At 39.1% G+C, this 288,358-nt stretch overlaps 1 protein-coding gene across 1 annotated transcript; it reads right to left on the reverse strand.

The window, feature by feature from the left end:
- Positions 1 to 11,726: 11,726 nt before the first annotated feature.
- On the reverse strand, positions 11,727 to 222,626 carry GUCY1A2 (guanylate cyclase 1 soluble subunit alpha 2). Its single transcript, XM_087966215.1, has 8 exons — positions 221,956 to 222,626; positions 193,691 to 193,752; positions 187,912 to 188,033; positions 183,876 to 184,594; positions 128,295 to 128,780; positions 83,605 to 83,748; positions 30,440 to 30,594; positions 11,727 to 14,239 (listed from the first exon to the last, which is right to left on the reverse strand). Exons 1-8 carry the CDS (start codon positions 222,256 to 222,258, stop codon positions 14,032 to 14,034), a joined length of 2,199 nt encoding a protein of 732 aa, XP_087822341.1. The 5' UTR covers positions 222,259 to 222,626; the 3' UTR covers positions 11,727 to 14,031.
- Positions 222,627 to 288,358: the final 65,732 nt, after the last annotated feature.

Consider the following 288,358-nt stretch of genomic DNA (forward strand, 5'->3'; position numbering starts at 1 on the left):
TGCCCTCTGAAATGATTTTCCCCAGAGATCTGGTTGATTCCTACGATGTTGACATTGAAAGGCTATTAAATAACTGACTCTACACCCAGGATCTGAGACAGAGTGAAGGCTGGGCACCTGTTGCTTGGACTTTCTTAGGTTTTATATAGGGCTGTTCATGATTCTTTTCATGTTTTGCACTTAAAAAAAAATATTGCAAGCTGCCCAGAATCATTGGAAGGCAAGTAGACTATACAAAATATAAACTACTAAATAAAAAATATTCAACAGCCATGCAGTTCTGTACATATTGTCTTGCAGAATGACATGGGGACGCATTTCTTGTCAAAACATTGCATTTTTGTGCATTATTTACAATGTGCTGTACATTAAAAAATCAATTTTTATGTGACTGAAAGCGGCCAGTGAAGCAGATTCGGATAAGATTAATACAAAAATTTAATTGGATGACTTCCAGTAGTCTCCCTGATTATTATGAGATTACTTGACAATGGAAAAAATATGGACTGGAGAATGTAGCTTTATTTCTAAATCAATGAGGAATATGGATGTATTCCATATAAAAATAACTCCGGTCTACAAATTTAGGGAAATTATTGACTTCCGAGTTAAAATGTGTTAATTCTTACATATTTTGATTAGATGAATTAGAAAACAGGTGAGAAAGGTGCTGGTTGGCTAATGTTTTCAAGATATTTCACCATAAAGATTTATACACAAGCAAGTATATTTGCCTACAAGGTGGGGAGGTGTCTAATGATCATGATGCCTTGTAGTACTATACTTAGTACTGTAGAACAATGAAAATGGTACCACATGGAAGTCAGAGGTGATATTCTGCAGGTTCTGACCAGTTCTGGAGAACTGGTAGTGGAAATTTTGAGTAGTTTGGAGAACTGGCAATTACCACCTCTGACTGGAGATTTTACAGTATCCTTCCCCTACCATGCCCACCAAGCCATGCCCATAGAACCGGTAGTAAAAAAATTTGAATACTACTACTGATGGAAGTGTATAAATTTATCTTCACTTTGAAATTAAAGATTATACAGATGAGTCACCTCTGTTTGATAAAAAATACTGGCACATTTCGATCTTCTTTCAAAACAGTTTATCACCGTTCTGGGCTCCCTTCATGAAAATTCACCACTCACCACTTATAGAGGGGTGAGTCTATCCCATAGCTTCCTCCACTTTTTATTCAAAACTTTCTTTAATTATTCAAAAATAATGCTAATTTATTCTGTCCTTTAGAGCCACAAAGAGTGGTGCTACCTTCATTACATTTCAAAAACTATCTAGTGACTTAAAAACAATTTCTATACCTTTGAGATAGATCATTTGGATGAGTTTAAAATTCTACTTGGCTATAGATGAGATACAGATTTACAATATATAGTGTACAAACATACATTCACTGAGTTCAATGGTCCTTAGTCTCAGGAATATACAGTTTTGTTGCGCTCTTTTCCCATACTGAAATGAGCAGCAAATCATCCTATCTTGCTGTGTAGTTGAAATAGGTCTTGGCTGTCTTTATGCATCTTATTCTAAGAATTGTAACTGATGGGTTCCTCCGTTTAACTGCAGCTCTATCCAACGTTATGTACATGAAAAAGCCCTCTCCAGTACCCTGGTTACTCCATGCATTGCATTTTCTTATTTGGATCAACCTTGTTATGCCATTGACTGATTTATTGGCAAACAACAACAACAACAAAAATCCTTGAAACTATGAGATGCTTGTTTGACACATGGATCACTAGAGAGTTGTAATGAAGAATTTTTTTATTTTTTTTTTTAAAACTTAGCTACCATCCAGTGATCACTCAGATTTGTACAACCAAGATGCAGTCAGTAGATGAGTTCAGCAGAAGAGCTGAAGTTCGAGGAAGGGATTTATCCATTTAGGAACTGATAAAAAATAATATAAGAAGAGGAAACAAAGGAGTTTCCTGGAAGCAGTGATTGCTGGGAAAGTAATACCCAACCATGCAGAATAACAAGACTTGACTCTCTCCCTCCCTCCCTCTCTCTCTCTCTCAAAGAGCTATGCTCAATCATGTTTACAGTAGGTTAAATTAGTTGATTTATGGATCTACTTGTAAACATGGCAGCATCTGAACACAACCCAACATCTGTACATTTTCAGGAGCATTGTGCAGTATCCCTAAGAAATAAATAAATAAATTAGAATATCCTTCCTTGTCAAATAAGAGAAATCCCAATAGCAGAGTTGTAAGCTACTGGTCAATCATACATCTGAGCAAAATAAAAAATTACTCTTTTTGCTCTAAGCGGTCTTAAGTTTTCAAGCATGAGCTAATGTGACACATGTGTTTCTCTGATAATCATACATTGTTTCTCACAATGTTATAAAGAAATGCATCTTGGAAAAACGTACTTTGAAGTGGAATGCACCGAGAGAGAAAGAGATAATGACTTACACAAATTGGCACAAAATGAGTACCCGAGTAAATTAAGTATTCCTGCATTTTTCTATAGCCTTTGCTCCATCACAGAAATCGCTTATTGCTTTATTTGCTAAAAAGGCTATTTTTAGATTCTAAACTTTCTGCTTTATTGCTTATATATAGTGTAGTATCTGTTTTTTTTCAATTATAACCAGTGAGTTCTCAGAAGAATAAATAATGTGGTATATGTAAGCTACACATACCACTGTGATCATGGCTTTTTTATTGCTTCATCATTGTAAATTATTGCTAGGAAATCACTGTTCCAAGCACACATGTACAACTGATAGTGAAACACCAACCAAACACAATATAAGTGCTTGAAGTGCTAGCTCAAGTGCAAATTTGCAATTTGATTTTAGCACAAGATCTCTCTCTCTCCCTCTCCCTCTCTCCCTCCCCACCATCTCGTTTACACACTTCATTAGCATCTTGCTATATAACTAAGTAACAAATAGGCAGAAATGATTTCAGCAAATATTTGAACTGGCTGCTTGAAATCTAAACTGGATCTGAATTAATAATGGGGGTATCAATTATGCTTGGTTGACACAATCCTGCAACCAAGGCAGAAGTTTCACCTCATAGAAATTCCAGAGTTTATCTCCTCTAAAACCCTGTTCTACACATTTAACATTTATGTGATATGGAAGCCCCTCAGAAACAGGTATGAATGTAATACATTTCCTTACTATGCAACAGGGGTGGTATTCTACCAGTTCAGCCCAGTTTGGCCGAACTGGTAGCTCCGAAGATCATCTGTGAGCAAACCGGTTCACTCAGATGATCAGTTGCTGGGCTCGCTGTATTCTGACCTTAATTTCCTGGTTTTCAAGCTCAGCTGCTTCGCGCAGCCCAGCGGAATTGCCACACACCAGCTGTTTAACACACAGGGAGAGTGCAGGATTGCAGGAAAAGATCAGTAGCAAACCCTCTGGGCATGAGCTCACCGAACCAGTTGTTACACCGGTTGAATCACACCCCTGCTATGAAAGTATATTCCATATAGGTATCATGTCTAATGGTCTTCCACAGAGCTTCTCCGTGCTCCATCATCTCTCCACCTTAAGCCTTCCAAAGCAGGCCACTACCTTGTTTATGGAACTATTTCCTATATAGTTAACATATATAGCATATATAGCACATCCTCTTTCACAACAGGTAGGCAGATTGGTTTTTTTTTTTTTTAAGGATTCTATAAAGCCTAGGGGGGAAAAGGGATAAAGACTATCCCAAATATCTCCAAATGTGCTGGAGGTGGCAATTACAGCTTATTAATCTATGCCAAAGCAGAAACTTTTCTTTCCTTCAGCAATTTCTCCTCCATTTCACAGCTACAGTTACGTTTCCTTCCTGCAGCAACTACTAATTCCAGAGAATATCCTGAAATGCCTTCTGCCTACAGCTGAGCCTCACCGCATCACTGTAGTTACCTACCTTAAATAATTGCATTTCTGGTTTACTGTTTCTAATTTAGAGGAGTAAAAGCTTGAAAATGCTGCAAACCAGATTGACTTGTTAACCTCTGTTTATTCATCACCTGATTTCGTTCTACATTTTCTTATTCTGAGACACAGTGCAATTGCATACAAGATGGTCATCAACTTACAACCACCATTGAGCACAAAATTTCCATTGCTAAACAAGGCAGATGTTAAGAGAATTTTGCCCCATTTGATGACCGTTCTTGCCACAGGGCAGGGGTGGAATGCTACTGGTTCGGCCCGGTTCTATAGAACCGGTAGCTCCACAGAGCAACTAACATCATACTGCTGCAACGATCTTCTGGTCGTCTGTTTGGCCCACCCACCGCCTGGGCTCTAGGCTGTCCTTTGGTCTCTGCTTTTTCCTCCTCAGCTGCTTTGCGTGACACAACTGAGTGCCACTCATCAACTGGAGCAGGTGAATGCTTGCTGGACCTGGTAATTTGTAAGTAGTGAGCATGCGTGCATTGGGTGTGCATGCACGTGAAGCGAACCAGTTGTTATGCCGGTAGGATCCCACCACTGCCACAGGGGATCACATGATCCCAGGGACACTGTAACCATCATAAGTACAAGTTTGAGGAACATCCATAGGAGTGAGAAGGGATTTTGATTTTTTTATATATGTAAACTGAAACTATTTCAGATGTGGTGTTTAGGGAGCAGTATAAAATTTATCAGATAAATAATGAATATGTTTGCTTCATGGAAAAAATAATTGCAATATATATATATATATGTTTTAGAAAAAATTTCTGTATGACTGGATACATGATATACTTGGGTACCTGAATGATTTCCAAGGAAGAAATTCTTGTAGTTTGCAAAGCATAGGTATGTGTTTCTCACTGAAAAGTTTTGGTTTCTGTCAGTTCAAAAAAAATATTGTTTTTTATGAAGATAGAAAGTCCAGGTCAAAAATGTCCTAAAAAGCTATAATGAGCTAAAGTGAACAGGGAGGGGACCTATATATTTGGGGCCTTGCATCTCTCTCCCCCCCCCTCTCTCTCGTGTGTGTGTGTGTGTGTATTCAGTCTCAGTGTGGAACATTTTGACACATACAATTTTGTATTTTATTGGGTTATGAGGTCTACATTGGCCTCCATGATTCCAGTGGTATCTTTTAGAGTCATTTGTGTAGGTAGCACATACATTTTAATACTAAATAAGGAAATATCACAACAGCAATATTGTAAAACAGTGATATTTTAGGTGAAGGGTTCCCCCCCTCCCCGCCACATTGAAGTCGAGATAAAATACAGATCAATCCCAATTCAATATGCAGATATAGCAGGAAAGAAAAACTTGAGAAGTTTTAAAAGATTCAGTGGCATCGAAGAAAAGCTACAGCTCATTTGTTCAGAAGATGCAAGAATAGAAGTTTGAAGAAACCAGCTGTCAAAAATTGGACATGTCTAAGCCTCCAAAGCAATGGAATGGGACCAATTTAAAGGTCAAAGGATGCCTGTGAGACTTACAGCATATTCCAATGCATGTCTATATCAACTGACAATCCCAATGAGTTTAGTGGGTCTTTCTTTAAAAAAGTAGATGACAGGAACTTTAGTCATATTTGGTTGCCAAGACCAAATTCAGAAATGTGAGTTTTGTCCCTGTATTTGCAAAATTATGGGACATCAAAAATAAACAGACTCCTGTGGTACATTAAAGACTAACAAAAGAGGCATAAACTTTCATGGACTGGAGTCCATTTCATTAGGTGTATGAATGCATTTTTCCAAAGCTGGCCAATACAGATATATAAGATTATAGAGATTTATCCAAGGTAAATGTTGGGAGAAATGTCCAAGGCAAATGAGATACAATAATACTGACTATGACAATTACATTAAAGCTTAACTAAATATAAAGCAACATTATAATATTTCACAAAGCAGAACCGGTGATAATGAAAACAACCTCCGTTGGTAAGCTAAATAAGATCTCATGGGGTACAAAGTGATAGAGATGAACCTCTTGATAAATTATGATTCAGTGGCTTCTATTGAGGACTTCATCCAATTGTTCTATGACCCACCATCTCTATTAAGATAGTAGGTATTTATTCCATACTCTGTGGCATGTTATAGAACTGAACCCATTCTATTAATAATCATAACAATGCCATGGTTTTATTCTTTTATATTGTCTGATTGAAGAAATTTGTCGAATCATTATGCTTCCATTTTGAATATGTTGTTTTTACCAAACACATCTTACATTGCATATTCAAACAATGCCCTTCGAGGCAAAACCAATAACTTTATAATTCATAGGTAGCCTGCCCCTGAAAATTGTTCCAGCAAACAAAAATAAGTTCTCGATCTTTCTCATTTGGAGAGTCATCCTTTGTCAACTGACAATTAAAATTTCTTTAATTTCTCTCAATTAGGCTGCAAATGCACTCTCTACTCATTCTATTCACCCTACGCAGTCTTTGCAAACTACATTTCTATAATACCTCAAACCTGTCAAGAAGGGATAATTGATCTGTTCCCCTTCAGTATTTTGCTTAGCAAATTGAATTATCTGAGATGGGCGGCCATAGTAACTGAATAAATAAAGAAAAGAAGAAGAAAGAATCCATGCTTGGCTCAATGGAAAACTATCTATACTTTTCTTTCCAAGACATGAAATTATCTGCAATTACGGCAGGCTTAAACACAGACATGCACCTAACAATATATTCAAGCTTTCCTTGTACAGTAACTAGAGAAGTATGCCCCAAACTAATGTTAGCTGTCATAATATGAAAGCATATACAAAGAATGTTTGGGATGTGCTATTTCTGAACTTGTTTTCTTTAAAGCACTGGTCTATAAGGTTTTCATGGGAAGCCATTCTTTCTTTCGAGAAAGAGTTGATTTATTTGCAAATATAGTCATTATCTCCATGGAGATGCTGACAACACTTGTTTAGGTTCTGCAGTGATCTGTGTGATTATGAATTCATCTCTTGCTACAAATTAGCTGTTTGAAATCACTCCTAAATGGTGGTTCAACATTTTCATTCAAACCCATCATATTATCCTTCTGGACACTATTATTCAAATAAATTAGCATTCCCGGTTTTCTGGCTTGTCTGGAAACAATGGGAATAATTGGTCAAGCAATGTTGCCATGCAACATCTTCTAATTTTACCTAGGATTGAGCAAAGACCATGCAAAGGCTTCCACATTAGAGGTTGTAAAGCATCAATGCTTTCCCTAGCTAACTGGGATCTGGCTGCCCCGATGATTTTTGATATTGGGTGTGAGAAAGAGTGTGTATGTTAGTGTGAGGAGGGAAAAATTTAGATTCTGAGAAACATACTCAAAATTAAAATCCAAATGACTTCATGTGCCGGCTGATTAGTTTCCATGACAACTCTGATTCAACTGTTGTACAAGATGCCCACATAAATGGGGAGAAGGGGAAAGCTTTCATATCACCACCTTGTAGGTACCTCTGTGTGTGTGTGCGCATGTGTGTGTGTGTGTGTGTCTATTTATATCCATAATCTTTTGCCCTCTTACATTTAACAGGAATTCCTGTATTTAAATCTAATCTACTGTGTCCTGCTCCCTGGAATGACATACCAGCTGTAGGATATACTTTCAGATAATTGAAGACTGCTATGGTATCCACAATTGTCTTTCCTTAAGGTTAAACATATCATGCTCCTTCAATCTTGCTCCATTTTTATTCCTTTGCCACTCTTCGAGTCTTTTTCTAAAATGAAATGCTTAGAACTAAATGCAATATTTAAACTGGATTCTCACAAAAGCAGAATAAAATGAACGATAGCTTCCTATGATTTGGATATTAAATTTTAGTTAAGACAGCCTACATTTGCCTTTCCCTTCTTTGCAGCCACATCACCACATTCCTGGCTCGTGTTCCGTTTATAATCAATCGCTCTGGCAAAACTACTTGTTATAAGTATTATAACCAATTAGGAATCCCCATCATATACTTGTATATCTTATGTTTGGGAAACATTTTCTGATAGGCTGGCTTTAAGAATTTATTTTCAAGACGGGTGGGGGTGGCTGAATGAATTACAGTATGTTGCTATACTCTAAAGAAGAGTTATGCACCCCAACCAAGACTTAAAATATCTTGCTAATCAGAAAGTCAAGGTATTCTTTTGTCAAGTGTTTGGTTCAAATTCCTAAAAACTACTAAGATACTATTTTGATCAGAATATGAATCTAGCAAATTTATTCTCACTTATTTATATTGCTGTCCATCTCAAGGTCATGACTCCGAGCAGCTAACAATTAAAAACACTATAACAATACTGTAGACAAATCTTTGCTGAATTCAATTAACTGCAATTGTTTTTAAAGAGTTTACAAACTGATCTCTTTTCGATCTGTCCTACAATCTTTGTGTGAGCCAGTTTGGCGTACAGGTAGTCCTCAACTTAGGACCACAATTCAGATTGCAAGTTCTGTTGCTAAGTGAGGCAGTTAAATGAGCCTTGCCTGATTTTACAATCTTTTTTTTTTTTTTGCCATGGCTGTTAAGCAAACCATGATGGTTAAATGAAGCATGCAGTCATTCAGCGAGTCCAGTTTTCCCAGTCGACTTTGCTTGTCAAAAATTGGCTGAAAAGCTTTGCAAATAGCAATAACCCTGATCCCAAGACACTGCAACCATAATAAATTAATGCCGGCTGCCAAGGGCCCATGTGACTGCAGGAAAGTTGCAATATTTGTAGTCCGAGGACCAGTCACTGAATGAATGGTTGTAAGTGGAGGAATACCTTTAGTGATTAAGGCTAGAACCCAGGAGACTGTAAGTTCCAATCCTGCCTTAGATACAAAGCCAGCTGGTAATCTTGATCTAGCGACTTTTTGCTCAGCCCTGGGAAGCAGATACTACAATGCCATTTCTATCACCTTGCCATGAAAATTGCAAGAACTTGTTCAGGCAGTCTTCAGGACCATCCATACTGACTCAGAGACACCCCAAAACAAAACAAAAAGCCCAAACTTTTCAAGTATTGCTGTCAGCCTTATCTATTTTGCTAGATTCTTCTTCCTACTCTACCTATCCTATCTTTTCAAACCAGGAACAACATTTGCTATTCTCCAATTATCTGCCACTTCTTCAGAGCTGCAGGATTTCTCAAAGGAAACATGTAAGGGTTCAGACAGATAACCAGCAAGTTCCTTTATTACCTTTGGATACAATTCATCTATCCTGAAGATGTAAACATTCAAATAAAGAGGTATTTTCCTGACCCTGCTTGTCAATCACAAGCTGACCCTTCAAATTGCTCTTCACTATTTCTGGATGGAATGCATATTTATTTTTTGTTGGAGAAGACTGAACTGAAGTGTTTGAGCACCTTTGCCTTTTTTTTTCTTGGAATTTTATCCTTCTTTCTTTTTCATTTCATTACCATAGCTCCTTCTGGTTTTTCCTCCTTTTTCTCTACAGTTCTGAGCTACTTTCCTGTACACTTTCTGAAACTTGTCTTTCTATGACCAATATATGCCCATGTGTGCTTTCTTTTTTTCACTAAGCATTCTGTGTAAACCATATGGTTTATTCATCTGTCTTCTATTTTTTTCTCCTCACTGAAATGGTTTGTAATTGTCTTTGCACCTCTTGTTCCATTAATTTCTTTTATCACAGATTCTCACTTATCCCTATTCTAAATTAACATCTTTTTTTTCTGAAGTGATGTGACCCCTCACATCCTGGACATAAACGGTTTCAACTCCTACCCTCAAAACTACGCTATAGAGCACTGCACACCAGAACAACTAGACACAAGGACAGTTTTTTCCTGAACGCCATCACTCTGTTAAACAAATAATTTCCTCAACACTGTCCAACTATTTACTAAGTCTGCATTACTACTACTATTAATCTTCTCATCACTCCTATCACCCATCCCCTCCCACTTGTGACTGTATGACTGTAACTTTGTTGGTTATATCCTTACGACTTATATGGACTGTTTCCTAGTATGATTTCATTGGTATTTGTACCCTATGACTATCATTAAGCGTTGTAACTTATGATTCTTGACGAATGTATCTTTTCTTTTTATGTACACTGACTGCATATGCACCAAGACAAATTCATTGTGCTAGAAGATCATCATGCTAGAATAATCACACTTGGCTGATAAATAATTCATTTCATTGTTCATAATGAAGTGAAAAGTATGTTTGCTCAGTATTTGCTTTTCCTTAAAATCAAGGATGCAATATTACACTGTCACTTTACTGGGCAAAATAACAAGTCTAAGGACAGATTATCCTTTTGTAATCTTTTTTCTCCTGAATTCTCACGAGAAAACAGTGCTTTGTACAATTAGTTCCCGAGCAGATGCAAATTATTAAAGTCTCCTGTTATGACTTTATGACCCTTGGAAAAAATCTGCAGTTTGCTTTAATAAGGCTTCATCTACATCCTTTCTTTGGTTAGGTGGCTGATGGTAGACACCAACAATAGTATTGCTTTTACTTTTCTACCACTTATTTTAACCCAGATGGTCTCTTTACAGCTTTGTCAATGTGGATTATTCACTTAACTTTTCTCAAACATTTCCACTTAGAACTAAGAGCACAATATCTTTTAAGAGTTTGATTGATTTCTTGCAATCTTGATCATCATGCTAGAATAATCCAAATTGTTGGGGAAAATGGACTGGTTTAGTACCTTTTGGACTAATCAAAGCACAATGCCATCTGGACCGTTGTTCTCTGCATTTTGGAAAAATTGTGAATTTTTGAAAACTTTCCTCTTTTCTGACTTGGAAACCTGTTGCTCTCTATTTGAATCTAAAGGGAGTCAACCTTTACAGCTATGGACATCAAGCATCTGTCTTCTTAAATCCCTGTTTGGCTTTTAACATCAGAACTGCTGTATAAATATGAACTTGAGTGCTCATTTGTAAGTCACAGACAGAGCCAGTTTCAAATTACTATTCAGTTGTAGATATCACTGCAGAAGTGATTTACCAGCCCTCTCCTAACTGTTGAGAAAGCTCCGGAGACATGATAGGAGAAGTATAATGTGCTCCTGTGTTTCACCTTCAGACATCAAGAATCACACAAGTATAAATCACCAAGATTCAACAGAAACTGTGTTGAATTATGCCACACAAGGTGGCTAAGAATCTTGCAGCATCTTTAAGAACTAACAAGATTTATTGTGGCACTGACTTTTGTGGATTAGACACCACTTTGTTGGGTGAAATGTTGTAATTTTCTGGGAGAGATATGTGTGCATTGACAGAGGAAAAAAAAAAACGTAAACACTTTGGCAAAAAGAACATGAAATGTAAATTTATGCAGAACTCAAAACAAAAAGTCCTGTTCTTATTTTTGAATATTTTTGAACTCAACAAAAATATTCTAAAACTTATATTGTCCCTTACACATTCTCTTATTTATTTCTGTCAATATTTATTAAGTATAACTTATGTATTCATGCTTATCAAAAGAAATATTGCATGCATCTGATAAAATAGGCTGTAGTCCCTAAAAAATGAATGCTGCAACAATTTTATTGGCCTTGTCACTGCACAAAGCTTTGATTTTTTACCATTCTTGAGATCTGAATGGCCATATGTTATCTGTTAGCCATATATTGCTTGATACACTTTCAAGCTTGAATGACCATGTAGTTGATACATTTATAGAAAAGCATAAAATTATAAAGCATATTTAGCTACCTGATGTAGGATATACAGTAACTATTAGAAATTTTACAAGGAAAACATCTCTCTGAAATATTTTGCACGAAAAATGGATACAAAGTGTCCAAAAGGTCCAAATGAACTTTTATTATTATCAAACTATAGTTCTCAAATGGTTTCAGGGGTATCTGCAGCAACAGTTACTGACTTCAAAATGGCAGGTTCTTTTTTTAATGTGTGTTGCATGCTTTAGGTTTCCAATTGTTTGGTTGCACCTACCATTTTGAAGTACTGACCATTACTGTGGACACTCCCGAATGCCAATACTAAAGAAGTTACCTCAAAATATCAGAATTCTCTAAAGTAGTCTGTCATTTTACACTGGCAGCCTAACTGCAAATACTAAACTTATTTAATTTTGAATATATTTTAACAGCCACAAAACAATACTTATAATCAGGGTGGTGAAAATATAATAAAAGAGAGACATGGAACCAAGCTTTCTAAGGCACTGAACATCATTCATAGTTTTTTTTTTCAACTAACATCAACATTTCGAAGTTCCAAAGACTGAATTTTATTATATGGGATGTTTCTAAAATATATCTCATTATGATTAAGCATGAAAGTTATTGTAGATGTATCAGTTTCCCCCAAAAAAACTTTCTAAATCCAACAATATTTATAGCTGTAGATTTTAATCCATGCTAGTAACTAGGTAACAGTAGATTGAGTGAGCCACATAACAAAGGATATGACATACCATAACAATGTGGGAGATGTTCAGGGGGTAAAGTACTAATCACATATTTTAGGTGTGTCTCATTACCTACTAATGAAAAAAAAAGTGTTAATTAGAGTTACGTTTAGTGTAACAAGCATATCTGAGAAGTCTTCTAATAATGGTTAAAATTCTACAAGGGTAACTGAGGATTCCATTTTGGAATAGTCTACTTCCAGTTATTAAACATGATTGGCATGGTCTCAAAAATGCTTTTACATTCAAAAGGCAACTGGACTGTTTTTTTCCTTTATCTTCAGGCTTCTGAAAAAGGAAGAAAAAGGAGATGTTTCGCTTCTCATCCAAGAAGCTTCATCCATTCTGATGGCAGGGGGGTGGGGGGTGGATTCAATCCCTGCCATCAGAACTGATGAAGCTTCTTGGATGAGAAGCAAAATATTTTCTTCTTCTTCCTCAAAGAAAACCAGTCCAGTTGCCTTTTGAAGAAAAAAAGCACCTTTGAGACAAGGATGACCTGGATGACAGAATCTCCACAGACATGATCATCATGGCTTTTTCTAATACTATCCCAATATTGGACGTCTATTATTAGCATGAATAATGTGAACATGGGCACGGATGGATAAAACATATGGAAGAAAATGAAAATCACTAAAATATCATTCTTTGCAGACTGCAATAAAATTGTGTATCATAATCATCCAACTTCAGAAATTGGATACCTATCAAATATAAACAAGCTGGCCAGCTTCATAGTTGCTATAGAATATTGCCCTAAAAGTGAAATGTAGGTTTTAAAAAAAGGGTAAAATCCTTAATACATCATATCCCAAATTAAATTTTTCTTCTGCTAAAAAGGTTATAAATAATCTTTACAGTATTTGTACGAAGTGGTTAAAGAACGGCAATCAACCAGAAATGTTTTCACCCACAGCAATAAATCCCTCAAAAGTAGGAATGTATCATAATCTGACCAATCTCTGGTTGAACTTTGGCTTAACACTGTTTACAACTCTTGTATAAATTGTTTAGGTGCACATGATTAAAAGATCAGGAGAATCCTAATTCTATTGTGATAAAAAGAGGATAAGAACAGTAGTAAGGGTTCAACACTTGCATACAACAATGGCCCATTTCAGAAGAAATCAACACAATCCACAAAGTACTCTATTTTAATGGATGTTATGGTTAGCAACCCCGGCCCCTCTTAATGTTAATATGGCACGATGACCCTCATTATTCCTGGCCATGTTAGTGGATAGGAGTTAGCATCCAATGATAACCAGGCAGCTTACAAGCTACCTTTGATTTATTGGGATATCTCCCAAGCACAGTTGTTTAATTTAGATTCCTTTTCTAAAACAAAACCAAATAACCCCCCCAACATTCTGACATTTATAACCAATAGGATTCTCTGGCAACAGAGAAATATTTTGTTTTAATTTGAATTTTGTAAAAAAAAGAAAAGAAAAAGAAAAGAAATCCCTGCTCCCTTGTTTGCCACTTTCCAGTTTGTTTACTGACAACAATCACCCACCTTTAAAAAGAATTATTGCCTGACATTTCACACAGCTTTTACTGCTTTTCTTGGAACAATGCAGTGAAAAAGAAAGAATCTCCTCTCTCTTGTCATGACCCAGTTCTGGGCTTGTGCTTTTTTGATGAGTCTTTGATCTGCAACAGGCTTCATAGGCTTGTTTCCCGAAGGAACATGGTGCCAATGTTGTAGGATATTTTTCTCACTCTGGCAGACGCGACAGAAGACTTTGGCTGCTTCTGACCAGTTCTGACCTCCAGGAAATAACAAATCCCAGGAATTTCCTTTGGAAAGTTGTCTGGAAGCTCTTCACGGGACCGAGGAATGAAGATAAAATTTTCTTCCTTTTTCAGAAGCCTGAAGGTAAGGGAAAAGACAAGAAGGGGACAACTTTGAGTAATGGTTATCAAAAGGCAGTGAACTCCTTGCTTACAAAGACAATTAAAGATTGGAGATTCAGCCAGTTGACTGGTCATTGTTTTTGTCTTAAATAAATACAGACACCAAGCCAAGCAGATCAATCTGAAGCCACAATTCTTTGGTTCTTGCACATGTGCAAATAAACTCTGCAGGTAAATGTTACTTTCATGGACTACTCAATCTCCTACCATCAATACGCCAGGGGACAGCAGGGGGAAAAAAAGGAGTTTTCAGGAATACCTTGCAGTTGCCACTCATCTGAAAAGCTCAATAATTGTGTCCCTATGCTACTGTCACTTGAAAGTAAGAGTATGAGTTCTCATTTATTTATTGAATTTATATGCCATTCATCTCACTGTCTAAGTGACTCTGGGCAGATTACATATAAATATAAAAACAATTAGAATTAACAAGAATTAAACAAAGACTAAAAACCAAGTGTAAGAACAGTATGGAGGTGGACTTTTTCTCTCTTGCACCATCTACCATCCCTACCATAGAGTGCTCCATTGGGACTCAAGCCAACCAGAACAGTCAAGTTTTGAGACCCTTCCAGAAGACCAAGAGACTAAGGTTTCTCCCTGAGTGTGTCTTGCTCCCCTCCTTACCATAGTGTTGACTTTTATGTCAAGTTTAGAGTTAATGGTTATTATTTAGTTGTTTAACTTGCTCATTTTATGATTTGTAAGCCATCTAGAGTTCTCCCTAGTAAAGATGGATGGCATAAAACTTGAACAAAATAATAAATTAGTATTACTGAAAATAAATCCACCAAGTAGCAAATATGAGCACATACTGAGAGAGAGAAAATTACTAAACAAAGTTGACAACATATAAAATTTCATACAAAATTCATTAGATAGACAGACAGACAGACAGACAAAAAGATGTGAGAAAGAGAGTTTTAGGTCTAGTTCTACAGGAATGTAAAACTCTTTAGAATACATTTCCTTAAGAAATTCATAAAATGATATGAAAAATAATTATTGTTTTTGTCATATAAACTAGTCCATAACTTCTCAAAGATTAATATCTTTAGATATTTTTTCTTTGTTAAGCAATATTCCTCTCGAAAACCTCATACGTGGCAATCCACCATACCAAGCATATTCTTCTAGGACTAGTTGTTATGTCCATGTCCTTTTTTGTGCTCTATGTAATAGTGGCCTTTGAATTTAGAATGGCTATCATTTTCCTCTCACAGATGTTCAGACCTTACTATTAGTTACTGTATACTTGACTGGGTAACACTCCTTTGACTATAACTCCTACTCAGGCAGTCATCCTCAGAAGGAGATTGTTGACTTGCAGTTGTTGTCTGCTATATTATTTTTTTATCGGTTGCAATTCTGTATTAACTGCCCAGGGTCACAGTTTTTGAGTTTGAATGGCCATGTGCTTTGATTTGGTAATATAACTACATGCATACAGATTTTGAATTGGTTCCTCAGAGGTATGGCCTTGCATTGTCTTTTCTCAATTTTCATCCCCTTGACCTTCTACATCAGGGGTGTCAAACTCACGTAGTCATGTTGTCATCATGTGATGTATCACGACTCCCCCCCTTTGCTAAAATGGGGGTGGGCGTGGTCAGTGCGTGATGCATCTGGCCTGCAGGCTGCGAGTTTGACACCCCTGTTCTACATCAATTATTCCAGTTCAAACTTCTATTTGTTCCTATTTTATAGCTTAGTAGCAATTTGAATCGTTCAGGATGCTGCCTTTTGGCTTTTTAAACAATGTTATCTAATAATGAAGAAAACTGATTTAAGACTTTATGTAAATTGTTGGAGGATTGCCAGCACCTGACTTTAAAGGCTGATGTTGGCGTAGCAGACTGAACTTTATGCAAAGTTACAATCTTTACGGCAGAGGGAAATGTACATTTCTTGAACTTTTGTTAGAAGATGTACTGGAGATATCACCACATAAATTACAAATGTCTTGAGTCATCTGATTAAAAAAAAAATACCCAAAGGATTAGAATCTTGAATCATATTAAGTAAAAAAAGTTGAAAATTTTCAATCGTAACATGTCGTATCTACTTTTTAACTCTGGAGTTATGTGTTGTTGTTGAGAAATGCACTGATGGTTCTGTGGGTGGAAAATGAAATGATAAATAATGCTAACAATGATTCTATGGTTTATTGAGTTTTAATTATCCATTTGTTTGTTTACACATAAATTGAAATGGATTATTACATAGCTGTTCTCTTGTGCACCATGCATAGAATGGTGCTTTTGAGAGAGTAAACAATGCTCTGTTAAGCTAGCAATTCAACTGATCTGACTGATGCAAAAATGTGTTTTCCATTTGACATTTATTTAAAATTATACCTGCACTTTCATTTAGTAAAAATGCACAAGGCAGCTCAAAAACAAATTTAAAACAGTACACATATAATAAAAAAAGTTATTATTTTTATTTGCTTGGCTGCAGTGGCAATAAACACATCAATCAAATGTATCTCTCACTAGGTATATTTATAAAGATTCCAACCAAAGGAAGAGATAAACATTGGATTTTCTCTTTTAGTTGTCAAAGAATGCAGGGAGTCCTCGACTTATGACCTCAGCTGAGTCCAACATTGCTTTCAGTCGTAACTACCACTCATTTAATGCTATTGTAAGTCTGAAAGCTCACTGAAAGAATGGTCATTAAATGAGGAGCAGCTGACTTTCAAGTTTTCCTTTATGGATGTCTGATGGATGGGTGCACCCTTGTAGTTAAAGAAACTTTACTGAACTGAGATATGAAGAAGAGTTGTTTTCCTTTGGCATGTTCTCTCCTAATCCTTCCTGCACAACTCTACTCGTGGAAACTGTGATATCTCTGCCTTTGGAGGTATTGAAGAAGAATCCAGACGGCCATCTTTTGAGGAAGATCAGTTGGTTTACCTGCATTTTGCAAATAAATGTTTATCCTTTTGGCCCTTCCAATTCTACAGTTTTATGAGTCCACAAGTTTGTAACTTTGAGCCTGCCTACACAGCTAGCTTGATGTTTCTCATCTCTTTACTTTCTCTTTTCCTCATATATTTCAATGCTCCTGTAGATAAAGCTCTTCCCTCAAATCAAACTTCTTCTTTCTTCCTCTCTTCTTCCCATTAATAGTGTTAAATAGTGTTTCAATATTTGACAGGTTCCTACAAAGATGGTGGGGGAGGGGGAGGGGTTGTCACACTATTTTCCAAAGCACCTAAAGTCAAAGATGACAAACAATGGAAAGAAACTAACCAACGAGAGCAGCAACTAGAACTAAGGAGACATTTCCTAATGGAGTTCTAACCAATCAACAACTTGCCTTCAGAAATCGTGGGTGCTCTATCACTGGAGGCTTTGAAAAATAGACTGGACAACCATTTGTCTGAAATGCTATAGGGTCACTTCCTTGAGCAGGGGGTGGACTAGAAGACACCCAAAGTCCCTTCCAAAGTCCCTTCCAATTCTGTATTATAATACTTGCCTAATTCTCAAGCACCACATTAATATTATATGATTCCCTCTAATTCCTTCCTTGGGTAAAATGAGAATCCACCATAAATTATAGAGATGAAGAGGCCCTATCACTTGTGCTTTGGGAGTGACAGTCAGATTTTAAAAATGTTTAAATGCAGATAATGGCACAAATCCAAAGGGATATACAACACTATTATTCTAAGGGAATATAATGCGGAAGTCAGTTGTAATTCACACATGCATCTTTTTCTGGTTAGCTAACTGCTATAATATGAAGTCCCTTGGACAATGTAAGTGAGAGATATGAACCATCAGCCATGTCCACCCAGCTGAGAAAGATAAAATCCAAGGTGCTAACCGAAAAAGCAGATGAGCATCACATTTTCAATCTCCCCTGAATACAGGAGGAGAGGAGGAGAAACAGCAGGAAATAAATGAGCCTGAATACATTCCATATCTGCATCATTTAATCTGACATTTTTTAGTTCTTGGTTCAAAAGTTTTGGTCATGAGCTCTGTCAAATTCATATGAACTAAAATGATTGCTAATAACATTAGGCAGTTTGAGGTGATCTATTCAGATGCTGGATGAACAATGAGGGAGTTCATGGACCATATGGTTTGGGCACTGAGCTGCCTTGGTGTGTGAAGAATACTTTCTCATTGCCTGTTTTGAGATATGATTCAACTGTTGATCAAAGTGAATAGGAAACATATGCACAAATAGAGAAAGGAAACAAATATTGTCTTATTTTTTTCCATTCAGTGATTGATTAGTTAGTTTACTTTATTGTCATTGCACCTCATACAACAAAATCAAACATCATTTTCAGTGCACATGAAAATAAACACAAACACACATCCTTCACACTGCACACATTGAATTGAAAACCCTGACACCACACCAACACTGCACTATATAGTAGAATTCAAAAGAGCTACTGCCCTTGGATAGAAGCTGTTTTTCAGCCTATTTGTCCTTGTTTTTATTATTCTGTACCATCTGCCAGTTGGTAATCATTCAAAAAAAGGGTTCCCAGGATGAGATGGATCTTTAAGAATGTTTTGAACTTTCTTAAGGTAGCAGGAGCTTTAAAACTCTTCCAAAGAGGGGAGAGGGCAACCAATCTTCTGGGCAATCATGTTAACCCTCTGGAGCACTGTCCTATCTGCCATTGTGCAATTGGCAAACCAGAGGTGCAGTAATAAGATACTTTCTATGGTGCAGCAGTAGAAGGTCACCAGCAGTTTTTCATTCAGTTGTTTTCTGAGAAGTCTCAGGTAGTATGATCTCTGCTGGGCCTTTTGACCAGTGGTGCAATGTGAGCACCCCAGGTCAGGTCCTCTTTTATGATAACATCCAGAAACTTAAAACTGGCCACTTGCATCACTCGGTTTCCATTGATAAACAAGGTTTCTTTGTTGAGGGGAACCACAAAGATCCAGCTTTTTATTAACTGTTTTGCTTGCTGACTCTTTTTCACAGAACTGGTGTGTAGTATAAGGAGGGGAGATTTTAAATGAGGAAAATGCATTACCTTCAGAGAAAAGATGGAATGCACGTCTAATTTATTAAAACAAATGAAAGCCTTCCTATAGTACAGAACCATTTACCCCATAATAATGATGAGGATTGAAAACACTGCACTAAGTCATAGCATACCTTGTTTCAATTATGTCCAGAGAAATTAATATTTGGTTTGTTGGGAAGAAAAAGAAGATAAATAAACTCATGAGCATTTTAAATATTACTGGTGAGAAAAATAAATCCCAATATTTTCAGCATGCTATTCTATAAGTAATCTGTTTTGCCACTGTTATGTTGGCAAAGCAGTACTTTGTTCAAAATAATACTTCTAAAGTTAGAAACACATAAATGAAAATAGTATTTTTTTATTAGACTATTGGGTATAGTAGAGGATTTATCTACACATAAAGTCTGTCCACATAATGTCTAGATGGGCCATCTAAACAAGACTAATGTAAACACTGTGCCCAAAATAGAAAGCACATATTGTATTAAGGAAGAGCAACGTGGGATAAATAAGCAAGTATTCACTTGGGAATTAAATATTTTGAAACTAGCAAGCTACTTGGTTCATGGCAAAGTTCAGACCATGATGCTATTTTTGAGCAAATTGAATGGACCATCAGCTTGTTGGCAAAAATCATATCTTGTAGCTGTCAAAACTGTATAAAACTTATTGCGTCTATGTATAAAGCTATTTTAATCCCTCAGTATATTCTGCACAAGTCATATAACTTCAGATGATGACATACAACTGAATAAAATAGGGCATCTTTTATAAAATATAGTCTTATACTAATCAAATTCATTTTCTCTTTTCTTCTGTTGTGAGAAAAATGGGTCCAATAACAATAAGGTCTTTTTTGTATCTGTAGGATGCTGTTTTTGCCTCTCTGACCAAGACAAACAAACAAAAAACAATAATTTTGAGGGGGAGAATTGGAATATTAAAAATTATGACAGAATTAGTGGGAAACTCACTCAGCTAGCTGGGATCAAATCCATATAATATAGAAATATATTCTAAAATGGGAAATATTTTAGATGTTAATTTTTTTTAAAAAAAATCTACTATAACTTTAAAATAAATTATGGATGACCATCAGAAAAAAAAGAATGTTTTGCACTAATTATTGCACTTATTTTATCATTATTAATAAATGACTCCAACTTTTATATGACTGTTCTTCCCCATATTTACTATTTAGAAAATAAGTGGGAAATCACTGTAATAATGGAAAAATGTCATCAGATTAAATTTATAATTCAGGTCATTACTAATGCTGAGCACAACTGTAGTTTTAGGGATAACCCCTAAAGAAAAACCCGTCCTTTGTGAAAAAGAACATGTCTTTTCAAGTACTGTGTATTAGCACACTACAATCGGCAGACAGTATCTAGATTGATACTGGAATGCTAGATCTTCAGGGAATTCCACATCTGTAGATCAGTCTAGGTTCTAGGAAGTTGGAATTATCCCAGAAAAAACTCCAAGAAAATTACAAATCCATACACAAGTCAGTTTGAATTGTGGGAACTTAATTCAGTGTCATGAAGTACTGTTTTAGAGAGCTGTGGCCAGTTAAAAATAGGACATGGAACTAGTGGGAACAGTTTTGTGTCGTGTTAGTAAACAATAAGAAATTTATTTCTGTGCTTGCTATTCTCTTTTCATTATTAAAACAATCCCAAAGCAGGAATACAATTATATCAGGGAGACTTTTCCAACATGGTGCCCTCGGGATTATTTAAGTTACACTGTGCAAACCTACTGAATCTCCAACTCACCTTGAACTCACCTTGGTCCTCACTAGATTTGTAAAAAAGATTCTACATTAAATGTGTGGTTATTCATTTATCTATTTAGAACATTTACATGGTTGGCTACCTTAAATGAAACTCTAGGCAGCTCACAACCAAAGAACACAAATAGCACATGAGGATAATTAAATCAACCCAAAAACAAAAACAGATTTATGATACTGGTGTCTGTTGATAATACTAATTTGACTTTATACCTAGAGGTATCTGAGTAGACTGTACCTATGCAGTAAGAAGAAAGACCTTCCTAACCACATGAGATCTCAACAGAGCCAAATTCTTGCTAGCTATCACTTACAATTCTCCTCAAGCTTAAAGGATACGCCTGGCCAGAAACAAGCACTCGGAATCACCTCTATGCATGCATTAAAAACTGCCAGGGTAATAATTTAAGAACTGACCAGTGGCTATGATGATGTAATGTTGGGAATGAGTTAGCAAGGTTTTTGGGCTGATATCACTTTAAGAGCCTGTAATAAGAAGAGGCCCTGTTGGGATGTATCTCTTCCCCCGCCTTCCATGCTGTAATTGCTGATTGTTCTTTGTTTGAGGTCTGACTAAAGTACGTGTATGTATATATTTAAAATACAAATCTCTGTATTTGCTCTTGGGTTGTCTCACATAGTCACACTGTGCGCAGTCTATTTACACATACCTATACCTACATACCTACAAATACACATACACAAACATATAGTAAATTAGCAGGATTAAGAGGTCTTTAGTAGGTTTGTAAACAAAGAAGTCTTCCCTAATTTCTCCTACATGGACAAAAAGTGACTTTTCATTACCAGACTTTGATGCAAACTGTCATTTCTCTCTCTCTCTAAAAAAAAAAGTTTACAATGGTTGAATTTAGAATGGTTTGTTATCTACCAAGAACGGCAAATACTCATACTCTCTTTTTGTAGAATTAACTGACCCAAATCTTGCATTTTGTTGCAAGCCAAAGCTTTTTATGTACATTATTGTTATGCAGATAATTTCAATCAAAAGTTAGATTTATCTCGGAAGTAATAACGAACTCAACCAGCAAAAGTTATTAGTATAATAATAAACTACCCATTATGATTGCTCATGTATTTTTAAAAGTTTTATCTCTCATTATATTTCTCAGGCAACTGAACAATTCATACACTACTGCCCCTGAATAATGCATAAATGCTGAATATAAAATGCAGTATGATAAAGCAATTACTGGCTGGTTTGTTAAAATATAGATATCATAGCTGGCTGTTAATTGCCTGTACTTGTACAAAAACCTAACTTGATTTCTCTGCTAGACCACATTTATTTGGTTTCCTACAACACTTTTCCTTGGGACTACATTATCTAGCACTTTGTATTGTTTAAGATATGATATATTTTAAGAGGACAACAAACCTGACATATTTTACAAATGGTTCTTAAGGGCCAGAACATAAGTCTCACTGATTCAGTTGTGATTTTGCTACAGCCTTTCTGGAGCTTAACCTCTGTGACACTGAGCAGTTTATCCAAGGTCTGAATATTTGCAGGTGCTAAAACAAGACAAGACCAAACAAACAAACTGTGTAAACTTTGACTTAAAGCACTGCACTCCCTAGTTTAAGAGTTTTCTTAATTAAATTTAACCTATTAAACTGAGAGGATGCATGCTTAATGACTGTACTGTACTTATGAAATCTACTCTCACAGCATTAAGGATGGTCAATGTGCAATCTGAAGATTGTATGGGACATCAAAACATTGATTTTGCGATTAACCACAATGCCCCAGGTCACAATAGATGAAGTGCATCTGATGTGCAAGAGCATTCAAGAACCAGTTTGGTGTGGAGCTTATTAACGGCAGCAGTACAACACAATAGAATGTGTGAAATGTGGCTCATGGTATTTACTGACTTTTGCTCAACACTTACTTCCGCTTCAATGGAAAAATATAGATACAAATCAGAAGAACACATATGGATTTACTCAACTCAGGATTTATGCCTGAGAGTCCACTACATTCAGCCCCAAATATGGATGCACTAGGTATTCATTTTTTGTGATAAAAAAGGAAGATTAAAAAAAAAAACCCTACAACTTTCCTGAACATCAGCAGAGGAAACAGTGGCAAAAAAAGGTTCATCTAAAAAACATCCCACAATAACCAAGTTCTTCACTACCAAAGCAATAACACAGCTGTCCACAAAAGGAACTGCATAGCAACATTATTCAAAAGAGCAAAAAAAAGGAACCCAGAACTCCAAATAGTAGAAATGGACAACCAAACAGCATCTTACACTGTAATAAATATAAGACTTATTGGAAGATAACCATCACGATGTATAAAATGGAACACTCTGCCATGTAAATCAAGTATTTCCAATTGCCCCCAAAATACACAACTTCTTGGCATCACTGTAGCACACCAACCAACAGAATATTTCCAAAGCTTCTTAAGCAAACTCAAAGATCCCATGATTAAATGTCAATATAAGTAGGGGTAAATAGGACCTGTCTGTATTATTGTATAAGACAAATTCTTGATCCAGAAAATATCCTTGTCTGTCTATATAGTAACAACTATTATCTGAAAAAACAACTGTGCTTACAAATTGGCATGCATTTATTTAATCTAAATGATTCCAGGTAGGACAAAAAATACAAAACCAGTATAAATATGGGATTATTTTCTTGGAATTGCATAATGATATATCATTGAAGAGCATCAGAAGAAGTTGCACCTTTGCTAATTATCCATGGACATTCATGGACCAGGTATATCCAGTAGTGCTGTAGGCCAGTCAATTACCTGGAATAGTAGTGACACATAATTCTGATTTTGACAAGATCCATAACTAATAGAAGAGAAAAGTGTGTGTGTCAGGTTGAACTGTGCAGTTCTTTGTGCTCTCTGAGTTTAGTTGTTTGCTTGTAGATATTTCCTTATCCAACTAGGTAACAACTTCATGGTGAGAAGGGAGCAGGATCTGTTTATATAAGGTAGTTTGCCCTGTCTGTGTTGGTGGGAGTGTAATTTTCCCTTGGTACTTCCTTGAGTGGAGTATTCTTTACTGTTGATTGTTTGTCCGGTGTTAATACTGCTTGGAAAAAATCCAGATTTACATTTTTATTTGACAATTACAATTACTGACTAAGCACTATATTCATTATTGGATTTGAACAAAATCATTCTTTATGTGAAGAATGACACCAATTGCCAACCTAATACTTTTCAGCACAATCAGTTGCTTTTTTGAAATCACCTGACAGAAGATCAAATCATGCACTTGGACCTGTGGACAGGCTCTTTCACACTATTATCAACTTCACACATTTAGGGTGAAATGTTAACACTGTTCTAAATTAATTGGAAGAAAATGGGAAATAAAGATCTTACAGCCCACAGAAAAACAAAGCTCCTCGAATAAACTGAAGATCTCCAAACTAGACAACAGAAAAGCTTTCTCTTTTTCCTAATGTCATGGCAATTAAGCATTATGTTCCTCTACATACCACATCCCTCTTCAAACAATCACTGTGGGTACTGAATGGAATAAAGCATTTAATCTATATCAGATTTATTACTTTAATATTTTTCAAATTCTGTGAAAATATAATTAAGATTAAAAAAATCACAGTTGGATGTTTCAATATAATATTATATTATGGCTTTCCTTTAAAAAGAGGAGAGAAATGAAGAGTGGGCTGTTTATAAAGTAATTCTGAATTACACACATATGGTACCTATTTTAGCAAAGAGCTGGCATTTCATAAATGAGTTCTCTACCATATCCAAATTAACTAAGTTCTGCTCCCTTTGTTTTACAATGGACTGCAAATGAAAGACATTGTTTTCTGTAAAACTAGGCACTTAAATTGTTATTTGATTTAACGGGAACAATCCAAGCCCAGAAACAAGTTCTGCCTGTGGAACAGATTAAACATGGAAAGTGGTGCACCTTTCAAAGGTTTTCATTGCTATTAGTGGGACAAATCTGTTCACTTTTCAGAAAAGATGAAGTGAAAATCCCTCATGTGCAGTAAGAGATACGTGTTCCCTGCTTCTCCCTACGGAGTATGAGGTATTTTGATTAGAGCCACTGGCTGCAAACCAATGAGGTGGAATTTTCTGAATAAACAGAGTGCATCATATATAGAGCCCTGGTGGCGCAGTGGTTAGAGTGCTGTACTGCAGGCCACTTCTGCTGACTATTGGCTGTTCAAGTCCCACCAGGCTCCAAGGTTGACACAGCCTTCCATTCTCCTGAGGTGGGTAAAATGAGGACCCAGATTGTTGGGGGCAATAGGCTGACTCTGTAAAACCACTTAGAGAGTGCTGTAAAGCAGTATAAGTGCTGTTGCTATTGCTATAATCCAAGGAAACAACCATTTGAAAGCAGACCTGTTACTGCTGATGGTGGTTTTTGTTTTGCTTTGAAATTCATTTGGGGCATACATTTTGTAATGTATAATATATGCTAACTCACTGCTCACTCCAGGAGTTTGATCCTAACCGGCTCAAGGTTGACCCAGCCTTCCATCCTTCCAAGGCCAGTAAAACGAGGACCCAGATTATTGGGAGCAATATGCTAACTCTGTAAACTGCTTAGAGAGGAATGTAAAGCACTATGAAGCAGTATATGTCTAACTGCTATCGCTATAATATACTGAACAAGCAATTTGTGCATTGGATTTAGTACGTTGTCATAATTGGAACAGTATTTTCTGTTTCAGCAAAGGATAGCAAATTTGTGAGATTCTCATTCCAGAAGGAATTTCAGGAAGGACTACTCTGTGTATACTGGCACACAGGAACAGTATGTGAGCATGAAGAGTTCGCACTGAGACATAGCCTGCTGATCTTGAAATTTCAACGTTTTGCAGAAGTAACTCTGAATTTATACTAGAGGTGGGTCAAGTGACGTTGGACCGGAAGGAGAAACAACTGATTCTTTTCATGCATAGAAGGGTGCTCAAGCAAAGTTCATGCAAAGGGTGGCAACCTTGAGGTTGGAAAATTTTAGATTAAGATGGAGAATAATCAGAACATTGGGGTTTTTAGGGGAAATGTGGAAAAAAAGAGTATTATGATCCAAACTGTTGCTTCTTTGGGAGAGAATGCCAAATTTAATGCACAAGTTACATTCGTTTATCAACTTTCAAATTTGAACGACAATGACAGGTGTTCTTTGCAGAGAAATTGTAATACTGTATTATCTCAGACAATAACAATTTAAATATTTTAAAACACTAAAAATTAAACTATCATTTTAAACTTTAAAGGAACAGAATCAATTTATCGATCTGATTACGTGGAAAGGAGACTTCTTTGAGTACAGCTCAATTCCTTCCTAATATAGAAAAATGTTTCTCAACTTCAGGAACTTCAGGAACTTAAGGTGGCTGGTGAATTCTGGGAGATGAAGTCCACACAACTTAAAGTTCCTGAGGTTGAGAAACACTGGAGGAGAATGTGAACTACTCCTTCAGTTGAGTTACAGTCGGTAGTTAGATTTTCACTGATTTCACAAAAACAGCTGTAGAACGGAGTCCAAAGCACAATTTGTTCAAACATCTAGTTTTTCAGTGTGTAAAAGAGAACAAGCCAGATGGCATATGAGGCAGAAGTAATGGATTTTAGAACAAAACATCTGAGCACAATTTGTTGGGTGCTGGGCTTGCTTGCTTAGTTGTTGACTTGCTTTTCTCAGCCTCGTCCTGATCTATTGCTGGAGTAAGATGGGGAGCTTCAGAAACAGGGACTGTAGCTTGGTAGCAGAATATACAGCATATATACCTATCACTGAAGATTTGGCCCCTGCAATTCAATCAAAAGATCTTGTGTGGCTTTGCAATAAATAGCACAAATGATTATCTTGATTGTGCAAAATTCACATTCCAAGGTATAAATCAGATTTTAATTTATGGGGACCTGCTGCAGAGTATCTATTCATACGACGAGTTTCAGCATCGCAAGAAAAGAATTAAAAATCAGACCAAAACAATCTGACAGAATTGCAGAGGGAAATTGGACCCTGATTTCACATACCTAATCTCTGAAATTTTAATAACTGTTTGTTACTAGGACGATCGGGACAAAAGAATTTATTTTATGGCAATTGCTTCCCAAATTGCTTTGTATTCCCTTATTCCTGCTTTGCCTGTCTTCATCCATTATCCATCCATCAAAATCGGCTCAACATGCCTGCCCCTGATTGAAGCATACAAACTGGCTCTGTAGTTATCTGATTATTTTTTTATCTATAGTGAATAATCTTCATTTTGAGCAATAGTTTTAATTGCTTTTAAAACTTAAAATCTCTAGCTATTTTATATTCTATTGTATCAGTCCCTGAACATCCTGTGTGAAGACAGTTACATAAGCTTTCATTCACATAGAAGTTTACCCAAACACAAACACAGAGGCTCGTGAGATTATTAAAAAAGGGAAAGCATACAAACAGGCAAACAATGCTGAAACCACAGGAAGAAAACTACAAAACCCCTTTCTTCAGCAGTAAAGAAATTTTCTAACTACAAAGTTCATAAAGGCTAACTCCAAAACAGTTAAATTAGTCAGAATGAATCATATGCGTAGGACAGGTTCAGAAATCCAGATCACTCTGAACGTGCCTTTGAAAATTATTAAAACATTGGGGACACATCTAACTCAAATGATGTGCCTCTCACAATAATATTTTCCTTAGGGGCTGCTTACACAATTTCTCAATTGTTTCATGCCATATTTTATTGAGTCTAATCTGACAGGGCACAGTCAAAGCACTATTGAAAGAGATGACTATAATGGCCTTGATTGGTATTTTGCAAAAATACTAATAAAGGCAACCTTGGAATAATCAGAGTATCGGAAAGGAAGAAATTTTGAAAGTGCTTGTGATGGATTTTTGTGACCTGTATATTGAATATTTGCTGAGTGGTGTGGTGTCCTAGTGGTGAAGACACACATCTCCCACTTAGAAGGTTGAGAGTTCAATCCTAAGTAGTGGCAGATGTTTCTCTCTTAGGGTACAAAAAAATGAATATCTGTTGCAAACTCTGAGTGGTGTTAGGAAGGGCATCTGGCCAGTAAACACTGAGATCCGTTCAGTTACCCTGACCTTACTCCAAATTAAGGGATTTCCATATGGAATATTTGCTGCTTGGGTCACATCAAAGGAAGATAATTATACTTATAAGTTCTTATGCTAGCAGGGGTGTCAAATAAGCGGCCCATGGGCCGGATGCGTAACACACAGGCTACACCCACTCCAGCTCCATGAAGGGAAAAACATTGTGATATGTCACGTGATGGCAAGGTGACATGGAGAGTTTGACACCCATGCGCTAAAGCAAGGGTCTTCAAACTTGGCAAGTTTAAGACTTGTGGACTTCAACTTCCAGAATTCCTGCGCTAACAAGACTGGAGGAGAAATTCTGAGAGTTGAAGTCCACAAGTCTTAAAGCTGTCAAGTTTGAAGACCCCTGCGCTAAAACACTCAACTAAAAACATGGGGAAAGTTAAGAAAGCACAACTTCCAATAATTCTTGCTGAATATATAACTTTATATATACTTTAAATGATTATAGACCAGTAGCTCTCACACCCATAATCATGAAGTGTTTTGAGAGACTGGTCTTAAAATACAGGGTTGCCTCCCATCAAACCTTGACCCATACTAGTTTGCTTATCGGAATAACAGATCCACAGAGGATGCTATTGCCATGGCTCTCCATGTTGCACTGGACCATCTGGAGCATAATGAAAGGATGCTTTTCACTGATTACAGCTCGGCCTTTAATACCATCATTCCAGATATACTGATTAAGAAGTTGCTGGAAATGGACCTCTCCTCTCACGTCTGCTGTTTGATAAGGGACTTTCTTACTAACAGACCCCAAACTGTTTGGATTGGCAGCTATTTTTCCTCCATTCTTGCTCTCAGCACTGGCTCTCCACACCCTTTTGTATTCACTCTACACATATGACTGCACTCCCTCTTGTCCCACTAACTCTATAATAAAATTTGCAGACCACTGGTGGGACTCATATCAGGAGGAGACTAGACGGCCTATAGGTCAGAGGTTCTCAGACTGGTCTTGTGGTGCAAGAGTCATAACCTCACCCTGAACATAAAAAAGACTAAAAAATTCATTATAGACTTCAGACGATGCAAAGCAGAGCCTCTCCCACACTATGTATCAATGGAGACTGTGTGGAAAGAGTTCATAGTTTTAAATTTCTAGGAACTCATATTTCCGACAAACTTACTTGGTTGGTCCACACTATGGCCACTGCAAAGAAGGCCCAACAGTGCCTGCACTTTCTGAGGCTGCTGAAAAAGAGTGGCCTGGATGAGAAGTTGCTGGTTACTTTTTACTGTTCTACCATCGAGAGCATTTTGGCATACTGTGTAACGGTGTGGTATGCTGGATGCTCTGTAGTGGATAAGAAGATGCTCCAGAGAGTTATAAACACAGCACAAAAAATCATCGGTTGCTCTCTTTCTTCTTTGGAAAAGATTGCGAAGACCAGACTCCTCTCTAGAGCACTAAAAATCTCCACCGACCGTTCTCATCCTGGTCATTCATACTGTATTTTGAACTGTTACCATCAGGGAGACATTATAGGTGTCTTAAAATGAGGACTAATAGACTGAGAATCCGTTTCTTTTCCAAGGCAATAATTGTCTTGAATCAAACAGCACATTTGTGATCTAGTCCTATGTATATAGTGGCATTTTAAACTATTTAACTTACTACATTTTTAGATAGGTTTTAGACTAGGTTTTTAATTATTATTATTATTTTAATGATTTTAATTTTTAAATACTTGTAGTGTGATTGTGATGTGGTGTTTGGGGCACTGTGCTGGAGTAGCTTTCAAATTTCATTGTATTCGTGGAATGCAATGACAATAAAGGTAAATTCTAATTCTAAATTCTATAATGGTTTACTATATTAATGTATTTGATTTTACAAGTTTTATTGTTTTAAATTGTGGTTTTATATGTTGTAAGCCGCCTTGAGTCCCCATGATAAATAGGCAGCAATACAAATCTAATAAACAAACAAACAAGCAAACAAACAAATAAATAAATAAATATTCTGAAACCAGGTCCTAATTGGGTATGTCTCAAATTCTTACAGATATTGATTGATTGACAGAAGACAGACAGATAGATAGTATATTCTCTTTCTAGTTAAAACCTTACTTGGATACAAATTGTCTTATGTCCTTTGATTTACTTTCTATTGAAAATGAATGGCACTTTGGGGAGGATATAACATTTTGTTTTATGGCAGAAATGGTGTGTATCGAAGCTTTAAGAAATATAAAAAAAATGCTAAATAACACTTACTGGTAGGTCGTTGGGCTGACGTTGATGCGACGTGGATGACTTCCTGACTCAAACTTGCTTGCTAGGGTGACATTGTTGCCAAAGAGACAATATCTGGGCATTCTCACCCCAACAACTCCAGCCAAAACAGATCCTGAGTGAATCCCTATTCTCATCTGTTAAGACACAAAGGAATCATAAAACAAACCACATTAATCAGTATCTTCTTTTGCTTACTGACTTAATCCCCTGAATTTATTTGCTACCTCTTTTCCTGACAATCATCTTTCATTTTATCTTGACAATAAAAACCCTGTGGGCTAACAGAAAATAATAGACAAAAAGTCAGAAAAGTAAGTTTCACAGTTAAATGTGGAATTGGCTCTTCATCAATACCTTCATTGGTATTCATACTCCCTTTAGCTAATAGAATACTCAGGATAATCTAAGAGTAAGTAAATTTAAACCAAGATCAATAGCCACATGTTTAAAAAAGATACTTATTGAATTGTAATTGATGAAAAAGTTATTCAGTTAGAGGCTGCCAGACTCCAGAATCATTCTGGGTGCTTATATTTGAAATGATTAATTTGATTGGAAAGAATTAATAAACAGAGGAAACATGCTTGTGTCTAGAGTGACATACATACATACATACATACATACATACATACATACATACATACATACGTATATATTTATTCATTTGTTCAGTAACATAATTCAGGAAGAGTAGTCTGAGATTTTAAGCACATCATTGGAATAGAACAGAATAACAGAGTTGGAAGGGACCTTGGAGGTCTTCTAATCCACCCCCTGCTCAGGCAGGAAACCCTATACCATTTCACACAAATGGCTCTCCAATCTCTTCTTAAAAACTTCCTATGTTAGAGCAACTTCTGGAGGCAAGTTGTTCCACTGATTAATTGTTCTAACTGTTGGGAAATTTCTCCTGAGTTCTAGGTTGCTTCTCTCCTTTGATTAGTTTCTATCCACTAGTTTTTGTCCTGCCTTCAGGTGCTTTGGAGAATAGATTGACCCTCTCTTCTTTGTGGCAGGCCCTTAGATATTGGAACACTGCTATCATGTCATCCCAAGTCCTTCTTTTCATTAAACTAGAGATACCCAATCATTAAGTAAACTCTCTCAATCTGTGTGCGTGGTACAGAGGCTAGCAATAGAGAAATTCCCTTGCCTTAAGAAAGCTTCTGAAATCTTTTTAATCGAACAACCTGAAGGAACACTTAAAACTTTCACAAAAACTCTCAACAAGCAGATTTCAAAAAGAAATTTCAGCCAGCTGATTTCAAGGGCTGCAGCTGCGTGAATGTGGGACTGCAATTCTGTGGTATGAAAATGATATAATGAATGAGAGAGAATGCATCATATTGTAATTCACATTACAGATTCAATTTGAAAGATGGTCAATCTGGATGCAAGCATTCTTTGCTAGCAAGACTGGGACTGTATTTGAAAAAATGTAATTTTCTGGAATTACCATTGGGATATCACATCATCAACAATGCATCACGACTTCGAAATCATCAAATTGGAAAAGCTATCTTAACTTCATTTCATTCTCATTTAAAGAGGAACTACTCATATTGCTATGTTTTTTGCAGCTGTTTCTCAAACAAGAACCCTGGAGCATGTTGTAACTGTCAGGCATAAAAGTGTATTACATGCCTGGTAAAAACTGGAACACCATTCAAACCTTTTCTGCATAAGAAAGAATTATGTTTTGTATATGTTTCAACAATGACAGTTTATTTGCTTAGGAAATCATCTTTGGGAATAGGAAATCTTTTCCTTGCTTTTCATCTGCTTTGGTCATGCTCACAACACAGCAGGCTGAAATTTCACAACTAGAGAACTTTCTGAAAACAGAAAGGAAGAACTTAATACAGAACAGGGCAATCCATTTCATCATCGAGTTATTCCGGTAAAATAAAGCAAAAGAGGGAATCAGCTCCAATGATTTTTTAGACTAGGAAAAGCTGGAATGTAATGAATACAAATTTATCAAGTTAATATCACTGTTAAAATTGTTGTTTAATAATGAGAGAAAAACGAATTAAGAAAGGAAAGTAATTCTTGCCTATTACAATTATTTTGTTAAAATGTGTTGCACAGAAAGATGTTATCCATAAGCATTTATTTTCTGTGAAAATTCTAATTTGCTGGATGGAACAGAAATAATCTTCTCTGAACTAGGATAGGAATAGCAATATTCTTTATTGGCCAAGTGTGATTGGACACACAAGGAATTTGCCTCCGGTACATAAGCTCTTGGTGTATAAGCTCTCGGTGTACATACAAATAACAAGGTGGTAAGTCATAAATCAGAAGGGACGAGGTGGCTCAGTCGATCAGAAAGGTCAGCAGTTTGGCGGTTCAAATCCCTAGCACCACGTAACAGAGTGAGCTCCCATTACTTGTCCCAGCTTCTGCCAATCTAGCAGTTCGAAAGCATGTAAAAAAATGCAAGTAGAAAAATAGGGACCACTTTGGTGGGAAGGTAACAGCGTTCCATGTGCCTTTGGCATTTAGTCATGCCACATGACCATGGAGATGTCTTCGGACAGCGCTGGCTCTTCAGCTTTGTAATGGAGATGAGCACCATTTCCTAGAGCTGGAAACGACTAGCACGTATGTGTGAGGGGAATCTTTACCTTTTTAAATCATAGATCACTGTATGTGATCTGCAATAGAACAAATCTATTGCAGACCAAATCAGAAAGACAAATATGGCTCAGAAGCTGTTACCTGGGTCAATGAGTTCAAATTAATTCTTTGTAGCCATAAATTGCAGGATCCAATCTGGGTCAGTCACCGGGACCAGAGTTTTAGTTTTCTGAGCTTTCAGACATACTGGAGCCCACCCTCAGGAAACTTCTCTCTACCAGAATGTGTGTATTCAACATTATCTTGGGTTATATTTGCCTTCATTCATAGCCATAGAATAAATAACTATGGTTCTGTTTTCATTCTTCCTTCCTCCCTTCTTCCCACACTTAAGAGGTCATTATTTCAATACTACCTCAGACCAGTTGAAAATTACTGCATCTTGAACGAAATGCCCTTTAGCACAATACTTGTCAGCTAATTAGTATTAACAGCATCAGTATTAAAAACCATGTGCCTTAAACCAAATTAGTATCTAAGCCAATTAAATTAAAATCAACAACCAAATCAGATCAACTCTAAGCAAAAGGTTTGTTTAATCTCCAATCTGAAGCCCACATTCCTTTGTTATTAGACTTCTATTCAATAACGATGAACTCGGTCATCTTTGCATCTTTGAGTGAAGAGCATGGCCAACTGGTTTCTAAGCTGCTTTTAAGCAAATATTTATAACATATATAACACAGATAATTTAAATTTTATAGGAAGCCCTACTTTATCAATATTGCTTTCAATTTTTTTTCTGAAAAGCAAAACTATGGAAATCTGCCACAATTTCTATAGCTGATTTGAAAAAAAAAATGATAGAAGAGAAACAGAGAAATAGTAAAAGCATCTACAACAATGGCCAAATGGCCAAATAATTACCACAGCCCAGTGCAGCCTTTACAGCAAGGACCAATCCATTTATGTTATCTTTTAAAAGAGCAATACAGGTACCAACTAAATGAAACAATATTATGTTTTAGTGTGTATAAAAACTCTTTATATTTGTTGACATTTACAATGAAGTAGGAGTGAGCAGAATAGAGTTTCAAATTATTTTTATTTTTTAATGTTCTTTTACACTTATTCTCATAACACTACTTTAAAAGAAGGCTTACAGAATTAAACAGAGATTTATAAACCAATAAATATACTATTTTCTTTTAAAAAGTGATATTTGCAGATATACATAATATCTGCAAAAAGTCAACAACTTGCTTGAAATGGAAACAAATTTAAATTTTAAGCCTGTGTTTTGACTTGTTTATGATAGATGCGCATCTTATTATATTGTGTTCAAAGGGTCATTGATTTTTATCTGTACCAAAGAAAGACACAAGTTATTTTTCCATCACCAGATTACCACAAGGATGAAGTCTGGAAGAATAGTGAATTTTCCTTAACTTTCTATCAGTTATCAACAGTTCCTTAAAATCAACTTTGATTAATGCTTTCCTAAATTTGGGAATAGATAATAACTATATCCAATGTAGACAACTTGCTGGTCTAAAATAAGGAGATCTACTGCTCAAAAGGGGGACACAGTGGCTCAGATGCTGAACTTGTCTATCAGAAAGGTCGGCAGTTTGGCGGTTCGAATCCCTAGCACCGCATAACAGAGTGAGCTCCTGTTATTTGTCCCAGCTTCTGCCAACCTAGCAGTTCAAAAGCATGTAAAAATGAAAGTAGAAAAATAGGGACCACTTTGGTGGGAAGGTAACAGCGTTCCGTGCACCTTTGGCATTTAGTCATTCTGGTCACATGACCATGGAGACATCTTTGGATAGCACTGGCTTTTTGGCTTTGTAATGGAGAGGAGCATTGCCCCCTAGAGCCGGAAATGACGTATGTGCAAAGGGAACCTTTACCTTTACCTTTACTGCTCAAAAACAAATTTCCAGCAAGAGCTTTTGCATCTGGCATCCAGTATTCACATGATATTTTTATAAAAGTAGTCTTTGCTTGATGACCATTTGTTCAGTGACCAAGATTTCTATGGCACTGAATGAAGGTATTCATGACCTGTACCAAAATTACGGCCATAGCAGGCCATACCTGTGGTCATAATGTTAGGCATGTAAGTCACGTAATAGTTGGGTTGGAAAATATATAAACCAGGATAGACATTTTAATACTGTCTCTTTAAGGGAATGCTAAAATTGTAATTGGGTGTGGTTCCTCAAATGGCCATAAGATAGAGCCAGAAACCTGGGTTGTTTAGTTCCTGTCCTGTTGCTGAGAGTGTTGCTGTTCCTTATTGACTGTTACTGATCATAGTTCTTCTTGGGTTTGATGTAAGTCTGTTACTGAACTATTTTTGATACTGGACTTTGATATTTGGATTATCCCTGGACTGAAAACTGACTGCTTTAACTGTGAATGACTTGGACTGCTTGTTTGGACTTTGCTTAAACGTTTATTGGAAGTAAAAACCTACATTTTACTATACAGTGTATCTGTGTGCTGTTTGTGTGTTATTCTTCACTACTTTCACTACATCTCCCTGTGTGCGCTTATTCTCCTAACGGGGAATTACCTCAACACATATGATTGCAATCTAGGCACTGGATTTACAGATTAACAGAGTTGGAAGGGACCTTGTAGGTCATCTAATCCAGGGGTCCCCAACCGCCGGTCCGCGGACCGTACCGGCGCATGGAACAAGCCTTACGGGCGCTGGTTGCTGGCGCCGCCATCTTTTTGGTAAAAAGCAATTTTTGTCAAAAAGATGGCGGGCGCAGCGCTTGGTGAGCTTTTCCGGTAGAAAGCCATTTCTACCCGAAAAAGCTCACCAGCGTATGCCGCTTATTTGACGAAAAATCACTTCCGTGACGCCACCGGAAGTGATTTTTCGTCAAAAGATGGCGGCGCCAGCTGACGCTGGAACCGGGTCGCTGGCGCCCAGCTGACGCCGGAACCGGGCGCGGCGTCGAAAAGGTTGGGGATCCCTGATCTAATCCACCCACCCCTGCCCAAGCAGGAAACCCTACACCATTTCTGACAAATGGCAGTCCAATCTCTTCTTGAAAGCTTCCAGTGATGAAGCTCCCACAACTTCCAAGGCAACTTCTGTTCCATTGGTTGACTGTTCTCACTGTCAGAAATTTTTTCCTTACTTCTAGGTTGAATCTCCCCTTGGATCAGCTTCCATTCATTATTCCTTGTCTGGCCTCTGGATTCCATGGATAAAAACTTGACCCCTTCCTCTCTGTGTCTGCCCCTAAAATACTGGAACACTGCTACCATGTCTCTCCTGGTCCTCCTCTTCACTAGACTAGCCATACCGAGTACTTGCAACAATTCACCTATGTTTTAGCCTCCAATCCCCTAATCATCTTGGTTGCTCTTCTCTGCACTCTTTCTAGAGTTTCAACATCTTTTTTTTTATAGTGTGGTGACCAAATCTTGGTGTGGTCTTACTAAGGCTTTATAGAGTGGTATTAGTACTTCACTTGATCTTGATTGGCAACCTGTTCATACTTATAACTAGAAGTGGTATTCAGCCAGTTCTGACCAGTTCTGGAGAACCGGTAGCGGAAATTTTGAGTAGTTCAGAGAACCAGCAAATACCAACTCTGACTGGCCCTGCCCCTAACTATTCTCTGCCTTCCTAGTCCCAGCTGATCAGCTGGGTCTTCTTTTGTTGCCCTGTATAGGAGAATGGAGCTGGAAAGCAGGTTAGTGGGGAGCGAATGGGGATGTTGCAGCAGCCTTTTCCCAGGAGTGGGGAGGGAATGGAGATTTTACAGTATCCTTCCCCTGCCACACCCACCAAACCACACCATGCCTACCAAGCATGCCTACCAAGCCACGCCCACAGAACTGGTAGTAAAAAAAATTGAATCCCACCTCTGCTTATAACTGGTTGCCAATCATCCTGCAATCATGTGATCACCATTTACAATCTTCTCTTTCGGCAAGAAAGATTGCAAATTGATGCATCCTGCATTAGAAGGATTCCACCTTTTGATGCAGGATGGGGACTGGTTGCAAATGCCCTATGCTACAAATACTCTGTGCTAAAAATCCTGCTTGGCTTTCAGGGTGGACCTTTTTCAGTCAGCCTTTTTGAGAATGAAAATACAGTAAGTGATAATTGGTTCTGTTTTAGATGAAAAGAAAAATTTGAAAATGATATGAATAAAATTAGAAAACAGATTCCTATCCTGGATTATCTACTTAAAAAAAATTAGTAGCATTCTACTGAGACTGAGAAAAGCTGAATAGCAATAAAACCTGTAAAATGATTTATGTTGCAATCAGTTAATGTGCTTTCATTCCAATGAAAAAGTGGACATATTGTTTATTTTGAGAAAAGCTGCACCAAATGGAGAAGACAGAGACTGGAAATGTTAATAGGATGCAAAAGACATTTCACAGAGTCCTGATTAATTTAAAAAATCCATTAGACTTGGACAGGAAATTCTTTTTTTTCCCCTTTCTTTTTTGCCATTTAAAAGAATGAATACGAATAATAAAAACATTCTGCATTATTAAATGTGTGCAACGTAAGCAAGGAAATTGTTTAAGTATCCATATTTGAACTGAAAGGTTGCTAATATGAACTTAGTCAGGCTTATACATATTTATTTCCTTTTTAAAATCATTGGTAATTGCAGAAAAGAGGTCCACTACAGTAGATTTTTACTTCCAGCTGGCTCTACCTACATTAGAATTCCCATAAGAGTTTTTCTATTAAAATGGATGGAGAATCCATCATAAGAAGTACAAACTTAACCCTCCTTGAACAATTACTATAGGACATGATACACAAGTCTAAGATAGTCTCATAAAAATATGAATCAGTACGCTAAGGAGCAAGACACATATTACTGTAGCCTAATTGATTATCAAGTTGTTTTTGACTCCCAGCTACCCCACAGATAGATTTTCTTCATGAAGCACTATCCCTAACCTGGTTTTTCAGCACTTCCAAGGGTAGTTATTTCCACTGAAATTACTGTAAGTCCCTATTCTAGCTGCTGGTTGTCCTTTTCTATTTCCTTCCAATTTTCCCAGCACTGCAGCCTTCTCCAGAGAGCTGGGTCTTCACATAACGTATCCGAAATAGGATATTTGAATCTGGTAATTACATGTAGCACTATAGGCTCTTTAAAAAAAAATCCTGTAAAACAAGATGGTATTTTTTAAAATATGTTTATTAAGGCAGGAAGATGGTGAAATGATATCCCATTGGATCAGAGTTAGATCCAGCAGGGCTGTAAGGCAAGTCTCATATTGATTTCTGCTTGAGATTCTCAGGTCAAATTCTTTTAAAACATGAAATGAAAATTGTGACACGTGCACTTAGAAATGTGTTAACATCCATCTTTGTTTTGCCATGTACTCTAGTTCAATTTTAAAAAAATAAGTCGTAGGCAGATGCAAAATTTGCTGAAAAACATAGTTGCACATCATTCAACTAGCTGTGGTGGCGCAATGGTTAGAATGCAGTATTGCAGGCAAACTCTGCCCAATGCCAGGAGTTTGACCTTGACTGGCTCAAAGTTGACTCAGCCTTCCATCTTTCTGAGGTGGGTAAAATGAGGACCCAGATCGTTGGGGGCAATAGGCTGACTCTGTAAACTGCTCCTAGGGGACTGTAAAGCACTATGAAGCGGTATATAAGACTACGTGCTATTGCTATTTACATTCTTCTCTCACACAAACAAGCACATATCATTGCTTCAATGTAGGTTAATATTTCATTTACTTATTTATCAAACTTGTATGCTACCAATTTTGACAAAGGTGACTCCAGGCGCTCCAGATGTTGAATACAATACAGACTAAAACATGAAAAGAATAGATAAATATTTTAAATTTAAAAATTCAATTAAAATAAAGCTAAATAGGATGGAGAGAAAGGGAGCAAAGTGCACACAGATAAGAGGTGGGGTGTTCTCTATTCCATTAGCCACTTCCAGAGTGCCCAGGCACATGGCCCAGGCACAGCCATCTCTTCAAGGCCTTTCAGAAGGTCAGAGGGGTGAGAGCGAATCTGCCCTTGGGGGGGGGGGGGCAAGATGTTCCAGAGTGCAGGAGCCCACTATGTTGTGGCCCGCCAGTGGCCAGCAGAGCTGGCAGCAGATTCGGACAGTGGGGAACTTGGGGAGGAACATGGGCCAGTCCTGGAGTCTGGGGAAGGCTCTGATGAGTGCTCTGCATCTGAGGCAGAGATGGGGCCAGGGCCGTCTGATAGTTATCAGCTGCCTTCGGTGTTGGACATCAGTGAGACAGAAGAACAGCTGGAGCCTGTTCCCAGTATGCGCATGCGCATGGCTGCCAAAAGAAGGGAACAGCTAAGGAACAAGGGTTGACTTGGGAGTAAAGCCACAGGTGGACGGTGAATGGCCCTTTCCAGAGGGAATTAAAAGAGGAGCGAAAGGAGGGGTGGGGTTTTGCAGGAGAAAATTAGTTCATTTGGGTGAAAATCTGTTCCGGCATTCTTGCTAATTATTGTGGCATTTGAAAGATATTGGCCTGGCCATTCTCCAAGCCTGATAAAGGTCTGTAATTGTGGAATATTTTAAAAGGCCGGGACTTTGCTGGAGAGGAATTGACTGTAAACTAAATAAAAAAGGGGGTTTATCGGGACGAGGAGTCAGCTTCATGCTGTTGGGGAAGCCTAGGTCAGAACACACAGCAGAAATGAGACCCTGTCAGCAAATGATCCTTTGCTGACGGGGTCCTCTTCTTCCTGTGGGGTGGGATTCCATTGGGATGAGCTGGTTTTTCAGATAACCTGGACCCACCCATGAAGGGCTTTAAAGGTGAAGACCAACACATGGTGTTACATGAGACTGACAGTAGCTTATTCCTGGTTCTGCTAACCAGACTAGAACTTCCCTTAGGTTTACCAGATTAACTTCATAAAGGTTCATCATAAAGCACTTTCAGATAAAGGCAAAAATAACTGTTGAATACTAAACAACGCCATTCACAGCTGGCCAATCTACAACCTGCAAATTCTATTTTCCAATAATATTGTGGAGAATCTGCCTCAGTCTATTGCAGGAGTCCCCAAACTTGGTAACTTTAAGACTTGTGGACTTCAATTCCCAGAATTCCCAGCCAGCTATGCTGCAAACCCTACATTTGAAAAATATCTCTGTTGAAGTGAAATATGTTGGATCCATTTTGGTAAAAGCAAACCTAATAAAAACTCTTTGCAAAAACTTGCATCATTACCAAGATAATGACAGTTATCTTTGCATCATTACCAAAGCTAAGAAAAGAAGCCAACCTTTTAAATATTTAATTAAATCAGCTGAACACTCAGGCTAAACAGCTGTGGCTGCACATATGTTGAGTCCGAGCATTACTAAAGGATTTCCCCAACAGTTAAACCCGCTAATCAATTAGTTTCCACATCAGATGTGAGTCATCTAATTGCTAGAAATTGCCAGATCATGGAGGTTATATTTGTACCAAGAAAGAAAGGAGGGAAGAATATTATTTTTTTCTGATGAAAACAGTTTTACTCTGGAAAGTCACGAGGAGAATAGGATGCCTTATAACAAGTACAAGAAAGGAAGGCAATATAATTAAATCAGATAAAAACAATTTGAATCGAATTATGAACTGAAGCTCAAGAATGACCCTGAAGCACTTTCTAGAGGTTTACCAAGATTGCAGTGAAAATCAGGAAAGTAAAATATTCAAGGTTCATTTTGGCCCAAACAGAAAATTCAGCAACTTTTCAATTAATTGTTAAACTCAAAAGGCAGCCAGGCTCTTTTGAAATATTAACTTTGTGTACAGTTAAGCCTTGTACATGGTTGCAAATTGTCCTTGGGTTACGTTCATTTTTTCGGGGACCATTCAAAGTTATGATGGTACTAAATGAGGGGAACTTCTGACCCATCCTCAAAGTTGTGAGTATTGCAGTGTTCCTGCAGTCATGTGATTGTGATTCAGGTGCTTGGCAAACAGCTTGCACTTATAAAGCATCCCACAGTGCAACCTTTGCTTGCAAGACAAGTCAATGGGGAAGGCATCAGGGGGTTTCAAGCTATTCCTGCAAGTTGCTTTTTCTTGCCACTTTTTCTCACGAGGACCTTCTGAGTGGCAAAGGGATCTCATACTTCATAGAGTGTGGATGCACCCATGTAGGTCTGTAGTCCATAACCCATACCTACATTCAAGTCCACCTTATACTCCATAAAATCTGGTAACACTTGCACTCACCTGTGCTCAAGTCCCCCTATAAGACCAATTCATCAACCTATACTCATGCCTACCAGAGCAACCCACCCACCTTCACTTATGCCTGCTCATAACACCCACCTATTCATCCACTAACCTGCCCACACTTGGTCCCCTCCAGATGCCCACCTATAGCATTTACCTGCCTGCCCATAGCATTTTGCACCTGCCCATAGCATTTGCCCACATGTTCTCCTGCACTTACTCCTGCCAGTACCACTGCACCTGTTCACACTCATGTAGCATCCACCTGGCCACCTGCATTTGTGCCCATCCATAGCACCAACCATGTGTCCACCTGCGGCACCCACCTGCACACTACCTGTACTCAGTTGCTCACCAGGCTGCAGCTCTCACCTGCTGGATTACTTGTGAGCCACCCAAGATGGAAAGGATTGTTGAGAGAGCAACTTGTGGTTTCCTGCTGGCTTCCCCATTGATTTTCTTGTTGGAAGCTGGCGGGAAGTAACAAGTTGCGATCACTTTTGGTCCTCATTTCTGTTGCCCATGATCCTTTGTAGTGGGCACTGACTGCCATAGCTAACTAATCCAATCACGTGACATTCATTATATCACTTATTAATGAAAAATCTGGCCCCCGTTAACAAACAAAACCAGAGGACGATTGTATTGCTCTGTTGGACTGGACACAGAGGACAAATGATAGAGGAGGCAGGCTTTCAAAGATTATCCTATTTAGCAGGAACAAGACTATTTGTTTACTCATTCGTTGATTGATTAAATTGTTTTTCTTTTACCCTCATTATTTTTTTAATAGTTATCTCAAGGCAGTGAATATATATAATATATTCCTTCCTCCTCTTGATCCATAAAATGCGAGCAAACAATGCTTGTCATCTTTAAGATAAACTTTTAGTGTATAGTTTTAACACTACTGTTTGCTGAACAAACAAAGAAACAAAACTGAAGTGGCATGAGTAGAAAACATCCTATGACTTTCAGGACAGAATAGAAATATATAGAAAAAAATGTAGAAAATAGTATGAATTAAGTTAGCTCTTAGCATAGAAGATAATTTTGATTAGTGACAAATAATCTGCAATCTCCCAGGGACTGCTGTAAAATGATCTAAATAAGGCTTTAACCTGATCACAAATACTGACTTCTTCCTTTCTCATACTTTTGGAGAACAGCTATCAACATTTTGTTTAAAATTTAAACTATGGAAAACTTCTACATTACTAAGAGAGCATCCCCTTGTTTTTAAGCAGAAATAACTAATCACTGCCAGATATAAAATCCAATCATTTACATAAAAGAACATATTTCTCTAGAAAAAAACACAACTGAATAGAATATTTTGGATTCAATCAATTGGTCTAAGAGGAAGGACATTTTAATCAGAAATGTGTTTATTTTCTTCACAATAGGTATAAAACTAGTTCTTTATTACTGGTAATTTAGATTTATTCACATGGCTTTATTACTGGTAATTTAGATTTATTCACATGGCTCAATTTTCTTCACATGTGCTGGTTCCACTTTTCAAGGCAGCAGGGGTGGGATTTTACTGGTTTGGGTGAACCGGATGTTAAATTTGCATCTGGTTTGGCAAACTAGTATTTGAACTGACCGGCTTGCTCCATCCACCCTGCCCCTCCCCTCCCAGGAGTCTCCACGTGGCCCATTTTCGATGCAGGTAAGTGCAGGGACTGCACAGAGGCTCTGAGAGAGGGAAAAAAACAGGTCTTCCGGAAAGTCCGGAAACGGGCCTGTTTCTGGCTTCCGGAGGACCTCCAGAGCCCAAGGGAGGTAGTTGTCGCCCTCCCATGGGCCTGAGGGAAGCCTCTGGACCAATGGGAAGGCGAAAAATGACCTTCCCCGGGAGTTCTGGTAGGCCATGCCCACCATGGCCACGCCCACCCAGCAACCGGGCAGCAAACTGGTTGCTGGGATTTTTGAATCTCACCCCTGCAAGGCAGTCTATCTTTTTAAATAAACGGACAATACATCCAGCATTATCCCTTTCTCTAGCTTAACACAGAGCATTCAGATAAAAAAGTCTGTCCTTTGCAATTCGAAACTGGCAAAATGCAGAAAGGCATACAGCATGTGATTTTGCTGATTATATCCTGTCTGTCCTAGAATATATATACATAACCGTCCTATTGCTACCTTGACTTATAACCCATCATTTAGCACAACTGGCACTTTATGGCCTGTAAAGCACTGCTGGCCATCATAAAATGTGATTTCTGGTCACGTGATTGCCATCTGGGTGTTTGACAACCTGTTCACTCTTATGACCAGTTTTCCAAGCACCCTGCAATTATGTGATCACCATTTGCAACCTTCTCTGTTGGCTTTCCCATAAAATAATAGATAAGTGCACGGTGAAGTTTGCAACTTAATAAAGAAGAATAGTTCCTGCAGCCGGCCGGAGAAGTTCTCTTCTGTGTACAAAAGGGAGCTGAACTCTGGCGCGCTAGAGAAACAGAGTCTCAGATCCTGAAGCTCAGCTGGCAGCTCTTTTGTTCCATTCTGTCAACAACCCAGGAGGGCACTTAACAGCCACAACTGAGAGCACTTAAATGGCACTCATTGAGTGAAACAGCTACCTGGGCACCTCATTGAACAACTGCTTTGCTCAGTGATTGTGACTGCTCATTTAAATCTATGCTTACAAATCAATGTGCAAAAGGACGATTGTAGTGGTATCAATTGGTAGAATACAGTGGCTCAGACAGATTCTCTAACAAGCGAAAATATTAACATCTAATATTTAATGAAGGATTTTCATTTTTATGCTTTTTAAATTTTGTAAGGCATAATTGGGGCATTATGTCATGCCAACTTAAAACATTTGTTTTAACCTTTCTCCTATAATTACCATTAAAAATCATACTGTCAAAAACAATACACCAAGATATTTTACTGCTAGAACTCGGAAAGCTCTGGGAACTGCCAAAAAAAGGTCATGGGATGGTGGAACAGACCATAAAGACCAAACAGCTGAATTTGCACAACAGATTAGTATATTGTGGGAACCTATGCCGTTTTACATTGTAGTTCATAGTATTCTTCAAACTAAATAGGTTAATTTAGTAAAAGACATCACTTAAGTTGTATTGTCTGTAAGACAAGTTTCTGTTTTTTTTTCCTTTCCCAAATACAATATTATATAATAAATTGTTTGCTTCAATATATATGGTTTGCCCAGTGGTGGGATTCAATTTTTTTTACTACCAGTTCTGTGGGCGTGGCTTGGTGGGCGTGGCATAGCTTGGTGGGCATGGCAGGGCAAGGATACTGTAAAATCTCCATTCCCTCCCCACTCCTGGACTGCAAAATCCCCATTCCCTCTCCACTCCAGGGGAAGGTTACTGCAAAATGCCCATTCCCTCCCCCACCCCACTAACCTGTTTTCCAGCTCTGTTCTCCTGTGCAGGGCAACAAAAGAAGACCCAGCCGATCAGCTGGGACTCGGGAGGCGGAGAATAGATGGAGGTGGGGCCACTCAGAGGTGGTATTTGCCAGTTCTCCAAACTACTCAAAATGTCCGCTATCCGTTCTCCAGAACTGGTCACAACCTGCTCAATACCACCTCTGGGTTTGCCCATATTTGCGTATCACTGATTGAAAGATGAATTTGATTGCTACTTGTTTTGTTTTGTACTGCTGTTATTTTACAGATTCATTCTTTGTTCAATAAAGTACAAAGGATGAATACACTGATTTACCTTATGTCAGGTGTAAAAGGAATTAATCCACCTCCACTTGCCAGATGAGCTATCAACTACCCTGTGCTGATTATATTAATAGATTCTTGCGATAGTAGTGAACAGAGCAAATCACAATGCAAAAAGCCAACACATAAGCATTTCATAATGCAAATCTCTTGTATTTATGTCATGACAACTTGATACATGTTTCATTGCTTGCCCTCCTTTACCAACCCTGATGGATGCCCATGTCATGTCATATCCCCAGGCCAAATATGCTTCTAAGCCAGCCTGATACACTTAGGAATTATTTGGAACATAAAGGTTAATTTTGATTGGTAGAAAAGCTGTTGCTGATGGAAGACTGAGAGCAAAATACCCAGTTGCCCACTTGGGTAAAAGTTGGGTCACAGATTTGATTGTACTTCCCCATCAGTCATGCTGAAAATTTCAAAGTGCCCATTGGCCTAAAATGATATCCTAATCCTTAAGAGGCAGAAGGCTTCATATACCATATATAAGTAGCATTATCTGGTTCTCATCCCAAAGGTGCTTCTTCAAAAAGCAACTGGACTTCCTTTGTTTTTGCTTGAAGATGTTTAGCTTCTCATCCAAGAAGTAAGAACTGAAGAAGCTTCTTGGATGAGAAGTGAAACATCTTGAAGGAAAAACAAAGAAAATCCAAGTTGCTTTTTGAAAAAGCACCTTTGGGATAACCGTGACCTGGATGACTGAGAATTGCCATAGATATCTGGATCTTCTAGGAACTTTGCATTCAATTTCTCCCACCCCACCGGCAATTCTAAATAACACTCCAGTGAATTGTGTTAGAGAGACTTGCTAGAAGCAAAAGGTTGCCTTGTAACATTCAACATGTTATGTACAAACAATTCAATATTTTCTGACTGATTTCCTAAGCAGGGGAGAAAATGTAGGTCTCAGGAACAATTCCAAGTTCCATCCTTAACTCCAGGGCCCAATGTAATAATCTGAACAAACTGAAGAGACCTACTAACTTCCATAAGCATTATATCAGGTAAAAATAGAAAGGGCACTGCAGAGCTGGCTGCAATTCACACCAAAGCAGGTTTTGTTCCAGATAATGGTTAGATGAGTGCCTGTCAGGAAACACTATCATTCTCATGGTGCTACTAAAGATGCTCCTTAATTAACCAAACACTTGATTTTTTTTTTTCCACAGTAGAATGCAAGGCAGTAATTTTTTGTTTTAATACTACGGTCATCTTCAACAGACTATGTCATATATGCAAGTCAAGCACAGTATATTTTGGTTATTATTCATTATCTGTTTATGTTATAATTATCCCCCATGTAAAAACACAGGTACCACCAAAATATAAATGAGGATGTTCATAGAAAATTAAATCCCAAAAGGAAACATCATTGGCCAAAATAAAATAAGAAAAGAGATGTCAAAACACATTTACAAGCCCGTATAAAAGCTTTAATTGTTCTTGATAAGGAATGTGCCTGGATCATATTTGGTACAACATTTTGTTCCAATATCCTGTTTACACAGTGGTATTCTTCCAACAAAAAACCTTCAATACTCATAATTGTATCTCTACCATTTTTTTTATTCTGTAAGGGCTACAGGTAACAGACAGGTGATAGCAATGTTATCAGAGGTGGGACTGGATTTCCCCCCTTGTTTTTCATTGGGCAGTACTGAATATGTGGTAATTCAGAAGTCAAATGTAATTATTTCTCCCCACTTGAAAAAAACGGTGTACTCTCTTCATTTGCTTCTTATAAGCACTACTGTCCACCATGTCAAGAAACAAGAAAAACAAAGTTACTTCTGAGTAGTTTCCTTTATTGTTCCTCACCTATAGATAGAATGTGGCTAAATTAAACCAACTATTTGCATAACTATAGATACAGTATACTCAGGAATTGCTAGAGAAGGAGCCATTTTTATCCTTTTCCTCCCACCGGAGTGCCATGTTTCACTGTTTTTTCCTCCTTTGGAATGCAGCCCCTCCCTCCTGGGAATCCAGACTACATTTACCACATAGCTAAGCACCACTGTTGAGCTCTTTATCTAGCTCGATTTATATTCAGACCCCCTTAGCTTATTAGATATTATTATTTATTCTAGTAAATGTGAACTTGTTAACCAAAATCATATGACAAAGGATTTCCAAAATAAACACCATTTATTAAAAGTAATAAAAGTGAAGACAAATAACTTCATCTCATTCAAAAGCTTTTCTTAGCTTTCTTTATGTTGTCAGAACTTTAGGTTCTTTATGCTAGGGTTTTGTTTGGTTTTTTTTACAATGTTACTATAATCATACTGCTTTATTTCTCTGTCACTCAAGCTTTCTCTCAATCTTTTTCTTCTAAGATTAGATCAGCTCTCCTAAAACTCTAGGGGATGAACTTCTTTTTCTGTCGTAGTCTTTCCGAAGACTTGTCAAACTTCTTTAAAATCAAAAGTCCATTGTTCACTCTCCTTGAGCAGAAAACTTTTGTATTTCTCTTCTAAACATTTTAGAAGAGACTCTTTACTTTTCTACTTGTTTATCCAATGCTGATTGACTTTCTGGGCCTGTCAAGAAAAAGGGATTAAGCCTTCCTCATCTGTAATGACTCAACTGGATTCTATTCTTTTAGCAAGTATTTAACATGTACCAAGATCTAAAAATCGACAAGCTCAGTGGCTAAGACACTGAGCTTGTCGATCTAAAAGTCTGGCAGTTCGAATCCCTAGCACCGCATAATGGAGTGAGCTCCCGTTACTTGTCCCAGCTTCTGCCAACCTAGCAGTTTGAAAGCATGTAAAAATGCAAGTAGAAAAATAGGAACCCCTTTGGTGGGAAGGTAACATCCTTTGGCCTTTAGTCATGCGGGCCACATGACCACAGAGACGTCTTCAGACAGTGCTGGCTCTTTGACTTTGTAACGGAGATTAGCACTGCCCCCTAGAGCCAGAAACAACTTGCACATATGCGCGAGGGGAACCTTTATCTTTACCTTACCAAGACCTAACTGGGTCCAGAAGAGGGGAGGGGAGTTGCTCATTTGGTGTGGTATCAGCCTAGACTTCAGGGTAGGGGTAGGGATATGGTGATTGTTATTTGGGAATCCCTTACAGCTTTCAGGGGCACTGCCCCACAGATCACTGGATATAACACCCTGTTGGTTCTAGGGCTCTAGGGATCAATTTGGGATTGTTGCTGTTGTACAGATTTCTCCGTCAAACCTCCCCCCAGATCATAAATAAAATTAACAAATTACAGTGTGATATTAATAATTCAGCATAAAGCTAGCTAATCATTACTCAAGATCCCAAGGCTATTATGGCAGAAATGGGGTAATCCTGGAATCTTGGAGACAAATGAGAAAAGGCACAGTGGAAAATAGAAAAGAAGATCAATCTGAAATATGATATGTATCTTATCCATTTACTGCTTAAGGGAATGAAAGGACATCCAAGGGAAAACATTTGTATGGCTTTGTGGTCATGGTTGACTGCACTTCATCCTCAGAGGCCACAAAGGATGACAGACCTGACTATTATTAGCACAACATGGTACTGAAAACCCCAAACTGAAGAAAAGGGTGTAAAAAGTAAATAGGATCAAGAACAAATTCCAGCACATACCAGCTGTAAGTGGAAATTCCATTATTGGAGCAGTTGATTTTCAAGGTATGTAATTCTATAGGTACTGTGTAACACTAACACATGCAACATGACATATTTTCTATATTAAATGACTGTAGTTTCAAGCTTGTAAACTGAAATAAGTCTTCTTACTGTTATCTTCCATTTCAACATGATGTTTTTGCAGTGCATTTATTATGCAATTTACTGGTTAGCTGGGATAGAGTTTTAGGAGAATGGATGTTTTTGAGTGATACATTATTATCCGTACTGTCAGGGTGCAATGACAAGATTCTGAAAGGTAGACCAGATTAAATGGACTTGTCATGACTTTAAACTAACAGAAAAAGATCCTGTTGTTATTGCAATTCCTATCTTTTATTGCTACAGCAGATGTTTTATGTTTTGGTTTTGCTGCAGATGTTTCAGCTGCATGCATAATTATTGATTTCAAACTACTGGAAGAACCACAGGAACGTTCTGGTCAAAAGTAGATGCATACTGCTGATGTTATTTTTTTCCTTATTTGTGTTCATGAAAAATATTTAGGGAAATATTGTTATGTCCTAGATCTGATGTGTTCCATCTGAGCTAGCCATTCAAATAAATTCCACAAAAGCTTCTTGTTCATATTCATACTTCTTATTCATGTTCAAGCATTCCCTAAAATGTGTGTTATTATTCGGAAGCACATTCCGAATGCATGATGGGAAGATTCAACAAAAATGATTGCCATAGTGAAATTCTTAAAATGGCTACTATTCTTTCTGGGCACAGTTGGTCCCAAAACAGGAATTTTCTTATGATCTCCAAGTGGGATCATAAGTGGATAGAGGGGTAAACTTCCCAAAAAAGTATGAGGATGCAGCAACCCATTGGAGCGTCAAACTCTGGCCTATGGGGCTGTCCTGGTCTACCCAATGTGAAGAGGAAAAATCAGGTCAGCCTGGCTTCGGCCCAGTCTACTCAATGCAAAAAGGAAACATGCCGGCAGTTTGGGGAGTGGTATCAAACTAGCCACACCCACCCAGTTGGCCACAGCACCACCCCCGCCCCCCTGAGGTCAACCACAGCCCTGATGTGGCCTTCAATGAAATTGAGTTTAACACCCCTGCTCTAAGATCTTTAAGAAAGCTGGTAGCCCAGAGGTGTTTTTGAAAATAACATAATGTTTTGCTTTGAACACTGTCAAAGCTGACTCCAGCCAGAACATAGGAAAATCAAAGAAGTAATGCAAGATTAAAAGATGTGGAGAGACCTGGCCCATAGAACTGCCAAGAGTTGGACTCAACTGAATGGACATCATCATCACTGCTTTGAAGTTAAAATCAGATGAGGTGTTATGGCCACCAAAATATAGGACCTCAGACACTTTGGTGCCCATGGACACCATATTGAAATCCTGGTGTTAGAATTCTGCATGGGGAGGGAGAGAAAAAGATTGGTTCTATACAGATCATAATATTAAGGGAGGATGAATTTAATTTTTGAAATTGTTGCTGTTTGGCCTGTTTTACTCAGAGTTGTCTCCATGACAACCTTAGAGACCATATGCCCCTTCCCAGAGTGTTAATAAGGACCATATGTTTGCTCCCAGAGCACTCTATATATTTTGTAAAGAGAGGCATCCAGAATATTTGGAGACAAACGAGATGCGTTTGAAAATTTTGGAAATCTTAACAGTTTTGGAAATCTTAAAGATGCTGGTGACTTCCAGGTAAAAAGGTTTCTTGAATATATGTTTGCTTCCATCTATTGTATACATCTATCATAAAAACTATATTTTGAAATATTTTCCCAAGAGCTCTATTCTTATGCTCCAGTTTTAAAAAGTTTATATTCCATATTTGGTGAATAGCTATTTTTTTTAAAGGAGTTTCTTGAACTCCAGTCAGAAATCTAGTTATTTGAGAGTATTTTGATCCAAAGGGATTTGGTGACATAGATATTGCAATGCCCTTCCTTGAATACAGTGATCCCAATATCAGGCAGAAATATATGAAATTTCCAGGAAAAAAAAATAGTTACTCAGCTGCTCAATATGAGGGACTGCTGATAAGAACACAAGTATCACACAGAGTAAATGAACAGTAAGGTTCTTAAAAATCTTCCATTTTCCAGAATGCTGTGCTTGGGATAATGTTAATCTGAACAGATTAACTCTGATTTGAAGATAGACTTGCTGGTCATAGGAGCCAATGCAAAAATAGATCCTCACTCTCCAATAGCAATGCTATACAAATGACACCTCTTTTTTTGCATCTCCCAAGAACTCCAGAAGAATAAAAGGAAAATAGATCTTTGTGGAGACCTGCTAATTAGAATGAATTCAACCCCACTAGTGTCATGCTAGGAAAAGGAAACTCCAGTCTAAATTAGTTCCCTTTGTCATGAAATCCAGGGTTCATCTTAATACAAAGTACAATCCTAATATGTATAAAAGTGATTGTATATCATTCCATCAGGATGTACACTTGTGGTTGGTTGCAGTGGTGGGATTCAAAATTTTTTACTACCAGTTCTGTGGGTGTGACTTGGTGGGCGTGGCAGGAGAAGGAAATCCCCATTCCCTCCCCACCCCACTAACCTGCTTTCCAGCTCTGTTCTCCTATGCAGGGCAGCAAAAGAAGACCCAGCCGACCAGCTGGGACTTGGGAGGCAGAGAATAGATGGGGATGGGGCCAGTCAGAGGTATTTGCCGGTTCTCTAAACTACTCAAAATTTCCGCTACCAGTTCTGGCCAGAACCTGCTGAATATCACCTCTGGTTGGTTGGCTCTGCAATTCTTATTTGTTCCTATGTTAACAATCAAAAATACACTGACTCATCTTTCTCTTAGGTTAAAATCAGTGGTGGGATTCAAATCATTTAACAACCGGTTCTCTGCCCTAATGATTTCTTCCAACAACCAATTCACCAAACTTTTCAGAAACTTAACAACCTGTTCTCCCAAAGTGGTGAGAACTGGCTGAATCCCACCACTGGTTAACAGATCCATGATAAGTCCATTTTACCATAGTGGTATAAACAGAAGAAGAAGAGAAAAAGAAGGGAGGAAAAAAATGTCTTCAAGGAGGAAAAATTGGCAAGTAGTATTCCCAAATAAACCCCAGTCCAAAAACCAAAGCTAAGCCAAGCCAAACTCTTGATAATAATTTTGGGAGCACATCCAAATAAAAAAAAAAATGAGATGTGGGTGTTTAAACTATCATTAGAGCAGTAACAGTGGAAGCCATCATTTTTCTGACAATATATCTGGTGCCTTGGCAGCATTTCATTTCTCTTGCTATTTTAGTACAATGTATATGTATGACAAGTTAGTAACTGAAATAGGTTTGAGTATAAATAAACAAGCAGCTAACAGAGGTGAACTGAGCCAGTTTGCCATAATGGTTAGGGTATCTGACTAGAAACCAGAAGACTATGAGTTCTAGCGCCTGTCTTGGGCCAAAGACAGCTGGCTGACTTTGATTTGGTCACTCTCTCTCTCAGAACTAGGAAGGAGGCAATGGCAAACTATTTCTGAAATCTTGCCAAGAAAATTGCAGGGACTTATTCAGGAAGTCACCAGGAGTTAATATTGACTGAAAGGAACACAAAGCTTTCTTTCTTTCTTTCTTTCTTTCTTTCTTTCTTTCTTTCTTTCTTTCTTTCTTTCTTTCTTTCTTTCTTTCTTTCTTTCTTTCTTTCTTTCTTTCTTTCTTTCTTTCTTTCTTTTTCTCTCTCTCTTTCTTTCTTTTTCTCTCTTTCTTTCTCTCTCTCTCCTCCCCTCCCTTCCCTTCTCCTCTCCCTCCCTCCCTAATTTTAATTCCATTATAAACATTGGGCATTAACCTTTAAATTTAGTTGAATCTACACTAAGAGTTAGTTGTCCAGGGAAAAACTATGCACATGCATTGTTTAGAGCGCTTGCCTTTATGGCTAGTGATTGTGAGTTTCCACTCAGTTTGATTTTGTTTTTTTTTAAAAATCAGTGAAATCTTGGGAAAAGAAATGTTCCATTTCCATAATGTTCATAAAGCAGTGCCACACTAGATTCATTTGGATGAAAAACTTATTAGTGTTTGAAATTGTATTATATATCAAATTAACAAAGGGTTTTTTGTGCTCCGGGGCCTAGAAGCTAAAACATAATGGAAACATAGGCAAAAGAGAGTTATCTAAGTCAGTAACAAAGCCTTACTGGATGCTTGGGTTTTAGAAGCTCATTACATCTTGCTTTAGCAAGCTTTGAGAGTTGTAATTTTTTTCCTCCAAGATTTGTATTTGCCCATTGGACCCAGGGATTTTTGAAAATTCATCTTTTGGGAGAGATTTATTCCTTTGCTTAATTTTCTGTGAGTGGCAATTATTACTTGGGATTTGAACAAAGAATTAAGTCAAGCTAACACAGCAAACATAATCACTTTGGTGACTTAAGTTTTTTATTCCAAGCTGAATATTAAAGCAGAGAATCTTCTGTTCACATTTTTCCAACCATATTTTTTTTTATGTAGAAAATGTACGCATCAGTCACTCCCTTAATAGCTCTAAGCAACTTGCAAAAACACAGTAAAGATGTTCAAAGTTAAGGTTTAGCTTGCCTAAAACGGAAGATCAGCTAATAGATGTTAAAAGTGGGTCCTTGAAAAAGGACCACCTCACCCCATCTTGACTGGGGAGCTTCCAGCAAAATGGCTGTTCCAAATTGATTTATTCATGGCTGCTATTTAAGACTTCTTACAAAGAAGAACACAGCTGAGGTTCAAATCATGCGTGGCAGGGAAGAAATGGACAAAGCTATTTTCTCTCTCTCTCTCTCCAAACTACAGGACAGAAGCCATCAAATAAAGCTGTTTGGAAGATTTGAACTAAACAAAAGAAAGCATTTATTCAACAATGTGCATAATTAATCTGCTGAATTTGTTCCACAAGGTATGCAAATGTCCACTAACGTGGATGGTGCACAAGAATATAAAAATAACCTTGAAGAAGAAATGCAAGGACAGTTATATTAACATCAGCTTAGTCCTGAAAGGGGTCGGCAATGAAGCCTCACCACAATCAACTTTGGTATAAAGAAAAGAAACAAACAAACCTGACAGACACTTACGATTTTGTTACTATATCCTGAAATAATAAAATAGAGTTCCAGTAGTCTTTATACAGTTCTACAGTTTTACTTGATACAGTTCTACAGAACAATTATTGAGTCTGTCATTTGATCTTCTATAATTTTCTGGTACAGCAAAAAAGTCAGATACAGACTTCAACAGATAGTTAAGGACTGCAGAAAAAACAACTGCAACCAGCCTGCCTTGTATACTGCATGAGCTAGAAAGAGGGCTGAGAAAATATCCACAGACCCCTCACATCCTGGACATAAACTGTTGTCAACTCCTCCCCTCAGGATGCTGCTATAGAGCATTGTATGCCAAAACAACTAGACACAAAGACAATTTTTCCCTCATGCCATCACACTGCTAAACACCTAAATCCCACAGCAGTTTATGCCTAAGGATATTTGCCATGTAGTAGAGCTGTATTACTATTATCCTTGTCATCTTTACTGCTATCTTCTCCTACTGGTATATTATGAATATATTACCTTGTTGTTTGTGTATAACGTTGTTTGTATGTTTGTGTGACACTGATTATATTCCCCTGTTGTTTGTATGTACACTGAGAGCTTTTGCACCATAGACGTTCCTTGTGTGTCCAATCACATTTGGCCAATAAAGTACCCCACTCTACTCTATTTATGGAATCAGACATGTCAAGAGCTATTGGTCTTGAAGATTCAGTGCTATCTTCTAGTTGGAAGTATCAGGCTTCCAAATATTAATTGCAAAGTCACAATAGTGTGAGAAAGGTATGTTTCTGTGGAATCCTTGGTGTTCTCTGAGCTTGGTATATTTCTTTTTTGTGCTCCTGGGTGCCAGGGGAATCTGGTCAAACAGTGTGAGAAATGAAATGCTAAGACAAGTTTGGGGTTGATTGAGCAGAACAATTCTCAAGATTCGCAATAGACTCATTCTATTTCTTGTTAACATTAACACAAAGTGTTAGAACAACAACACTAAACAGCAATAGGAGTCATGGTTTCACTGAACACTGACTGCACACATCATGTTATGCAACAGTTTATTTTAACAATGGTTTGTTAAATAAACCCAAACCCAGTCTTCAAGATGTATTGAATGGCTTCATTCAATACATCTTTTTTTTTTTTTAAAAAAGTGTTTTATTTTTATAACATACAAAATAACAAATAAAACCAACCTTCAGTTATACAGGGTGTTGGTTTGATATATATCTCATGTGCACGATATCTATAATCCTTTCCTCCTAACTTTACATTCATATTATATTCTAATCAACATTCCATATCATATTATCTCATTATTATTCTATTATTTAAATTTTAGTTTCATTTCCAGGCTATCTTTAAAAACAAAACTAAATCTTACTAAATTATATTCGTAGTATAACTTATTTAAAAATAATCAATTATAATATATCATTACTATTATAATATACTTCTATCTCTTCTATCTAGCCATTGATAAAATAAATCCCAAATTTTATAATACTCTTTTTCTTCTTGTTCTCTAATTGCGACGAGTAGATGTCAATCTACTCATTTCTGCACATTCCATTATTTTCTTAATCACGTCCTTTTCCGTCGGAAATTTCTCATTTTTCCAATTTTGAGCGAATACAATTCGAGCTGCAGTTAAAACATTAGTAATAAAATATAATCAATACATCTTGATGACTGTTGTCATCAATGATTTGATATTAGTAAATCAACCACTGATTCACTCAAAACAATACTACAGAATCCATTATGGGTCTGTGGTTCTCTACCTTTTCTTCACCATGAACCCCCTTTAAGTACATTTTATGGCCAAGGACCATGGGCATGGATTCTCAAAGTGTAATTCAAGATTTCAATCATAACATTTCTTCAAAACTTTGCAGACCCCCTGTGAAAACATTCTTCCCAGGGGTCCACAGACCACAGGTTGTGAACCAATTAGATGATGAGGATGATGATCATATCCCCCTTTATATACATGACATACATAACACTTCTCTTTTCCCCACACAACCTTGAGAAGTGGATTGGACTGAGAGAATGACTGGCTTAATGTCAGCCAGTCTTCTTTAGGCTTTCATGCCTAAGGAAGGATTCAAATGCTGGGTTTCTTGTGAAGACTTTGACAATATACAAAGTTGCTCAAAGTTATTTAATTAAGTAAACTATAAATGATTAGAAATGAAAGACAGAACTCTAGCCACGATGGCACTCATTTCTTCAATTATTCAACTTATGAAATAGACATAACAGTATAAAACTGGACTAGATTTATTATTAGGATAATAAGAAGTCAAATTGGCTTAATTGTCATGCAGTTTATGGAAATCTGTCCTTGGAACTGGTCAGGAAGCTACATTCATTCCCTAAATGTAAGCAGCTAGGCTCCTAACAATGGTGGTGTCATAGGTGTGGGGTGTGTGTGTTTGTGTGTTTGTGTGTGAGATAAAACATGTGCTGCAGTGTCATGACACAAACACTGTCCCCTACATATTTGATCCTGTCTCATTTTACATCTATGCTAAAATGGCTTCAGTCTGCTATCAAGTCAGAATCCAGGAATTGTCTAGTCTATAACTGAAGACTAGAATAATTTGATGTATCTTCTGTTTTGCCATCTGCTGGCGACACAGCAGCAAGCCTTCTCCATAGTGGCAACTAATTTGTATAAAATAATTCATCTGATGGTACCCCAATCCCAAGGCTTATGTCTTTTAGATATAATTTAAAACCTGCTTCTTATGTTAGCCTCCCCCAAGTTCTGCCTCCCTGTAACACTTGTCTTTCAATAGACTGCTTCCCCCCACCCGCTTTGAGGGTTTCTATTCTGAGATGTTTTACTATGTTGTCAAACACTTTGGGATTCTCTGTCATAAGAAGTGGTAAAGAAATGTTTTCAATGCAAGAATAAATATAACCCATGAGCTATCTGGAGACCAAGCGCATCATCTGTCTTGTGAGGAGGAGACACTGTAGCAGCAGATAGCAGAAACAGACACTCCCTTCATTGCTAATATAGTACTAGTGAAGCTGAAGGCTCCTCCTTTCTTACAAGGGTTTCCTCACTTCTGGCGAAGCATGGGGTGTCATCTACAGAGGGGAGGATATCTTCATTTTACATTCTTCAACAGCTAGCTATGTATTATCTTATTCATTCATTCATTCATTCATTCATTCATTCATTCAATTTATTGGATGTCCATCTTACCATAGTATAACTCTGGGCTACTTAGTCTAGTAGTAATTTAGTAATTACTGCTAAAACCTTTGTGTCTATAACATTTAAGAAGACAAAATGGTGAATCGTAGGGCAACAATTTTTGAACCAAGTATCTCAAATGGGTTAATTATTAATTAATGTGTCCGTACCAATGATTGCCTGGGCGAGAAATGTGGGTCATAATATAAATTTGGATGAGTGGGAAAAGACTTGGACCGAGAACTGGAAACTGACTTTGTCAACGGCATTCAAAGAAAATCAATATAAAATGTTTTGTAGATGGCACTTAGCGCCGGCACGACTGGCAAAAATGTATCCAACCTTGAAATCAGAATGCTGGAAGTGCAAACAAAAGAAAGGAATGTTTTTCCATATGTGGTGGCAATGTATAGAGGTCAAAAAATACTGGAAGAAAATACAGAGATGGCTTTTTGAGATTACAAAATATAAATTGAATTTGGAACCCGAAACGTTTTTATTAGGTATGATCAAAGGGAATTTGAGTAAAGATAAAAGATACCTTATTGTACACATCTTAACTGCAGCAAGAATCACGTTAGCACAAAATTGGAAGAGTGATAAAATACCACCAGATGAAGTTTTGATTCAAAAAATAATGGACTGTGCTGAACTAGATAAATTCACTATGGAACTGAAAGGTAAAGAGGATCGAGAATACTATGCGACATGGGGGAGGTGGTACGAATGGGTGAAGGATAAGGATAAAAATAATGTATAGTCACAAAATAAGAAACATGTATATACAATGACACAATAACTGTTAATGGAAATAAGATTTTTGTATTTTTTGTTTTTAAAGAATAAAAATTTAAAAAAAAATGTGTCCATAATGCAGAACCTAAAGTTTGATTCCTGTGGAATTAAAATTTGGCAAATTTATAAAACATTTAATGATGTAAGAATTACTATAAAACATGTTCTGACATAATACAAAATGTCTTAGAACATTTCTGGTGGTCAACTATTGATCTTTGACGGCACTATACAGTTCAGCATGGGTTGTTTTCAAGGCAGATACCTCTCTGAATAACTCTTTGAATTTTTAAGAACTTTTTTTTAATGACATTAGCAACTCTGCTATTCTTAAAGGCATTGATGGTTGTGTTATGAAAATATCTCAGAAATTATGACCAAAGAGGTTGTTCAGTCATATACTAAAATCTGAGTCATATTGTTTTTCTCTTCCCTCCTCATTCCCAGAGGTCTCTTGGTCAAAATGATAAATGACTACTGCACTGTGATGACACAAGCTCCACCCACTTTGTACCTATAGCTGTACTAACAATAACAATACTCATAGAAATGGGGCAAACTTGTCTTGTAATAGCATGATATTCTTACTTCATCACTGACTGCCCTTTTGTCCCTCATGTGGTTAGGATGCTGGGTTGGAGGTTAGCAGCCCACATTCAAGACCTGAGTGCTGCCATGAGGTGGGGTCATCTCCTGTCCTTTGTTCCAGCTCCGGGGACATGAAAGGAACCCCAAATTGGGCATCTCCACAGGAAATGGCGATGTCACTGGCTAATCCTTTCAACCCAGAAACACTTGGTACTTCTGCCACAAATGCAATGTGATACCCCTCCATAGAGACTTCTGTTTATTCACCTTTTCTTCTGGACACACTACTCCCAGGTTGCATCTTCCAAACTTTAAGATCTTGGGAGACAAATGCTCAGTGTCCATGATTAAGAGATAAATTGTGTAAGGACATGACTTATTTTGCATAATAAAACAGAAGACACATACTGATATAATTTTTTCAGCGCAGTTCCAAGAAAAGATTTCCATGTTTCACTGTAATTAGGCAGACTTGGTCTACATCAGTAAACATGATTCATAGGTCCCAAGTGACGTTGGGTATTCAGTACACAGAATAATTGGGGGCATAAATGCAGCTTTCCAATGTGGATTATTCTCTTAATAATAAGGTGGGCAATAACACTTCTTCATTGTTGAACTAACTTCTGGAATGCCCTTCCTTTGAAGATCAGGCTGGTGCAAGTATGATTTTATATATTTATCTGTATTTGTTTATTTCAAGGCTGCCCAACTACATAATGACTCTGGGTGATTTACAAAAGAAAAAAGAACATATATTAGAAGTCACACAACTGACTGAAAAGAGAATTCTATATCAAAAGAACCAAAATCATAGAGACAATAATCCTATCTCAAGACCCTGGAGCAGAAATATGTTTTTAATAGCTTCCTGAAATTCCTTATGGTAGAAATTATACAGAGATTCGGGGTAGGATAGTCACAGAGGCAGGTTTCTCTGTGTGACATGCAGACTTATCTCACATTGGGGATTTAGTGTCTGTAGTCTGCCCAGGTCCTTTGTCCTTCAAAGGTTGTTATTAGTGTTACTGCGAGTTTTAAATTAAACTGTTATTTTACTGTTTTATTTTGTTTATTTTATTGGTGGTGAGCCACCACAAGATCCTATAAATATTTCAAACCAACAATTAACAATGGTAAAGAAGATTTTTTTAAAAATTCTCAATCCGACAGGAGGAACAGTTTGGATTTTATTGCCCTATAAGCAGTCCTTGGAAGCTTTCAGGCTGAAGAGAGATAAAACTGCTTTCAGTGAATAAGCAATGCCTGGGACATGATAGGCAAGGACAGATTCTCTCTCTCTCTTTTTTCAGACATCACTTTAGATTGCCCCTCCCGGCAGTTTTACAAAAAGCAGCCATTTAATTAGATCCTAAAATAGCAAGTATGTATATACTGTATATATATTAATCATTTCACAAAATATATATAAACAGGGATGGGATGAAAACTAGAGTATGAGCAAACAAGGAGTTTACCAACGGCATAGAGATTAGAAAAAACCCAGCAACAGTTTTAACAGTTTTAACATAATTAAACTTCACAGAATTTCAAACATTCACATTTAAATTCATGATTAAGTGAAAAAAATCCATCCCAATTGTATCTCATTTTCATTTAAAATTATTTAATCTATAGTATTTTTTGAACCTGACAGCCAAGCCTTACTGCTTGAAATTAATTGAAATATATATTGTTTTTCTGTCATAATTACATTTATTTTGCTCTTCTTTAAAAGAAAAATCTGAACACAATGCAGGAATTACTTGATTAACTTACTTTGGCAATATATGTCTTTCTTTATTGGTACAAAATCTTCCAAGTTTCATTGTCAAAGATATAGAAATATTTTAATATTCTAGCAATGCATTTATTTATAATGGGGAGTACACTCAACCTTAGGTTACTGAATCATTCTGAAGCAGTTGTTTTTCATCCTGTCGAAGCCAAGGACTGATGTCTACCAAACCTGCTGAATTGCCAGCTAATTCTGAAAACTTGCTGACCTGAATTTTTAAAAGGGCAAATTTAATTCTCATACTTTATTAAAAAAAACAAAAAACATTTTCTCTCTCTTGGTGTGAAAGATAACTCACTATATTATTTTTAGTGCATAACTAAGGATTCTACAAACTATCCTTTAAAAAGCTCATCAACAATAATGAGTAAGCGATTTTATATCAACTAAAAGTGTTTAGGCTCAGACAGCAACCAAAATCAAATCAATAAAATCTACCCACGTAATAAAGCACTTTCTGAAAGCCTCAATTCAAACAACTTCTTAGGTTAACAAGACTAATTTGGGTAAAGGATCATGATCAATGTAAGATGTAAGAGTTTGTAAACATAAACTTGAGAGGAATGAAAAAGAGATGCTCTCCAGCATCCCCAAACCCTGGTCCATGGACTGACACCAGTCTGTGGCATGCCAGCAATCGGTCCATGCAAACAAGCAAGGCCCCATCTGCGGGATGCAGGCAGCATGCAAAACCATAGCCCCTCCGGTCTGAGGAAAAACCCTTCTCCTCAGAACCCATCCCTGGTGCCCAAAAGGTTGGAGGTCTGCTGGTCTAGGAAAGGATCAGACCACAGAAGGAGGAGTCCACAGTGGCTTAATGATCAGAGAAAGAAACTTAGGACCCACACTAGTTGATCAGGCTGTTTAAAGTCACAGGAGGGAGATTTGTACTTTCAGACTTGCAAGATATCAGCCCTCTCAGGTAAATCGGGCACGAAACAGACCAGGGGAGCTAATTCTACTTTACTGTAAGGCTATAGTAACAAAATCTTACAAGTTTGAAAGAACAATTCTCCCACAGTCACTTTCCATAGCCTTACCAGCTAAGGCAGGGGTACCTCCTAAGTTTCTTTCTCTAACTGTTAAGCTACTGGGAGCTCCTTCTCTTATCTGATCATATTCTAGGCATCATCTCTTCCCTTTGTCCCTCAAAGTCTTTCCCACATGCTATTCTCTCTGAGTGAAAGGTTTCCATGTAAAATGACTTGGTTCAGATAAAGTTTAAAACCATAAATTGTCAGGTAGGTTGTATAACACTATAAACTGAATTCTGAGTCATACTCATACAATGAATACGAATGAAGTTTAATCTGGGGGGCGGGGGGATTAGGCGGTGGCAGAATTTGCTGATTTGGATAGGCATTGGAGCATTCAATAGTACCTGAGGAAATACAGGTGATACAGATAGCCACGAATGTTTATCTTCTCTTATTTTAATTTAACCTATCTTAACTTCACTTAATATATCAGCTGCACCTTTATCTAGTGAATTTTGAATTAGACTTGTTGGAAATTAGAAAAATGAAATATTTTAGGATATACAAAAAGGGCAGAATATGAATTACAATATACTTCGATTCATATCTTAACCGCAGCCAGACTGGCATTTGCCCAGTGCTGGAAATTATCTTCCATTCCCACTGAACATATGGCTATTCAGAAAATTTTACAATGCGCCGAAATGGACAAACTAACCCAAGCACTAAAAAATAAAGAATCCTCATCCTATTACAACAATTGGAATACTTTGTATAATTGGCTAAACCAAAGATAGATCACCTCTAGGAAAATTATGGCCGAGGGCCTCCGAAGCAGAGATAAAGAAAAGCACCGCCGATGATACTTTTGAAGAAGAAAGGATCTTACAGACAGTCACAAAATATGGTTTTATTTTAATTGTTTTCCCTACTCTATCCTTCCCCTCCCTTACTCTTCCCTTTCCCCTCTCTTAGGCTTTCCTCTCTCTCCCTCTTGGCCTGTGCCAAGGTCTATTTGTCTTTTTGTTGTACATAATTTGTAGTTATGTTGTTCTTATAAAGGTAAAACTAATAAAGTATTTTTTCAAAAAGGGCAGAATATTTTCCTTAAAAGAGGAGTAGAAACTTGGAGAGGCAGAAACTCAGCCCCGCCCTCCATCTTTGTCAATAGGCCATTAAGGCCTGAGCCAGTTTATTCTACATAACAAAAGAAAGGATTAGCCCTCTACCTATCTCACTACATGGCACCTGGGAAGATTATTGGGACACAGACAAAGCCTACAAAGTTAGCTAAGCCCCTGGGAGTCTAACAGCCAGTGGGTTACATTTCTTACACAGGAACAGGAAACACTAAGGTGGGGCCCAACAGCGGGTATAAAACTCAGGCACTCTCAGCATCTCTGCCCTTTTCTTTCTTCACCCAACATCTTGAAGCATGTGATTGCCCTTTTCACCCAGGATCTCCAAGCCGTGTGATCCTGTCCACCATTAAACCTTCTTTCCAAGCAACTTCCATGATTCCAGTGTCTTTTTCCCCACTTGGAACTGAACCCAGAAGGATATTTCTTCCAACACACTGATGTACTAGTCCTCTAATGCAGTGATCCCCAACCTTTTTTACGCCGCGGCCCGGTACCGGCATCAGCTGGGCGCCGCGCCCGGTGCCGGCATCAGCTGGGCGCCGCCATCTTTTGATGAAAAAGTGCTTCCGGTGACCTCACTGGAAGCACTTTTTCATCAAAAAGATGCGGCGCTTGCTGTGAGCTTTTCCGGGTGAAATGGCTTTCTACCCGGAAAGCTCACCAGAGCGCTAGATGCCCATCTTTTTGATGAAAACGTGCTTCCGGTGAGCTTTCTACCGGAAAAGCTCACCAGAAGCGCTTTTTCATCAAAAAGATGGCGGCGCCCAGCAAGCCAGCGGCCCGGTAGTTGTTGTTCCGCGGACCGGTACCAGTCCGCGGACCAGTGGTTGGGGACCCCTGCTCTAATGCAAACTACAGGGATGTTCACTTGAAAACACTCCTGATTACTTGAAACATCAGCTGATGAAGAATTTTGTTTATTGTTATTTGTTGTTGTTGTTGCTACTACTGTAGTTGGAAAGTAATATTATATCAGTTGTTCAAATCATCAGTGTGTTCTTCTGGGTTCACATCAAAATTACTGTTTTTGGCTTTAGAACTTTAAATAATTCAAGCTCAGGTTCTCTCACCTATTTGAAAGATTGTTGAAACGTGGCCAATCATAGAGTGGAATCTCCAAGCTAAACTGGAGGAAGGTGTTAAGAATGGGCCAAGCTTAGAGTCCTTGCACTACAGAAAACAACACAGGCCTGACCTCTCCCCAGAAACCGTTATCTGACCATTTTCGTCTTGAAACATGAATTTCCAAACAACAACGACTTCTTCAGCCACCGAACAGATTCGAGCCCCTCCCTTACCAGCTTTTGGCACGCAGACAGCTTTGGAGTTCAACTCCAAAAGCAATCTGCCGGCTTACAGCTGTATTGAAAGGTCCTGAGGGGGAAATTCTTCGACACACCCTGACCAGGTGGGTCATAAAAGCTGATGGGATATCAATCCCTTCAGTTAGAAGGCAGGAGAGCAGCACTCCAGGGATTAATCCTTCAGAAATCTCTCCCCAAGAGTGTGTTCAGTAGCCATGTTCCCACAAAATCTCTATGAACTTTCTCAGCCATCCAGGTCATGGTTGTCCCAAAGGGGCTTTTTTGAGAGGCAACTGGACTTCAGCTGAAGAAGCTTCTTCGATAAGAAGTGAAACGTCTTCAAAGAAAAATCAGAAAGTCCAATTGCCTCTCGAAAAAACACCTTTGGGATTTCCAAGGGAATGCAGTCCGTCGGGTGAGATTCTTATAACATAGGTGACAAACAATAAAGCTTCTACTTGAAACTATTCAGGGGTGGTTCTGGTTGCTTGCACCTGACAAACAAGAGTTCCCTTTTCTCCCTCATTCAGTGAGAAAATGATGGCGTGAGACAACAAGTAAAGATCAAATTGTAAGGGGTGATTCTCAGACCAGACAGAACTGTTATATAAACACTGAACAGATGATTCCAACTCTTTAAGGGTAGGAAGAGAATTGCCAGAAATCAACTGACTCAAAATGGTGAGAGAAACCACCTAGAATTGACTGAATATGGCTGGAAAAGTTTTGCTTGAATATTTTCTTCTACATTAAGCACTGACTTATTTCTTTACAACAGCAAAGCAACTTTTATTTAGTTGTGTCGAAACTGTGACGCTTCTACCCTCACTGAAAAAAGGGTCGCATTTTGGGTGAGTTGATGTCTATTGCCTGGTGAAACCTGACAGCAAAATCAGTGTGTTCACAGTAACATAGTACAGGTAGTCCTCAATTTACTACCATAATTGAGCCCAAACTTCCTGTTGCTAAGTGAGACATTTGTTAAGTGAAATTTGTTCCATTTAACAACCTTTTTCCACAGTTGTTAACTGAATCACTGCAGTTGTTAAGTAACATGTTTATTAAGTGAATCTGGCTTCCCCATGGACTTTGCTTGTGAGAAGGTCGCAAAAGGTGATCATATGACTCTGGGACACAGCAATCGCCATAAATATCAGTCAGTTGCCAAGCGTCTGGATTTTGATCTTGACCTTGGGGACGATGCAATGGTCATAAGTGTGAAAAACAGTCATAAGTCACTTTTTCAGTGCTGCTGTAACTTTGAATAAACTGTTGTAAGTTGAGGGCTATCTGTAGAAGTGCCTACTTTCTCTTGCAGTTTCACTGATTATGGATCAGGTTGTCATGCCTTGCTCTAATATAATAACCAAACTGCAATCCACTGGGATCAGTTAAACACAGATGAACCAGCTAGAAAGCAAACAGGACACCATCTGCCACTATTAGGGGCTGTCATAACAGTCCTAGTCTAAGCTCTGTTGGTTGTTGCCACCTGACAAATATCCTTATAAATCCTGGCAAATTGTTTCCCTTCCTTATTCTGGGTGAATTATGTATGACTCTGTGCTGAAGGTTTTTCCCCACAGACTGATCCTATGTAGGATTTAGAATTGGCCTAATGAGAGAAAGAACTGCACAATGGAGAATCGCTCTTCTGAAGCAGAATAGCTTGGACTTAGAGAAGTATACCAATTTGGTGATACCCCTAAGAGCTAACTTCAGGGAAGTTAAACAAGTTATCTACAGTTATGAGCTCCATCACTGTAAGAGTTATTTCTCACACTGATAAAGAGAGTAGACTGTGACTATAACAGTGAACACACTCTTCTTCAAGAAAGAGGCAAGAATCCACTCTTCTGCATAGACTGGGAAGAAGAAAACATTAGAGTATTTGCTGCCCTAAAATTACCTTTACAAAAATGTCTCTCTGAAAGTACTCAATGGAAGTTTTTATATTGTAACTTCTACCTCGTTTCCAATAAGCACAATTAACCAGAACTCAAAGCTGCCTCACCCAGTACTGAAGGAGAATGATGAAGACCCGGAAGAATTTCACCCTTCCTACTTCTTGTTGTTTGGTGTCAGGAACAGCAATAGCAGCACCACTTAGATGTATATATCGTTTCTCTGTGCTTTACAGTCCTCTATATGCTTAGAGAGGGCTGTAAAGCACAGAGAAGTGGTATATACATCTAAGTGCTATTGCTACTGCTGCTTACAGAGTTAGTCTATTGCTCCCAACAATCTGGTTCAGTGGTGGGATTCAATTTTTTTTTATTACCGGTTCTGTGGACATGGCTTGGTGGGCGTGGCAGGGGAAGGATACTGTAAAATCTCCAGTCAGAGGTGGAATTTGCCGTTCTCTACTCAAAATTTCCGCTACTGGTTCTCCACAACTGGTCAGAATCTGCTGAATACCACCTCTGATCTGGTTCTTCATTTTACTGACCTTGGAAGGATGGAAGGCTGAATTAACCTTGAGCCTGTCAGGATAGAAGGGATTGAACTCCTGGCAACGTGAACAGAGTTAGCCTGCAATACTGCATTCTTATCACTGCACCACCACAGTTCTGGTATGGGAAATAGAATCACAAGAAGTAGGACAGTTTGTCCTACTTGGGATATCTCCCCAACTTCAGCTAAAGAAGTGGAAATTCTCCCTGCCTTTGAGATCTCTAGGAAGAAAGGAGGAATATGGAGAGAGACATTGTCACCTCCAGCTAATGAAGAAATGGAAGGAGATGTCCAATGCTTCTGAGGCTCTCTGGTTGGAGCAAAGAGAAGCTGCATCTGATTGTGCCATGTTCAAAGGGGAGAGGAAAGAGAAAATAGAGAGAGATGTGGTTTTAAGGATAGAGGTCCATTCTAAGGAGCCAATTTTATTCCCCTCCCTGGTGAAGTCTTACATTCACTCACAGCATTCAGCAGCCCTTCCACATTGTAAATAATTTTGAAAAGATGGCCCAAATCAAAAAAAATGTTGCTCCTAAACAGAAGCTATTCTTGCTAGATGGCATAATCTGCAAGACTGTAAGGTGGTAGAGAGGTTTTCTCAGTGGCAACCTCCACCCTGTGGAATTACTCCTAGGAGGAGGAGAAGAGGAAGAGGAAGAAGAAGAAGAGCAGCTTGTTTTATTGGCCTTTTCAAAACATTAAACCAAGTGGTTGTTTGAAATTAGACTACTTTTTAAATTACATATTCTATTTGGTTATTATAAATTTTCAATTGTTTTTTATATTTTAATTTATTTTAATAAGCACTTTTATTAAATTAACACAAGCAAAATGTTTATGATGTGGATGTTATTTATTTTAAGAACTCTTGGGAAGACTGCAATCTCTAAAGTCGGCTAAAAACACATTTGATAAATAAATAAAATACAAATAAAGGGCACCTAGGTTGCAGTTGCAAATGCGTGTTGCAATTATTAAAGAAAGAGGAAGGAAGTGTGCTTTTTGGCTCTAAAGTTAATACATCATCTTGTCCTTCTGTAGGGACTTGTACATCTCAGGACCTCCTCCAACACATTGTTGTGATTTATTAGCATCTCTGACCCTGACTTAAGTAAATGCCTTTGTTCCATTGCAGACAGCCTGTTATGTATTTTTCTCTCTGTCCTATTTTTCTCTTATAAAATCCCAAAGACAATTATGGAGTTTCTTCTTTCAATACTAATGCTACTCAAGCAAACTGAATAAAAACCAAATCAAAAGACAGAGGCATCAAGCAAAAATTTCAACGTTAAGGCAAATACTGATTCTGCAATAGTGGGAATTCAAGGCAGCTGTTGTATAAAGTTGGGGAAAGTTGGGGAAACGGGTGGAACGTGGCTTATGGCATTTTTTACAAACCTATTATCAGCCCCAGTAATAGCAGACATTTATATTTTTCTGTGTAAAGAAGTCGTGTGCTGTTTGTGTGTGTGTGTGTGTGTGTGTGTGTGTGTGTGTGTTCAGTTTTGGTCACCACAATGTAAAAAAAGATGTTGAGACTCTGGAAAGAATGCAGGGGCCTGGAGGCTAAAACACACAAAGAACTGTTGCAGGAATTGGGTATATCTTGTCTACTGAAAAGAAGGATTAAGAGTGACGTGACAACAGTGTTCCAGTATTTGAGAGGCTGCCATAAAGAAGAGGCCTATTTCCCAAAACACCAGATGGCAAGACAAGAAGCAATGGATGGAAACTTATCAAGGAGAGAAACAACCTAGAACTAAGGAGAAATTTCCTAACAGTGAGAACAATTAACCAGCGGAGCTGCTTGCCTTCAGAAGTTGTGGGTGCTCCATCACTGGAGGCTTTTAAGAAGAGACTGGTCAGCCAGTTGTCTGAAATGATATAAGGTCTCCTGCTTGAGCAGGGGGTTGGACTAGAAGACCTCCAGGGTCCCTTCCAACTCTGTTATTCTATTATTCTGTTATTCTCTGTGTATATTTTCTCCCCCTAGTTTTTCCCTCATGTAGCATTTGTGCTTGAATGTAGTGGTCTGGATCACGTGAATGGGAAGTAAAATAAGAAGTCAGCAACGTTTTGAGGAGCTTCAGAATTGTTTCTCCTAAAATGACCCCTGACAGAATTTTTCAGGTGTTTTTTTAACTTATAGGATCTGTAACTGATCTACAACTGATCTATCCCATTTGCAAACATCATCTTCTTTGGATGACCTCTTCTTCTCTCCCACAATTTAGTCTTGTTCTATGTACTTTTGGGAGAGTTTATTGTGCCGGCTGATAGACAGATGGAGAGAAAGAATCCTAAATTGTTCCAATGCTGCCACCCTAGGATTGGCAAGGCTGTTTTGTTTAATCTATTAATTTTCAATCTGTATAAAGCCTACAAAGAATTTTTTTTGCCAAGGGATTAAGATAATGCTGTGTAAACACATTTCAGCATTCCAAATTGCTTGGAAATATATCTGAGATTTCCTCAAACCTGATGATCCTGTTAATAAATGAGGCCTATTACATAGAAAAAAAAAATATTATTTTTAGAAAAATATGTATAAAGTCAGGCAGCTGATTGTAACTCTTGTATACCATTAATTATTTCCTACTCCAGCAAAGAAGAAAAAAATGGCTGAAGATGTATTCTTTATTGGCCAAGTGTGATTGGACACGCAAGGAATTTGTCTCCGGGGCATAAGCTCTCAGTGTACATATAAACAACAAAGTGATAAATCATACCAATAGTAATAGGAAAGATGAGAAGGATAATAGTGTTGGAAGTTGTGATTCCCCTCTCTTCTAGGAAAACATTAGAAGAAAGGAAGAGGTGAAAACACAAGCAAGGTCAGCTCCATCAGCCCCCACCCTTTGTCAAGTAGGGCTATTTAATTGATTTATTTTTGTCAATTGCTTCCAAGATAATAGGTATAAGTAAAAACATAGTTATGAATACATGGATACATATAAGAAAAATAAAAGAAACAATAAGACAGGGACAGTAGGCACGTTGGTGCACTTATGCACGTCTCCTACAGCCCTTTTAGGAAAGGGGTGAGGTCAATAGTAGGCAGTCTAAGTTTAAAGTTTTTGGAGCTTGGGGAAGAAACCACAGAGTCAGGTAGAGTATTCCAGACATTGACCACTCTGTTGCTGAAGTCGTATTTCCTGCCATTAACCTCTAGTCCAACACTGCCTTGGGGGACACCACAGGTACAGAATTTGATAAGACGCTCCCAAATTTGTTATCTGTTTGACAGGAATGCTTCTATCCAGTTATGCAGGTGTCCAGAGATACCATAAGATTTTAGTTTTAGGAGTAGTTTGTCGTGTACCACTGAATCAAAGGCTTTACAGAAGTCTATGTAGATTGCGTCTATTGCTTTGCTCTGATCGAGTTGTGTAGTCCATATGTTTTTGCAGTGTAAGAGTTGAAGATTACATGGTAGTTTTTTCCTGAAACCAAATTGTTTATTAGAGAGTAGGTTGTTTGTTTCTAAGTGGAGGATGATGGATTGGTTAATAATTAATTCCATGACTTTACAGGTGACAAAGCATAAAGAGATTGGTCTGTAATTTTCAACTAGGCTGGAGTTTCCCTTTTTGAAGATGGGGATGACCATGGCTTGTGACCATAGTTTTGGCAAGGAGCTGGTCCTGAAATATTTTTCAAAGATTATGCTTAGAGGTTTGCCTATGGCAGTGGATAGCTTTTTAAGAAGTAGGCACATATTCCGTCCAGTCCAATAGATAGAGATGGTTTTAGATTCCGTAGTGCTTTTTCAACATTGTTTTCTGTAAAATTGATATATATATTAGATCATTGTAGTTGTCTGTGGTTCGACTGGGAAATACTGGGCATGATCCAAAATATTAAAATAGCTGGAGCTAGCTTACTGATTCTCACAAAGGAAGGAGAAAATTACAGGCATGAGATACAGAGAAAAAACCCTACAAACTAGCTAAGATCCTTTCCCATAGAAATCAAATAGACGGCAAGTTATAAAAACTTGTGAAAAGCAAACCAAAAGTCATGGCAGGAAGGAAACATGATAGCAACTGATAGCTACAAAGGATCAGGGAAAAACAGATTGGACTATAAAACAATTACTCCTACCAAGATCCCAGGAAGAGATCCCAAAGAGACAGGAATTCAACACACACAAATCAAAGTCTTCAAAGATTCACACGTACAAATCAAAGAACCTGAAGTGTATAAAAGAGAGGTTTTCCTACTCACTTATTAGATTAATCCTAGGAATGCTGTGAGATTTCTTACCTGCCTTCCTATTAATAAACTGATTCTGACTTTCAAAGCAGCTGACCAAATCATTTTGCATTTCTCCCAGCCAGGAAATTTGAATCCACAAAAGGAAAGAACTTAGCCTATTCCTTAAAGGGCAAGGCTTCTTTTTTCCTTTCTTCAATAGTAATACAGCCCTACTACCTGGGTAAATATCCTTAGGCATAAGACAGTGCTGTGAGAAGTAGGTGTTTAGCAGAGACAAGTTTTGTTATGTTTTTTATTATTTATTATTTTATTATGTTTTATTATGTTTTAGTATGAGACATGTTGGTCATCTTAGTCTAGAACTGAAGAAGTGGAAGGATGACCTAGAAAGTGACACAATTTTGGGATAAGATGTTTGTGCTTTACACCTCCTCCAATCATATTTTTTAACATCAACATGAAAAGATGAATAGCATTCAAAAAATTGCTTTTATCTCAAAAGGAAGGTCACAAGGAAAATGTTTCCTAAAAGAAGAAACCATGCTAATTACAACCAAATTATATGTATGTAGGGATTTTTCCTGTGGCTTTAAGTGGGAATGGAGGGAGAAGGAGAACAAAATTACTGCTTTACCACTATTGCAAAAGAATTCTGTGCAATCAAAATTCTCGCAAATTTAAGCTGATTGATCTGAACACAAATGCCTCTTGCTTTGTTTCTATGAAATGAACACTACCAGCCATATTCAATCCGGTTACATCCAAACAAAAAGTCCTATTATATGACTACATCATTTAGGCATTAACAATATAAAGAATTTTTTGAACAACTGTGTACTTTTTTATTTGAACTAATGTTAGTCCAAGAGAAGACAAATAATTCTTCATTTAAAACCACCCTTTCTGAAACAGGTCCTTGTTTCTGGTAGCTTTTAGAGAATAATTTAGATATTAGAAAGGAGGGGAGAGAATGGGGGAAAAAGAAGGGGGAGACAGAAGTTGCTAAGATACTATAGTGTTATCAAAAAAGATTTCCAAATACCAGAGAAGGAATTATCAACAGAAAACATGAGTTCTGCATTTCTGGAACAGAGTTTGTTTAGCTAAACTGTACACAGCTCAAGTGATTTAAGCTGCTAACTTCTACAGCTGGAACAAATATCCAATGTGTGAGCTTCAAGGTAATAAACAAGATTGCTCTAACAAGGTAAAAAAAATGAATCTGTATCTTCACATTTTACATTTTACATTGTACATGTAAATAAGTGGACAACAATTTATGGTAGTCCATGGTTACATAAGGCTAGAGAGATTTGCCCCCATGTTTTGCATTGTGTAAAATTCAAAGAAATATCAGAAAACTTGCCAAAACCTTAGGAAACTTAACAGGCAATTCCAGGTACTCCTGGAAAAGATGTGATATTATTTTTGAAATATATATTTAAGTGCTTACAAAGCAACCCCCTAAACAAAAACAAGAAAAGCATTTCACAGCCACCACATTCATACTGTAAGTCAATAGTTTCCTTCCAAACTTCATTTTTTAAGAGAAAGAAGAGATGCAAACCGCAATGCTGTTGGTGCAAAATACCTTCTGGGTGGACTTTAATGGGCACAAACATGCTTTTTTTTCAAGAGATAACTGGACTTCTGGTTTTTCTTTGAAGGCGTTTCGCTTCTCATCCAAGAAGGTAAAGAAGCACGATTCGGATGACTGAGAATCGCCATAGATATTTAATGGGCACATCTTTTTCAGTAACTACCCAAAGTGATGAATTTGTTTCAAGAAAAGTTGAGGGGTCAGTAAATCCTGGGCTCCTAGTATCCTCAAAGCTACTACATAATATTCATCCAAAATATGTCTATGTGAAGTAAAAATGTCCCAAACCCATTATTTTGGATGTTGAGGTCTCACATAAGATATGAACCCTTGCAGTGATGCCAGCCACCTGAAAGTTTGTCAAAATGGACGTACATATATGAGTCTTTGAAGAAGGCAGTGTAGAAATATTAAATATTAGAATCTATTTTTATACAAAATGTTACCATAATTTTCACAGAGGGGTCCTTATGTGTTTGGAATTTTTGATCAGATATAGTTTTCAAATTTAGAGTTTAAAGAGTGCAGAGAAGAGCAACAAAGATGATTAGGGGACTGGAGGCTAAAACATATAAAGAACAGTTTCTGGAATTGGGTGTGTCTAGTTTAATGAAAAGAAGGACTGGGGTGACATGATAGCTGTGTTCCGCTCTCTCAGGGGTTGCCACAAAGACGAGGGGGTCAAGCTATTCTCCAAAGCACCTGAGGGCAGGACAAGAAGTAATGGGTGGAAACTAATCAAGGAGAGAAGCAACCTAGAAGTAAGGAGAAATTTCCTAACAGAATAATTAACCAGTGGAACAACTTGCCTCCAGAAGTTGTGAATTCTCCAACACTGGAAGAAGAGATTGGACAACGATTTGTCTGAAATGGTATCTCCTGCCTGAGCAGGGGGTTGGACTAGAAGACCTCCAAGATCCCTTCCAACTGTTATTCTGTTCCATTCCATTCCATTCCATTCCATTCCATTCCATTCCATTCCATTCCATTCTATTCTATTCTATTCTATTCTATTCTAAATCATACAGGTTCTCCTATATGTTCCACTCAGAAATAAACCACTCTGCGATCAGTAAAACTTAATTCTTAAATAAAAAAACCTTTACTTTTATATATAATACCTTGGTTGACCTTGAGAAACTAAGAAAGATTGGATCAGATTAAATGGGAGTTGTCCAGGAAATACCCAGGCTCTAATCTAGACTACAAAATGAGAATATCCGGGTTGAAGACGTCAGTAAGCCAGTTTTTAAAGTTTTCTCCAAAATTAAAAGGATATGTTCTAAAAAGCATGTGTCTTTAGGGCTACGAGGAGCTGAGCTTTGCTGAAGAAATTCTTTATTTTCTCAACTACATATAGGATTGCAACATCAAATTTTTATGTTATTAGAATTGTTTATAATCCTTTGATGCCAGATTATTGAACCCGTCTTGTGAGCACTCAGTTTATTTATAAGGAGATGACTACATCAGGATGGATTCATAATGAATTCAGCAGTCATTTATTTGCTTACACTCAAAGGTCAAAGCAAAGCCATAGCTATGCAACTGCAACCTTAAAATGTAAACAGCGCTCTTATTGGAAGTGTCACGTTAGGATGCTCTGAGTGTGATTCTCCTGGGAATCTCTTTCCTTGGGAAAAGTATGTGCAATGTCATTCCCCTATCCAGAGATGCTGGGAACTGAATTTCTAGATTAAAAGAAGTTGCACTGGATATCCTACAGCAACTTCTCTTCTGCCTTCCCTGGTAATAGGAAACAAGAGAAACCGTTTGTCCTGCTAGATATTTGGTCTGTGTTCTCTCTAATCAGCACAAACATTAGCAAGAGACATTGACACAGTGCCCAAGATTTGGAGTGTGAATGATAACAACGGCTAAGGTCAGAGCTTATGCACTCTGCACAGAGAACTCACTCATATCAAGACAGCTATAGCGATTTAATAGACCTGAATCATCAATAGTAAGTGGTTTAGAACAGTGGTGGGATTCAAATTTTTCTACTACCGGTTCTGTGGCCGTGGCTTGGTGGGCGTGGTGTGGCTGGGTGGGCATGGCTTGGTGGGTGTGACAGGAAGGATACTGTAAAATCCCCATTCCCACCCCACTCCATGGAGAAGTTTACTACAGAATCCCATTCCCTCCCCATTCCACTAACCTGCTTTCCAGCTCTGTTTTCCTGTGCAGGGCAACAAAAGAAGACCCAGCCGATCAGCTGGGACTCGGGAGGCAGAGAATAGATGGGGGCGGGGCCACTCAGAGATGGTATTTGCTGGTTCTCCGAACTACTCAAAATTTCCACTACCGGTTCTCCAGAACTGGTCAGAACCTGCTGAATATCACCTCTGGTTTGGAAGTGCTATATGAGAAGAATTTAAGAACTACCCCAAGGCTGGATCAGGCCAAAGATCATCTAGGCACAGTAGCCAACTGAATGGATTTGGAAAGCTCACAAGCCTAGCCTGAAGGATGATTGTCTCTTTCCACTGTCACTTCCCAGTAAACATATCAAGCTGCCTATGATTCTGGAGGTAGTACACAGCCATTAATACAAGTAGACACTGAACAGAGCCTCCTCTGAAAGCCGTTCAGACTGACTACCATTATTGCAATTATGTTTTATTGACAAAGAAATAAAGGGAGATTAGTCTAGAACTGTTTAGTTTGAAATATCAGCTGGCCATACCCTTCTAGGATTTGAACCTGGGCTACTTACATATTAGATAGATGTACCAACCTCTAAGCCACGGGTTCTCCTCTCTTTGTCGGCTATACCAGGGAAAAGATTAAGTGTTTTTTTTATCAGGGCCACTGGTCTACTCAACTATGAGGTGCAGCATTATTGCAATGTGAAAAGCTATTTAAATCTGCCACTCCTAAATCCTCTTAATTTAAGTGATTAGTGGCAACTTTCAAAGCTCTGAGAGGAGAAAAACTTCTTTCTCTTCAAATTTGCAATTAAACTTTTCCTTGCTGCAGTATATATTGGAAGACTCATAGTTTGAAGCCCAGCCTATGTACTGTCAAAAGTCTAGGTCTGATCCTCAACTCTCCATTAAAAAGGTTTACATTCAATTTCAAAGAGTCATTACTGGTGGAAAGGAGGGAGTGCCACATAAATGTTTGGATGGTCCTTGTTAAAGATCCTCCAGGAAATTGGAATGGCACACCTGAAAGGCCACCTCTGTTTTTATTGATGATACATACTGACCACTGGAATAGTCAGGCACCTTAATGCAAAAATTGTTTTCCTTTGTATTTTTTGTATATGTGTGTGATTGTGATGTGTGTAATTGATTCAGTGTTGACTCCAGGGAACTGCCTGGACAAGTCTCTGCAGATTTCTTGACAAGATTTCAGAAGTGGTTTTGCTATTGCCTGCTTCTTAGAGTTGAGGGAAATTGACTGGCTCAAATTGGCTCACACAGTTGGTTTTGTGCCAAAGGCTGGACTAGAACTCACCCTCTGCTAGTTTCTTAACTACTACAACAAATTGGCTCTTTCTTTTCACTACAATCCTTTATAAAAAAATATGGAGTTATATTTTCACCTTTAGGCTTGGATTTATCATAAACTAAAGTTGCCTTGTAGCTTCATACCCAAATCCTTCTCTAGGCAACTGAAAAGAGAAGGTTTTTACAAGCTGCACAGGGAACTACTTTTCCCAGAAAAACCAATATTACAAAGATGGCCAGACAGAAGTGAGAAAGTCTTGTTTCAAGGTTTCCTTAGGTAATTTTCTGGCTATCGAGTAGCCGTCCCTAAACTAATACCAAGATAGCAACAGCACTTAAGACTTACATACCGCTTCACAGTGCTTTACATCCCTCTCTAAGCAGTTTTACAAGTCAGCATATTGCCCCCAACAATCTGGGTCGTCATTGGAAAGATGGAAGGCCGAGTCAACCTTGAGCCTGGTGAGTTTCGAACTGCCAAATTGCAGGCAGCTGGCAGTCAGTTGAAATAGCCTGCAGTACTGCATTCTAACCACTGTGTCAACATGGCCCCTTCTCTTTTCCTTTTTAACATTTCTGCAATTAAAAAAAGCCTCTACATACTTTAATTCTGATGCTGTAGTTGCATGTCCTGAAGTTGTCTTATAACATTTCCACCATGTTGATAGCCACAATAAAAGTTAAAGGTTTCCCCTGACCAGTTGTGTATGAGTCTGGGGGAGGGGGTTCTTAGCTGAGGGAGCCATGTTGTCCGAAGACACTTCCTTGGTCAGCATGACCATATCCCGAGACACAAGGAATGGTGTTACCTTCCCACTGAAGTGGTATCTATTTATGTACTTGCATTTGCATGCTTTTGAATTGCTAGGTTGGCAGGAGATAGGGCAAATAACGGGAACTCACCCTATCATGAGGTATTTGGGTCTCAAACCCGTGCTGTCAGCTTTCCATGTGATCAGCTCAGTGTCTTTAACTGCTGAGTCACTGCACCCCCCCAGTAGATAATGGCAGATAGATGGGTTCTCACATAATGACCTAAGCCTCAACACTATCTGAAATACACAGAAACTCAAGAGTGGATGGAAGCTTTTGCTATACCATCACTGTAAGTGACAAGGGAACATTTCTGTGTGAGCCTTAAAGTAGTATGGGATAAATTCTGCATGGGAAAAGGCCATGTGCCAGTATTAATGCTTTGAACCATCTTTTAAGCAGGGTAGAAAACAGCAGCCCAAAATGCCTTTAATTCTGGAGAATATAATAAACAAAGGCCAATGTTTAGGGCAAGGATCTTCAAATTTCGCAAATTTAAGACTTGTGGACTTCAACTCCCAGAATCCCTGAGCTAACATGACTGGAGGAGGAATTCTGGGAGTTGAAGTCCACAAGTCTTAAAGCTGTCAAGTTTGAAGATCCCTGGTTTAGGGAATTCCTACTGCAGCATTACCTCTGCCTTTCAGTATTCCATATTTTGCTACAGTACAAAGAAACCATCCAAAGTGTAAGCATTTGTGATATCACCCATTTAAATTTACCTTAACCCTTTTGGTGGGAATTGTAAAGCTTTGCATAGCTCAAATAGCATCTATGATGCATTGTTGAGCAATGCTGAAGGAAATGTAGAACTTAACATTAAACGAGACTGACATAAAAGAATATATAAACTGAATTTTTAAAATAAATAAATTAAATAAGGGCCAGCTATGGAAAGCTTCTCAAATAACACTACCAACTCTTCTGAACTAATAGTAATACTAGCATCATAATTTATGCTAGTGTTATAGAAAAGAACAACTAAAAGATATTTTAATGTTTTAGGCAGTTCCCCAATAAAATCAGCCAACAATGGGATCTTAACAATCAAACTATTTTTACAGTACAACACAGAGGTCCATTACTAGATGTCAGAGGCAAGCAATTTCCCCTTACATGGTTATGAAAAATTAGGTCCCTAAAGACACCTAGCAAAGGAAATCATCCATGTGTAAAAGTAACCTTGCCTGTGTGTGCAGCTAATGGTGATATAAATCTGCGTGCATAGTTTCACTGATACTGAGAGTCATCATGAGCAAACTGTTAACTAAATATGGATGAGGATGTTTTTGGCATCAATAATCACAGACTGTGAAAGTATGTGCATATATTGGAATTCTATACCTTTGTTATCACCACAGCTGTTAAAAACCAAAATATCAAAAGCTTGGGGAAAAGAGGTAAACATCTGCATGTTCATTTTTTTAAAAAAAATCTTTATAACAAACCTTTCTAGGAGATGCATTAAACAGCAGTTTTTCCTTATATTTGAAGAATGCTGGAAAGACTGTTTATGTTGGAAGGAAATTATATGTTTGAAAATCTTTCTATGTGTTTGGAAACACTGTTTTTTAAAAAAAGGCATTTCCTGAAAGACAAAAGCGCCAACACTTTTGAAATCGAACATTGCAATCTAAAGAAAAAAAATTATGCCATTAACCAATTTTCAACTATATCTGGTCCTCGATTATCGACTTAATGGAGCCTGCTCATTGCACTCCTAAGTCATTGCGGTCATAAAGCAGGTCATTACATGATCAGACCTGTTTTTTTACTATTTTGTGTGTGTGTGGCCATCATTAAGTGCGCCCATTGTTCACTATGGAGCATTTTTTCCAAAAATTGGAAATAAATGCAGTTGTAAATCACAGTCACATTACTATGGGATGCTGCAAGTAGCCATAAATATGGGCCAGTTCCTTAGTGCCCCAAATGCAGTCATGTGACTTGGGGGGCAGCCAGTGGAACTTTGGAACCTGGTCATAATTACCTTTTGGGGGGTTGTAACTTCAACCAATCAGTTGTAAGTTGAGGATCTATCTTCATCACAAAAAGGACCACCTCTATTTAATTTATTTATATATTTATGTACATATGTGTGTACGTATGTGTGTATGTATATATGCATTTATTTATTTACTTATTTATTCTTCTATTTTGAAATTCATCACTAAAAGTGTCCTCATTCCTACTTTGGACTCAGTATTTTTCTTATCTGACCCTAGCACTGATTGTGATTCTTCCTCCAGTCTCCCAAGATTATTCTCATATCCCATTACATTCCTATGCCAAATAAATTAAAGGAATGAGATAATAAATATATATATTTAAATTTACTTTAGAGCACTATCATTCTTTATAACTCATCATCTGGATTATTCAGCCACAATAAAATGAATAAAATAAACTCCTAAAGGGGAATCATTCTCCATATTTTTCTGTCCGTGTTCCTGCCATTACCCAAATTATTTAATGTCTTTTGTTTTTTGTTAATGAAGAAAGTTATATTAATATCAAGATCAAGCTATTAAGTCTCTTTTACTGAATGAAGTATAAGTGATTTTTTAAAGGAAGAGCTGAGAATTATTTGTATGTGTGATGCAAGTTCACTAATTAATTTAAACTTTAATTACTGGAGTTTAGTGTATCTCATGGAATATCTTGATGGCAAAAACTGCTGTTAAATGACATGTTATTATTCAATTTATTAAGGGATACATGAAATTTAGCACTATATACATAATTCTTGTTATGGCTTTTAATTTTAGGTTGGGTTAATAATTGCCTTACCTCTCATGTCCATTCCTGCTTTCCTTCTGAGAAAATTTTTTCACTTTACAAATTCAAAGGTTTCTTTTTTTATTTGTATACATTTAAGACTGCTTACAGAGTAAACTTAAAATATTTTTTTATCAAATTAAATGCACCTTTATCAATCCAAACTTGAATATTACCACTAGCAACACCTACATCTAGCATCAACTCTTTTTAAATGATGAACAAATAAATAAGAACATGCTTATGCCATCAAAAGAAGCAAGGAAATGAATTTTTTCAAAGGATATAGGAGCAATGAGTTGTGGAAGAAAAAGTAATTACTTAGAAGAAGTAATTTTATATTTCTTTATAATTTAACAATAGTAAAAGAAAAAATATAAGAGAAATAAATAAAAGGAAGAATAGTAAATAATGAAAATAATAACAGAAAAAAATAGAAAAAAAGAAAGAAAAAGAAAAAGTAAGATTACAAAAAAAAAAACAGCTTCTGATCTTTGTGACAACAGTTACAAATTTTTACTTTGCCCTGTCTCTGTACGGTTACATCATAATTTCCTTATTTCCATAAGTTACCCTTTCTAATTTTCAAACTCATAAATCACAAGTCCATTTTTCTTTTTTCTTTTAAAAAATAACTACAAGGGGTTTTCAATCATTACTAAATGCAGCTGTTGATCTTTCTCTGATCAAACATGTTCATCTTGGCATTTCTGCTAGTTCTGTCAACTTTACCAACATTTCTTCATTGTGGGTATTTCAGAGTCTTTCCATTTTGCACATATAATAATGTCATATGAGTGAACATGTGTTTAAAAAAACCCACTTCCGTGTCTCTTTTTTTCTGTCCGTGTTCCTGCCATTACCCAGAATTATTTAATGTCTTTTTGTTTTTGTTAATGAAGAAAGTTATATTAATATCAAGATCAAGCTATTAAGTCTCTTTTACTGAATGAAGTATAAGTGATTTTTAAAGGAAGAGCTGAGAATTATTTGTATGTGTGATGCAAGTTCACTAATTAATTTAAACTTTAATTATCTGGAGTTTAGTGTATCTCATGGAATATCTTGATGGCAAAAACTGCTGTTAAATGACATGTTATTATTCAATTTATTAAGGGATACATGAAATTTGGCACTATATACATAATTCTTGTTATGGCTTTGAATTTCAGGTTGGGTTAATAATTGCCTTACCTCTCATGTCCATTCCTGCTTTCCTTCTGAGAAAATTTTTTCACTTTACAAATTCAAAGGTTTCTTTTTTATTTGTATACATTTAAGACTGCTTACAGAGTAAATTTAAAATATTTTTTTATCAAATTAAATGCACCTTTATCAATCCAAACTTGAATATTACCACTAGCAACACCTACATCTAGCACAGGGGTGGGCAAACTTTTTGGCTCAGGGGCCGCATTGACTTTTAAAATTTGACAGGCGGGCCAGGTCAGCACAAGATTTTTGGGAATCGCCCCCCACCCTTCCCCCTCTTCTCCTCCTTCCCCTCCCCTCGGAGGCCCCCTGAGTCAGGAGTTGCTACTGCCGGCGCGGCTCAGCGTGGCTCCAGTCCCGCGTTGCCTTGGGAAGGGAAAGGCAAAAAGGAAGAGCCGCGGCGGCGCTTTTGTAACGGGAGCAGCGGCACCGGAGGCTCAGGCTCAGCGGCTCTTGGTTTTGCCTTTTCCTTCCCAAGGCAACGCGGGACTGGAGCCGCACGGAGCTGCGCCGGCGGTAGCAACTCCTGACAGCCCCAGCCGGACACCTGAGCGGAGCCGGGCGAAAGTGCCTGTTGCTGCTGCCGGAGCACCGCCGGGTCGCCTCCTCCAACCAGCCCGCCCGCCCGCTGGCCTTCCCCTCTGCCGCGCGGCTCGGGGCCAGGCGCGACGCCCGCAAGTTAAAAGGAAGCCGAAAGTTGCTGGGAAGTTGCTCGGGTGCTGGGAACAGGCTTTAAAGTGCCGCCTGAGCAAAGTTTAAGCAGCCCGCCCGCCCGCTGGGTGGAACCCTTCCTGCTCCTCAGCGGGAAGACGCTCCAGCCTGCAAACTTTGCCTTTGCAAAGTTTAAGCCTGGAAGCCCCGGAAACCCAAGCAACTTCCCAGCAACTTTCAGCTTCCTTTTAACTCGCAGGCGCTCGTGCCTGGCGAGGGGAAGCCCAGAGCCTCCTCCAAGCAGTCTGCCCGCCCGCCTGCCGGGCTTCCCTCTGCCGCTGGGCTTGGGGCCAGGCGCAAGCGCCGCGAGTTAAAAAAAGCCAAAAGTTGCTGGGAAGTTGCTCGGGTTTCCGGGCTTCCAGGGCTTTGCAAAGGCAAAGTTTGCAGGCGGGAGCATCTTCCCGCCGAGGAGCGGGAAGGGTTCCGCCCGGTGAGTGGAGCGGGCTGCTTGGAGCGGGCTGCCGTGCGGCTCGGGCGGCGCAGCGCCCGCGAGGTTAAAAGTTGCTGGGAAGTTGCTCGGGTGCTGGGAGCAGGCTTTTAAAGTGCCGCCCGAGCAAAGTTTAAGCAGCCCGCCCGCCCGCGGTGGAACCCTTCCGCTCCTCGGCGGGAAGGCGCTCCAGCCTGCAAACTTTGCCTTTGCAAAGCCCTGGAAGCCCCAGAAACCGAGCAACTTCCCAGCAACTTTCGGCTTCGTTTTAACTCGTGGGCGCTCGCGCCTCGCCCGAGCCGCACGGCGGAGGGAAGCCCAGAGCGCCGCCGGGTCGCCTCCTCCAAGCAGCCCGCTTGCCTGCCCGCCCGCCAGGCTTCCTCCGCCGCGCGGCTCGGGGCCAGGCGCGAGCGCCCGCGAGTTAAACGAAGCCGAAAGTTGCTGGGAAGTTGCTCGGGTACTGGGAGCAGGCTTTTAAAGTGTCGCCCGAGCAGGACCGCCGAGCCGGGAAGCGGGGCACCAAGGCAGGGCAAAGCTCCACCAGCAGCGGCCTAGCTTTAGGTGGCTCCAAGCAGCCCGCCCGCCTGCCGGGTGGAACCCTTCCTGCTCCTCGGCGGGAAGACGCTCCAGCCTGCAAGCTTTGCCTTTGCAAAGTTTAAGCCTGGAAGCCCCGGAAAAAAGGGGGATCGGCGGGGACTCACCTTCGGAGAGGTCGCACTCGAAGGTGATTTCGAACTCCCAGCCGAGGCCTTTGCAAATTTCTTTTCTTTCCTACCCTAGATCGCTCTGCACTGTTTTGCAGCTTTGGGGGCCCTGCGGCACAGGGCAATACGCCACGCCCAGCGATTTTTTTCAGGGGCGGGCCGGATTGGACAGACCAATGGCAGCAATTTTTTTCAGGGGCAGGCCGCATTGGACAGACCAACGGGCCGGATGTGGCCGCGGGCCGTGTTTGCCCACCCCTGATCTAGCATCAACTCTTTTTAAGTGATGAACAAATAAATAAGAACATGCTCATGCCATAAAAAGAAGCAAGGAAATGAATTTTTCAAAGGATATAGGAGCAATGAGTTGTGGAAGAAAAAGTAATTACTTAGAAGAAGTAATTTTATATTTCTTTATAATTTAACAATAGTAAAAGAAAAATATAAGAGAAATAAATAAAAGGAAGAATAGTAAATAATGAAAATAATAACAGAAAAAAATAGAAAAAAAGAAAGAAAAATAAAAAGTAAGATTACAAAAAAAAAACAGCTTCTGATCTTTGTGACAACAGTTACAAATTTTTACTTTGCCCTGTCTCTGTACGGTTACATCATAATTTCCTTATTTCCATAAGTTACCCTTTCTAATTTTCAAACTCATAAATCACAAGTCCATTTTTCTTTTTTCTTTTAAAAAATAACTACAAGGGGTTTTCAATCATTACTAAATGCAGCTGTTGATCTTTCTCTGATCAAACATGTTCATCTTGGCATTTCTGCTAGTTCTGTCAACTTTACCAACAATTCTTCATTGTGGGTATTTCAGAGTCTTTCCATTTTGCACATATAATAATGTCATATGAGTGAACATGTGTTTAAAAAAACCCACTTCCGTGTCTCTTTTGTAATATACTGCCCATTAATCCCAGCCAGAAAAATTCTGATTTCACTTAAATATTGACCTTTAAAATTTCTTGTTTTACAAACCCACCAGATATGCCAAAAATGACCTTTTTATGCTGTCCACATTTCCAATATAAATTTGAAGTACTCATTTCTCATCTAAGATTGCATATGAATCAACAAATCTTTAAACGAAGACATCAATCCTAAAGCTTGCCAGAATTTGGGCCATTTCTCTTCCATTTTTGAAATGCAATGAACTTGAAGTAAACTAAGTGCATTAATTTCACTAGAGTCTTGACCCTCTCTTTTTAATTCTTTTTATCCTGCCCTTATATTTGTAGATAACTCAAGACAAACACATCTAATATTGCTTCCTTTTCCTATTTTCTCCATAACATCAACCCTGTGAGGCGAGGTGGGCTGAGACAGTGTGACTGGCCAGAAATCACCCAGGTATCTTTCATGCCTAAGGTGAGACAAGAATTCATAGTCTCCTGGGGTTGTAACTTCTCCATAAATATAGACACAATGGGAAAATCAGGGTCCTGTTTATCTGATAATTTGCTTCTAAAGATCTGAATCTCAGAGTACTCCAATTACCAAACAAAAAATAATTGAGAAGCTACGTGTTGCCTATGGATGATGGGTCTAGGAAGTTAAGACAGTATGATGGACTCTTCTCAATCCTTTGCCAATGCCTGAGTAAGTATGTAATCTACAACTCACCTCTTCTAGCAAGACTGTAACTTTAGACATATTATTCACTATGTTAGCAAGCATAGGCTGCTCTTTTCGTTCATTGAACTGCTGCAAATATATAGAAAAGAAGGTACCTTAATTGGTCTTCCATCTGGTGTGAGCACCTCCTCTGACAGCTCCATCATCTTCAGGGCCATCAGAGCAATTGACTTTGCATGATTCAGGTTCTGCCTGTGGAGCCCGGCCGCCACACAGTATGCATCCCCTATTGTCTCCACCTGCAGCAATCAGGCAAATCAAATGCAAACACATGATAATGAGCGGGAAATTGGTGCCATTAATATTTACAATCACCAAATACTGTTTAAAAACATGTCAGCAGAGCATCAATAAGATAAACTATTAAGACAAGGGAGTATAATTACCCTCCAAGTTTGTAAACAGGCACCATCAAATCATGACACCTCGATGGAGTTATTTTCCATAGTAAACAAGAAACGATTGCACTTGAGACAACTTGTACAATAAACTGAGTGATAAGAATTTATACCAAAAGAAAGCAGATCGTTTGGATTATCGTTACATGGATTGCTAGATATATAGTGCCAATAAAAAAGTGTCTACGTGCTTTGCAACCATGGTTCACATTTTTTATTTAGATTGGGGCCCATTCACAATTGGACTTTATGATTATGCTTAATGTTGGAGCTGTTGGCCCCAATGACTGTTGTTAAGCAAGGACCTGTATCACAGTATAGGTTCAGGAGGATATCAATATTTTCCTAAACCTAAGATGATATTGGTCCCTGGAGGCTTTATGAAAGTTACCATTCTTTGATGGCACTACCTCTCTTTTCCTAACAATCAAAGAATAAGACGATAGAACATTCTTTAGTCTTTGCAGGAGACTCCCAATAAAATTATCCACCTCCATTCCTTTTGCTGTGAGGCATTCCATTCATGTGGTTTTCTTTTTTAAAAAATTTTTTCCCTTCCAGAGCAGAGGGAAGGGGGCTGCGAGAATGGTGAACAGACTTAAAGCAGGCAGGAAATATGTTTGCCTTACATTTCTGCAGCCATCAGTCATTCCTTGGGAAATTATTATTTTTTTAGTCTAGGTTACTTAACTACTTTTGTTCACCACAGTGGAGATACGGAAGTTGATCAGGCAGAGATTAATTACTTCTAGCCTTTCCATCACTGTTTTTAGAGAGAGCTGAAATACATCTGGAAAATAAAATCACCTAGATGGATGCACTGATTACTCTACACCAGTGGTTTTTCAACTTTGGCACATTTAAGATACGCGGACTTCAAATCCCAGAATTCCCCAGGCAGCCATAGAAGAAACTCTGTTCTATATCTTTGAATGAAACACAGCCAGGCACCATGTGTTAAATTTATATTTACTAGCAAAGAAATAAAGGGAGACATGCATAGATCTATTTCAAGCTAGTTAGCTCTCGTCAGCCAGCCTGGGATTCGAAACCGGACTTAAAGGTTAATACATCTACTAATATGTAAGTAGCCCGGGTTTGAATCCCAGAAGGGTATGGTTAACTGATGAGAACTAAATAGCTTGAAATAGATCTATATTAGTCTCCCCTTATTTCTTTGTCGGTAAATATCAATTTAATGCAAAAGTGACTGCCTGCGAAGGCTCCTGGATTGGGGCTGAAAGGCAAAAGTGGAAGCAGTATGCTGCATCCTGTATTTGGGTAGACCAGGTTGCCCTGATTAAAAAAAACACTTAGCCAGGCAGCATAGAAGATATTTTCCCTATCAATGTATGTAGACATTAAAATCAAGGAAACAAAAAATGTGAACTGTTAATCTGTGTACAAAAATCCAGGCACCTGGAAAGAACTCCAAAAACATCACTGAGAAGATATAAATCTGAGATGGTTTGGACAGCAACACTAACTGGACTGTTTGGATGGTAAGAGAAATGCAGGTCCATGCAATTCATATTTTCCCAACAAACTAAATTTCATGTTGGTGTAGGAAGTTAGCACCCACCCCTCTCCTAGAAAAATGAAATATCCTAGGAAATATTAAAAAGGCAGAATATTTCCCTTAAAAAGAGTAGAAACTCAGAAGCAGAAGCTCACCTTTGTTAATGGGTGGGCCATTTAAGGCCTAGATCAGAGTATTCTACATAATAACGGCCTCTGCCCATCTCACCACCTGGCCTGGGAAGATTGCATCAGCCAGCACTCAGGTAAAGCCATGTGGTCCAGACAAAGCCTACAAAGTTAGCTAAGACGCCCACCCCTGGGAATCTGACAGCCAATGGGTTACATTTCTTACACAGGAACAGGAAACACTAAGGTGGGGCCCAACAGAGGGTATTAACTAAGGGTCTCTCAGCATCTTCCCTCTTTTCCTTCACCCAACATCTTAAAGCATGTGATCATCCTTTTCACTTTGGAGCTCCAAGCCATGTGGTCCTGTCCACCATTAATCCAGCTTTCCAAACAGCCTCCATGTTTCCAGTGGCTTTTTCCCCACTTGGAACTGAACCCAGAAGGATAATTCTTCCAACATTGTATTCATGTAGAAACTTATTTGTTTTAACAAATCAGAAATGAACAGGAAAAAAAATAAGACTGGTAAAAGTAGAAATCAAATGCAATGAACCCATGAGATTTAAAATCTTATCCATATTGCCATCAATCTGAAATTTCTCCATCCTTTTCTTCACATTTGCTTAGTATACCTCCTTATTGGAGAAGCTGAATTCAAAGTAAAAGTTGAATAGTTTTATCATTTCTTGTGATTGTTGGAATATTGCAATCTTAACTGAGCACTTGGTATACTGACTCTTATTATTTTGAATATATCTGTTGATTTATTGGATTTGAAGAAACCCTTTGCCAATTCCAGACTTTTATTCTTTGTGGCATTTTTCTAAATTCCATGTTATCTTGTTATTTCTTGGTGACTTACCCTTCTTTCCAGTTAGCAGATGGTTTTTGTTTTGTTTTGTTTTGTTTTGTTTAATCTTCCTAAGCTTTTTGTGCTGCAACATTGACTTCTTTTCCTGATGTGTTTACCTCCCTGCTAGAATTGTTTGCAATTGTGTTTTAGTACCATGTATACCATGCTTTACTCATTAGAATCCTATTTTTGTTCTGAGTTAATTAAAACCCATTTTCTTTAAGTCAGTACATTTGAACACATTCAACTTTAGTTTTGCTTCAAATAAAGAAACTCACTGCATTGTATGATCACTTTTCTCCAAAGTTACTGGTACTTCTTCTTCATCTATGTTTGCTCTACTAGTGAGCATGTCCATTTTCCAAAAGAAAAGGTTGCCACCAAGGATGGTCAGGAGTTCCATGGAAGACTCTGTCTCCCAATAGATGATGGCATGATTAAAGCTTTCATCACTGCTACTCTCAAAGATCTACAATTTGTTTTCATATCTTTCTTTGGTTTGGCAGACAATAGACATTAGCAATAGTATTGTATTGGTTTCTTAACTTTTTTTCTTACTTCTGCTAACTTTAAATCCAGTTAATCTAATTTTATCCTCAGTAGGCATAACCATTAAAATGCCTTTAATATTAGACAGATGTTTGCCTCATTAGTCTTGTCATAATTTATTTTCACTGACAAATTTACTTAGTAGGCTTCAACTCCATTATAATGCTTTAATCAAATAATACTAAAGCCAAAGTATGAATATTTATAATGCTGGTTATAAAAGGCCAAATTAAACACTGGAAAAGTATGAATAATTTTTCAACTCCTTCTTTAAAATAAATTTTAGGGGTGCTGCAAACAATGAAGGAATGGTAGTATGGGAAGAGCATTTTCTGTTCAATTTGATATCTTTCTTGCTCAGCTTGTCTTCACAGAACAAAATATTTATATATATGAAAGATACATATATTTAGAATGTATCTCTCTCTCTCTCTCTTTTTTCTCTTACTGACCTACTTCTTAACAGTCTGCTCTTCATAAAGATTCCTGAAATATTTTTTTCCTATCAGTTAAAAACATGATTACTATTTTTTAAAGCATTTAATAACTTACTTGTAGTGGAAGTGGAAGTGTTTCCTTGATCATTTAAGACATGAATATGCCACTTCACTATTTTAACATGTAGCTCCAACTAAAAATAAGTATTCTAATTTTCCAGTTGAAAAACCCAATTCTGGACTACAAAAATATAAATAGCGTGTCTATTTGGGATAGAGAACTAAAACTCAAGCAGCATTTACACTAATTTAGCCTGTTGTTCTAATCTTAATAACCACTGATTTTTTTAGCCCAATCAAAGTCAGTGCTTGGAGAGGGAGATAAGTATATTTGCGATTGATCTTTTTTATACATAAAGCTGTTTCTAGTGCTAGTACTGTGACTGTAATAAATGAGAATAAATAAATAAGGACTTGTTTTACAGGTTTGCCCCAGCCAGTTATCAAAACAAAAAGCCTTCAACTTCACAATAAAATAATAAATGAATTAAGCATATGAATAAATAGACAAACTAATTGTAAGGAGTCGTATTTCATATGCCACAGAAGTTTTGCTGTGAAACCTATTTAGACTTGCTCTAAGTAATCTTATCTGCATTTTAAAAAGGCAACCTAGGACCCAATCAAAAGGAGGAGAAAAACAACCTTTCTGAACTGAAAGCACTTCTCTTTTCATATGAGGATAAATTAGGTGAAGCAGCATCTCCTCCTTTATTTACAACACTGTGTAGTTGATCTATAGCTAAATCAATATTGCAGAACAAAGAAAGAGCAAAAACCAAGACCATCAAGTCAAAAAATAATAAGGTATGGTTAGTACCAGACTTGGGCGAAGAAGTAGATAAAGTGCTTCACACTGCAGAAGTGGTACCATGCCTCTCAATGAAGTGAAGCAATTAACTTCATCAAAGCTTCTTGTGATGCTTCTGAGATTTTTACTAAGCAGAACAATAACACTTAGAGTTATATGTTGCTTCATGGTATTTTACAGCCCCCTCTAAGCAATTTACAGAGTCAGCATATTGCCCCCAACAATCTGGCTCTTCATTTTAATGACCTTGGAAGAATGGAAGGCTAAAGTCATCTTGAGCCAGTGAGACCCGAACTGCCAGCTGTAGGCAGTGTGCAGAATTGGCCTGTTACACTGCATTCAAACTACTGTGCCAGCACGATGCAGCCACCAGCATGACCTATTAGCTGTTGAAAATGTGGGAATTAGCTGGGTGAGGCTTCTGTGATAATCTAGTAAGGAGGTGGATCCAGGGGTGGTCTGATACCGGTTCAGATGAACCCTTAGTTCCGGCGATCAGTTGTCTCCGCCCACCCGCCCCTGTCCTAATCTTTCCTATATTTCGAAGCCCAGCTGATTCATGCGGCACAGCGGATTGCCGCGCCTCAGCTATTTTACTCACCGGGGCTGCAGTAGAAGGTATGTTTTAGAGCTGAAAATGGGTGATTTTCAAATGTATGTGCGTGCAAAGCACAAGCTCACCGAACGGTTGTTATACCGGTGGAATCCCACCACTGGGTGGATCCCCAGGAAGAGGGGGTGCATTCTGGAGAGACAATTCAGTCTGGATGTAATGTCTGAGAGAAACAGAGCGAAGACAGCCCTGTTTAAAATTTTCCAGAGAATATAGTAGATGCAGACAGTGGAGCCCACAGTCTGGCATGATGTTGTCTGTAGGTGCAAATGTGAGAACTCAGCTTGGAAAAATTGCACGTGTCATTCTCAGTTTTGGGTTTGAGAGCCTCAGAAGCTATACAATACAAAGCAATATACAGGCATGATATTCCCCTCTGAAAAAAAAATCTGAAAAGTAGCCAGGGGTGCCTAAGCACCCGCCTCGGTCCATGCAGCGCCCCGGTGGGAATTAAATTGGCAATGCCCCCTTGAAGCTTTAGCAGAGTATCAGGTAAAACTTTGCAACGAGGTTCGCTTCCTTCCCGCATTCGTTCCCACGTCTCCACCGCCCGCCCCACGCGCGCTCTTTCGAGGCCGGCCAAAAGAGACCCCACGCCGTGCACCAAGAAATCGCACACACAACACCAACACTAGCGACAACACACATTCATACTAACCAATTAATGGCCTCCATCCTGCTCTGGGTTCCCCAGGCCCACTGGCAGAACCAAGTTTTCAGGGCCTTCCAGAGAAGTGTCAGAGTAACAGCCAGTCTAATCAGGGGGGTGGGGGGTATGATGTTCCAGAAAGAGGGAGCCCCACCACGGAGATGTTCTCCCGAGCCCCTGCCAGCCCCCAGAAGCCCACCCCTACTCCTCCCGCTCTTTCTCCCAAGGAGACCCTAGGACCAGGCCAGGTGTGGACACTAGCAGTCCCACTTGCTTGGCTGAACTTGTGTTTTACACCCCCATCTTTGCTGCACTCACACAATGCCATCACCACCCCCAGCCCAGAAGTAACACTCACCCACCGAGCCTTCTGGCCAGATTGTGAACCACCAAGGAAAAGTTTGCAAAGAGCAGAACTTGAAACACCCTGCTGCCTTCCCCATCGACTTTGCTTGGCAAGTGGGCTTAATGACTCATCCTCCTCACTTAATGATTGCGATGGGCACTGCCAGGATTGCTGTCACTATGCAATGGGACCCTGAACTTTATAACCATGTTATTGGTGATGAAAATCCTGGTCCCAAACATCTGATGTTTCCTTACCTCCCAGCTCTGGTGGGTCAGGTAGATGTGACCGGCAATAGATAACCTGGTCCCAAGCCACTTCCACATTGAGTTACTCCCTTCTTGTAGGCTGCGGTCAGAAATGACCTTGCAGGTGAGCTTTTTCCAGGAACAGACTGCCCCACCCCCCAAACCCCAGGCAGAGTAAACCTCGCCGCTCCCCCCCCCGCTCCTTCGCCTTGGCAGCCTCCGTAGCGAGGTCAGAAGGCAGATCGTGGGGAGCCTGAGGGCGCGCAGGACGCTTTTTAAAATTATTATTATTACTTTATTAGCTGGGAGGAGTAGTTTCCCCAAGGGCATTTTTGGTGCAGGGACGGAGCGCAGCGCCTGTGTTTCCCGGGGCTCCCCCCCTCCATCCTTTGACCTCGTGCTTCTGGTCTCCTCGGGGAATCTCCTCCACCGAACAGAGCGGGGATGTTCCTTGGCGCTGAGCCGCCTCTCCAGTCATTGCAGGGGAACGCGGTGGCGCTCCCGCAATTACCCAGGGGACGGGGCTTCCATTCATTCCCTGAAGCCGCCGGCCAGCGTGAGGTTAGCTAAGCCGCTTGGAGCGGCAAGAAAGGCGCCAATTCACCTTCTCGCCACGAACTGGCAGCCTTAGACTCGCTTTCTTTGGAAAGGGGGCCTTACGGCTTCCTTCCCAGCTGGAGAAGATGGCAGGGCGGGGTAATTCAAGCTGCCGCTGCCGCCAATCCTCCATGGGAGGAGCCCCGTCAGAAGACTTGTGCCTCTGCCTCTCCTCAGGCCGTTCCTTTTGGGGGGCGATTCCCCCCCAAAAAAACGGAATTCCGATTTTAGTCGGAAGAATATCATATCTGAATATGCCAGTTTTGTTTTCCTCTACAGATAGGAGGAGAAGGCCTCTTTTATTACCTTACATCATTAAACAGCTTTATTTATAGCAGTTTATTTATTATTTTCAAAATCAAGAAGTTTATTATTCTTTTTTCAAGATAAAGCATTTCAACAAAGCTTCAAATAAAGCATCATTTGAAGCATTGTTGAAATGCTTTATTTTGGAAAAAAAAATTTTTTTTTTTACAAAGTCCTAGTTAGGAAAGACCTAACCTCAACATGCTAACACATCCACTGTTGTAACTCAGAATCCAATAGTGTGTTCTGAGGCAGGATTATGAAATTCACACCAACGTTTGTTCACACCAATGGTGGCAGATGTGAGTGTAACCTGATTCGCGCAAACTCTAAAAATTCTCAGATGAATTGACGGCCAGCATAGCAGGAATTTCAGGATCCGGAGGTGTTCATAAATAACAGAAGAGAAGAACTTGGCTTGCAGGGAGATGTCAAATGATATAATGAAAAGACAACTTGATGACGATACATTTACAAGAATTACTGACCCTATAGAAACCATTCTACCTTTTAAAAATAATGCTTCTATTCTTATGGACAATGATGTGTATTTATATAATGTGGCAAATTAGTATAGCAGCTTCCCAACACTATTTGTGAATGCTATATAAGTGCCTGGTTTGATTTCAGCTTAATGTGGCATGAAAAAAGCAAACCATAGTTTATGGTTTAACATTATACATAAATCAGCTATTATGAATACAGTTTGAAGAAATCATAGCTTAGCCCAGTACATGAAACTAACTCATATGTAACAACAGAGTTCAGAAGACAGTCTGGCAAAACAGAATTTTTGGCTGCTAAACAGAATCAATATTATGAAATACTTGCATGCAGAAACTCAAACAATGTTTAAAATGGCATTAAAATGATTTGACCAAAGGGTGAATGTGATTTAAAGAATTAATTATATCAGAAAATACTTCAAATATGTTGTAGATCTCACAAGTGAACAAAAAGATGCATTAAACAAATAATTTTAGCAGTTTATCTGTCACTTTTCCAAACCTTTCACAATTTCTTAAATGAATAGAAACTAAAACCTTATATTTCTCATTATAGCCATTCATTCTCAATTATGTTTAATATTTTTAGGCACAGTCATTTCTATTTTTAGGCACAGTCATTTAATTTGCTGCCACAGTTACTTCTATTAACAATATGCAAAGTCAGGAAAGCATATAAATATTCATAGGCAATTACTCTAATAGAAATCTACATACATCTTCCACCTGCATGTTTAATGGGAAATTGATCAGGATTTGACTACAGATTTATATATTGTATTTCCTTGAAATGAAGATAACCCTAAATTTAAGATAATCAGCTCTGAGCAACGTACAACATACAACAAACCAATCAACCATAACACGATAAAACAAAGAAAATTTCTCAGGTACCCAACTCCCCAAATCTCTCATCCAGATTTTCCAAATCCGACTGCTATCAGTCTTGCAGATCTTGTGTACCCGCTAATATATACATCCAACAAATGTATGTGTCAAACATAAAGCTACATATACATATGTATTTTCACCTGTCTCTATAACCCACATTCTCCCTCACCTTAAAGACAAGGCCACGTGGGGAAAAAGGGCGTTGGTACTTACCTGACACGCCCATTCTCTTTGAGCTGTGAAGAGCATCCAGTAGTGGGAGGTGCTTCAGTCTCTGCATGTCTAGGCTGGGCTTAATTTGTGGAATGCTCCTCCTCCTCCACGAGACTCCTCCCCAGCGTTCCCCAGTTTTGGCGAAGATGAGAGAAATAAATGCCCTCAATGCCCTAACAATTTGTTGGCCGAAACAGGACCCCACCAGACGGAAAAAGGGTGGGGCTGGATGCTCTTCACAGCTCAAAGAGAACAGGTGTGTCAGGTAAGTACCAACGCCCTTTCTCTCATGAGCTGTTCAGAGCATCCAGTAGTGGGACATACCAAAGCTTGGCCTGTCCTACGGGAGGGACTCTGTCTGGCCTGGAATTCCCTCCTGGTCCCTGTGGACACGTTGCAGAACTCTTCTGCCAAAGGAAGCCTCAGCGGATGCAAACACGTCTATTTTATAATGCCTAATGAATGGCAATGGAGAGGCCCAGGTTGCGGCTCGACAAATTTCAGTTATTGGTGCCTGTGTGGCCCACGCTGCTGATGTTGTGGCGCTCCTTGTTGAATGAGCTGTTATGCCCCTGGGCACCTGAAGTGCTTGAGTCTGATACGTTTTCGCTATCGCGGCTTGTAGCCAACGGCCTATTGTAGAAGATGAGACCTTGCATCCCTGAGTGTTGGGCTGAAACGACACAAATAAGGCTTCCATTTTTCTGAAAGTTGCTGTGTGGTAAATATATATTCCCAATGCTCGCCTCACATCAAGGCTATGCCATTGTAGTTCCAACCCTTGGGATGGTCTGGGACAAAAATTAGGAAGTATCAGCTCTTGTGCCCTATGAAAAACCGAGTTAATTTTGGGAATAAACGTAGGATCAGGATGAAGGACCACCCGGTCAGAATGGAAAACACAAAGATCTTGTCTGATAGACAAAGCTGCAAGTTCCGAAATACGACGAGCAGAAGTGATCGCTACAAGGAAAACTATTTTATACGTCAGAAATTGGAGACTTGATGATTTCAAGAGTTCAAAAGGGCCCTTAGTGAGTGCGACAAGGACCTTGTTAAGGTCCCAGGTGGGATAACGGTGTACCGCTGGAGGGCGTAAATGTGTGGCTCCTGGAAGGTAACTCCATATGTGTGGATGATGGGAAAGAGATAGTAGACTTTCACAAGTGAGAACTGACGCCAAGGCCGCCAGCTATCTTTTCAACGTATTAGGTGATAATCCCTTGTCAAGTCCCTCTTGCAAGAACTTTAGAATTTGAGCCACAGATGGAGAGATGGGATCAATTCGAGACTTGGTACACCATTTGCAGAAACTGGACCATGTGGCATTGTAAATGCGAATTGTTGAGGGGCGTCTGGCGGCTTGGATGGTGGCGATAACTCGGTTGGAAAACTTCGCTCTTCAGATGACTCTGCTCAACCTCCAGATGGTCAGGTGCAACCATTGAGAGTCCGGATGTTGAAGGGGTCCCTGGGTTAGCAAGACCCTGTCTTGCGGAATTCTCCATGGTGTTGATATGGATAGACTGCGGAGGTCTGCAAACCATGGTCGTCTGGGCCAGTAAGGAGCTACTAGAAGCACCTCCGCCCTCTCGTCTAGAAGTTTCTGGATGACCTTGGGAAGCAGTGGAAGTGGCGGGAATGCATACAGAAGTCCCGGGGGCCAACAACAGCGGAGCGAATTGAAGTTCTCCGCTCCTTGTGAGGAGTACCTGGAAAAAAATCTCGGGAGCTGAGCATTGTGGGGGGAAGCGAACAGGTCCACCACCAGCTGTCCAAATGTCCTGACCATCTCTTGAAACAGGGTCGGTTGGAGGCACCACTCCGATTGATCGATCGTCTGGCCCTGCTTAGCCAGTCTGCCTGTGTATTCGACAGGCCCGAAATATGCTCTTCTCTGATGGAAAGTAGGTTGCTCTCCATCCAATGACACGCTTCCCACATGAGATGTTTTGACTGTGTGCCCCCCTGTTTGTTTATGTGAGCTTTGGCTGTTACGTTGTCGGTCAATATTAGTATGTGCTGATTGCGTACCTGTAGAAGGAAGCTGTGGAGAGCCAGGTGTACTGCTCGAAGCTCCAGCCAGTTTATGCTGCACGACTGTTCTATGGTGGACCAGCGGCCTTGGGTTGTGAGCGATTGAACGTGCGCTCCCCATCCAAACAGGCTGGCATTGGTGGTGATGGTAAGTCTGTGTGGCTCTTTGAAGAGGCAGCCTCTGTTGATGACTGGTCTGGTCCACCAGAGGAGAGATATGAGGACCTTTGATGGTATCTTGATGTTGTATTTGGAGTTGCTTCAGCCAGAGCACTGGTACGGGAGCAGGAACGACTGGAGGGATCTAGTGTGGAGCTGGGCCCAAGGGATGATAGATATACATGAGATCATCTTGCCTAACAATTTTGATAGTTCCGCTAGGGACACCCTCTTAAGACCCCTGATCTCCTTAACTAATTGCTGAATGCTATTTAGTGTATCTGGTGACAGGTAAACTTTGCCTTCCACCGTATCTATTACTGCCCCCAGATGGGTTAACTGAGTCAATGATAGGAAGATGACAAAATCAAGATGTCATCAAGATAACACTGGAGGCGTATGGGGATATCACGGAGATGAGCAGCTAGCGCTGCGAGAAACTTCGTGAAGGTCCTGGGGGCAGAAGCTAGTCCGAAAGGAAGGGCCACATATTCGAAATGGTGGTTATTATAACAGAATCTCAGAAATTTATAGTGGGAAGACCGAATAGCATTATGTAGGTATGCCTCCGTCAGATCTATGGAGGTAAGGACATCACGCTTTCTGATGCAAAGTAAGATAGATTGCAGGGTGTGCATTTTAAACTTGCGATATACTAAGAAACGGTTGAGATGTTTCAGATCCAATATTGCTCTCCCCCCCTCCCCCCCAAACTTTTGGGAACAACAAAAAAATGTGAATAGAAACCTCGTCCTTGTTGATTGGTAGCTACTGGTTGGATGGCTCGTATGTCCAGTAGATGATGGATAGTTGTTTCCATAAGATTATGTTTAACCGGATCTCTGGAAACAGGGCATGACATGAAAAAGTCTGGGGAGTGGATTGAAACTCCAGCGCAAGACCAAATCTGATCGTGTCTCTGACCCAGGAATCAGGCGTTGAGGAGTCCCATTGGTCTGCGAATAATTTAACGCATCCGCCAATGGGAGCTGGGTCCGGGGAGTTATCTTGGACGCCGGAAAGACCTATTTCCTGCTCCTCAAAAGGATCTCTTGGATTGGCCACCACTTCTGTTCCTATCCCTGAAGTCAGACCTCTCTGGCTGCTACCCTGTTCTGAAAGATGGGGTCTCTGGCATCTGGGTGAGAAGAATCCCTGATAAAGGGCTGAAAGGATCCCCTCCGAAAGGACTGAGGGTTTCTAGAATCTGACTTCCAAAAAAGGGAAGGTAGAATTTTCTTTTTGTTTCGGGTTTCGATTAGCAGTGGGTCAAGGGCAGGGCCAAAGAGTCTTGTCTCCCACAATAGGAGATGAAGCCAGCTTGCATTTGTGCTTCATGTCCACTTGCCAATGTTTTAACCATAGTAAGCGTCGCACTGTAACATGTGAGGCCCTGGCTGAAAACTTGACCGCATGATAAGTTGCATCAGCTGAGAATTCAGCGGCTGCTATAAGTTTTGCAATATCTTGGTGCGCTCTAATGTTGGAATTAGGGACATGCTTCCGTAAGAGATGGAGCCACCTGAGAGAAGCATGGGTAAAGAAGGAAGCGGCCATGGCCACTCTGATGGCCCACGCATCAGACTGATGGGCCCTGCGTAGGGCAAGCTCGGCCCATTTTTTCTCCAGCTTTAATGCCTCCAGTGCTTCACTGGGAATGGAGGATGAGGACGCTAATCCCACTATAGGTTCATCTACCTCGGGAGTATTCAACAATTTTGAGAAATCAGGGGCCAAATTAAAATATTTCCCGTCATATCCCGTGCGGGCAGGGTACACGGCTGCAGTCGCCCACTGTTTCTGTACCAGGTCTGAAAACATGTGAGGAACTGGAATCACATCTGCCTCGACTACCGGTTGGTTGAAAATTAGATCTTCTGGTCCCACTTCTGAAGGAGTTGGAGTGGTAGAATGCAGTAATAAATCAGCTTCAGGGTCTGACTTGTTCAGGCGTGCAATGTTTTTTGCCTTAATCAAAAGTGATCTGAATAGTTGTGGGCAGAATAAGCCTGAAAATACCGGTTGATCAGGAATAAGGCCCTCATCCTCAGACATCCCACTTTCTAGGGGGTCTGCTTCTGACAGGGCCGGGTCACTGTCATGTATTGATCCTAACCCAATCTGTTCCATTTGATCAATGTGATCCACTTCTTCTGCCTCCTCCTCCTCCTGCGGCCCCTGGAGGGGCTTGTCCCCCTGAAACTGTACCTGGGTATAGTGTTGCTCCGATCTGGTCAATGACCTTAGAGATTGAGAATCATAGTCAGTGGTTACCGGGTGTTCCCTGGTCAGAACTGTGTGTTGAAGACCTGCTGCAATTCCCTGGTGGATTGCCAGCTCCATCCACACCTTCATTCTCTCTGGAACTCCCTCTGGAAGAATGTCGTCCTGTCGAAGACCAGCAGCTGTCAGAGTGAATGTAGCTTAAGGAGCCCTTTGCGTGGTCTGTGTTCCAGGTAACTGGGCCTGTTGACTCTGGGAAACCAAGCTGTGTCTGGATGAGAGGGAGAGATCTAGGGGAGGAGGAGGATGGGAAGAGGTAGATGGTACTGGACTGGGGGGCAGAAGGTCCTGTGAGGCCCTGTGTGCCTCCCTTGCACACCTATCTATTTTCTTTTCTAATGCTTTATGATGCCAGTTGGCATCCTTTTCTGAAGCTTTAGAATGACCTTTTATCTGCTTGGATTTGTGGTGAGATTTAGCTTTGACCCTTGATGTTGAGGGTTGAGAGCTACTACCGCCTGCCATTTTGAATTGAAAGAGATGCAGTATGCTCGTTATTCAAAGCGATACTGTTGAAGCGGTTGGCATGCCCAGGGGCCTGATCCAAGAAAGAACCGGTTGCCCTGATAATATCTTATCCCCTTGTGTTTTTTTTTAAATTAAGATATACATATATATATAATATGAGTCGTATCACAGTAATAATATCTTTCCTTATTAAGATATTAATACTGAATATTATTATTATTATTATTATTATTATTATTATTATTATTATTATTATTATTATTATTATTATTATTATTATTATTATTATTATTATTATTGGAGTGAATGAAAGTCAGCATGATGATGATGGCAGATGAGATTCTGCTGAAACGTTGCTACAACTTTAAAAGAACAACTACAATGATGTGGGAAAATACCCGAACAAAGGCGAAGGCCATACATGTAAGTACCATGCGAAAACTTAAGAAAACATATATATATATATATATATATATATATATATATATATATATATATATATATATATATATATATGTTGTGATTCCGGCATCTGCTACAGGTTTTTGAATGACAGCTCCAGCGAGGAGGACTTATATGAATCAGCAAGTTCTAACGATGAGGAGGAGATGAATGCATTTGATTTGCAAGATCGGCTTGAACCTTCAAACTCCTCCACCCTTCAATTAGGTGGTCAGCCGGGAGCGGGTGATAATGAGGAACAGATGATATCTTCAGGTGAAGAAGATGATAATTTGGATGATTGCTGGGTAGATGTCAGGACAAGGCGTCTCCTGACAAGGAGGAACCAACGAGGATACAGTAGGAGGGCAGACCAGCAATTAGACTAATTAGTTACTCTATAAAGGGAGAGATATGACTTTGCACTTTGTCCGGAACAAAGTGTCTATTTACAGAGAGAACTGAAGAGCACAGTTTGGAGGATTTTGATCTGAAATATCTTGTTGGGATTTGGATTTAATTCGTTGGAACTTCTACTTATTGGAATTATTTTGTGAAGGATTTTGATCTGAAGAATCTTGTTGAGTCTTGGATTTAGTTAGTGGGAACTTTTACTTATTGGAGCTATCTGTGAAAATTCCTGTTTGCTGCCTTTCTTTACAAGGACTGTTGCTTTCAGTCTTATCTGTTTACTTTAAAAGGTGGGACATAACATTTTCCTGTTTGCTGCCTTTCTTTACAAGGACTGCTGCTTTCAGCCTTAACTGTTTATTTTTAGAAGGTGGGACATAACATTTTTGTTCCGGACCAACAGACCATCTTTGCAACGATGGATTCAACTCAAATGCAACAATTGGTGGATCAGCAACATAGCGTATTGGGGATCACGAGGGGCGATAAGTTTTATATCACCGAACCTCCATCTTCCTTTGGTGCTCGGAGTATCCTGGCTGCGTCTACACGATCCGTTGGTGGCTTGGGCGCAGAACGCTGTTTCTTTTCCAAGCCTGCAATGTGTGGACCACCTGAGACATGTCTGCGCAGGCCAACATATTGTCGCTTCTGCTGCCTCGATTCCTTCAGAGCTGTCGGATTTCCCGATGTTTTCAGTGAACAGGAGGCAGATCAATTACCACCACATCGTGTTTACGACTGTCCCGTGGATTTGATACCGGACGCTCCATTACCAAAGGGAGGTTGTATTCTTTGTCTGAGCCTGAACTAGTTGCACTTCAAGAATTTTTGAATAAAAATCTAGCTCGGGATTTATTCGACCTTCGTCATCCCCTCTTTCAGCACCGTTCTCTTTGTCAAGAAGAAGTCGGGAGAACTTCGTCTTTGTTGTGACTATAGACGCTTAAATGCTATCACTGTGAGAAATAGCTATCCTTTACCGCTCATCTCCGAATTGTTGGAGCGGTTACAGGGCTACAATTTTCACGAAACTTGACTTACGTGGAGCTTACAATTTGGTTCGGATGCGTAAGGGAGACGAGTGGAAGACGGCTTTTGGCACTCGTTATGGTCATTTCGGTACCGTTATGCCATTTGGTTTGACCAACGCTCCTGCTGTATTTCAACATTTAATGAGCGATATCTTTCGAGACATGTTGGATAAGTTTGTTGTCATATATTTGGACGACATTTTGATTTATTCAAAATCCAAGAGCAACATCTTCAGCAGGTGCGTCAAGTGCTTCAGCGTCTTCGGGAACATAAACTTTATGCTAAATTAGAAAAATGTTTCTTTTTCAGTCGTCTATCGAATTCTTGGGACACATTATTTCTCCTGTGGGCATTGCTATGGACCCCAAAAGGTTGAGGCGTTGTGTAGTTGGGAAGCTCCTCGTCGGGTTAAAGATGTGCAGCGACTTTTAGGATTTGCCAACTATTATCGGACTTTCATTCCAGGTTTTGCGAAGATAATGGATCCCATAACCCAGCTTCTTTGTAAGAAGGTTCCATTTGTGTAGGGGCCTCCACAACAACAGGCTTTTGACACTTTGAAAAAGCATTTATAACTGAACCCATATTGAAGCATCCTGATCCGGATCGCCCATTTGTGGTCGAGGCAGATGCTTCTAATGTCGCTATCGGAGCAGTGCTGTTACAAGCTTCGGAGGATGGCACTCTTTTGTTTCCTTGCGCTTATTATTCTAGGAAGCTTACAGCTTCGGAGCGTAACTATACCATTTGGGAAAAAGAGTTGTTAGCTATTAAGGTTGCTTTTGAGACTTGGAGACATCATTTGGAGGAGCTCGACACAAGGTGGAGGTTCGGACAGATCATAGGAACCTGGAACATTTGACCACGGCTAGGAAATTGAATCAAAGGCAGATTCGTTGGTCGTTATTTTTTGCCAGATTTAATTTCTCGGTTACTTACGTTCCAAGTGGTCAGAACCGGAGGGCGGATGCATTATCTCGGAAACCGGAGTATACTTGTGCCGAAGATCCTCTTCCTTTACGGACAGTGTTACCACCGGAATCTCTAGCTGTACTGCAGGAACCGGTAGATTTACGGGCCCAACTACGAGAGGCGCAACGTTTGGATGCGTGGACGCAGCAGAGACGGGAGGACATTGGCCCAACTTCTTCATGGTCTTTTGAAGACGATCTGCTTCGATATCGGGGTTTATTATATGTGCCTACCAGACCGTTGAGGGCTCTCATCATGACACAATGTCATGATAACCCAGCCGCTGGTCATTTTGGATTACACAAGACCTTGCATTTGGTCACTTGGACTTTTTGGTGGCCTCGAGTTCGTCATGATGTGTCTTCTTACGTCGCTTCTCTGCGTTCAATGTAGGCAAGCGAAAGCAGCATCCGGTGCACCTCCTGGACTTTTGCAACCCTTGCCGATTCCAAGTAGACCATGGGGAGCGATCTCTATGGACTTTCTGACACATTTACCATCTTCATCGGGGTTCACAACAGTGCTTGTGGTAGTGGATATGTTGACTAAAATGGCTCATTTCATTCCCTGTCGGAAATTACCATCGTCCCGCACTACGGCTCAGTTATTTTTGCAACATATCTTCCGTCTACATGGACTGCCTGATAGAGTGGTTTCTGATCGTGGGGTCCAGTTTACTGCAGAATTTTGGAAACAGTTAATGGCGGCTTTGCAAGTGAAAGTATGTTTAGCGTCAGCGCACCATCCGGAAACTGATGGCGGGACGGAGAAGGTGATTGGGATTCTTACTCAATATTTGAGATGTTTTGTTAATTTGCGACAAAAGCGATTGGGTGAAATACCTCCCGTTAGCAGAATTCGCGTTTAACAACTCGCAGCATACCTCCACCCGTGTCACGCCATTTTTTGCAAATATGGGTTATCATCCGCGTTTCTTCCCATTAACTATGATGGATTCCCGGTTCCTGAGACCCGAGAGTTTTTGGAAGAACTACACGCAGTTCGCCGTCTACTGATACAACAATTGAATAAGGCAAAAGAAGATTATAAGCGGTTTGCAGATCGGTCCCGTCGAGATACACCTCCGTTAGTTGTGGGTGATAAAGTGTGGCTATCTACAAAACATCTGAAGGTCGATCGCCCTATTAGAAAACTTGATCATCGGTTTATTGGTCCGTTCCGATTGAGGCAGTTATTAATCCCGTGGCATACCGCCTCACTTTGCCACGATCCATGCGTATTCACCCCGTCTTTCATCGATCTCTTTGATTCCTGATTCTTCTGTTTGTCGATTACGTGATTCTGCTGAATCGGGTCCGTTATCATTGCCTTCTGAGGAGCCTGCTGTTGACGATCACGGTGGTCGGCGTCCTTGATTCCCGTTGGCTCAAAGGTCGCTTCCAGTATTTGATCAGGAGGAGGGTAGATGACTCGGAGGTTTGTTCCTGGACGGATGCGTCTACACTTCATGCCGGATCTGCTTGAGACTTTCATGCACGCTTCCTTGAAACCGCATCCGGATCGCCAGACCCGGGGAAGGGCCCTGCGGTGAGGATAGTGTTGTGATTCCGGCATCTGCTACAGGTTTTTTGAATGACAGCTCCAGCGAGGAGGACTTATATGAATCAGCAAGTTCTAACGATGAGGAGGAGATGAATGCATTTGATTTGCAAGATCGGCTTGAACCTTCAAACTCCTCCACCCTTCAATTAGGTGGTCAGCCGGGAGCGGGTGATAATGAGGAACAGATGATATCTTCAGGTGAAGAAGATGATAATTTGGATGATTGCTGGGTAGATGTCAGGACAAGGCGTCTCCTGACAAGGAGGAACCAACGAGGATACAGTAGGAGGGCAGACCAGCAATTAGACTAATTAGTTACTCTATAAAGGGAGAGATATGACTTTGCACTTTGTCGGAACAAAGTGTCTATTTACAAGAGAGAACTGAAGAGCACAGTTTGGAGGATTTTGATCTGAAATATCTTGTTGGGATTTGGATTTAATTCGTTGGAACTTCTACTTATTGGAATTATTTTGTGAAGGATTTTGATTTGAAGAATCTTGTTGAGTCTTGGATTTAGTTAGGTGGGAACTTTTACTTATTGGAGCTATCTGTGAAAATTCCTGTTTGCTGCCTTTCTTTACAAGGACTGTTGCTTTCAGTCTTATCTGTTTACTTTAAAAGGTGGGACATAACATTTTCCTGTTTGCTGCCTTTCTTTACAAGGACTGCTGCTTTCAGCCTTAACTGTTTATTTTTAGAAGGTGGGACATAACATATATATATATATATATATATATATATATATATATACACACACACAAATATATATATATATCTAAATTAATAGAGAAACAGCTTGATAGAGTGAATATCCAAACAGCCAAATTAAGAACGCCTGAAAGGCCAAGATAATAAAGAGAGGCCTTCAACAGCTTCCCTGCACAGGTGGACACGGGCCTGGGTGCTCGCTGTTGTGCCGCTGGGTAAAGCTGTGAGGGTTAAGCCAACAATAATACACGGATGACCTCAAATCTAATAAGAAAATGAGGTATAATAATTCCTTAGGTTATCAGAAGGAAAAACCTCTGATCGGGAAGGAAAACTACCTCACACAGCTCGAGTTGCAAATAGCACGGCCATGCATTTTTTTTTAAAGTAAAGGCAAAAACAATGGCCGTTAATTTTGGCACACGCGTGCTTCCCAGCAACAACTCCCGCCGCATGGGGAAATGCTTCCGACGGCTTCTCCTTGCGGCTAAAAGGAACAGCGGGGAAAGGGGTGGAAAAAATTCTTACTGCTTTCCACACCAAGACGGCGTTCTGAGGGGAAAACTCAAACGATACGACTTGGATGAGAGCGAAAATGCACATGCCGCTATTGCCGATATAGAGAAAGGCAATGCGGAATCACAAAGGCAGGGAGTAGAACAAGCAGATGGGGGGGCCTCGGAGCAATGCCGAAGCCGCCTGCCACTTCGGGCGCGAAACAGCGCTGCCCGAAAATGCAAATGATCTCCGCCGACCAGATGGAGAGAGCTAACGTCGAGAGATAGTCAAGTGATTTGGAGGCTAAAAGCCTGAAAAAAACCGAACTAGACTATATCCCAACCTGCTGAGTAATACTCCTGTTCGGCCAAGGAAGAACAAAAAGCACTGCCTATCTACAACGAGGCTGAGCCAAAACTGGGGAACGCTGGGGAGGAGTCCCATGCAGGAGGAGGAGCATTCCACAAATTAAGTCCAGCCTAGACATGCAGAGACTGAAGCACCTCCCACTACTGGATGCTCTGAACAGCTCATGGGAGAAAAAGATGTATTACTTCAATAACTTCAATATTCCACCTGTTAAATTATTCAAAATTAACAATCTCTATTAACAATCATTCTCTGTCGCAAACACATAAACCATTCTGATAGAGAACACAAGTTTGCATGCCCACGTGTACATTCCCCCTCCTCCTTAAAACAAAAATGGGAAAAAATAGGGGGAGGGGATATGCTACGAGACGGAGGAAAGAGAAAAAGAAGGGATGGAACTTCTTGGTAGGAGAAAAGATGAAGGAAAGAGGAGACTGGGCAGAAGAGGAATTAGCCTTATTTGGGTATAAGGATTATATTCACCAGATACAAGAGTTGCAGTGGCACAGTGGTTAGAATACAGTACTGCAGGCTATTTCTGCTGACTGCAGGCTGCTTGCAATTTGCCAGTTTGACTCTCATCAGGCTCAAGGTTGACTCAGCCTTCCATCCTTCTGAGGTCAGTAAAATGAGGACCCAGATTGTTGGGAGCAATATGTTGACTCTGTAAACTGCTTAGAGAGGGCTGTAAAGTACTGTGAAGCAGTATATAAAACTAAGTGCTATTGCTGTTGCTACAACATTAATCCTAACCGATTCAAGCAGCTGCCAACCTTTGGGGCTAATCTTCAGAGGCATTACAACCCCACACAAAATCCCTTGGAAAGGGAAAAAGATCATATCCTATTGTAAAATGTAGTACACATAACTAGACAGCCATATTTACCCTGGCAATGTCAAACATGTTGCACACTTATAATGTCAGAATATTGTATTATATTGCAGCATTTTATTAGGAGCCAGGATCAGCAACAGCTCACTGTCATATGGATATTCACTTACAAATGTGCATCAGTTCATTATTACATTCTGTGTCAAATGGCTTTGGCTATCTCTAGTGAATTAGGAAAGTTAGAATCTAATTCAGCTATTCCCTCTGGGAGTGATCAAACATGATTCTTGTTACAGCTAGACAGCCATCGGCCATGCTAGTTAGGGAGTGACAGAAGCTGCAATCATACCTTCCCACAGAGTAGCAGCTTGGGGAAGGTGGGTCTAATTCAATTTTACTGGTGTAAGCTACTGAGTTTGAACTGTTGAATCAACTGATTTACACAAGGCAGACAATTTTCCAAGTACATACAGCATAAGATTGCGAACTGAGTGAGTATTCTGTGACAGAAATCGGAAGTTCCTGAGCATAAATAATATTTTATAGAAAAGCAACTATTCTGCTACGAAATATTCTCCCACAAGGGCTAAGAACAAATGTCACCAAGTCATAACAAGTATTAGAATCAAACATACAAATAATAAATAATTGTACTTGGAGGCTTCTTTATTATTTCTATGCAGTAGGGCTGCAATAGTCAATGGATTAATCATTCAGTCATGAAATATTTTGCTTTAAAAAGGACTGTTGTATTTAATCAAATAAGGTAGCTATTAATTGTATTAATGGTTAAAATGAATTATTCTTAATACAACCTATTGTGGGTAAACTTGAACAGACATTCCCCATTTCTTTTATACAAGGAGTAAATGCCTATCTTAAATATGATTAGAAGAAACAATTTCAGTAAGAAGGAGCTGTTGCCATTTCCAATTATTGCTTATTTTATGAGTGGGACAGGAGGGATTCCTCTTCCATCACATATACCTTGGCAGGTAGAACTGTATGCAATATTTGAGGTATGGAACATTCCAAGATAAGCAGTTTTATTTTCAACCCATTCCTAATGAACACTAGCATAGAATTTGCCTCTTTCTCAGCCATTATGTTGCATACCATGTCTGTAAACATTTCTAAAACAAATTAAGATTTCTAAGTACATTTAATAAATATACTTGAAAAAGGATACAGCACTAAGAACTGATGCCCGATCTTTCTTCTTTCCTTGCCTTTTTCCATCTCTGCTATGTTTTTTATAATATAAACCTGGGGACTGTGATTATCATTCTTTTAAAATTAATCTGTAAAATAGTCTGGGGAAACACTTTTGATAAATCAGCTGGAGTGTGCAGGGCCATGTGAGAATTTTGTTAAAATCGAATTCCTACAGAACTTTCTTTGATGATATGCAAATCTATGCAGATTCAATCACTTAAAAATATGTGATTCCTCTCCAAAGATTAGCTATTTGTATGGATGATATAGCTCTAGTCTTATTTTCCCCCAGGCCATAGTGATGATGATGTTTCACATGGGAGATGTTTTAGAAATTTGAACCAGAATATAGGATGCAATCACTATATATATAGGTTAAGCTTAATTAGTAGCTTCTGAGAGCGACAGGGTGGTGTTCAAAACAACTTAATTGTAAGGCAACTGGAGTAGCTGATTGAGATGGGTGCTTTAGAAATTGAACAGATAAATAAACAAACAAATAAATGAGAAACCCAGATTCAATCTTTTTCCTAATCAAAGATGCAAGCAACTCCAGTGGAAGCTAGAAGCCAAAAGAAAGTTCCTCTTTTTCGTTCTAATAGCTGCAATATAAGTGAAGGAATTTGGACTGGGACTGTTCATTATAAGTAATTGTTGCAAACAAATAACATCTTCAAACAGGCTCAGACAGGTTTCTTTTTTAGAACAAATATTTCTTTTTTTTTAAAAAAATCATCCCTGTTCTTACCTTCTTTTACCCCTCTCCTTCTCGCATACACCTCAATCTCCTTCTGAGACAGTAATACTTCTCATGAAATTGGCAGCTACATAAATTTGATTACTTAATAAATAAAGCTGCTGCATCTGCACAGCAGTTTGCTTGTGAAAATGAGCCCGTGATGAGCAGAGAAAGAGGAAAAGAGAGGGCAAAGAGACTCCAAGTGATAATCCTACCATCTGTTTAAAGTGTGCTCTTCTAAAACTTGCTTCTTCTTCCCAAGTCTAATTATGAAGTAATTGGTGTTATTAGGCTTACGGTCATTAAAAAAAAACCAACAACAACAACACAAACACACAGCCAGGATTTAATGATAACCCACCTGGCAACCAAGGAAAGCTCTCCTTCTAACTTCACGCTATAGTTCCTACTTAGTAGTCAAAGCAGGACTACTCTGAGAACTAGGGATAAACAGATAGTCTGACAAGAACAATATGCTGAACCATAGACAGCTACTTTCAAGGGAATGGAAAGCAGCAATCAATTCTCACCAAGTAGCCTCTCTAACTGATATTAAAGGACATTTTGCGATTTTTTTTAATTTTTAGGAAGAGTTTTTGTGTCCAAGGAAGATAAATATTTTACTCCATTGGTTGTTCATTGACTTATATAAAGAAGGAGTGAACCTTTTTTAAAAAAAAAAGTGCACAGGAAAAATGAAAATAATCTTTCAACAGAAGCAAAGCAATAATGTTCAGCGTTAACATGCCTGGGCAGAACCACACGTAACAGATATTCTTAAGTCCTACTGCTGCACAGTTAGTCCTTGACTTATAACCATAATGGAGCTCACAATTTTGGTCATGAGTCATGATCAGCTGGGACTCGGGAGGCAGAGAATAGATGGGGCGGAGCCAGTCAGAGGTGGTATTTGCCGGTTCTCCGAACTAGTCAAAATTTCTGCTACCGGTTCTCCAGAATTGGTCAGAACCTGCTGAATAACACCTCTGTTGTTAAGGAACCCACTGTTCGCTATGAGGTCTTCCACCAAAACACCCAAAGTAAAAACAAGTTTCGACAAAACCATTGTAAATCTCAGTGACAGTGACCATACAACACTGCAAGTGACCATACGACATTGCAAATGGCTATAAATGTGGGATGATTACCAAATACCCAAAATGCAGTTATGGGGCCTTGGGAGAGGGACAATTGTTGGAATCTCAAATCCAGGTTATAAGTAGCTTTTTCATGGACTGTCATAACTTTGACTTTCAGTAAGCAACCAGTCATAAATCAAGGACTACCGGTGCACTTTTAAGGATTCAATCTCACTGAATATTATTAACAGTACTGGTAGCAGTAGTATGAATAGATGCATCTAGGATTACTTTGTTAGACTGCAATCCAGTGTATGTTTTAAAAGAACTACATTTTTTTTTCAAGTATAGATTATATATGTAGCTGTCCAGTGATGTCATCAGAAGAGGACCTGTTTATGATCCTCTCCTCTCAAGTGTCTCATCTTTATCCAACATCTGGAGCAAAAAAACCAGTATTCTTTTTGGTCTGATTATATACTGTATGTATATGTGAGTATACGTATATCATGTTTCCCAAAAATAAGGTTGGATACGGCTTCTTTTTGATCCAGAGCTCTCTTTTCGCCTGCAGAGGGCTTTCCGGAAGGCATCTGAAGGTGAAATGGAAGAGCCAGGAGGCATCATGTGCATCAATCTGGAACCCATTTCTCAGCTGCAGAGGGCTTTTCAGAAGGCTCTTATGGCAAAATGGAGGCTGGGGGCAACATGTGTTAGTGGCAGCAAGCAGCCGCAGAACAAGTGGGCCAAGAAGAAGCAACCACAGAAGGTGAGGCAGGTGTCAGGGTGTGTGAGGCCTGGTAAGTAGCGCAGCTCCACCTCCCCATCCCCACCCCAGCTTAATTTTTACCTCGCTCCATCCCCTGCACCCTGGGGTGGGCTTGGTCTTAATTAGGGCTAATTTTGGGGTAGGGCTTAAAACATGATAGGGCTTCTTTTCGGGTGGGTCTTATTTTAGGGGAAACATGGTATATGTGTGTATGTGTATGTTATGTCTCACCTTTCCAAGGAAGATGAAAAAAGTCCAAACTCCGACCAAATACAGACAGGCAAGAAGATTCAGTATTTACAGAGTTAATTCCTTTAAGCAGGCAATGTTCTTGGCAGTATCACAAACGCTACCTGCCAAGTCTGACAAGATAACCAGAAACATTAATCACGAAAGCTTTCAAGAAACAAGATACACCGAAGCTCGACAGAAAATCCACACTTTATCCCGTGCGGAGTTTCCAGAGAAAACACACCCACTTTTATCCCCTGTGGGGTGTGTCTCCATGACTCAGCTCACTCTCTGATTCGTCCACGCCTCCTACGCTGCAGCTCACACTTTTTCCTGCGATGCTGCCTAGCATCAAGCCAGCATTTGTCTGCTTGATTCTCTGTCAGAGGCTTCTCCGATATGCCCTCCTCCTCCTGATTAGCCCCAGGCTAGAACAAGCAGATGGGGGCCTCGGAGCAATGCCGAAGCCGCCTGCCACTTCGGGCGCGAAACAGCGCTGCCCGAAAATGCAAATGATCTCCGCCCGACCAGATGGAAGAGCTAACGTCGAGAGATAGTCAAGTGATTTGGAGGCTAAAAGCCTGAAAAAACCGAACTAGACTATATCCCAACCTGCTGAGTAATACTCCTGTTCGGCCAAGGAAGAACAAAAAGCACTGCCTATCTACAACGAGGCTGAGCCAAAACTGGGGAACGCTGGGGAGGAGTCCCATGCAGGAGGAGGAGCATTCCACAAATTAAGCCCAGCCTAGACATGCAGAGACTGAAGCACCTCCCACTACTGGATGCTCTGAACAGCTCATGGGAGAAAAAGATGTATTACTTCAATAACTTCAATATTCCACCTGTTAAATTATTCAAAATTAACAATCTCTATTAACAATCATTCTCTGTCGCAAACACATAAACCATTCTAATAGAGAACACAAGTTTGCATGCCCACGTGTACATTCCCCCTCCTCCTTAAAACAAAAATGGGGAAAAAATAGGGGGGAGGGGGGATATGCTACGAGACGGAGGAAAGAGAAAAAGAAGGGATGGAACTTCTTGGTAGGAGAAAAGATGAAGGAAAGAGGAGACTGGGCAGAAGAGGAATTAGCCTTATTTGGGTATAAGGATTATATTCACCAGATACAAGAGTTGCAGTGGCACAGTGGTTAGAATACAGTACTGCAGGCTATTTCTGCTGACTGCAGGCTGCTTGCAATTTGCCAGTTTGACTCTCATCAGGCTCAAGGTTGACTCAGCCTTCCATCCTTCTGAGGTCAGTAAAATGAGGACCCAGATTGTTGGGAGCAATATGTTGACTCTGTAAACTGCTTAGAGAGGGCTGTAAAGTACTGTGAAGCAGTATATAAAACTAAGTGCTATTGCTGTTGCTACAACATTAATCCTAACCGATTCAAGCAGCTGCCAACCTTTGGGGCTAATCTTCAGAGGCATTACAACCCCACACAAAATCCCTTGGAAAGGGAAAAAGATCATATCCTATTGTAAAATGTAGTACACATAACTAGACAGCCATATTTACCCTGGCAATGTCAAACATGTTGCACACTTATAATGTCAGAATATTGTATTATATTGCAGCATTTTATTAGGGAGCCAGGATCAGCAACAGCTCACTGTCATATGGATATTCACTTACAAATGTGCATCAGTTCATTATTACATTCTGTGTCAAATGGCTTTGGCTATCTCTAGTGAATTAGGAAAGTTAGAATCTAATTCAGCTATTCCCTCTGGGAGTGATCAAACATGATTCTTGTTACAGCTAGACAGCCATCGGCCATGCTAGTTAGGGAGTGACAGAAGCTGCAATCATACCTTCCCACAGAGTAGCAGCTTGGGGAAGGTGGGTCTAATTCAATTTTACTGGTGTAAGCTACTGAGTTTGAACTGTTGAATCAACTGATTTACACAAGGCAGACAATTTTCCAAGTACATACAGCATAAGATTGCGAACTGAGTGAGTATTCTGTGACAGAAATCGGAAGTTCCTGAGCATAAAGAATATTTTATAGAAAAGCAACTATTCTGCTACGAAATATTCTCCCACAAGGGCTAAGAACAAATGTCACCAAGTCATAACAAGTATTAGAATCAAACATACAAATAATAAATAATTGTACTTGGAGGCTTCTTTATTATTTCTATGCAGTAGGGCTGCAATAGTCAATGGATTAATCATTCAGTCATGAAATATTTTGCTTTAAAAAGGACTGTTGTATTTAATCAAATAAGGTAGCTATTAATTGTATTAATGGTTAAAATGAATTATTCTTAATACAACCTATTGTGGGTAAACTTGAACAGACATTCCCCATTTCTTTTATACAAGGAGTAAATGCCTATCTTAAATATGATTAGAAGAAACAATTTCAGTAAGAAGGAGCTGTTGCCATTTCCAATTATTGCTTATTTTATGAGTGGGACAGGAGGGATTCCTCTTCCATCACATATACCTTGGCAGGTAGAACTGTATGCAATATTTGAGGTATGGAACATTCCAAGATAAGCAGTTTTATTTTCAACCCATTCTAATGAACACTAGCATAGAATTTGCCTCTTTCTCAGCCATTATGTTGCATACCATGTCTGTAAACATTTCTAAAACAAATTAAGATTTCTAAGTACATTTAATAAATATACTTGAAAAAGGATACAGCACTAAGAATTGATGCCCGATCTTTCTTCTTTCCTTGCCTTTTTCCATCTCTGCTATGTTTTTTTATAATATAAACCTGGGGACTGTGATTATCATTCTTTTAAAATGAATCTGTAAAATAGTCTGGGGAAACACTTTTGATAAATCAGCTGGAGTGTGCAGGGCCATGTGAGAATTTTGTTAAAATCGAATTCCTACAGAACTTTCTTTGATGATATGCAAATCTATGCAGATTCAATCACTTAAAAATATGTGATTCCTCTCCAAAGATTAGCTATTTGTATGGATGATATAGCTCTAGTCTTATTTTCCCCCAGGCCATAGTGATGATGATGTTTCACATGGGAGATGTTTTAGAAATTTGAACCAGAATATAGGATGCAATCACTATATATATAGGTTAAGCTTAATTAGTAGCTTCTGAGAGCGACAGGGTGGTGTTCAAAACAACTGAATTGTAAGGCAACTGGCGTAGCTGATTGAGATGGGTGCTTTAGAAATTGAACAGATAAATAAACAAACAAATAAATGAGAAACCCAGATTCAATCTTTTTTCCTAATCAAAGATGCAAGCAAATCCAGTGGAAGCTAGAAGCCAAAAGAAAGTTCCTCTTTTTCGTTCTAATAGCTGCAATACAAGTGAAGGAATTTGGACTGGGACTGTTCATTATAAGTAATTGTTGCAAACAAATAACATCTTCAAACAGGCTCAGACAGGTTTCTTTTTTAGAACAAATATTTCTTTTTTTAAAAAAAAATCATCCCTGTTCTTACCTTCTTTTACCCCTCTCCTTCTCGCATACACCTCAATCTCCTTCTGAGACAGTAATACTTCTCATGAAATTGGCAGCTACATAAATTTGATTACTTAATAAATAAAGCTGCTGCATCTGCACAGCAGTTTGCTTGTGAAAATGAGCCCGTGATGAGCAGAGAAAGAGGAAAAGAGAGGGCAAAGAGACTCCAAGTGATAATCCTACCATCTGTTTAAAGTGTGCTCTTCTAAAACTTGCTTCTTCTTCCCAAGTCTAATTATGAAGTAATTGGTGTTATTAGGCTTACGGTCATTAAAAAAAAAACCAACAACAACAACACAAACACACAGCCAGGATTTAATGATAACCCACCTGGCAACCAAGGAAAGCTCTCCTTCTAACTTCACGCTATAGTTCCTACTTAGTAGTCAAAGCAGGACTACTCTGAGAACTAGGGATAAACAGATAGTCTGACAAGAACAATGTGCTGAACCATAGACAGCTACTTTCAAGGGAATGGAAAGCAGCAATCAATTCTCACCAAGTAGCCTCTCTAACTGATATTAAAGGACATTTTGCGATTTTTTTTTTAATTTTTAGGAAGAGTTTTTGTGTCCAAGGAAGATAATATTTTACTCCATTGGTTGTTCATTGACTTATATAAAGAAGGAGTGAACCTTTTTTAAAAAAAAAAAAGTGCACAGGAAAAATGAAAATAATCTTTCAACAGAAGCAAAGCAATAATGTTCAGCGTTAACATGCCAGGGCAGAACCACACGTAACAGATATTCTTAAGTCCTACTGCTGCACAGTTAGTCCTTGACTTATAACCATAATGGAGCTCACAATTTTGGTCATGAGTCATGATCAGCTGGGACTCGGGAGGCAGAGAATAGATGGGGGCGGAGCCAGTCAGAGGTGGTATTTGCCGGTTCTCCGAACTAGTCAAAATTTCTGCTACCGGTTCTCCAGAATTGGTCAGAACCTGCTGAATAACACCTCTGTTGTTAAGGGAACCCACTGTTCGCTATGAGGTCTTCCACCAAAACACCCAAAGTAAAAACAAGTTTCCGACAAAACCATTGTAAATCTCAGTGACAGTGACCATACAACACTGCAAGTGACCATACGACATTGCAAATGGCTATAAATGTGGGATGATTACCAAATACCCAAAATGCAGTTATGGGGCCTTGGGAGAGGGACAATTGTTGTAATCTCAAATCCAGGTTATAAGTAGCTTTTTCATGGACTGTCATAACTTTGACTTTCAGTAAGCAACCAGTCATAAATCAAGGACTACCGGTGCACTTTTAAGGGATTCAATCTCACTGAATATTATTAACAGTACTGGTAGCAGTAGTATGAATAGATGCATCTAGGATTACTTTGTTAGACTGCAATCCAGTGTATGTTTTAAAAGAACTACATTTTTTTTTCAAGTATAGATTATATATGTAGCTGTCCAGTGATGTCATCAGAAGAGGACCTGTTTATGATCCTCTCCTCTCAAGTGTCTCATCTTTATCCAACATCTGGAGCAAAAAAAACCAGTATTCTTTTTGGTCTGATTATGTATACTGTATGTATATGTGAGTATACGTATATCATGTTTCCCCAAAAATAAGGTTGGATACGGCTTCTTTTTGATCCAGAGCTCTCTTTTCGCCTGCAGAGGGCTTTCCGGAAGGCATCTGAAGGTGAAATGGAAGCCAGGAGGCATCGTGTGCATCAATCTGGAACCCATTTCTCAGCTGCAGAGGGCTTTTCAGAAGGCTCTTATGGCAAAATGGAGGCTGGGGGCAACATGTGTTAGTGGCAGCAAGCAGCCGCAGAACAAGTGGGCCAAGAAGAAGCAACCACAGAAGGTGAGGCAGGTGTCAGGGTGTGTGAGGCCTGGTAAGTAGCGCAGCTCCACCTCCCCATCCCCACCCCAGCTTAATTTTTACCTCGCTCCATCCCCTGCACCCTGGGGTGGGCTTGGTCTTAATTAGGGCTAATTTTGGGGTAGGGCTTAAAACATGATAGGGCTTCTTTTCGGGGTGGGTCTTATTTTAGGGGAAACATGGTATATGTGTGTATGTGTATGTTATGTCTCACCTTTCCAAGGAAGATGAAAAAGTCCAAACTCCGACCAAATACAGACAGGCAAGAAGATTCAGTATTTACAGAGTTAATTCCTTTAAGCAGGCAATGTTCTTGGCAGTATCACAAACGCTACCTGCCAAGTCTGACAAGATAACCAGAAACATTAATCACGAAAGCTTTCAAGAAACAAGATACACCGAAGCTCGACAGAAAATCCACACTTTATCCCGTACGGAGTTTCCAGAGAAAACACACCCACTTTTATCCCCTGTGGGGTGTGTCTCCATGACTCAGCTCACTCTCTGATTCGTCCACGCCTCCTACGCTGCAGCTCACACTTTTTCCTGCGATGCTGCCTAGCATCAAGCCAGCATTCGTCTGCTTGATTCTCTGTCAGAGGCTTCTCCGATATGCCCTCCTCCTCCTGATTAGCCCCAGGCTGTCCCTCTCGGTTATCTGCCGAAACCTGAGGCATAATCAGGGAGGAAGGCATTGCCAAAGAGGAAGGTCCTGGGGAGGAAGGCATTCCCAATTCCACCTCCTCATCTTCTGAGTCCTCTTCCTCTAACAATGCAGACTCAGGACTCGGAGCCACAACATGTGTATATATGTGTGTGTATGTTCGTGTGCTTCTGTGTGTGCCCATATGTGTATATATGTATATGTATTTTACAAAAAAAGGAAATTCGATTACAGAAATCCTGACAACTGGTTATCTGTACTTTAGCACCAAGTTTATCTCTAAGTACATGGAGATAAATTTTTCTTTATCCTCTTACTAATTATGACTGGTGAAGAATGTATGCATCAATGTTCTAAGCTTGTAATATTTTATAACTTTTATAACTGAAACGTCTAATACATTCTAAAGAAATCAGGGATATAATATTCCAAGAGGGATATATGTATGCTCTCTACATATATTATTTTATGCAATGTGACCGTGAAATTGTGCTCAAGCATCAATTTTGCACTGTTAGAAAGAAAGAACCATCAAGTGGTTTTAAAAGGAAAGCACAATGAAACTAATTTGCTGAAGTTTTTTCAGCCTAAAGCAAACAGATTAACAGGATGCATGCATCAAAATAAAACTGTGAAATTTTGGTCACCCTAATAAGTCTGTTATTAAGAAAATAAAGGATGAGGACTTACCAACTGGCAGGAATGTTGCAATTAATAAAAGGGCTGCTAACTGAAGACAAAAAGTAAAAGAAACAGTTTTCCCAGGAGGAAATTCAAATAAACCAAGCGGCTGATGGAACTTGAGTTTTCAGACGTTTGGCATGAAATCCCAATAAATATGAAGGGTGATAAAAGCTACTTTTTAACATTAAAATATACATATGTCAAGGTTCTGGCAGATTCCTTAATTAAATCATGAGCCTCTAGCCAAGCTTCAAAAGAAATCCATTTATTTATTCAGAGCTTCATGCCAGTACAGACCAGGTGGAGCCAACTCTGACCTCAGTTAATTCGTGCTTTGCCTCTGACCCTGTTTCCCCCTCCCCCCAATATGTGTCATCAGTCACATTCCCCAACAAAGCAATTTCGCAGGTTGTAAAAGTCACTCCCTCCAGCCACTTCATTGTCTCCCGTGGAGACAAGCTTGGTGTATTAGTAGGAATGTGCCTTGCTTTGACTGAAATACCAGCTCCTTGAGGCAGCTGTGAAGTTCGCTCTCCCATCCCCCTTGCCCATGGCAATTCAAAAGCAGCTCAGGGATGCTTTGCGAGTTGACAACATATACCTGTTCATTGCATATTTTATTCCTATGAAATATACATGTACAGGTAGTTCTCAACTTACAATTATTCGTTTAGTGACCATTTGAAGCACTGAAAAAAGTAATTCATGACTCTTATGACTATTGCAGCATCCCGATGGTCACATGATCAAAATCCGGGCGCTTGGCAACTGACATGCATTTATGAGAGAGTTGCACTGTCCTGGGGTCAAGGGATCACTATTTGTAACCTTCCAAGCTGGCTTCCAACAAGCAAAGGTAATGGGGGAAGCCAGATTTATTTAATGACTGCATGATTCACTTAATGACTGCATTGATTCACTTAACAACTGTGGCAAACAGGTCATAAAATGAGGCAGAACTCACTTAACAATTGCCTCGCTTAGCAGTGGAAATATTGGACTCAGTTGTGGTCATTAAGTCAAGGACTACCTCTACTTATCTCATAATAACCAATAAGAGTGAATACGTTTAAGAAATTCAACGTGTTCTAGGCTGACACTGAAAACAAGTTCAATAAAAAAATAAAGAGAGTAAAGTATGATAACAGGGAGAGCATTACAACCAGGAATTTTGAAAACTATTTGAAGAACAAAAGAGTAAAACATAAAAAAAAATGTTAAGCTACAGCTTTGAGCAAAATGGGGTTGCGGAAAGTAAAAACATAACAAAACCTGCTAAATATGAGAAGATGCCTTTGGTTTGATAGAGGTTGTCAGTTGATCTCTGGGGAGAAGCACTTACGATACTTACCTTCAAAATTGTTTGCCTACAAAATATGCAGATGAAATCCCCGATGAGTTGGGGAAGGAGAAGAAGCCCTATCTGTCACAATTAAAGGTATGTGAGTGCCAAATGTATTTAAATGTCTCTAAAAGAAAAAAAAAGGAATAAATTAAATTGCAGAACCCAATTAGGAATAATACTGGGCTATCAAGCAAGAACAAAAGGCTTCAGTTTGAAATTTAAAAACTAGAAAATTAAATATACGGAATGAAGCGTTGTTCGTTTTATGGAAGAAAAAAAGGATAAATCAATATTTATTTTTACTAACAATACTTGTTTGCACCCAGGAAACTGGCAATGGCAAGTAACATCTAATAAATTATATGCAGTAATAGTTAATTGCTTAATTAATTAATTATTCATTAATAATAATTTCGTAGTTAATTACAGCTAGCATGGCTGGCTCAGGAATTCTGGGTCTACAGATCGTAAAATTGCCGCAGTTGGCCATCCCTAATGTACATCCTCTATTATATCAAGATCTAACTGTATCTGCAGAGGACAAAAAAAAAAAAAAAAGACAGGTTGAATAGACTGGATAATCTAAGTAAGAAATAGAAAATAACACTTCTTTGGGATATTAGCCACTATTCTATTTCAAAACAGAAATGAAAAAGAACAATGTAAAGTTACTTGCTCAATCAAACCCAATAGGTAACAAGACTTATCAACTTTCTAAATTACAGCAGAGAAAAGTAATTATTATAGCTCTATGATGGCGAACCTATGGCACACATGCCACAGGTGGCACGCAGAGCCATTTGTGTGGGTAGGCAAGCCACAGGCAAACGTACCTCACTGCGCATGTGCGTGCCTCCCAGCTGATTTTCGGCTGGTTTGAGGCCTTTTTCGGCCTCCCAGAGGCTTGAAAGAAGCCTCTGCAGCCTTTGTAGGCCGAAAACCAGGCCCGTTTCATCACTTCCTGTATTTCTGGAAATACTGCAAGTGATGAAACGGACCCATTTTTCGGCCTACAAAGGCTACAGAGGCTTCCCTCGAGCCTCTGGGAGGCCGATAAAGGCCTCAAACTGGCCAAAAATCAGCTGGGAGGCACAGTGCAGATAAGGGGGTAGAAGGGGGTGGGAATCATGTGCAGGGGGCATGGGGGGGCACACACATTACCTTCTGGGTGCTGGCACATGAGCGTGAGAGCACGCAATTTTTGGCACAGGAGTCCAAACCGCTGATATAGGTTAACTGTGAATAGATCTGACATAGCCAGTAAAGGCTATGAATATAAATGTCAGTTAGCCAACCCAGGAATATCAGAAAGCAATCTAAGTACATGCTTAAAAAGAGCTATGTCTTTTATTTAAAGTACTCTGTACTAATGATCCAAAACTTACTGGGTATACAGCTTTGGCCTGAGGTGAAGATAAATCTGATAGGAGGTCAATTTACGGACCATAGATTTATTTTGACAGAGGGAGTGAGTAACTCATTGCCTGGTACAGCATGAAACAAAGCACAGTAATCTTGTCCTCTATGGTGGTTGAACACTGCACTGCTGAGCAAGACAGCTGTGAGGCTCCACAAACTATCGCTAGACTTCAGAATACAAAGGAACAAAGTCTGCCGTTGTTTCCTTCCTAAAGCTGGCAGAGTCACTGGCCTAAGATCATCCAGTTGGGTCTGTGGCCAAGATAGGGCTAGAAATTTCAGTCTCCTGTTCCTACATAACGTATTTGCATCTTTTGTACCTTTCCCTGTACTAAAGGTGCTTTTTTTCAGGAGGCAACTGGACTTTCTTCTTTTTCCTTTTGAAGATGTTTCGCTGCTCATCCAAGAAGCTTCTTCAGCTCTGACAGAATAGTGGGGAATGGAAGGATTTATATTCCTTGCAGACCGCTGGTCATCTGCATCCTTTTAGAAGGTCACTGAAGCACTTGGAGGTTTATCTGCGTCCTCAGAGTCACCTGAGTCGTCCTGTAGTCTGCAATTTTTCCTCTGGAAATCCAATCTTACTCCCACACCATTCAAAAGATGTTCATCCCTAATTGTATATCTAAAAATCTGTAGAAATTCTCAGTCATTCAAGTCATAGTTGTCCTAAAGGTGCTTTTTTCAGGAGGCAAGTGGACTTTCTTGTTTTTCTTTTGGAAGACGTTTTGCTGCTCATCCAAGAAGCTTCTTCGACTCTGACAGGATAGTGGGGAATGGAAAGATTTATATTCCTTGAAGATAGCTTGTGTCCTCAGGGTTACCAGAGTAGTGCTCCTAGTTCCTGTAGTCTGCAATTTTTCCTCTGGAAATCCATTCCTAATCCCACACCATTCCCTGCAGTTCCTGCCTCTCCTACTTGGTTTCTCTTTTGCTCCATTTTGCCTCTGAACTGCTTTTGATGATTGCTGATCTTTCATAATAAACATTCAAATATTTCTTTCAGCTGCTTTGAGTGGCATATGTGGTTGTTTTAAAATACTCTGATCTGAGAGCAAGAAACAAATGGGAGCGGTCCAATGAGAAACTAAAACTGGAAATTGCCCGTAGAAATGTTGCCACATGTGGTGGTGCCCCTACATTATGCCCACTCTCTCATGGCATTCTGAAAAATGCTGGGAACATTTATGTGCCAGTGGACGTTAAATCACTAATTCAGTAGTGACTGGAAAGTCATTTTGAGTTTGGTTTAATGAAGATTTGGGAGGGTGATAGTTATTATTTACATGCCGTTCTCAACTTGCAACTGTAAAGGAGGCTGCCCATCATGGCTGTAAGCCAAGACAGTTGTAAATCGGCTCACCCATGTGATTTTACAAACTTTTTTGTGGTGGCTGTTAAGCAAATGCCATGGCCATTAAGCAAACCCACTGTTCGCTAAGGATTGGTTTGGACAAAAAGGAAAAGTAAATGCTGGCTTTTCAACAAAACTGAAAACATGAGCATGGGATGCTACAAGTGGTCATAATTTCAAACCGGTTACCAAGCGCCTTACATACAAGTTACATGATCACAGGAGGAGGCATTGGATTTTCAAAATTGGATTGTAAGCACCCCCAGGGAGCTCCCTCATAACTTTGAATGGTCGCTAAGTTGAAGACTACCCATATTTCATTTTTTATATTGTCCTGGTTACGAGAATTTCAGCAGAATACAAATAAAACGTACATCATAGAAAATGAAGTGCCCAGATATGGTTTGGGGGATATTAATTTTCTGTTGATGTTTTTTTCCTTTAAAACTTCCCAGAGCATATAACAAGTATGTTTTGTAAAGTATTCTCAATAAAGATCACCATTAATAACATGTATTCCTTTAAAACATGGCGCAAGATAAAACATCGCACAAGATAGGATAAATGTTCCCCATTGTTCTCCATAGCAAATTATGCTGGTGTTACTCTGATAAGCAAACTGTCAACAAATAAAGCTTTTTTTATTATTGCAGTTTCATGGCTGTCGCATCAGTTACATTTCTGCTAGTCACACCAATTGTTGAAATCACAGTCTGAAAATAAAATACGGTAATATAAAGCACTATCAAAGTTGTCTACTAACAAGGCTTCTATGTTTCCCTTTCTCTTGGGCTTCTCTGCCTATAAATCAGCATTCCCCAACCTTCCTGGGTTGGCAGCCTAGTGCGTGGAGGAAGAAGAGATGGTTTTGTGTGAGGGGCAAGCAGGCACATGTGCACATGCCCACAGCTTCATTTGTGTGAACAGCGGGCTCACACAAATCAGTGGGGCTGTGAATTCCAGTGCCAACTGCTTGTGCAAGTGGGGTTGTGAGCACTGGCGCCTGCTGTTCACATGAGTGGGGCTGCGAGTGTTGGTACCTGCCATGAGCGCGAGTGTAGCTGCAAGCGAGCTGGCCTGCTGCTCACACATCCCAGTTACAAACAGGCCACGGCCCTGTAGTGGCTGTGACCCACAGGTTGGGGACCCTTGCTATAAATGATATACTGTCAAAATAATTCTGTGGTGAGATAGAAGAGCAATTAACAAAATCATTTGTGTTTTTTGTTGGATTTCATGATTGAGCGAGGTTTTGAACTTTTTTCTGTGCAGCCGAGTCTTCAGATTTCAGTAATGATGTATATTTTTTAACTGGGTAGAATTTATTCTGAAAAAAAAAAAAAGACTAGGGGTGACATGATAGCAGTATTCAGGGATGGGATTCTACCGGTTCGAACCAGTTTGGGCAAATCCCTTGCTCTGAAGATCAGCTGGCAGCGAACCAGTTCGCTGCGATGAACAGGTAGGCCCGCCTGCCCTTGCTCGTTCCTGTGCTTTATTCCCTTTTGTGAGAGCACAGCTGATTCGTGTGGCAGAGCGGTTTGCTGCACCTCAGCAGTTTTAGTCACAGGGACTACAAAAAAGGTAAATATAAAACCTTTTTGAAAAATCGAACGTGCAAGCAAGGCTCATGATCATCGAACCCCGTTGTTATACCGATGGAATCCCTGGCAGTATTCCACTATTTGAGGGGCTACCACAAAGAAGAGGAGATCCACCTTCCAAAGCACCTGAAGGCAGGACAAGAAGCAATGGATGGAAACTAATCAAGGAGAAAAGTAACCTAGAACTAAGCAGGAATTTCCTGACAGTGAGAACAATTAACCAGTGGAACAGCTTGGCTTCAAAAGTTGTGGGCGCTCCATCATTGGAGGCTCTTAAGAAGAGACTGGACAGCCACTTGTCTGGGATGCTTGAGCAGGGAGTTGGACTAAAAGACCTCCAAGGTCCTTCCAACTCCTTTTTTCTGTTATAAGTGTGTTAAATGTGGCCAATGTGCACCTTTTTTTCAATCATCTCCTTTCCTTGGCTTTGTATCTTCGCTACACTAAATCTCTCTTGCCTCATCACCACTTCTTCATTCAACTATCTTGCTTCATTTATGAACCAACCCAGTTTATAAGCAGCACACAAGATTATCTTTTCTTCAGTGGTTGAGGGTACAATTCTAAATATTACCGAGAAAGATGCGGTACTGTTGTTTTCAAAATGTTGAAAACAACTGCCCGAAGGACTGACTTTTTTCTCACTTTGAAAACGTTAGTTAAAATAAATGGGAGCCATTTCAGCTTTGTTCTTGAGCAAATTAGTATAATGTCGCAGAATTGCTTGGTGAAACTAGAATTGTAATTTGAAAAATCTTTTGCTGATGGCATTTTAAGTATATAGACTCTGCATGAATATATGCATGCTAATATGAGGTTGTGTTTTGTTTTGTTTTTAAAGTAGATTAAGTCACATAATTTTTCCTCCTCTTTGATGTCACATGAGCTGTCTCCTTTGTGATAATCTAATATCTCTATAGCAACTACACTAATTATTTGTATAGGAGAGTAGCATCAGAAAAGTATATTTTTAGATAGCTTTTAATGTGTAATTTAACAGCAGGAAACTAAAAGCAAGCCATTCCATGCCAGCTACCACTTTAAGACCTACAAATCAGAATTTTAACGTGTCTGCTTATTTAACCTTTCAGACTTTCATTTCATCTCTCTTCGCCACAAATACATGCATGCATTCCACTTTGCTTCCCCCCCCCCCAGAGATTCACATTTTCTTCACACAGTGTACAAAAACTTTTCTCCAGAAGGCAAGACAAGAAGCAATGGATGGAAATTAATCTAGGAGAAAAGCAACCTAGATAGAACTAAGGAGAAATTTCCTAACCGTGACAACAATTAACCAGTGAAATAGCTTGCCTTCAGAAGTTGTGGGTGCTCCAACACTGGAAGTTTTTAAGACCAGATGGCAGTTGTCTGAAATGTTATTTGGACTCCTGCTTGAGCAGGGAGTTGAATTAGAAGACCTCCAAGGTCCTTTCCAACTCTTATTATTTTGAACACAACTAAAAAGTATCTTGATTTTAATATAGCACCCTAGATAATCAGGGCACATATTGTTCTGAAACTCTAGGGTTCGATTTTATTTGAACCCTATTCCTAAATCTCAGGGGATTTGAGATGACCCTATATTAAAACTAACAGTTTTGGATGGAAAAGTAGCCTCAGACCAGCATTCGGAAATTCAGGTAGAAACACAGAGTAAGGAATACTTTTCTTAACATTCTCCAGCATTTCCAACTGTGTTCTTGAAGTAAAAGGCATTTGAGTACAACCATGAGAGGGACGGTTACTTAAGTGTTTCATTGCTCTAATGTTTACACATGAAGCACATTCTAATGAAGGATCTGAATCTGAAGAAGAATGGCATGGTTTTGCGTGCGAAATCATAGACTGCAAGTGAATATTTTAAAATGTTTTGTCTAAGTAAGGTCAATGTAGCCATCCCTTAAAAAGAGAAAAATGCTTAAGGAGAGGGAACTGTCCTGTTAGCAGTCTTTACACCATGAAAGTTTGTTCTTTTTTAAAAAAAGAAATTTCTGGCAAGAATCTGGTTTAGTGAGACTCAGATTACAGCTGTGGGAAATGAAAACAGCATACAGCATGGATGTAACAGAATGCAATTAAGCTTCCGCACAGAGCACAGATGAAGGGATGGAGTGAGTTTGGATTTTTAAGCATGGTTGCTCAATTTGTGGGCTTTTGATGCCAGAAAGAAAAAGATTCACTGCCTTTTTAAGAGCACAGATAATCCACATTGCCACTACTGTACTTAATTATTCACATTGAGATGAAAGGAACTGCTATACTTTTTTGAACAGTAAGTGATGTCCTGTGGTAGAATGTAGTGCGTAATCACAGGTGGGAAGCCCAAAAGGTGCTTTTTTCAAAAGGCAACTGGACTTCGTTTTTCCTTGAGGACATTTTGCTTCTCATCCAAGAAGCTTCTTCAATTCTGACTTCAGTTCTTCAGTCTGAACTGAAGAAGCTTTTTGGGTGAGAAGCGAAATATCTTCAAGGAAAAACAAAGTCCAGTTGCCTTTTGAAAAAAGAACCTTTGGGACAACCATGATCTGGATGCCTCAGGATCTCCATAGAAATAGGAGGGAGGGGCTGATTCCCAGAGGGCAAATAGACAGCAGAGCTTGGAATCTCTGGTAGACAGGAAGAGGGCAAAGTTCCCTCCCCCAGCAATTCATAGAGTATATCTAATTATCTCAGGAGAATTTAATGTTAGAAAATAAAAGATAGAAAGACTTGCACATGGATGAGAGCAGTTGTTGCCAACCAGTGGGCCGGGACCACTGGTGGTCCATAAGAAATTTTGGTGGTCCACAGAGAAATGTCACCCCCAAAACACCCCCCAAAACAATTAATCCAGGTTGCGCGGGAATACAAGGCTGCGCCGCCCACGTGGCCCGTGGGAACACAAGGCTTGCGTCGCTTGCATTGTGAACAACATGAGGTAGTGAGGGGAGGGGGGAAAGGACAGAGGGGAGGAACTTGCCCCACTCGGCCCACGCGCCTTGCCTAGACACAGGGCTGCTTATTTCCGTTTTTTTCTTCTGCTTTTGGCTGCACACAAGGAAAGCAGCAAAAGTCTTTCTTTCTCTCCCCCAAACCAGAAATGAGTCTTTGGGACCCTGCAAGGCATCCTCTCCAAGAGGCTGCGATGGCGCGACAAGTCTCACAAAGACTCATTTCTGGCAGAGTTTGGGGGAGAGAAAGAAAGACTTCTGCTGCTTCTGCTGCTTTCCTTGCATGAAGCCAAAAGAGAGTGTCTGTCTGTCTGTCTGTCTGTCTGTCTCTCTCTCTCTCTCTCTCTCCCTCCCTCCTCTGAGAACGGAGCTGGAGACGGTATCTTGCGATAAAGAATGATCGATCAGTAGGAAAACGGGGTGGGGAATTTTCCTGCAGACTTTTTTGGGCATTTTCCCAGGGTCTCTGATCCATGGGACTTAAAATTATGAGTTTGGTGGTCCCTGAGGTCTAAAAGGTTGGCGACCCCTAGACTGGAGAACAAACAAAAGTATATGATATCATCAAGAGAGTAAAAGAATTGAAATGGAAATAGATTGGTCACCTAGTAAGAAGAATTGGCATGTGGGCCAAGGAAGTCATAGAATGGATCCCACTTGATAAAAAGCATCCATGAAAGAGACCTAAAACAAGATGGATTGACTACATCAGCAAGTATAGTGAGACCAATTGGTCAAAGTCTGGCAAAATTCTATCTATAGATGAACAGCAACAAAGAATTACTCAAAGGTAACTCCACGTGTTATTCTTCCCTCATATTAAATATACTCTATGAATTGCTGGGGGGGAGGAATTGCCTTTGCCTTCCTGATAGCCCAGGTTCAAGACCCAAGCACTGCATGATGGGTTGAGCTTCCGTTCATTGCCCCAGCTCCTGCCAACCTACAAGTTCGAAAGCATACTAATGCAAGTAGATAAATAGGTACCATTTCAATGGGAAATTAACAGCATTTGTGTACCTCGGTGGTCACATGCTGGTCACATGACCCACTGAAGTATTTTCAGATAACTATGCCCCCCTCAGCTAAGAAACGGAAATGAGTACCACCCCCTAGAGTCGAACATGACTGGGCAGGGGAAACCTTTACCTTTTTTTAAAAAAAAATTGATCTTTCTGCCTACCATAAATTCCAAACACTCTGCTATCTCTTTGCTTTCTGGGAAAGAGCACCCCCCTTCTGCAACTCCCGACTACATTCCATCATATGGTATCTTTTCACCATTTGATTACATTTTTTTAAAAAAAAAAAATATGCCTGGTAAAAGGCATTTTCTTAACTCTTACTAGAATTTATGGGAGGTTAATGGGTAATAATTTACAGTAGAAAATCCTATGTCCCAACCTGTCAAACAATGCACCAAAGGGGGAATGTATCATCTGGGAAGGAAGACAACATCTTGAAGCGACTGAGCATTTTTAAGAACACTTTTTTTCAGAAAATGATTTAATTTTCTTGTGCTGGGAATTAGATATCTAAGACAGCTGAGCTGATATAACTGCAAAATTAGCAATGCTTACGCACATGCTCCTAAATTATATTATGATCTGCTCACCACATATGGCAGCTTGTTATCCAAAGATTCTGTGAATTTCTTGTGCCGTTTCTTTCAAAGTGGAAAACAGAATTGGTGGGGGGGGGGGGGAGGAATCCAATACGTTTCTTAGCATCCACCCCTTGGAATTTAAAGGTATCAAAGAGATCTGTTCATCTCATATTCATCACTGCTCAGCTTGAGAAACATGTTTGAAGATAATAGAAAGATACAAATAGACACTGCTCACCCTGTCACTATGCATCCCAAAAGAAAAACCAAAGAAAGCCCACACAGAAATTAACTGCAAAAACATCACAGCCAATAAGTCTCCTAACTTTTTGGAGAAAATCTAATACCCAGGCATCATTTGATAGCAATAAATCATTCCATCAGCCCAGAGCAGCAACTAAGAAATAAGAAGGTTGGATGTTTCTCTCTATAAAGAAACCATTCACCAGACATGTGTTTTCTCGGAATGTTCTAGAACAGGGGTGTCAAACTCAAGGTGAGGGGGCCGGATCTGGTCCATGGGGTACTTAGACCCTGGAAACAGAAAAGGACCGGCCCACGGTGCCTCTGCCAGTGAAAATGGAGCTCAGGAGGGCCACATGCGGTCCTCCCAGCCTCTGTTTTCGACTGCGATAGCCTTCTGCAGCTCAGTGCCAGCAAAAATGGAGCTCTGTTTTCACTGGCAAAGGGCTGCAGGAGGCCGTTGCGACCAAAAATGGGACTCGGGGAGGGGCATGCATGGCCCACCCGAGCTCCATTTTCGCTGGCAGAGGGCTGCAGGGGGCCATCACAGCTGAAAATGGAGCTCAGGAGCCTGTTTTTGCTGGCATAGCACTCAGGCCACCACAGGTGTCCCCAACACAAGTGACATCAAGCTGGCCACACCCACCCCAGCCCCCAGGGTCAAACACAACCCTGATGTGGCCCTCACTTAAATTGAATTTGATACCCCTGTTCTAGAATTTAGATACATAAGTAGACTATCAACTCATAAAACATTCCTATGCCTGTTTTAGTAGTTGCCATTAAAAAGGGGGAGGGGAGGAAATTTGGAAGAGCAGTGCAGCAGTTTGAAAGCGAAAGTACATTCCAACTCTTATCTTTAAAAGTTTGTAACTAAAATACCAAAGCTTTTGCTCATAAATATATTTAATTAGAGAATATGAATGATGAAACCCAGCCTGTGAATGTGCTCAATTGGAGCATCTGGTTTATGAGACACCCAGGGGGGAGGGGGGAAACAGGGTCACAGGGGACTGTAGATTACGCATGCCAGAGTTGGCTTCATACAGGGCAGTGCCAGTATGTCGCCTCGAATAAATCATTTGAAGTTTTTTGAAGTTTGGCTCGAGAATCATGATTTAATTAGAGTGATTGCTCGAATCCTGACATGGACTCTAGACCACTTAAAGGTAGTTCCTCACTTACAACCATTGGTTTAGTGACTGTTCAAACTTACAACAGCACTGAAAAAGTGACTTGTGATTGTTTTTCACATTTATGACCATTGCAGCATCCCCATGGTCACGTCATCAAAATCTAGAAACTTGGCAACTGACTGGTATTTATGATGGTTGCAGTATCCCGTGGTCATCTGATCAGTTTTTGTGACCTTCTGACAAGCAAAGTCAATGGGGAAGACAAATTCATTTAACAACCATGTTATTAACTTCACAACTGTGGTGACTCACTTAAAAACTGTGCCAAGGAAGGTCATAAAATGTGGCAAAACTCATTTAACTGTCTTGCTTAACAACACGTATTTTGGGCTCAACTGTGGTTGTAAGTCAAGGACTACCTGTAATGTGATTTTGCTTTTTATATACAATGGTCTCAAATTTGATTTTTGAAAGTGGAAGAGGGGGCACATTTGTACCAGTTATTTACCTTAATAGAATTAGACTCTTCAGCCTTGGAACTAAAAGACAATTGAGTGAAATAGGAGAAATCTGAAATTGTTAAAATACAATGTGCTAATTAAATCTGGGAGTGGGAGGACTGCCAATTTTGAACATGGTACATCCAGAAGTATGGTTGCAACTCAGCTCACTTCTAATTTGTTGATTATATATCAACAGTAAAAATAGGATCGTTTTAAAGATGTGATTCTTGCCATCAGAAACAAGGGTGTCAAACCCAAGGCCCGCGTGCTTAGATCTGGCCCATGGGACCAGCCTGGAAATAGCAAAGAATGGGTCCACAGTGCCTCCTCTAGCAAAAATGGGCCATCGCCGGCCACACATGCCCCCCTGCAACCAGTTTTGGCCACCACAGTGAGGCAGGAGGCCTTCCAGGACCAAAACGGGGCCTCCGGAGTGCTCCAGGAGGCCGTCCTTGACTCAGAAGGTTATAAAAGGGAGGAAAAGTAAAATATTTCACTTGTCAGGCTTGCAGGATTCTGCTACAATAGCCTATGTCAATGATTTATAGTTCTAGTCTTCCTATGGAGTCAGTTTCTTGATCTGGTCTCTCTCACATAAAGTGAACTAGTAGATCAAGTAAGTATTAAAAAAACAAAATCACAGAAATGTACGCCTCTCTATTTTTATAAGTGTACAAAACCATGTGTGTGGAGGTGCAGTCCCTTGCCACACCCACCATGGCCACACCCACCATGACCACACCCACCATGGTCACACCTTCCGCCCTGGCCTTTTGAGGTCAAACACGACCCTGATGTGGCCCTCAATGAAATTGAGTTTGACACTATTTAGACTATTCACATTTCTAGATTGGATCACCCCATTGCTCATTTTTTTCCCTTTAGGCAAATTTCTGGCAACAACAATCATGTAACTGTCATTTACTTAGATCAACCTTTTATTAAGAAAATAGAACACTGTTAGTTCTATTCACTGTGTTCTAAGAAAAAGATATGTTAGCAATATCATAGTTCTGAAAAACTTGAAGGGTGAAAGATGTTACCTTATAGATATCTAGGAATCCACACTGGTGGTCAAATCTGGTGTACAGCTCATTGAGCATACTGATCACTTGCATGGGTGTACACTGGGCACAGACAGCAGTGAAGCCAACAATGTCTGAAAAGAGCATGGTAACGTCATCAAATTTTCTGGCTTGAACTTGCTGCCCTTGCCAAAGCTGCTGAGCTACCTCTTCCGGGAAGATTGAGATAAGAAGATCCACGGTTTTCTTCTTCTCCTCTTCTAGAGCTTGGTGTGTTCGTTCTAAGGTTGCTTTAAGCTTGTCCATCCTCTTCTTCAAGCCATCCTGGGCTTTAGCCTGCTCCCCGACAAGGATGACATCACGGGTAGCATCGTGAATTGGTATGTCTGAAAGGTGGAGGCCTCGACCCATCAGTTCGTCCAGCTTGTCCACACAGGGTGAGCCCAAAAACAAAATACAGTTTGATTCTGGGACGTGGATCATTTGTCCTTTGATTTCCATGACCTGGAATAAAGAGACATTTAATAGCGCAGAATTAGACTCTTAAAGCAAACATTTATTAAAGCAAACATAAGCGACGGTGGTGCAGTGGTTAGAGTGCAGTACTGCAGGCTACTTCTGCTGACTGCCGGCTGCCTGAAATTTGGCAGTTCAAATCCTACCAGGCTCAAGGTTGACTCAGCCTTCCATCCTTCCGAAGTGAGTAAAATGGGGACCCAGATTGTCGGGGGCAATACACTGACTCTGTAAAACCGCTTAGAGAGGGCTGTAAAGCACTGTAAAGCGGTATATACGTCTAAGTGCTATTGCTATTTAAAGTTGTCAAGGCAGCAGTTGTCTTCTTTAATGGCGCATTCTTTCTTTGCATACATTTTTTCATTACTATGAATATCAATTGGATTGTTCAAATGACTTGCTTATTATACATTCTTTTTGGACTATACATTTATGCATTCATATCTGATCGGATTTGATTTTAGTGTTGCCCAAATCCAGACTGGCTCTGGATGGCTTATAAACCCCCTGCTATGTAATGCTGATAAATATACAAAAAGTATACAACCACGGGAGACAAGAAATTAACTACGCCAACAGAGAAAAAAAAACATAAGGCCAACAGACATCTTCCTTAAGCAAAGCTTGTCAATTAAATTGATACAGTGGTGGGATTCTTGAACGCTTCACACATTGTTTCATACCCAAGCCAAACCTAAGCTATTTGACGTCTGGCTTGGCTCAGGAGCTAGGAAAAAGAAATTTTCTCAGCAACTCTTTATTTTGTTTAAATCACTTAATCTAGCAGTTTCTGCCCTTGCCTGCTAAAAGAAAATATGTGCTGTCAAATAAAGTGATATACGGCAATTTAAAGAAAGTTAAATAAAGCTCAGAGTTTCAACTAAGTAAGGGGGTTATTTTTCAGCCATGACAGGAACCAGGCAAACTATTCTTAATTTTTTCCCCCCAACTGTATTTATTTCTGAAGGTGGTTCTTTTGCCTCTTTGGCCAAAACCAAAGAGAAATTGACTTAAATATGCACGTATTATATTGCAATAGTAATGAATGAACAGCCCTGAGTAAAAAAAAATAGACTTCATTCCAAGAGGCCATGAGTAGTATTTGATATGGCCATGTCCAAAGTTATAATGCATATAAAATTCTTTTTTCTCTTAAGATTGCTTTTTTTTTTTTTTGGAGAAGCTTTTAGGTATTTATTTGTAATAATGCACAAATAGTTTGACATTTAGGCAAAGCACCCAAAAATATGTTCATTTGCAAAAAAGTACCCAGTACACAAGATGCAGGAAAGTAAAACTCAGACTTAAATGCTTTCCAAGTGTCATTTTCTCAGCAAAGTTGACATTTAAATAAATTTGTATTATCAAAAACATGGGAAAATTGGAAGGTATTTAAGCAGCATGATACTCCTTTCTCTCCAAGCTGATGTCTTGAATTACCAGACTACTTAAAATTATAGAAGTTGTTCTAACATTGTAGGATGAAAAAGTCCATGGACACTGGGGTGCTGATATAACACTGTATTTGCTTATCAAAAGGTCTCCTTTTATTGTCATTTTATTATCATATTATCATTCTACAATACTGAGTGGTGCAGTGGTCTAGAAGTGGAGCTCTCACCTCACAATCAGGAGGCTGTGAGTTCGATCCTAGGCAGAGGCAGATATTTCTCTCTCTGGGCACAATGAGAATATATCTGCTGAATAAAACTCCGCATTGGCGACAGGAAGGGCATCCGGCCAGTAAACACTCAGTTCCATTCAGTTGCCCAGACTCCACCCCGCAAGGGATTATGGGGCCACTAAAAGGAGATGATGATTATCATTCTACAACAACTTTTCTAAAATGTATACATATTTGAAAAGAAGGAGAGACACATGCCAACTGCTATCATTTGTTTGTTTTTATAAGATGCAAGCCAGGAAATTCCAGACTTGCTGTTAATTAAGAGTAATTCACAGTCCTGATTAAGTTGAGGAGAAAAGAAAGCTAAGGGTCACAATGAACCTCAACCTCGGTCCTCCCCAAGAAGAATGCTATAATGAAAACAAGACAAACTTGGCCTCTTCGTTTGGCCAAGAACATGCAGCTTTTCCATTACTTCCTTTTCTTTTCTTGTATCGTTCCTAGAAAAATATCAGCATTTTATATGTGTATATTACCAACAGTTAAGGATTGTTATTAATGAAGCTGATTAAGATTTACAGTGCAGATAATTAACACCAACACTTGAAGTCTAACTTACTGCTGTTTTACCTCAAATAACAGCTGTAAAGGAACTTAAGAGGTCTCCTTGAATACCAATCTAGCTGTTTGTTGTCATCTAAGAAGGGAATGGCATTAAATTAATTAAATTTATGAGCAGCAGGTTTAAACAATCAGCTCATTTTTATAAGCATACTTCTTTATATTTAATATGTAAAGACAAAAGGTTTCTGTTTCTTATTCAAGAAAACAAATGTGTTTGGACATTTGGTAACTATGATTCCAGTCTCACAGACAGGTAGATGACAGATTGTAGACAGACAGACAGACAGATATTTTCCTTCCATTCAATTGTACTCGATTCTCTGACACTGCCTGGACAAAGTCTTGAAATTTTCTTAGCAAGGTTTCTAAGAAGTGATTTGCAATTGCCTCTTTTCTAAAGCTGAGAGAAAGTGACTGGCTCAAGGTCACCCAGATGGCTTTGCGGCTAAAGTGGGATTAGAATTCATAGCCTCTCACTTTGAAGCCTGATGCCTTAACAAAACTACACCAAACTCCATAGAGAAGATAGCCCTTTATAAAAAGACTTCTGACTAGAAAGTTGTAGTTTGCTTTCAGTGCCTTTCCCTTGTTCTTCTTTGTGTTTTGCTGTGTGCTACACAAAATCTATTATTACAGTTAATACTTTTAGAATACACACTACTGCAAAGCTCAGCTATCAGAAGAACCATTCGACAAAGGTGGGCTGCAGATGTAACCAACAACACAGGACCATAACATTCTAGAGTAGGAAAGGGGCACTTAGGCCACTGAGTCGTATTCTTGCTCTATTCAAGAATCCAAACTGAAATACCCCTGAGAGCCTTACCCCCGTTTGAAAAATGAAGGAGAGTCCATCACCTTGGGATAACTTATTACACCGCGAAACTAACTGTGCTCCTGGAGTGCTCCTTGTAAGATGCAAATAAGAGTGTTGTCAACTCATAAAATATTTCTATGGTCTTTTTAGAGTTGCCAACAGGAAGGGAGCAGGGAAAGGGGTTTGAAAGAGCAGTGTGGCAGCTTGGAAATCAAAAGTGCATTCCATAAATAGTTTTTCAAAGATAGTATCTAGATGACTGAAATTTCTGCTGTGCAAATATCTAACTGGAGTACATGATTGATGACTCTTGGCTATGGATGTGTCTCATTGGAGAATATGAATTATGATACACGCAGGGGGTGGAGGAAAACTCAGGTCAAGAGTGACAATGAATTATGTGTCTCAGAGTCAGCTTCACCCCAGGCAGACATGTTAACTTCCAATAAATCCTTTGAAGTTTTGGAAGTTTGGCTCGAGACTCATGATTTAATTGGGGTAACTGCTGGAATCCTGACATTTTTTTTTATTTAGTAGATTTATTTGATCACACATCTTATATAGCATAACCCTGGATGGCTTACAAAACAATAATAAAATATCAAAAATGATAAAAACCACCCAAAAATCCAAAACCTTCCTATGCTATATACTTCTATGTCAGAAACACCAAAGAGTTCTGTGGTGAAGTGATTAACCTGTGACATCACTGTCCCAGGGGGATACCCAGTTGGGGACTCCTTTCATGTCCCCATTAATGAGCCCACGGAAGTGGTACCTATTTATCTACTTGCATTTGCATGCTTTCAAACTGCTAGGTTGGCAGGACCTGGAGTGAATGCTAGGAGCTCACCGTGTCACACACCAGCACTCGGGCTTCGAACTCGGATTTGCAAATTGTCAACCTAGCATCCTCATCAAGTGAGCCAATGAGCTGCTAATCTTCCTATAACTCAATTGTATTATTGTATGTCCCGTATTCAGAAAAGATAAGAGTAAGATTTTGACTACTTTCAATGTGACACCCTCAGGTATTTCAAGATTGCTATCATCTCTGTTCTCTCCTTCTCAAAGCTAAACATTTCCAATTTAGATTTTTTTAATAAAATGTTTTCTGGGTAAAGCTAGTATGAAATAATAAAATATGCAGACTTTTCTTTTCCTGTGCTACTAATGTTTTTAATAAATATTGATAACATCATAAATATATGAGTATGGATTACTGTAGCATGTTTATGGTGTCACAAACCAGTATCACAAGTTTTGTTTAATATTCAAAATTAAAAAGAGAAGTACTACAGTCTAGGGAATGAAAGTATAAGAATAAAGACCCAGCACGTAATAATAACAATAATGTCCTGGTTTTCTATTAAAAGTACCAGAACAGCTCGTTTCCATGCGTTATAAAATCAACAGCAGAACAAGCACACCATCCATATTTTTTTTCCTCTGCAAAGGAACATATTATATAGCCAGCATTTTGTTTTCCACTTTTGAGCTGGAAATGTAAATGTCTAAATGCTCAGCCTGCTGTTTTTAACCTGCTGCTTTTGGATTTGGTTTTCATCTGGCATTGTTTTGAACTGTTTGTTTTACGACTATTGCTTCTAATTATTTTTTGTAAAGTTTCATTGTTTTTAATCACTTTGTATATTCACAAGCAGAAAAGCAAATCAAAATCAAGCTCTGAAACTCTTAAGATCATGTTGTTTCTAATTATGCCGGAAGGCACATGTTATAGTCTACACCTTCTTGGATTCTTTTGGCTGTCCACGTTATTCAAATGAGCTCCTAAAAAAGGGTTAAAAACCTGTGGGTGGGATCTAGACATAGCTATCCATTTCTTTCCCTGAGTTCAGAATATAGGGAAATAAGAGGAGAATGCAACCCAAAATGCAGTGACTTCTATCAATCTGTCAGTCTTAGGAGGTAGGTCCAAACAAACATAGATAAGAGACAACTGAGCCCACAGAAAACTAACTCTATCTTTATTATAAGGCTACACTAGCAGAATCTTGCAAGTCTGAATGGATATCTCTCCTCCACTCCCTGCTCCTCACTTTTAAAGTCTAACAAAATAAGAAGGATCCCTTCTGAGAAGTTTGCCATGCCCCCATTTCTTCTGTGGGCTTAGTTGTCTCTCATCTGGCCGTTGTCCTAGTCTGCAGCTCTTTCTTCTGTCTCCCAAAGCCATTTACACATACATTACAGTATTCTTTCCAAATTATGAACAATCTTGTTTAGTCACTTTAGGGTAGATATAGTTTTACTGATCTACAACTTCAAAGCAACCTCAACCAAGACAGCTAATGCTGCAGGATACCAAAGTTTGGCAATCTCTGCATATTAAAAATAGACACCACCTTGCTGACAAAGAACCCACATTACGTATCTGATATTAGCACAATTGAGAAAGTCCAGAAATATTTCACAAGAAGAGTTCTCCACTCCTCTACTCGTTGTAGAATACCTTATGCCACCAGACTTGAAATTCTAAAACTATAAAACCTTGAATTACGCCGTCTTCGGTCTGATTTAAGCATGGTATATAAAATCATACATTGCAATGTCCTAACTTTCAATGAATACTTCAGCTTCAACCATAACAACACAAGAGCACACAATAGATACAAACTCAAAGTTAACCGCACCAAACTTGATTGCAGGAAATACGACTTCAGCAATAGAGTGGTCAATGTCTGGAATACTCTACCCGACTCTGTAGTTTCTTCCCCAAACCCCAAAAACTTTAACCTTAGACTGTCTACTATTGACCTCACCCCTTTCCTAAGAGGTCTGTAGGGGGCGTGCATAAGCGCACCAACGTGCCTACCGTCCCTGTCCTATTGTTTCTCTTATTCTTCTTTTATTTTTCTTATATGTACCCATTTCATGTATTCACAACTATGTATACACTTATACTTATTATCTTGTAAACAATTGGCAAATCAAATAAATAAATAAATAAATAAATAAAAATAAAGATCCATATAATCAAAGCTATGGTTTTCCTCATAGTAATGCATGGCTGTGAGTTGGACTATAAGGAAGACTGAGTGTCAAAGAAGTGATGCTTTCAAATTGTGGTGTTGGAGAAGACTCTTGAGAGTCCCTTGCAAGGAGATCACATCAGGCAACCCTAATGGAAATCAACCCTGACTGTTCTTTGGAAGGACAGATATTGAAGTTGAAGCTCAAATACTTTGGCCACCAAATGAGAAGAGAGAACTTACTGGAAAAGACATTGTTGGAGAAGACTGAAGGCAAAAGGAGAAGGACTTGTCAGAGGATGAGATGGTTAGATAGTGTTATCGACACAATGAATATGAATTTGGGCAAACTCCAGGAAACAGTGGAGAAAAGAGGGGCATAGCTTGCTATGGTCCATGGAGTCACAAAAAATTAGGCGTGACTTAGCGACTGAACAACAACAGCAATCTCTTGAGAGCCATATTAGCTCAACTGCCTTATGCTTTGTTGACATTCCTTCCAAGATGTGATTTGCAAACTACCATTTGGTGACTACACAGAGTGAACTTCCCCCTGTGATGGCAAATACACTTTAGAATGACTGCTAAAAAGGCTTCCTGAATGGTGTCACATTTTAGATGCTTTTTAAAAAAACACTTTTTAATGCTGACCTTACTTAGCAATAACTTTCTCAATATCTATCTTCTTATGGATTGTTTCAACTCTTTTTTTTAATCCTGTTTTTATTTCCTGTACTGCAAATCAGTTTGAAATTTTTAAAAATAAGAAGTGACTCAAAAACACTTTTAATAAACAATTATTTGTAATAATGTAATTGCACATAGACTTTAATATGAATTGTTGCCATTGCTATGAGTCAAAATTGCCATCTAAACCTAATTACTAATAATTGATTTCATATTTTGAGAGAACTCTGGGTATCTATTATCTCACTCAACTTTCCAAATTATTTATGGCAGATTTATCATTCCCCTCATCAAAATCTTTATTACAGACTTTGAACCAGTCGTTCCAATAAAAAATATGTATAATAAAGAGAGAAATAGTTTAACACAACAATTTGTTATTGGGAAAGGGGGAAAATAACAGGACAATAAAACAAATGAATGGAAGATTTCATGGGAATCCTTATTTGCATAGACTTTGCCTCTATGGATCCAGTGAGGTAGAAATTTTTGTTCATGTTCTCATATGGTCTCTTTTCTATGATGTACCAAAACATCCTCTGTTTGCCCCAATCATTCCCAAATACAAGGGCCATGGAGATGAATGTTATATTTATTATTTTTTAAAAGTTGCTAACCCACACTCACATATCGGTAGCCAAATATCTGTATGATACTATTAATAAGGTATCCTATTCTTTTTTTCTCCTTTCCCAATATCAAATTATGTTTAAACTATTTCCCCTTTTACTGTATTGTTTTTATTGTAAAGGCTGGTCAAAGATTGGGATATTTTACTTTTTAAATATGTTTTTGACCATTATTCTGAACGAGTGCTTCTTTCTTTCTTTCTTTCTTTCTTTCTTTCTTTCTTTCTTTCTTTCTTTCTTTCTTTCTTTCTTTCTTTCTTTCTTTCCTTCCTTCCTTCCTTCTTTCCTTCCTTTCCTTTCCTTTCCTTTCCTTTCCTTTCCTTTCCTTTCCTTTTTGAGTTTTGGAAGATAAACTGCAAAATTGTTGCCATGATAGCAACAGATCCAAGTTATATACATTCCAAAGATGACATCTTTAAAAGAGGACAAGTTCATTTCAAAAGGCATTTACTCTTTCCATCAGAAGACTTACTATCATTTTAGAAAGATGATTACACTTTAAGACCAGGATGTACAACTGAGCTTCTAAGGCTTTGTGAAATCTCAAAGCCCTTCTGGGTGAACTCCAAAATCTGTCTAGAAGTTCTAATGGAATTGTATTTGAATGTGTGACAGAATGAAAATATAGGCAGTCCTCAGCTTACTACCACAATTGAGAGTGGAATCTTCAGTCACTGAATGAACTGGTTGTTAAGTGAGACATCACATGACTGCTTCGCTCAACTGTAATCCTGGAATACTCCTGGTTGTAGGTGTAGGGTTGTAGGGACTCAGACTTGCACAGGGCTGGATCCCTCTAAAGCAAGGGTGTCAAATTCAAGGCCCACAGGCCGAATCTGGCCTACAGGGTGCTTAGTGTCAGGGCTCCAACAAATCCACCCCCATTCAAATCAAAAGTCCCTAGCCGCATCTCAGAGAAAAGAAAATCACATCACACATTTCACCCTTGACCCTGATCTTCCCCCCACCCCCTGGATGTGACTTCTCCAACAAGACATATCCATCTCCAAGAGTCATCCATCATGCTCTCCAATAACCTTCTTATACTCCAACAACTTTGGGCTGCCGGGGTGATTATCTAGGCATTTAAGGAATGCCTTGTTTTCCCCCCACTCCCTTTTGCTGGCAGCTAAGAAGACCAAAGGACTATCTTTTTAGTTGACACTTAGATCAGGCCCGCGGGGCCGCTCTGGAAACAGTGAAGGACCAGCCTCTGCCAAAGAAAATGGAGCTCAGGAGGGCCACGTGCAGCCTTCCTGAAGTCTGTTTTCCCTGGCAGAGGATTGCAGGAGGCTGTCACAGCCAAAAACAGAGCTCGGGAACCTGTTTTTGCTGTCTCAGTGCTCGGGCCGCCACAGGTGCCCCTGACACAAGTAGCCATGCCCATCCTGGCCCCACCCACCCCAGCCCCCCAAGATCAAACAACTCTGATGTGGCCCTCAATGAAATTGAGTTTGACACCCCTGCTCTAGAGGGCAGGACTTTTTCTCTCAAGAGACTGGCTAAAAAAGATCCACCCTGAAATCCAAGCAGGATTTTGACGCAGAGTGTTTGCAGTAGAGGATGATTGCAGCCAGCCCCCGGAAGCAAGAGGGTCTTCTCTGAATCCTGGGAGGTGGCTGTGCCAGTGGCACATATTGCAACCACTCCATGCCAAAATCCAGTTTGGTTTTCTGGGTGGACCTTTTCTAGCAAACCCCCAGAAACTGCTTGGCAGGCAGCAGTAGTTTCTGACCCTCCCTGCTGGCTTCCCCAGTGACTTTCTGGGGAAGGTGGCAGGAAAGACTGCAAATGGTAATCACATGATCACAGGATACTTGGCAACCAGTGTTAAGGATAAAAGCGTTGCCAAGTATCCAGATCACAAACACATGACTGCAGGCACAGTGCAGGGATACTGCAATGCCCATAATTTTAGGCATAGATCATAAAGTCCCTTTATTCATAATTTTAAATGGTCTCTGAATGAATGGCCATTAAGCAAGAACTGTATTAAATATATTGAATTAACCACATGAATTATATTCCTATGTAATAATACATTAACTATTTTTTGTCTTGGTTTTCGAAGGTGGCTTCTAGCACCTCACTCAAAGGCAAGCTGTGGCCTTAGACTGAAAATAACAGAATAACAGAGTTGGAAGGGATCTTGGAGGTCTTCTAGTCCAACCCTCTACTCAAGAACAAAACCCTATACCATTTCATTCCAGTGGTGGTTTGATCTATTCTTTAAAACTTCCAATGTTGGAGCACCAACTTCTGGATTAATTGTTCTGATTAACTGTTCTAACTGTCAGGAAAATTCTCCTTATTTCTATGTTGTTTCTCTCCTTGATTACTTTTCATCCATTGCTTCTTGTCCTGCCTTCAGGTGTTTTGGAGAATAAGTTGACCTCATCTTCTTTGTGGCAGCCCCTCAAATATTGGAACACTGTTATCGTGTCACCCCTAGTCCTTCTTTTCATTAAACTAGAGAGATTGCAGAAGATATTATAGGCTTCAAGTGGAAAATCTCCCACCCCATTCCATATAATTATGTGCTAAAAAAGAACCACACGGTTGCCTGTTGTAAGAAAATTGCATGGGAAATTCAAATAGTTCAGAAGGATAGGTTCAGAAATTTCTTTCTCTATGAAATGCACCTTTTTGTCTAAGCTTCCATAGTTGAATTCCCCCAAAATGAATTGTCAAGACACATTGTTCTTCACAGCATCAGACTTACTGTTACAATTCAGGTTATTTATAGACAATGCCAGGGTGTTACATAACGTACAATAGCTCCAAACCCCAAGTCAAGAAGTTTAGCCTTTTTTCCCCTTCTATTGATTTGTGATGCCTTAAGCTGTAAGAGTAAAAACGTCAGAAATGCAAGGGACCATATTAAGGGAGATGGTGGAAATGTCTTGCACCAATAAATGTCAGCCAATTTGCTGTGAAAAGAAAATAAATCTGGAAAATAAAAGGGCAAGCATGTTTCAAAGCTACAGGTCCAAATGGTCTAAAAAGATGACATTCTCCCAAAACAGCCTTTCTGAAAAACAGAGTTTATATAAAGGGGCTGAAAACCTGCAGGACTCTGGTCATTTTTCAGAGCATAGAATACAACTTTAATAAAAGATGCAGCAGCTAGGAAGCATTGGTGAGAATCCTGGAATAAATAACTGATTTTGGGAAATGCAGAACGTACTTTTTCCCAACTGTAACTTCAGTCCCAAGAGGAAACGTTCTGGTTTCAGTTGAATGTTAATCTTTAAAATCTTCTGAATTATTGTATATATTTGAACCCAGCATTTTCTAGCTATTTTTGCACTTCTTTCTACCAAGCATGATAAAATGGCCCTTCTTTTTGTTCACACTTCTAACATAAATTTAAAGTACTTTTATCTTCTATATACAGTATATAAAAGCCAAGTACCATTTACTCATTATGAATCTCCAGAACCATAAAGCCTACAAACTTGAAATTTGGCACGTATGTTCCTCTTGGCTTCTAGGAAAGCCAAGAAAGGATTTTTCGAAATGACCATCAGATCATTAGTATTTCTTACACAGTAATTAACACGCTCTGATGCTAAGGAGTTCTACTCCCTCTCCCCACCTGAAAAGAACTCTGTTCCAACTGCCAATTGCCTCACATCCTGTTACCTCAGTTCAAACTGGCAGACATTCCACTCCTTCACTCAGGAGTGGTCTGGGGCTCCTTACAGTACCAAATGTCAGTACCTCACCAAAATATCTACACCTTCCACCTATGGAACTGCTTTCAGACTCAAGGTGGCGGGAGTGATATTCCCTTATATGTTTCAATCACCAACAACCACTGACAACCAATGGATGGTGAACCAAATTTCTCCTGCATAGACGGATCACAACGTTTCATCGCGAAGCACGGGTATCCAGCTAGTACTGTACTGTATAGTCTGGATAATTTTTCTAGTATTATATATCAATGATACATCATTTTATAAAAACTCTCTTTGAGTTTACAACATAGTATAAATTTCAATCCTTTCTACTATTCTACCTGTACATTGTAACCAATATTTTTAGCCCATTTATCATACATTCCTTAACTTCTTCTCTTTCAAATTTCAATAAAAGTGTATACCTTTTAGCAATCACGACATGTCCATCACCCGTACATAATTCTGTTTCAAAGATCAGTCTTACAATGTCAAATATCATAAATTCTGTTATCTACTTTTGTACTTTAAATATTTCTAATATGTTGAAATAGTTGGGGAATAAAGTCCATTCCATGTCCAAAGATGGAAACATTTGGCAATACCTAGAACAGAGGAATGGTTAATGAAACTGACAAAACTCACTGATGTGGCCTTGCTTAATCAGAGAGAAGACACTATCTATATTTATTGGTGACTGCAAATGGGAGCAGTGTGGTGGTCTAGTGTTGAAGACTCTCGCCTCCCCCTAGGAAAGTTGAGAGTTCAATCCTAAAGTGGCAGATATTTCTCTCTCTTAGAAAAAACATCTACTGCAAATTTCACATGGTGTCAGGATGGGCATCCGGGCAGTAAACACTAATTTTCATCCAATTCCCCTAACTGTATCCCAAATTAAGGAACTACAGGATCATAAAAGGGAAGTATTGGTGACTGAAAACCCCTTTGAAGTTTTTGTATAAAATAGAAAAAAAACGAACATATGATTGGATAGGATAAAATACAGAAAGAAGAGTCACAAGAAAGGTCAACTTATAATTGTATTTATGACTCCTGTAAAGACCAGAAACCACTTTATATTATTTTTCTTTCCTTTCTAGTTTTCTGCTATTATTTCTGTTTGCACCCTTAGTTTTTGTTCTTTCCTTTCTTTCCTTTTTGTTCTATTCTACTTTTTATTAGTCTTATTCTTCTGTCTAAATGTTTCAGTAAATAAAAAGCAAATGCAAGAGATACTTTAAAGTCTCCCTATCGTGTCTTCTCTCTGGAATGATACCTCCCTGGTGTTCTGTGTGGTTCCCATCGTAGGGCTTTTTTTTTTAATTAAAAAAAGCTGTTTTAAAAGTGGCTCTGCTCCCAGTCCTGGGATTAGAGCAGCGGTCCCCAACCTTTTGGGCACCAGGGACCAGATCCGTGGAGAGAGGTTTTTCCATGGACCAGAGGGGACATAGTTTCGCATGCTGCCTACATCTTGCAGATGGAGCTTCGTTTGTTTGCGCGGCCCAGTTTCTGGCATGCTGAAGCCCAGTGCCAGGATCCCTGGATTAGAGTGAGTGTGTGCTGAGCCTTTGTTAGTTCTTGTTGTGTTTGACTATGTTTACTTTGTTTACCCTTCTGCAGGCACTTTAAAAAAAATGCTTGCATTTTTGTATACACTGTAAACTGCCCAGAATCTTCTGGGATTCAGGCAATCCTCCATATCTAATATTAAACTGAAAACAATATTGCACAATTTGGTTTCTGTGGAAATACAGAGGAAGATGTGTTGCTGTGGGGGTGAATGACAGTGTGGATATACATTTTTAAAAAGCTGTCCATCCATCCATCCATTCCTTTCTTCTGAGGCTCTGTATTCTAGCAACTACCAAGAAAATTGTCTTTTAAAGCAAAAAGTATGGGTCTCCTGCATTAGCACAAGCATTCTTTTAGGGTACGGGTACTCCTCATTTAACAACCAATCGTTTAGCAACCATTCTATGTTACAATGAACCTTCCGAGAGCTACTTATGATTCAATTTCAAAGTTCCAATGGCCACATAGACATAGTCATGTGATCGCATGACATAGTCATGTGATCGCATTTTGAGTGCTTGGAAACAGACTAGCACTTAGGGCCATTTACAGCGTCCCACAGCTACATGACCATGGTTTTTGGCATTTTTTGCCAGTTTCTGTTGTTGACTTCCAGTTTCTGGCAAAAAAACACCCACCCATTAGTGAAAACAGGTTAGCTTAACAGCTATGACATTCACATAACAACCATCACAAAAAGGTCATAGAATTGGGTGCGAAGCCACTAAATCACCACTCTGATTTATGGTCATAATTCCAGGCTCAATTACAACCATCAGTCAGTGCAGTAACATAAAAAATTCTATTTTCCACAATGGCAGCAGATGCACACTGGGAAGAAATTGTAGTAATGAGAAACATGCAGTAAGTAATAAGCAAGCAATAAGCAAGGTAGAATGCTGCCAGAGGTTTTTTTTAAGTCAACTTACGTTAGCCTTTTGATGCTCTTTTCTGTGAAGAAAGGTAACATGGATATATTGACCCTTGGACTGAAAGGACACTTAGCTAACCCACTTCGGATTCCAACATCATAGGATTGGAGCTGATTTTGAATCACGATGACTCAGTGATTAGAATGGTTAGAATGCAGTATTGAAGACTAACTCTGCCCTTTGTCAGCAGTTCGATTCTCACCAGCTCAAGGTTGACTCAGCCTTCTATCCTGAGGTCGGTAAAATGAAGATCTTAGATTATTGGGGCAACATGCTGCCTCTGTAAACCACTTAGAGAGGGCTATAAAGCACTATGAAGCGATATAGAAGTCTAAGTGCTATTGCTATTGCTATTTTAGGACAATTAATTCCTCCATAGCCATCAATTGAAATAGGAAAAAAAATACACTTCCTGGAATTTTTGCATTTTGTTTTTTAAAAGAATGCCTGGTGGCTTATGCTCCATGTGGCTTAACCCACACACCGCCTGTGTTCCTGGAAGCTCCTGCTGTCCTATTCTATTGAGCCAATACCTCATATTAGACTAGAAGCATTATTTTAAATCGCTGTGCCTTTTAAAGCCTTCTCTTTCTGGAGAAAGATTCCTTGCAGATATCCCTTCTTATGCATAAGCTTATTAATCAGCATTAATATATACTTTAAGTATGAATTGTTGCATTTATATCCAAGATTTAGGCTGGGTCTCAGAGAAAATGATAAGACTAAAAATCACTCAGTGAACTCTGTGGATAACCAGAAACCTGAGATTATCTCAGTTAAAGAGCAGAGTCACTGCTTGATACTGGCTCTCTATTATATTACTGTAAACCTTTAATATTACAGACACAGGTAGTCTTTGACTCACTTAGTTCAAAGTTACAGTGGACTCCCTAAAAGATACTTACAACCTGGATTTGAAGTGCAATAGTTGGGTATCCTCCACATCAGGGCTGTCAAACTCCCGGCCTGTGGGCCATATGCATCACATGCTGGCCATGCACCCCCGTTTTAGCGAAGGGGGGGAAGTCCTGATAGGTCACGTGATGCTGCAGTGGCAATGTGAGTTTGACACCCCTGCCCCACACATACAGTCATGTGACTGCATTTCAAGTGCTCAGCTACGGGCTTGCGTTTGTACCTGTTTGCAGCATCCCCTGGTCATGTGACCACAATTTGTGATTATTATTTTTTTGTCAGAAATCAACATTTATTTAGGAATCTTGGCAACAAACATCCATAGCAAACAAAATGACCATGGGATTGATTAGCCACTGAAAAAAAAAAAAAGGTCATAATCATAGTCACGTGATGACCCGCTTAACAACTGTCACAACTTACAGGCTGAATTAGGGTTATAAAAAGAGGATCACCTGTCATAATAATAGGACCAGGGGGAAAAAGCTGGCCATACTACAAGTTTCTGCACGTTAATAAGATCTCGTGGCCTTTTTATGCACGTGTAAAATATATCTATGTAAAAATACCATTCCCATTTTATATATGTATAAATAAATGGGTAAAATACGAGGGCTATCCACAAAATAGATTACGTTTTGTGATAGAAAAAAAAACAAAGTGTAGGAAAAAAAATTTATTATATACACTTGAAAGTGACACTTAAATACTACTTTTCAACATATTCACCGAACAAATTGAGGCACTTATCATAGCAGTGAACAAGCTTTGTAATTCCATTGTCATAAAATTCAGCCGCCTGAGATTTGAGCCAGTCAGTCACGCCCGCCCGCAGTTCCGCATCGTCATCAAAGCACTGTGTTCCAAGCCAGGTCTTCATCCTTGGAAACAAGTGGTAGTCGCTTGGTGCAAGATCGGGGCTCTAGGGCGGATGAGGAAAAATCTCCCACTTGAAAGCATTCAGGACTTCTCGAGTGCCGTAGTTCGGCCATTTTTAAACTTAATGCACCATTGGCACACTCCACCTTTAGTGATGATGTTGTCCCCGTACACTTCACACAGTTGCCGAAAAATTTCAATCGGTTTATGGTTTTTTGCCAACAAAAACCTTATCACTGATCGCACCTCACAACTCGCGGGATTTTCAATTGCAGCACACATTTCAAATGTTTGCTGTGAAATAACGGGCAACGATATGAACCTCCCACTAGCACGACTAGATGCAGACTGAGCGGCGGACGCACAGACCAAAGATGGCCACACTAGCTCCGCCCCTTCTTGCTACAGACGAAAACGTAATCTATTTTGTGGATAGCCCTCGTATATTAATCACCCCATTTGGATTTGATGGGCATTCTATTTCCACAGACATCCCCTTTGTCCCATTAGTCCATTCAATTCAGAGTATACTTGTATACTGACCAGTGGTGGGATTCAATTTTTTTTACTACCGGTTCTGTGGGTGTGGCTAGGGGGCATAGCTAGGGGGCATGGCCATGTGACTAGGTGGCGGTGGGAGTTTTTTTGCAACAACCCCTCATTTTTGGGCCTTCTGGGCCTGAGGCAAGCCTCCTGGGGGGGGCATTTTTGCTCCCAGGCTTCCCTAAGGCTCAAGAAGGCAGAAAACTGAGCCTGGGACTGGGGGGGTACTTCATGGGACCTCTCTGGGGCCCATGAAGGCAAAAAATGGAGGGGGGCAGGGGGAGATTTTTGCCTTCCTGGGCCTCAGGGAAGCCTCCTGGACAAAGCAGTAAGTAAGCGAGGGGAATCCGGCACAGCTGATGTTAGGAACAGCTGATTGTCAGGAGCGGGGGAAGAAATACCTTAAGGAGCGGGCTAGCGTCAGGCAGGCAGGTTGAGTGAGTATCGGGTGGGCGGGGCAAGCGAGCGAGCAGCGACCGGGTTGGGAGCGTGGCTAGCCAGAAGTTACTACCGGTTCATGTGAACCGGTGAGAACCGGCTGAATACTACCACTGATAGTTCATGTGAACCGGTGAGAACCGGCTGAATACTACCACTGATACTGACTCTACTTATGGTTGACATGTAAAAGGTTTCATTTTCTGTTATCTTTCAACACAGTTGTCATCTGAAATTGGCAGATTTAGAGATTTCCTACTGATCTGAATAATTCAGGCTTTTCTAATCCGATGCCATTCAGATGGATAGCAACATGCAGGATTCCCAGGTCAGTCTGGCTAAGGACTATGGAGGTTTTAATCCAACATATACGAAGGACTGTACAAGGTCAATGTAGAGAACTGACTTCCTGAAGCTTTCTCTTTTCCAGGCTCAACATAGGGAATGCCTCCAACTAGTTTTCCTTCATATCTCTAATCATCTTAGTTGCTCTCCTAGGGATATGCTCAAGTCTGTCAATATCCTTCCCAAAATGCAGTGCCCCAAGCACCAAAAGGCAAGAGGAGAAACAATGGATGGAAACTAACCAAGGAGAGAAGCAAGCTAGAACTAAGGAGAAATTTCCTAACAAGCAATGGAACAACTTGCATCCAGAAGTTGTGAGTGCTGTATCCCTGGAGGCTGTCAAAAAGAGACTGGACAACAGCAATAGCACTTAAGACTTATATACATCGCTTCACGGTGCTTTATAGCCATCTCTAAGTGGTTTTTACAGAGTCAGCATATTGCCCCCAACCATCTGGTATAGGATCTCCTGCTCGAGCTTAGGGTTGGACTATAAGACCTCCAAGGTCCTTTCCAACTCTATTATTCTATGCTCTAGGTGCAGTTCGATCAAAGCAGAACAAAGATCTTGACAATAGAATATCAATGCTATAAGATAAAGTTCCTTTCTATTCCGTTTGCAACTGCATCACAACGCTGGCTCAGGTTTCAGCTTGTGATTCCCCAAGAGACTGAAATCCTTTTCACACACGCTGGTACATCTTGTTGCCCAGTCTGGTTTCACGTGCCTCAAGCCAGCTGCCTTGTTAAGCACCAGTTCCAAAAAGCTGATTCAATCTCTACAGCAAGCTTCTGCTTGAGGATGGTATCATAGAAAACATCTGCTCTGTGAAATGGCAGGAGATTTTAGGGAGCTGAAGTCTGCAGACTGATTGGCTACTGTAGAAAAGGAACTGGGCAATGTAAAGCAGTAGAAAAGCAACAATACCGGTAGATCTTGATTTATGACCAAAGATTCTGGGATTTCTGTTTCTAAGCAAGGTGGTTGTTTTAACTCTTGTTAAAGGAGTTGCGCCCAATTTTAAGACCTTGTTTCGACCACGGTTGTTCAGCGAATCACTGCAGGGATTCAGTGAATCATGGGATCATTAAGGGAATCATGCTTCCCGCATTGACTTTGTCAGACGAGGGCTGGGAAGGTGTCAAATGGTGATCACATGACCCCAGGATACTTCAACCATCGTGAATACATGCCATTTGTGGGGGTTTTTTTAGAAAAAAAAATATTTTTCTCAAAGTAAATTTTTATTAATCATATTTCAACTAAAGCACTACATTTACACTCATTAACAGATAACAGATAATCAGAGTCTAAGGCATCCAGAAAGCTGCCACAGAGTTGGAAGGGACCTTATAAGTCATCTAGTCCAACCCCCCGCCCAAGCAGGAGACCCTACACCATTTCTGACAGATGGGAGTCCAATCTCTTCTTGAAAGTCTCAAGTGATGGCGCTCCCACAACTTCCGAGGGCAACTTCTGTTCCATTGGTTGATTGTTCTCACTGTCAGAAAGTTTCTCCTTATTTCCAGGTTAAATCTCTCCTTGTTCAGTTTCCATCCATTATTCCTTGCCTGGCCTTCGGGTGCTTTGGAAAATAGCTTGACCCCTTCCTCTCTGTGGCAGCCCCTCAAATATTGGAAGACTGCTATCATGTCTCCCCCGGTCCTTCTCATTACAACATACAGGTATCTGTATTCACTCATATTGACATAATTGTTACTATTCTTATATGTTATATAGTTTTTTCTACTTTTAACTTATAGCAATATTTACAAACATGTATACAATATTTCCCCATTTTACTAAAACTCCTACTTATTCTTCATGTAACAACTTTAAATCTAGACAAAATATTTATTTAATACGGATATAAAATAAAAAGAGGAAAAAGGTTTTTTTTTCTTTGTATTTTATATATTAAATAAAGAAAAATACATGACATTTGTTAAGAGGCATTTCAGTGCTTTTATAACTTTGAATAGTTGTTAATGGAATTGTTGTAATTTGTGGACTAGCAATAGCACTTAGACTTATATACCACTTTACAGTTCTTTACAGCCCTCTCTAAGCGGTTTTTACAGAGTCAGCATATTGTCCCCAACAATCTGGGTCCTTATTTTATTCACCTCGGAAGGATGGGAGCCTGAGTCAACCTTGAGCCAGGTGAGATTTGAACTGCAAATTACAGGCAGCCAGCAGGCATCAGTACTGCATTCTAACCACTGTGCCACCATGGCTGTAATTGTAGGACTAGCCCATGATTAGTGATGTAAAAACATTTTTAAAGTAAAAAATTGCATTCTTATTTTATCTGTAACAGACCAAAAAGTCTGATTTAGATCAGACATAAGGCACAAAATTGTTTCTTGTTACTTACATAAGCTTCTATAAACTTAATTGTGCCCTTTAAACTCTACAAATGGATGAAAAACTAAAAACTCTAAAACTGAAAATTGTTTAAGTTGTACTTAATGAAAACCAACAAGGATTAGACCAAATCATCGCACATGAGTTGGACATTTTAAAATATTCAATAAAGGCAATCCATTAATCACTGAATAATTTTTCTAAAACTATAACTCTGAAACTCTGATCCTGAACCAACAGAGGTCTGCTGAGATCCAACAGGTGCTGCACCAAAACCAATCTATATTCCCTGCTAGGCCCTGACAATTATGATCTTGCACATGCAGCAACAAAAGTAAAATATGAACTGAAAATAGGACAATCAATATCTAAAAATAGAGTTTCATTGGATTGGAGATCCACTCACCACTATCAATTTAGTATTCGGGGATTTCTACCACGTAACATTCAGAGCCTAAGAATTATAGTAGTGTGGGATTTATTAAAAGAAACCAAATTTCTAGTTCAAGGTTGAAATGAAGGGTACTTGGTGCTCTCTGAACTTGGTTGTTTTTTGCATACATTTCACTATCCAAACTAAGCAACATCATCAGTGTTAATAAGTACTTAGATAATTTGAAACATCTGCAAGAAAACAACCAAGCTCAGAGATCACCAAGGACCCCTCATATTTAATTATAGACAATATATCTGATAAAAACATCGTTTTAAAGCACCTTTTAAAATGGAATATACAAATGTTATTTGCCTAAAAGCATGAACCCCTATTTTATGGAGGACAAAAATGTAGGCAGAATGGAGGAGGTATTTGTTTAGCTGAGTGATTTATATGTCTTCCAAATAATTTAGTGGTCCATGACTTCAGAAATGTTATTTTAAAAGCTTTTTGTTAAATAAATATGTATTAAGGATGGGCGGGGGGACACTTTAAAAACCATGAATTGATTTTTTTACCCTACCTGAACTTAATAAGTGGTAGTCTTTGAAGTTACTTGCATTAGAAAAAAAATATCAGAAATATAGGGATAAACATAATTAACTAATTTAGAGGTCAGTGCATTGTAAAGGTTTTGTAACAAGAAAAATGGACATAAAATATTATAACAATTCTAATAGTTGATATTAAAATTAAAAAGCAGATATCAATCATTAATACATTGATCAAACGATCCATAATATAATGTGCCTCCGGTGATATGATTTTGGGTCAGCAGTTCTCTATCAGGTGAACCCATCACTAAGTATTGTTGCTATGGGGAAAATAGGTGGGAGCCTCATGTACACTTCTTAGCAGTGAGGTACAATAATAATAATAATAATATCCTCTGTTTTGAGTTGTACAAAATCAAGGTGAGGTAAAAATCCAATCAATAAATTAGTGTATTCTTTTTTTTCTGCAATAACATTATCTTTAAACCTCAAGTTTGTGAATGATGTCACAAAACTTCACTCCAAAATGCACATTTTAAAACAAGACATAATAAACAATATTGATCAACTTTAAAAGGGGGAAGGAGCAGAGCAAAATGATAGATTACACACTTTTTGTGAAAATGGCCCAAATTTCATTAGCAGACAAAATAATGGGCATAAAAAAAAGATCCTGCAAAACCACCTGCCATTCAGAGGTGTGTTTTTTTTAATGCTTTGGGAAAGGGACCTAGAAAATTAATGCTGCCAGCATTAGAACCGATAGACAAAACAGCTTTACATGGTCAGACGTGTTGTGGTTATTGGCTGCCAAATGAAAGGAATGTTGCACAAATTTAGCTAATCAAAATAGTTGACCTGGGGTCTTCTACTTTGCCTCAGCTTCCAAAACAAGAGGATTCAGATGTCTCATTTTCCTATTTTGAAGGTTAGGATCATTACACCAGGATCATTTTGTCCCCTCTCTTGAAAGAGATTCAATATGGATTCATATCACTATTTGAAGTTATGCTGAATCTTGCCCAATAGCCTAGATAGGTAGAACCCAAGCAGAGAAGAAAAATCCAAAGAGAGGATGAGCACTTTTTTTTTGCACTTTTGTTTTCAATGAATTTTGAAACACGGTGCCCATCCATATGGGAATCTGAACTCAACATTGTTCTTTAAAGTTATGTATTAAAAATCTATGTACCCATAGTGTATGTCCTACTATGGATCCATTTCTCTAAAGTTCAGATTAACTATTTATATACTGTAGTATATTCTGAACAAAAAATGATCTCAGTCACTGTATACAGGTACTCCTCGACTTATGACTAGCCACTTAGCGACCATTCAAAGTTACAACGGACCTCCCTGGTGGGATACTTACAAACCAAACTCAAATGTCCCGGGTCATGTGACCGCATGTCGGGTTCTTAGCAACTGAGCCACAATTACAACCATTTGCAGCATCTCACAGTCATGTGACCATTTTTCACAGCAGTTTTGCAAAAAAAAAAAGCCATTTACTGATTTTATAGCAAAATTACGTAGCAATTTTTGCTTCTTACAAATTCTGTTTTTTCAGATCTCTCTTGGCTTTCTTCTACTTTTTTCTTCTTTGTTAATAGCCAGCATGTAGAGCTCTTGCAGCATTCCACATTCTGCTTTTCCTTGTTGGACACTTCCATACTTTCTTTTTCATATGCACTGTCTATTCTCTGAAGCAGTGGTGGGCTACTGCCGGTTCAGACCGGTTCTAGCGAACTGGTAGTTCCAACCATCAGCTGGCCTCTCCCACCTGCCCTATTCTGTCCTATATTTAGATACAGATAATCAGAGTTGGAAGGGACCTTGTAGGTCATCTAGTCCAACCCCCTGCCCAAGCGGGAGACCCTACACCATTTCTGACAAATGGCAGTCCCATCTCTTCTTGAAAGCCTCAACTGATGGCACTCCCGCAACTTCCGAGGGCAACTTCTGTTCCATTGGTTGATTGTTCTCACTGTCAGAAAGTTTCTCCTTGTTTCCAGCTTTCTGGCTCAGCTGATTCACACGGCGCAGCTTATTTCCATGTCTCAACTGTTCTACTTACTGGGGCTGCCCTAGAAGGTAAGCAGTTGCGCTTCAAATTGCTGTATTTTTTAACTCTGCGCACCCACTCACAAAACCGGTTGTTAAACCGGTTGCAGCTCACTACTCCTCTGAAGGAAAAACACCTTCTTCCTTTTGCTGCTCTACTTACCCATTCCCTTACCTACTTGTTCCATTTCATTTACATAGTCTCTGCAAAATTCCAAAACTACTGATCTTCTCTCCTCCCTTCTCCTCCCACACTTCTTTATTATTCCACCCGTATTCCTTTTCACTGAAATGAATGAAGCATACGATAAATAAACCCATGCTGTCAGTGCGAGAAAAGCTCAGATGGCAAGGAAAAGTGCCTGCAGTTTTTTTCAAGCTACCTGCTTATGAGGGCATCATCAGCTGAAAGACAGGAAGGACCCTCTAAAGGAAATAAAGAGTCTGAATCAAACTTTTAGGTCTATATCTGTCATTTGGCAAGGGAAGGAAGGCAAGATTCTTGTAATATAGGTGATCAATAATAAAACATCTACTTGGGCCTATTCACAGGTAGTTCTGGTTGTTTATGCCTGACATTGCTCCTCCATGGGTTGCATTACACAGAGGTAGAGAGGAGGGACCCACAGAGTGATGGGGGTGGAAAGGAGGAGAAATGGAAGTATGCCTGACAGAGACGGTGAAAATGGATAGACAAAGCAGCCTCGTGTGTTCAGAGCTGTGGAGGCATGCTGGGTTTATTCACAAGCACGGAATGTTGCACAAAATTGGGAGAGATCATTAACTCCAGCTCTCAGTAATGACTATTTTGGGATGGAAAATGCAGCAAGTGGACAGAGGTTTTTATTCATTTCAGAGGTTGAATGGCCTTTTTCATTAAATGGACAAGAATCACTGGACACCTGTCGAAGCTTCTGAGAGATGAATTAAATAGAAGAAAATCTCCTATTCCATAAATTGTCCATCTACTAAACAAGAGGTATCATTATGCTACGTGGCTTCATGCTATTAAATTAGCCGGTTTTGCATGTGGCAGAATATTTCATTTAAAACTTCTGAGACCATCTCCCTTATAATATAGCATCAGTATTTACATCAAGGGAAGCATAAAATCTCATATGTCTCTAAACAAAATTTCACTAAAGATTAAAGAACATTTTGTAAGGGGTTGTGGTTTTTTGGTGGGGAGGGCACAATAAATGTCAGAAATTCATTGGTAGAAAAAAATTATATGCCTAACTTGAAGTAGCTGGGATCTATGATTTTGATCTGGCATTTTTACTCATGATTAAACCAGACCCAGCTGGCATCAAAGCCTTTCCAGTTTCTTATGAATTATTTAACTAGAAATTTTCACAACAATTAAAGCTTGAGAATTACAACAGTAGCTACGAGTCAGGTACCCATAAAAATGGTGCAGTCATTTTCAGGGGTAGACTTCTTTTTATTTTATTTTATTGAGCGTCAGTGCTCCTCCCAAAAAATCAAAAAGGGAAGTTTTTATAAATTGAAGAAAGAGCTACATTCCTCTCAGGGAGAAAAAAAATATTTCCTCATGTGGAAGCAAGAACAGAATAGACAACTGAAAACATGGAAAGTTAGTTTGAAGCATTTCCAGCTCTACAATACTCTTGCCCGGTGCTCTAAATGTGTTGGAATTACAAAATTCTACAAAATTCTCAATCAACTTATCCATCATCCATTTGGTTAGGAATTGTACAGTCAACAGAGGACATTAGCTTAGGTAAGGTTGTCCCTCAGCATTGTTTGAGAGACACAGTTAAGATAAATCTTATTTAAAGGAATGAAGACCGGTGTTGGACTGTAGTTATACATAAAAGATCTCTGAAAATTTTCTATCTATATTGAAACAAAGAAATTTCTGGACAAAAAGAGATTATTCAGTAACTTGTAGAGGATGGAGATTCACTTCAAAACTGCTAATACTGTTTCTGTCTTCCTGCTTAAAGACATAGGTTTTCAATTTGCCACTGTCCATCCATTCATGTCTTCATATCTAAAGACTATCAGAGTTTGGATGAGGAAGAACAGTTCAATGCTGACAACACCCAGAGGCAGTGTGTTACTGGATTTGTGGTACGATGGTGACCTTGGGGAGGGGGGGACAAGGGAAAGAGATGCTTCCTAGGGAATGATCAGACATCAGACAGGGAAGAGCCCCCAGTGGATTAATGGTCAGAGGAAAAAACTTAGAAAGAACCTGCCCTAATTGATCACACAGTTAAAAGAGGCAGAGGAAAGTTTACACCTTCTGACTTGTAAGTTTCTATTAATGCAGCCTTATGATAAAATAGATTTTGTTCATCTACCGTGTTTCCTGTCTGATTTACCCAGGAGGGCTGACACATGGATTCTCATCTTTAGCTCTAAATAGAACTGCTCTCCCCAGGCAAAACTGATGTCCAGCTTACAGAGGAGGTACCAGTTCTAGCCAGGAGGCCTTTAATTCATTCATCTTGGAATACCAACTGTCCATCTTCCTGGGGTCAAATATTTGCAATCTACCTAGACTCTTTTGAACCTTAAGTCTATTTTGAAAATGGTAGTAACTCCCTCCACACCTTCTGTCATCCGCACATTTGCATGTTCATTTTTATGCTTTTGTCCAGCTAGGTGGCAGCAGCTAGCTAATCTTGATGGATCTCAAAAAAAAAAAAAAAACCAACCTAGCCAGAATCATACTCGACTCCTACTTGGAAGAGAGACCCTGTAGAAAGGTGACAGGTAAGAATGGAAACTTGGGAGAAATAAGTCAGAAAATTGGCAAGAACATTTCATTGAACGTGTCCAATCACCAGGATTCAAACTTTACCTTTCTTTGTGTTCTCTGTTGTATAATCTGGCAGGAAATTGCTTCAATATTGGCAATTCTGTCACTAACATTTAATTATGCTGTTGGAAGATGTTTCAGGAACACCAAAAAAATGTTCTCAGCTACATGCCAAATAGGGTACTGTAATATCCTTATTTTAACAGACTTTATCTTTCCAGATTTACAAATTCATTGGGACAGTGACTATGGCTGTAAAATTTAAAAAATGGTATTTGCTATTTGGGAAAAAGTCTAAGACAGATCAAGTGTGCAGAGATAGCACACTGACAATAAAGGTATATATTACCCAGCACATGATTTTTCCAGTTTTAATATATTGCTGTAAAAGTTGAATCAGCAGAAAGACTGAATGGAGGAAATGTTGATCTCTTTGAATTGTGATGATGAAAAATACTGTTGAGAATGTCTTGGGCTGCAAGAAGAATGAATCATTCACTACTAGATTAAATAAGGGTAGACTGGTCACTGGTGGCCCTAAAATAAAGCTAACATTTAAATATTTTGGAGAGATTATGTGAAGGCAAATCACTGGAGAAGACTTGGACAGTTGATAATATTAAAGGCAATCAAAGGAGAGGCTGAAGAATAGAATATAACCTTATTACGGTCTTAAACCAGCAATAGACATCACTATTTACAATATATATATATAAAAGTACTGACACATTATAATACATTACTAGTGGATAAAAACATCCCTGTTAAGAAAATACATGTTCTCAAACAGTTAGGGGCACTCCCTAGTTTATATGATTGGAGAGCCAATAAGTATGTGTGTAAATAATATTTTCCAAAGATTGTTCTATCTCCAAAAATTGGCACAAATTGACATTTATAATTCTGTAACCAATTTTTTTCTAGTAGACATTGCAGCAACACAAGGAGAGGCTGACATAAGTCAAGGATAGAACATATGACCCAAATATGAGCTTAGAAAAACAGGTATTGATAAAGAATCCTGGCAAAATGTCTGTGGAGATTCTCAGTCATCCAGGTCATGGTTGTCCCAAAAGTGCTTTTCTTATTTTTTTCTTTTCCTATAAATTTTTATTTTATTTTTACAACAAATCCATCTTCCATTTAAAACAGTGTGTCGACTAGGTACAAATATATTGTGCAATAGTCATTACAACTGTAATTAATCCAACTTTCTTACTGTAATATCAATAACTATATTCTTATTTTATTACTTTATCTAATATATCTGTGCTTTTCAAAAGGCAACTGGACTTCCTTTATTTTTTTCATTGAGGACGTTTGCTTCTCATCCAAGAAGCTGAAGTTGATGAGAAATGAAGAAGCTCCTTGAATGAGAAGCAAATTGTCTTCAAGGAAAAACAAAGGAAATTTGTTTGGGACATCCTGGTAAAATGATATCCACGGCATTGGAAAGACTCATTATGACAAACAACAATCCTATTTGAGTCTCATTGAAATTGTGTAAGCATATGGCAGATCTTTAGAAGAAGTAGGATCTTCAAGCAATACAGGGACTGAAGAACATTGCTGATCAAATAGAAATGGAATTAACCAGTATTAAACAGTGAGGCAATGAGGAAAAAAATAGCAGAAAGAATATATTTCATAGTTATTTACCACAGCCACTTGTGACATGCAACTCTGAGACATAATTAGGTTTTAAAAAGAGAGCAAAATGACAAAGCCAATTTTTGCACATTTAAGTCTTTATATTCATACACAAAGATTTTCTACATTTCCAATTTTATAACCAAATTAGCTGAAGGATCTTTTGTAGAGCAATGGCACTTTGGCATTTGTGAATTAAATGCTACAAAGAGATGTGATGTTCCCAGTGCTCCTCTGTGGAGTGCTTATCGGGGCTGTAAATTCAGAAGTCTCAGCACTCATTATATCTCAATAAAACATTTTCACCTCAGGATGCGTAATGTTATTTAAATAACAGGCTAACCAAATTGGCATCAAGGTGCTCTGAGTCATGAAGGTGAGTGATTCTTTTAATACTAAGTTTAATTCTTAAAGGAACTTGGTCTTGAAAGTGAGATCCCAACTACACTTGTGAAATATTACTGGGGAAAGCTCAGAAAGAAATGGAAGGAGGGGGAGTTGTAAACTATCAAGAGATAAAGAACAAGTCAGCTGATAACTGATCTCATAAATGGCAACTTAAGCTAGGTGGGGAAGAAGAAGCATCTGAAAAGGAGTTTAATTAACTACCCATAAATGAGGGTGGGAAAATTCCTCTTCATGCTATGCAACCGAACAAGATCCAGGAAACTACAAAGATTTTAGCCAGGTACCTGCACTGTTAGTCTAGGGTAAACCATGAATCTTGAAAGACTGGCTGACTAGGACTGAGGAAATCCAGATTAGAATTCCCATTTGGTGACAATTTTGACAGATTTAGGTCAGAGAGAAAAAAGAAGAGTAAGATATTTTCATAAAAAGCACATTGTTCAGAATGAATGAATAATGTTCAGAATAAGCAAATTAGCTTTATTTGATTATTGTCACTTTCCTTCTACCTAGTGTTGTCCAGCAATACTGTTTGAAGTAAAAAGAGTTGCTAAATTCTAGGTCTCAAAGGAGAGTTCTCAGTTACTATCAGCCATACAAGGTAGACCAGATTGAAAAAAGCAATGCTATAGGGGTCAGAACTGTGTATATTGTAATAGCTATAGACCAGGGGTCTCCAAACTTGGCAACTTTAAGACTGGTGGACTTCAACTGCCAGACATAGAATCCTGCAAGTGAATGTGCTTCTCCTCCCTCATACTTTATATAATACAGGACACAGAATAACAGAGTTGGAAGGGACTTTAGAGATCTTTTAAGTCCAACCTCCTCTCAAGCAAGAGACTGTATACCAGGGGTATCAACTCAAGGCCCAGGGGCCAGTTTCGGCCCACTGGGTGCTTAGATCTGGCCCACCCAAGAAACAGTGAAAGGCTGGTCTGCAGTGCCTCTGGCAGTGAAAACAGAGTTTACGAGTGCTGTGGGCAGCCCTCCTGAGCTCCATTTTTGCTGACGGAGGGTTGCAGGAGGCCATCTCAGCCAAAAACGGAGCTCAGGAGCCCATTTTCACTGGCACAGTGCTCAGACCACCACAGGCACCCTGATACGAGTGACATTGAGCTGGCCATGCCCCCACTGCCCCCCCAGGTCAAACACAACCCTGATATGACCCTTAATGAAATTGAGTTTGACACCCCTGCCCTACACCATTCCACACAAATGGCTGTCCAATTTCTTCTTAAAAACTTCCAGTGTTGGAGCACCTACAGCTCCAAAACACAGTTGGAAAGATAATTACTGGGCTAATATCTATCTAGAAATGATAGATAAAATCTATTAGATTCTTGGGGCCTCTTTTTGACAGCAGGCAACAGAATCTAGTTTTAGGTCATGAGAAGGGACACATATTTTCAAGAATATGGGAAAAGGATTGAATCAAGTCACCAAATAGTTTTGGAGCACTGCAAAATACTTATAAGAGCAGTATCTTTGAGCACCACTCTCATCATCACTAATAGTCTCAAAATGAAAATTTTGTGCGAGTCACCCACAAAAAACACCAAAGATTTAGTGCAAATACCATCCTAATTTGGTCTAATTGGCAGAATGAGGTCTTAGCTTCTGGGTTGATGATCCAAGACATAAAATTAAAGCTGAATTTTAAAAACCCAAATTTAGTAAGATGTTCCATTCAGGAATCTCAGTGAAAAGCCCTTTTAAGGCTAAAAGCTAAATCAAAGTATGCGAGTAGGATTATCAGCATGTTTGGGAGACAAATCATTCAGGAGCTCTGGGCCCCTATGAACACTAGGTCTGATCAGTACTAAAAGTCTCCCGTTTGTGCTACTAATTAGTAACAATAAAGTATAATAGCCAAGGAGATTAATGTGGAAGATGGGGGAATATAAAGTATCTACAAATAAAAATAAGCATCTCAGAGTTTTGTCATGCATGTCTCAAAAGTGCAACCTAAACTGGTTTCCTGCCTTCCATGTTCCACAGCAGTGCTTTCAATTTCTAAGAACTCCTGCTTTCAGTTTAATAAACTGTTCCTTCCTTCTCTTCCCATTTCCTAGCAATATCTAGAACCACTAGAACTCTTGTAGCAAATCCTTGTCATGCAGCCATTCCATTTCTCCCCCATTCATCTGCATCAATTGTTACATCTTCACATTGATTTATCTCTTACTCCTCTATTCTTTTGCTCTGTTCATTTTTTTTCTCCTTTGTACATTAGGCTTCCAATGGAGACTAGTCTTTGAAGTATCGGTGGAAGCATCAAAGATAATACAATTTTTAAGAATTAAGTATTCAATTGACAATTGCAATGTCCTATCTGTCAATGAATACTTCAGTTTCAACATAACGGTACAAGAGCACACAATAGATACAAACTCAAGGTAAACTGCACCAAACTTGATTGCAGGAAATACGACTTCAGCAACAGAGTGGTCAATGTCTGGAATACTCTACCTGACTCTGTGGTTTCTTCTCCAAACCCCAAAAACTTTAACCTTAGACTGTCTACTATTGACCTCACCCCTTTCCTAAGAGGTCTGTAGGGGGCGTGCATAAGCACACCAACGTGCCTACCGTCCCTGACCTATTGTTTCTTTTTATTTTTCTTATATGTATCCATTTCATGTATTCATAACTATGTTTATACTTATACCTGTTATCATATAATCACTTGACAAAATAAATAAAATAAAAATAAACAAATAAATAAACAGTTTCTGATTGATATGTCAATTGACCTTTGCTGGAAGCAGACTTTTAACCTTACCCAACTGGGCCTCGAAAAGCCAAGCATGAGAGGACACAATCCTATTATCCATCAAGCTGGAAAGAAGTATCAAAAAGTTGCATAAATTACTATTTAGCTCCTTTATGGTCTGAACCAAATCAAGGACAGAAACAGGACTTATGAGCCAGCAAAATACTTCAAGCAAACATCATTTATCATCCTAGCACAATGCTAGCAATAATAAATGTAGTGCAATCCTAATAGCAATTTTGTCCACAATACTCATTAAAGGTTGTTCTTTTTTTTCCCCCTTCCAACTCAAAATAGCATTTTCTTCATCAGGGATGCGTAGTTGAACACCTCAAATATCGGTCATTGGAACATTGGAAGTTCTTTAAACCACACAAAACAATGTTCTTCCCCCACTACAAAATATGAACGTGCACAAAAGTTAACTTTGAAAGGTTGTTGCTTTGGCATAACACCAAAAAACACAACTCAGCAGAAACATTTAGTCTTTGTACAAGATAAAGTATGAGTGACAGGGAAAAAATATGAACGATTTAAAAAAAATAAAAGCTAATAAAAACATTAATGGGCTTCTTTCCATAAGTTCTCTCACAGTACACAAAAAGTAACATGTGATATTTTGCTTCTCAAAATAGCTTAAGATGTTCATGTGAACAAATAATTCCTAAGGTTTTTTTCCCGCTTTGCTTTTTCACAGAATGATCTTGGAATAGGTAAATGTTCAGAGACCCTACTTAATGGAGTCTCAGATTAAGAATTCCTGTTTTAGATGCACTCAATTTATCCTAATACTGAAGATATATTTTGTTCTTGTTTTCTTATGCAATTGTTATAAAAGTATTTTATACAGTAATAATAACAAACATAGAAATAGAAGGAAAGGAATAAAGACCATATAGAACAAGTGAAAAAATAGAGAAAATAAATAAGGAAAGGGAAAGGAAGGGAAGGGAAGGAATAAAGAATTGGCTTCCAAATGCCTTTACAACAATTACAAAATTAATTAATTATCTATCCTCCCTAGATTACCTTATAATTCCCTAAATGTTACATTTTAGGCTTTCTAGTTGTCAAATACACAAGTCACCATTTCCATTTAACATATTTTTTTTCCTTTCAGAAATCACTAGAAGTCTTGCCTCTAATATTTATTTACAATCAAATTTTATGCAAAAAAAAAAAAAAAATTCAGATGAGATCTATAAGTTATAGACTTTCTATAGTTTGTCTGAACTAGCAATGATCAAATCTAAGCTTCCTCTTCTAGCTTGTTTGGATAGAAAGAGAAATGAGAATCCATAGATAGCTGGGAACAGATGCTTCCATTCTCATTGCTGCATCAAATGGGAGATGACAAGAAACCAGGAGTAATATTCTTAATAATAATTTCTACTCAAAGACTTGTCCTTACATATTCAGGAAGAAGCTCAGGTGGATACTTTAATACCAGGAAAATACAAGAGGGTCAAGTATTTCTTCCCTTCTCTAGTGCATCTGAATATTACTGCTTACAGCATGTGATGCATTGTATTATATTATTAGTGTCAGTGGGATGGATCAGAACAAAGTCATGGAGCAATAATTATGTTAAAAGTGAAGCCAGTTACAAAAGGCCAACTGTTTCCTTAGTTAGAGCTCAGATAATTTGATGTGGCATATGATAAAGTGCTTTTAGCCAGTACCAGCATCCAGCCCATTGCAAGAATCTTTGGCAAAGGGAATAATCTATCTTGTAACTTGGATGAAATGTTTTTATACCCAAACAGAAACCTAACTATACAGTGGGTAAGGATCATGCCAACCCACAGACATTCTAATTCTTTATGGTTCTTTTACAAACTGTAACAGTCACCTGCTCGGTTGCAACTTCTAACTCTTAAATCTTAAACCTAATACTAAATTACTGTTCTTTGTAGATTCTGAAGCATCATATTAAACTAATTTCAAAATAGAAAACATTTCAAAATGAAGAAGATGTATTGATCTGAATAATAAAGCAACCAATGAAATGCAACAGTGTTAAATGCCCGAAATGTCTATTTACTATCTTTTGCTGAATAAGGCAGTTAGTGAATAGTTCTTGAATATGCTGCCATCAAAACTTTGTTAAGTTTTCAAAGGGCCGGATGCATCACGTGCTGGCACCACCCCCAGTTTGATGACATTTTCCCGGTTTAGCGAAGGGGAATAAAGTCCCGATGTCACATGATGCCCCCATGACGACGCGAGTTTGACACCCCTGACCTAAACAGTACTTACTGATACAGATGGGAGCAGAGCAAGATTAGCATTATATAAGCTAAAGGGCATTGTGGAAACGTCAGTTGTGCTAATAAAATAATTTTATGCACTTCTGTGGATATATGAACCATCTTTTTTTTTTTGATTGAGCCATTAGTTCATCTAATGTGGGGGATGTCAAACTCATGGAGTCATGTTGTTGTCTTGTGACATATCGTGACTTTTTCCCCTTCACTAAAATGGGGGTGGGCATGGCCAGCGCATGACACATCTGGGCCACAAGTTTGACACACCTGATCTAATGCAGTGCTGCTTCCTCTGGCAGTTGGGAAGATTCAAAAGGTAATATTTATATATAATATTTAATGCTGCATTTTGGCCATATCCTCAAAAGAGGAAATCTTTTAAACAGGATGTCATCTAATTTGTTAAGGATATATATCTGGAGAATAATTGATAAGTTTTACTGCTCTTTTCTATTGTTATAATCCTTTCCTCTTCTGGTTAACAGAGATTATATGATCTACTCATAAGTTTTTTTATTCTTAGTTTATCCTATTTCAATTACATGAAAGGTTTATGAAAGAGTTCTTCAATGAAGAAAGAGGCAAATGAGCCAAAACAACAAGAAAGAACATCCCTGAGCATATTTCATTTGTGTGGAAAACAACTTCTAGTTAACATGGCCCATATGCCATTTCTAAACAAAATGAGATAAGTGCAAATTCCAAAATCCAAAGACCAAAATATATGCTGGAATTTTGGAAGCATTACTATAATAGATTGAGATCCATTTACTGTGAAACATAAAAGAGAGAAAATGGAAGCTTTCCGACACTATCATTGTCACTAACCTTTCAAATTTGAAGCATCTGGCATATATTTTGCTTTGATTAAACATTTTTAATTAAGCAGATTATCAGTTGGCCTGAGCAAACACTTTCATAAACTATTCTCCACCCCTCCCACAAATATCAATAAACAAGGTCAACTACTAATGAATTAATCTTCTTTACTTAATTATTTTCTATAAAGAGGATTATTATACAGGTTACTTGCAAATTTATACCAAGTTTTCATTAATGTTGATAGCAAGTTGGGCTATTAATAAACTAAAGGATTCTATCTGGCTAAGCAGAGCATATATTATTTGTATCCTGATACAGGTGAAGTTTTTCTCATTAGTTGAAATAAACTACTTTGAGTAAACCTGCAGGGAAAAGCAGAATTAAAATACATGTAATCTTACAGAGAACCCTGGATATTGAAGAAGAATATGAAGCATTAATTAATATAGCTGCACCAGGCTCCCGTTGATTAGTCTTGTTTTTATTTTCAATACACAGGGTGATATATGGTTTCTAAAAATAATCTTTTTCCTAACTTTGTTCCCAATGCAGATTTTATAAATGGAAAACCATTTAATCTCTGTACAGTTGATAAAGGATGGAATTCCCCCAAAATGCCTTATTTGGAAACTTTGTAATTAAAAGAGATTGTAAAATAGTATGTTTTACAGCCGGTGAAATGAATATATTATACTACATTTATTTTAAAGTTTAAAACCACTGTGGCAATGATCCAACCCATTTTTTTTCTATCAGTTCTCATTCAAATTTGATTAAATTGTTTATAATTTATAATTTTATTATAAAAGTGTTAATTTAAAATTTGTTTATAATTTAGTTCAAGGTATAAAAGAATTTCAGTGAAATTTTCAAGGATAGAGTATGGTATTTTCACACTTAAATAACTAAAAAATGGTCAGGAAATGTGTATGAATGGTTTTCTTTCCTTCTGTTTTTAACCATGTGGTTAAAAATCAGTCTGGTCTTTCTCTAACTAGGAAGTGTGGGCAGTTTTCATTTTGAGGGAGAAACAAAGATGCTATTACCACTTTCACTGACAACAATAAAGACAGCCCCAAAATATCATCCAAAAATGCAAAAGAAATCCTCAAAACATAGTGTAAGTAAATGAGAAAGTCAAAGCTCTTGTTTGCCGAGGATGGGGAAAAAATGAGAAAGGCAAGGCAGAATTTGATTTAATAGAACACACACAATCCTTTTAATATTCTTTCAGTGGGAGTTAAGGAAAGTAGAAATGAATATGCTTGCTCAGGTTTACATGTCTATTGGTAAAGTTTAAGACTCTAAGCTGTGTGGTATTATATGAAATCTTGGGTCTGGTGTGGAATTTTTCTTTTCTGTTCTTCTTTTTTTGAAAAAAAAAATTTTTTAAACAAAATAAAAAAACAAATAAAACCTTCTTTCAGTTGTACAGTGTGTCGGCTGGGTACATATCATGTGCACAATATTTATCTACATTTCTTCTTAAGTTTAAATTCATATTATATTCTGATCAATATTATGTATCAGTTGTTATATTTTTAATTTCAATTTCAACCTATCCTTAAAGGCAAATCCCAACATTTACTAAATTATATTCATATTGTAACTTATTCAAAAATAATCAGTTATAAGATACCATTATTATTACAATTTCCTTTAATTTCTTGCTCTACTTTTTACCCAACCATAGAATCCCAAATCTTACAATACTCCTTTTCTTCTTGCTCTCTAATTGCTAATGTTAATCAGTGATGGGATTCAAAAATTTTTACTACCGGTTCTGTGGGCGGGGCTTGGTGGGCAGGGCGGGGCTTGCTGGGTATGGCAGGAAAAGGTTACTGCAAAATCCCATTCCCTCCCCACCCTACTAATCTGCTTTCTAGCTCCGTTCTCCTGTGCAGGACAACAAAAGAAGACCCAGCCGATCAGCTGGAACTCGGGAGGCGGAGAATAGATGGTGGTGGGTCAGTCAGAAGTGGTATTTGCTGGTTCTCTGGACTACTCAAAATTTCTGCTACCGGTTCTCCAGAACTGGTCAAAACCTGCTGAATACCACCTCAGATGTTAATCTACTCATCTCTGGTTTTAAAGAAATAGCTTAAGGTTTGATGATTCTATATTTTTATCTCTATGTGTTGTAAGGTTTGCACTTTATTTTAAAAACGGCCTGAAGAGCCTATTGAATACTGTAGAACAGGGGTCACCAACTTTTTGGACCTCAGGGATCACCAAACTCATAATTTTAGATCCCAGGGACCACTAACCAGTTCTGTGGGCAAGGCCTAATTTGTGGGCGTAGCTTGGTGATCATGTGACTGGCTGGGCATGGCTTGTATGTAAATATGATAAATATTTATAAAAATATTGAATTTTTTATAAAAAAAGAGCAACCTTTATCCAAAATCAGGCAAAGCAGGCAGATTGAGTTGCTCACAGAATCATAGATTCATTCAGAGATCTATCTATCTGCCATTGGCTAGCTCAGTCTGTCACATAAAATTTGCTCGCAAACAAACTCACAAAATTAACTCACAACACAGCATGCATGTAAATATTGAATTTTTTATTTTTAAAAAAGAGCAACTTTTACCCAAAATCAGGCAAAGCAGGAAGATTGAGTTGCTCACAGAATCATTCAGTGATCTATCTATCTGCTATTGGCTAGCTCAACCTCTCAAATTTGCTTGCCGTGAGTCTGCACTGAATTTGCTTGCAAGCAAACCTTCAGTCCTAAAGGAGGTTCGGCTGTGCTGAGCCGAAGATCTAAAGACTAGTTAGGAAGCAAGAAATCCAACCATTTCCTGCTTCCTAGCTAATCTGAATCTCCCGGCACAGCAGAACAGATGATGGTTGGAAAAAGGAAAAATAGCAATTTAGCAGGCAAGTTTACCAGGTAAGGACTGAGTGGGCGGTGAGGGTTCCCGCGGACCATGTGGGTGGTGCAGCCCTTTTTTTTCTGCACAGCATGGATTAATTGCTTTGGGGGGGTGCTCTGGGGGTGAGATTTCTCTGCGGCCCACCAAAATTTTCTCATGGCCACTGGTTGGCAACCGCTGCTGTAGAACATTAGATTAGAAACATAAACCAAATGAAATCAGGAAATAAAAATGCATTTGTGAAACAGTGGCCTAATTTTAACTGAATTGTACTCATTCTTTTCCCAAATGTCTTTTGAAAAACAACTAGAATGAAATTAGGATTTTGAGCCATCAGGGATTTGACCTACTTATTGGATATATTTTTGCTTTGCATAATTGGATGTTAGGAAAATATAATCAGGTTTTATTTACTTACTTCTTACATTATTAGTTGTGTTTAAAGCACCCACAGTTGTTGTGACATAAAACATTTAATAAGTGCATCCAGAAACAGTAAAATCAACCTGTTATTTTTGGCTTGCTCATCCCCACACCAACACTAATGTATCATGTTTCTTCTTTGTAATGCCAAAATCCATCATGAATCACCTAACCAATGAAACTTTTTTTGATTACAATCGCTGGCGATAAAAAAGGTAATATACTCTGCATCAGTTGAAGCTTCCATGACTTCAGATAGAAGACTATTTCTTTGACATTGAACATATTTATGCTGAATGCTCACCACTTAGAAAACTGTCAATAGTTTACAATATAAATCCATCCACCAACAGGTTAAAGCTACATTAAAAACATTGGTTAGAACTAGCTGTACTAGTCCAAGTGATGAATAAGTAGCAACCTTCCAAGTATTGCAGAACACCATTGACTGGCTAAAGCTTATGGGATTCGAAGTTTGACGACACCTGAAAAGGACATGTCAACATCCTTTCTATGTACTGCTGGAAATAATTTTTAAAAGTACTTTAGTCGTTTTTATCTTACTAATTTTGCCTGTGGGCTAATAACAATCTAAAATCATTTTTGAGAAATTCCCTTGTAATTTAATGCAAACTTTCCAGAGCTAATCAGGTCATTTATCAAACATATATGACATGAAAATAATAAATAAGTAGTGAGCTTTTCCTTTAACATTATAATTAACAAATGTTTGTCATCAATCTTGTTTTAACAGTGTATGCACACATACACAGACATACACATATACAGAAACACATTCTATTACTACTAGATTAATTAATGTTGATTTAAATAAAAACTATTATTATTATTATTATTACTATTATCATCATTTATATATTAGTCTAAATCAATCTCCTGCAGATTATGAACCTCGGTGGCACAGTGGTTAGAGTGCAGTGCAGTGCAGTGGTTAGAGTGCAGGCTACTTCTGCTGCCTGCTGTCTGTCTGCAATTTGACAATTCAAATCCTTCTAGGCTCAAAGTTGATTCAGCCTTCCATCCTTCCAAGGTGGGTAAAATGAGGACCCATATTGTTGGTGGCAATATGCAGACTCTGTAAACCCTTAGAGAGGGCTGTAAAAGCACTGTGAAGCTGTATATAAGTCTAAGTGCTATTGCTATTATGGATCATAATCTACCATTATGTATAGATTGGTAAATGGGTGTTTGCTTTTCTTTTTTCTTTTTCTTTTAACTTCCCAATCTAGGGCTGAAAGAGTATTATGACCCAAGTTCACTTAGCTGCTTTCCATGCCTAAGACAGGACTAGAACCTGGGTATGCCACTCTTAGTTTTAATTGCAATATGACATTGATTTTCATACTATACACATATTGGTGTGTTGCCTTGAATATTTGCGTAGGTGAAAGAGTTGAAATATTGTCACATTCTGCATCTTGCAGTAAACAGGATCATTATTAGGAATACGCCGAGGAGCTGCACTCAAGGAGACTTTTTTGATGAAAATTGTAGATAAGAATTGATTGACCTACATGTTATAAAGGCTTGAGAGAGGAGGGGTTGGGAAGAAAGAACCTGCAAATAGAAAGCAAGGAAGAAAACAGCAGGTTCTGAAGAAGAACACTCTGTTTATAACAGTCTTTGAAAGGCACACAGGAAAATAATAGGTACCAAAAAAAGGCTATTAAGGACAATTTTGTATTTGGAAAACATGAAATCAAGCCCATAAAGGACTTAAACATGTCAACATTGATTAACTGAGCTCACTAAACTTATAGACAATTGATGTAAAGTATATGACAGTTCCTAATCATGTTAATTATTTGGTACAGTTTAATCCGGAACATTTTTAATTAGTTCAGGTATTAATTTTACAATGTTCCTGCAAACCTGCTTACAGATAGTAAACAAAACTTTAAAAACCAGCTGGACTATCTATCATTGACAATGCCCTTGAATTTCTCAAGCACCAGAACCTGGAGAGGTATCTTCCCTTTTATTAGCCTTTCTCTTCTAACCCTGGATTTGGCTACCAGACCAGCTCGCCCTAGCCTGTTCTAATTTGATCAGGCAGGCCTGAGAATAAAGGCAGCTTTCCAATAAGCAAGCCAAAGAAGACCGGAAAAGAAAGCGAGTGGAAGGCCAGGAAGAATCAATCCCCATGAGAAGATTAAAAAATGAGAGAAGCTTTGAGAGGCTTGTGCATGCATAGCAAACTGAAGAGCAAGCTGAAAAGCAGAAAGAAGAAGTTATATAGGAAATGCAAGGAGGTGCTGATAACAAGAGGAGAACATGAGCCCGTGGGAATCCTATAGAGTATTATGAGATAAAGCTGGCAAGGAATATTAAAATATTGTAAGAAGGTGGCGAAAAAATATCGAGACAGTTACTAGTCTGTTGCAGAGAAAGATGAGGTAATCATAAAGGAGAAGGTGATAGTACTGACATCTTTCCGAAAAGAGAGTGAGTCTGTTGTATCATCATTGACGAAAGGAGGGAAGCCAACTTAGTATTCATAAAGGCATAGAAACCACTCTCATTTCGGACTCTACCTCAACATCAAGAAAACTGAGTACGACTGTCACCAGCCCTGGAATGCTTCAAATCAATGGAGAAAACCTAAAGAAGGTGGATACTTTTCGGTATCTGGGATCCCATTTCCAAGGCAATGGCAACATCAATGGTGAGGTGCGAGCAAGGGTGAATGCAGCCTGGATGCGTCGGCAAGAACTCACAGGTGTGTTATGTGACAGACAAATGCCAGCCTGTGTTAAATCTAAGATTTACAAGACAACCATCTGTCCTGTTGCATTGTATGGCACTGAATGCTGGGCAGTAACAACAGGGACAAAAGTCATGCCATTGAAATGCAAATGCTCTGTTGGATATCAGTCATCTCCCTTCTTCATCACATCACAAATGACACCATTCAACAGTATTTTGGTGTGGCACCAATTACAGAGAAAATGAGAGAAGGCCGGCTCTGCTGGTATGGACATGTCCAGAGAGCAGCACCTTCCACCATGGCCAAGACTGTCTACTAACTAGAAGTCAATGGCCGGCAACCTTGTGGGCATCCAAAACAAAGATGGCAAGACACCATCAACAAAGATATGCAAGCTGTGCCCTGGAGACAGGGTGGATCATGCAAAGTTCAATTATCTGAAAAGAGGACCCTGCACCTGCAGGAATACATTAGGAAGAAGAAGACTAGGCACGCACGCCCCCAACTACCTCAATTCCAACTACTGCCGGCCTTAAATGCAAACTTCTCAATGCAAGAAGCCTCGTGAATAAAATACCTGAATTTCTCTTCCTCCTAAATATGGCTAACTTCGACATTATATTTGTCTGTGAAACATGGCTCAATGCATCTCTCCCGACTCCATTACCACAGTAAGAGACTATCATGTTTACAGATCAGATCGTGAAAATCGTCGAGGAGGTGGAGTTGCTATATTCTATAAAAATCCTTACATCTAAAAATATCCAAGTTACCCAGGAGTTTGCCCTTCCTGAAACCATCATCTGTGAACTATCCTCAAATATCACAATTCGATTCTTACTATGTTACAGAGCACCTGATTATGACATCGAACATGTAAACAAGCTAAATACATTACTAACATGGGCTACATCCTGCCCATACCCTTTTATCCTTCTTGGTGATTTCAATCTACCTCATATTAACTGGACCCTAAATGATTGTACAACTGAAATCATACACACAACCTTCTACAATGCTATTACAAATCTGGGACTGGAACAACTAGTAACCAACAACACTAGACTAAACAACTGCCTCGATCTCATCTTCTGCAACAGTTTGAACCTAATCTACGGAATACAATCTAAAGAACCCTTTTCCAGTAGCGACCACAATATGATCGACTTTTGTCTCAACATACATCCACACAAAAATCACCACAATGATGTAATCCCCTATTGTAACTTCAAAAAGGCAACTATGATCTTATAGACAACGATCTCTCATCCCTTGATTGGCAATCTCTATTCACTGGATGCAATACCGTTGAAGACCATTATAACATATTTTTACTTGAAGTCAAAAGAGTCATCAAACTATATGTACCAACAACAACTCCCAAAACAAAACAAAAAGCAGATTACCCATATCAATAAGGAAACTTCAATCCAAAAAGAGATCACTCTGGCGGAAAAACAAATCTGGTCACGTTGCCAATTTCAAAACCGATACAAAAATCTATGCCACCAGATAAAGACCGAATGCACCAATTATCACATTAAACAAGAGGAAAATCTTCTAAGCACCAATTCCACCAGCGCTTTTTACAATTTTGTAAACAACAAACTAAAAGACTCAAGGTCCATCCCTCCCTTGATAGGACCTGATGGTAAAGACTGCAACGACGACACCATTAAAGCCAACATCTTTAACACATTCTTGGCTCAGTATTTGTAAACAGCAATGGATCATGCCCAATATTTCCTAGCCGTACCACAGATAACAACAATGATCTAATACATATCGATTTCACAGAAGACAATGTTGAAAAAGCAATACGCAACCTAAAACCATCTCTATCTATTGGACCTGATGGAATATGTGCCTACTTCTTAAGAAAGCTATCCACTGCCATAGCCAAACCTCTAAGCATAATCTTTGAAAAATCTTTCAGAACCAGCTCCTTGCCTAACCTATGGTCACAAGCCAGTCATCCCCATCTTCAAAAAGGGAGACCCAAGCCTAGTTGAAAACTACAGGCCAATCTCCTTATGCTGCGTCACCTGTAAAGTCATGGAATCAATTATTAACCAATCCATCATCCTTCACTTAGAGACAAATAACCTACTCTCCAATAAACAATTTGGTTTCAGGAAAAAACTATCCTGTAATCTGCAACTCTTACACTGCAAAAACATATGGACGACACAACTCGACCAGGGCAAAACAATAGACGCAATCTACATAGACTTCTGTAAAGCCTTTGATTCAGTGGTACCACGACAAACTACTCCTAAAAATAAAATCCTATGGTATCTCTGGACAACTGAATAACTGGATAGAAGCATTCCTGTCAAACAGACAACAAATGGTCAAAATCGGGAGCGTCCTATCAAATCCAGTACCTGTCAATAGTGGTGTTCCCCAAGGCAGTGTTCTAGGACCAACTCTCTTCATACTCTACATAAACGACCTCTGTGATCATATTAAGAGCAATTGCGTTCTCTTCGCTGATGATGTAAAGCTGTTCAATACCACAGACAATACTGCTACCCTACAAAAAGATCTTGACTATGTATCCGAATGGTCAAACAAATGGCAACTTCAAATCTCAACAAATAAATGCTCTGTCTTACATATTGGCAAAAATATCAGAAAATAAAATACAAGCTGAATAGTCAAGATCTTGTTGATGACCCAAGCTCTGTAAAGGACCTTGGAATACTCACCTCTAATGATCTAAGTGCTAGAGCACACTGCAACTACATAGCCAAAAAGGCATTAAGAGTTGTTAACCTAATCCTACGTAGCTTTTTCTCTGGTAATATCACACTACTAACCAGAGCATACAAAACATTTGCTAGACCAATACTCGAATACAGTTCATCAGTCTGGAATCCACACTACGTATCTGATATTAGCACAATTGAGAAAGTCCAGAAATATTTCACAAGAAGAGTTCTCCACTCCTCTACTCGTTGTAGAATACCTTATGCCACCAGACTTGAAATTCTAGAACTAGAAAACCTTGAATTACGCTGCGTCTTCGGTCTGACTTAAGCATGGTATACAAAATCATACATTGCAATGTCCTACCTGTCAATGAATACTTCAGCTTCAACCATAACAACACAAGAGCACACAATAGATACAAACTCAAAGTAAACCGCACCAAACTTGATTGCAGGAAATACGACTTCAGCAATAGAGTGGTCAATGTCTGGAATACTCTACCCGACTCTGTAGTTTCTTCCCCAAACCCCAAAAACTTTAACCTTAGACTGTCTACTATTGACCTCACCCCTTTCCTAAGAGGTCTGTAGGGGCGATGCATAAGCGCACCAACGTGCCTACCGTCCCTGTCCTATTGTTTCTCTTATTCTTTATTTTTCTTATATGTAACCATTTCATGTATTCACAACTATGTATACATTTATACTTATTGTCTTGTAAACAATTGGCAAATCAAATAAATAAATAAATAAATAAATAAATAAGATAGAAAGCACTCTTCTAGCTAGCCTAAATGATTTCAATTTTTCAAGACCAGCTGAATTTTAAGGTATAGCAAAGCTGGCTATAGCAAAGTGATCTCATGGTAAAAGAATGTAATCTCTGGAACTGATGGAGATCTGGCAAGATATTACAAGGCTGAAGGAGAGCAAACATAGTTCCAATACACAAAAATGGGAAGGGATGAATCACATAAAATACAGACCAATTACTGGTCAGTTCTGCACTTGGCAGGATCTAAGCACATATTGTCAAACAGCATTTCCTTGTATGCTATCATTATTAGAAGCCAGCACAAACTAACCTCATCTCTTTTTATAATATAATGATTGCTTTAATAGCCCAAGTGAATGCTGTGGTCATCGTTTTGCTTAGATCTTAGCATAGCATTTGATTTTATACAGCATGATATCTTGTGGATTGGGATACCACGGGTTTGCAATTACTTGAATAACAAAATCAAAAAAGTGGGTTTTGCCTTATGCTGGGGTGGGGAACCTCAAATGTAATATCCCACACCATTATAAATGACTAAAACACAGAGGAGTGGAGAACTCTTCTTGTGAAATATTTCTGGACTTTCTCAACTGTCTTAATATCAGATACGTAATGTGGGTTCCAGACTGATGAGCTGTATTTGAGTATTGGTCTAGCAAATGTTTTGTATGCTCTAGTTATTAGTGTAATATTACCAGAGAAAAAGCTACATAAGATTAGGTTAACAACTCTTAATGCCTTTTTGGCTGTGTAGTTACAGTGGGCTCTAGCACTTAGGTAAGATTTTCATTTTTATTTGTTTCCTGTCAACTAGCTGAACTTTTAAAAAATTCTGTGTCTTTCTTTTCTTTTCTTTTCTTTTCTTTTCTTTTCTTCTCTCTCTCTCTCTCTCTCTCTCTCTCTCTCTCTCTCTCTCTCTCTCTCTCTCTCTCTTTCTTTCTTTCTTTCTCTCCTTCCTTCCTTCCTTCCTTCCTTCGTTAACTTACTTGCTGTTCATCTTACCATCAAAGCAACTTTAGATGGCTTATAACAATGAGTTAATCACTGGAATAGCCAGCTGACCATTTAACACTAGGGGTATCAAATGGAGAAGTTTATATCTCTTGGTTGCCAACTAGTGGCCACTTACATTTGTGCTACCAAGAAACAAGCAATGGATAAATGTTAAAAGGGTAGACAGTAGTCATCCAGAACAACATTACAACTGATGTTATCAAAAAACCTGAGAGATCAAATGGATGCACCATCCTGCTCCTGTCTCTGACAATGCTGCCTCTTTAATAAATTGATTTTGTAGGAAAAATCCATCCAGAGGCCATATATAGACCACAACAGGGGTTGAAGTATGTTTTAAGCCCAAGAGGAGAGTAGCAGAACAAAAAAATTCAGACTGGTTGAGGCTAGCTGGGGTGTAAGAAGGAGGGAAGAGAAAACATATGAAAACTTCAAATATTTATACTACCTCTACAGGAGGTAGACCAGATGAGGAAACTGATACCACGGGAATTTTAGAGCAACAGTTTATTAGGCTATAGTAGCAGAATCTTGCAAGCCTGCTTGTGTTTTAGGAACCCCCAGACTGGGCTTTTTATATTACAAATTCTGATTGGGGTACCACTCTCCTAAACAGAACCGGTGTGAGTTTTGAGAATCCATCTTGACTGTCAGTTCCTGCTCAAGGAACACAGAAAAGATGATTTGCAGAATCCATCTTGGGTGCCAAATATGCCCATTCTTGGATTAAGAGATGGTTATTCAAGCCTTAACCACCTCCTGTTTCAACCTTGTTTAACTACAGCTTAGAAACTATATCTGATCCAGAATACAATGATCTAGATCAGGAGTGTCAAACTCGATTTCATTGAGGGCTGCCTCAGGGCTGTGTTTGACCTGGGGGCTGGGGGGCTATGGTGGGCCTGGCCAGCTCAACATCACTCATGTCGGGGGCACCTGTGGTGGCCAAGTGCTAAGGCAGGACTTCCTTGAGACACTCCCTCCCTCTCATTATAATCTCCTTCCTTCCTTCCTTCCTTCCTTCCTTCCTTCCTTCCTTCCTTCCTTCCTTCCTTCCTTCCTTCCTTCCTTCCTTCCTTCCTTCCTTCCTTCCTTCTTCCTTCTTCTTTCTTCTTCCTTCCCCTCTTTCCTTTTTTTTCTTCCGTGCTCTCTTCCCATCTTTCCTTCTTTTCCTTTCCTCTTTTCCTTTCTCTTTTCCTGTCTCTTCTTGCATGCTCAAATGCAAAATGGGAAACATTTCTCCTTTTGTTGTTGTTTTTAGTTTGTTTTGATAGCCCTCTGCCAGCAAAAATAGGCCACGGGACGTGCTTGCAACCCCCCCCCCTGCTCCATTTTCACTAGCAGAGGCACTGCGAGTTGTTCCTTTGCTGTTTCCAGGCCAGCCTCATGGGCCAGAACTAAGCACCCCATGGGCCGAATCCAGCCTGTGAGCCTTGAATTTGACACCCCTGATCTAGATAGTTTGGGATCCCCATGTAGAGCCATTGTTTCAGAAGTTGAAGTGGCTCCTGGATACAATCCAAGATGCTGGTTATCAGTGTAGAGGGAATAGGCAATGACCTTGAACAGTGGTGTATTAACCATTAAGCAGACTAAGCATGTGCTTAGGGCACCAGGCCCAAGGAGGGCACCACAAAGTTGAGAATATGGCTTTGTTTATACAGTATGTACAAAGGAGGAGGGCACCAAGATTTGTCAGTGCTTAAGGCACCAATGAGCCTTAATCCACCACTGGCCTTGAAGACAAGAATAAAAACCAATACAAAGGCAATGGTCAGATAAGAGGACTTGATCCTGTTCCAAGAAACTAAAGTAAGGAGTGGAGCACATTCAGATTGCAAGATTCTATTTAAATAAAAGTAATCCTAGCTTATATAGCTCCTTTAGGCTTTCCCACTCCAATTACTAAATATCCTTTTACAAATTAATGTTGATATAAATGACCTTCAATCATACTACATTTTCTACCTTCCATGTAGAGCTTTCCCCCAGATTTACATTTGCTGTATTCAGGCATTCAGTTCTGGCCTTTTTAAAAATAAATTTTATTTGTTTAGCTTCCCTGTAGAAAAAGATATTTAAGAAAACTTCATTCCAAAGGCATTCACCAGATTTGAATATGGTACAGAATCTCTGAGGACCACGGTTCTTGAGAAACATCCATTTATGGCTTTGATCACAAAAATATTATCTTGTACTAAAGCATGAGCTTGCCACAATATATTTGATCGTGTCTTTTATTTATCCAACAACTCTGTCTCAAAATACAGGCAATATTGTTTTTGTCAGAGAAGCTGAATATGTGGGCCAAATCAATGATAGTTTGATTTCCCTCAATGACATTGTGTACTGACAAAAATAGTTCACTAATAAATCAGACTTACAGAAGGTTTAGAATAACTGAACAGGAATGTACCATATGTACAGTTGCACGCAAAAAATTAGGCACCCCAATCAAATTGTTTGTTCCAGTGAATTCCTAAGTGAACAGAAGCTGATTCAATCTCTATGTGATACTAAGTTAAACATAAAATGTTTTAAGAAATTAGAATACATGTTTACCCATTGCACTTAATCAAAATAAGAAAATAATGAACATAGTAGGTGCAAAAGTTTGGACAAACTTCTAAGACAGCACTTTGTAACACTTTGAAAGAAATAACAAATGTTTTCTGTAACTAGTTAAGAACCTTTCTATTCTTACTTTTGGCAATGTTTTCAACCCCCCCCCTTTTTTTTTCTAACTTAGAAATAGTTCTCAATAGATTTCTCCACACGCAATGCCTATTTTAGATCTTCCTATGAATTTTCATTAAGTCTGGAAAGCCTGATGCCCATTCCAAAACCTTTACCTTTCTTGAAATATTCCATTGTTGGTATGAAATTATGGTTCAGGTTTCTGTCTTCCTGAAATATGCTACAACCATTTTCACTATTTTCCCACTGTTGGTGGGACATTAGCTTTTAGGACAGTGATGGCTAACCTTTTTGTAGTCATGTACCGAAAGTGCACACATGCCTGCACCCATAATACAATGCATGCGCAACCTCCCCGCAATCCTCCTGCCCCCCTGCACGTGCACGCACAACCCCCATGCTCCGCTGCCCCTGCGCATGTGCGCACGACCCCCCTGCACTCCCCTTGCCATCCTGTGTATGCGCACGCATCTCCCGCATTTGCTCCGCACCCCGCACATGCACAGCAGAATGCATGCGCAGTGGAACTGAGCTGGAGAAAGAACTGAGGGATGTTTTTTTAAACGTGAATAATCTTTGGTTTCAAATATTCAGAACACCTATCATTCTAATATTTTCAAGTTAACAGAACAACAATTAGCCCTTGTTATAAGGAGGTTAGCATCCATCCATCTGTGGAGTTGCCTTGGCCTGACTAGGAACAATTTTTGTTGGGACCTTATTAACAATTTTATAGTTTTAAAAAAGTAACAATAACAATAAATCTACTGGAATAATGTGCAAATTTTTGCATCTGCCATGTTCATTTTTGTCTCATTTGGAATTTGCAAATAAATACACCTAAGTAGCAATCTGAAAGCCTTCAAAAAAGGAAAATTCTAATCTGCTATCAGCTTCCTTGCTCTAATCATGTATTTCTTAGCCCCTCCAAAAATTTTAAAAGTAATCCCTGGTCATCAAATTTTTACTGCACTTCCAGCTGAGCTATTACGTTATTAGTGTGTGATTTCCTAAGTCTTCCTCATAACATGAGTCTCATTTTTAATTCTCTGATTTGCTACTAATGACTCTACATTTTAAAAAAATATTTTCAGGAATGGTGGCCCAAATGATGACAAAGAGAATTCAACATACCTAAAGATACAATAACTATTTTCTGATATTTTTTGTTAGAAAGACCTTTTTTAACCCCTCCATGAGTTAGAGGGGTTCCTGGTTTTAGCTCAGAGAGCTACCCTTAATTGTGATGCTTTAATTGTACTTGCTTCTCCCTGATTTACACTAATCTTATTCAGTCCTTGTTCACGTTTTCTGTGATGAAGTAACCCTCATCTCCATTAGACTTCATCTCACCTCAACGATTTATAATCTCAGGAATACAAGGCAGTAGGCAATGTTTTTAAATTTCCTCATTAAAGCAACTCATTAGAAGCATCGAGCACTGATGAGCAATAAATCACCTCATTACAAAACAACCTCAAATACAATTAAGTTACTGGAGCTAGACTCCAGTGCTGCTTCTCTTGTAGCAAAATTAATATTACTAGGTCTAAAAAGGTCCCAAACTCCATATTTACCTTTAAAACAACACTAGATTCAGGGCAGGAAACTCTTGATGGGGATGATGCTTGATGGTCCTCTGATCATTTGGTTTTGGAGGATATGATTTGCAGGGGAGAATCCATGATGTAGAAATACTAACAGACTTCCACATAGACCTTTTGAGTCTAAGGTAGGGGATAAGATGGCACAGTGGCTTAATGACGCTGGAACTGCCAGCCAGAAATAGTCTGCGCTCCAGCAGTTCAAGCCCAGTTCCATGAGATGATGTGAGCTCCCCTCACTCAATCCCTAGCTCCTGCCCACCCAACAGTTTGAAATGTTTGTAGATAAATTGATAAAACTTCGGTGGAAAAAACCTAGCTGCATTTGTGTGTACCCAGAGCAGAATCTGGTGTTGGACCTGGTTGGATGCAAGGCATCGAGACATGAGGAGAGGTGAGACTGGCGGAGGAGCCTGGAGGAGTCACCAACCCGAGTGCCGCGAGCTAATTGATGTGAAGCTCGTTTCCCCCCCCCCCCAAGTGCAAACAAGGATAGATGCACAAGCGTCAAACAGAATGAACTAGCAATCTAGGCTGTCAGGACTGCATCGTGTGTAGCATGTGTAGATTTCCCTGACATTGTATGCCATACGCTAAATAAATAAAAAGTCAAAGGCTCATGCTTACTTAACTAGTCATTAAATGCATCTTTGAAAAGCATACCACAGACACAAGCAAGCGAGCAGAGACAAAAAACGTTTGTTTAATTGTAACTTTAATCTGAGTTAAATGCAGTTAACAATATTGCCTATTGTGTATCAACCTTTCTGTCATATTAAATTTCCTTTCAGTGGCAAAGTTATGAGATCCTCCGGTGTTACAGTCTATTGTATTGTTTTATTGTTTGCCTTAAGTTCTACATTCATTCTCTTTATACAAAATAACAACAATATAGTTCATATGTTTCAATCAAGAAGCCCCAGATTTCATCTATTTCCTACTGACCTTTTGGGGTATTTTCATTTGTTTTGCATCTACACTTCAGATTTGTTTTCTCACCCAAACATATATCCTGACCCTAAATTATGCTGACATTAAAAAAAAAAAAATCCCTGAGTGATTTAATCAATATGTACTTCTAAATGGCATAATCTTCCAGCTCTGGTTGTATTTTCACACTATCAAATTGGGAAAATGCTATTAATCGCATTCATATTTGTTTGTTTCACACTTATAGAAAAAGCTAGCCTGTCAATACTAAATTATCAGTGTAGTTAACATGTGTTTAATTAAACACTCTTATCTACTAAACTGTACTACCTGTCATGCTTCTGTTGATTAACCAATAGTAAACAGCGATGGATTCAGTGTTTATTGTTAATTGATTGGCAATGTTATGGCTATTTCCCTAATATAAAACTCACTGTAAGAAAAACATCTAAAATACTCACAAGAAAAAATTGTGTATCTGGATCTTTGTCTGTGTGTGCTTTTCAAATTCTAAGCTTCTACTGAATGGCAAACAAATGAACTATCAAATAGTTTATAAGAACTAAGTACATAATATTTTTACTGAACACTTGCAGAAAACAGAAATTGAAGCAAATCTAGAACTTTCTTTGTTCAATTTCCCTGATCTAACCTAGAATAGCAAATTATTCCATATTATATTTTTAACCTAATTCTTCAATCAAAGTTTTACCAATCTTTACAGCAACCAAGTAGCTTCACACTATCTTATACAATTGTACCAGAACATGCAAATAACTAAATTAATTTTAGAATGGCTCATATCTCCCTTGAAACTTTGTAAAAACTTTAGAAGAAAATCAGAAATGGTAAATTATTTTCTTTTTTATTTGGAGGTCTCATGGATATCATGGGAATTTGGCAGCTAATAATTTCAAATAAATGATTGAATGCCCATCTGGGGATGTCTTAAGCGATATAGTGGCCACAGACTCTGTAGTATTGACTCCAAAGTAATTGTCATTTTCATCAATAAAGTCTCTGTTTTAAATACAGACTTCCAGGGTAGAATGGTGGTCTGAAGACAACTCTGTGAAAAATAAGAATCAAAATTTGCAGCAAGAGACAGGGCTGCCAAGTAGATTTGCTTCTTTGATCCTCTCAGGATAAAGAAGGGATGAGATATAACCCAAGCTGGATTCCATTCTCACAAGGAAAATGAAAGCAGTGATCTCCAGAAGGTGGAAGAACCAAGAGCTGAGAGAATTTGCCAACTGCCAACCGAGTCTCTTCAGATGACACTAAGTTCACTTTTTTGCTAACTATTTTTGGAAATTTGCCTATTTATTGATTTCAAGAAGTTACACACCTTCAGAATGACAGGTCTGGAAATATACCAAGTTAGTGCTTTTAATCCTTAATATAAGAAAATGAAAATGTATTTGTATAATTTTTAATAATTTAAAATAAACAGCAAAAATGAGGCAATGTTTCACTTTATGTTTTAAATGGATTAAGGGCTCAGAAAACATTGGAATACTGGACTCTGAAAATTAATGCTTTGTAATTCATTTTAAAGAATAAATGCATTTTGTGGGAAAGAATAATTGTTTTGATATTGGAGACATACAAGACAACCAACTTATAATAGATAGTTACAGAGATAGTTTTCAGGAATTGCATTGGGATTTTGAATGAATAAGATCAGCTATGTTATATTTTTTTAGGATTATGCTATTCCCAGAAGAAGTTGTTACAGAAAAAGTTATGTAGCAAACTATAGCTGAGAACAATTTGAATAAAACTTGAAAAAGAATTCATCATCTGTGGAAAAAAAAAACTGGACGATTTAAGGTGGAAATGAAATTTAAGGTGGAAATGAAATTGACAATTTACAAAAGAAAAAGTTTTGAAAAAGCTGTTTAAAGTCTTGAAGAAATTTGAAACAAGGATCAATCATATGAATGGATTAACGAGCAAGACTGGTTTATATAAAAAGAAGAAATACAAAGTTGGTTTACTGGACTGTGAAACTGGGATATGTTGCTATTGTGAGTGGTTATTTTTGATTTGCTGTCATCTGAACTGGAAAAATGTTATGTATTGGATCTGTACATTTTGTTATGTATTATTCACTTGATTTTTACCCATTTTGTTATCTTTATTAAATTTTCCATTTGATCATTACTAAATTCATCTTTCATTTGATCATTATTAGATTCATCTTCATTTTTTTAATCCATCTAGTATTTTTATTATACTATTTTTGAGTTTCCCATAAATCTTTCCAAAACTGGATTGTTTCCTTTTTGTTTGATATTCCATTTTGGTAGAATTACCTCTGGTCTGAATAAAACAGCTGGTTTTTCTTAAATTGGATGATTCATGCCTCATAGCATTCGATTTTCCCAACTGTTGCTTGTACTTGTTGGTATATGATTTCCAAATCTTCTTTATTTTTTCTGGTGCTAAGCCAACATCTTTTTATTAGGCTTGTCCTGATCCTTGCATTCTTCAATTTTTGCTCTTTCATGTTTTTTAAATTACTTGCATCTGATCTTTTTTTTTTTTAAATCTTGGCCTCCTATCAGCTCTTCCACTTGAGACTGAATATGATTTCGATTTTCTAATTTCAGTACTCAGTTCTTCCGTATTCACCACTGCTGAACTGTAGGCAACATGACTGGTCTCTTCAATAAATGTTATTTTAATCCTTACAAGCACTTTATTCATATACTTCATTATAGATGCCAGGGTTTTAAAAAAATAGTGCAATTATTGCATCTAATCCCCAAAATATGTTTTCTTTGCACTAACAATTAACAGATTTTTCAAATATAAAAAAAATGGAAAGGAGATGCAACAATGTGATGTTGAATAATAGCCAGTATAAAAACCTGGAGAAATCCTGTTATGATGGCACAACTACATTATCCAAACAATGTCAACCTACAATCTGCATGGAGAATAAATATCTTACACTAGGATAAACATCCCACACCCTGTGTGCCATCCAAATACTCAGAGATTGCTGAAAAATAGGCCTGTCTATCTCAAGGGCATCTTGGTTAAAAAAAGACTCTGCTAGGATGCAAACAATTAAAAAAAAATATTTCATTATGAGATTTTATTACAGCAAAAACATATAGTCTTAAAATTAGGCCTTAGCACATCCCTAAAAAGTTTTAAACTTTAATGGAGCATAGCTATTAGGGTGGTGGAGGATCTATTTTTAAGCTACATTGTCATTTATTGTTTTACATTATTCCATTCACAACCACTACCAGCTGTCAAATTAGTAATGTAATTCATTTTAAAAATCATTAGAGCCTAACACATTCTGACAAGCAAACGTGAGGAATACTAACAGAAGGATGGAACAAACATGGAAAAAAATGTGATTCTGTTTGGGCTTTTTTATCCTTGTGAAACTGTATCGCAAAAGAAACAGAATGCTAATTTTTTTACTCCCCTCTTTACTAATTCCACCTGAATTTTAAAAGGAAATTAAGTAAAAGACAACCCCTAGCCAAAAAAAATGATCAATATAAATGAACTGACGTATTTAAAAAATGTTAGTAAGGTCACACTTGTAGCTTTCCTATTACAAAAAAAAACTGATTAAAAATTAAACTTTTGAGTGTAGTAAAGTCAATAAAAAGTTTTATTCATATTTCAAGCATTGGGAGGGAATACGAATATACATAGGGAGGGGGAGAGAGGGAATTAAGTGGGGAGATGATACTCCTCCAAACATCCCCATTAGAAAGCAGGGATCATTGACAGAATATCCCAGAGCTAAATCATGCTTTCTTATGCCCTAACCTGACCTTGCTAGTAAAATAGAAAGAAGCTTGACTTTCTGCAAAAAGATGAAGAAAACAAAACAAATGGAAACCCTGAGGTTCTGGGTCTGTAGCCTGACCTAGTTGGAAAAGGTACTGTATATACTCGAGTATAAGCCTAGTTTTTCAGCCCAATTTTTGTGCTGAAAAAATCCCCCTCGGCTTATACTCGAGTCAGATTCCCCTCTGAAAAAAAAAATGGTGTGGAGTCGCGGCCTCCGGCGGCAGCGACTCCCAACAGCCCCAGCCGGGAAGGGAAAGGCAAAAAGCGCTTTGCCTTTCCCTTCCCGAGGCGGCGGGACTGGGGCGCGCCGGCGGTAGTGACTCCTGACTCAGGGGGCCTCCAAGGGAGGGGAAGAGAGTGACTCCTGCCTCCCGCTGTCATCATCATCTTCTTCTTTTGAGTTAGTGAATCAATTAAACCTTTCATGATAGTGAGATCGTTTCCCAAATTAATTATTTTTATTTTTGAAATTTACCAGTAGCTGCTGCATTTCCCACCCTCGGCTTATACTCGAGTCAATAAGTTTTCCCAGTTTTTTGTGTAAAATTAGGTGCCTTGGCTTATATTCGGGTCGACTTATACTCGAGTATATACGGTATATATCTAAAGAAAGAGTAAAAAAAAAACATTATAAATATCACAGCTGAATAACAGGTAAGATATGGTGAAACAGATTCTTTATTTTGTTGCAAAACAATTATTGTCTCTTCTTGCAGCTAGAGCTAGCCTCCCTTCCTTCTTTCCTTCCTTCCTTTCTTTTTTCCTTCTTTTCTTCTGGAGGTTTTTCTATTCCCCCCCCCCTCCCTGAAAAAGGAAATGTTTGGCTTGGATCTCCATAACATCGGATTCTGGATATGGGAAATCCACTCCTGGTCCTTACCCTGGTTTTAGTAGGAAAAGTATTTGATCATGCTGAAAGGAGAAGAGAGGAAATTCAGCCTTATTGATTTTCTGCACGTTTCAGCAGCTTTTCATCTATCTGATTATGCTACTCATTGAAAAGAGTTCTTCCTTGGCCTGATAACAAGCAATTATGGGTAAAGAATTTACAGTTGTAGACTCTCCTGTATGGCTAGGAGAAAAAGAATACTGTAATTAGAAAGTCTACCCTCTTATGCACACACAGATACACTGATTCTAAATTGACAATAACTTACTTGCCGTAATTTTTATATCAATAATGCTTTCAATCTAAATAAAGCTTACTAAAGAGAATTTTAGGAGATTCGTGCTTGGAAAGAATCACTTTTTTTATTCTGGTCTGACAGTCTCACCATGACTGATCAGCTGGAGGCTAGATGAAACTACTTGAGGACTATGCATATTAGGATTTCAAGATCTAATATCTAGCAACGAAGAATCAAACTTCACCAAAAATATCATAAATTAGGTCCATAGATTGGGTTTAATATTTCTCTAAAATAAGCTTGAGAGAGGTAAAAATCAGGATAGATCGATAGTTGCATCAGCATTCTTGAAAGCAGGAAAAAGTTCAGTATGTGTCACAGTCTACACTTCCTGTTTATAGCTTACAATAAAATATACAGGTATCTTGGATTCATATTTTTCTAAAGAGAAAACTAGCATGTCCTGAGATGTGCCCTGGTGGCACAGTAGTTAGAATACAGGATTGCAGGCAAACTCTGCCCACAGCCTGGAGTTCGAACTTGATGGGGCTCAAGGTTGACTCAGCCTGCCATCCTTCTGAGGTCAGTAAAATGAGGACCCAGATTGCTGGGGACAATATGCTGACTTCGTAAACTGCCCAGAGGGCGCTTTAAAGCACAATGGAGCAATATACACCCTGTTTCTCCAACAATATGGCCTCCCCCAATAGGAAGTCCCAGCATGTTTTATAGGCATGAAATGAAATTAAGCCCCTCCCCCCAAATTAAGGCCTATATTAAAACATGCGAAATGGGGGGAATGGTGGGGGGGCTTGCCGTTAGGAAGTACTTTTGTTGCACACCCAGATATGGTGCTGCCTGCGTTGACCCCAATACGAAGTGCCCCACCAACGCCGAGGTCAACATCCAAGCCATCGCCGCCCACCCGCCCGAAGATGCAAAGGGGGGGGGTAATTAAGTCACCCCCGAAAAGACAGCCTAGCCATTTTTTCGGGGCTCAAAAAAAAATAAGACCTGGCCTTATTATATGAGAAACACGGTACGTCTAAGTGCTATTGCTATGTGCAAATCTTTGGATGTTGCACTCAGAAGACAGCACAAAGACATCTATTCACTCTTTACCTTCTGCATTGTGACCAGACTTCATTCATCCTTCATCTTAGCAGTAGCTCTTACTCCACTGTTATCATTTTTAACACTGTTAAACCAGTGGTGGGATTCAAAAGTTCCCACCACCGGTTCTGTGGGCATGGTTTGGTGAGCATGGCTGCAGGGATGGAATTGTGCGACGTGTGCGATCAGGCATGCGTGCATGCGCCAAAACGTGCTTTATGCATGCGTTGAAACAGTAAAAACTAAACTACCGCGCCTCTCAGCTGTTTAGCACAGCAATCCGCTCTGCGACGCCAAACAGCAGACAGGTTAAAAAGGACCTAGGAACAGGGGCAGGCAGGTGGACCCAACTGCAGAGCATCGGAGCGAAGAGCATCAGCGCTACTGGTATGCCAGAACCGGGCCGAACTGGTAGAATACCACCACCGTGTTAGACATTTTTGTGATTTACCAAAATGGCATTCCTCCAAGAAGAAAATGCCATTCCTTACCTTGTCTTTATTTTCAGAGCCAGAGGCTTCAAGTTTGGTTCGGATCACGAAAGGGGTGGACAGTCTCAGCAAGACACGTTCAAACACGGCTGCAATCTTTGGAGAAACGATTTCAAAGCAGTCCTGGAACTTCAACGTCTTATGAACCTCGCACTTCAGCTGCTTCCTTAGTCCTTCACCCAGCTGCATTACTAACATGCTGGGATCAAACATCAGATGGAAAGGAAAAGCACGGCAGAAGGTGTTAATGCTTATCCTCAGATCTGAGGGGGATTGAGATGTCCCCAGAGGAAGCGCTTTTGTGATCTTTGCATTTTCACGCTCTTTGATAATAAAAGTGAGACAGCTGCAGTTGCCTGGGTTTAGGTCCTCAGAACATAGTTTATCGTTTACAATCTGTTCCACTTCGACATCCAGTTGGTAGATCTTCCTTGCTGCTTCCTTCACCATGCCCATCATGGCAAACCCAACGATTTGATGGGGATGGAAGCAGTGAAGCATAAGGTTGCCTCCAGGGAGCTCTTTGCATAGGAAAGAAGGGGATTCTGAAGTGACCTGCCTCCCAAAAGAAGTCCTTATGTGCTCCAGCAAAGCATCAAAGCCATTAAAAAAATCTTGCAAGGTGCCACCCACAGCTCGAAGGACTCTCTCATTCTCACTGAAGCAGATATTGAAGAATTCAGCCCCGAACTTCTCTTGTAGCTCCTCAAACTTTAAACCTAGAATAGACATACGTCAGTATGAAATCACAGCGGCAATGATCCTAGGAAAGGCAAAAGTTTGGGAAGAGGCAACAATCTGGTACGACCTTTGGGAGGAGAGTCTAGCTCAGGGGTGTAAAACTCTATTTCATTGAGGGCCACATCAGGGTTGTGCCTTGGGGAGCTGGGGTAGGCGTGGCCAGGTGGATGTGGCCAGCTTGACGTCACTCATGTTGGGGGAACCTTGTGGTGGCACAAGTGCTCTGCCAGAGAAAACAGGCTCCCAAGCTCTGTTTTCAGCTATGACAGCCTCCTGCAATCCTCTGCCAGCGAAAACAGAGTGGGCCTCCCAAGCCAGACCTCTACTGTTTCCAGGGAGGCCCCACAGGCCAGATCAAAACACCCCACAGACTGAATCCAGCCCTGGGCCTTGAGTTTCACACCCCTGGTCTAGCTATATAGAATTTTATCAACGTATGGGACATTCAAAATGAGCCAGGACCCAGAAGTATTAGAGGACCTGTAGGCCCCAAACAGCTACAGTTAGATGGCACCAGCTTTATTCACAGAATGAATAAAATGGGATAAGCAAGCAGTTATTGTGAGAGATGGCTTTTGAAGTGGGAAATAGCAAAAAAAAAAGTGTGAATATCAATCACATACAGCATCTTCAAAAGGTCTTATCTCTGATATATTCAATGACAGGAAGCAGAAATAAACACTGAGGCAAAAACAAAAATTACAAATTAATTATTAACATAATGAATCAAGCTAGTATTAGTTGAATTTGGTCATTGCAGATTAGAGTCCTTAGAGGTAATGGTACTGGAAAACACACAATCCCAAATGCATAGTTCTCTGGATGTTCAAAATTGGAAATGTAGACATTTTTCTCACCATCAAAATAAATGCTAAAAAGCATACAGCATTGATTTCCTATGTACAAGTATTCTAATAAAAACATTTTAGTGCATGATTTAGACTATGGCTGAATAGTCTAAATTGCATTGTTATTAATATTAACATCGCATTAACAGAGCAATCTAGTGTATGTCCACAGAATTTATATTGGCCACTACATGAAATTAAACCATAGTTAACAATATTAAACTTTATGGGGTCAGTTCCTGAATTACAAACTACCCTTTGCAAATAAAAAGTTTTATATGTGTACCAAGCCAGTGGTAATAGCATAATGTTTATTAATTTTCTATTTAACATACTAAATAGCTTCTTTTAAACTGTATTTCAAAACCTACGTATAGACTCTACCGTCCCATAGTAAGCATTAGTAAGATAAAAGATTCATAAATTTATAAAGTTTACCAGAGTTCTCAGGGAGTGTGTGAGTGTATGTGTCTATGTATGTGTTTTCTGGAAGAAAACTAATCTTCTAATCTTTTTTTCCAGCAAAATTTGGAATTATTCACCCATATGCACAGATTTACAACAGGGATTGTGCAACTCCTGAGGCTAGATAAACTAAGTTGATCACTGAAATATTCAATTTCCCTTGCAATATACTGGAGGGAAAAAGCTTATTTGATCAAAACTTTACTCACTTAAAATGCAAATTCAGGAGGTAAATAAGCTCCTAGGATATTTGCAAACAGTGAGAATTTCCTTGGACAGCTTTCGAAACAATATGAAGTATACAAAGTACAAAGCAATTTATTTGTTGATGTTCTAGTGACTTGTAGATATCTAGGAAAGTATGACCTGAACAATCTAGAGAACTTAAATCAAGACTTTCAAAAGTATTAGCATTTGTGAAGCTCTGGTGGCATTGCTTTTATTGTCATAAAAGAATCATTCATCATTCATTTGGCAATTTATATGGAAGCAAGTCTGAAGGAAACATCACTCATACTAATACAGAAAATCTAAGGCAGAAAAATAAGCCATTTGAGAGAAAAGGGGATTATAGGAAGAGGTTCAGTTACTATGAAAGAGAAACACACAGGACTTAAGAGAGCATGATAGGTTGCTCTTCCATCTTAAGAGAAATACCTGCTATAAGGATTGAAAGGTGACAAAAGTCTGATTTTTTTAAAAAAGATTTTCTTTTCTACATGATCTTTGAGTATTTAGAGCAGGGGTGTCAAACTCACAGCCCGCGGGTCAGATGCATCACACTGGCCACGCCCACCCCTGTTTTAGCAAAGGAGGAAAATGTCATGGTACATCACGATGACAATGTGACAACGCGAGTTTGACACCCCTGATTTAGAACAATTGCACACTCTCAGTTAGGTTAGGATGAAGATCAGTTTAGTGCCACTGATAGCTAGAAGAATCATCTTAATAGGACAGTAACCCTATTAAGCTACCTTACCTTTGCTTGAACACATTCAGTAAAGTTTTTACCACCTCCTTTACACATTTCACTCTCAACAGCTATCATCATGTTGAGGCTTCTCTGACAATTAAAAAAGAATCTATCTTTCTACAAACTCAAAATGAATGTGCATTTCCTGAATTCTAGGATGATGAAGAACTGGTTACGGAATTCTACTGATTTAAGAGTTGAATCAGATACCCTCCCAGTCAACTGTGAGAGAGATAGGTCAAAAATGTGACTGATAAATAAATAAACAAACTTTTCTTAAGTCTAATATATTTTCATATCATTTAGCTTCTAATTATCTTGAGGTATTTCTATCACTTAGCATAGTGATAGAAATGCCCAGAACTAAGCATAGTATCTAAAACAGATCTAAGATTTCAGAATCTTTAGAATCTTTATTAATATAAGCCTAAAATTTCATATACTTCACTTTTTGTGTAGGCATGTCATACCACAAGTTATTAGTTTATTGGTTTGTATGTTTATTAATTTTTGTTACATTTATATGCCACTCATCTAATTTTGAATGGACTGTGGGTAGCATATAGCAAATTCATGTTCTGTTTGTCATTATTTATCAATCCAGAATCCTTTTCATCAGTGCTATTCACTTGTGAGTCATCTGCAAATTTATTAAATATTTCTCTCTACCTCCTCATGAAAGTAATCATTAAAATGAAGAGTACCAAGCACACAATTGATAATCTTTAACTTTCTTTGAAGAGGACTTGTTGAGAATTAAGTACAATCTCTGAGTCAGTAATGTAGTCACTTAATTGCAATAGCATCCAACCAAAATTTATACAGCCTGCATATCAGAATTCCTATCCTTAAAATGCTTAATTTGAACAGAAACAACCTTCTGCTTAGCTACACAGATCCAAGTAAAAGTCAAAGGTCTGCAGAATAGGCCACTGTAAGTAAATGAAGGGAAATTCAAAACTGTTCTATACTAACAAAGGGGCTATAGAGAATAATAATATAGTACCAAGAATATTTGCTGTACGCTGGAGAATTCCTGAGACATCTTCAGTTTCATCATTGCCAGAATGGTCTGCATAGGAGCATCGGTTGGAAATATTATGGAAATTCTTTTCAGCATCCCTGTAACTAGAAAGAAACATACAATTAGTGGTGTATGGTAGCATAATGAAGACCATCTGAAAGCACCTAAGTGAAACAACTAAACCAGTGGTAGCATTCTTTATTTTTTTACTACCAGTTCTGTGGGAGTGGCTTGGTGGGCGTGGCAGGGGAAGGATACTGTAAAATCTCCAGTCAAAGGTGGTATTTGCTGGTTCTCTGAACTACTCAAAATTTCCACTACCGGTTTTCCAGAACTAGTCAGAACCTGCTGAATACCACCTCTGGACTAAACATTTGAAATGACCACTCTTTCTGAAGAAGAATACTCGTTCTTTTTGAAAACATATAATCTAATACAGAGTTTTTCAACCTTGGCAGCTTTAAGATGTGTGAACATCAAACTCCTAGAATTCTGAGTGCTGAACTCCACATATCTTCAGGCTTCAAAGGCTGAGAAAGACTGGTCTAATACTTCCATCTTTTTTATGGAAATGAACCAGCAATCAGATGCAACAAGCAACAAAGCGGAATCTGCAGATCCATATTTGTCCACAGATGTGTAACGTAATCTCTCCTTCCTAAAACAGAAAAAACTTTGTAGTTTCCAAGCACTTGTTTGCAGGTTATCTAACAGGGAAGCTTACAACCTACATTGATATTCTGAAGAAAATAAAGGAGAAACCAAACCAAACAGGGAATAAACACACATAAATCAACTTAACCCTTGAAGTCTAGGAATGTGAACTTCAAAAAACAAATGGATCCTTTGCTGCAAGTTTCTACTCCTTTTCTTCCCTATCTGTTCTATACTTGCCATCAAACTATGAGCAAGTTTGCAAAGGTGATTCCCTAAGCAGCAGCTTCTTCTACTATTCTAGCCTTAGGTACTTTACTGACGTGTCTGAATTGTTAACTAAGGAGAGTTGATAAGATAGCTTGACTAAAATGCCCGCAAGGATAAGTACCTAAAACTTGGGAAACCTCAGAAGCCTGTACTGAATTTTAATGCATGTTTCCAACCTAACCTGAAGAGAATGCCAAAGGATCAAGGGCACTTGCATAATTGGAAACAACAAGTATTATTTGCTTAATCAATATAGCTCCATTGCTTAATCAATACAGCTCTGGCAGGTGTCTCATCCATACAACATTGCAGTGAGAGCCAGCAGTAGCTGTTGGATCCAATTCTACCATTAAGCTGTGGAATAATCACCTCCAACAGCAGACATTTGACAATGTTTCCAAACAAGAATTTATTGTTCTTGTGAGTATACTGCAGTAGATGGTAGTCGATACTCTGGAATTTTCTGTCTCATGTGGCAAAGTAACTTGGCGAGCTCTGAGCATTATGCCTCTTCGGTTGGGGAGCGAAATGGTAACAAATAATAGGCAGTCAATGCAGACTAGGGAAAACAAAAATAGACACAACACAATGGTGCCAACTAGTTTTATGAAGCAGCTGTTGCTTGATCGTATTATAAATTGAAGCTGCCTGTTACTTAGTTGAATCTAAATATTGGTGTGATTGATCAATCTTTTATGGCTTTGCCTGAAAGTCGATCAGCGAGTTTCTTTTGAAAAGGGGATTTGAACCTAGGTGTTCCCAGTCATACTCCAACACATTAACTACCAAGCCATGCTGGCTAGACTATCATGCCATGCTTGTAAAACAAAAGGAAGACACAACTCAGCAAATTCATAAGTACATCAAAGGCTTCCAGTGTACAAGATTCAAAGTTTCAATTCTTATATTTCTAATTAATGAAAGGTTAGGTAGCAGGCCAGTAATGAAAAGACACATACTGGAAAGTTGTTTTCAGACACAACATATAAATATTGGACACATTTAGCCATTTACCTGGTGCCTTATCAGGCAACTCTTTATAGTATTCAGTAGCCTACATCTATCTATTGTCCTATAGATATGTTGGAAATAATAGCCCCAAGCACTGTGGCCAAGTGGAAAAAATGTGGGAAATATAATCCAAAAGTTGCAGCACACTGGCTTAATAATAACTTTTATATTTATTTTATTTATCCAACTTATATAACCACTCATCTCAAATCACTCTTGTATATGCATATGATCATAAAGATCATATAAACCAGATTACAGATACAATACAATCTCTTTCTTTCTCTTTGGAGCAGGTAAGAAAATTATAATCCATAGATATTAAGATAACCAGGAAACAGGGCCCTCAGTCCACTTATTTTAATTATTATTATTATTATTATTATTATTATTATTATTATTATTATTATTATTATTATTATTATTATTATCATCATCATCATCATCATCATCATTTGTATGGAGCACGGTGGGTTAGGATGCTGGGTTGGAGGTTAGCAAGTCTGTGTTTGAGACCTGAGTGCTGCTGCATGGTGGGGTAAATTCCCCTCATTTGCTCCAGCTCCTTGATGGGGACCTAAAAGGAGCCTACATGGGCATCCCCCAGGCAACAGTGATATTACAAGTCAATCCTTCAACCCAGAAGTGCCTTAAACGGTGCCTACAACACTAATGGAAGAGGGGGTCACTTGTATGCCATCTATTTTGCAAGCTCACATTAACACAGCTTCACTAACATCTCTTGACAATAAAATATTCATAAATGTGGTCACTTAACATCTAAAACCATAAAACTGTCACCTCCAGGAAAAGTATCAGTCAGTTAAACCTATCCTCCAATGTTCAATAAAAGATGATGGTTTTTTTACCTGCTTCTAGAGCCGCAAGAAGAAGGATGGTGTCCTCATTTTTAAAAACACAGAAAATAATGGGATTCTATAACAGAATTCCAAAGAATTAAAATTCTAAGGATGAGGGGGAAAAATCTATGTACTGATGACTTTACGGCATTATCGGATGGGAAGATTCTATTTTAGGAGATTGTCCGAAAAAACTAAGGTCTTTAAGCTTTATAAACCAGTACTTTGATTTGCATCCAAAAACCTGCTACCAGCTCCTGCAAGATGATTGTGATTCTGTCGAATTAGGACAGATCTGTCAACAACTGGGCATTTGTGTTTTTAGGTGAGCTATGATTTCTGGATAGTCTTTGAAGGTTGTCGTAAATAAAGCACAGTCAAACCACCCAAAAACCATGCATCTGTGACTTTGCCAAGACTCCGGTTGCAAAAATGGCAACATCTAGCATACCAGCTGAAGGCTCTCTCTCTCTCTCTCTCTGTTATCTACAATTGCTTTTCCAATAAAAGCTGTAAGTCCAATAGGAGGGAAAAAACCTTCTAGGAGAATGCAACCTTGCTAAGAACTAACAAAAATGGAATTTTGTTGTATCTAAGCACTCTCCAGACAGCAGTTATTCTACCTGGAGAAGATTTAACCTGAATCTGACGGACCTTCCTCCAATCCTTCACATTTGGATCATGATACTATAATCCAATAGGTACGGACGGGGAGGGTGGGGGGGGGGCAATGTGACCAGGAGTTGGGGTGGGAAGAACACAGAGTGGGAGGTATCCAGACATTGACCACTCTATTGCGTTTCCTGCAATCAAGTGGTGGTTTTGGTGTCTGGGCCTGTGTGTTTGGTGGCTGGTATTCATTGACAGGTAGACATTGCATAGATGCTCTCCAGTCCTGTTAAATGTGCTGCAGTCTTGCTAGAAGTGTTCCACTCCTGCTAGAGACTACCATCCTTCCCTTGCAGCTTATCTACAAAACAACTAATTGAGTCTCAATCCTAGATTTAAGCCTGAAACTCAACTGCAAGGATTCCAACTAATCTGCATCTTTCAAGTTCTCCTATAAATGAACCCCAACCACTTTCTCAACAACCCTCTTGCAGATTAGAAGGTTAGAGACCAGGTGGAAGTTTGTAGAACCTCCAAATGGAGGATTTCTTCAGAGGAAGCACATATCCTTTAAGACTGTCAGTGCAACTTCCTCCCCTAAAGAAGCATTCCCCATTCCTTGAATCCAAATATCTGTTCCTTCCTGGGCAATTCAAATAAGTCAGAGAAGTCAACATCAACTTCTGCTGCTTGTCACAAACTATCCTGTCCGCCTCTTCAGACTCCACAAACTCAAAGAATGCTGTATGATATCACAGGACACTGTTACAGTGATCTCTGTGGTAGAGATGTGAGATATAATAATAGAGATTTCTAATGTGATCCAACTTCTTGCCAATTTATTACTGAACTTGGATATTGTTAAAGGAGCAATTGGTATTTGCATTTAATTAAAGCAGCGTTCTCCAAAATGGTTAATATTGATCACTATGACTCAACGAGACTCTCCATGGGTCAATATTGTTGTTATTGCTATTCACAGCAGTATTAGTTAAAGTAGTATTTATAAAATTGCTTTCATGTAAGAGATATTTGAATAATCTGAAACTTCATTAAGGAATCAATGAGCTGAAAAGTTTGGGGAGTCTGCTTTAAATGGATACCTTAACATAAGATATCCATTGAATGAGTTGTAATTATTGAATATATTACTGCAACTTCCTTGATTGTTCATTTATTGAAGAATCCTGGCAAGTTACTGTAAAAAGAAGTTGATGGAGCAGGTGATACTTTTCTCTAAACTAGATTGTAAATAGGTTCTAGGAAAGATAATTTTCTTCAAAGCTTACTTTAATGTTAATATTATTTCTTCCTATTGCTTGTGGCCTGGAACAAGAAAGGAACATGTATGTAACATTCTGCTTCCTTCGTTTTTTTGCTAGCCACTGCTGTCCAACAAGTCTAGTAAGATTGAAAGGAAAAATTCAAACAATATATGAAATCCAACCCACAAAAGAATTTAGAAGTTAAAGGGCATTCCATGAGCCTCCCTGAAATATTTTGAACCTAAGTGCTACAAATCTGATGGCATGACTTCTTAGTGCATAGTTCTCTGCATACAAAAGAACTATAAAGGAGCACAAAATAGAACAAAAAAAAAAAGATGGGGCATGTTGGCATTAAGTTGTCAATTTAAGTCTTCTTAAATTTTTGCATCAAGATGTTTTATTTCATTAAGGAAAAGATCAAGTATAATAATTGTTTATTATAGTCTACATGCTTAGTTGGGGATATTTTCACTATTTCCTTAGAAAATTATAAAAGGGAAAATAGAAAAAGAGAAAAAGAGAAAAACAATTCTATTTGGGAACAAAAAAAGGTATTATCAAAATTGTTACTGAAGTATGTATCAATGGTACATTAAAAATGCTCTTCCTGCATCCTATTGAAATAAATAAAATCTACATAAACAAATATTGTTTTGGCACCAACAACTTTTAATGAAACCACATGTGGCATCTTATGACATCATGACTGTGTTTGTATCACAAACTTTGGTTCCTGAATTAATCCATTTTGGGTATGCAAATGGTTTAAACCATAAACTGACTAAATTAGATGGATAAAAAAAAACTCAACAAGGTTATCCCCAGCCAAGCTTGACAAATTGTACAATAGTCAGCAGATTCTTAAACACATTATATGAACATAGCTCATTTATACCTTTCTCCAATCTGAAGTTTTTAAAAATTGAATTGCCAGAATTCGTACTCCTAATTCAATTTTAAGGGCACCTGGTTGGCAAAGCTACCATAAGGCAATATCTTGGCAATCAGCAATTAGTTTTTTATTGCCACCCACTCACCAATCTATCTTTACACTCCTTTTGGAGTTTTGAAGAAATTGGTTTTACTTACCCAATAACTTGATGCTCATAATGTTGGAGTGTCCTCTGGAGAGTCTGCCTTATGGTCTGTGGCTATAGAATAAACAAAGAAATAATAATAAAAATGTTATCGGCAGTTTGTCAGTCAGCCTAGCTCTCAGCATGGCTCCCGAACAGAGGTGACTACTGATATTATTGCTTAATCTAATGTATATTTTTCCAATTACATATTCTTTTCCTCCCCTTGCACATCTGCTGTGCCTCCTCCAGAGAAATGTGAAGAAAGCTGCCCAGAAGTAGCAAGCTGTTTTTGTTCAACAAACACATCAATATTTCAAGACTCTTCCTGATATTTTAGTCCTCTGTTAAATCACCAGTAGTTTCTTTAGCATCCGTGTAACCCAATACAAAAAGCTGCAAAAGGAAAACATGATGTGTACAGAATCGCATGCTAGTCACTTGGGGCCGAGCTTATACATCTCACCCCACATTTGCTTCCAACTAATCTCTGAGGGCTGAAAGTTTCTTCAGCATTATTTGTGGTGACATTATACTAGTTTTTCTATTATTTTTACAATGGTGGAAGATTGCCCTGTTCTTACTATCAAAAACAGTAATTTCCCACATTTCAGCTCACAAGTAGGCAAGTTGGTAGTGACAGTGAGACTCAACTCAAAGATTTCCTGCCAGTCTCCATTTGAATTGTTTTGCCATTTGAATTGTTTTTCAAAGATTATTTTGTTTAAAGCATAAGGGAAACAAGATCTGGTGTGCTGAAAAATGTATCTATCTCTAAAAGACTGTAGAGATTCTCAGTCATCCAGATCATGGTTGTCCCTGTGCTGTCCCAGCCAGTCTATGGGAATTGGATAGTTACTTAGGAATTATGAGCTGTCCCCTTAAGGGAATGCATCATGGTAAATGTAGTTAAAAGTATCCTGGGAAATGTAGTTCATGTCACGTGGCCACATCTATAATCCTGATTGGTCACTAAATTGATCCTCGAAGTGTTGGGAGAGGTTTTCCTTACTTTTGCCTGAACTCTCTAACTCATGGCAGCTTCTTTCTATCGCTACGAGATGGGTTAGGAGATAACCATCTTTTACTACAAGGCAGATATACAAAGGATTGGTCATTAAAGAACTTCGTCACAAACATGAGTTATGAGGATACCTGATGAACCAATAAATGTAATTTGTTATGGACATCTTGTTGAGTTATCTATCTGCATCTCTACAGCTTCAAATCCACCTCTGTGCATAAGGCAGAAAAGTAAAAGATGAAGTCCTGAAACTCATCAATATAAAGGATGTTAATTTGGGTTTGTGATAAAGCAAAGTAATATTGAAGCCAGGAGTGAATATGCAATGTTAATTTAAACCTGCATTTCCCATCATCTCTCTCTGTGAGCATGGGAATTCTTTACATGCCTGTGGAGGGGCTGGAATTCCCCACATGCTAGTAACAAAGAGAATTTTCTAACCGCAGAATTGAAAACCAGTAACCCACCCACCCCCCTCTTCTTTGCTCAATTTGTCTTCCTGCTATCTCAAAGACTCCATTTGCATAACAAGGAGAGTCAGATATCTCCCAGCTGTCAAAGGAAAACCAAACCTCTGTCTTTAAACCTTCTACAAATGCAGTGAGACTCTGAGAAATCATGCCTGTATGTTTGCCGGTAAAACAAAGCTGATCTTCCTCTGCTCCTCTGGCAAAGCAATAAAGAGGCCACAGTTATAAAAATTCCTTCAGCCAGAGCCGTCTCCACAGCAATGGGCACATGCCTTTCCCCTGAAGAGAGACACCTAATCTAGCAATGATTTAAACAAAGTCAGCATTTGTCTTTTGCTATCCTTTTGCTATTAAAGGAATTTTCCTTTAACAAAATTAGTAGCAATCTAAAGCAACCACGGTGCAGCATCGTATTCACCTTTCCTTCCAGCATTTTCAATTGCCATTCATCTGCTAGACTCTACCCAAAAAAAAAAAAAAATCTTATATGATTTTTTTTACCAAGTCTCTCAAAATTGACCAGAGTGTTTATCCATTGATGACCCCTTTTTGCAACTCTTGTGGACAATTTAATCAATTTAATTCAAATGTTCCAAGATTAACTGCAACCTAACAGACTCAAGTAAAGCAGCCTACTTCTCCATCTGGTGGTCAAGAAGAAATTTACAGTGAAGTTAAAGAATTACCATTATTTTTTCCTTTTTTCAAAAGTGGGCAAGGAAGTCCCCCCCTCTTTTTCTCTTCAGCCCACTGCTACATCTGGGGCTCAAAGAAAAATCTCCCTGAGTTTTCCAATACGTGTTTGCATTGATAATCTCTTTTTTGAAACCATTGTGGACAATTTAATCAATTTAATTCAAATGTCCCAAGAGTAACTGCAACCTAACATGGGCGTAGCAACAGCGTCTTCCTGACCCTCTGCTGCCACCTTGTGAAGCAAGTGACAATTATTTCTGCATTCCGCCCTCAAGTCTTCAGACTACACTACGCATATTTCTGCGTTCAGCCCTCTAGTCTTCAGACTTCATAACGCAACCTCTAGTGGCCCCTTGTGTTGCAAGCTCACAACACACCCTAGAAGCAGTCATATTATGTGCTGTGCTAGCATCGCCCAGACTCTGCAGTGCCACCTACGTGCTCAAGTATTAAATCCAGCAGCAATTCAACTTTCTGCTACCTGCCTGCAGCGCCCCCTAGTACAAAAAAAGGGAATTGCATGGAAAACCACTAAAATTTTCCAAATTTCTCCCTTTGCCAATTTGAAGCATGGCAACTTCCTCAGCCATGACAGATGTCTCTGATGTACCAGAAGACCTGATTCCTCTACCCACCCTTGTTGTAAACATGGAGCCTGATTTCTGAAACCCAGTTTTAAATGTCCAACTCTCTGGAGAAGCCGCGATAACTCAGAAGGCCTACGACCTCAGACAGCATAGGAAGTTTACCTCACCCGCAGTGACACGCTTCAGAGAGGATTGGGAAAGGCAGTATCACCATCATGCAGCCACATAGATGGAGTTGGTCAAGATCTGTGACACCCCCAAAAGCAAGTTGCCCCTCAAGAGCCTCTTCCTAATGCAGAAGGAGCTAAAGGAGCACCTCGCACAGTAGAGAGACAGTGAAAATAAGCTTAAATACATACAGTCGAACCTGGAAGACCCAGAGTTCCAGGAACACATTCATTCCTTTGAGGAAGTGAATAAAGAACGCTAAGACAGCGTTTGGGAAGGCAGAAACTCCTTCCAGGCCGTGCTCCTCATTGCGCTACAGAAGGAGCAAATACCGAGGGAGAAGTCCACATCCGACATAGGTCTTCAATCACAAGCAGCTTCTTCCCACCATTCTAAGAAAGCCTCCTGAGAATGGCACAACGGGATCCCAACTTACCAGCACTCGCCTGTCTCGATCACGTCGACACGCAGAACAAAATTGTCCGAAAACTTCCACAGGTGCTAATTGAAAAGTGGCTCCAGTTGACTGACACCTTCATGGCCAAGGGTCGCCACCGCTTTATACCCTTCACACTTCTTGAAGAATTTGTGTCCCACCAGGTGACAGTGTGCAACACACACCGGGCCCATGGACTCAAAGCTGTCAGTCCTCCTAATGACAGAAGATACAACAGCAACTATATATCGCCCTCAGGCCCTATGCACACTACCAGGGAAAGACCTTTCATGGTTGTCCATAACACCTAGATCGACTCCTCATCCACACACAGTTGGGGAGAGAACTCATCAGATACAACCCAATTTAGATCTCCGAACACAAGGAGAATATAGTTTTGTCCTATGCACAACACTCGTCACTTGCTGAATCGCTGCACTGGGTTTGCAGCGAAATCACTGACCCAACAAAAAGAGTTGCTAAAGGAGTACCAATACTGCTATAGGTGTTGCGAATCCAAACACCCATCCAAGTACTGCACAGCCAAGATGCAATGCAACTTATGCCATAGTGTCCAGCGCCCGACTGCGCTGCATCCAGACTCCGGCTCGCCACCGCAGATATCTCGTAACCCTCCTTTGGACAAGGAGCCTCAACGTAACACAGAAGCATGCAGGGCTCCTCGGCAGACTGACAAACCGCAACCAAAACCAAGGATGAGTGTCAACTGCACAGCACTGTGCGCCGATTCACCATGCCCTCATTCGTGTCTTCCCATCTGTTTATCTGTACCCTGAAGGATGTCCTGAAGATGCCGTGAAAATGTATGTGCGGATAGACACTCAAAGCACCTGCACCCTGGCCAGACCTGCATTCTTCGACCTCTTTGAGGTGCAACAGAATGAACTTCACTTCACTGTATCAATGTGCCATGGACCAAGAAGCACGGCGGGGAGGAGAGTTACTGGACTCTGCATAGAGTCATGGGATGGAAGTTCCCAGTTCCCACTACTGCCCGTATTTGAATGCAATGGGATGCCGAACTACTGCAGTCAGATCGCAACACCTGAGGTCATAAGTACCATGCTTCACCTACAGCACATGGCTCATCATTTTCCCGCTCTAGATCCTACTCTTGCTGGGAAATAATGCCCCACGCACCTTTCTCTTCTCCGAGTCAGTCGGCGGCCCTGTAGATGGCCCAGTGGCCATCAAATCTCCACTAGGATGGAGGATTGTAGGAATTGTCAGTGACGATTGGATGCAGGCTCCAACCCAGGCAAATGCCTTAGCACCACCCATTCCAACAGCCTTCAGAAGTCCTTTAGCACCATCGAAAACAAGAATGACGTTCCAGCCCAAAAGGCCACCAGTGATCAGTACACTTTCACTAGGACACCCTAAACGGCCGCCAACAACCACTAGACATCCACTAAGACGCTCTACATGGGCATATGCCTATGCAACACTATTTCCAACAGCTTGCCGACACCCTTTGACACCGTGGAAGCAAGAGTACCATTCCAATCCTAAAAGGCCACCGGAAGCGACCAGCAGACTTTCACCTTTGCCGCCAAGAGTACCTGTACACCGTAAAAGGCCACCAGAGGTGACCAGCAGACTTTCAACTTTGCCATCAAGAGTACCTGTACACCCTAAAAGGCCACAAGAGGTGACCAGCAGACTTTCAACTTTGCCATCAAGAGTACCTGTACACCCTAAAAGGCCACCAGAGGTGACCAGCAGACTTTTACCTTTGCCGCCAAGAGTACCTGTACACCATAAAAGGCTGCCAGAGGTGACCAGCAGACTTGCACCAAGAGGCCGAACTTGAAGTTTGAACCTCAAGCTTTGCATGCTTTGCTTTGTTTGATGCTTTATTAATGTTTACTGTTTCTCTTAGTTATATAGCTGTTTATCTTAGTTATATAGTTATTTGCTATTCATAGTATTACTGTTTACTGCTTATCTTAGTTTATAGTTAATTTTTTTTCTCTTCTCTTAATAGTGGAATTTACAATTCCAGGCGGGGAGTGTGCTGTCCCAGCCAGTCTATGGGAATTGGATAGTTACTTAGGAATTATGAGCTGTCCCCTTAAGGGAATGCATCATGGTAAATGTAGTTAAAGGTATCCTGGGAAATGTAGTTCATGTCACGTGGCCACATCTGTAATTCTGATTGGTCACTAAATTGACCCTTGAAGGGTTGGGGGAGGTTTTCCTCACTTTTGCCTGAACTCTCTAACTCATGGCAGCCTCTTTCTATCGCTATGAGATGGGTTAGGAGATAACCATCTTTTACTACAAGGCGGATATACAAATGATTGGTCATTAAAGAAGAACTTCATCACAAACATGAGTTATGAGGATACCTGATGAACCAATACATGTAATTTGTTATGGACGTCTTGTTGAGTTATCTATCTGCCTCTGTACAACTTCAAATCCACCTCTCTGCAGAAGGCAGAAAAGTCCCAAAGCAGCAGTGGGATCCTACCTGTTCTACTACTGGTTTGGTGATCATGCACGCTTGCACCTAATGCACACGCAGATTTCCACACATCAGCTGAGGCCTGCAGTGCCAATTACCTGAGAGGATAAAGAAAAGCGCAGGGGCAGGTGGGAGGGCCGATCCTGCGATCTTGGAGGCTTTTTTTTTTTTTACTACTGGTTTGGCTGAACCAGTCCAAAGGTACTTTTTCAAGAGGCAACTGGACTTCTTCAGCTCTGACAGGATAGTGGGGAATGAAAGGATTTACATTCCTTGCAGACAGCTGGTCATTTGCATCCAGACCTGAAGATGTCAACCCTGAAGCTGACCTGACCAAAACCATTTTGGAGCTTCAGTGTTGCCACACTGGAGCTGACTGATAGAGGGAGGGGGGGAATAGAGTTGGCTGGGGTTTTGTAGCCAAAATAGAATACTTTCCCCTGGGAACCAAGGACATTCTAACACCTAGCTAGAGAGAGGAGTGATATTACCAGGTGACTGGACGGCACCTTGATTGAACCATGTGACGGATTGTTTGGGGAAGGGGAAAAACTTTTACTTTTAATTAGGTGAAAACCGCAGGAACCTTCAGAGTCAATTTTCACCAGAACTGTGCCAATATGATATATCCAATAAAGCTATTCTTTGGGGGAACCTACTTGCCTCCAAGGTTTACTTGCTCTGGGTGTATTACTTGGAACCCTGACAGAAGCTTCTTGGATGAGAAGTGAAATGTCTTCAAAAGAAGAAACAAGAAAGCCCGGTTGCCTCCAGAAAAAGCACCTTTGAATCTTATCACTGTTTTCATTTATAAATCTGTTTTTGGAAGTCTGCATCAAAAGAAATCAATAATATAAATAAATAAAATATAAATAAAAGAGAGTGAATACAGCCCAATCTTGTCTTTTTTGGTGTTACCAACCTGCCCAGGAGAAAAAGAAAAAAGAAACAATGGGATGAAAAAGAGCATCTGGGAAAGGAGTTGAGAAGGTTGCAATAATGACCTTGTCTCTGGCAGCAATAGTGGCCATTTGGTGTGAATGTTCATAACATCCTCTCATAATTCCAAATATGTCCATCTGCCCAGAATGGAAGGTTAACCCTTGCTTCCATTAAACCCTCTTCAAAGAGAACTCCTATCCAGATCAGAAGCAGAGGCAATAAGGAAAGATGAGAAGAGTGATGGAGACCCCCAGCACTCTGCATATGCTCAAATGCTTGAAATCAAAAAAGGAATTCTAAAGGAATTCTAAACAATCCTGACAATAAAACAGAAAACTGGAAGTCTCTTTCACAAGAAAAGAAAATGTGTAGGAACATGGAAGACAAATTTCTGCCTGCAGCATTTCATGTGGTTCTTAGATAACAACCTTTATCCATGTAAAAAATAAAGATTCCCTCAAGTCAACCTTGACTCCTGCTGATTTCTTTGAAAAGTCCATGTAATTTTATTGGCAACAGTATAACATGGTTTGCCACTGTCTTCTTAGATGGCTTTTTAAACTTCCCAGTCCAGGCTCCAGCTATGACATTTCCTGCTGGTCTCTATCTAATTTCTAACTTGCTCCAACCCTGCTTTTCTTCCGAGGTCAACCAAGTATAACTGGATGCTTGCTGTAAGATAGAAGCTCTCAAATAACTTAATAGGATACAAAGTGGAATCCATCTCAATAGTCTTTGACAAGTTAGATAATCTGGCAACAAAAGCAAGTTATTTTGTCATGCCAATAGAATACAACCCTTTGTTTCCTCCCCAATAGTAAATAACCACCATTTCTTTAGCAAAATTATATAGTGTTGGGATTTGAGGCACTATTGCGATGAGGCAAATTATCTGCTGTCCCATCAACAGATGACCTGGCCTCTAGCATCAGAAAGTTCATAACACAGAGTCTGCAGAGACAAATGGCACCTCTTTTCAGCACACTTGCTGGAAATTATAGCTTTGGATAAATAAATTCACAAAACCTCTAGTATAAATCCAAGGAGGAGGAGGAGGAGGAGGAGGAGGAGGAGGAGGAGGAGGAGGAGGAGACCCTAGCCCCTAGCCATCTGCATGAAACAACATCACTATTTTGCATTATCACTCTATTTCCAAAACATTAATCCTCAACCATTATAGATTTGAATGTGAGTGAAAGGAAAGGGCCCGAGTTCCTATGCAGAAGGCATATCTATTATTGTTGTTGGATGGAAACTATATACCACTGTCATTCCATTGCTTCTAAAGAAGAGGCACATTTAGAAGGAAATTATAAGAAAAACAACTCCTACACTTGGAGAGGTAAGCATTGCTTCTCTTCTTGATGCTTGAAGATCATATCAGTCTTGAGTAAACAAAAAACACACCCAGTTTCAAAAAGCAAATTTAGATCAGCCGCCACTATCACCAGAGTAACAGACTATTTTCTGACACTGAATACTCTGTCTGTTACAGTATTCCATTATTATACTGTTTCTTAACCCTGGCAATGATTAGCAGTATGGACTTCAACTCCCAGGATTGATGAACCACAATTTATCGTCAACAACAGCAGACAATAAATGTATGTAAATGCAGATAATTCATACAATTTCTGATGGTGTGATGGAATGTAGAAAGAAGACGAATTCCAAGGAGGGTGGAGATGCATTCCAGAGGCGTAAGAGGCAACTCAGTCCAGATATTTTATGTGAGAGAAGAGGATGAAGGCAGCCCCTCCTTAATAGTTCCCAAAGAACATGGTAGATGAAAATAATAAAATCCTCAATCTGTCAAGATTCTCTCTATGGGTGAGGAAACAATAAAGAACTCAGCTTGGAAGAATCACCAGATGTCATCTCAGTTTTTGGGCCCGACAGATATCACCCCTACTCCAAATCCACAATTAGTAGAAGCCAATGTTAGCAATTTACCTGCATTTTGATGGGCAGCTTAGGTACACTCAAAAAATAAAGGGAGAAAATAGATGTAAGCCTTTTTAAAAGCTGCATTTTTAAATTCTGCATCAAGCAATTACAGTTGCTCTCAGCAGGAGCCAAATTTACCCTCTTAGGAAATCCTTTAAAAAGAATCCAATGTGTTCTCACAAAAGAAATTAACAAAAGCTCCATCCAAATAAGGCCACATACAAGGAAACCACACTTTCCCATTTGGAGAGGCAGGTGTTTAAATCGAAAGGACCTGATGGGGCAGAAATTCTCCTTGGATGCAGCTAAAAGAAAAGGCAACACAACACGCTGATTCATACTGTGAAGAAAGGAATGGATAAAGAACATGAACTTCATCCCTAAAATTTAAACCACCAATAAAATGCCTTTCATCTTGAAACCTGGGGTCAGTTTGACCAGCTGCCAGCTTCTGCACTATCAGAATAAAAGATTTAAAAGCAACATTCATTTAACCCCACAAAATACAAACAATTCTCCTTAAGCACTGACTGTTTTTACCTGCTTTCCAGCACTATAACTTTTTTAAATCTACCTCCATCTAACTTTTGGATTCCCAATCAGAGATCTTTACAATTGTTGGAAGAAAAATTCAATCCAGTTCCAAGCCAGGAGAAAGATGCTGGAAATAAAATGGAGGCTGATTGGAAAGAAGGATTCTGTTTATTTGGATGCCAGAAACTTCAGTGACAGCAGCAAATGTTTCTGGGGTGGCTGACCCCTTGGCTTAGGAATGGATTTTTATAGGGTTCTGAGATGTTCCAAGGAGTTGTGCAATGTAGTAAGCCTTGTGCCTTTTGCTATTGGGGGTGGGTTAATCCTATTATGTCCTAGAGGTCATGTCCTGTTCTTACAATTTGAATGGGGATGTAAATTCTTAATCCCAGGCTGGGGCAGCTGTGAATGAAAGTGGTTTTTTACAAATAAGATTGCCCAGCCTTTCTGAATGGATACAAAATCTGCATTCCTAAAGACCAGTCTCTTCCTCTTGAGACTGTTTTACTATGCAGAAAGACTGGGACTGCTTTCTGCCTTTAAGAACATGTTTCTCCATTTCTCCTTTTGGGAACTATAATATTCTTCCTCTTTTAATATTAAGAATAAATAATATTTTAATCTGTTCAGGGGGTGCTTCCTATACAATTATAAAAAGCAGGAGGCTGTAATGGACAGAAGCGAGAGCGAGATTTTGTTCTTAGCTGCATGATTTCTATAGGATATTTAAGATATTTGGCAATCCACATTTTTTTGCTGTTTGGTTAACAAAGACTTCCTGAAAGTGCTGCTCTCCCAATTAATTGGTCTTCAGTTTCCATAAAACACAACTATAATCTATAGACATTATAAAACTGGAGCATTGACATCTAGAAGGCACCAGATTTGGCCCATCACGCCTGCCTGAGTTTATAGGGAGATAAGTAAAATAAATGGGAAAGCCAGGCTGAACAAAGATGAGCGTTGGTTTCCTTTGTTTCTATGAGGGAGACACTTAGGCCTAGCACAGAATTACAAATGTCAGGTAATCACCCAAGTCTCTGCGATAAATCTCTCTATAAAAGTTCCAATCCTCAGTCTGTAGCTTTCACGGGAAGCCAAGAATGAGCCATGAGTAGAATAGATGCAGTTAATCCCAGTAATGGTGAAAATCAGTACCTAAAAAGTCAAAAGACCTAGCAATTTATTCAGATATGTCTTATCTGTTCCCATCTCCTGCCTTTATGTCACAAAGAGTAATAGTCCCTCTTCCCTCAAGCTTTTCCATTAGGCCCACCTGCAAATTGCTTTCAAAATGGCTTCCCTTTCCAGTTTCATCCTGGGCACAGATCAAACAAAATCTTCTTGCCACCACATAAGTTAGCCTTGGACATTTTCCTGCCTGACCCAAGGTTGGAAAAGATATATGGATGTGTTTGATACACTAAATTACATTATCATTAGGCTAAAGTGAACTTGGATTCCTAAAATGTACCCAGGAATGCTCCTTCCTTCTTTTCCCAAGGACTGCCAGGCATGCATTTAAGGCACTTAAATGTGCACACAATTACTGAAGATCCTAGCAATACCATCTACAAAAGTTATTTTTTGCTGCCATCACTAGGATTATGAGAAAAGACATTTTAAAAAGAAGAAAATCAAACGGGTTCTTAGTTTTACTATTTGCTATGCTAGCGAGCTGATCGGAGCAGAAACATGGAATTGCTCTAAAGTTCAACTCGCATCAGTCCAGTTATGCCCAACATAGTTGGTAGCTATGCCAATGTTGTCCTAATGTCAGTCCTGTTTCCTGGGCCATGTCAGGAAACAGACTCCTAAAGAGTTTCTTACTAGTGTTTTCTCCATTTCCCAGGCTTAAAACATGTTTTTGTAACTGTCGCCCCATAGTTTCTCCGATGTCATATCTGTGGCTATCCACACCAAGAGATTTGGGGAATATCGGGTTGGACTTCAAATTCTAGAGAACCATGTATTCTCATGATACAGGAAGGAACTCCTCTGCTGAAATAAATTTTTCTTATATTTTTATTGTAACTTTGGGCCAGACATTATCTCTCAGCTGATATCAACTCACAGAGTTGCTGCTGTTGTGGGGAAAAATTGGAGAAGGTAGGTGCTTGCCATAACTTCATAAGCAACTTCAACAACAACAACAACAACAACAACAATGGGATCACATTTTTTTAACAACCCATAATCCATCAGGGATATGAGTGCAATATAGTAATGGTTAAAATGTTATTTTTCTACCCAGGTAAATGCTTGTTGAAAACTGCATGTTACGCTAATAACTGGTGCATGACCTGGTTGCAGAATTAACCCATTTTCTGGATTTGCAAAATGCCATGAAACCCAACGAGCCTGCACAATACTGCAAGGCATAGAATACTGTAACAATATCATGGCCACCTGACCATGATGTGCTAATGCTATTCCTAGGTTTTCCACCATCTTGTTATAAATGTTAACAATGTATGTTCCACCTTGACCTACTTCCTAGAAAAATTGTTAAGATAAAAGGAGAGACAAGACCTCAGAACGTTAGAGTATATAAAGGCAAAGCAGCATACAGATGCAATGCCTTTAAAAAAAAGTCAATATGATCACAATTCCAAACACCCTTCTCACAGCCCTAAAAGCAAGTTTTGTGTGGCAGAGATTTTGAGTAAACTAAACGAAATCATTCTGAAAGGACTTGTAGTAGCTTGAACAAGCTTACATCAAAGGCTTGACCAAACCACCAGATGTCCTATGTCAAAGGCTCACTGATGATATCCCAAATAGAGATAAACATAATAGAATGAATCATGCTGATAAATCTGGCAGGTTTAATATGTTCACATTCAGGGCTAGGTCCTAAATGCTGTAGTTAAAATTTAAAAGAATATCAGATCAGTAATCTGTTCCCATCATCAGCTTTTATGTTCAAAATTATTTACCACAGTCCCACTGACGCCAATCACTGGACTCCACTCTTAATTTTTACTGAATTTCATTCAATCTCAGGCATCAGGTTTATTTACTTCAAAAATCTGTCTATTTGTGTGGGGGGGGGAGAGGAAGGGAGGGAGGGAGAGAGAGAATTAGATTTCAAACACTGACCTGTCATCATGACTTACACTGAAATCAAGAATTTAATTAAATTTGGCTAATATAACCAAAGGGACAAAGGTAAAATTAGTGAAACAAGTAGTTGGGAGGGAAACAATTTCCTGCAGGAAGATAAATGTATTGTGATACCACACAATCCAGATTATATGGTGTCTACTGCTACAACTAAAGAGGCTGAGCTCACTATTTTTCCCCCCAGTAATCACAGAAGTTTTCTGCTTTCTGGTGTTTTATGATGTGAACTGAAGAAGTACATTCAGAAGTGACCAGTCATCATGAATAATGAAAGGATCGGTTATTTAATTAGATGGTAATGCAAGATGATCAACCTTTGGTTTCAATTCAAAGCTGAGGTTTATTTTTCAACTCAAATTTTATTTTGTGGACAAAAAAAATCTTTAAATGCAGCTCTTATAACGAATTAGTAGAGACTGATGACTTCATTTATTTGCACTCAATTTTAGTTTCATACATAGTCAGACAAAATCTATTATCTTTAATACTCACACGAGTCTTCCAAAATAAAAACGCATGCAATAAATACAGAATAAAGCCAATCCCACCTTAGCCATGAAAGCTATCTGGGTAACCTTGGCCAATCACCCCCTCTGAGTCCTACCCACCTCACAGCGTTGTTATGGGAAAAATAAGATTAGAAAGGGGTGTTCATCGCTTTGAATTATTTGTAAAAATAATAAAGGTGGAAGATAGATAGATAGATAGATAGATAGATAGAGCATGATTTAAAGAAATGTGCTGCTCACATTTTTCATCACATTAAGTCAAAGCATTGAGAAATGTGGATCAAACTTCATCTCTATGAATTAGCATTATTTATGGACCATAATCTGGAACAATCATTTTGTTGTGCAAAATCACATTGCAATTTTTTTACTGTGGTTTTAATGCATTTGAGATTCTCATTGATATTCAAATAATGTCAGTGCAGTGCAATTTTTTTAAAAAATGATCAATCCTTTTTTCTTTCTTTCCTTTTTTTTTTAGCTACTGGAAATGAATTCTTCCCACCCATTTTGGACTTGTAATGGTAAAGGTGCAACTTGCACAGAGTCTATTTTTCATTGCCAATTAATACTTGTCTTTGCAGGATTGTCTGCTTAGTCATGTGATGTACAGGTTTTCGCAATGCTGACAATATCAAATTTCATTGCTCAAAAGTAATACAATGTGAAATATGATTTCTAAATTTCCAGTAAGCTCACTCCCCCCATAATGAAAGAGATATCTACTTTTCTTCATCAATTTCTCAATAATTTAGAATTACTCTAAGGTGAATTATTGCAAGTATGCAAATGTTGTTGCTTTTTCTTATGCTCTTCTGTATCCCTCTGGCCACGATTCTTGACTGCCCCAATCTCCTGATTTTTTAAAGCCCTAGAGAGTATAGTAGTTCCCTAAAACACCCTTGCTTGGGATTTAATAAAATTGTTGGAATCAGTCTCTATTGATATACTGTTTGTATCTTCAAATTGAGGAGGTGCAGGTAACAGAATATTGACTTCAGAGATTTTAGCTAGCAAGGAATAGCCTAAATATGTATGAGGGCCGGGGATGGGTTTTATTATGTTTGTGTTCAAATGGACCAAATGGACCAGTAATGGTTTTACTATTGAAGGGAATGTTACATGAGAGAAAGATCTCAGGACTCTGCACTTTTTCTGTCCTACTATGTGAAAGTATGATGCGATAGCTTCAAATGACTAAAAACTTGGTGCAAATGTACTTCAAAAGAGTTCAAAAGCCCTCGTGGCCTACAATGCCATCTGTTCTTTGAGGAAGACGGGTCAGTCCGAGAAAATCCACAGGCTGCATATCACTCTTAAATGTACAAGGCTAGTTATGAAAGGTCTTCAGGACCAAGAGCCTCAAATAGCCACAGCTACTTGATCTGGTCAAAACTGACCCTGAGTTCATTCTTCCTCATCTAGCCTTGCAGAGATTTGAGACACCAGGATAGAACATCATCAACATCACTTGGACAGTCCAAGGTTGTGATGTACAATTAGGTCTCAACAGCAGAGTGATTTTACTAAATCCCGAACTGATATGTAGATGTTAAATGGGAAGGGTGAGAGCTTCAAGCCCTGCGGCACACCACAGTTAAAGCTTGATTTCTCCCCATCTGTCAACACTTATATCAATTGCAGAAAAAGATGGAGCATTACTATGCTGCCATATGTCAGTCCTCACAACTGATCCGGAAGGATACCATGATCAACTATATCACTGAGAGACCAAGGAGCACCAGGACTGACCCATCACTTAACATCCTAGCTCCACCAAAGGTCATCAACAAATTTGATTAATCTTGATCCTATACTCCAGGGGTGTCAAACTCAAGGCCCAGGGGCCAGATCTGGCCCACAGAAGCCTCCCTAGAAACAACAAAGGAGTGGCTTGCACTGCCTCTTCCAGTGAAAACAGGCTGGGGAGCTCAGTTTTTGGCTGCAACAGCCTCCTGCAACCCTCTGCCAGCAAAAAAATGGAGCTTGGAAGGGCCTCCTCCCAAGTTACATTTTCACTGGCAGAGGGTTGCAGGAAGCCATCACAGCTGAAAACGGAGCTAGCCAGTCCATTTTCGCTGTGGTGCTTGGGCCACCATAGTCACCCCCAACACAAGTGCCGTCAAGCTGGAGACGGCCACCCCAGCCATGCCCACTCCAGCCCCCTGAGGTCAAACACAATCCTGATGCAGCCCTCAATGAAATGAGTTTGATACCTCTGCTATACTGTATTCTGCCTTGATCTAGATCCCAATTGAAACAGTTCCAGATAGTCCATTTCCTCCTTTGGAGGCTGCTGTCCTACTATCTTCTGAAGAAATTTCCTTAAAAAAGAAGGCTGGATACCAGATAAAAATTGTCTGGGATCATTGGGTTTAACATCAGCCCCTCGAGGAGGAAATGCATGGGCATCTCTTTTGTGGCTGGAGGAACTATCCTTTCTCTCAAGGAAGATTATGAAAAAGGAATGCATATAACTCTAAAAAAAAGTCACCATTTGGTCACATTAAGATGAAAGATTGAGATAATTAGTGAATAATAGAAGGATGATGGAATGTTCTAAATGTGGGACAGACAATTATCAGAAGTATCAAGAAGAAATTTTGGAAAAAAATGATCCTGGAAGAAAAGATAAGAAATTGTCAAGCTAGCAATGCAAAATCCAGCCAGAGTCCAACTCTATTTGCTTACTCTTGCCAGAATAAACCTATATGTCCCCAAGATAATGAATATACCCTGGAATATTCTATGGAATGACTACCCTAGATCCATCTCCCTTCCTACAATGCAGTTCTGGATTGTGCTGTCTATAGTCTCACCCTCTCCTCTCCTTGAAATGTGCCCTCTCCTTCTTAAGATGCTGCTCCTTACTGTAGTCTCTCACAGAAATGAAAGAAATGAAATGAACATAAAAATTTCTTGGACAATAAATTCATCTCCCCAAAAATGAATAGAACAGGGGTCCCCAAACCTGGCAACTTTAAGACTTGTGGACTTCAACTCCCAGAATTCTGCAGCCAGCTATGCTGGGAGTTGAAGCCCACAAGTCTTTTTTTAATTTTTTTATTTTTTTATTTTTAAAAACAAACATAGACAAACATGAACATAAAACAACAAATAAAATCTTATTTCAGTTATACAGTATGTTGGCTGGTACATATTTCTTGTGCACAAAATCTATAGTCTTTTCCTCTTAAATTTAAGTTTTCATTCATATTACATTAGTCAATGTTCCATATCATATTATTATTACATCATCATTAGACTTTAATTTTAAATCCACATTATCCTTTAGAGCAAATTTCAATTCTTGCTGATTTTAATACATATTATTATTCATTCTGTAGTAATTAATTATAACATATCATTACTATTGTATTATACTTCAATTTCCTAATTTTCTGTTTAGCCATTGATAGAATAAATCCCATATTTTATAAAACTCTTTTTCTTCTTGCTCTCCAACTGCTAATGTTAATCTGTTCATTTCTGCACATTCCATTACTTTCTTAATCACTTCCTCCTCCATAGGAATTTTCTCATTTTTCCAATTTTAGGCAAATACAATTCTAGCTGCAGTTAATACATTAATAATCAAGTATGTCAACTCTCTGTTGTAACCTTCAGATAAAGTTCCCAATAAAAATATCTCTGGTTTTAGATCTATATGCTGTTTTGTCATTTTTTCCAAACGTGTGTATTTTAGTCCAATATCTTTTAGCTTCCACACGTATCCACCACATATGGTAATATGATCCAGGTATCTGATGACATTTCCAACACTTCGCTGATTTGTCCTTGAACATCTTTGCTATTCTTGCAGGGGGTAAATGTCACCTGTAAAACATCTTATACAAATTCTCTTTATAAGCTGTCGACATTGTTAGTTTATAATTTCTAGTTCATAGTTTCTGCCATTTTTCTAGATATATCCCATACCAAAAAATTTCCCCCCCAAGCAATCATTGTTTCTTTAACTGGTTCTTCTTCTAGTTTCACTCCCAGTAAATAACCATATAATTTTTTAATCATCCTCTCATCAGTACCTGTTAAGATTTTATCTAATTCCGTAAATTCTTTGTAAAACCCTTCTGTCTTACTGTCTTTATCATGCCTAGAATGTATTTGCACATATGAATACCAATTCATCTTTATCTCTGAAGTCCACAAGTCTTAAAGTTGCCAAGTTTGGGGACCTCTGCAATAGAGTGTAAGAAAAGAAGATGTAGAAATGGCACAGAATGAAAATAATTACTGTACGTTTCAAAGCGTCACTTAAGCATGTCGGAAGTATGAAAATGAATGCTTGATAAAATGAAAAACAAAATAAAGAAGTAGTGATTGAGAAAAAAAATACAAAAATAAAGGTTTGCTGCAAAACGAGATGAGAAAGGCATTACATAATGATCGTAGACACAGTTGTGAACAGTGTAGTCAAGGAGATCATGGAACAGTTGATATTAAAAGAGGCAGAGAAAATGGGGCTTAATTTTGATGGAAATGGAAAAAATTGTTCTGGAAGTGTGAGTGACTGGAGCTAAACTAGAAACCTCAAGCTGGGAGAACAGAAGTTAACTTTAAAAGGGATGAAATTATTTGAGCTATCAAGGGAATAAGGAAATGCTGGGAGAAGATATGCCAATAGTGATATATATGCCAATAGCGATATGCCAAACAATAAGATTTGAACCAAATGTTACCACCATGTTTCTCACAAAATAAGGGCGGGCCTTTTTTTTTTTGAGCCCCCAAAAAATGGCTAGGCTGTCTTTTCGGGGGTCACTTAATTTCCTCCCCCACCTAGAGTGGCCCATACGCACATACCTCTCCACGAGGCCATTTCTATCGGCCGACGAAAGCTCCCCGAAGGCAGAGTCCCCAGCCACTTCGGGGCGAGGCATGGCTGCCCGTGTCCCCTCGCCATTAGGCAGTGTCTTTCAGGTGATGGAAGCTCCCCAAGGGCAGTCACCAGCCACTTTGATCGGCCAATAGAAGTGGCCCCATGGCGAGGGGAGTGTGTGTGTGCACTCGCCCCGAAGCCGCTTCTACCGGCCGATCGAAGTGGCTGGTGACTGCCCTTGGGGAGCTTCCATCGCCCGAAAGATACTGCCTAATGGCGAGGGGACACGGGCAGCCACGCCTCACCCCGAAGCGGCTGGGGACTCTGCCTTCGGGGAGCTTCTATCGGCTGATGTTCTATTGGTAGATCAGGGTATTCTAGCCTAGGCTACCTGCAGGGCACTCCTAAAGGCAAGTTTTCTCCCCACCCACCCCCGCCCTTCCCCCCCATTTCTCTTCAGCTCGTGTAGTTCTAAGGAACGATGTGAGAAATGGCGGGGAAACGCATGGATTAAATAGGCCTAAATTTTGGGGGTGGGGCTTAATTTCACCTCATGCCTAGAAATCATGCTGGGCCTTCCTACTGGTGGAAGCTGTATTGTTGGAGAAACACGGTAATGTTGATATCCAAGAAAAAAGATCAATGAAAAATGTTGAAAATGATAAAGTTGCCAATGTAGACAATTGTTAAAATATAGAAGCTGTTTCCTTATCAAGTAGCTGTGTGATTTGTTTAGCATAAATGTGAAGAAGATTTCTTTCCAGAGGATTGGAAGAATGACATTATTTTTCCTTGTACTGTAAAAAGGGACATTTTGAAAGAGTGACTGTAGAAATTACAAGAGGATCGGGTTTTTTTTTAAGTATGGCCAGAAAGATGTGATCAAGAAGTTACAAAGGGTGTCAATCAGCAAAATTAGAATACTGCAGTGTAGCTTTAATCTGGATGGAGGTAGGGCAAATAATACCTGTAAAAACACATAAATTTGACAAAAGAAATGCTATTTTATTTTTGTTCATTTCCAGGAACTATTTATGCTTGATTCATGTAGTTTTTTGCACATGAATGGTGCTGAAAGATGGTAAGAATGACAGGGGTGATTAAAAAGAAAGCAAAGCATATGCAAGAATAAATGGATTGCTTAAGAAATAGTTGAATACTAAGCAGAGTAATACAAGGAAGTGCATTGGCCCCTTGGTTTAGTATTTATATGAATACATAAGAAATACTTGCAATTATTTTATAAGTGGACTAGTTGGGATTTGTATATGCATGTACTTTTGTATGCAGACAATATACATTTTTGGCTAAGAAGTCAAACAATTTGCAGCATGATACAATGAGGAATATGATCAGAAAACTGATGTATTAAAGGCCAATGTGGTTGGATTTGACAAGAGTAAATGGACTGGATGATTGCTGGTGATTTATAAATGGGGAAAGCTAGAGCAAAAATAGATGAATTTGTGGTTGAAAGTTTTATTAAAGAAGAGGAAATAGATGCAGATATTTTAATACAGAAAAATGCTGGGGGAAAGATAACATGTAGACTGTCACAAAGAATAATGGTAGTCCCGATGGCTGCCAGAAAAGCTAGCGGCAGAGTCAGATGAGGAGGAAGTTGAGGGGGAGCCTGGGCCTGCTTTGGAGTCTTTGGAAGGCTCTGATAAGGAAACAGCATCAGAGACGGAGGCAGAGCTGGGGCCTTCTGTCCTCCCTCAAGTAGAGAGGCAGCTGTCTTCGGGGTCTGAACTGAGTAAGGGGGAGGAACAGATGGAGCCCATCCCAGATGAGCGTATGCGCAGAAAGGAAAGGAAAGGAGAGCAAAGGAAAACAATTAGCTGGCTCTCGGGGAAAAGAAGATATAGACGCTAGCCAGCCCCTCCCTGGATGAGAAATAAATAGAAGTTACACTGGCACTGAAAAAAGTGACTTATGACTTATGACATTTACAAGCATTTGCATGGTTGCATGATCAAAATTTAGGTGTTTGCATATACATGCATATACGATAGTATGCATATATGTTGGTGGCAACATCTCAAAAGTCATGTGATTGCAATTTGCAACTTTCCCAGTCAGCTTCCAACAAGCAAAGTAAATGGGGAAAACTGGACTCACTTAACAAATATATATCTCATTTAACAACTGCAGTAATTCACTTAACAACCTTACAAGCTAACAAGCTCACTTAACAACAGCCTTGCTTAGAAATAGACATTCTGGTTCCAATTGTGGTTGTAAGTCAAGAACTACCCATATATCAGGGTTTCCCAACCGTAGCCATTTCCAAATATGGTACATGGATTTCAACTCTACAGAATTCTACAGCCAGCGTAGAATGAGAATTCTGAGAGTTGAATTCCACTCACCTTCAATTTGCCAAGATTGGGAAACACTGCTGTAAATGAATTAATGTAGATTGAATACAGAAGTGTATGGCCAGTACAAAGCAAGTACAGAGAGGTAGTTTGCTTATAGAGGGAGTATGAATGAGAAATGCATCACAAAACAAATACAAGAAGAATGAGTGAGCTGCGATGAAAAGAAAGATTGAGAAAGTCATGGTTGGATGCTGTTGATAAGATCCTGTAAAGAGTGAAAAGTTTAAAGAACAAAGAACAGGCGACATGGAAATTTGCAGAACAATCAACAATCAATAGAAGTATGTTCTATTTGCCAGGATAGAAATGTACAGAGGTATAAAGGCTGGATTTACAATATTGAAATCTAATGTAAACAACAACTGCTATGTCTACTCTGTTATCAGAAAAGTTGGCTCACTATTTCTTTCTATCCTTTCCATAACAGTCCATAACATAACAGGAGGAGGCGGCAAATAATTGTGCCAGATATTGCATAATCAAACCTAGATAGTCCAGATGAGATCTTAAATCAGTTTATATCAGGCAGAAGAACCCAATATTCACTCATGAGAACTTCTCCTGTGAAAAGGATTGTAGTTTTTCCATCAGATTAAGTGAGAATGGCAGGTGGAAAAATCTAAAGATTCTAAATTCAGCCAGGAACGAATCTTTTTCCATGAGCACTACCATGATGGACAGAAAGCACTGATCCAACTAGTTCCCACATACCATCAAGCATCTCTTGATCTTTCATTAAGTTGTTTTGCACCCCAAACCAGGATTTGACTTCTTTGAAAATCTTTGTTTGGAATGATGCATAAGTCCTAAATGAGAAGTCCGATGGAAAATTGCCACATAATATTGCGCTGCTAAAATGTAAAATTAGATGGTCAGAAACAAAGGCAACAAAAATCTTATCCTTAAAAAAAACATAGTAGAGATTCCTTTCCAGCTTCAATACTTCTGAATGGAGCTTATATATTCTATAGGAGCCCTGGTGGCTTAGTGGTTAGAATACAGTACTGCCAGCTAATTCTGCTGACTGACTGCTGTCTGCAGTTTGGCAGCTCAAGGTTGGCTTAGCCTTCCATCCTTCTGAGGTGGGTAAAATGAGGACCCAGATTGTTGGGAACAATATGCTGACTGTGTAAACCACTTAGAGAGGGCTGTGAAGCACTGTGAAGCTGTATATAAGTCTAAGTGCTATTGCTATATACATTCCAGAAATTATTCAATTAATTAATTGATGCTAAAATCACTCACAGCTTTGGCTGCTCACCTCTATGAAAGGAGCAATGTAAGGAAGATGGGCAGATAAAAGCAAAACATATTAATTTGTGTTAAATTTGTGTTTTTACTCGTGGATCATCTTTAACCTCAGATACAGGTCATCCTCAACTTACAACCACAATTCAGCCCAAAATTTATCTTGCTAAGTGAAAAATTTGTTAAGTGAGTTTTGCCCCATTTTACGGCTTTTCTTGCCACATCTGTTAGGTGATAAAATTAGTAACACGTTGTTGAGTGAATCTGGTTTCCCCGTTGACTTTGCTTGTCAGAAGGTTACAAAAACTGACCCCAGGACACTGCAACCGTCATAAATGAGAGTCAGTTGTCAAGCATCCGAATGTAAATCACATGACCACGGGGATGCTGCAACGATCATAAGTGTGAAAAATGGTCATAAGTTGCTTTTTCAGTGCCATTTTAACTTCGAACAGTCACTAAATAAACTGTTGTAAATTGGGAACCACCTGTACTAGCATGGATGTAACTGGAGTTACCATATCTGAGCTGCAAAGAAATTCATTAATCCTTTATTGTCATCTAGAGTTTTCCAACCTAGGTACAATTGCTTTATGTGCATTGAGAAATGTAAATAGAAGTTACTTCCTGCCCTGCAACTCACATAATGTACTGTTGCTCACGCTGCTGCTGGCCAGCTGGGAGAGCCTCCTAGGAACTGGGATATTCCACCTCAAATGTGCATATTTATGTTATCAGATCTGTTCAATATGGTCTTGCACAGATTATAGTGCCAATATGTTGTCCCATTATGTGTTTATATCAAGGCAGATATCTAGAAAAGCCAATAAGGGTAGAATGTTTAAGCTGCCCACCCTGTTTTCTTACCATACTCAAGTATGATTTTTTTTTCTGTTGTTCTGTTCATTGAAGTCAATGGCCAGGAACTGAGAGTTATAGGAAACCCAAGATAATATTTGTTCAAGTGGTTTTCCTGCTATGAATGAAAGTGTCTCTCTGACCACTTGAAATACTGAAATATACTTTGGATTGTCTCCTTCATTTATGGGTCCAGGACAATTTTTTCATAGTTCCACTCCCCAGAATTAGCCATGCAAATAATTTAACCTACAAATTTTCCAGACCCACAAAATACCTATTTGTCCTTAATATATCAAGGCAGCTTTGAACCCAATCCTAAACGCATATACTCAAAAGAAAATCATATTATGGTCAACAGAATTCACTTCATAGTAGATACACTGTCTTCTGAATTTAAAAGACTTTCCTTTTATAAACAGAATTATTTGTGATTCTATTTTTGCTTAACTGGAAATAACCTACATTAAATACATTGGAGCTTACATCAAATCAACATATTTAGGAGGCAGTTCGAACTTCGACTGTCCTCTTCAACCAATATTTAACTCCCAAAGCTATTAAATGTAATCCTCAGTACATTCATTTACAAGTTATTTCCACTGAGTTGAGCTTGTAAACCCAAAGGGGAAGTTTCAATGCATAGCATAAATCACCCAGGATTTCACATTACCTATGACAACAGAACTTACATACTGATTAAATAACTGAATTACTAACTAAGAAGCGCTCAGTTCAAATCATACCTGTTGCAATTTATTAGTCCAATTTCTACATAGCATCAAGCCATGAACAAACTCAAGTTGAATTTTCCTTCTCTTATTTCTCCATCATTTCACACAGTCCAGGGGTGGGGTGCTACCGGTTCTGCCCGTCTCTATAGGACCAGTAGGTCTGAAGAGCAGCAGACACCGAACCAGTTCTGTGTTTGCTGCTGTTTAGCCCACCTGCCCACTTGGGCTCTTACCTGTCCTTTATTTCGTGCTTTTTCAACCTCAGCTGCTTTGCGCGGGACAGCTGAGGTTGAAAAAGCAGGAAAAAAGAGGCTTTTCAAATGCTGTGCACCTGCGTGCAAAACATAGTCGCCGAACTGGTAGTAACACCGGTTGAATCCCACCCCTGACACAGTCCAAAATTAGTCACCTTCTCTTCGCTACAGACCATAATTTTCCAAAAAAGGCAACCTAGGCTACACTTCAAAGCAGGACACAGCTTGAATCTTGATCCTTTATATTTTAATATGGGATGGCAAATAATACAAAAAATAGCTCATTTTATGCATTCAAAACTACATAAAGCGTATAAAGCAATTTTAAGAGATGAAAGAACTAAAAAAAAATATCCATTATTAAATGTAATGAAAAGCTGTAGCAAAAAAATCTTTCTAGTGACAGAGAATTGCAATAGCTAATACTTTATAGAAATAACTTGTAAAGAAAGGCTACAAGAGTCTGTGGTTTCAGTTTCAATGTGAAAAATCAATTTATAACCTGAGAAGTAGAACAAGAAAAAGACTAAGAGACCACAACTATTAATGGAATGTTCTTGACTTAATCTGTGCTTGCTTTGTCAGATTACCAGTAAAATATAAATATTCCCCAGAATCTGAAAATCTACATGTATTTCTAAAATCATCTTGTTACAATTAGCTTAATGATCCCCAAAAGTGTGAAAATATAATTGCTAAATCTGGAAGTGCTAGAGAGCTTGAAATAATATGTTTCTTCAAATCTCTTTAAATGTGCTGTTGAAAAAAAAATCACTAAAATTATGCCATTGCTTTATTAAGCAATTTAATTATTTTTCAAAAATACGACAAAAGTCAGTTGGGATTCTTCCATCCAATATTGCAGCATCAGCTGTGGGTCTGCCTATGCAGAAAGAGGGGAAAATATTAATGAAATTCTATTTATACTGAACTATCTAACAGGCTATAAAGAAAATTATCTCTGTCTTCAACCCATTGGTAATTCTCCTTATCTTTCCTGATGTACCCTATTGAATATAAACTTGTCATCATGAATAGAATGAAAATGTCAAAAGCAAAACGGAACCCTTTCCTTTGATAGGCTAACAATACAACCAAGTTCAGATACAAATCTTTTCAAAATATCAGGAGGTTGGTTACAGATGACAAGTCACACAGATTCCTATCACTTACAGGCAATATGTTGGCCCACAGTACATAAGCTTGTTTTATACAGCAATTTCTCAGGTCTAACAAAAATAGCATGCGTGAATCTATTCTGCACCCAACTTTTCTGAAAAAAATACTTCTCATATCTAGCATTAAAAATATTTCTAATATCTTTTTACCAAAATCACACTCCACTTGGGACTATCCAAATTTCACCGCATGAAAATTTTCTTGTGGCCTAGAGTTTTTTTTCTGGAAGTTTTTTCTGGAGTTTTTTTTTCATCTAAAAATATTTCATGAAAAGTCAAAATTAAAAATAAACTTCAGTGTAAATGCCATTATATTTGTAGGGAAGGGAATAAAGGTAATCTAATTTACTATACGTCTGTCTGAAGTCAGAAATTAAAATTAAGCTACCAACTTGTTACTGTTGGCATATATAATGGCTTCTCTCCATGTTCAAAATTAAAAATTTGGATACCCTCATGATTTTACTACCTCCAACATGAACTATTCTAAAAGAGATTGAAAAAATCAGTGATCCTCTTAAAGTAAATATCTAAGATCTGTTGGTCATGAGAAGACTATGCATTGTTCAATAATGTGAAAACCCAAACACTGCAGGGGAGAGTCACATTTGCACTTCTGGACACAACCGATCAACATGTATCATATTGCATAGATTATTAAAAAAACAACTTTTAACTCCAAATGAAATTGATTCATAGTTTTTACAGGTACTAATTTCACCTTTAATGTATTGCACTTCATAAAATATCATGCAATAAGCTTCACAAAAGAAAATGGAAGATGATGGATGCACTATGGATCGCTATGCAAGATACGTCCTCCAGTCTTTCTACGCAGTTATCTAAAGAGGTTTTTATTTTCATTGTCAGTGCATCGAAATTGCTCTAATATGATTGATTCCTATCCAACCAAGAAACTGTTGAATATTCCCCAACTACAGTAAATAGTTGGGGGATTTCTCAGTGATATACCATAAAAGGGCATGCCAACTATGGGGTGGAGAGAGACATTAAACTGGGGCTAATCTGGTCGCTTTCCAGATGACTTCAGGCAACCAGCATTAAACTAATCCCCATAGCTTTATCAGTTCTGCCTCTTTGCAATAGGGATAGAGTGGTTTTTACAAAGAAGGCAGTGGCATATCCCAGGGATGAATTATATAACCGACAACAGATTCTGGAACTATGTATAGGTGCCATATAATTGTAACTATTTTATTTTTAGCTCTTGTGATAGTGCTTATTAGTAGAAATGTTGCAGAAACATTTCCTACTTCCCTGCTCCAAATTGCCCTTCTCCAGCTGCTTATATTCTGTCTGGATGGATGGATGGAGGGGTGGACGGAGAGATGGATGGATGGATAGATGGTTTACACACACACACACACACACACACACACACACAGAGTGCAAGGAAGAACCCCACAGGAACTCAATGAGAATTAAAGCACATTCAACAGACTCAGAAAATCAGCTAACTTTTGGCAAAAAGGGTTGAAAGCAGATGGGTGGGGAGAATTAAACAGAGTATTTTGGGGGGAAAGACGGGCTGGCATTTTACTCCAGCATTTGGTTGTAAGGAGCATAAATATTTACTAATTCCAAATAGTGACTCCTTCCAGAACTCATCTCAGTTCCATGTTTTAGGATTCTAAAATCAGGACTTCCCTTCTCTCCTTCCTGCAAAGCTCTTATGATAATTTCTTAGATTCTTCCTTTTTTTTTTTGCATTCTAGATAATGTCTCTCTTAGGAACTAGAACCTTTCCTATGGTTCTTTGGTATCTGGATGAGATTCCTAGCAACATCTTCTAAAAGTCATCATACTGGCTTTTTGCAGCATGGTCTTGAAGCCACAAAAATAACCAATAGCTGGACTAAAATGGCGGGAACGATCGGATATTGTTGAGCAAAATTACAAGAGTTGCAATGAACAAGTTTATAATCTATGGCAATTAAAAGAGCAAAGAGCAGTTTCTTATGCATGGGACTTTTCTCATACGATAAATGAACATCTCTAGAGAATACAGGTTAAAACCGATGGCATTACATAAAACATAGCAGTATGCAACCAAGCTGTATTTGGCCATTTCTTTCCCTAGGAGAAACAAACAAGTTCAGAATTCAAAGCAGCTTGGCACAAACCATATGGAATAGCCAAGAGATAACGGGAAACAAATTACTTTTCCATCTTTAGACTTTTTTTTTAATGATGGGGGGGGGGGAGGGGGACATAATTCCAGTCAGGAGTAGAAGTCAATGCAAGACTCCACAGCTGGAAAGGATCAAGCTGAATTAGAGTCCTTCCAAGATCTCTGTTGGAATGGGATGTACCAATAAATGAAAGGATTAGCAGCCAAGATTGGAGAGAAAAGGGAAACAAGAAGGGGCAGCAATTATGATAAAAGGCTGAAGTTGGGTAGAGAAAATTCTTAAGTTATCTTTGATAAGAAGTGTGGGAAACAACAAGCCTTGTGATCCAAGAAGTGAAAATAAACTTTGGAAAGAGGAAAAGAAGGGCTGTGTTCTATTGGAAGATGATTCATGGGAAGTAAACATCTAAGCCATGTTCTCTCAGTGTTCTCATAAGAACACTACAGCATGGTAAGACAATAAACAAACCTGTCTGAGTCAGATTATATGTGTCACAGCAGAATCAGAGAAGGGTATGTTGGACTAACCATTCACAGGCCATCGGGAGTCTTACAAACATCAAAGGAGGACCAAGGAAAAAGCTCTGTAGAGTGGACCAAAAGGCCTATCTGGACCGACATTCTGCTATTCATTATCTAGATTTCTCTAGAAAGCTTTTGTGCAGAATAGAAGCTTGGGAAGGAAAGCTATGAAACAGTCATACTTCTGTGCCACAAGTATTGAGTAAAAACTCGGTCTGAACTTACAGGCTTTCTTTTCATATATATTTTTTTTCTGTAGGGCTCATGTGGGAGATTTCTCAAGAGAATAATCCCACTTAGGATGGTAGGGGAGCAGTAGAAGAATCAAATATTTTGGAATAAATACCGAAAGCAGCATTTGCATTCCTCACCTTTGGGTGTCTTCTGGAGAGATGTAATGCTGCCAATTAAAAGATGTCAATTAAAGGTGACATTTATTCCCTCCTTTCTCTCCCCCCCCCCCAAATAAGGAACTCAATGTGCAATTTTGGAAGGGAACAAAGAAAATGCAACAAAAAAAGATGAGGTTTTTATAAGGAAAGGGGAGGGGGCAACCTTTGGAAAATTCCATAAAGAAAACCAGAGGCTGCATGAGAAGGGAATCCTCCGAAATAATTCTGGATGGAGACACTTCGAAAGGTCTGGGGATTCCTGACGTTTCCGACCACTTTTGGTGGGAGTCTGCAGGAAGAGCAAGTGCCCAAACATCTGGAACCAGAGGAAGATCCTTCAACTCAACCAGGAGGGTCAGCAGGGGTGGCGAAGGGAGCGGGCAAGGGGACACCTGCGCGAGGGACAACAACCTGTGGCCGCGCTTTGAAAGTCCGCATCGTGGGAAAGAGTGGGCGAAGAGGGTGGGGGCGGGGTGCTCCGAGATTTTCAACGAGCCCAGGTTGGATGATCCTGACGGCGCCAGCCAGAGCTCGCGTGTCCACCTTCCCAACGCCAAAGCAAGCACGCCGGGCGTCCTGCCTTTCCTCCTGGTCAACCTCCTCCTTCTGCCGGATGGGCTCGTACGCAGTCCGCCAACCCGGCTCGCCTGCCTGCCTACCTGCCTGCCTGCCTGCCAGCCTACCTACCTGGCTGCCCACCTGGCTTGCCCGCACTAGCGATCGCGGCGGCCCGGGAGAGGAGTGGTGGGGTGGGTGGGTGTTGGTAGGGAAATAAGGCGCATTTACCGTGGGGGCGGCGAGGCGGCTGATGCTCTCGCCCAGGGAGTCGAGGTTGACCCGCCTTCTGCGAGGAGCCCTCCGGGAACCCGCGGGGACCGGGCCGGGGAGACCCGCCGCAGCCGCCGCAGCCTCCGGCGGCGGGGGAACGGTAGCCACCGGAGTAGTAGCCCCGGACTGGGCAGCGGGGCTCCGGCTGCCGTTCCAGAGAAGCCTGGCCACGGGGCACTCGCCTTCCTCCTCCGGGCTGGTCTCCAGGTAGTCCGAACCGAGCGAGCTGAAGGATTCTGAGGAGATCTTTCGCCGGGACATGCTGGCGGAGGAGGAAGCATCAGCCGGAGTGGGGCTTCAGAGAGACGGCGGAGCGGCAAGGGAATCCCGCAGGGCGGCGGAGCCGGCTGGGCTGTTCATGGTCCAGGACGCATCGGAGCGCTTTCTTGTTTTATGTTTATTATTATTACTATTATTATTTTCTTCCCCTCGCCCGGAGGCTCCACGCGCGCTGCCTTCGCGCCGCCGCCCGGCTGAGAGCATTTAAAGGCGACGCCTCCGTCCGCTGCCCTCCTTCTCTGCCCGGCGCTGCCTCCCTTTTTCTTCCCTCCTCCGGCCCTGCTGCCGCCGCCGCCGCCAATGCTGCCGCCGCCTGCCTGCCTCCCCGGGTCGCTTGGCCCGCCTCCCCCGCGCCTCCGCGGGCGTCACGTGCTCGCCGCGGGAAGGTGCGCCTCGCCTTGTCGCCAAATTTAAAAGAGAAGCGTCGGGCCGCGGAGCTCCCTCCGGCTCCCGAGGCCTTGGCTTTGCGAAGACCGGGGCTGCGCAGGGAGAAGCCGAGGGGGTTGCTCTGCTCTCGGGGGAGAGAGGGGAGGCGGCTGGGGGCAGGCCAAGAGTCATCCGCAAGCTGGTTCACGCGTTGAAGTAGCGCCCAGGCGGGAAGGCAGATAATAGATAATCAGAGTTGGAAGGGACCTTGTAGATCATCTAGTCCAACCCCCCCTCCCACCCAAGCGGGAGACCCTACACCATTTCTGACAAATGGCAGTCCAATCTCTTCTTGAAGGTCTCAAGTGATGGCGCTCCCACAACTTCTGAGGGCAAGCTGTTCCATTGGTTGATTGTTCTCACTGTCAGAAAGTTTCTCCTTATTTCCAGATTAAATCTCTCCTTGTTCAGTTTCCATCCATTATTCCTTGTCTGGCCTTCAGGTGCTTTAGGTTTAGAAAATAGCTTGACCCCTTCCTCCCTGTGGAAGCCCCTCAAATATTGGAAGACTGCTATCATGTCTCCCCTGGTCCTTCTCTTTACTAGACTAGACAAGCCCAGTTCCTGCAACCGTTGTATGTTTTAGCTTCCAGTCCCCTAATCATCCTGGTTGCTCTTCTCTGTACTATTTCTAGAGTCTCAACATCTTTTTTATAAGGCTTCGACCCCAAGCAAGGCTTGCCCGTCTGAATGGGTCCGACATGGTCTAGGCAACATAACGGCGCTGCTACTGATCCTGCCTAGCACTTCAAGATCAGGAATTGGACTTTGCCATTTGCCCTACTGTATTTAAGGGTTTTTGTATCTCTACCTTCCTCCCCCCTACACACACACACATATAAAAGGGGAGCAGAAGAAGCTTCTTGGATGAGAAGCGAAACGTCTTCAAAGAAAAAATGGAAAGTCCAGTTGACTCTTGAAAAAAAAGTACCATGACCTTGGGTGACTGAGAATCTCCATAGACATTTACCAGATGTTTTTATTTATTGATTTAATAAATAGACTAAGGTAAAAGGTAAAAACCTTTTTTTTTTTACTTTGGCTTTCCTGATACTTGATGATAGAACCTATAGCTTGAGATCCCAAATATGCTTTTTCAAGAAGCAGCTGGACTTTCTCTGCTTTTCCTTGAAGACATTTCATTTCTCATCCAAGAAGCTTCTTCGGTTGTGGCTCAGAAGAAACTTCTTGGATGAGAAGTGCAAAGTCTTCAAGGAAAAACAAAGGAAGTCCAGTTGCCTCTTGAAAAAAAAGCATTTTTGGGACAATCGTGACCTGGAGCAGGGGTCCCCAACCGCCGGTCCGCGGACCGTACCGGGCCAGCGGAACAAGCCTTACCGGGCCGCTGGTTGCTGGGCGCCGCCATCTTTTTGGTAAAAGCGCTTCTGGTGAGCTTTTCCGGGTAGAAAGCTCACCGGAGCGCTGTTTCGTCATAAAAGATGGCGGCGCCAAGCCTCGTGAGCTTTTCGGGTAGAAAGCCATTTCTACCCGAAAAAGCTCACCAGAAGCGCTGGCGCCGCCATCTTTTATGTAAAGCGCTTCGGTGACATCACCGGAAGCGCCTTTTCATCATAAAAGATGGCGGCGCCCAGTTGACGCTGATACCGGGCGCGGCGCCCAGCTGATGTCGGAACCGGGCCGCGGCGTCGAAAAGGTTGGGGATCCCTGACCTGGAGGACTGAGACTCTCCATAGACATAAAAAAGGGGGAGGTTTTATATAAAGGTAAGTTGTCTTGTAGGTCATGTGTAAAAGGACCCTATGGTGGTCTGAACAGTCTGGCTTTACCTGAAAGTAGGTATGTCTCCCTGGAATGCCAGCCAGCTTTTTAAGAAGAAGTACAATATTTGTGCTGTGTTTTATATAACACTTCTTAGAGACTACATACCTAGAAATGGGGCTTTATATGAAAGAACCACCACTTGATGTCTCCAGAAAAGATCTGGAAGCTAGTCAAGTGGGGCTCATCAAGATATACTTCATAGAATGTACACCTTGCAAGTGCCAATCAACACAAATTGTGTCTGAGTTTGAACTTTCCACATGAAGATGCTAATCATAGAGTTGGAAGGTACCTTAGCAGCCAACCTGCCCTTGCCACTTGAAGATGTCTGACAGCTTCTATTTAAAAAAAAATAAGGAAATGTATATTAATTATTGCATTGCAACCTGCAGTTCCTCCTAATCTGTAGCCTGAACCTCTTTCTTATAATTTTAATCCACTTGTTAATGGTCCTGCCCTCTAGTGCAATATAAACTTACATCTTCTGTATGTTCTTCATCCATATTGTCAAATAGCAAATTCATATTTACTCAACTATAGTTTACTCAGTCCTGCTTGAATTGCAGAACACATATAATCACAAAATAAACATATTGTCTCAATTTGCACAATATTGGGACCCATAGTAAATTAGCTCTTGACTAGGATGGGATCTTTCCCTATCGCCTACCATGCAATCTTTCCTCTTCTTGAGGGATACAGTCAGCATCTGAATGATGTTCCTTCAAATCATTTCACATTTGGCATGCTTGATGCTTGATAGAGTCCCTCATTAAATCACACAAGTAAGCTATCACACCATCAGAAAAAAAAAAACAATTTGGGCAATGGAGTTAGTTCACACATGATGCATGATGCTGCAGGAGTGAAAATATATACAATTATGCAAAGGATATATCCATGGAAAATGCACCAAAAAAAGTGATTTATCTTTCTATCATAGGCCTAAAATTTGAAGACAACCCTTGAAAGAGACATGAATGATTTAGAAAATATGGTGTCCTAAAATGGTCACATCTCAGATGGCTTTAAAAGGGACCAAAATAAAATTAATGGAAGTCAACTCTATCTATGGCTACTACTGGTAACAGGGTTGATACAAACATGCAACCTTCAGATCAAAGACAAAATGAATCTCAATCATAGCTGTTGGAAGCACCTGGTTGATCTTGATATCACACCATATATCTGATCCAGGAAGGATCTTCTTGTGTTCTTGTTCATCTCTAAATGCAGAGATATCCATAAGGTGTATGTCCCAAAAATCAAGATAGCAGCCCAAGTACCTGTGTATGATTTCTATTCCTCAGAGGTAACTTCTGCAATTATCTTTTCGAAGAATGCCAATGGAAACGGTTCTGGGATTTAGCCACGTAGCTCATATAACGTGATAATCAAATAATCAATTTCACAGGAGGTTGCATTGCTAATGGCTGCAGACATTTGCTTACTATTTATAGTGAAATAATGTCAGTTAATTAGCAGAGCAAGAATACTGCCACGACTAAGAAACAGAACATTGAGCCATAAATCTCCCAGTTCACTGCATGGCTTCTCCACAGGCCACTAGATAGTTTTAAGCAAGTTGCAACCTCTGCCTCGGTGCTCTTCCTTTCATCCCCTGATCACATCTGCAAAACACAAATAACTCAACTGACTTATTTTGCAGGCTTGTATGTAAGGATTTTTGCTGTAGAATGTTGCAAGCACTAAACCAATATACACTGCCCTAACCTTGCTGGTGTCAACCCTGAAGCTGACCTGACTGAAGTCATCTTGGAGCTTCAGTGTTGCCACACTGGAACTGAGGGATAGGGAGTGGGAATTGAGATAGTGGGGACTTCGTAACCAAAATAAAATACTTTCTCATGGGAACCAAGGACATTCTCACACTTGGTCAGAAGAAGGATGAGTGATGTCACCAGGCAACTAGTCAGAGCAGTAATTGGACCATGTGACTGATTGTTCTGAGAAAGTGAAAAACTTTTAATTAGGTGAAAATCGCGGGAGTCTTCAGAGTCGGTTTTCACCTGATCTCTGCCAATATGATATATCCAATAAAACTATTCTTTGAAGAATGGGTCTATTACTTGGAACCCTTCTGAAAAGCCATGAAAATCTTGAATATTTCCCCAGGAAGTGCAGGATGGTTATAGCACTCTACGTGAGTGTGAATGTGTTTGTTAGCTCGAATGGAGAGTTGGCTTATGGATCATTCTTGACCTGGATCTTTTTAATTGAAATAGGGTTTAGGTTTAACATGTTTGCCACCCAGAATGCCTTCAAGAAATGGGCATCTCTTGGCATACAAATATGCTAAATATATAAAATAAATTTAAGCACCACCACAAACAGAAACTGGTGGAGGAAACTATAGTATACATTCACCTCCAAGTTACATTTGTGTAGTGTTTGGAGCAGCCACATTTCTCCACTCTCTACTAACATTTTATTCCAGTTTCCTTTCTTTTCCTTACACTCAATACCCCACAGTTGATATACAAGGATGGAATCCTTTGATTGATTTACTTCTTAAGGTGGGAGATGTCTCTTAGATTTTGCTTGTTTGTTGGGCAATTTGACTCCAATTCTTTTGGCACTTGGGCCCAGAGTTTAAGACATATGAGCAACAATTACAGTCGTCTTATCTGGGCATGCGCAAAGCAGAGGTGCCTTGGTTTGGCAAGATGCATTGCACCACCAAAACAATACATTCTGCCTTTATTTATGTATTTGTTTGTTTGTCAAATGTACAAGATAACAAGTGTAGGTATGAACGTAAGCATGAACAAAGGAGGTAAATACAGATAAATGGGGACAATAAGACAGAGATAATAGGCACACTGGTGCGCTTATAAACGCTCCCTTTAAAGACTTCTTAAGAATGGGGTGAGGTCCACGGTAGGCAGTTTGAGATTGAAGCTGTGAGGGTTTCAGACTGTAAAACAGAGTCTGGTAGGGCATTCCAGGCATTGACCATTCTGTTGCTGAAGTCGTATTTCCCACAATTGAGTTTGAAGTGGTTTGCCTTGAGTTTGCATTGATTGTTTGCCTGTGTATTATTGTGGTTGAAGCTGAAGAAGTCATTGATAAGCAAGGCATTGTAGCAGACAATTTTGTGTACTATGCTTAGATCAGACCACAAGAGGCACAGTTCCAGATTGTCCAAGCCCAAAATTTCAAGCCTGGAGTCACAGGAAATTCTCTAGCCTCGAAGAAAGAGCAAGCCCGCTATGCTCTTCGATGAGAGCACAGGGTGGGATGACTGACCTTTTTCACTCCTCAGCTCTAAAAAAGTGGATCTGGATGGCCATTCTGTGACTTAAAAGCTTCTCTCCATCAAGGTGCTTCAAAGGGCTGCTTTGAACCAATCTTACCCAAACTAAAGTCCTCCTCTAAGCTCTGCATACCATAATAATAGCAGATAAAAGTTCCACAAAGGTTCAAAAGTGCTCTCTGAGAATAAATAAGCCAGGCTATCTTCATCCATAGGCCTTTTCTCTCGTTATCATGATGTAAGGAGAAAGAAGTGAAATAAATGAAAGAAGCTTATTAAACCAATAAACTATGACATAGGGGGGATTTATTTAAAGAAGGTCATATTTTAACCATAGAGCTACTCAAACGGTCTTTAACTAAACAATGCTGGACAGCTCCTTTTTATTTATTTTGGGAAAGCAAGACCAACCTGTTTTTCTACTTTCTTCACTTCTGTAGAAATCACTTCCTCTTTCTATATAGCAACCTTGGAAGTTTTTGCTGTCATTGTTAAATGTCACTTAGAAATCTGAACATATCTTTGAAAAAAAAACTTTAAAACAAGCCACCAAAACCAACCTCTTGTTTACAATTAAAACATGTGTTGTAAGTGTCAGAGGAACTGACTGCACTCAATATATAGGTCTGTCTTCCTCAAGAATGATTTACTATAGGAAAAGGGGGAGGGCATGAATACAAAAGGCCAATAAGAAAGAGTGTAGCAGAATAATTACGTTCAAGAACAGAAAAGCTAGGTTATACTTTGAAGAAGGGTGACACTTTTAAAAACAATGAAAGGCAAGCTTTCCAAAACTTCAAAACTTCTCTTTTTTTTTTTCAACTGCACCCACGCCTTCCTTTTCAAACTCCTTGACAATTCATAGAAGCCGTGCTAACAACAACATCACATATTCCATCAAAGCCCCCACAGCCTAAAAATGCCTTTGGCTAATATAATGTTTTAATTAGTGTTGCCAGAGGAAGATAGGGGAAGAGGTGGCGGGTGGAGAAAATGAAGCATTTTGTTTATGGCTGGAATAAAAATAAAGTCTGAAGGCCTGGGATTATTTGCATCATTTTGGGAAGGTACTTGGTTTTTTTTTTTAAAAAAAAGTACATCAGCATGAGTAGAAAATAAAGAGTGGGGAAAATAATCTGCCAGAGAAACTGCCAGTTTTTAAATGTTCTTTTTCCAGAGAAGCTCATAGCAAAGTGAAACTGTACAACATTACAAAATAATTAAAATAAGCAATTAAAACATGCAGGATTAAAATAATGAAAGCAGCTGCTAGAATGAAATGTTTCTAAACAAAACTTGCTATAAATTCAGGCATGGATTAAGACACAGGGAGAATATAAACATCTCGCCTACAACTGAAAAGTCAACACATTTGGCACCAGAACAAGCTCTCTGAGGAAAGGAATTCCAAAAATGAAGGCCTGCCACCACAAAGTTCTGCTCCTACCTTACTACCTTACAATAGGGCACCTCTTGGAAAAGGTTCTCCATTCCTTCCCTCTCATGTTGCATTTCTGCCTGCTTATTGTCCATACTGGGACAGAAAAATCACTTCAGCAAATAGCCCAAGGTTCTATTGGCAGGGAATTCTGGGAGTTGAAGTTCTGCAGGTTTAGGAAAGCTGTTCTACTCAATGTGTTTGCAGTAGTCCTTGGGCATCACAGGGACAAATCTGTCAGTGGATTTCTCAGTTACGCAGTGGTTTCAGATTTCCACTTCTTCATATCTGGACTGGAGGACATTGGAGGCTAAAACACATGAAGAAGAGTTACAGGAATTGTGTATGTCCAGTTTAATGAAAAGAAAGACTAGGGGTGGCATGATAGTAGTGTTCCAATATCTAAGGGGACACCACAAGAAGACAGAATCAACCTATTCTCCAAAGCACCTTGAAGGCAGGACAAGAAACAATAGATAGAAACTAATTGTAGTATTATTATATATTGTATAAAGCCAAGTTTGATGGCAATGAAGGGTATATCAATTTATAGGCACTTGGAATAAATTACTGTTTCCAAAGCTAACCTATTTCATGAAAAAACAACAGTAGCACCTAAGGGATGGGAAATCCAAGATTTATAAAGGTAATACCAGTTGAAGCTTTACAAGATCATCGCAAGCTTTCAAATGTCAAGAATGCTTCAAGAATGTTGGTTGAAGGAAAACTGGAAAGAGAAATACTGTATGTTGGATGCTCTTGGATTCACATCTGAAGCAGTTTACATTGTTAGATGAAGTAATAGTAGAAAGTTTTCAGATGTGTAAATTAGGTCTTATCAGGTACTGATCTGTAACAAGAAGCTGCTGAAAGGATATCCCAATTAAATATTTATAAACTGTCTGCATTTCCAGCTGTTCAAGTCAATGGTATTTCCATTCAGCTGAAATAGGAAGATGCTTGAGAAATCGAAGACAAATCATTCTTCCTCTCTTATTTGATAATAATTTTATTGTATATTATAGTTAAACATAAAGGTAATTTAAGCTACCAAAAGAAAAAGAAAAAGTACAGAAAAAAGGAAAATATAATAACAGGGAAGAAAATGGGGTGGGGGGAATAACAACATGGCAATGAAAAGGAAAAAAACATAAATGAGGAGCAGCTGTCTGGAGTTCAAGTGGATGATATCACAATTTCCTCCATATCTGGAGAGACTTGGCTGTACAGAATCTTTTCCTGGCCATTGAAGTCAATGCAATGAAGTCCCTGATCCTTTGGAAACATGTTTATGAAAGCCATACTGCCTATTTTTGATAACAGGAGGTATCAGGAATGAAGTCAAGAAATCAAAACTAAATCAGAAAGAAATTCCTTCAGGGCATTTTCATTTGGATCAAGTGTCTCCTGGGTTCTGATTTAAATGTTCAATGGAGAGAGAAGACACACCCAGAGAAAAGGTTCAATACTGAGGGAAGCTAAGCTGTCCCTTCTAGCTCTTTTTTCCCCTTCTCAGAAGGTGTTTCATTTGGCCCATCCAATATTTAAGATGAACAAAGACTGACATGAACCAATTCTCCATTAATTTATGTGTGCCTGAGCAAACAGGTTGCTTAGGGGGAGCTTTGTTTGTTTAATCCTTCTGTGGTTTCTTCAGAAACCCCAGAAGAGGAACCATAATTGCTTCCATTGAAAAAAATAATAATAGGACCTACATAGATTCGTATGTTTTATTGTTCTCTGTGATACACAAATCTCTCCAGAGTGCCTATTCTCCTTGGGAAAGTCCATATAAACTCCATATAAAGGTCAAGCTTATATGTCTTGCACCTGCTCAAGGACTCTAAGCTAAGCCCAATGTCAACTTGTAAAGCATTCCTGGCTTGCTCTCGAGTTGCCAGAAGAAGGAGGGGGGGGGAGATCTGATGGAGCAGTTCGGTTGCTATGATCAGAAGCACATTCCATGCATACCTTTCTCCAGATTGTGTGCCAGGTTACCAGAGGCAGCCAGAGAGGCGTGTTTTCTACAGCCTGAGAAAGTGCTTCATTGGAGAATGTGATGTATGACACCCTGGGAGGAGGGGGGAAACAGGGTCAGAGGTGGGCAGTAAATTACATGGGGCAGAGCCAACTGCACTTGGGAAAAGTGCCAACATGTTGCTCCTAATAAATAATCAGATTTCTTTTGAAACTTGGCTCGAGGCTCATTAATTAATTAGGGCATCCATAGGAACCCTGACAGTCAGTTGGCTCTGCCCTATACCTGCCTGACACCCACAATTGAACCCCCCACACACACACACACACTTTCCAACCTAGCTGGCAGTTTCCTGATATCATCTAAGGCAGGGTCCCCAACCGCGGTCCGCGGACCGTGCCGGTCAGCGGAACAAAGTCTTACCAGGCCGCTGGTTACATGGGCGCCGCCATGCTTTTGGTAAAAAGTGCTTCGGTGAGCTTTTCCGGGTCCAAGCTCACGGAAGCACCAGCTTCACAAAAAGATGGCGGCGTAACACCTCGATGAAGCTTTTTCTGGGTAGAAAGCCATTTCTGCCCGAAAAATCACCCCGGAGCGCACTTCAGCGCCACTCCTATCTTTTGTGAAAAAGATGCTTCGGTGATGCAAGCACTTTTTAAATCAAGATAAGCGGCGCTCAGCTGAAATGCCCGGTACTGCCGGGCAGCGACATCGAAAGGTTGGGATCACTGGTATAACAATTAATGGGAGCATAGCACACAATTACTTTTACCAACCTGTTGATCTCTAAGCCTCTGAAGAAGTAACATTCCTTCTGTTTGCTTTATCTCTCTTTAAATTGTATATTAGTTTAACCACTCCATACAGCCAATGAAATAAGCTACAATTTCCAGAATCTTAGGCCTTTTGTTAGCTTGAAAAGTTCCTCTCAACTCCTTCTGACTTTTGTCTACCGTAAATCAAACTGGAAGTCCTTTTCCAATGTCCAAATTAAGCAGCTTTTAAAAATCTTGCAATAGATTTTGAGTGAGATGTAAGGCTCTTGCTCACCATCACAGGATAGGATGGCTGAAATTGAAATTTTAGAAGATTGCTAAATGTTGAAGTGGTCTTTGACCCATAGATGAACCAAAGGGAAAGAGTGTATATTCCTTATACCATAATCCCTTGAATTAATAATCTATGAGATACAAAATGGGAAAAAGAATTGCCCTGCTGTCTTCCCAAATGTATTTATTTTATTTATATGCTGCCAATTTCACTGTCAAGTCACAAATTCCACTTCTAACCTTCTGTGCTTTTTTTTCCCCCTCCATGCCAATACGCACATATACACACAAAGAGAGTTTTCAGCATTGTATAGAAGCAGATGTAATCAGAGGGAAAAATAGGTGGTCTAGTTTTATCTTGTCTGTGCCTTAAACCATATGTTTTTATAAATGAAATCTATTCAGGTGGTAACCCATTTTTATCTTTAATCCATCAGTATACTGAAAATTGTTTTCCATTCTATACAATTCTAGGAGATGTAATTGATCTTTGATATACCTTTTAGCAGCAAACTTTCGGACTCCCTCTCTCTCTCTTTTTCTTTTTATATTTATAAGTGCAGGGTAACCTGATGTTTCTACTTTATTAGTCTTTGAGGCCACCCTCCCATAACTGAATCAAGTTAATGTATAAAATGGGCTACAAACCATGGGGGTCTTTCCTTGAGGCTTTACATAGTCACTAGTCAGCATTTTAGTTTGCACTGCAGGGCAGTGTTGCTTTTAATGACAACGGGAAAGTAATCCAACCAACATTGGCAGCTTGAGTTCAAGCTGACAGAGGCTTTGCTTAATTATCTGCAGTGTTGTTTTCATGTGCAATAAAGAGAAGAGTTTATTAACTAGTTTTCACAAGAAATTATTCTTGTAGTTGTGTGATTCATTTATTAATCGCTTGCAGGAAACCCTCTACTATTTCAGACAAATGGTTGTCCAATGTCTTCTTTAAAATCTCCAGTGTTGGAGCACCCATAATGTCTGAAGACAATCTACTGATTAATTAAAGTATCTATAATTAATAGATCATAAGCCATAACAGCAGTGGCTACTGGTTATAGATCAAATGCCAAAATGAAGACATTGTTTTCAATACATGCTGGAAAAATGAATAAACACAGTTGGTGCATGTTGAACCATGCTTTATCTCTAGAGGAAAAATGTTACCCAGAATAGATACCATCTTCCTATTTGATCATATTCATCTATAATACACACAGAAATTATTTAACTGCATCAGAAGCTGGAAAGGAAAAAAGGAGACAGTTCAACAGTTGTGTAATAAGAGGATCAAAGAAGTGAGAAAGGAAGATAAGGTGTCAGAAACAAGGGGTGATTTGTGATGTTGGGCTCTGCTGCGGATGATTTTGGCCAGATAGCACCATAATTGATATTTTCAGGCAGGAACTAAACGTAAATAGTCATAACAAATAATAGAGCTTATTGAGAAGCAGAAAATTAATCAATTGACTCAGATGGTATCTTTCCCATTGTTTTTAAATAAATCAAATAATATATGAAATGGTGATTTTCCATTTTTTAAAAATGAAAGGATCAATTTTTACTGGAAAACTGTCATCATTTTCCCTATCACCCATTCAAAACATACAAACAAGCCCAAAATATTATTTTGAAAGTTATATCTTTTTTGTTGTTTTCCCATTTTTAAAATATACAGGACAATTTCTGTACTGGAATTAAAACTACAAGCAGTCGTTTGATTTTGAAAGTTTATCGTTGGCGATTTGTGGGTTGTTTTACAAAGCTTTAAGGATCTGAAATTGAAAAGGGGATCCAGTGTGAGTAAGGGCGAGCTGTTGACACCTCTTAACTTAAAGGATATTTTCCTGGGATCACACACCTGTCAAGACCCTTTCAAGAGGCACTGGCAGATGCAACATAGATGTCAACACCCACTTCAAAACACTTTTCTGGGCTCAAATGTAAAACATAGGACATTCATATGGAGAACTCTGGTGCAGATCAAATGCCATTCCTTGAAGTATGAAAGCTAACATATTCCCTACAGCCTCTTCAATGATTTCCCAAAGATGTTTTCAAATGTACATATGCATGTTTCCACTGAAATGGTCAGTAAAGTGGCATTGCATGAGCCCACCAGAAGACACAACCCAGGAAATTAAGAGCTGCAGTGGCACAGTGGTTAGAACGCAGTACTGCAGGCTACTTCTGCTGCCTGCTGGCTTCCTGCAATTTGGCAATTCGAATCTTACCAGGCTCAAGGTTGACTCAGTCTTCTATCCTTCCAAGGTCAGTAAAATGAGGGTCTAGATTGTTGGGGGTAATATGCTGACTCTGTAAACTACTTAGAGAGGGCTATAAAAGCACTGTGAAGCAGAATATAAGTCTAAGTGTTAGTGCTATTGCTGTTTGAAACAGTGAAGGAACAGTGAGTAGAGCTGCCAGAAGACCAAACTCACTTTGTGAAATGACACTTCAAATGCTTTGCACAGCTCTATTGCTCATTCCTCTTTTATTTATTTTTATTAGCTTATAATATAAAATACAAAAAATACAAAAGAAAATAGTGGTAAAGTAAGAGAGGGAAAAGGGAAGGGAAAAGGGAAGGGCAAAAGGAAAAAAGAAAGAAAAGATGTTGACTTCCTACTTCTTTTGCTGCAGAGGAATAAGATAATAGCATCAAATCTCAAGTTTTTACTTTTACATAGTAATATAGACTAGTTATTTCCGTAACAACAAACCTATCTAATCAGTAAAACCCAAAATCAATGTTTCATTTTTTGCCCCCTCAAGCACAAAGTCCAGAAGCGGTTTCCAAGTAAAAACAAAAGCAATTGTGGGGTTTTTTTTTCCCCTTTAATCAAAGAAGTCAATTTAGCCATCTTTGCTTGCTCCATCAACTTTTGCAGCCATCCATCCATTGTGGGAATCAAAGTATGCTCATTCCTCTTTTAAAACAATGGAACAATCCACTTAGATGATAACAATGGAACAATCCACAAAGTGGTAGTTCATAGGATGAGGTAGACTGGATCCTGGACTTATGCTTTAGAGGGCAGCAAGATAAATGTTGAATCCAATCTGCCTCTTCCTCAAAGGGCCAATAACTCTATCAACAAACCATACAGAAACAACAGAACTGAGAGAAGATTGTTTTTCTGACTATTTTTCTTATGCTTCAACACAGTGGTGGGATTCAATTTTTTTTACCACCGGTTCTGTGGGCGTGGCTTGGTGGGCGTGGCAGGGGAAGGATACTGAAAAATCTCCAGTCAGAGGTGGTATTTGCTGGTTCTCTGAACTACTCAAAATTTCCACTACTACTTCTCAGAACCTGCTGAATACCACCTCTGCTTCAGCAACACTTTTTGTTTCAGCACTATATGAAGTGTCATCATTGCAGCCATTCCGTTGTCTCCAGCCCTTGGCCACTTTATGCATCAGTACTCTCCATGACCCCCTGCCTCATACCACCTCCTTCAGATCTGCCATGATCATCTCAGTGTCATTTTTTATGGTGTCCAGCCAGCGGATGCTAGGTAACCCCTTTTTCCTTTCTCCACTGATCACTCCCAGCATGACCAACTTTTCAAGTGAGTCAGCTCTCATGGACATGACCAAAGTATGACAGCCTCTATCTGGCGATCCTGGCTTCAAGTGATATTTTTGGTGAGGTTCGGTCTAGGACTTGTTTGTTTTGCTATTTTTTGCAGTCCATGATATGTGTAATAGTTGCCTCCAGAACCACAGACAGATTAACAGAGTTGAAAGGGACCTTGTAGGTCATCTAGTCCAACCCCTCACCCAAGCAGGAGACCCTACACCACTCCCAACAAAAAACAGTCCAATCTCCTCTTGAAAGCCTTCAGTGATGAAGCTCCCACAACCTGGAACAGGCAAGCTGTTCCATTGGTTAATTGTTCTCACTGTCAGAAAATTTTCTCCTTATTTCTTGGTTGAATTTCCCCTTGTTCAGTTTCCACCCATTATTCCTTGTATGAACTTCAGGTGCCTTGGAATATAGCTTGACCCCCCCCTCTCTCTCTGGAAGCCCCTCAAATATTGGAACACTGCTATCAGGTCCTTCTCTTCATTAGACTAGCCATGCCCAGTTCCTGCAACCGTTCTTCATATCTTTTAGTCTCCAGTCCCCTAATTATCAACCACAGTACAGAGATGTCAACCCTTCTCCTATCTGCCTTTTTCAGAGTGCAATTTTTGCAGCCATAAGTAGCAATTGGGGAAAAAAATTGTCGCATTAACCAATCTGCATTTGGTTGTGAGGCTAATGTCTTTATTCTTCAAGACGTTATTCAGGCCAGACATTGCAGTTCTTCCAAGTGCTATAAATCTTGTGATCTCATGGCTGCACTCACCAGTTTGGTTGATTTTAGAGCCCAGGAAGATGAAATCCTTTACTGTTTCAATGGTCTCATTGTAGACCTGCACTCTGATCTGTGTGTTCTCTGCAGTTAGATAAAGCAGTCAGATAAAGCTACACAATGCAGTAACAGAATATATCAGAACTATGTGAGAAAGTGGAGGTACGAAGCCAAGCAAGGTTGCCTGGTGAAAAAGTTTGATGTATAGTGAACTACTTTTGTCAGCAGTCAATATGTTATACACAGCATCCATCCTATAAAGCACTCCATTTGAGTTATAAATTGGATACTCTGTTATCTCAATTTATTTGTGATATATAATCTCAAAACCCCTACAGTTTTCAATTCTCTCACTGGCCTTTTCATTTTTTTTTATTTTTGTTAAAGATGCACTTGTAAGTTTCCCTTCAAGTGACAGCAGCTGACTGTATTTTATGAGTCAAGATAAAAAAGCAGCCAAATATTTTTTAATGTGGTTTGTTCGATACATGTGAAAAATGCAGGAAAAAAATTGGAAAAGGGACAGGGAAAACATGTTGTCAGGGTTGTAAGGTCAACTCCTGCATTACCTACCACAAACTGATATTTTCCAGAATCCCTGCATAGTAACTTGGGATACCGAGTTGTGGAAAAGTCTTATAGAAAGTTTTCTAATAATTTTCATTACAGATCGGATTACTAAAATAGAAGTATGCTTATAATAAATAAATAAAAATTGGCTCAGAAGCTTTCATATAATTCTAGTGTCAGCATTCCAGGAAACAAACTCCAACTCACAAAACTCCGAGACAGGCATTTTCTCAAAGTTCCATTTTATTAAACTTGTCATACTGGCACATCTGGAAAAACCCAAATCTGAGAGTTCCGGATTTTCCCTCAGTAATTGAAAATCAAAGACCCATCCCCTGCATCTCTCAGTCCGTCACATGGCCCAATCACCATCCATCCCAACTTGAGACATCCTCTAACCACTCCTTGTCCAGGTGCAGGATCATATGACCTTGACTGTAAAGAAGAATGCCATTACATCTAACTGCATACACTCTAAGAAATCCCCCTTCCCAATTTCCCAGGCACAGGAATGTAGCAGCATGGAAGCTTCTAGTGCTAATATGGCTTCCAAAGCTGATATCTAGGTTCATTCTACAGTGCTAGAGGCTCTAAAATTCAGGGCCATTTTATTTAGAACTACCATGTTTCTCCCAAAATAAGACCTGGTCTTATATTTGGGGGGGGGGCTCTGAAAATAAGCACTGGTCGGCGCACTCTGGGGAGGTGCAGGCCATGCAGCACAGGTGAGTTGATTACCTGTCCAAGCAGCAAACAGAAGCAGAGGCACAGAGGAGAGTCACACAATTTAGATGCACTGCGTGGGCCGCAGGCAAGCCGAGAGATGGTGGGCTGGAGTGGGCGGGCAGGCAGCTCATCTTCATGTCTCTCGGCTTGCCTGTGGCCCAAGCAGAGCATCGAGATTCCCTCCCTTCCCCCTCTCCTCCCAGCGCCTCTGCCTTCATCTGCTGCCAGTGCCTACCATTTGTGAATCATTGCTTCTTGCAAGCACCAGGGTCTTCCAATATACCAAATCTCATTGAGGGATATTCTGCCTTTCTTGTTCAGCATTTGGTGGTACAGGCCATATCCATGCCCTTATCCACAATATCATCACAGATGAGATTAGATTTATTACAGACATATCCAGTGGTTAACAGTGGTGGGATTCAAAATTTTTTACTACCGGTTCTGTGGGCATGGCTTGTTGGGCATGGCTGAGGAAGGATACTGTAAAATCTCCCTCCCCACCCCCACTCTTGGAGGAAGGTTATTGCAAAATCCCCATTCCCTCCCCACCCACTAACCTGCTTTCCTGCTCCGTTCTCCTGTGCAGCAGGGGTGGGATGCTACTGGTTCTTCCCAGTTCTATAGAATTGGTAGTAAAGGCAGCAGCAGACACCAAACCAGCTCTGTGTTTGCTGCTGTTTGGCCCACCCGCCCGCCTGGGCTGTTACCTGTCCTTTATTTCGTGCTTTTTCAACCTCAGCTGCTTTGCTGCGGCACAGCAGGAAAAAAAGAGGCTTTTCAAACACTGTGCACCTGCACACAGAGCTTTTCAGCCATCCAGGCAGCACAGCTGAGGTTTGTTTTTTACATGCGTGCAAAACATAGTCACCGAACTGTTAGTAACACTGGTTGAATCCCACTCCTGATATGCAGGGCAACAAAAGAAGAGCCAGCTGATCAGCTGGGACTTGGGAGGCAGAGAATAGATGGGGGCGGGGTCAGTCAGTGGTGGTATTTGCCGGTTCTCCAAACTACTCAAAATTTCCACTACCATTTCTCCAGAACTGGCCAGAACCTGCTGAATACTACCTCTGCAGTGGTGTCAGCCTGAGATGGGCACCAAGCAATACAGGTGCCAGTCTCATAAGGTAATATTGATGTGCTTGATGTAGGGACATATTTCTACCCTCTCTCTTCCAACAGCTCATCCCCAACCCCCACCATAGTTTCTTCTGGCCATCATTACCATTATCCTACCTTCCATCACAGTCCCCTGTAGTTAAAATTACCAAGTGTCACAATATTGCAGCAATCTTGTCAACTGAACTCAGGAAATGTGCAAGATAGATGCCACTTAGAAATAATAATTTAATATTGAATTGTATTTTGGCACCCTGTGGACACTACAAAAATGAAAAGTGCTGTAGGCAGTACACCCATTTTTCAAAAAAAGAAAAGTTTAAAAAGAAGCAATGAAAGTGGGGCTCTAATGTCTGGTTGGGCAAAGAAAGAGGAAAAGAAAGAGGGCAGAGGAAGACAGCATGTACTGGGAAAGAAAGAAATGACCAAAAAAGTATGAGGTAAAACTGAGGATGAGTAAAAGTATGAGGGGAAACTGAGGATGGCCAATTCAGGAACTAAACTACTTGGATTTCTGGAATGATCTTTGTTGCTAGTAGGGTAATGTAACAGAATCTTTGCTTGTATCTTGAATGTGCATAAGGATCTACCAGGCCTGAAACCCTGAGTGTGTGAAGAGTCCCATCTCCTGATTGTCTTAACAATCATAGGTTATGACACACTCCTCAGCTGCTGTGTTACTTTTAATTTTTGTGTTGATAATGCAATTTGTCCTTATTTTAAGATTGTTTATTGTCCAGAGTCACTTGCTGAGAAGGGTGACCATATAAAATGAATGCCTGGAACCACTGCAACTAGGCAGTAGATCATTTGCCACATAATAGTTAGAAGTACTTAGTCCATCACACTTTCCTGAGGAGAAAAATAGGATGTTCGCCAGGAGACAGAATCACTTTTTTATGTTCCTGCAGGAGTAATTATGAGCAATTGTTTCAGAAGACGGAGGTGGTTATGACTTAAAAACAAAGAGGGATAACTTAGTGAGCATAGATATAGAATATATGTGAGAAGATACAGTACATAGTATCTGTACTTAGAATGCAAGAATGAAGGAGGGCTCACATAATTTTGTTCAGTGCCACAATTTTCCAAAACTGTTGCTTCTGGATTCATTAATGACTCTACCCAATCAAGAGTCACCTAAAAAATAAGATAAAGTCATTCTACTAAGCAGCTAGTAAGATTGGTATTCTTTCATTTAATAAGATATGTGTAATTGTGTGTTGAAAAAGGGGCGGAAATAAAGTCCCAAAGGTTTGCAAATTGTAATGATTTGTGGGAATGACTTTGGGAAAGAGAGGCTAGAGCTGCATTCAGGGGAAGAGTCACATCAGAGGTAGCTTAATCCATGCCATGTGGGCACAGCAAAGATTGATATCAGTCATGCAAGGTAGTCCAGGCAAAACCAGAAGTTCTAGCTGCAATGATGGGCTGCTGCCAGTTTGGACCCGTTCAAGTGAACCGGTAGTTCCGACAATCAGCTAGCCCCACCTACCTACCCCTGCCGTATCCTGTCCTTTATTTCTTGCTTTCTAGCTTATTTCAATCACATGCACAGCTGATTCCCCCCGCAAAGCACGTGTTCACCGAACCAGTTGTTAAACCAGTTGCAGCCCACCACTGACTAGCTGTACTTTATTGTAAGGATTTATTAACAAAATCTTGCAAGTCTGAAAATAAATTTCTCCCTGTTGTCTTTACCACCCAAGACATTTGGGGAGGGGGGAATCCTTTCTGAGATGTTTGCCATGAGCCCATTCCTTCTGTGTGCTGTTATTCAATCATTGCCCTGACTCCAGCTCTTCCCCTCAGCCCTGTCTCTCAGGCTTATTCCCACATACTGTTATACAAAATCTGTGAGAAAGTGGATTTCCACTCTTGAGCACAGGTAGAAGAAAAAGAAGAAAATAAAAGATTCATCTCCACTCTTTTCTCTCAAAATGTTCCTACCTGTTGTGAGTCACAAACATTAACATCAAAATTAAGCTCATGTTGGAACATCTTTCCCCACTCCCGTCCTTTCTCTAGGCAATGAGTTAATGGTATGCAACCAATCAAGGAATATATTATGCTTCTGTTGATGTTTCTCATATATGGTGTCACCATCCACTGAGGCTGAATTGTACATCTAACAGCTGGTGTGCTGTCCCTCCCCAAGAATCAGATGCCCTTGCATTGATGACAGACTGCCAAACAACGCAATGAAACAAACACCTAAAACAGATTGGTCTAGATTTTGCCTGGAGCTGTTGAAAAAAAAAATGGAGAAAATTCCAGAAACTGCACATGAATCATCATGAAAGTTTGAAATTGGCAGATGCAGCGTTTTTCTCTCCCTTTGTAGCTCCCTATTCTATTTGTTCCTCCCATTCTATTCTTTTTATTTATTTATTTATTTTTTCATTGGGGGGGGGGGGAAGCTATCCTTTGGTTCAACAAAGCTGCTAATGAGATAAGCTTGATGAATGCTTGCTATTAAGGAGAAAGCAGTTCTCCCATAGTTCAGCTAAAAGTTGGCACATTTAAATGATCCAGTTTGCTTTTCCAGGGAAGAAACGGGCCAAGGAGAAACAAAGCTTTCTGCCTCTATGTGGCATGCACAATAACGTGATAAAGAGGGCTCTTCATCACACTTAGCTATGTCCCTGGAAGCAGTCTGAGGTATTTAAAGATGGGCTACAGTGCGGGACGAAGCAAAACATGATGATAAAATGGTGGTCCATTTTATCTGTATTCCCTGTTTCTTTATTAATCTACCCAAAACTTGTGAGTCTACAATACTTCATTCCATAAAAGTTTTGTGCTGAGTTTTTCCAAGGATGTCTTTCTCTATGAGCTTTAACTGAAGAAGGAGATGGGCCAAGAAGGAAATAGAATAGATCTAGAGGACTTTTGGAAAGTCTACAATGCACCAAATCTATTCACACGCTGTGATCTATGGCAGGACTGCACAAAATTCTTTAGGTTAAGATCACACTTGGACTTTGGGAAGGAGTGGTAGAGGTTGCATCTCAAACAATAGGTTGAGATAAGATGAAGAAGCAGGTGGAGCCAGGAGAACAACTAAATTGCATTATATTTCAGCTCAGTTTAATTCACTTCAAAATATTAGGTCTGATATATTATTAAATAATTTTACCTTTCTATCTAATAATTGCAAATTCAGTGCTGTAAGAGTTTCTTTGCACTCTGATTGCAATGGCGGAAACAGGTGCGGCTTTCATAGGACAAACAAGTATTTTGTCTCCTGTACAGAAAAAGAGGAGGAAATAAATAAGTGTTTCCTTGCCTTGACTATCTATATATTTGAAATCAGGCTACCAGTTGGAATTCTAATGTAAATATTATTAAGCTCTTGTATTTTTGTTATTTTGATTAACTGTTTCCAGACTTCAAGGAGAGAAATCTGAAAAATGACAGGTTTGTGGGGGATTCTAATAGCCTTGGAGACCCCAGAATGTGCTTATTGCTTTGCATGAATCTGAATCATTCATGCTGTTACAAATGTTTAACCAACATAGGTAAAGAAATAATGAGAGTAGTATGGCGGCTTAGGAGTGAAGATGCTCACCTCCCACTCGGAATGTTGAAAATTGAGCCCAAAGAGAAAATATCATAAATACATTCTGCTTGTCAAATGCTCAAATTTTGATCACATGACAGAAGCCTTGCTGCAATGAAATGTAAGTGTGTGAACTAGCTTTAAGCCACTTTTTTCAGTGAGTTGTAATTTCGAATGGTCACTAAACAAATGGTTGTAAGTCAAACACTACCTTATGTAGATTCAGTCAAGATTCAGTTCAGATGAACATGCTATACATCAAGTTGTTCTTTATTTATATAATACAGATTATGGAATAACCTTTTCATCCTTTTGAAAAACCTTTTGAAAGCTTTTTATAATGAGTCACACTATTGTTACATGTAGCAGTTCTACAGAACATCTTAGAAGCCTTATTACTATAAAATTCCTCAGAAGTACTAGGCTCTTAGATGTACCGGTTACAGATAATGTCCTATTTTAAAATATTTATCAAAGTACTCATAGTAAACTATGTTTCCTTCCCATTTCCCTCTTTGGTGTCCACAGATCAGTAAGAGTTATCGATTTCACATTATACATGCTCAACACATATCTGAACTAGTACCCTAGTTGCTATCGTTACAGTTTCTCATTTTATGTTAAGCCAAAGTATAGTTTATTTAGCTTGGCTTCACCAGGTGTATGAATTATCATGTATAGCTTAATACAATGTGCAAATTTAGTTAATAGTGGTATCGTCCTGTTTAAAAATTTATAGATGACTATGATGTGCGATGCCAGCCTTAAGGAAACATATTACTGACTATCCATAAAATCCAAAGCAGATGTGGTGAATTAGTCATGACTGTCCTAACTCGCAGAATATAGTCTCACTATGAATACCCATGAATAAGTAAAAAGTAAAGAGGCTATTGAGTGGAGTTCATTTTGCTAAAAGAATTACATGGACAAAGCCATGTAATGGCTTTGACATAGTAGAGAGTCAGTTTCTATTGTCTTTTTCAAAGATGTCTTTTTGAACCTCCTAGTCTATTTTACAGCCATATTTTATCCAAGCCCCTATCAAGTCTTAACTGGATAAGTTGAGTAACTAAGGTCAGGTAGATGCTGCTACTTGCTGCAATAACTGCATAGGTAAGGATTCTGCTAAGCTGAACTTGATTCTTAGCAATGCCAGGGATAATTAGTAATTCCATCCAGAGGTGGGCTTCAAAAATTTTAGCAATGAGTTCTCTGCCCGGTTGCTGGATTGGCATGGCCACGGTGGGCGTGTCCTTGTCGGCCTCCTGCACCACAGCAGGGGCGGGGTGTTTTTAGCCCTCTCCAGGCTCCGGAGGCTTTCCTTAAGCCTCCAGGAGGGCGAAAACAGCCTCCTCTGGAAGCCAGAAACGGGCCCATTTCCAGCCTTCCCGAACTTCCAGGAGGCCCATTTTGCACCCTCCCTGAGCCTCCGCGCACGCCCTGCACTTACCTTCATCCAAAATGGGCCACATGGGGACTCCAGGGAGTGGCAGGGTGGGATGGGTGGGGCCAGCCAGGAGTGGGATTTGGGCAGTTCTCCAAACTGCACAGAATCCTAGCTCTCCCAAACCCCTGAGAACCCCCAGCAGCCCACCTGTTTCCATCTTGCTTAGCTTTGGAGATCTGTTGAATGTAACTCTTTTCTACAACCTCTCTCTCTCTCTCTCTCTTTTCTTCTTCTTCTTTATACCTCCTCTCATCCCATCACTGTCGAATGTGTTTCTCCCTTTGTCTTCCCTTCCTCTCTAAGTTTGTTGTCCCCTGCCCTGTTTTTACACCATCCTGGTTTTGTTTTTGTTGTGCTGCTGTTGTTTGTTTATGTTGGCAGGAAGGTGAGCCCTGTAATGTATTTGCATGTTTTGGGATATGAGTATAGTTTGAGTGTGAAGGAGAATTGGCAGATGGGGAAAATCAGTGAATGTATAAAGGGGATTTATTTTAAGATCAGTTAATTTTAATCAGAGTATATTCATTCAGTTAATGTGATTTGTTTACCCTGGTCTCTTATTTTGGATTGTTGCTTCTAGTAGTCATGCAAATAAACATTTATGCATATACAACTATGTCACATGACTATATTCATAGAAGGAGAAAATCTCCAGGATTGGAGATTTATATATTTTAGGTTGACAAGGTGGGGAATCTGGTCATTACATAGCCTTGTTTGCCTGAGTTTTTAATTTGGTTTTTTTTCTATTTTTTTTTTTCATTTTCATTTGAATAGTCTTAAATTTGAGGTCAGCTTCCTTTTGGGTAAATATGTTGCAATTGTATTTTACTTGCATTTTAAGTAATTCACTATTTTTCCTTTATCTGCCTTATCTGCCACAGATTTTATTTTATCTGTACATAAGGATGAATTTACACATATAGAATAAGGGAGTTCAAAGGGACCTTGGAGGTCTTCTAGTCCAACCCCCTGCTCAAGCAGAAACCCCTACAACATTTCAGACAAATGGTTGCCCATTCTCTTCTTAAAAGCCTCCAGTGTTGGAGCAGCCACAACATCTAGAGCTAAGTTGTTCCACTGATTAATTGTTCTGTCAGGAAATTTCTCCTGAATTCTAGGTTAGTTGTCTCCTTGATTAGTTTTCATTGCTTCTTGTCCTGCCTTCAGGTGCTTTGGAGAATAGCTTGACCCCATCTTCTTTGTGGCAGCCCCTTAGATATTGGAGCACTGCTATTATGTCATCCCTAGTGCTTCTTTTCATTAGGTTAGATATATCCTACTGTATATCTGCAACTATTCTTCACATATTTTAGCCCCCAGTCCTCTAATTGTCTTACACTACAAGTAAAGGTAGCTTGCCAAACTTTTTAAATTCTGTCCAGAAATAATAGAAAAAAATAAAACCATTTCCCCATAACATGAAATACTTTCTCCCTTTCACTATGAGTAAAGTAAAACAAGTAAAACACAAGAAGGTCAAACAAAATATTTTTATGTAGTTTGAAGCAACTGCCATTCAATGGCAATTGGTAGAACTGTATCTTTTAACACAGACATGAATAAACAACCAGAACAAATATCCTGTAATAAGTAGATTCTTAAGCAAAGAAAGTTTCTATTTCGAGAACAAACATAGAAAACCATCACAAAAGTAAATTTAAAACATATATCATCTTATATATTTATCTTAGGCAATAAAACTACTAAAATGTTTTATTGATTTAATACGCCATAACATTATTATTATGGTTGGTCACACAGTCAGCCAGGTGTTTAAACTGACTTGGCATTTTTACAAAGTTACAATGGCACTGAAAACAGTGACTTATGACCATTTTTCACGTTTACGACTGTTGCAGCATCCCCACAGTCATGAGAGGCCAGGAGAGGAGATGCATGCCTCGATGTGAGTGATATTGAATTGGCCACACCCTGCCAATAACATGACCACAAAGCCATGCCCACCAACTAAGCCATGCCAATAGAACCGGTTGTTAAAAAATTTGAATCCCACCCCTGCTCCCTCCCTCCCTCTCTCTCTTTTAGAAAATAGAATTATTTATTGGCCAAGTGTGCGAGGACATACAAGGGATTTGTCTCTGGTGCATAAATTATCTGTGTACATACAAGCAACAAGTAATAAATCATGATCATAATCTTTGCTATTCAGTAATCTTCACAGTGTATTAGCTTCAGTGTATCTTCTTCTCTGTCCCTCAGATATTCTTCAAATTGTCATTTTTGTTCTTCAACTCTCTGACTTATTTGCAACATTATTATTATATGCATAACAATGTGAAATCATAATGGGAGTTCTTTAGCTGCTACTGGCCTTCATAAGCACTGAATTATTCTCAAGAACCTAGGATGTCATAATGTATTGACATAGTATATATCAAGACCCAAGCATTGTAGCCTTTTGTAATTGACAGATTGAAATTTTGTCAATTAACAGATTTCTAAGTCTCATCCAAGATTTTTTGACATGACTAAATCCACCATGCCCAATTTATGCCATAATCTTTCAACTTTGATTTCTAGAGCTTGATTTATTGTTTATATAATATATAAATATGATAGTATTTATACTTATTATTGTTGTTGTTTTATAGTTGGTCACTCAGTCAACCTAATGCTTAGACTGGATTTGGTATTTTTATTCACCTATCAAGTCCCTTCCAGGAACCTAGGATAAGTAGATGTTGCTATTTGAGGGTATTAAAATATTATTATAGTATGAAGAACTGAAGTAAGAATATAAGATCAGAATTCAAAAAAGATATTACCAAGACTAGAAACACAATTATTTATGTGCTACAAAATATATTGTATTGTGACATTTTAATTTTCTTATTTAGTATCTGTGAAGTTAAGTAGTATAATCTCAGACACTATAGTTTTGTACAATGTGCTCATTTCTGGGCAAACACTTCAAAGACATTGTTAGCAAACTGGAAGGGATTGCAAAAACCATGAAGACTCTAAAAAATAATTCATGAATGGCTAAGGGGGCCAAACATAATAAAATTATAAAAATTTAACTTTCATTGTCTGAAAAGACTAGGCCCCCCCAAAAAATGTTTTTGAAAACTTCATGTGAATGAACAAAAAAGTTGCATTATGAGGGGAAATGCTGGTGCTGAGGTGATAGTGGTTTTAAAAAATGAACTGAGAAGGTTCAAAGAACAGAATAGTTTTATAATTTCAGGTTGTGTTCCTAAATATAAACTAAACAATATTTCTCACTTTAAATTGTCTCCAGACACCCATGGAAGTTTATGTCTACCTCCTATAGTCTATTACTAGATACTAGAAAAGAATTGTAGGCAAAAGAAATTAAAAGGATATTTTTGTTCATTGTTAACATAAATTTTCCCCTGTTGCCTTTTTTGAAAATGGCTGATCTATGTGATATTCACCTCTCTTCACAAAGAAACATGTTCAAAATTTTATGCGTATTATGGGGCCAAATCCTAGTCTAAGTGGCTAGTTTCCATTTGGTAATCAAAAGAAAATTTTACAATATTTTAAGCATGCAAAACATTTTAAAAATATACTACTTTAAACAACTAAAACATTTCTGAGGTTTAAAAAGGCAATTAAATAAATTCAAATATGTAGATGAAATTCTGATGAAATCTAAATAAATTCACATTTCTTCTCTGTTTTTCATTTTTTTGGGGGAGTCTTGAAAATTCAAAGCAAAGCAATTAGCATGTTCATATCTCTCCAATGAACACAGCCTTGTCTTCTTTTATTTTATGGAACCCTAATATAAAAGTTTACAACTGTCCTTTCTGTCCTAACTATTATAGCATGACAGACTTACTATACTAGAATACATTATTTGTTAAAAAAGAGAGAAGGAGAGTAATTAAGTGGCCTCTGGCCATTTCTGTACTGTCTTATTAGCACAACAATTTCAGTAACTATCTTCGATATTTTTGAAAAAAGCAGCATGGCTCTTCTATTTTCTGATCTCTAGGGTTGCTAATTTTCCTAAATAATCCAAAATGCTATTTAGATGAGAATAATTATTAATGCATTATGTATATGCATACATGCAAATCAAAATTTTATTGATAAGGATGAAGTAGCTCACTTCAGCTTTGTGAAACTCATTTATCGGCAATCACTAGATCTCAATCCTTCTAATTTTTTTGTTTCTTCTTGGGTTTTTTCCTTTTTCTTTTCATCACTCTTGTTTCCTGGCAATTGACTGGACAATTATATGCAATTTTCTTGACACGATTCCAGAGTCAATTTGCCCTTCCCTCTTCCTAGTTGAGGACAACAGGCCCAAGGTCATCCAGCTGGCTTTGTTCTTAAAGCAGGACTGGAACTCACAGTCTCCCAGTTTCTAACTTGGTACCTTAACCACCACACCAAACTGGCTCTCCAATCCCCTTCATAATGGTTGTATCAATCCATTTCCTATTTGCCATTCTATGAATAACCTTGCCAAGAGCATTATACTAGCTGTATACCCATGCTTCGCTACGAAAGTACGTGGTTGGGCTTAGTTTTGGGGGAGGAAAAGAAGGAAAAAAATTCTGCCACTGCCTACCAACATCTATCGGTATTCATCTGGCTAGAGTCCTGTCAGTGTATGAGAGAGTTGAGGGCTATTTGGAAACTGAGAGTATTTGCTGTATGAGTAAGAAGGAGACAGCAAGGAGCCTGGGTGTGGCTTAACTCAACTGTTCTGTACTAAAGCTGCTTGGTGCTGTGAAACTAAAACTGAATCTGAAACTCCTCTCTCTGCTTGTGTTTTGCATTTGGAACAGATTTCTTTTCAGGTGGGGAGGGGGAGTAGAACTCCTTAATATCACAGCGTGTTAATAATATACGTAATTCTAATGCTCTGATGGTCATTTAGAAAAATCCTTTCTTAGTGAGCACCTAGAAGCCAAGAGGAACATACATGCCAAATTTCAAGTTTGTAAGCTTTATGGTTCTGGAGATTTTTTGATGATGCATGAGTGGTATTTCGCTTTTATATATATAGATAGGAAATGTTGAAGTGTTTATTATTCTTAGGGTTATTCTTAAAATTGGTTACCTGAAACTTTTTCAAACTGGAAAAATCTTAAAAGCTGGAGCAACTTGCAGTGAGAATCTAGTGAGAACAGAGAAAGAAAGTGGATTTTTCTCCATTTTCCTCCAATCGTTACCTTCTCCCTTGTCTATGATTCTTTATCATGCTGTCCTGAGGGTAAACACAGTAGTTATGTTCACAGGTTAGCCTCATCTACAATCTGTGATTACTGTCCACTTAGACTCTAGTGATAAGTCAATATATAAATGCTTGTAACAGAAAAATCTTGTAGCAAGCAAATGCAGTGTCAATGTACCCACACCTTCACCGTGCCCTGCTTTTTAGTCAAGGTTAACTGAAGTTGCAGACCTGAAACATCTTTGAATGCATGTCAACATTAATAGGATGCTTCAACATGCAACTAACCTAAAGAACAACATATGACTTTTTGTTGTTTGGGGACTAACAAGGAAAACCTGTAATCTTGGTTTAAAGAGTCCACATAGCAGTCGATAAAATTGTAATTCAGCAGGCTGTCACTAACCAAGATTTTAAGCAGGGTGTGTTGAAAAGATTTTTTTTTTCATCTATTGGTAGTGACAGACATGAACGTAGTTGTTCTGTTCTGCATTCACTGTGGTTGATATATGAGATCCATCATGAGTGTCTCTTGGACTTCCACAAGAACTGTGTTACCAATGAACCCAGTCCCATGCATGCAGTTATTCTTTAATTTGCTTCTGTCAGGGTAATAATGATTTAAGAGCTGACCAGATGCTGTGATGATGTAATGAGTCAGCAAGGTTTTTGGGCTGATATCACTTTAAGAGCCTGTAATAAGAAGAGGCCTGTTGGGGCATATCTCTTTCTCCTTGTGTGCTTCCGAGCTATAATTGCTGATTGCTGTTTGTTTGAGGTCTGACTAAAGTACAGTGTATGTATATATTCTTTGTAGATAAACCACTATTTAAATACAAACCTCTGTTTACTGTATTTTCTCCTGGGTTGTCTCACATAGTCACACTGTGCGCAATCTGACAGATTCCAACTGTCCTCTAGCATCTTTAATGCTGTGCATGTTTCTCTGTAATGATCCTGCCTGGATACAACTACTGGGTCTGGACTGCAAACATCTAGATGACTATTGAAGATAAAGGTAAACGTTCCTCTCACACATATGTGCTCGTCATTGGCTGTTACTTTCCCACCAAAGTGGTCCCTGTTTTTCTACTTGCATTTTTACATGCTTTTGAACTGCTAGGTTGGCAGAAGCTGGAACAAGTAGCAGGAGCTCATTCTGTTACACAGCACTAGGGATTTGAACCGCAAAACTGCCAACCTTTCTGATCGACAAGCTCAGTGTTTTAATCACTGAGCCACCACGTTCCTGGATGACCATTAGATGCAAAGAATTGTAGAAATCTGTTTTTTAACCTAGTGATAATCCAGTTGTTTACAGCCCAGATCTAATAGCCAAGCCAAGAAATTCATATGCCACAATAAATAAATATTTATGATAATATTTAAATAATGTGCCTTTTCCCTTCCTTTGGGGGTGGGTGGCACATGGCTCAGCAGTTGAGAAGCTGGGCTTGCAGCTGGAAAGGTTTGAAACCCACATGTGACAGGGTGAGCTCCCAAGCTCCTTCCAACATAGCAGTTTGAAAGCATATAAATGCAAGTAGTTAAATAGGTACCACTTCAGTGGGAAGGTAACAGCATTCTGTGATGTCATGTAGCCCACATGACTGTGGAAATTTCATTGATGCTGGCTCAACGGCCTTGAAATGGAAATCGGCACCCCCTATAATTGGCAATAACCAACAGAGAAAAATCAGCAGGGACTCCTTTTACCTCTCCTCTCAGCCTTTGGCTGAGTTTCTGCTCCTGGAAACATACATACAATGTAATAAGTGGCACAGGCCAAATAAATGAGGTCTTTTTAAGCAACAGAACATATGTAAAGAATCTCAGCATCTTAGTTTAACAAAGACTTTCTTTCCCTATGGCATGTTGCAGTTCTGTGTCTGTTTGAAGACGCATATCAACACACTGGAGTATGTCTAGACACCTATGATATAGTACAGTTTTGTAATTACCGTATCTTTTGGATCATTCTACATTATATAAAAATAATGCATATACTACAGCAGTGGTGGCTAACCTTTTGGGACTCATGTGCTGAAAATTGCACCTGTGCTTGCGCATTTGCATGCCAGCACCTAGAAGGCAATGTGGCCCCTGCGCATGTGCATGTGATTCCACCCCCTGCTGCCCCCTTACCTGCACCGCGTGCCTCCCAGCTGATTTTTGGCCCGTTTGAGGCCTTTTTCAGCCTCCCAGAGGCTTGAGAGAAGCCTCTGCAGCAGAGATGGTATTCAGCAGGTTCTGACCAGTTCTGGAGAACCGGTAGCGGAAATTTTGAGTAGTATGGAGAACTGGCAAATACCACCCCTGACTGGAGATTTTACCTTCCCCTGCCACGCCCACCAAGCCACGCCCACAGAACCAGTAGTAAAAAAAAATTGAATTCCGCCACTGCTCTGCAGCCTTTGGAGGCTGAAAAATGGGCCTGTTTCATCACTTCCGGTATTTCTGGAAATACAGGAAGTGATGAAATGGGCCTGCTTTTCGGCCTGCAAAGGCTGCAGAGGCTTCCCTCGAGCCTCTGGGAGGCTGAAAAAGGCCTCAAATGGGCCGAAAATCAGCTGGGAGGCGTTCACATGTGCAGTGCAGATAAGTTTGACTGGGGATCACATGCACGCACAAATGGCTCTGCATGCCATGCGTGCCCTAGGTTTGCCATCATGGTGCTACAGTATACAGAGCCCACGAAGATCTTAAGCTGAGAGTAGGGAAACATGAGTACAGCCACAGAAATTCATCACTAGATTTTGGATCAGTTACTTGTTATCTTATTTATTAGATTTATGTGCCACCAAACCTCTCTCACAAAATCATTGTTATACAGATAAAATTTAAAAATAAAAGATCTCCTTGGAAGCTTCCTTAAACTCCTGGAGGAAAGATGTGACAGAAATTTAACAAATAAATATGACATGAATTTTGCACCAGATGACCTTGAAAGTCCATTCCGTGAGAAGGCTAGGTTATTTCTTAAATATGTCAGATCTCTCTCAGGACCAAGTCCAGCCATGACAATGAATGGCCTCATTTTGCTAGTGATAAATAATGTTGCTATTGGAAAATCTTCACTGAGTATTATACTGTAGAAGCATTTCTTAGTGGTGCTGGCTGTAATGCTGCTTTAGCTACATTTCTGTTGAAAGATTTTTCCTTGTATATTTTGATAAACTAATAAAATATACCTGAACGGAAGAAAAAGAAAGAAGATTGCTGTTAAATTATCACGTATTTTCTGCTTTGTGATCTGGAACTATAGTATCAACCAGTAGTAGGATCCTATCTTAATTGCTACTGGTTCAGTGGGTGATTGCGCGTGGCATGTGTGCCCCTAATGCGCACACACCTAACAAGCCAATCAACTGAGAGGATGAAGAAATGAAAAGCTAAGAGTGACACTCCCACCCTCGCATGTGCTTTTCGGTCTTTTATCAGCTGATTGTCGGAGGGGCTATTTTTCCTCCTCTCAGCTGATCAGAGACTTTTTTTTACTACTGGTTCCACCGAACCAGTAGTGATTTTTACTATCAGAACCAGTAGCATATCACCACTGCAGTGGTGGGATTCAAAAAAATGTTACTACTGGTTCTGTGGGCATGGCTTGGTGGGCATGGTGTGGCTTGGTAGGCATGGCTTGGTAGGTGTGGCAGGAGAAGGATACAGTAAAATCTCCATTCCCACCCCACTCCAGGGGAAGGATACTGTAAAATCTCATTCCCTCCCCACTCCACTAACCTGCTTTCCAGCTCCATTCTCCTATGCAGGGCAACAAAAGAAGACCCAGTCGATCAGCTGGGACTCAGGAGGCAGAGAATAGATGGGGGCGGGGCCAGTCAGAGGTGGTATTCCGAACTACTCAAAATTTCCCCTACTGGTTCTCCAGAATTTATTTATTTATTTTTATTTATTTATTTCATTTGCCAATTGTTTACAAGATAATAAGTATAAGTGTATACATAGTTGTGAATACATGAAATGGGTACATATAAGAAAAATAAAAGAATAAGAGAAACAATAGGACAGGGACGGTAGGCACATTGGTGCGCTTATGCACGCCCCTACAGACCTCTTAGGAAAGGGGTGAGGTCAATAGTAGACAGTCTAAGGTTAAAGTTTTTGGGGTTTGGGGAAGAAACTACAGAGTCGGGTAGAGTATTCCAGACATTGACCACTCTATTGCTGAAGTCGTATTTCCTGCAATCAAGTTTGGTGCGGTTAACTTTGAGTTTGTATCTATTGTGTGCTCTTGTGTTGTTATGGTTGAAGCTGAAGTATTCATTGACAGGTAGGACATTGCAATGTATGATTTTATATACCATGTTTAAGTCAGACCGAAGACGGCGTAATTCAAGGTTTTCTAGTTCTAGAATTTCAAGTCTGGTGGCATAAGGTATTCTACAACGAGTAGAGGAGTGGAGAACTCTTGTGAAATATTTCTGGACTTTCTCAATTGTGCTAATATCAGATACGTAATGTGGGTTCCAGACTGATGAACTGTATTCGAGTATTGGTCTAGCAATGTTTTGTATGCTCTGGTTAGTAGTGTAATATTACCAGAGAAAAAGCTACGTAGGATTAGGTTAACAACTCTTAATGCCTTTTTGGCTATGTAGTTGCAGTGGGCTCTAGCACTTAGATCATTAGAGGTGAGTATTCCAAGGTCCTTTACAGAGCTTGGGTCATCAACAAGATCTTGACTATTCAGCTTGTATTTTATTTTCTGATTTTTTTTGCCAATATGTAAGACAGAGCATTTATTTGTTGAGATTTGAAGTTGCCATTTGTTTGACCATTCAGATACATAGTCAAGATCTTTTTGTAGGGTAGCAGTATTGTCTGTGGTATTGAACAGCTTTGCATCATCAGCGAAGAGAATGCAATTGCTCTTAATATGATCACAGAGGTCATTTATGTAGAGTATGAAGAGAGTTGGTCCTAGAACACTGCCTTGGGGGACACCACTATTGACAGGTACTGGATTTGATAGGACGCTCCCAATTTTGACCATTTGTTGTCTGTTTGACAGGAATGCTTCTATCCAGTTATTCAGTTGTCCAGAGATACCATAGGATTTTATTTTTAGGAGTAGTTTGTCGTGTACCACTGAATCAAAGGCTTTACAGAAGTCTATGTAGATTGCGTCTATTGCTTTGCCCTGGTCGAGTCAGAACCTGCTGAATATCACCTCTGCACTGCTGGTATCAACCCTAAAGATTCTACAAAATGGACCTTCCCAACAGATCTTTCTAACGTCAAACCATGCATTAAATAAAGCAGATTTATTTTTAGCCAGCTTGGAAATGTATAAGGCAGAGACTATGACTTATTTGGAGCCTAGCAATATATGACAATTACAGGTAGTCCTCAACTTATAACCATTCATTTAGGGATCGTTCAAAGTTACAATGGCACTGAAAAAAAGTGACCATTTTTCATACTTACAACCATTGCACAATCCCCATGATCACATGATCAAAATTCAGATGCTTAGCAACCGGTTCATATTTATGACTGTTGCAGTATCCCAGGGTCATATGATCCCCTTTTGTGACCTTCTGACAATTAAAGTCAATGAGCAATCTAGATTCTCTTCACAACCATGTTCCCAACTTAACAACTGCAGTGATTCACTTAGCAACTGTGGCAAAAAAGGTCATAAAAGGGGGAAAACTCACTTAACAACCATCTCAGCAGCAGAAAGTTTGGGCTCAGTTGTAGGTTGTGAGTCAAGGAGTACTTGTACAGAGAGGAACCTAAGTTGTCCAAAGACTTGGAATACCAGCTGGAATTTCCACCTGTAAGCATCCGAACACCCATATTTGGATGTTTAGAAATAAAGGGAATGAAAATGGAAGAGGAAAAAAAAGGAATAAGCAGAACAAATTTCCTGTTTTCAGGGCAGTTGACAGAAACGTAAAAAAAGAAGAAGAAACCCACCCACCCCAAACCATTAACTGTAATGATACAATTAATCCAGACAAACCAAGGTATGATGCCTTTAGTATCCTGATTGTGGGGGATTTCTTATCAGAGTTAGTCCTGCAGCCTTAACTGTTGATTCAGAGCCCTGGCTCATTTAAGTCAGTTTTGCCTACTCAGACTGGCAATCAACAAACTTTTTGAGTTTGAGTGCAACTATTGCTCTGTAAGAGGAAAGAGAAAATTGGCATCCACTCTAAAATGAATTAAAGATATTGAAAGCATCTAATTAGAAGATGGGAATTTCAATGATCATATAATTCATAACTCAGCAACACTGTAATGCAGCATATCAGCAAACAACTGAAAATCTATATTACAAATAATCATGTACCAAAACCTAACACACAGTTAATTATGAAGCATAGTGTGAGTTCTGTGATACTAGTAACAGCTGCTTTCACGGTGGATTCCATCTGTGGTTGCTAGCTTCAGTTCTAAAGGTTAATTCTGTTCCTAATTATAGTGGTTCTTCCTCTGTCTTTTTGCGTTTTGGTATCTTCATATTGATGGGTTTCATACATCATGTTAAGACAGATTTTTTTTTTTTAATAAGATGGCCTAGTTATAAATGAGGCACAGTTCACCTATACAGCTAAGCAAAATTGAGAGATGGAGTAAAGTTCAGATGTATTGCAATTTTTATTTCTAATATAAGTTACTGAACCTGAAGAAATTGGTTTCTTTATAGTTGGCCACACATCACTATAAAAAACATCTAAACATCTATAGTTGGCCACACATCACTATAAAAAACATCTAAACAAATAAATAAACATATAAACCGAAACAATAATTAACAACTATGACAAATTATATGCTTTGCTACTATTAATTTTTCCAGATAAAATTATTTCAATATGTAAAGTTCTTGTTAGCAGAGATCTTAATTGTTCTATTTCTATTTCTTAATTGTTCTAATCCTATTTCCAGTTATGTTTTTGTCTTTTTCTTTTTGGCTGAATTTTCCTGGATTATTAATTCAGATTGTTCTCAGCAATCCATCTGAATGGACTGAATTCCTCTGACCTCACAGGGAATTGCACCATTTTATTTACGGTATACTGTCACTGCATATAACTATAAATCAGGGGTGGGCTTCAAAAATTTTAGCAAAGGGTTCTCTGCCTGGTTGCTGGGTGGGCGTGGCCATGGTGGGCGTGGCCTAGTCGACCTCCTGAATCATGGTGGGGGGGGGGCGTTTTTGTCCTCCCCGGGCTCCAGAGGCTTTCCTCTAGCCTCTGGGAGGGCAAAAACAGCCTCCCTGGGCTCCGGAGGCTCTCTGGAAGCTGGAAACGGGCCCATTTCTGGCTTTCCTGAACTTTTGAGAGGCCCATTTTTCGCCCTTCCTGAGCCTCCGCGCGCACCCTGCACTTACCTGCATCCAAATTGGGCTGCGTGGGGATTCCTGGGAGGGACCGGGCATGGTGGGCAGGGCCAGCCTGGAGTGGGATTTGGGGGTTCTCTGAACTGCACAGAATCTTAGCTAGAGGGTCTCCCGAACCCCTGCAAACCCCTAGCAACCCACCCCTGCTATAAATGTTCTTGGTCAATACTATATCTAAACTACTTTCAGTTGGCATTTAGGCATGGTTTGGGAAGCAAATCAGCTTTAGTTATGCTGATGATTGATGGACAGAGGGATCCTGCTCAATCCTTGATCCAAACAGTTTTTGCTAATTGATTCCTATATTCTCTAGAACAAAATTGGAATTGGAATTAGAATAGAATAGGAATAGAATAGGAATAGAATAGGAATAGACTAGAACAGAACAGGACAACAAAGTTGGAAGGGACGTTGGAGATCTTCTAGTCCAACCCCCTGCTTGGCAGGAAACCCTATAGCATTTCAGACAAATGGTTATCCGATCTCTTCTTTAAAACTTCCAGTGTTGGAGCATTCACAACTTCTGGAGGCAAGTTGTTCCACTGATTAATTGTTCTAACTGTCAGGAAATTTCTCCTTAGTTCTAGGTTGCTTCTTTCCTTGATTAGTTCCCACCCATTGCTTCTTGTCCTGACTTCAGGTGCTTTGGAGAATAGCTTGACCCCATCTTCTTTGTGGCAGCCCCTTAGATATTGGAGCACTGCTATTATGTCATCCCTAGTGCTTCTTTTCATTAGGTTAGATATATCCTACTGTATATCTGCAACTATCCTTCACATGTTTTAGCCCCCAGTCCTCTAATTGTCTTACACTACAAGTAAAGGTAGCTTACCAAACTTTTTAAATTCTGTCCAGAAATAATAGAAAAAAATAAAACCATTTCCCCATAACATGAAATACTTTCTCCCTTTCACTATTAGTAAAGTAAAACAAGTAAAACACAAGAAGGTCAAACAAAATGTTTTCATGTAGTTTGAAGCAACTGCCATAGATATTGGAACACTGCTATCGTGTCACCCCTAGTCCTTTAGTGACTTGGATTTGTGGAAAAAGTGGTTCCATTCCTACTTGCAGGGTTGGTCTGTCAATCCCACAGGAAGGCTAAAATATTTTATTGAGATTGGCTATAATATTTCTGTGAATTAGAAAGGTATCTGTCTGAGGTTCTTCCCAATATTATTACTCTCTTGTGGACTTAGGATATATTTATCCCTCTACATCAGGGGTGTCCAACCTTGGCAACTTTAAGACTTTGCTGGCTGAGGAATTCTGGGAGTTGAAGTCCACAAGTCTTAAAGTTGCCAAGGTTGGACACCCCTGCTCTACATGTTGTTTGTATATCCCCATCAAGGTCATCTGTCTTATTCATATGCAGTCTGAGAAATTAATTTTTGTAGAAGCTGACTGAAATGCCCCTCAAGAATTTAGGAACAAGATGACATCATTATGCTGGTGATCCTTACCATTACTTCTCCATCACATCTGAATCGGGAGAAACTGTGCATATTCTGAGCCAAGGATGAGGATGGATGAGAGCCAATAAGCAGGTGGAACTTGATAAAAAGATACAATATGGACAGGTGTTCTCTGGTTTAAAAGTTGGGGAAACTGTATATTTTAATTGGGGTTGCATTGTGTACCAAAAGCACACACATAATGAAGGCTCAAATATCTTGACAGAACCATGATCTACATTATCAGTTTAGTTAGTGTATCAATTACAATCTCTAGTAGCCTAACTACTCCTCCGTACATATATTTGTTTGTTTGTCGAACATGTACAAGATAACAAGTATGAACATAAACAAGAACAAAGGAAGTAAACACAGATAAATGGAGATAGTAAGACAGGAACGGTAGGCACACTGGTGCGCTTATGTAAGGACCTCTTAAGAATGGGGTGAGGTCCACTGTAGACAGTTTGAGATTGAGGGTTTGAGGCTGTAACAACGGAGTCTAGTAGGGCATTCCAGGTGCTGATCACTCTGTTGCTGAAGTCGTATTTTCTGCAATTGAGTTTGGAGTGGCTTACCTTGAGTTTGTATCGGTTTGCCCATGTATTATTGTGACTGAAGCTGAAGAAGTTGTTGACAGGCAAGATGTCTTAGCAGACAATTTTATGAACTATGCTTAGATTGGACCACAAGTGGTGCAGTTCGCCTGCGGTCCGATCTAAGTGTGTGTGTGTGTGTGTGTGCGTGTGTATGTGTATGTATATATGCATGTACATGTACATATACTGTACATATATACTATATATATATATATATATATATATATATATATATATATATATATATATATATATATATATATATATATATTATTTTATAATCTGTGTGAAGGTGCCTTTCCTTTGCATCTCTTTGAGATCCTTTTTGCAGTAAATCTTGCCATTATATAATATATAATAGCATAATAATATATAGAATATAGGAAAATATTAAAAATCTAAATTAACCTAAGTCTCAAGATGATCAAAGGATGGAAATATACAACAGAGTATTAATCCAGGAAATTAAAAAAAAACAACTACACGCACTGATGATGTTACCTAGTTTGGGTGATGAAACATCTGCAAGAAAACATCCAAGCTCAGAGACCACCAAGGACCCCTCAAAAACTATATTGATTCCAAGGCCTCCACAAGCTGAAATCTAGTTTTGGAATAGCTTGCCCAAGCCACAAATAAATGGTTTTTTTCTATAGAAGAATGTCTGATGCTGACTGGAGAATTCTAGGAATCCACACATCTTAAAGTTGCTGAGGTTGAGAAACACTGCCTTTGAGTATAATGTATTTTTAATGAATCTGTGATTAAGGGGTAATCCTTACAGCTTTCTTGCCCCCGCCCTGAGACAGCCCATTTATCTTTTACCAGAAGTTCCCAAGGGTGCTTCCTTCTCATTGCCAGCTCCATCTCAAGCGTGAAGGTAAAGGAAGATTCACAAAGGGAAAGACAAAAGGGCCACACTGGGTTGTGAGAAAAACAGGCAGTAGAGAAGAAGAATCTATTCCCTGCTTGGTTCTCATCAGAGAGCATCAGCAGCAACCACAGTCTATCCTTATTAGTCTTACTGAGGTGCAGTAAGAAAATTGCTCTGGGAACATACATTTTCATATGACATACTTTCTTTGCAATATAAATATGAATATATGCATAGGGCATTGCACGCCAAAACAACTAGACACAAGGACAGTTTCTTTTTTTCCCCAAGCCATCACTCTGCTAAACAACTACTGGTAATTCCCACAACAGTGTCTTATGCCCTAGGATATCAAACCACCTAGTAGGGCTGTATTCTCATCTTTCCTATTACCTGTTCCCTTAGCTTCTTATGACTATAACTTTGTTGTTTGTATCTTATGATTTATGTTGATTACTTATTAAGTATCCTGTGGTTATCACTGCATGTTGTATCTTATGATTTATGATTATATTTTATTATCATGATCAAGATTTATTCCTTGTTGCTTGTATGTAAACTGAGAGCTTATGCACAGGAGACAAATTCCCACACTTCTCTTCTCTTCTCTTCTCTTCTCTTCTCTTCTCTTCTCTTCTCTTCTCTTCTCTTCTCTTCTCTTCTCCTCTCTTCCTTTCCTTTCCTTTCCTTTCCTTTCCTTTCCATTCCATTCCATTCCATTCCATTCCATTCCATTCCATTCTATTATATTATATTATATTATATTTTATTCTATTCTATTCTCTTTTATTCTATTCTATTCTATTCTTCTGTTCTTATTCTTATTCTTTTCTGTTCTGTCCTGTCCTATCCTTTCATAGCCTCAAGGACTCTATTCTGTGACAATACCACAATAGTTTTATTCTCCAACTGCTAAAACCTACGATGCATGGGACTTTAAATATCCATCTCCACACCCTTCCAGGTAACACCACTTCTTCCTTTACTCCTATCCCCATGTATCTATTTCATACTTTACACATGTCTCTGTATTCCATATATATTAGTAGCATTTGGTGTAGCATTGTAGAAGTAGTTCATTGCTACTTTTTTCACTTCTCTTCTAGACTATGCCACCCTAGGATTCCCTGCTGAGTCTGACCCAGCTTAGCTTCTCTAACTCAGACTCAGTTGATAGATGACGTCCATTAGGACATTCCTGTTTGTTGGGAAAAAGCGAAAATTAGCAAAATCAGCTTATAGAATGAAAGTTTAAAAAAAGTTTGATAAAATAAGAATACTTTTCATAAATTTTCATATAAACAGATTGTCTGCTAGCTAAGTCGAAGCTCTACATTTTTAATATGTATGTGTGTGTCTATGTATATGTGTATCTATATCCATCCCTCTATCTATCCATCTATCATCTATCTAGAGCAGGGGTGTCAAACTCAAGGCCTGTGGGCCAGATCCAACCCACGGGGTTCTTAGATCTGGCCCATGGGACCAACCTGGAAACACCTGTGGTGCTTCTGCCAGCGAAAACAGAGCTCAGGAAAGCCATGTGCGGCTTTCCCGAACTCTATTTTTGCTGGCAGAGGGTTGCAGAAGGCCCTTGCAGCCAAAAATGGAACTTGGGAGGGCTGCACAGGGCCCTCCCAAGCTTTGTTTTCATATGAAGAAGATTGCAGGAAGCCATCTCAGCCAAAAATGGAGCTCGGGAGCCCATTTTTGCTGGCAGAGTGCTCGGGCAGCCACAGGCCACCCAACACAAGTTATGTCAAGCTGGTCACGCCTACCATGGCCCCCATGGTCAAACACAATCTTGATGCAACCCTCAATGAAATCGAGTTTGACACCCCTAATCTAGAGAGTGATTGATACAACATCTCAAGCTATATGTCTATGGAGATTCTCAATCATCCAGATCACGGTTGTCCCAAAGTTGCTTTTCCTTGAAGATGTTGCACTTTTCATCCAAGAAGCTTCTTCTGAGTCACAATTGAAGAAGCTTCTTGGATAAGAAATGAAATGTCTTCAAGCAAATGCAAAGAAAGGATCTCAAACTATAGGTTCTATAATCCAGTATTAGGAAAGCCAAGATTAAAACAGGTTTACCAGCCTATTGAAAAAAAGATTTTCTCCAGACAGGGTCATTTTTTTCTTTTCTTTTTTCTTTTTTTGCATTTCAATCAGATATAAGTTTTTTGTCTTGATGATAAAAACCAAAGAACCTAAACATTTTGAGCTGGTAGGCCTATTTTGACAGCATATTGCATTATTCCTGGATTCCTGGATGGCACTGTGGTCTCAGAGCATATATTTACCGATTACTTGCCAACCTTTTATCTGACCTAAATTTTAGTACCATTTCAGGCTATCTTGAATTATGGCAACTTTGGGAGGAGAGTCCTTTTTCTGGTTAGATGAATACTGTTCCAAATAAACATTTAGAAATCCATTATTGTTACTGTGGTTCTTATTAGTAGTAGCATTGGGAAAGACTGCTAAGGGTGTTTGGAACCCTTGGCCAATCTTAGAAGTGAAGAAAAATACAGCCTCTTAACTTATTTTTGCAAAAGAGGTAAACTGCTACAGTGGTTAAAAACATTGGGCAAGTAACCATGAGACTCATAAGTTATAATCTGGCTTTGGATATGTTGACAGCAGCAAGACTATTGCATGCACAAAAATGGAAGGATACTTTGATTCTTACTATGGATGAATGGTTGCAAAAGTTGATGGAGTTGGCTGAAATGGCAAAATTGACTATTTTGATTAAAGAAAGGAACATAAGTACTTTTGTTTCCACTTGAAGACTGTTTCTGAACTTCATGCTTGAAGTGGAAAAGAATGAAAATTTGATTTTGAGTTTTACCGAATAGATTGATAGATCTTTACAGAAATGGCTTGTTCATATTATTATAAAAAAGCAAAAAGTTGTTTTTTTGATGTTAACACCTTATTTTACTGCAACAGAGAGAGTTGGAAGTCAATGTTTCTTTTTCTTTTTTCTTATCCTTCCTCACTTCTCTTCCCCCTTTTCCTCCCCACTGCTTTTCTATTTACTTTTGTATTTTAGATTTTACAATATTTTATAACTCAATAAAATATTAATGAAAAAGATAATAATATTCTGGCCTTGGACATGCAGCCAGCAGGGTGGCATTGGTCCAATCACTTGTCTGAAGTCTAGGAAGAAGGCAAGAACAAGCCATTTCCAAAACTGTTGCCAAGAAAGCTGCAGGGACTTGTCCAGGAAGTCAAAACAGACTAGGAGGAAAAGTGTTGGAAAATGAGAATTTATGTAACCAAGATAATTTCTAAGAGCATGAATGTAATTTGAGCAAGGATTGATGAAATAGGTTAATCAATTACATATACGTAAGTAAACATATGAGAGCGAAGACTGAAAAAGGCCCCTAGATTAGCAGTTTTATAACAAATAGAGGCAAAGTGAACAATTGAAGGGGGAGATATAGTACATCTGTAACCACCCACGCCCAGTTACTTATGGAGTTGCACTTCCAAGGTACAAAATGTCTTTAAGTTTGAAACAGTCTGCACTTGAAATGGGACCCTTTCAAGATCAAATTTCTTCCTGTAAGATAAGTATCTGAAGACTCCTAACTGAGCTTTTCCAAGCTCAAGTGGGAAGTTTCTTGCTCAAAGTAGTTCAACCTCTGAACATTGTACAGTACACAACCTTAATTAAAACATACAAATTTCTTCATTTAAAAAAAAATACATTCATTTTTTTTTCTTCTGTTCAAATCTTTCTGATTTATTGTCATATCACAGGTCCATATCTGCCTTCTACCTCCTATTTCACCTAAATCATGTGCTTTTAGGATTGCAACTGTCATGAAGTCTGGCCCTTGTTCTTCTCCTTTGCTTTTCCCTATCCTTCCTCCCCCCCCCCCCCATTTCCCTTTTACATCTGTACAATTAATATTATTAGTTTTATAAGGGATTTCACATGGAAAACTCTTGATGTGCAAGGCAATACAGATACACAGCTACTCCATGTATTTCTGGATTGGCACAGGTTTGTTAAATTCTGTTTTTTTCTTTTCCTGGGCTTTGGGCAAGAAAGGCTAAAATACATTCTTTCCTATTTTACTAGACCGGGACCATAGCAAGTTCAAGATATATGGACTTCAAATTCCAGAATTTGTCAAGATAGCTGGAGAATTCTGGGAATTAAAGTCCACATCTTAAAGTTGCCGAGGTGAGAAACAATTGGTCTAGGGCAGGTATGTCAAACTTGATTTCATTGAGGGCGCCTGTGGTGGCCCGAGCACTCTGCCAGTGAAAACAGGCTCACAAGCACCATTTTGGCTTCCTGCAACCCTCTGCCAGTGAAAATGGAGTTCTCAAGGGCCACTTGCAGCCCCTGAGAGCTCTGGTTTTGCTGGCAGAGGCACCGCAGGCCTATCCTTCACTGTTCCCAGGGCAGCCCTGCAGGCCAGATCTAAGCACCCCGTGGCTAGATCAAGTTTGACACCCCTGGTCTAGGGCAGCGGTTGCCAACCAGTGGGCAGCGGCCCACTTGTGGGCAGCAAGAAAATTTTGGTGGGCCGCAGAGAAATCTCACCCCCAGAGCACTCCCCCAAAGCAATTAATCCAGGCTGCACAGAAACACAAGGCTCATCGCCCACATGGCCTGCAGGAACCCTCCCCGCCCACTCACTCCTTACCCAGCAAACTTGCCTGCTAAATTGCTATTTTTCTGACCATCAGCTGTTCTGCTGTGCTGGGAGATTTAGATTAGCTACAAAACAGGAAATGGTTGGATTTCTTGCTTTCTAGCTAGTCTTTAGATCTTTGGCTCTGCTTTTAAGCACAGCCGAACCTTCCTTAGGACTCAAGGTTCTATTATTCATTGCGGACTCACAGCAAGCAAATTTTATGTGACAGACTGAGCTAGCCGATGGCAAATAGATAGATCTCTGAATGAATTTGTGATTCTGTGAGCAACTCAATCTGTCTGCCTGCTTTGCCTGATTTTGGGTAAAACTTGCTCTTTTTTATTAAAAAATATATCAATATTTATATCAATATTTATAATATTTACATACAAGCTATGCCCATCCAGTCACATGACCACCAAGCCACACCCACAAATTAGGCCAAACCCACAGAACCCACAGTGGTCCCTGGGATTTAAAATTATGAGTTTGGTGGTCCCTGAGGTCCAAAAGGTTGGTGACCCCTGGTCTAGGGGATAGCATGTCTATCATAATTATCTCTTATGGAGCATCCCTTTAGAAAAAGAGTTTTTTCCATGAATGTTTTAAATGACCCCCATAGAGCAGTTAATTCAATTTCTCTGTCTGAAACCTGAAAATTGGAAAATAATTTCCTGAAAATTATTGCAAGCTATACATTGTGGAGCTCCTGATCTTAAAGCTTTAGACATCATAGTTTAGTAACAAGATTACGTTCTCACCCTTCTTATCATTAAAGCTGTATCATTTCAGTTGCACACTTTCAGCAGAATCACAAGTTTGGACAGGATTTTAATTTGAATTTCAGTGCGGACATCAAAGCCACCACCCTTCCAAAATAATATGGGAGCAAATTGTGATGGGACATCCATATCTTTGGGATCTCGGTTTTTGCTTCTGAACCTTCTGTCTTAATCCATTAGGGAAAAATGGACAAAAAATATCCATTCTTGAAAGTCCTTTTTCTCTACACTGGAGCTTGGGGAATTAGACAAAACATCCCTCCAGGCAAACTGGCCTCCTGGTGAGTCCATCAATTTAATAGACAACAAAGCAAACCTTATTTGGCATTGTCTTTTTCCAGGATATTTTATTCACATGTCCAATCATGAAAAGTATAACCTATTTCAGCCCTGATTAAGATCAGCAAAAGTCAGTGGAATCTGCCATCAGCCATGACTAGGTATAAATTATGTTAGAAGATCGAAAGTGTATCCGGGTATTCCTGTTGTGATGCTACAAAATATGGTCTGTTTGGGAAGCCCAGTGATGAGGCAGGAGGGGAAGGGGGAAATTTCCAGCTGTAGGAGATGACCAGACTGAGGGAGGGGTCAAATGGGTCATCCGCCGTGAGTACTTTTGTGCCCATAAGAGATCTAAGTCCAGTCCACCTTGAACTCCTTTGACCCTTATATACCGCCAATTTGCTTTGACCATTAGTAGTTTAGATTCTTGTAGAGAGCTTAAACTTGCAATAAATCTTTTTTTAAAACAAATTTTATACAGTTTTTCACATTAAAAACAAAAATCTCTTTTTGGTGGACAACATATTTCCGGGTCATCACCTTTACATACAAATATGACAGCAATTATACATTCATATATGCATACTTAATTCTATTATTACTTTTTCCATTCCAAATTTTCAGTAAGGAGAGAAACAAACACATTAATTCTAGCCTCTTTCATTGATCTCAATCAAAACATCTTTTTGTTTCATTTCAATTATTTCAAATATAATCCTTTAATATTTATTTTAAAAATAAACAATATGTGTTTGCCTAATAATAATAATAATAATAATGGGTTACCAATGTCTCTCCTTGCTTTTAATAGTCTATATTAACTTATTAATTTAATTGGTTCTTTAGTCTGTCATATTCCCTTTCCATTACACATTCTTTTTATAAATTCTAGATTAATACAAATTTTAACACTAAAAGAAAAAAAAACAAGTATAGGTTTCCCCCCTTTTACTGCTTTGAGTGTGACACCTCAATGATTAAAATATACCTTTATTCCCTCATCTTGATTCCCAATAAACCATTATTTTTAAGAAGTTACAACAGTAGTCATTACATATTTTCATTTGGATTCTGCAGCATATTTTCCCCCCTTAATTTTTAATAAGAGTTATCAGTATCTATATTACCCCATTTTCTAAATATTTTTAATTAAACTTGCAATAAATCTTTATACTCATCTGAACTGCCTGGATTGTCATAAGATATAACATATGAGCCTTGGTGGCACAGTGGTTAGAGTGCTGTACTGTAGGCCACTTCTGCTGACTATCGGCTGCCTGCAATTTGGCAGTTCAAATCTCACCAGGCTCAAGGTTGACTCAGCCTTCCATCCTTCTGAGGTTGGTAAAATGAGGACCCAAATTGTTGGGGGCAATATGCTGACTCTGTAAAACCACTTAGAGAGGGCTGGAAAGCACTATATATAAGTCTAAGTGCTATTGCTATAAATCTCTAATCATGGTTAGGATCAGTATAAGCATTAGATCCCATCATGCTATGTAGCATATTGGGCAGCAACAGCTCTCCAATATTTTTGGTTTAGGGCAAAGTATGGTTAATACATGAAAACAATAACAACTGGAAAGCAAAGAGAGACATGCATAGCCTGATAAATATACAGCAACCACAGGGTTTAATCTATGGTGGCAGGAGATCTTCTCTCTGCTTGTTTTTAAATGGGTTGGCAAGGTTTTTTGATTCTAGCAGTCATTTCTCTTATGCTGTATTTTATAGCACTGTTTGCTTGTTTGCTTGTTTGAATGTAAGTGTCAAGTTTAAATCCTTATTTGTAACCCTCTTCATGCCTTTTGAACATTAACATGTTCAAGTGAATAAACGAGCAAGTAAAGAGAACTGATCCATCTTCATTTAAGACCATTTGAATTGCTCCTCTTTCTCTTCCTTCTTGAGCAAAAGGGATATCTGGAGCAGGTCAAAAACAATCAAGATGATGGCTGTTAAGTGGCAAGAATGATTGACCAGGGATTTAGATGCAAATGTAGGCTGCTGGGGGTTCACAGGGGTTCAGGAGAAAATTGTATATTAGAAGCCTAGACACAGCACAAATTTTAGCAAAGAAAAAAATTCCTACTCAACCTACTGCTTACTTAGTTTTTCCAGCTTCATTCATACTGGTAGATCGTCTCTCTTCTCCCATATCACAGTAAGGAGTCATAATCACTAGGGATCTCTGCAAATCGTTTTTTAAGTTTATTGGAATTGTTCTAATACAGTCCTGACTGTACCTGTAACATTTTAAGAGCCTGTCATGAGTTTGAAACAGGTGTGCTCTGCTCAAGGCAGGGCTTTTTCATACTCTTTCAAAATGGTTGGACAAGTAGCCATTCTGGTAAGGTCAAAAGAGTTGCTGCGAACTGAGATGAATTCAACACCAAACTTTTCAAGTTCAAACATTTCAAATTCTGTGTATCACTAATACACGGCAGAGCTCCTCGGAATCCTAACTAATGTGTACATCTTGCAGATTTCATGTCAATTATGTAGACATCCTTAAAATTTCCATTTTGCTTGGGAAAAGTTATTTGCAGGAAGGTGGCTAACGTTGATGAGGTTGTTTATGTCAATTTTTAACACCCATAGATTGTCAGCCTGCAATTTATCTAACAATGCAAGAAACGTGTGATGCTCAACTGGAAGCCTATGGTAGATATGAGCCAGCTGTTAAATGCTTCATTAAGCAAGCCCTGTTTGAAAAGCTCAATGAAAAGCTCCATAGTTTAGTCAGCAGGTGGCTGTTAAACTTTGGTTCGTGTTTATAGTCTCAAGGGCACATTTTCATCCCACACTCAGCAAGATGAATGCAAGTAATAAAGCGGAGTGATAGTTATGACCGAGAGCGGAGGGGTAGTAAGAAGGATGGTTGTAACTGCTGTTGTTGCTTAGGTATCTAATATCTAAATGGATGTGCATTCACTTTTATTCTCTGCTGATCATACATTGCAAGTAAAATTAGGTGATGTAGTTGCATATTCAAAGAAAAACATTGAGAAGTTGTCATGCTCCTTGACAGCTGCAAAAAATGGAAAATGGTTCTTTCCAAGCACAATTCTCTGTGAGTCTCTTTAGCAGGAGTTATTGGAAAGAAAAGGATGGAGTTCAAGAAATCCAGCAACCAAATAGCAGTATTTCCCATTGAGATCTAACTTATTTTTATGTACATTACAGTGGAGGAGTTTTTATTTCCTTTTCAAAAAAACATTTCCGTTTACATAACAGCTTCCTGAATTTATTTATTTATTTTTGGTCCCAGAACTATCTCTTAGATGGATTGAACAATAACATCTTCTTGTATCAGTGATCAAGAAGCTCAGCTTGGTGCTCTTTTAATATAGAAGCCATTTTTTAAGTTAAGCCAAATTAGAGACTTCTGGTGAAGTCTTGGGGAGTAGAATATGTATCCGTGGAGAGCAGGAGTGACAACTATGGCAAAGATCAAAGAACCGGTGAGTAAAACAGTTCTTTGGAACTTCTCTGGATAAAGAGAGGACAGGAGATTGCCCACATGTGCTCTGGGTACCTGCTGCTTGTGAGGAGACCACAGGACACAGTTCCCCACAGGTTTGAGTGGCGGTAGATGAAGGGATCTATCATCAAGCTCAAAGCAACAGTGGAGCCTTTTAAAACACACTACGTTAGCTAACTTCACTTCAAATCACTTTCAGAAATCACTTATCTAACCAATTTAAAGGTATAAGAAACCTTTGGAATTACAAGTTTGAAAAGCCACCTGGTGAGTCTGTACAAAAGAAACTATAACAAGTTAAAGAATGTGAAATAAATGTGAAATCTTTAGCAGAAAGCTAAAGATTTTGAACCAAGGAAATTATAAACAAATTAAAGGTCCAGACAAATATGGAACATAGAAGCTTTTACTATAAGATTTAGAAACAAACTGTATATAGCTTTTTGTGGGAACCAGAATTATTTCCTTCACTGTAAGTCATAACAGAGATAAGAGCCATTATTTAAGTTGGGCTCTAGAAAGGATTAATGACTCTAGCTTTTCCTCCCCGCCCCCCGGCCCCCAAGCCCAACTGTCTTTAGTTTTGATTGGGATTGGGATTTTATCCAGTTTTGGTTACCACAATATAAAAAGATGTTGAGAGCAACAAAGTATTTGGGGCTAAAACATATGAAGAATGGTTGCTGGAATTGGATATGTGTAGTCTAGTGAAAAGGACTGGGGTGACATGATAGCAATGTTCCAATATTTGAGGGGCCACCACAAAGAAGAGGAGGTCAACCTATTTTCCAAAGCATCCAGGAGGTGAAACAAGAAACAATCAATGGAAACTAATCAAGGAAGGAAGCAACCTAGAATTAAGGAGAAATTTCTTGATAAACCAGTGGAACACTTTGCCTTCAGAAATTGTGGGTGCTCCATCACTGGAGACTTTTAAGAACAGACTGGACAGTCATTTGTCTGAAAATGTATAGAGTTTCCTACTTGAGCAGATGGATGGACTAGAACAGGGGTCGCCAACCATTTGGACCTCAGGGACCACCAAACTCATAATTTTAAATCCTGGGGACCACTAATATAAATTTTGACTGATAGTGCTTGCTGACATTGGTGAGAGAGAGAGAGAGAGAGAGAGAGAGAGAGAGAGAGAGAGATCTGATCGAAACTTTCTCTCTCCCTCTCTCTCCCTTTCTCTCTCTTTCACACACACACAAACACACAGAGGCAGGGGTGGGATTCAAATTTCTTAACAACTGGTTCTTGGTGTGGCCTAATTTGTGGGTGTGGCTTGGGTGTGGCCTAATTTGTGTCATGCGACTGGCTGAGCATGGCTTGTATGTAAATATTATAAATATTTATGTAAATATTGCATTTTTTATAAAAAAGAGCAACTTTTACCCAAAATCAGGAAAAGCAGGCAGGCAGATTGAGTTGCTCACAGAATCAGAGATTCATTCAGAGATTTATTTTTCTGCCGTCAGCTACCTGAGTCTGCACTGACAAATAGAAGCTTCAGTCCTAAGGAAGGTTCGGCTCTGCTTAAAAGCAGAGCTGAAGATCTAAAGATTAGCTAGAAAGCAAGAAATCCCACGATTTCCTGCTTCCTAGCTCATCTAAATCTCCCGGTACAGCAGAACAGCTGATGGTCAGAAAAAAAGAAAAAAGGAAAAATAGCAACTTAGCAGGCAAGTTTGCCAGGTAAGGAGTGAGTGGGCAGGGAGGGTTCCTGTGGGCCATGTGGGTGGTACAGCCTTGTGTTCCTATGCAGCCTGGATTAATTGCTTTGGGGGTGCTCTGGGGGTGACATTTCTCTGCGGCCCACCAAAATTTTCTCACGGCCCACCGGTTGGTGACCACTGGAGTAGAAGACCTCCAAGGCCCCTACAAACTCTGTTATTCTGTTAAAATAACACAAAACTTTGTAAAACTTGAAACATTAAAGGAAATCTTCAAAAAATGAGGTCAAAAATTAGTACCCAATGTCAATAATAATAATAACAATGTTTACTTCTATGGGTAGAATATATTTAAAGGTTGTTAATTAAAAAAAAATGACAGACGTGAAACAAATCATGCTTGATGCAGAAATAATGGAATTAAAAAGATCGGATTTAGTGTAGATTATAAGACCGAGAAAGTAAAGTAGAAATATAAGTGACAGGTCAAGAAAATAGCCCAATTCTTTACTGGATATAGAGAAGAAAATGATTGAAGTTTAATCATTAAGGAGGAAGTGCAAATAATCCAAAAAAATGGCCCAGATAATGTCTTTTAATTGGATTTACACAAGTCAATGTGATGGGACAAATGAAAGTTAAAGAAAAATTAAATCCTATGGCAATATTTTAATGAACTAAACTTTAAGATTTTCAGAGATAGAAGAAAGAATTATAAAATTGCTTCATTTGATCAAGATTAAAATGAGACACGTTTTTATGAAAATCTAGCAACTCTTTATGGATTTTTGTGCTGACACCAGGATTGAAATATTGATGTCTTATGGATTTTGCATATAGATAAGGCAGTGGTTCCCAACCTTTTTTTCGCCCCGCAACCCTAAAGAAATTTCACTTGAACCTCGCACCCCCTGAAATTTAGACTTTAGGAACTACTGAACGCGTTAAATATATGGTAGGATTGAATCTTTTCAGCTATGTATGTGACGGCCACTAAATAACGATACTTAACTCTAAAATGAAAACAAAGTTAATCCATTGCATAATAAATAAAAATGCCAACAGATAGCCAATATCCTATTATTTACCTGGACTTTTCTCGCACCCCCTGGAATATCGTCTCGCACCCCCAGGGGGTGCGAGCACCCCAGGTTGGGAACCCCTGAGATAAGGGATGAGTTCTGGAAAGAAGAGATACCTGTTTGTAACCTTATAGGGGTGAAGATCTACCAAAGTTGTTAATACTTATTATGAGGATTATTATGAAGATTGGAAGTCACTTTTTAATTTTTTTTAACAAAAACCAATTTACTGTATACTAAGATAATTGATAAGGAAAAATAGTTTATAAAATCCCTTCACAGATATTGTAGTATATTATATGGATGGAATACATAGGAAACAATTCAAAAACAATCTTATATTCCACTGTTCATGCAAACTATTGCTCTTTTCCTTCCTGCTTCCAAAGATTTTCATCCTCGGTGGCAGATGGGATTCCCACTGTATCATTTTTCTCCCTTCTATTCCATTCTCCATTTTCTTCCTGTCATGCCTTTGTGGCTGAGACTGTATGGGATTCTTTGATGCATTTACTTTTCATTTACATGCATTTACTTTTCATTCTTCATTCCTGATTTCATTGTGTGCATATTGCTCTGGTTGTGTGTAATCTGCCTATATGGCAATCAGCACATCTGTACCTGAAACTCTTTGAAGCAGGACACACTGCCAGATTTTTCTATGCTCTATAATTCTATGTTTCACTTGCAATTGATAAAAATTAATGTGTTCCAGTCTCGATATATGAAAATTGATACTTAAGGATTGCAGCGACGTACCTTTTCATGGAGTTAAGAATCAAATAATCATGCATATCTTATATTCTGGCATGTGAAAGAAACAATTTACAATTCAGTGCATTTGTTAAATAATCAAGCCAAAAAGAATCAGAAATGAATCCATGTACATTTTGATCTATCCTTTATTTAGATACATGGTTTAGCTCAGGAATGTCAAACTCAAGGCCCAGGGGCCAGATCCAGCCCACAGGGTGCTAAGATCTGTCCTGTGGAGCCAACCTGGAAACAGCAAAGTAGTGGCAGTGCCTCTGCCAGTGAAAACGGGCTGGCAAACTCTGTTTTCGGCTGTGAAAGCTTCTTACAACCCTCTGCCAGTTAAAACAGAGCTCAGGAGGGCTGTTTTCACTGGCAGAGCAGTGGGATTCAAATTTTTTTACTACCAGTTCTGTGGGCGAGGCTTGATGGGTGTGGCATGGCTTGGTGGGTGTGGCAGGAGGATACTGCAAAATCCCCATTCCCTCGTCACTCCAGAGGGAAGGTCACTGCAAAATCCCATTCCCTCCTCACCCTACTAACCTGGCTTCCAGCTCCGTTCTCCTGTGCAGGGCAACCAAAGAAGACCTAGCCGATCAGTTGGGACTCGGGAGGCAGAGAATAGATGGTGGCAGGGCCAGTCAGAGGTGATATTTGCCAGTTCTCGAACTACTCAAAATTTCCACTGCTGGTTCTCCAGAACTGGTCAGAACCTGCTGAATACCATTTCTGTGGCAGAGAGTTGCAGGAAGCTATTGCAGCCAAAAACGGAGCTTGCCAGTCGATTTTCTCTGGCAGAGTGCTCGGGCCACCACAGGCACCCCTGACATGAGTGATGTCGAGATGGACACAACCACCATGGCCACATCTACTCTGGCCCCCTGAGGTCAAACACAACCCTGATGGGGCCTTCAATAATATTGAGTTTGACACCCCCTGGTCTAGCTAGTAAGAAAAAGAGTCCTGGAACCTGCCATTAATGAAACTTACCAAAATATTTACAGTGCATAATAACAGAAAGACTGTGGAGATTTATTACTGGATGGACAGATTAATATGCATAAGCCACTTAGTATGCACATGTTGAAACTATGCAGAACAATGAATGTAGACTGAAAAGAGTCGGAACATCTGCTGAGTTTTCTGAGATGTCTCAGTAAAGTAATGGACAAAAAACAACAACATTATAATATCCAAAGATGCGATTCAGAATTAATCAAACCTTTTCTTAGTTGTTTAGCACATCACTTACTAACTCACTTACTCATTCCCTCTAGTTAATGAACACTAAACATGATCAAACCAAAGCTGAACATGTTATTGTTGTACTGAGAGACAGCGGAGTTTAATATTTTCTTAAAGAAACGGATTTTAAAAAATAGTGCTTAACATTTGATAGGTTGTGCTTACTGTAGACCCAGTTGGTCTAATTTTGAGCACTTAATTGTGGCATGATCTATAATAGTAACTATTTTACTATTATGTGATTGTGTAATAGTTCAACCACCAAACTAATAATTTCAAGTGGTTGAAATTTTCAAGATCCTAGCGTGTTTTCTCTGAAATCTCACAAAAGTTTGGAGCTGTCCTTTCCAAATTCTATTGAGATTTTGGTGTTCTCAGCAGATGTCCTGCAAGATTTTGAGACCCTGCCTGAGATTATTAAGGGATTTGAGAGAAGAACATTGACATCTACCATTTTTTAAAGTGTGGCTTCAAAGTTCCTTGTAGGACATTACAAAACTTGTCTAGAGTTTCTATATTAGTTCTATTTTTAAAATGTTAACTTAAAGCAGAAGTTGGTGTACTTGAGAACTGGAGGCCACAATTTAGTCTCATATCCTATCAAAAAGCACAGAAAAATATCCAATGAGTTCATTACATCATTAAAGGGGAGACCTAAATATTTTTGGCTAGAATAGATAAAGATAGAAGGACAAACAGAAACACAGGTATTTAGCTGGAATAGAATTGGAGATCTCTGGAAGGCAAATTATTTGAGTTCAAGCTTCCCAATACGTTTTAAAAAGGTCCAGATTAAATCAAAGGAAAATCAGTTGTTTTGTGAGGTTTAAGGAAAGGAATAGGAGCAAGAATGTGAGCCAACTTAAGTTTGGTCATTTCACTCCAAAGTGAAATGATCAATGTGGTGATGGGTTAACACATAAGATGTCATGTGGACTAAGTTGCCTACACCTATTCCTTTTAATTAAAAAAAATATTTATTAGTCAAATTTTACAATTAAAAATATATTTCCATTCATTTCAGCATGTTTGTAATGGTGTTCACTGTCATTGACATGTTCTTAAGTATATAAATTATTACTAAATATTATTACAATTATTTTACATTCAATTTATAATGTATGTTCATGTATTTACATAGGCTAATGTAGATATGTAATAAACACATCATCTATTGAAGAAATGGTTTTATTATGTTCACTACAAGGCATCTAAATTATCAACAATTCCTAATCAAGCAAGGTGGCTAAAACCTAAGGAAAACATTGCAGGAACATTGCAGTAGCATTCCTGAGCCATGGTGACAGTGATTAGAGTGCAGTCCTGCAGGCTACTTCTGCTGACTGCCAGCTGACTGCAATTTGGCAGTTCGAATCTCACCAGGCTCAAGGTTGATTCAGCCTTCCATCCTTCTGAGGTGGGTAAAATGAGGACCCAGATTTTTGGGGGCAATAGGCTGAGTCTGTAAACCGCTTAGAGAGGGCTGTAAAGCAATGTGAAGTCTAAGTGCTATTGCTATTGCTATTCCTGGTTTCTATAGGCTTCCAAACTCTTTGTCAGCAGTGGCCATATGACTGAGTGCAAGTGCACACTGGGAACCAGGATGGGGTGCACATTCTCATTTTCAAACTGTCTTTTGCTGGCTCTACCTTTGGTCTCATTTTGTTCAATTATTGGAGAGTTTTCTTACAGAGAGATGGACAGAATCCGACAGGGACTTGTCACTTAAACAGTGTCATTTTATGAGATCAGGAAACATTCTTCTTTATCACTCTGCTTGCCCTATGGAAGTGTTTCCCCAAAATCTAAATGGTGGCCTGTCCTGGCCATCCTTGGGTAAAGCTTTGAAAACATAATGTAGGCAACTCAGAGGCAGTCTCATTTGTGGGAAATGCTTCTGGAAACCCTCACACTTGCAACTCTGCAATCACAGATAATACTATAAATGAAAATACAGGAATTTCACAGACAATCCACTTGATGGCTCCCTCTGCAAACACCAGAGTATTGGCAGTATTCAAAAGACAGGTGAACATGCACCTTGAAACATTGCCAGCAGTTGCAGCTGTAAGCTTTAATGAGTAGAAAACTATAAATGTCTTTGCCCTGATGCTCAGAACAGCTTCAATTAATGAAAGACTGTCTTTTTCACCATGGTATGTGCTTGAGTGACAGCCTTCTGCTGCAGACAGCCCTCTCCTTGAAGCACGGGAGAATGAGTCTTGACCACATTCAATTTATTTGAAGCTTTATTCTTTACTGTTCCTTATGCATACCTGCCACAGTAATCCTCAGTCAAGATGACAATTATATTGCCTTTTTCACATGGTCTATATTTCAATAATGGTTTTCAGCACATTTCCAAGAAAAAAAATGTGATGTGCTTATTTTGTTGTAAAGCAGTAGATGTTGGGGTTTTTTGGCTTATTTCAGTCCCTCCAGCTTTGCATCATTCTAGATGCCCTAGCATCTCTATCTGAAATAGCCCCATGAGTATCTTGGGTGCCTTCTTTCAAGATCAGATTGACACAATAAGATGCCCAAAAGGTGCAGACTGCTGGAAAATTAATGCCAATATGCGACGAGAGATTTACTTTCATTACTGGCCAAATCTTGACTGTGATTCATACAAGAACCCATCATCTCACTCTTTAAAATATGACTATGTATTCATGACTATGGATTTTAAATTTCAAATATTCTTCTGCTCTGAACAAGTGATGAAAATGGTGCCAATTCATCCCCAGTCAGAAAATAGTGCATACCTTCCAGTTCATCCCCAGTTAAGCATTGGCAAATGGGAGCAATTCATAAAGAACTGCCTTCTAGTTATTTGAAAAATAAAAAACACCTTTTTAACAAGCATCCTCAATGGAACTGGAAGAGCCAGAAAGCAACTACATATTTACTTCATGAGTGCAATTCTACTACATTCCTAAAGATATTTACCATCTGGATCAAGATGTTAGGACTAAACTCTTCACACCAAGAGTGATGAGACAAGCCAGGTTAGGTCACTAATTTTTTCAGTGCAATTAAAGCTGAAGTACACATGCATAATTGTTTTATACTTTGCATTTTTTTAATCGATATGTTGCTCAGAGGACTTTGTAGCATGACTTTAAAATTGCAGTCTTAGTATAAATGGCACCATTTTAGAACAGGGGTGTCAAACTTGTGGCCCATGGACCAGATGCATCATGCGCTGGCTACACCCATGCCAGATTTAGCGAAGGGGAAAAAAGTCATGATGCGTCATGTGATGATGCTGTGATAACACAAGTTTGACACTCCTGATTTAGAATAAAGCATTTGCTAAGAACAATAGATTTCTACCTCTCCTGCCCCCTACTTGCAGATTTCACATTTCATTTCAGGGACTAGTGATTTAGTATAGGAGAATCAACTCCATTGCATCAAATATATACCAATTCACATGTCCACTCTTTCACTTTGGGCACGGCAAATGTAACCCAATGTAGAAACCTGCTTTTCTACAGGTGTACTTTGTCTTTGTCTCCAATTCATTAAATGAACAGAAAATAAGAATAAATATTAGCCAACCTTACACTGCATTCTGTGAGTTCCTGATGCTGAAGTTCCACTGGTCAATTTTTTTAGTTCACTGTTGCATTTTTATTATCAGTAAGAGGGATTACTTTTGTCTCATGCCGAATTGTTTGATATTCAATACTTCTTTGCCTTTAAAGAATAGATTTGTAACAGAGAATCTGCTACTGCAGGGGTGTCAAATTCACGGCGTCATGGTGTCATCACTTGACATATTGTGACTTTCCCCCCCTTCACTAAACTGGGGGTGGGCGTGGCCCGCACATGATGCATATAGCCCGCAGGCCACTAGTTTGACAGTCCTTTGTTAGTGGGTGGTTTGTGTAGTTATAATTATCAAGGGTTTGAGTAGGTATAAAGATAATTTATTCTTTCTTTCCTTGCTAACATTGTGGAGTAGATGACTCTGCTGGAGAAGGCACTTTGCATTGGAAAAAAAAGAGGTTGCAACCATTCCCTAGAACGGGGGTGGGGAACCATAGCCCTTTTAATGATTTGTGGACTTCAACTCCCAGAATTCCTGAGCCACCCAACTAGAATTCTGGGAATTGAGGTCCACAAGTCATAAAAAGCCCATGGTTCCCCACCCTTGTCCTAGTACAAAAGGATAGCATCAGCCCTTCAAGGTAATTGTCAGGGTACAGAAACCAAGAAAGACATGTAATGATTCTTCCAAGCAGATTGTTCTACTGTTCCACACCTATAGACAGAATCTTGCCAAACAGAATCAAATGACTACTTGCATCAAGCATACAGTTCCTAATAGGAACTATTAGGAAGAGCTGTCTTCATCCACTTTATCTCATACAATCTATCTGCACTGAAGTGTCTCTAACTTCTCTAGAAAGTTCCCCCTCCCTCCTGAAAATCCAGCCTACTGCATTCCATCACAGTAATTCATATAAGAAACTAAAACCATTAATATTAGTATTAATTACTAATTACAACTTCAGTGTAAAGTTACAGTAACAGATAACCTAATGTTTTGATGTCAATTAATTCCTGGAGATGCCTTCCTCCCATTGTAAAGTGAACTATGGATGAACTCACCAAACTCACCAAATCTGTTTCTTGATTACATGCTTTTTTATATGTCTCCCATTTTGACATGGTGGAAAGGCTTTGGGATATTATTGCTGAAATTTAGCAGTAGCAGCAAGTTAGATCTCCAAATTGCTCATCTGCATGCTTTCTTTTGCCCTTAAGCTAGTAGCAACAAGTTGTAATTAGACTGCTGTTCTTCCACTATTGATATTTTTTCAAAGTAATTAAAACATGTTGACTGGTTTCTAATAAGAATCTTGAACTGAAATCACACATAGGAAACTATATTACAAACTAAGCCAATTTTTGAGTTTGTAGAAGAACACACTGAACCTGAACTAAAGTGCACATAGACAACAATCACTTTCACACATTAGGATTAAATATCTGGCATATTTATTGAACATCAGTCTTTAGCAAAGGATGAATTGCATGCTTATATGTTATGAACAATAACACATCATCTATTAAGAGATTAGAAAATGTGTAGTCTCTATGTGTTCCTTTATTCCCTTATTGGCCAGTTATCTGGGTTGTCTGGGAATAGTTTAGCAACATTTGCAAGATTACAAAGCCCCCACCCCGATACCTATGTTGATGTCAATTCAGGAATCTATCCCAGTCATTAAGTCCTTAGTGAGATGTATAATATCACAGAGCTAACTTTGGAAAACTGATACATTTAGCATAGGATTATCCAAAAAGAAAATGTGATTCTGGTGTTGCCCTGATTTTTTAAAGAAATGTTCACTTGAGAAAGGTAGACTTTTGAAATGCAAGGAAAATTCAAGGTTCTTTGTTGTTTAAGTAGCTTCAGCGGTGGTATTCAGCAGGTTCTGACCAGTTCTGGAGAACCGGTAGCGGAAATGTTGAGTAGTTCAGAGAACCAGCATAAATCCCACCTCTGACTGGAGATTTTACAGTATCCTTCCCCTGCCATGCCCACCAAGCCACACTCACAGAACCGGTAGTAAAAAAAAAATTGAATCCCACCACTGAGTAGCTTGTATGGCTTTGTAATCTTGTGTTCCACCTCATTGTGTGTTTGTGTGTTTTCTGTAGAACTGGATTCCTTTGGTAGTTTCAGATTCCCATTGCAGCCATTTCCATATTCAATTCCCCATCAAACCTTTAATGTAACAGGAACACTGAAATGGAAATGTTTTCATCAGGGAGATTCTCCCATAAAAGATCCCTGATCACTTGCTTGCTTGCAGCACTCATAACGTTCAATGATACCTGCGAGCAATCACTAAACTTTGTGTTGAAGTGAATCATACTTTGTGGATAGAAATAGTATAATTGTGTATAATCATATGCCAACAACCCTTGCTGTTATTGTTATTGGGGGTCGCATCAGAACAAATACCAAATTATATCTTAAGTGTAATTCATTATACATAATTAGTAGAATTATTCCTCATAAGTTTCATTGGGTAAATCGGAAGCAGTCTGATAGCCACATCTTGTGGCCCTGGGGCCTCAAGGTTGGTCGTCTCTGATTTATAGCACAGCTTTCCATGAAAACAGTCGAAGTTAGAAGGTCAGGCAGAAGATCTCACTCATTGGTGCCTAGGTGTATTTCATGTCTTTGCTGAAGGAACCCTCTTGAAGTCAAGGATGGTCAGCTGAATGTATTAAGCTGAATGTACGATAGAATCCGATTGCTGGAAATAGAAATGGCCAAACCATATCAACTGAATCTGACAAAATAATGAAATCTTTCTAGTTCTTAGTGTGCTCTCTCATACTTTACACATTCAGGGACAAAAACAGATGCATTTTAAAAAAGAGAGAGTGATAACCTATTCATAAACATAGTAAGATGTTCTTCAAAAATCATGATCGGCTGGGAATCTCAGCAGTTCTGACTTTATATATCAATAGTATCTATTATTTTCAGGTACTGAAATTGTTGTGTTGTTGATTTCTTTGTCTGTATGGAATAATCTCTAGCCCTTGTGCTGGTGTTTGGAATCTAATTTGCTACTTCAGATGTCATATATGAATTTTGGCCCAATTCTGACTCCAATTCTAACTCCTTCTGTGCATTCCTATTTGCAATTCTAATCTAATTACTGACTGCTTGTTTTGAGTGTGCCCTGACTGTGGCAGGCCAATTTGCACTAAATGAGCAAGTTTTTCAGATGTTCAATTCTTAGACAATAGCATAACAAAATAAAGTCATTCCCCTAAATTATACTGTTGCAATGAACATGCTTAAGCATCTGGGAGAAGATAATTCTACAAAAGGACTATAACTTCTATTTAATTCTCATTCTTAAAACAAACTCCAGAATGTGTGGTTCTTTAACTGTAAATGTTTGCCTTTTTAATTTGCTTCTTGTTGGTGAGTGTTGAGATTCCGTTTAAACAAAAAGAAGCAGAAATTCTTCAACCCTGCATATCTTTGGCATGCTGCTACTGAAGTATGCAGTGAACAACCTCTTTCCCAACTTCATTATGTTAATTTGTAATATCAATATTCAAGAGCTTTTGCTGTGAGTAATTCTAAATATCTCTCCCAGGGATAGTTGTGAGCTTGCTTTAATTCAGGCGTGTCCAACTCTCAGCCCTGGACAGCTAGTAATGTGGCCCCACAAGATAATAAAATGTTTTTTGGAAAGTTTTTAACTATATTACATATGTTTTAATTGACTAAATCATGCAATTACAGACCAGAGAATGAATTTTCAAGTCATAATATCACAATATTTGTAATATATAGCTATGCCTTGGGCTTCCTTTTGTTATTTGTTCCTTTTTGTTATTGTTGTTCTTTTTTCCGCCTTTGTAATGCATTGCTCACCTTGTGTTTGCAAATAAATCCTACCAGATTCAATAATATTTAACTCATAGTGGATTAAAAACTGTAGTCTTAAAACACTTACCAATGCCACTTTTTAGCTGCCGTTGGTATTTTTAGAATATATTGTATATATGAAATAAAAGGGTTTTTTGCATACTTGTGTTACAATAGAATCACTCCCCCCCCCCCGTGTCATATTTTGTCATGGTACATTATTTAAAGTAACAATCATAATTAGGTTTCATGGTTTACTCCATCTCTTTCCAATTTCTCCATAGGTATCTGTTATGCCTCTGGCTATTTTATGCATTCTGCTCCAATGGTGCCTTACTCTGATTGGGGAAAGAAAATTTAAGCAGCCAAGGATTTGGCTTGTCTTAATGCTCTTCTTTGAGAAGTGTGACATCTTATCTGATGTGTGTTCCCTCTAGCAGTATGCTATTTCCTGGTACAGTGAACATGTCCATGTGTCTCAGTCAAACTCTTACCTTCAGGCTCTAGAGCAAAGGAAAGAGTTGGCTGAAATCCCTACTGCACCAGCACAGAAATGTGTTCCTTATCTCAATTTTGGAAATGGCTGGAGTTTTCCTCTGATCACATTAAACTGCCACAGGAACTTTCTCCCAAATAAAGTAAAATGATGATTTAGGGATTGAATGATTGAATGAGGTGAGAATTAAATAAGAGGTTGAATGGGACTTGCAGAAGAGTTAAGACAAAGGGGGAGAGAATAGGTTTGTTAACATTTCTTGAAGAGAAGGAATAGAAATAGAAATAGAGATGAGGATGGGGAATGGAATGGAATGGAATAGGATAAGATAATAATAATAAATTCCCCCAAGTGTGGGAATTTGTCTCAGGTGCATAAGCTCTCAGTTTACATGCAAGCAACAAGTGATAAATCTTGATCATGATAATAAAATATAATAAATCATAAGATAGACGACTCATATTCTTAACCTGTGGTCCATGGATGCCCTATGGGGCTGCAATAGCATCTCAGGGGGTCCATAAAGGCTTGAAGAAATGACATGATTTAAATCCTGAGTTATGTCTTGATGGTACATGGTCTATGACCACAAAAGGTATTTAAAGGGAGTCCATGGTGAAGGAAAGGTTGAGAACTACTGGAATAGAATATTCTTTATTGGTCAAGTGTGACTGGACACATAGGGAATTTGTTGCCAGTGCATAAACTATCAGTGTACATACAAAAAAGCAAAATAATATAATAATAAGATACTAATAGTTGAAGGTGATAGGATAGATGAGAAGGATGAGACATACACACACATATATATACACATACATATAAATATACATACATACATACATACATACATACATACATACATACACACATGCGCGCACACACACACACACTATCTATCTGTCTATCTATCTATCTATCTATCTATCTATCTATCTATCTATCTATCTATCTATCTATCTATCTATCTATCTTTGTTTTCGTAGAGACCACGCCAAGACCTGCATATATATATAAACTAAGGATCTCCAAACTTAGCAATTTTAAGATTTGTGAACTGCAACTCCCTTAAACAACCAGGGAATTCTGAGAGTTCAAATCTTAAAGTTGCCAAGTTTGGAGACCCATGATTTAAACTAATGGCAGTATTTATCTTCATCCAAGGAGGAACACAAGATAGTCAGGAACTCAAGAATAGCATGAGATAAATTTGACGGTATACAAAACACTCAGAAGAAAAAGGCGGGGAAAAAGGGAACTCCCCCTTTATATTTACAGCAACCAATCATAGCGTAGATTGTCCTGGCCTTTACTGTTCCACTGGGAGAATGAGAGAATGTGAGTTCTACTCCCACTTTAAGCATGAGACTAGATTAATGACCTTGGGCCAGTTATTTTTCTCAGCTCTGGGAAGGAGGCAATGTCAAACCACTGTTGAAATCTTGCCAAGAAAAACAGCCATCAACATTGATTTGAAAGCACAATAGATAGAGGTATGGGATCTAGTTTTAGGGATATTTACCTGCCAATTTATGTAATCTATTGCATGAAATAGTGCATGAAGCTTTAGTCCACATGAATATGAATGTATCAGTCGTTTATGATTTTGAAGACAGAGCTTATTGCCTTAAGTTCTCTTTCCCACCAAGACCCTGAATACTTGTTTTAATGAATAAAATGAGTGCTGTCAATGTTGATCCCCCTTTTTTGTATAAAGTAGCTCATATGCAGAGTTATATATTTTTGACACACAAAATAAAGAGGGCAATTTCCCTGGATATTAACACAAAAATAATAAGAAATGACAGCTTGTCACTTTTTGATTGCATCCAGAATATGTTTTTAGTCTCAGGGCAGGACAGCCTGAGGATTAGTCATGACTTCAGAAAGTGAGAATGAAAGCTTAGATGTAGGGATCCAAGGGTGTTACAAGAAATATAGCACCTTTTGCTTTTATATCTGTATATTTGTTTTTTATATATATGCCAGGATCCTGCCTAGTATAAATTGAGAGTGAGTGAGTGAGTAAAAGAGAGGGGGGGAGGAAGAGAGAGAGGGGGGTTTGTAATTATCTTTATCTATTCACTCTTCTTCTTCTTCTTCTTCTTCTTCTTCTTCTTCTTCTTCTTCTTCTTCTTCTTCTTCTTCTTCTTCTTCTTCTTCTTCTTCTTCTTCTTCTTCTTCTTCTTCTTCTTCTTCTTCTTCTTCTTCTTCTTCTTCTTCTTCCAAGCATATTCCCACAGATACAGGATCTGCTTTTCATCTTCTCTTTCTTTCAATATAATTAATATCCTACATTTGATCTGGCCATTGTTTCAAAGGCTGTTTGCAGGCACATCCTCCCTGGAATATGACCTATGAAAACTAACAAATACTAGCACTGGATATCATTGTCACCTAGGTATGCTAAATTGAACTACAGTGAATAGATAAAGATAATTACAAACCTTTTTTCACCAATAACAGCATCAATGCTGCCCATCATGAAGAAAAGCATCTGTAGATGCTTCTGTCATGCCTCCAGCTGGAGAGATGGAGGGAAGCTATTGAATATATTGCAATTAAAAAATCAATCTTGTTGAATGAGGCAGAATTTTGTAAACCTGTCACCTTGCCTGTTTCAAGCTTGGGACTTGAGTCTTCCAAAGGAAAGAATGGAATTTCATTTTCCACTTTATATGGGCTTATTATGGGCTAAAATATGCAGCTGATTTGTTCAAACATTGGACTAAACCTGGACTATTCAATAAACCAGAATGACTAGTTATGTGATATAAACCATGGTATGAAACCTGGATACTTTTTTTTAGATTTTTATCATATCTTCTTTTTCATATACAACTCAAGATGACCAAACATACCTACAATCCTTCCTCCTCTTAACAACCCTGTGAGGTGGATTGGGCTGAGAGAATGACTGGTCCAAAGTTACCCAACCTGCTTTTTTGCCTAAGGTGGGACTAGAAGTCACAGTCTCCTAACTTCTAGGCTAGAAATGACACCTCTGTACAAATAGTCCTCAAATTATGACCACAACTGAGCCCAAAACTTATGTTACTAAGCAAGACATTTGTTAAGTGAGTTATGCTCCATTTTATGACATTTCTTGCCACACTTGTTAGGTGACTCACTGGGGTTGTTAAGTTAGTAATGCAGTTGTTAAATGAATCTGGCTTCCACACTGATTTTGCTTAGAAGAAAGTTGCAAAAGATGATTACACAGCCCCAGGACACTGCAACAGTCATAAATTGAATCAGTTGCTAATGTTAGGGATATACCCCCTAGCAGAATCTGCACGGCAGTCAGGCAGTCAGGCAAATATGTGAGATAAACGTTGTTGTAGTTTACACTCAGTAAAACAGATACAATGTGCTAGTTAAATAGTTTATTCCAGTAATAGTTATAGCATAGTCAAACAGTCCATATATCATACACTAGTTCAGTCCGTCCAGGGATTAATCAGTTGCAAAGTCCAGTGTCGAAAAAGAGGTCAGTACACTTACAAATATCAGTCCAGTAATATATCTCTTCGCAGTAGAGATATGAAGAAGTCAAACCTCCTTTCTTCCTTCAGCAACAGCAGAGAACACGCAGTTAACAATCCATCATCGTCAGCAAGCAATCCAGTAAGCCAGCAATCAATCCAGTTCTCTTGCTCCCTCTTATGGTGATTTACAGCCGCACCCAAAATTACATGCTTTGCAGTTAAAGTGACACACACTTAAACTCACTATCTTAGTCTATATATATTATTTTACCCAAACTACGTTAGGTAACCTATGTTATTCCTAACAGCTAAGCATCTGAATTTTGATTTCATGACCATGGGGATATTGCAACAGTCATAAAAGTAAAAAAAAAATGGTCGTAAGTCATTTTTTCCAGTGCCAATGTAAATTTGAACAGTCACTAAATGAACTATTTTAAGCTGAGGACTACCTGTACATGGACATCATCAGATGGTTTATAAAGAAATCAGACTAACTGTATTATGAATCAGTTATAGTATTCATAATATGGCCAGAAGCACACTGTGGTATGGATCACATAGATCACAAACTATCCATATGCAACTTTGAAGCTAAGCTAAAGAAAGTTTCCACGATATGATTTGAAAGTATACCCAACATTTTCAAGGAGAACCTCGGGAACTGTTTTGAAAACCTGAGCCTCACTGATAGAGAACCAGAGGAATTATGGAATGAAATTAAAGAAGTCATTAAACATGAATGTAAAAACAGGCTGCCAAAAATGAGAGAGAGAGAAAAAAGCTAACTTGATGTGAGAAGAAACTGGAAATTGCCAAGAAGAGAAAAAGAAGCAAAGCCAAGAAAGACAAGTATCTCAAAAAATAACTTTCTGTAAAAACATAGAAATATGAAACTATCATATTTTGGACCCATTATGCTCCCTTGAGAAGTCTGCTTAATGCTGGGAAAATGGAATTAAAGGGAAGAGAATAATGGAAAATGGATGGGTTGAATTACAGTAGCAAGAGAGACTTAGAAGTCTACGTTTCCCAGCGAAAGTCTATGTAGACACTACGAGCTGACACTGACTTGATGTCACTTAATTGTTTTATTGTGTAACTGATAAATGGCAAATAAATGCATATGGACATACTTTACAGGATGCAAACATTAAATAAATTAAAAACAATAAATCTATCTCTTTCTTTTAAGTGCTGCACTCAATTTTAGAAAATATAGACAAACAGACAAACAGATAATCAGAATTGGAAGGGACCTTGTAGGTCATCTAGTCCAACCCCTCGCCCAAGCCAGAGACCCTACACCATTTCTGACAAATGGCAGTCCAATCTCTTCTTGAAAGTCTCAAGTGATGAAGCTCCCACAACTTCCAAGCTGTTCCATTGGTTGATTGTTCTCACTGTCAGAAAGTTTCTCCTTATTTCCAGGTTAAATCTCTCCTTGTTCAGTTTCCATCCATTATTCCTTGTCTGGCCTACAGGTGCTTTAGAAAATAGCTTGACCCTTTCCTCCCTGTGGCAGCCCTTCAAATATTGGAAGACTGCTATCATGTCTCCCCTGGTCCTTCTCTTTACTAGACTAGCCAAGCCCAGTTCCTGCAACCGTTCGTTGTATGTTTTAGCTTCCAGTCCCCTAATCATCCAGGTTGCTCTTCTCTGTACTTTTTCTAGAGTCTCAACATCTTTTTTATAATGTGGTGACCAAAACTGGATGCCGTACTTTAGGTGTGGTCTTACTAAGGCTTTATAGAGTAGTATTAGTACCTCACTTGATCTCGATTGTATCCCTCTGTTAATGCAATTTAGGATTGCATTAGCTTTTTTTTGCTGCTGCTGCACACTGCTGGCTCATATTTAGCTGGTTGTCCACTAAGACTCCAAGATCCCTCTCACAGTTACTGCTATTGAGCCTGGTTTCACCCAGTCTATATGTGTACTTTTGTGTTTTTTTGCCTAAGTGTAGGACTTTACTTTTCTCTATATTGAATTTCATTTTATTAGATATGGCCCACTGTTCTAGTCTGTCAAGATCCATCTGGATCTTGAGCCTATCTTCTTGGGTGTTAGCTATTCCTGCCAGCTTAGTATCATCTGCAAATTTGGTAAGTTCCCCTTCTATTCCCTCATCTAAGTCGTTAATGAAGATATTGAAGAGTACTGGGCCTAAGACGGAACCTTGTGGCACCCCACTGCTTACTTCCCTCCATGTAGACTTAGACCCATTAAGGGGAAACTGGCCTTTTTGGAAACTGTTACTTGCCCAGTTAAAGAAAATGTTCCCTATTTGTTCTGGTCTAGCTAGAAAATTCAAAATTATCTAAAGGCTATACTTTCCTAATCAACTTGGTGGAATTATAAAGGTGTGGTTTATTTTGTATTAGCTTCACTGTTGTATAAATGTGATTAAATGGGAAAGACTTTTTTTTAGAAACAAAGGGTAAATTCCATTTATTTATGCCTCTAAGAATGGAGTCAATTTAGAAGTTGTCATACCTTGTTTGTGCGAATCCAGCCATTTCGGTTTTGTGAACCAGATATAAAAAGTGCAATGTGACGGCAGCGGGCTTATTCAACAAGCATCTAAATCAAGGGCTTATTGTATAAATTAATCTTTATGATAAAATTACTTTGCTCCTGAAACAGGCAGCCCATCACAATTAAAGTTATGCAGTTAATAAGAAGAGAATTCCAAGCACAGAGAACTTAATTTGGTCTGCAATCATTAATCCCAGCAGAAAGTGGCATATTTGTTTAAATATAAATCTTAAATATGATTCTACTCCTTTCCTCAAAGCATCTATGCACAGATAGCAGATAACAAATAATCAGAGTTGGAAGGGACCTTGTAGGTCATCTAGTCCAAGCAGGAGACCCTACACCATTTCTGACAAATGGCAGTCCAATCTCTTCTTGAAAGTCTCAAGTGATGGCGCTCCCACAACTTCCGAGGGCAACTTCTGTTCCATTGGTTGATTTTTCTCATCGTCAGAAAGTTTCTCCTTATTTCCAGGCTAAATCTCTCCTTGTTCAGTTTCCATCCATTATTCCTCGTCTGGCCTTCCAGTGCTTTGGAAAATAGCTTGACCCATTCCTCTCTCTCAAATATCAGAACACTGCTCTCATGTCTCCCCTGGTCCTTCTCTTTACTAGACTGAATGCAGACATTTTAAAAAGTATCCAGTGCTTTTTGGCAAAAGAGGGAGGAAAACCTTCACTCCTCAGTATTCCTTTTAAGAGAGAGAGAGAGAGAGAGAGAGAGAGAGAGAGAGAGAGAGAGAGAATAATTGTGGTAATTTCATCTTGAGATGACTGCAAAAATAAAGTAAAACTAAATGTCTCAGATTTGTAATATGACTGTCTGTTCTATTCCACTCTACAAAGAAACAAAATCCAGTCTCTCACTGCAATTATTGGAATTGCTCCACTCTCTAGCTGCGAGGGCAGATAAGCTCAGGAAGGTTAAAAAGCAAATAGAAGGGTTGGTT

The sequence above is a fragment of the Notechis scutatus genome, chromosome 5 (genome assembly GCF_049901735.1).
Source record: "Notechis scutatus isolate UNSWTSFEM ecotype Mainland chromosome 5, rNotScu1.2, whole genome shotgun sequence".
Taxonomy (NCBI): Eukaryota; Metazoa; Chordata; class Lepidosauria; order Squamata; family Elapidae; genus Notechis; species Notechis scutatus.

Bases quoted from the DNA above. Each gene is read 5' to 3' on its own strand.
- GUCY1A2 (XM_087966215.1), bottom strand. From the start codon at position 222,258: ATGTCCCGGCGAAAGATCTCCTCAGAATCCTTCAGCTCGCTCGGTTCG. The intron at 128,781-183,875 runs GTAAGGAATGGC...TCTTTATTCCAG, and splicing joins GCTCTGAAAATAAAGACAAG to GTCATGGAAATCAAAGGACA. The intron at 14,240-30,439 runs GTAAGTGTTATT...CCTTACCTTCAG, and splicing joins GTCAGCCCAACGACCTACCA to GCTTCTGAAAAAGGAAGAAA.